The sequence below is a fragment of the Aythya ferina genome, assembly GCF_964211825.1.
Source record: "Aythya ferina genome assembly, chromosome: 21".
Lineage (NCBI taxonomy): Eukaryota > Metazoa > Chordata > Aves > Anseriformes > Anatidae > Aythya > Aythya ferina.
In genome coordinates this window covers 2,588,242-2,873,414 of record NC_140319.1, presented here as the reverse complement: position 1 = coordinate 2,873,414, position 285,173 = coordinate 2,588,242, and the positions used below count along the sequence as shown (strand labels likewise).

Genomic DNA, 285,173 nt, shown 5'->3' with positions numbered 1-285,173 from the left:
GTATGGCTGCAAACAGAAGAGGCCACAGCAGTGTCTGCAGACAAACCCAGCCCTGTGAGGCAATGTTTTTATTTACAGCCCCCTGTAAGGTACTGATAAGAACATTTGCAGAAGCAGTACTTAACCCTATGGCTCTTGCTACATTTGGCCCACATCAGATGAAGCCAACAAATGACTGAAGCACAGACACTTACGTTGACATTCTCTTGGTATATATGCCTTGTCCTGGGTAGAGGGAAAGAAGTTTCATATCTAGTAGATTCTCTCAAATTTCATTTAAATATTTTTAAAAAAACTTTAAAACTTGGAAAGCTTGAAGTTAAATCCAGATGCCTTTTCCCAGTGCTGTTTTCGCCATCCCCTTAATTCTCCCTCCACACACTGTATTGATTTGAAATCAAAGAGCTGCTTGTTACAGTCAAGCAACCAATGTTGGCTTGTTCTTGCAAAGGCATCTGAGAAAGCTAGCCCTTTTCACTGCTTTTACTCTTTCATGTAAGGTGCCAGAGTCCATCACCTCCCTTTCAATATGCTATAGCATCTTAGAATCCGCAAAGTTCGAAACAAATCAACACTGCTTTCAGTTTATCTAGCTTCAGTTTGCAAGTATTTGCCTGGCCTTGAGCTTACTGCAGCTTTCTCTGACAGAGCTGTCCGGTACCTGCTGTCCCTTCCTACAAATGCAATCCAGTGATTACAAATCAGCTCCCAGCCTTCTGATGGCAGCTCAGCGGAGTGTTTAACTACACACCACCATTTAGACCACATCTGTCCAGAAAATAAACCTGGAAATACAATGCAGGGACCACTCTCCAGCAAACACAGGACCTCACCTTTAAGGCAGTATTATTCAGAGTGGGCAGGGCTGGAACAAGACCCACATATTGGTAGAAATCAGGTCAATCTGTGAGTGTTAGCAAGTTAATATGGAAGTTTCCCTTAATATTCTAGTTTCCCTGTACAGTTAAGAGAAGAACTTCCAGAGTATGCCCCAAATCTCAGGAGAGCTGAATCACCCTCTGGAAGTATTTACCTTTCTTTATGGACTGTAAGAGAAGGGCAAACACAGACCTTATTTAAGCAAATTCATAAGAACCTAAAATTAGGTCAGATCAATCTGGGCCATTACCTTTCGTCAGTGACTGTATCCTGAGGGAAATGTGCTGAAATAGATTTCCTACACGCTGTTGGTCGCCAAGAACCTTCGATAGCTTCACCACACAAAGAATAATTATTTTCCTGATATTTTGTGATGTTCACTAGTTCTCTGCACCTTTGCTCTATGACACCGTTTCCTTTCCTGCCTTCACTGTCAGGTAATTCTTCAGGGCTGAGAGCTACTGCCTTGCCAAGGGTATAATTAGCTTCCCTGAGTGAGCTGCTTGTTTTTAACACACTAAACTTATTTCACTTTCCATCTGGGGTTTTTCTCTGGTAATTGGTTTTCTCCATCTGTGCTTATTTTGTCACTAGTGAATAAATGATTTTTTCAGTTCTGCCTGGGATCACAAACTTACCTGATGCATACAATTCATGTTGTTTAGCCTTACTGCAATTTCTTTTTTTTTACATTTAACATGTACATACCATAATCCCAATATTCTAACTTAAAGGCTTTACTGTATAAACCAAGCCTGAGGATTATCGAGTAGTGCCATACCTTAAAATGGCCTGATATTTTAGATGGCTAATGAACACGCCTGGAAGTAAAGCCCCTTTCTTTATGCTTGTGATCAAAAACGATGAAAGCATTATTTTTACAGTATAATGAAGACCCTGTCCTGTTCTTGTAGTTCCATGAATTATAAGGGCATTTCTTGGAGTCTGGCTGGCTTATTTAGCCAGCTATATTAGGCTTCATGTTGGCATAACATGAATACACTTTCTTCATCTGTTAGTGCCTAAAGTACTATTTTCACATCCTTCTTTTGGCTCTTAAATAGAAAGTGTATCTGTATTCAGGTTTATAAATAAAGATACAAAATATAACGTTCTTATTACTTAAGTAAATACGGATTTAGAAATCTAAGTTTAGATCAGTGTTTAGTATTTTGGGGAAGGGACAAAGCTCTTGTATCGCTAGAGATGGATGACAAAATAATTTGGTTTAAATACTAGTTTTGGGAACGAGGAAAATATTTGCAAGTTTCCAATAGAATTCAGTGGCAAATGGAAATGGAGATTGTATTTACTTATTTATTTTAATGTCAGGTCACTCATCTTCTGCATGAAATGTTTCCTTTAAAAAGGAAACATTTTACATTTAAAGAAGGCATTTGGAAATTGAATAAAGATTAAATGGAACTCAAGCAAAAGAAAAATAATTCCCAAGTGATTATCACAGAATTTTCTAGGTTGGAAGAGACCTCAAGGTCATCGAGTCCAACCTCCAACCTAACGCTAACAGCCCTCCACTAAACCATATCCCTAAGCTCTACATCTAAGCGTCTTTTGAAGACTTCCAGGGATGGTGACTCCACCACTTCCCTGGGCAGCCTGTTCCAATGCCTCACAACCCTTTCTGTAAAGAAGTTCTTCCTAACATCTAACCTAAAACTCCCCTGGCTCAACTTAAGCCCATTCCCCCTCGTCCTGTCACCAGGCACGTGGGAGAACAGGCCAACCCCCACCTCGCTACAGCCTCCCTTGAGGTACCCATAGAGAGCGATAAGGTCGCCCCTGAGCCTCCTCTTCTCCAGGCTGAACAAGCCCAGCTCCCTCAGCCGCTCCTCGTAGGACTTGTTCTCCAGGCCCCTCACCAGCTTCGTCGCCCTTCTCTGCACCCGCTCAAGCACCTCGATGTCCTTCTTGTAGCGAGGGGCCCAAAACTGAACACAGTACTCGAGGTGCGGCCTCACCAGAGCTGAGTACAGGGGGACGATCACCTCCCTAGCCCTGCTGGTCACGCTGTTCCTGATACAAGCCAGGATGCCGTTGGCCTTCTTGGCCACCTGAGCACACTGCTGGCTCATATTCAGCCGACTGTCCACCATCACTCCCAGGTCCTTCTCTGCCTGGCAGCTTTCCAACCATTCCTCTCCCAGCCTGTACATATGTACAGCTGATAGAAATTGACTTTAACTTTTTCTCATTTTGACACGGTAAAATGCCCATTCTTTCCAATTTTTCAGCCACAGAACAAAAATTCTGCTTAGTTGCCTCTAAATAAAATACAGCATAAGTGTAATGCATTTAGAGATATAAATATTAAAGACTTTTATAAGAAACAGGAATAGTCTAACTACTCAGAACTGGTCTAATTAGTCAGTAATAGTCTACATTCAAATGCAGAAGAGGTGAGGATGTTTTCAGGTCACTAAATAGGAGAAAATAGTAGAAACAGTGCTTAGTGCATAATTAAACAATAGGCAGCTCATGATTTTTTCTCATAAGATTTCTAATAATAAAATTGCACAGTAAAATCCTCTTATTAAATAACTTGTGAATATTGTCATTCCCCTCCCTGAGACGACTCTCTAGCACTACTGACTTTTCCAAACACAGAGGTATGACGAGTACTGTAACAACCAATTCTATTCAACAGCAAAAATGCTATGGTATGAACTACCTTGCAAAACAAAAAAAGGATTAGATATTTTATTCATAATTAACCTATTTGCAGCTGACAGTGGCTACCTTATGTACACCACAGGTAAATGATGGGTGAGTATCCAGGGTTTTCTCCAACATCTCTCCCTGCAAATCTCTCTGCTGCTTGAAGGGAATGAACACGGCTCTCGTTCACATAACCTTTAGCTACCCTTGCAATATTTCCTTACAGTAGATCAGTATTATGTTGAAAAAGTGTGAACTGATAAACTGGGTTGATAAAATGAGTTTGGACTTTTGCCCCAGTTGTTGAAATAAAAGTTTGGTGCAAAATTTGAATCCAGGAAATAACTACCCAGAAGCGTTAGGTTTTTATGCCTGATGTTTTTGCTCAGGAGAATGTCTATCTATTATTAGCTCTTTGCTTAAATTTAAACACTGGTATCTGGAATTAGCAGAAGTCTCATGCCCCAGGCAACAGAAAAACAAGCAGCTTCACCTCCTAGTTTTACAGTCATGGTGAATTAAAAACTCCCAATAAACATCACGCTACACTAACATCATAATGTGCATGGTCATGGTTTTGTGAGTCAGCATGCAACTTAGTCAAGTGATTTGTGTACTTCCAACATTTTCTTGATAACTGCCAGTTATCTTCATGTACACATATTTTTTGTGTTCTACCTTGTTATGTCTCATTTTCCCTATTGATGATATTTTGCCATATTTGTGAGAAACGGTTTAGGTCAAAATTAAGTGTTTGTTCTACCAAAGAGTACAGATGACATATAGGTCTAGAATAAAAAATGAGACTTAAAAACAAACAAACAAACAAACAAACACAACAACAACCAAAAACACACAATTAGAGTCACAGCAGATATGGTTTGCAACATTAAAAAACCTCTCACGTGTAGTAATATTTTTTAAACTACAGCTATACCCATAAACATTAATGGTAGTACTAAAAAATAAAGGTGGCTGGGACTATGCTGAAAGATGGGAGAAAGCTCTTACTACTTTAGAAAAGCAAAGATGCTTAAAGTAATTCATCAGGATGCATATGCTAATACCTGAAGTATGGAGCAGTTGCATTCACCTGTATGGAGGGGATAACTTCTATTGAAGAAAAATTTCCCTTGGAAAAAGTGTTTAGTGTTCAATCCTGGCACAACACAGAAACACTATAAATGATACATGCTTAAGTTCTGTCCTACAGCTTTGTGTAAGAATATAGACAAAGCCAGAAAGTTAGTCCAAATAATTGTGCAAGCCCAAGCGCAAAGGTAGGCAGATAGAGTGCTACCTATATACATGTATATCATGTTTAAAATAATTTAGATGTCAAAGTAGCCAGAACATGCAACTATCAAGTAAAATCCTAACTTATTTTCTAAAATTTCATTTAGCAAGTGCAATTCTAGAAGGAGAAGAAAGTGCAACAATTGATTTCAAAGACAGAAATGACACAGAGTTTGAAGAATCACCAACCCTGGTGAGTATCAGCCTAAATAAAGGTTGCTTTCCATTACCCTGATTTCACAGTTTTGACTCATTGCTTAGATTTCAAACAATCATAAATTATAGAGAAAAACTCTGAGTTATAAAATGAAAAAGACCATATGCTGATGCTTTTGCTTTGCAAGCAAGTAGGTTGAAGGCGACAAAGCTGAAAACATTTTTGGCAGTTCACGTGTGCTGCAGAAAGCGTTCATAACCTGCTTCTTTATTGCCATTTGCCTCTTCTAACTCCCTATCTCTCTGTTAGCTCCTGTGAAACCAAACTGACAAACAATCAGAGAAACAAAAAAAAAAAACACACACAAAACCACAAAATCAAAAAGAAGAGGCAGGTCTGCAACCTTCTGCAGTCTTCTTCTGCACTTTTATAGTCCTGTTGAGAATTCATCTGATCTATAAAGTCTCTGTCAGAAAAGACAACTTAGCTTGCTTTGGGTTTTGTCACTCTTCATAAGGGACACAAAGATGACAGACGATAGCTAGAAATTCATGTTCAGGGCACTTGGCAGATCAAGACATTTCAATGCATACTGACACTGAACATACTGTGGTTTTCTTCCTGTTTTTCCCCCAACTCTTTTAGCTGCCCACAAGTCTACACAGTGTAACAAATCTCTTGGAGTTTGGACAACTAATGACCACAGAAAGTGCATCTGCCCTGCCTGAAGACAGTGACAATTCTACAGACAATGAACTTAACACTGAAAGTGTTGATGGTAAAAAAATATATTTCATTTTCCATTTTAATACATTGCAGTCTTATATCCTCTACTAAACATACATGTATATCTGGAAAATTCAAATACCAAGTTTAAGCTATTCTCAAATGCAAATTCAATTCCAGAATTAAAGAACTGTACTAAACAGATTTTGTACAAGTTTCCATGCCAAAATGACATAATCTAATCTAACTTAAATCCACTAGTGTATATTAGATATAACCATTCCCTTAGATTTTAGTTTATATTTCTGTTACTTCAAGGAGCTTTTCATTTGCTCAGTCTCTATCCCAACAAAAGAGCAACCTATTACACAGCTCTCATACCGTTATGACACAGCTGTTAGAAGTTTTCCTTGGATATGTCATTGTAAAGTGGGATGCGGAACTTGGTATAAAGCACCTAAGTAATTATTCTCTTTCTGACTTTACAGGTGGACTGGGTGGGGAGCAACCAGAGAAAACTGAGAAAGGTATTAAACAAAATCATTGATTATAAATATAAGGGAGAGCTCAATTGTCAGCTCATACCCTTTTTGAAGGCTTTAGCTATGCCCATGCTATTCTTAAAAATAATGTCGGGGGGAGCCATGGTACACCCCCCGGTCTGCCTCCTCCTGTTCACGTGATCATTGTCTCTTTTCATCACATCAGTGTGGAGCCCTGCAGCCTAAAGGCACATTTGCAGGCTTATAGTCTACACAGGCTATGAATCACTGTATAAATGGCTTTGCAGGTCTCAGTGCACAGAATAGACCATCTCAGTGACTTCAGCCAGCACATTTTCAATCTAGCACAAATGCTGCAAAAAAATAATAATAATAATAACTGCTGAACTTACCAAATCTACCGGAGAGTTCAAAAGAAACAAGAAAACCTACACTAAGGAATGGGATGCAGCAGAAAAGTGTCAGTTCTATCTCTAGCCTCTGTTATCAATGGTCTCCATGAGAAACCAGTTAACATACCCAATTTCTTCTCGTAGGTGGTCTGGAAACAATTGCACTTGTTGGAATAATTATTGGAATCATAGTAGGTGTTGGAATCCTTGCAGGAATCATAATCGCTGTTGTAAGGAAGATGTCAGGCAGGTACTCGTAAGTAACTCGTTAATCAGGCTTTTCAAATAAGCAGAATCTTCTGAGCAAGGTCACAGGAATAGCTTCTGAACTTTCTAATACTTCCAGTTTGTGAAAAGTAACCTGTTCCGTAAGAGCTGCCAACATGCTGTGAGTGCTTTAAGTCCCCTCTGAGGTGCTTCAGAAAGATCTGTCATACATTGCATGCATGCTCTCATAATGCCTCGCCAGGTGTAGCAGTTTGGGGTTGGCTTACACCACACATACATGAAGGTCACTATAAAGAATTGAAGGACCAAGTTCTAGAAGTGCTGGACAACATGTGAACACTGACAAATGATCTTTGTCTTAAAAATCTGGATATTTATGGAAGCTAGTACCAATAAGATTAATTGCTGCCACTCAATCAAAAATGCTTTACAAATTTTAGAGTAGTTAAAAAACAAACCAAACAAAAAACTCACATTGCATTTAACAAATACTGTTCACTTGGCATTAGTCAGTGGGCAGTAAACGAGTACTTCCAGTAATAGGGATAGGAGAAAATAAATTACGAACTGGGAGGAGAAATACAGAGGTGACGGGAAAGACAGGCAAGGGGAGGAAAACAGATCACATACCTAACATTTGGGTAACTTCATGAAAAACAATAAAATGTCATCCTTTTTTTTTTTTCTTTCTTTTTCTTTACAGGCCCTGAAAATAGTTGAAAAAGCAACCAAGCCATTCTATGCCAGTAAATACATAGCAAGTGCTTCTTACTTTATAAGAACTGAAGACTATTCCTGTATTGGTGTGAGAAGATGATCCATGGAAAATATGGTTGAAGAATTCCAGATCTATGGGGATCCCACACAACTCTCCCAAAGACTATTTTCTACAGACTACAGAAAATGGAACATTTGCATAGGATTTTTATTAACCAGGAGTTTACTAGAAGAATGAAAAAAGATCATTCAGTAGGAAAAAACTCCAGCAGCAACAACATTTACATCTGAAATATGATTTGCAGGTAATGTATGCTAGCTTGATTTTAAATGCTGCTGGCAAAGACTGTTTCACATCACATTTTATGCATTTCTTTAAAAAATACATCCAGAATCTTTTCTGTCAAGTGTTTTGGCTGGTTAAGTGCTTATGGCATGTTCATCTAGTGAACATATAGTTTGGCAAGATTTGAAATTTCTTACCAAAAAGAAGGAATTGCTTCAGAGAGAAACAATTATATACAAATCCAGAAAACATTAGGTACTGGAAGCTAAAATCTTTCCACTATTGATACCGATTTTTTGCTGTTGATACTTATGTTATTGTGTGGCAAAGTGTGATAGGTCCAGCTGGAACTGACCTACCAACTGAAAGCTTGTGCATCTGACTGCTGCGACAAGAATTTGTCCTCCTCTTGTTGCAGAGACACAGGGATTGAAATACACATCCTGAATTAAAGGGTGCTTGGAAAATACCCAGTTTTGATGGGTCAACTTTAACCAGTTACTCAGCACGCTTTAGAGCTGATGTGTAAAAGCTTTTGAATTAATGTATATGTGTTTTCTTTATAACTGTCTCATTTTCCAGCAGGGTAGCCTGCTTGATCACGTGTGCCCGATACTAGATCCGAGCATGTTAGTGAGGTATAAAGCATTTTTGGACTCTACAGCTTTCCACTAAGGCATATTAAGTGCAGCAATACCTGAACACACAGAGTTCAGAGTAAAAGCTTTGCATGCCAAATGGCTGCAATGCATCGTGTTTTCTAAACTAAGGCATTAAATGTTTGGTGTAAAAATCATTAAAGTCCATATGGTCAATATGTATTAAACAATTTATCTAGATGTGTTTCTCTGTTTCTTCCTTGTGCCATGAACTTTCCTATCAATCTGATCTTTGGAAGAAAATACAATGCAAATTATGTCATGTTTTAGAGTAGTTGTTCTTTATTTTTTTAATTTCCTCAATAGCTTTGCTATTTGTCTTGTCAATTCTGACAAATTTGACATTTTGATAACAACTGAAACATTTAATCTGTATCAAAGCTAAACATGAGAAAAAATAATTTAGAGTCTTTTAGCACTGTTCTTAAGCTCATGTGGTGGGGATGATGAGTTTATAAACCGTAAAAGAAGTAGGAAGAAAGTAAGACGAGAGACTAGTAAATATCTCTATTGAGTAATATAAGCTTTGAATACATCTGAAAAGCCTTCATTTGGATCTTGTTAGGTTAAGCTTTAGTAACCTTTATCTTCAGACCGGTCTATGCTAAGAACTCCACTCTAGATATAAAGTCTTAGATTACCAGATATGGCTGCTTTTCTGTCCTATCTATTAAAAAAAAACACTTTTTTTTTTTTTCCCTGTAGTCTGAGTTTAGACTTTCCTTTAGTCTCAGAAATCAAGCATATTTGTATACAAGATTTTGTTTTGTAGCTTGCTGTCAGTAAATACAATCATCTTCAAAGTGCTCACCTTACTCCTGATAGTAACTCACCTGAAACAGTCATTCTCTTCCTTATCAAGGAAGATTCTGATGTAAAGTTCTCCACAGGAATGACTTGCCCCTTGAATAAATTATTCCCATCATGTCTCAAGCACTATCCAGACAGGCAATTTATAATGAAATGGAAGTACACCTTAACTTGCTTTGAAAGACTGCTCTGATGAAACATGGTGGAGATTATCATGTGTTGAATACATATGTACCCACACAAGGATGCAACTTACATGTACATTAAGGAATCTGTCATGTCTTTGCATTTACGTACTAATCCTATGCAGTGAAACCTCAAATACCAAACCATATGCATCCAGAATCTGTCCACAGTACTAGGATAACTGCCCTTTCATTCAAGGTAAAGTCTTATTAATCTTAGGTGACACCAATCCCTAAACAGACGGCCCATGCTCCACTGAAATATAATCTGGGGGGCTTCCAGCGCTGGAGGCTTAGTATTAAATATATTGTGCTGTAATGGATCTGAAGCAGTAAAAACATAAAGACACAAATTCCCTTCTGATTATCAGCTGGAGTACAGAACACTCAGTATATGACTAGAGAAAGCAGGGGCTCTGAAGAATCAGAAGACCTAAATTTCCCTTATTCTGCCAACAAGAGGAAACAACAACTGCTGCTGCACTGATACATTTAATCCTATGATGATTCACACTGCCTTGCTGCTGTGAAATCTCCAGTGTAGAACATTCTATCCTGCCTCAATCAGGCTTCAAGAAACAATGACTTTGTGAAAAGCTTTGTTACGTATTTATATGCTATTGAAGAATTCGTAATTTAATTCCCTTTTGTAACTTCATGATACAAGTATTCTAGAAATATAAACTAAAAAAAATAAAATAAAAAAATCATTGCAGAGGTCTACATTCCTATGTAAAGTACAGCAGTGAGCTGGGGCTGAGCTTTCACTGACCTGGATTATTTAGCTTTCCATTACTAGTTTAGAAATTCAACAGTAGGTTTAACACAAGCTACCTGTTTGGTGGTTATTTTTTTGTTTGTTTGTTTTGGTGGAATATATGTGGAAGATGGGATCTTTTCTGCTTTGGGAGAAGTCAAACAGCACATTGTCCTAGGGCAAATACCTCCATAAGCTGAAATGAACGATCAGTATACGTGCTTGGAGAATCAGGGCGCAAGGTCAGGAGACTTCCTATGAATGTGAGCACATCAGGAAACATCAGCTCTATACTTTGACCAGCTGGCCAGGTTAGATTTTTTATTCACCAGGAATGACATTCAATATATCAACACTTGTTGTTAACTTAAAATCCTGATTCCTGATCATGTTCATTCCTTTATTGTTAGTAACAGTAATGTTCCCTTTCACAGCTTGGCTTTGAGTCATGAATGTGGCTCTCCCTAACAGACAAGCAGGCACCAGGCTTCCTCTGAAAATGCCAGATGTCACCAAAAAGTATCATAAACATAGTTGTCCCCTTATATTTGTGTCTGTGAGAAAGATGTACAGGGGTAGTATACTGTGAAAGTAATGATGTGATGCATGAATATTTATAATTCTAGGTGTCAGGACAATGATTCATCATAAGGCTTGTTTTTACTGTAAGAACAAAAAACATCTGAAGAATTAATTCAGTAACTAGCAATAACTAAGTATTCACCAGAAGAATGTTACGGAAATCTCAGACTCCTCCCATTAATTTAAAAAGTATTCATCAACAGTTAGAACGCTAATTAAAACATGCAGCAATTATTTTAAATTCATTATTCAGTATTTTAAGAGGTTACATTATGATATTGCAAGCGTCTTAGCTGCATTCTATTTCAGACTTGCATTAAAAAGTACAACCTGCATACTAACACAAAGTTCTCAAACTCAAAAGCTCTGATGTCTCGTCCACAAAAGGATGGTAAGCGCTACCTCCAGGTCAGGAGAGAATGACACACAGATTAAGTGACTTGCCAAGGGTTATATCTGTGGGTAAGGGAAAAGCCAACACATGAATCTTTAAATATTAGTCCTGTCACAGCTCTCTGTTAGTTCAGATGAAGAGATGTTTCATTACTTTTTGATAACACAATCCTTTATATTCTTTAATATAAAACAGTAACAACAGGTACAAGAAAAAAGCAACTACAACCTGAGCTGAGGCTTCCTGGTAGAAATACTCTCACAATTAATGTTTCTGATGAGAAACCACTCCATCCAAAACAGTCTCTCCTGCACATATGAAGTTCTGCAGTGCAGATACTACCGAACCACTGCAATTTAAAGCTTTAAGTCATAATTGTCTACACCATGCCTGAAGACATCATCATAACTATTTATATGCATCTACTTAACTAGATTAAGTATAAGCTGATCATACCCATCCTTTCCCAGACAACTTTTTAACATGAGATATCAATCATACCAAATTTCTCAGCACCTAGTTTTGCTGGATGGCTGCTGATGGGCACAGAAGGTAACAGTGGATACGTAACTTGATATTAGGTGCCATAACATACATTTCTCACAGCTGGAGGCATTTATGTATAGGTAAGCCGAGTATCCCATGCGTCTTTGTCCAGGCTTTGTAGATTCAGGCATCAGACCAAAACCATAGCCCCCTGCTCTCCAACAGTTGGACAACACCACAAAGATCCCCATTCAATCACACAGCTTGTTGGGCTCTTCTAGGCTAGAGTTAGTCTCTAGCAAATGCTATATTAGCAAGCATCTCAGCCAGCAAGGAGTGCTGCACATTCCATGCATTTTCAAGGGTGTATTCTGTTTCCTGAAGGCATTTGGCAAGGGTGATTGATTCTGAGAGTTGAGAAACAAAACCAAGCAGTACCATCCAGAGGAGTGGAAAACCGAAGGAATAGGGAAACGGTATAGCAACACTGGCATAAACCAGGTTTAGTTTTTCAAATTATAGGATAATAATCTAAGAGGATAATCTACGAAGTCACTGCAGAAGCAGAAATTGCAACCTTATTATACTTTCCTTTTGAAAGATGAGGGATACTGATGCAGTGCAGCAATAATTCCATTAAAACCTGGGTAAATCTAGAAGCTCCTCCTGGTTCTTCAGAGGAAAAATAGTACAAAAAACCCTGTTTGATTCTTCACAGAAACCCTTCTTCTCCCAAGTAGAACAGGAAACTACTGTTCAAGCAAGTTCTTTAACTCACTTTTTTCACTACAAAAAAACTGTCATCTGGTAATAACTTAAAGGCAATATGATCAGCAACTGAGTTAAATCAACTAGAAGTGGACCTATGTCCTTATCAGAAATACTTCCCCCTTCCCTATGGAATGAAGAAACATTCTCTAAGAAAGCAATTTCAAGTGTACTAATAATTATTTTGGTCTTATGAAATTAGTACTGTGTGACTCATTTGAGCTGGGAAGCAACTCTATTCCATACTCACATCACCTGTGTTATCCTCAGATAACACAGATCTTTAGAGACCCGTGGATATTTTGCCTCATTACATCTGAATCATCATATACAGGAAACAGAGAAGGGATTAGTAGATTCAACGGGTGTACTCAAGGGAAAAAGATGGGCATGTCAGTTGTTCTTCACTTCCTATCTAGTCTTGGAAAAAGGGAACACAGGAGATGAATAAGCAGTAATAACTGACAATAGCACAACATAGTACCTTCCATCCTGAAAGAATGTCTTTTGTCTCCTGTGCACGCCTTACAGGCTCCTTCCACAGCAGAATTTCTCACACATCCATTGCACCTGACATTGTATTCAGAGAGCACTATCACTTATGCCAAGGCTATACATTATGTTAGTCCTTCACGACGAAATATCAGAACACCAAGGGAAAAAGGTGTATTAGGGAGTGTGCATCAGCTTTTGCATATTCTACTGGAAAGAGACAAGAGGTTGACATATAGATGTTAACTGTGTCCTGAAAGTTGTTTTTTTTTTTATAGCACTCAAAACATTTCAACTTCAAACTACATTCCTGTTACATTTTGGCGTAAAGACAATTGCTGAAGAGACATGATCCCTTTAAACGTTGCAATACTTCATACAAGTGAAACAGCTCAAATTTTATGATCGAGTGACATTACTTTGCTTCCACGATAGTCAGTGTTTGGTCTGCCTAGATCTACAACACTAGTTTCAGTTCTTTCACCTCAGTTGATTAGAGACTGACAGAAGGCTGAGGATCACACAGGGGAACCTATTCTTTCATACAGATGCAGGTAACACTTGGCTTGCACAACTAAAATTACAAAAAGAATTAAGCAAAGGCCACTAACTTTAGTTTTATAGCTCAGTGGTAGAAGAGATTTTGACCCAAGACCCAGCCCTTAAAGGTAAGTTATACAATAAAATATAGCTTGCATTTTTAACAGGCAGCCTTTGCTTTATTAGCAAATGATGAAAGCATTAAGATAGTATAAATTGCTGCACCAAGTTACCTCTGTAATCTAGAGTGGGACTTCACCCAAGGAGACTACCCTTGGTGTTAACAGTCTTTGAGAGACAAACAAAGTAATGAAATTACAAAAACATACATTGCTACTAACCAAAATTCCCAGGGAGGCAAAACCTACCCTCTGTTCATTTAGAACTAGAAGTTCTGGTCTTAAGAAATGTTTTACTCTAATTATGAAGTTAACCCTTGAAAATAGCTTTCCTGGTGGACTTGCCTGCGTCATTTTGTCATGATTAATAATTAGCTTACTTCTACGGTAAGTATGCTTGATTAACTGAGTGGAAAGCAATAAAAGTATCTGAGAAGGTAAAGTATTTCTGCATTTGACACAGAAAACTGGGCAAGAATGACTTAAGACTTGATATACCTGACAAGAAGCAATGTTTAAAAAAATACACAAGCAGAATACCAAGAGGTACTTCTCACTGCAGGCTACTAATACAGATGTAGTATGACAGCACACTCAGTAAGCTGTATCATAGCACCAGCTAGTGGTAAGAATTAATGAAAGCATTTTTACAGAAAAAATAAGCATGTTTATAGCAAGAAAGCTTCAGATTATTATATGTAGTCTCTTAGCCATTCTGCAAAACAGAAAAAAAGTCTTGGGCTCCACTGCCTGTGATCAAGAGGTCATGAAAAGACTTCAGAGTTTTGACAATTGCCCTACCCTGGATGCCCTCGTTACCTTTTTGTTTAAGTCATATGTGACTTGTAGGAAGGCCAGGGAAGCACAATATCTAAGACTAACTAGCTATGACCATATAATCAGTTCCTTAAAGCAGTCCTGAAGAGGAACCTTGCAACAACTATAGGAAAAGGAGTACCTGTTGGTTGGCAGATGAGTTTATGTACAAGTATTACAGGAAATAACAGAACTCAGACGAGTGGCAGGCAAACCATGAGGCATTTAGGAACAATGTTAACAGACACCATTGATAAGCTTCAGTACTGCTGTTGTAAAATAATTAGATTTTAAATAAAACTTGTTACTAATGTGAAGAAGAAAGATTCAGACCATAGAAAGTAGAAATGAATAAGGCCTTTGAAAAACCCTAAGACTAAGTTAGAAAGGATCACCTAAACCAGAAGGAAGTGAAGTAGAAATATTTGAGTATTATTACCCAGGATATTCCAAGTACAAGTCACCTAAATGTCTTAGTAGTTCAGCCAATTCTTTGTTGCCTCCCAAACAATTTTAGAAAAACAAACAAACAAAAAACATATATTAAAATTTAGAGATACAAAGTACCCCAAATCCCAAGCAGTTGGACAGTATCAGTCTTCCTCTTAGAAACTTTTAGTTTAAGCCCTAACATGCAGTGTACTGTCTCCTATGTTTACAAGAACAAACTTGAATAGCACAGAACGATTAGATAATAGAGACCTTGTTCCAATTAACAAGAGAAGAATTGGCCATATTGGTATCACCTTGGTTCAGTTAGTTTCAAGGCTGCTTCAGACCCTCTGATGAGAAAAATCTTTTCTAGAAATTTCATTTTTCTTGGATAGGTCACCAAGGCTGCTACATCCAAGAACTTTCCTATCTCTAGCTACATAAGCATCACCTTTTCAGGCACCCTGAACAGTCAGTCAAACATCCAGATTTACAGAAGTTCCTTCTATTATTTTTCTCTCCTATGTACTGATATGTGTCTGTGCATGTTTAAGCACACTCAGGCAACACAAGCTAGACTAACTCAGGCTAATTTGTGATTTAGAAGCACCAGAATACCAATATTACTATTTTAAGAACACAGAAATTGAGTGTTCAGAATGTCAATGGGCTAAAGATTCATAGGCTTTTCTGACCATCAAAACTAGCAGAAAATGAAGTGCAAGTCCACTGGAACACTGCCAGATGGTATGTATTCTCAAAGTGAGGTGAAAATAAAAATTACTCTTGTATGTACACAGCCAGACCTATCTAGGTTTCAAGGAGAAGTGGCTAGATAAACTACAAAAAGCTTTGCCTTTTTTCCAGGCTAAGCAATCTGCAAAGTCTACCTGGAAATAAATACTAATATATATAGAAATAGAAAGGAGCCAAAAATAGCACAGACTATGCCAAAACAAGACAGCTTTTTCTGCTCAGTAAGGTTGAATGATCAGTTCTGGAAAAAAAGAAAATAAAAAAATTATTAAGAATCACTGATGTGCCCCAATGAGTGAAAAATACCACAAGAAAGTGACTGAGTTACAGAATGAAAGTGTTTCAGACAAGGCTGATACTGCAAGCTCTGTTTTTATTGTAAAAAGGGATGTTTCCTACAGGCTTCCATCAAAATTATCCAAAAGTTCTGTTATCTGGCTTTTTAATGCTACCTGTCTCTTAACCCCAATGGGCTTGCATACCTCTGAAAATGAGATCTGATTACTTCAGTTTGCTGAAGCATTTCTCTTTCAGAGACGGTAGAATATTGCAGTATGCTTTGTAGAGACATTTCTAATTTAAATGACCAGCCTTAGAGCCACAGGATTCATATATGGAAGACTGCTACAACAGGAGTGAACTGCTAAAATATTTATAGATAACATGACTTTCTACTGTGTAATGACTTCCAACTAGTGATGTCAATCTGTCACAAAAGATGAAATGGTATTTTGCTCCCCTGCATTGTCATTCCTAAAATACAAATCTTTGTCCATATAAAGAGTTCGTGTGTCAATACTTCGGTTAACACAGGTATGAGGTAAACCCTAATTATCTCCAGAAAGAGACATAGCTTTGAATTTTGACAAATGTTCTCTCCTGTTAGAGCCTAATGTCACTTTCAAACATCCTGTCCATACAACAGATCCTTGGAGTCTCCTTTTGAATGTTAGTAAGGCCTTGCAGCAAAACAGGAACAAGTCAGCTCAGTTCTCCCTTTGCTAGTGTTTTGTTAGAGATAAAGTATTGAAATAATGCCTAGCATTCTACCTCTTAAGGCAGCAGTTACTAAGAAAATAAATTTTTAAACAGAAGATCCTCATATACCTCATGTAACTTGCATTTTTTTAAAGAAAGGGTGTTAAATATCAATGTCTTTCTGGTCCATATTTCACGGTTAGAAGCTATATATTAACTGAATCACAGCAGCACAGAAAAGTGATTTGGAAGCTGGATAATCAACAAGAACACAGGGAACAATGTACGTGACTGCATGATTATGGATGTCACTGCCTTACAATCTTTCAGAACATACTACATGTGAAGTAGAGGTATAGAACCTGGTTGAGTGACAGCTAGCTGAATAACAGTAAGTGCTATTCACACTTGAGCAAAGCACAGCTGCTTAGAGCAAGAGTGATAGGATAAACCAAAAATACACAGCCTGAGAAACTACCAGTGAGGCCCCTAAGGGAAAATAACTGGAATCCCTGTAGTTCAATACATGCAATGCCAAAGTGACAAACCATACATTGTCTCAAGTTTCTCCAGATCTTCAAGTGCACTTTCACTGATGAAGTGAGGCGCTCAGTTGCTTGGTGGAGATTACATTTTTCCCTATTATTATATTAAAAGGCAGCACAAATTTGTGAAGATTTCCACAAAGTTTGATCCATTACAAGTCACTGACTGAACAATGCAAGAACTACCAAAAAAAAAAAAAAAAAAAAAAAAAAAGGCTCCTGTCTACCCTTTTTGCTTGTGAAAACGTTCCAGTGACAGCTGAAGAGAACAGCACTACTACTACTCAATAACCAACACTAACAAGCAACTCCAAAAGCAAAGTTTGTATTTGTAAGTGATTTGCTATCACACAGTCAATACAGTATTATTTGACAATATCCTTTTAACAGGTTCATCAAATATTTGAAAGAGATACTGTTATAGTTGCAGTATGGCTTATTTGCATCCCTTGTGTGTTGATTTATTCTATTCTGCACAGCAGAAGTCCTAACTTTGTTAGTGTAGTACCCAGGAACCTATTATTATAGCCACATAAGTAGCGTTTACCACATGCAAGACTCTACAGGTTTTTACTGGCCCTTCAGAAGGGGCTGGATCCTTGATGTATCAATACAGATCCTCAGTATTCATCTCAGCTGACTAGTACATAACTCAGCTCAGCCAGCCTGGGTACAACATACCTCCTTTGACTCCAAGACAAACAAATGATTTAGGAATCAACATTCACAAGAGAATATTTAATTTGGGGAGAAAATAACGTCCTGCAAAGATTACCTCTTAAGTCTTTAAACTACTACACTACTTAAATGCCTCATTGTTCAATGTAAATTAATAATAGAGACCTAAGCCCAAATCCTGGATCTAGTTTTCCCCCATCTCTAAATTCAAGAGAGTCAAACCCAGTTTAAAGTTTTACAAGAATTCCCCCCACATGGACACACCCCACGAAATACTACATTAGTGTAAGAAAGCAAGAACCTTTTACATTATATAGTTATGGTTCTCTAAAATTTAAAAAGAAAGTTCTTCTGTCAGAACTGATTTCACTAATGTACCGTGCATCCTTTTATTTTTAGAACAGTCTTGAACGATGATTCAAGTTAACAATAGAAAATATGAAGCCCAGAAAAGTCTACACATCCATTTTTAAGTTAAAAAAAGAAACAAATTGGATAGAGGTTCAAACGCATATTTACTAGCAAATAGCACACTGTTAAGCAAATGGACTGGAAATAGTTGGACTACACTCAGCTTATATTGCTAGTGGCATTACAGGTGTTAAACACCAAAACTACTGATGAACAGACAGCACCTGAAAAGTTGTTTTTTTTTTTCTCCTCCTTTCACAGGTATGCACGTCATAGGCGCATGACAACTATACTTTATATAGATAGTAAGAGAATAGGACTGCTTTCTACTCTGAGGTTTTTGACTAAGTAAGTGTAATAATCCATCCTTAAAATATCTGCAAATAAGAGTTCCTTAGGTCATAAATTACTTAATGCAAACCAATTCCAAAGCCTATCTTGTCTTAGCATGGTTAGCAGACCTCTTCAACATTCTGATTCTTTGTTTTAGCTACTCTCTTGTAACAGTGATAGTCTTTTTAATTAACAGAGTTGAAGTATTTTCTCTTACTATTTCAACTCTTTCTTTTAAGATTTATAACAACCAAGCTTCTAACAACAAAACAATTTTATTAAAAGCTTTTTTGAAAAACACTGATATTGTTACCATAGAACTAGGGCCTTTTATCAGTTGCAATTAAATGCATAAAATGTAAGTAATTAGAATAAGCTACTTTGTTTCCACTTAGAGCTTCAGATTTTCAAGAGTTCCTTCTTCACCTACAATATATAAGGTAGAACAAAGAAACTGTTAGTAAAACAAGAAATATATTAAGAGAAACATAGAACTAAAGAGCCTTTGGAAAGAATTATGGATCTATAAAGAAGTCCATCTTGTTCCAGCATTACATTCCTAGAGAATAAAAAAAATGAAAAAAAATCAACAATAGCGTTGAACAGAGACAATTTATAGTTTAAAGACCATCATCCATTAGAAGACTGCTTAGGAATTATCATTAAATACTAAAGTACATTGGGAAAAGTTTTTTAAAATTGCTAACTAAATGAAGCACAAAACAATGAATCCATCTTAGCTACACTACATTCCTACTATATTACTGCAGAAAGACACATAAAACCTTCAAGAAAACAAAAAATGCAAGAAACGAAAGACCAACAGCCTCCATTTTTATTTACAATAAATAAATAAACAAATCCCACACATCCTAGACCTCAAAGTAAACATATTACTAAGCCAGTGATGAACTCCTATGACTTTTAAATGGATGTCCTTCCATCAGCAGCAAGTTGAGTCTTTATATTAAGCTTCTGAAGTGCCTTGACCAGGAAGGAATAGAGAAGCAGTAGTTCTCAATGGAAAGCTTTTTCTTCTTTCAGCCTTAAATGAGGGAGTTAGCATTGCTAATTTGGTAATGGAACTATAAAATAAATAAGTTCTAACAAAATTTTAAAAACACCAGTGCTTTGTAGCTAATGCTGTAAGTTACATGGATTGGCTTGTTGGAATCTGCCCTGTTTAGTTTATGATGTCAACAACAATGCTTCTGGAACATAGAAAAAGAAGTTAAAACATGTAAGATAGTAAATGTATGTTTTCTGAAAGGGATTTGTTCTGAGCATATCTAAGACCATTTTCTAAGGCTCTAAATATGTTAAGCAGAAAACTGTTGTGATTTGTATTCAGATTACTTGAGGTAATTCTGAGAAACCTTATCTTCAGTATTTTTGAAGATAAAAAAGGTTGTACTTCAGCTAGTAAAACATGCATTTTGTTCTGGGGATTTGGTTTCTCTGTTACAGGTACAATAAAGCCCTAATATAGCACAGGAAAGCCTTGATTTTTTTCTTGAGAAAAAAAAAAAAAAAAAAAGATAACCTGTATAGTCTAGTTTATAAACTGTTAATACAGATAAATTGGAATTAAATTAACTTAGTCTAATAAATCAAAGCAGTTTAAGCATATTTATCTAACGACTTGTCATTACTTCAATTAGAGGGTTCAGAACTGATTTTGGTACACTTAAGAAGCATTTTAAAATATAAATATCTCCTGGGTGTTCCAGGTGGGAAGATCACTGTGTCCTGTTATTTTCAGTCTGCTGTTGATTGGTAGAGTTATGCATTGTAACAGAGGCATTAAAACTTTCTGGCTTTGAAGTCCATGCTTTCCTTACACGTGAAAGATCATCTTTGCAGCTACTCTCATTGGAAACATGGTGGATTCTTCCAAAAAGCTTCAGTGTGACAAGAATTGATGGTCAGGCAATTCCCTTGGCTACTTAAGGAACTTTTCTGCTTTGTGGAACAGGGCTCCTCTCTATCCTGTTACTACGAGTAGTTTGCATATCCAGGCTTAATGATTCCAGTGTTACTAATTGATGTATACAGATAATGAACGTGAATAGCCTCAGCCTAGGAAGATTACATCTTTTTGATGCTATCATGAATATAAAATTCAAGTGAGAGGTAAAAACTATTTTGCACTGTAACGTAGACAAAGGGAGATGCCGTTATGCCCATCTCCAAGGCATAACTTGGCATTTTTCCTCTCAGAAATTAATCCGAGAGGCCGGCACGGCAGGGGAGGTCGCAGCGCCCTGTCAGACCGCCGGCCCCCGGGGGGCGAGGCTGTGGCCGTGCCTCACCTCCGGGTTTCCCCACAGACACTGACGTGATTTTTTTGCTTTTTTTTTCCTTTTTTTTTTCAGTCAGAGTGGGGAGCTGCACTGCTAAAAGATGATATTTTAAAAAATAATTTAAAAAAAATCAACTAAAAATGAAAAAAATCAACTAAAAATTAAAAAATCAACCAAAAATGAAAAAAAATCAATTAAAATGAAAAAAAAAAATCAACTAAAAATTAAAAAAATAAACTAAAAATTAAAAAAAATCAACTTAAAATTTAAAAAAATAAATAGGGAAAGAGAACCTGCTCCTCACAGCTCATTGTCTGGGGCTGAGGGTGGTGGCTGGAGGCCGCGCTGCGGGTCCAGGCTCGGGCGGGTGGGGCTGAGCTGAGGCGGCCTCCCGGGGGGCTGAGGGCGGCGGGGGTCGGAGCTGAGGGGGGGGACGGGAACGGGGACGGAGCCGGGGCCGTCCCCGCTGCGGAGGGGGTCCCGCGGCGGGGGGCCTGCCCGCTGGCCTCCCCCCAACGTCACTTCCGAGGCTGGAGACAAAATGGCGTCGGGACGGGGCCGCAGCTGAGGCCGCTCCGAGAGCCGGGGCCGCGGGAGGAGGCGGCGGCGGCGGCGCCTCAGGTGAGGGGAAGGCGGCGGCGGCGGTGGTGGTGGTGGCGGGGCCGGGCGCGCTGCCCGCGGGCGCCGCGGCGCAGGAGGGGCGGGCCGGGGCTTGGGGGCGGTGGGCAGAGCCACAGCCGCAGCCACAAGCAGCGGTGCGGGGCCGGGGGCGCGGCCGGGAGGGGGCCCGGCCGGCGGAGCTGCCTCCTGAGGGGAGGTGGAGCCGCCTCAGGGGGGACCCGGCCCGAGGGGTGAGGGCGTGAGGCTGGCGGGGAGCGGGTCCCGGGGAGGGGAGGGAGCACCCTCAGCCACCCGTCTGCCTCCCCTGCCTTTGGTTTTTATTTATTTATTTTTTTTTTTTTGAGAACGGTGCCTCGGAGGCATCAGCTGGCGATGTGAGCGCTGCCAGCTTGGTGTTGGGAGGCGGCTTCAGCGCTGTGGCAGCTGACGGGTGGCAGGGCTTGCTGCAGCCCAGCTGGGGGAGAGGGGGCTCGGAGACGCTAATTTCGCTTCCCTCAGTAAGAGCATCCTCCCTGGGATATCAGTAAAGTTTCTGGTGGCTTTAAATTCACGTGAAGCAGCCGCAGTTTTATTTTGAAATAGCGAAGAAAAGTTTATAAACTGTTTTCGCCTGTTGAAGGAGGGAGGGGAGGTGATGTGGCTGCACCTGCTGCCTCAGCACTTGGTGGCTAAAAGAAATATTCTTCTTACTTCGCATTCAAGTGATCCATTACAGACAGCTCTCAAAGGCAGCAGGACTGCCTGCCTTTCTGATGCTGCTTTTGCTGCTTCAAGCCTAGGCTCTGAACTGTGTCAGGCATGTTGTTTGGATGCTAGGTCTTTCAGTTTATCCACATGTATTATGCAGATAGGAAGAAGTACAGCAGTGTAGTGTCTAAGTATTATGTTGTTATCCCTTGACATTTGCTATGTCTTAATAAAAATGCTGTGCGTGCTAAGGTGTGCCACCCTTGGCATAGGCTGGGAAGCCTCCAGCTCTTCCAGCTGCAGAAACCAGTGGCAGTGGGGCAGTGGCAGCCCTTCAGGTAAAGAACATCATCGCTGATAGATGGGCAGTGTGACTTTTAGGAAACAGAAGATCTATCCTTTTTGCAGGAGCCATGTAGTGCTTCTTGGTTTTCAGGCATGTAGCTCACTGTTGGCCCCCCCCAGGACATGCTAGGGCAGAAGCATTGCAGCAGCTTGTCTGGCCATAACAACGAGGCCAAGTTTCACTTTTAGTGAGACCCTAGCTTTGTGGAAAAAAAGGCAAATCATTGCTTTGGGCAATATAATTTTCAATAGAAGTGATGGGTGTGGTGTTTGGAGATTCCTGAATTGAGTGCTATTTGCTGTAGGTGTGGGATCCTAAAAACCTTCCAGGGTAGCATGGAAGATGGGGGAAGGATGTTGAAGTACTTACGTACGTTTGTGTAAACCGTCTATATTTATCTACAAGTATTTGCTTGAAAATGGAAGGGAATTACAACAGAAAATCAAAGTCAATGACAGCTTTCCTTTAAAACTCAAGTGGCTTTTGGCATCCTTTGTTCAGTGCAGCATTGAGCATTGTGCCTGTTTCAGTGTTTTATACAAAGACTTTGATCTTTAGGGGTGAAAAAGGTGGCAGAACATACAAAGATTTAAATATTGCCCAGCACTAGGTGCCAATCCGTTAAAAACAGAAGTTCAGGGAGATTTAGAGATGACGGTTGTGGTAATGTGTTTGTGTATGGCTGTCTGCAGCCACGAGCTCCCTTGCAGCGTGCCTGCCATACCTTCAAATGAGAGTCTCAACTAGGGGAAAGAAAGAAAAAAGAAAACCTAGGCTGTGGCTGGTAGCAAGAGCACAGTACCCTTTTCATCATGAGTCATTTGCTTACTTGTGAAGACAGGAGACTGCTCTTTTTTTTTTTTTTTTGTCGGGGATTTATAAACATCTGGGGTTTATAAACTCATGCATGTTGAATACCTGCGTTGGCAAAGCCTTTCCTTTATATTTCCTTGTGAGCCTTTCTTCAGTCTTTGTAGTTAGCAGAGCCTCCATGCTTAATTCTTGCCGAGGTGGAGTTGCGTTACACGCTATCCCCTTTTGATTTATAGTTTCATAATTTTTAGCGTTCTGTAATTCAGCCAAATTTTTTAGTCCTGTACATGATTACATTTGCTGTACTATTAACATACATACTAGTGTCTTACCCTTGCAAAATCCTTTTAGTTTACTAGCTCTTAATACATGGCAATCTTTCAGTAGGAACACCATAGTTTGGCGGCGTTTTCCACGGCCATGGTACGTGGTAAAAAAAAGTCTTGAAAATATTCCTTTTATTTTAGTTAATTGCTCTTCACCTTGGGTATGTTTATTTCAACTTCAATCAGACTATTGGGAAGAATCTTTGAACCACACGTAGTCTTGGCAAGTATGGAGAGATTTTAAAAGTACTGCGATGTATTTCACATTGGATTTCTTGGCACGTGAAAGGGCAGGTGTGATCCTGCTCCTTAACGCCTTCCCACCCAAATGAAATTGTTTCCTCTGCCAATGTGTGTTTTCTGATCATATTCCTAGCTGAAAAATATTGCTTTGCCTCTGTGTAAACATGCTTATAGACAGATGTGAGAGACAATCCTATATCGTTAGAAGACGCAACTGAAACAGGCTATTCCACGTACTGGTAAATCCGCAGTGTGCTGGTTTGAGAAAATTGTTATTTGAATGTACTGCCTTTGCGAGTAGAATGAAAAGGTGTACTTCTGTCTGAAGATCGAGTGATATTTCTGGGTACTTGCAGTTCTTAGTGTCTGATACCTTCTGTTGCTGCTTCTGCTTCCTTGCTGTTTAATTCTGCCATGAGGAAGAAATGATTTTCTAGAAAAATGTGCATGAAGGTGAAGAACTTGGGATTTGGTTTTCTGATGATGATTTCTTGATGTGGCTATCTAAATAAACCCTCTTAAGGTATAACAGCTTGGTTTTTGCATAGCAGTAAGCAAAGCTTTTTTTTTTCTTTCTTTCTTTTTTCAAGAGGCAACAGATTTTAATGTTTTAATCGTTACTTGCCCACTTTTCTCTGTTTTTCTTCTGACAGTCTACAGTAATTGAAACTGTCATGGCAATTAAGTGCCTGTAGATAGTGCTGGTTGTTTCTATCAAATCCATGGTTTTTAATCTTTCAGAGCTAACAAACTTAAATTTTTGGAAGCTTTAATACCCAATTTTTCAATGTATTAGGTGAAACAGTAACTCAGTATCGAACTGCAAAACAATGTAAACGCCTTATTGTGTGCGGGTTTTTTGTTTTAAATCTTTCATATGCTGCAACTAAAAACCAAGACAAAGAAAAAGAGTTTTCAACGCTGTGCAACATCATTCCAGCCCGAGCCCCTGCTCAGTAAGAAGGCAGGCTGTTGAGCCTTTCAAGTTTTATGCCTGTTTTGTAAAGAACATGTTTTTACCGGGGCAGTGATGTAATGCATGTCCCGTTTGCAGCTTCCAAAATTGGATTGATGCTCTTAGGCCTGTTTTCTTTTTTTTTTTTTTTTCCTTTCTCTGAATTGGAAGCAATGTTCTCTTTTGAAGTAGTCTTTTATTCTGGGTTTAAAAAATAAAATAAAATCATATGCTTACAGATGTGATAAATATGGCTTAGAAAATCAGAAGATAGACCAGTTGGTATAACCTATTGATTGCTAGAAGTACCACCTGACTTTTGGGGGATTGGGGATCTGTAATGCTGGTTTTCTATAAAATTGCTTGCTTTTAAGTGCAAAGTTTATTCCAAGTAAGGTTTTTTTTTTTTTTTTTTTTTTTTTTTTTTTTCCCATATGGGAATATTTAAAATTCCTTGAATGTAGAACTCAGAAGCAAGGTCAAATTTTTTGTTTCAAATGTTTTGTTTTAGAGTGCTCAGTGTTTCCTTAAATAAGAATGCTTTGTATATTCCCATCTAAATAATTTGTTGCTTAATGATGAGACTTTCTAAATAAACTTTTCTGAGACTAAGATTATAGAGTGTAGTAAATCTTTCTTTTGTTTGTTTCTCAGTTGCTTCAATATCGTGTGAAAGTGCCTAGGAATTTTCTACTCACGGGATGCAGCAGTACATTGTGGTTTGACATAAATATTACAATAGTTATATAAATATTACAATATTTATGTCAATGTTTTTTGGAAATTTTAACAATTCAAATTACTGGTGAGTGCATTTCATGGGTGGCATTGAACCAAACCTTTATTTACCTTTTCTGCAGTAGTTCAGTGAATGTTCAAGTTTTACTGTGATAGGCTTTAATAATATTCTGGGCTTTGACTGGTAGATACGTGTCTGCGTTGCTGTTAAGTTTGGAGAAAAGGTTCAAAACAGTTTTTACCTGTACTTGACATAGCTGGTGATGTGACTTCAAAGTACTGACACAGTTGCAGTCTATTGCAAACTTAAAAACTTGTTCATTGTGGTCATCCTGGCTCCTCTGGGTGCAGCGTCCTGCAGTTGCTGTGACTACAAATCCGTGCAGCGTTGCTTCCTTCGGGGCTTTTCGAGGAAACCTTGTGTTGGACTAGACTGTACGAGTGGCTGATAAGCCATTAATGTGTGCAGTGGCAGCCTGTTCCTGCTTGCAGCCACCTGCTTGGTAGCCATTGGTCATGCAGGGAGCTGGTATTTGGGCAGCAGTTGTAGAATTTGGTCCATATCTTCTTCTTTTTGTTGAACGAGAGGTTAAAGACAAAACTTAGTGTTGCAAATGGTTTGTCTTCTTTGCTAATGTCTTTTTTTTTTTTTTATTTATCCAAGGAGGAATAGTGACTATGGATCAGTCTGTATGTAGATTTTATTTTCTTCCAGTGCAATTAACCTTTCCAAACAGTTGTGTGCGTTGTTTACAAAAACAAACAAAGGAAAAAAAAAAAGTGGAAAAAAGCGAAGACCTTTTCAGAGAGCCTTTGAGTTCTAGAGCTCAGGTAACTTGTCAGAACTGCAGACATAAAATGCAAAGGTGAAATGTGTGCTTTAAATTAGTACTTTTATAAATAGTTGTTGCAGCTTCTGTTCTACTGTAGCTTCATTTCTCATCTGATTGTATTTTTTTTTGATGAACTGATTCCTTTGGTAACTTGTAGCTGAAAGAGTGTAGAGTAGTGCAGTCTGTTATGAAACCGAACTGTGTATATGTTCAACTACAGCAGTATTTTAAGCTTTGCAAGTTTGAAATATCCGTCAGAGGTTTGGATCCAGCCGGTTCAAAAAAAAAAAAAGCTTGGTTTTGGTTCTTTTTGAAAACTTAATTCTAAGCAAAATAATATTGAATTAGTATATAAAAAAGTATGTTTTTACTGCTCAAATAAAACAACATTTTTGAAATAAAATTTACCTTTTTAAAAAGTTTTTTTGGCATTTCTCTAATAAGTCACACTAGGAACATCCCCCCCTCATACTTGTTGCCTCTCATTCTTTACGTTTAGTGGCCGAGCAGTGATGCTGATGGATGTTTGCCTCTGCAAGCCAGTGCTTTAAATCTGGTCGGTTTTACGTACCTAGAGTTCTGAGTTAAAAGTCCTTCTGGTTTATTCAGTGTTGAAAATCGCACATATACTTCAAGGTGACTGGTTACTGCAGCGTAACATCTGGGCACATCTTCCAGTAGGTTTTCTAAATCAGTTTCCAGAGCCATGATAGATGGTTCTGACAGAGGATGGGCACCGCTCTGCTAAGCTGCAGCGCAAGGGCGGAGAAAAGGAAGACGTAGGCAGCTGGAGACACCGACCACATAACCTCATGTGCTACAGCCTCAGTAGTGCACCAGGCTGCACTGTGAAATTGTGTTAATAAAATATTCTTGCGTTGTCTATCTGCAATTAATCAGTTTTAGTTTTCTCACCAAGCGTAGAGAAAAGCAGATGTTTTTTTACCTAAAGTAAAGCATTTTTCACTCTAGGAAATGCTTGATGCCTCTCTTGCTATCCAAAATAACCTCATTTACAGATTGACGTTAAGCAGGTACCACCCAAACGAGCAGTGAATAAAAGAGAACAGCGTTTTTCCATACCGAGATGTCCACAAGTTTGTACCGGCTCCAGCGTCGCTTTTCATCTCCTCGGCACTTCCATGTGCCACGGCAGCTTTGGGCAGGTGACAGGCAGCCTGCAGATCGCATTTCACAAGCCATTTGTCCAAAGCATTTGAGTAAAAATGTCTGAAGTAGAAGCTGTAGTTGTCTGGAGGAGTTAAGCTGTCGGCTAAGGCTGCGGGAAGTCAGTGGCATGTGGAAGATGTGTGAGGAACAACTGCGCTCCGGCGCGAGAGGCTGGAGACAAAGAGACCTTATTGTGGCAGGGTCAAATTATCTCAGGAGTCACCATAAATCGTAATGAAACCCATGTCATGCTCTACTTGTTCAGTAGCTTCTCGGTGTTGGCTGTGTTCTCCGTCAGCATTGGGGAGTATTTTAGCAAATGAAATGCTGGGGACGCATCGTTCCTGGGAATCGGTTTGAGTTTGATGCACTGAAATAGGTTAGGTAGTAGCTGCGGTGTGCTCCCCAAGTGGTGCTTTTCTCCAGGTGGCTAAAAGCAGTTGGCGTGGGGCTCCTGTCCCTGCCTGGTCTCTGCTGGCAGAGCCCACAGAACAAGCTGCAGAGCTGAACCCGAACTTCAGATGTTTCAGCTGTTTGACTAAAGACAAGTAGAGTACAGAAATATCAGGACAAAAGTAGCTAATCCCAGAGGAGCTGTACACAGTAGAAACACCCTTTTCAAGGAAATCTGTCCTTGTCTTATGAGTTGTTTAAGCAATGCAATCTTTGTATGAAACTTGGTGGTATTTCCCTTGATGTTACACAGCGTTAACAACTCTTATGTGCAAAGATGTGAAGGATTAGATGAAATTTACTTGGAGGATATATTGCTTGAATAAATTTTAAATTAAATGTTAGTACTTATACAAAGTATTTAGTAAAATCATTTAATGATTGTTATATATATATATTTAAAAAACAAAAAACAAAAAACAAACAAAAAAAAAACCCACAACACTAAAGATTGGAAAGAAATAGCAGTACTTGAATAAAATGCTCTAAATGCTCAAGCACCAGTTAACCTCCAAAAAGGGTATTGTTAATTCATTGAAAGTCTTGTATGACACCAGGATGGTGTTTTACAGTGTAATTGCAATAATGCTTTTGTTTATGCATTGAAGGGAAAAATAAAAGGTGAGTTGATATACTAAACTCTCAGTTATAACATTATTCTGATCAATTTTGTGTTAAGAGTTTCCAAATTTAATGCCTCCTTGAACCAGCAATTTTTGGTGAAAATCTTTTTGAAGTCTCATGCTTCTGTTAAACAAGAAAGCCAAATGTTAGCATAATAAAATATCTTAATAAAAGGCCTATCTGAATGAAGAATTTCCTGCTTCTAATATTGGAGAGTCAAGACTCAAATGCATGCATCTTGTTAATCTTAAAAACACTTAAGGTCTTTCATATTACTTTGATATTAAATGCTGAAGAAATCCGTGTTGAACAAGCTAAGTTGATTTTGAAAACAAACAAAATGATCCTATTCGAGCACATTTCTTCTGCAACTTACTTTAAAATTTAGATAAATGATAGATATCCCTCTTTTCATTATTCATATAAGTTTTAAGCTAAAATAACAAAACGTTATCTTGGAGCAGATTTTGTATAAAGCAATATGCTGCTTTGGGAACAGTCCTTTTAGGAAGAGAAACTACAGGTCTGTGTGCACTTTCAATTCAATGTAAATTTGTAGGTAGGTGTGTATTACAATTGTCTGTTTTTCTTTTTAGGGCTCATGTAATCAAAGGAGTTTCTTTGTTGTGTGTGTCTTTTCAGAACACAACAGGAATTCAAAATGAATCAGGTGAGTTTAACTGCAAGACTTCATCAAAATACTTTACTTAGATGTTAGAACAGCTAATTTTTAATAACTAAATCATCCACAAAAAATGTTCTTAAAAATCTTCAGTGTCATCTAAGCTCATGATCCTCCTTTCCACAGTGTGCGTGCTTGTGAGACTTATTTCATGGATTTTATTTTTTTGTGTGTGAATCCCCTTTAGCTACATATAAGTTATTATGGCTGGCACGTCTTACGAGAACGCCTCTCCAAGAAAAAAAAAAGTCTATTTCAGCCTGAGGCTTTTGATAATAATTCAGCTCCTTATAAAAGTGGTTTGAAAATTAAAGGATTCCATTTTTTTACCTGTTTAAACCACTTTACTATTTCAAACATGCAGGGAACAGAATCTGTCATGGAAATTGATTGATCGGGACATTTCACACTTCTCTAGAACCAAGTGAGAAGGCCGGGAAAGAAAGCACATTGCCTTTGCAATGCATTCTCTGCTATATGGATGCAAGAATATCCTGAGTGCTCTGGAGGGTGTTGTTTTAATCAGTGCCAAATGGATGTGATTTTATTTATTTTTTTATTGGTCTGTCTGTTAAGTAGGGATTTTAATGTTTGTTACAGAACAAGTAAATGTTGGCTTCAGTTTTTCTCATAAGCACTTCTCTGTTTGGATGATGTTACAAAGTCCCTTTGGCATGGGAATGTGAACATAAGATGTTACACTGAAGGAACGCTATTTTTTAATTTGCTAAAAAGATGACTATGTACAGAAGCTTCTTGTTTTCCGAGCCAGAAACAGCCATGGTACACAGTGATGCAAAATGCTTTGTCTACTTCTTTCATTGCCTGTTTCTAATGAGTGCTTTTATTGCCCTTAAGCCCTTAATTGATCATCAGCATTGAGTACAATTAGCACTTTGCTGAAGTATACTCTCCCACTAAAGTGATAGAAGAGCAAATAAATTAATTACAGTATGGAGTTGGGTGGTGGGATGTTTCCAGTTGCTTTTTTCATCTGATTTAAAGAAGAAAAAAAAACACAACAACAACAAAACACTAAAAAGCAAAATATATCTATTAGTCTTCCAATATGTATTGTAGAGAGTGCATATTTGTATTATATATACACATCAATAGAAGTGCTGTTTGCATGATCTATAATGCATATTAGAACACATTGAGACATTAGTTTAGTTTGGGGTAGCTAGGATAACAATCTCTTCACAATTTATTTCTATTGAGACTTGAAGTTATTTCACCTGTAAAATTTATTTTGAGTGCTCTCAGTGGCATAAAGCAAACTTACAGTTCTCCTCAAGTAATAGTTCTGCTTTATCACTTGTTCTGATAAGCTTTGGATTCTGCTAAAACTCTGAAAGCTCTAGATTGTAATCTTTAACTGTTATCAGCAGCTGTTTCCTTCCCATTTGTGTCCCCCATTCCACCAGCACTGATATCTTTCTAGAATTAAGTAAAACTTCTGCACTGTGTGAAAACAAAGTTTTCCTCTTCATTACTGGGGCTGCTACTGCAGTGCTGTGCCGTGTGTCATCTTACAGTTAAATTAGGAGGTGACCCTGCCTCTGGGGATAGTTACAATAGCTTAGAGTCCTTCTTGGCATCTCTGCCTTTCACATTTAGTTTCCAAAGTGTACAGAGCTCATATGGCTTTTTATTGTTCAATTACCATTCATATCAAGTGTGTATTTAGCATGAACCCTTTTTTTTCTTGCAGTGCCCTTGTCATTTCATTCACTGTTGACAAGTTGTAGTGCCAGGTCTGTATATGAAATGTCTTTGATGCCTGATGCCAAACATCTCTCAAGTGCTCTGTTCTCGTATTTCTTTCATTCTGCTTATCTTTGCTTTTGGTGTGACTTCAGTGACCCTGAAACTAACTAGGCTATTGTGAACTTTGTTTGTGTGAAAGCACTGCTAGTTTGCTTATAATGAAGAAAAACCTTGGCATAAATCGATATTGCCTTCTCCTTGCAGTAAGGAGAAAAATAGCTTTTGAAAATGCAGTCATTTAAATTAATATTTTTTGCATTCCTTGGAAATTTGGTGTTTCAGGATCGATGGCATGCATTCTCTGTTTTTAAAAAGACATCTTTATTCAGTATGTGAACTGCATCAGAATACTCTGAATAGTTTATTTAAAAGAACAAACAAACAAACAAAAAACCAAGTAACCATGGGTTATTGGTCAGCAGCACTTACTCTATGTTAATGCAGTCTGAGATGCAGTATGGAAAAAGTCGTGTGTTACCTGGAATACTGCATGGGCAGTTACCTCATACCTTCACCATTTGTTAAATAAATGACATCTGCACTTGTAGTAAAACGCCCTCCCTCCTGCTCCATTGGAATTGCTTAAATGATAATTTCAGCTATTTCTAATACATCTTTAATCTTCAAGCGCGTGCAGTAAAACTGTTGCCAATGGATTTAGGCAGGACTTTGGGACAAGCAGAGACCTTTCTGCTTCTGACCTCCCTGATCATCTTCCTTAGGCTCTTCCTTTCCTTTTCACAACTCTTTTCTAACTCTTTTGCCATGTGTCTTTCTTCAGTGGCATCCTTTCATTTATCTTTTCATGTATCTCAGTCCCCTTTCCACCAAAACATGGTACTAACTGAATGTTTGTCATTCGTCACGTCCTTCAGCATGATTTTTTTTGGCTCCAATCTGATCTGTGAATGGCTTGTAGCAGATCCTGTTTCTGCCTTGCTTAGGTACTGCCTGTAACACTACAGCCTAACCTGTGGAGGGGCCGTAGGTACAATTCTATTCAAAGTGACATAAAAATTGCTTAAGTGCTGAAAGTTACTGTCGGAGTGACTGGACTCTGAATTTGATGCAAATGGAGGAAAAAAGCTTCAGTTAAGGTGCACCTTCAGCCCTCAGATGATTTTTTTTGTGCTGTTCTCAGGTCTCTTCACCCTTGCTAGTTTGCATGGTAACAATGTAATATGTGTAATGAACTTCAGGGTAGCAAATTTAAAAGGGAAACAAGCTCCGAGTACTTATGTATTCAAAATTGCAACAAAATTGTTGGCAGGAGTGGGAAAAATACCCTATGAGGACTGCAGTTCAGTGCAGAAGCTGGCTGCAGGATATGCTGCAGTACACTATCCTTACAGAAAGGTGAACTTTTTAATAGACAAAACTATTTAAATGTGATTAAGTGTTGCTGGAAAAGCAATTGAAATCCTGGTATTTCTTCATTTGGTAGACAGACGTTCCTTGGGGACAAATTTTGATCTGGAAAGTGCTTTAAATAACCACATATAAATTGCAAATAAAATTACGTTGCACTGATTTGACTGAAGTAAATTGTTTATTTTACCATATAGTATTTGGTTACTTATTAATGTTTGTTTGAGGTGTGAAATGTGGTGTTGTATACTAGGCCATTTCCAATTTTCTGGTGCTTGTGAAATCTATCGATGTAACAGGTGCAGAGTGGGTCGGGGTGCTGTGTTCTCTGAACATAACAGCTAATTTGACTTAGGTAGGTAGATGTTAAATAAAGTTGCGAACAAATTTCTTCAATGGTAGAACAGTTTTGGAATATTTGTGGCTGAAAGGAGGTATCACTATTAAGAAATGTCTGATAGATCAGAGGATATAGATGTCTAAATTAGGTGAGTCTGATTTTTAAAGTTTTTTGATCAGATTATTTTGTAGGCTTGAGTTTTTTAACTGTTCATCTAGCTATGGTTGTAAAAATCCATTTTTGTTAGCTTGAAGCTTAAAATGCATTGTTCTGGTAGTTGTCTTGTTCATTCTCTGCAGTCTGCCTCATCTATGCCTACATGTAATTTGTTAGAAACCACCGTGAAAAAAATAAGCTCGCTGTTCTCCTCAAGTCATGGGGTAATGTACTGGAAGAATATTTAGGCTTCTTCGTTTGATACGCTGAGAAGAGCGAGTTTCTTTTTTGTCTGCCGAGATGTGGACTTATGCATATCAGTTCAAGGCTAACAGATGTCTGAATCAGACTTCTTTCATCCCTATTTCTTCTCTATGGCTGTTTGAAGAGCAAAATAAAATGAGGTAGAGCAAAATAAAATGAAATAAAACTTTGTTCTGCCTTGAATAGACTTTCAGCTACTATAACTAAAGAATAAGGATCTCTTTTCCCCAGTCTCCTCACCCTTGTGGATGGGAAGGGATTTCTGGCATTCTGTTCTTTCCATAGTTTCCAATTTCGGGGTCTTTCTCCCCTACAAATAGCTCTTGAGGATGTGTCTGTGCAGCTGTTAGGGCTTACCAAGGCAGCAATAGAATAACATTGCTGTGACTCCAGTTTTACCATTTTTCTTGCTGTTGTTAAAGAAAGCTGGCAGATCTGCTCTTGTAACTCAGCAACTCACACTTAAAAATGTAAAGGAGAATACTTGCCGTACTGAGCACCCTTGCAAAGAGTAGATGCGAAGTAGAAGAGGTTGGGAAGCTTCATCTGTTTTGCTTTAGAGATAAAAATGTTAATTTTGGTAGGATATAGAGATGCATTTTAAAATCTATTTCCAGTAAGCTTTCAGCATAGCATTTCATAAGTGGTCAGGGGAAAATCCTGAGTGTTACTCAGTATATGGAGACTGCTATCATATCTCCGCTTCATGGCTGTGTGTAAACGCAAAGATCGTTTCTAGAAAGTCAGGGTCTACTTGGACAGCTGTAGTATTGCCCAATTTAGTGTTGTTATTTAACACCGCCTGCAGTTTCTCCAGAACTTAAATACGACATCCTTCCTATTCGAGGAGCTATTGCCATCACCACCAGGATTTGTAGCTGACCAGAAGGATCAAAGTTCAATGTCGAAGGGCAGATACTTTTTATTTTTAGGGCTGTTGCATGAAGTTCAACATATGCCTTGTTCTCACCGACACAATTCCACAGTAACGGGGACTGATTTTATGGGATATTGTACATCCTTGTAACTTCGAACTTCTGGTAATTTTAATCAGGAATGGGTGTTTTGTTAACTACAATTAGGTAATAAAGTGCTAGTTGTCTATGACAGATGTAACACTTGCTATTATAAATTATGTGAATAATGATATGAATATTATTATAAGCAGCCTACTGATCCTTGTAGATTCCATAACATGGACATTAAGCTAATCTCGTATCAAACATTCATAAATCATTTATTAGCTTTCTATTACCTTTCCAGCTTTAGTATAAAATCTCGTAAAACTCTTCGTATTAATCACAGGATGCTAGTTAAGTGTTCTGAACTGCTGGGTTATTTAGGAATAGGATACAGAAATAACTATTACATTATTTCATACCCTTTATTGTCTTTTAAAGAGAGCAGTAAGCTTGACATGCAGATACTTTAAGGCTGGTCTTTGGAGTGAAATGGCACATTTGTAGGTTGTAAATAAAGCAGGAGGAGGATAACAGTAGAGCCAGTAGTAGCTCTATGAGGTATGTTACAAGTTTTAGTGTGTCAGCTGTTCTACCAGAGGGGTATACGTGGGTGTTAGTGGTCTCCAGTATGTGCAAGAAAGCTTCTCTCTGCCCACCTGCAGGGCATATTCATGCTTACGGCAGATGTTGTATCCCAAATTCCCATTTTAGTACGTACATTGGAGTAATTTGTTTACTACAATATTCTAGATTCAATAGGTAAAATAAATAACTTTTCATTTTTTTGTGAACTACATACATTTTCCAGAACTTTCAATATGGTTTTCTCCTTAAATTTCTGTTTGGCCTTTCTTGCAAGAGATAGGTGTTCAAGTAAAGCAATACCAGAAATTATTTTAGATTTTTTTTTTTTTTTTTTTTGAGACTGATTGGGCTGAGAAATCAAGTGATGGTTCCAGGCAAAGAGGAAATGAATCACTGATGTATGCAAAATTACCCTTAGTGTGGCGGGTAGCTGATGTTTGGCTTTGCCCTGTATCACGGAAATCATCACTTGTGTGCTTCTAGGCAAGTTATTTTTGCTGCTGAAGCTTTACATTGTTCTTTCCTCTATGCATTTGCTCTGTTTAAAAGCTTTATGCACGTGTTTAGGAAATGATTGACAAAAACTAAAATGGATGGCTGCATGAGAAGGTCTGGACCCTCAGACCAGAAGTGCTCTGGATCTGGAATTGCCCTTTTGTAACTTCAAGGCATCCTCACACTCTAAACTGGGAGACCAGTTAGCGTTCACTGTGAACACAGGTAGTATGAAACTAGTAGGGTACACAGGAAAATTGCAGCGTGTCTCTTCTTTCATTTGAAAGTATTGAAGGAATCTTAAAAATGCATAGAAAATAATGCTTTGAATTGTGTGTTCCATACAAATATTTTTATAACTTAACAACTCATAGGATTTAACTTGCTACCTCTCTATTAATAGACATGCTCTTAGTAGTTAAAGATGGTTTTTCTTGCTATTTGTCACAGGTAACCAGTACTTTTTATGGACAGATATTCAGTAATTTATATTAAATATAAAGTGAAAAGGATGGTTATTGAAACATAAATGTTTTCCAGTCATCCTTTTCATTAATGCTGTCAATTATAATCAAGCTAAGCTACATGTCACACATCCGAGGTAGATCCAGTCAAGCCTGCATGATTCTGCTAACCTTTACTGAAGTCTGCTAATGGAGAAACTGCTGTGCTAGCTCCAGCAGACTTATTCGAGCCACATTTCTTCTGCATTTTGGAACAAAATTTGCAGATGGTGAGTGTCTAGGTGTTGAGGGAGGGTAATGGAATGCAGATGCTAATGCTTTATCTCCCTTGTTTTAGGGGTTTTTACAGTTTTATGTAGGAAAAACAAACAAACAAACAAACTCCTCTACTTCTGTTCTGGCTGTTTTGCTGCATGCTGTTTTAATCAAATAAGTGTATTTTAGCACAGCAATTTATTTTCCTCTAGCTATTTTGCCAGTAATATGCTTCAACAGTATAATCTGGACAAACGATGTGCCTGTCCTGAAACATTTCTAGTAACTTTTCTCATCTTCAGACTATTCAGAATCCAAAAGTACACATCGGACAAAGGTTTTTGCTAAAAGCATCTTGTGTTGCTCTTAGTCCTAGTCTGTCAGAAGTGATCAGCATCATTTTCTAGCAGAAGAGATTATATTTAAGACACAGCATATAGCTCAAATAAAATAATGAAAACTCTTTTTGAGGCTTATTTCTAGAAAAGATTAGGTCTGTATTTAGTTAGTAGCTCTGTGTATTTTTAAAAGTATTTTTAAAGAGAAAATCCATCTAGCTCCTTCAGAGACTTTTTAATTGGGCAAGACTTTCCAGACAGGTTACATAAGATATGTTTTGATACTATTTTTTTTATTATATTTTATTAAAAAACAAACAAACAAAAAAAAACACTCTGGGAAGCAGAATTTAAAAATACTGTTTACAATTACCTTGTGTAATCAAAGTAATTGTAATGCTTCGGTAGAATGTTTAAGGATCTGGAAGTTTCTTTGTGATAACAACTACATGCTAAAATTGAGGCAATGTTTCTATGAACAACTCTATGATAAACTCAGTAGTTTCTCATGGCGTAACTGATCACAAAAAATAGTGCAATTCAAACTTGATCTGTATTTCTGTTTCATGGATGAATTTCAGATTACCGTATTAATGAGCAGTTTCAAAGATTTAACACTAGCCCTGAACCCATGTGAAGGTTTATATCTTGAAAAAATGAGCTTCATTACATACATTTAATATTATGGATAGATGTTTTCCGAGGTATAAAAACACAGTGATTCCCATTCATTCATCTTTAGGTGTAGTAGTCTAGAACTGTATGGTAAGTTAAATTCAGACAAGAGAAATAAAATACATGTAGCTCTACATTTCCCAAATAACTTAAGGGGGAATTTTGAATATGTTTTGTAGGACAAGCCAGGGAAGATGAATGAAATGGCAAATTGGTCTATGAGAAATACAAAACCCCTTTCAGTTAAATTTATTCACTGTAGTCAAAACACACCTATTAACTCAAGCAAAAGAATACTTACAGAAACTGACATAATTATCAGTGTTTTACATCTCTGGTGGTCTTAGAGCTCTTCATTAAAGCATAAACAAGGGTTATGAGAATAATGGTGAAAACTTGAATGTTCTGATCAAAAGATACTTACATGTTAGGATGTTGATGGAGGGGATCCTAGTCGAAATGGCGATTTGGAAACTCTTCTTAGGACTAATATTAGGAGTAAAAACTCTCAGGACTAGGTCATAAGGGTTGATCATCTGCTGTGCTTTTTGTTTGTTTGTTTTTGCTAATGGTCGTGGCCCTTCTGCTTTTTGACTTGTAGAACACAACTGAACCTACTGTGGTTGTGGAGACCTTGGCTGATGTACCTGAGCATGTGCTTAGGGGGCTTCCTGAGGATGTGAGGCTCTTCCCATCTGCTGTTGACAAGACAAGGCTTGGTGAGTGCTGAAACTGTGAAAAGAGAATGAAGACCTTTAAAGTAGCTCACATAAATTAAGCACGGATGCTGTCAAAGTTTGGTGTCCTCATATGCTGGGTAGAGGTGAATGTCCAGAGCATTTATCTGAATCAATTTCCATTGGAAAGAGCGGTCTGCTTCTGACGCAGTTTCTCAAACAGACCAAAATTATGTTTATGGAACATCACATTTTGAGTCAAAAATGGATCAAGATGCAGAAAGATTAGGTTACGAAATACAAGTAAACTAATTCACTGGTTTGCTTTAATTTATAGCACTTTTATCTGTTGTTTGTGTTTTTTTTTTTTTTTTTTTTTTACCTATCCTATTGTTGTCTCACTTTAGAGTGCTGTGTCTCGCTGTCCAATCAATATATAAAAATTTATAAGAAGATCAGTGCAGACTTGAAAGCTGCTATATGGAATGAAGTATTGTTTTTGTAATGTATGCAAAATACTTATTTTTTTAAAACAGGGTTTAAGTTGGGAGAACTTTGGAGGTCAGATTTGCAGACTGGATACGTGATGTTGAAAGCTGATAGTTTGAGGAATATCCTGACTATGGATGCATTACTGTTAGTAACAGGTTGTAAACTCCTTGGAGCAAAGTTAATATTTTCTAGTATGAACCTGCTCTGGCATGGTCTGAATGAGAATGTTATGTTGGAACATAAGTGAGGTAGAAGGAGAAAAAATGCTAGAAAACTTCAACTACTTATGTTTCTATAACTTCAAAGATATCTTTAGGACACTTTTTCATTTTCATGACAAAGTCAGCGTTGAAATATAAAACAAACAAAACAATAACAAAACAGACCTCTCATTACATACCTGCAGGTAATTCATAAATTTAATGGCTGCTTTACATTCAATTTTTTGTATGTGTTGGTGAAAGAGAGGTGGGATAGGGAAATCTAGAAAACAATAGCAATTATTTGTCAATCCGTTTGTAGCTTCTTTGCTATAAAATGTGAAGTGTAGCTGTCCATTTTCAGTTCAGTTAAATATTGTAAACTAATTTATGCACATATTGTAACCAATCTTAAATGCTTTTCCTTCAAAATATAGTATTATTTAGTTTCGTAACTTCTGTGAGGGCTTTATATGTCTGATGTTATTTCAGAGAAAGCAAAGAGTTTTTTGTTTTATTAACTTGTTTACTCAGCGAAGCAGCTGGAACTTGTGACTTCGTTATATAAAACTTGTAATGGTCTTATGGTATTTTGGATATCACCTGAAGTACAAGGAAATTGTCATTTTTTTTGTCTCCAGAGCTACAGTAGCCCATGAGCAAAGAATGAAACCAGGTAAATACTTAAACCTTATGTGACTGAAGGGAGTTTGGGGGTGAGGTTTGTTTGAATTCCTGTTAGTAAACTTCAGTTTCCTTGCTGTGATCTTAATATTGTAGAATGCTGCACAACCTGAGACAGACACATATAATGATCTTAAGAAATAGGAGTTGTGAAAAGAACACTTTCTTCAGATCAGTCAGATTTGTTATAATTATTGATATGTATCCTTTCAGGTGTCTGGGCAACAAAATCAATTTTGAAAGGCAAGAAATTTGGGCCTTTTGTTGGTGACAAGAAAAAAAGATCTCAAGTTAAGAGCAATGTATATATGTGGGAGGTAAGAAAAAGCTTGCAAATGAAAAGGGTATCTGTCACTAGCTTGGTATTTTGCATTTACCTTTCTAGAGATTTTAGGGATAGACATTATGTGAAATAATCGCCGTTTGTGGTTACCTTTGCATATGTATTTATAGATACTTGCATTGAGCAACCATTCTGAACTACAAAACTTTAAATTAATGGCATTGTATAAAATTGCTGTAGTAATTTTCTCATATACTGTCTCTGGATCCCTTCTCCTTTTAGGAGTCTACTACTGAAAAAGCTTTGCTTTGTTGGCCTGAACAGTGAGTGATATCCCTTCTGCAGCTGAGTACTTATGAAATTAGGGAAACTGGAAGGATATGGAATGTCTTAAAGAAGCCACAACACTCCTCCTCATCTAGCTCTTTGAAAAACAGCTTTGTTATGGGAATTGGTTTTGCTTTTGGAGTCTTTTATAAAAGTTCTCAACTGTTGCAGTATTTCTTGTGCTTCTTGTATTTGGGTTTGCCTTAAAGCAAGTACTGTCTGGACAGTTGAATAGCTTGTTAAGCTCCACTGATAGTCATAAGACCTCAGATATTATGTAGACTTCAGGATGTAGGTTTCTTAATCTGGAGTTGAATCCTGCCTACAGTATCTTTAAATACGGCAGCTCATAACTATTCCCAAAGACTTCTTCAGCCTTTCTGAAGGTACACACAGCAAGTGGCTTTGGCATAGTGAATGGTCTAGGAGGAGAGATGGAGGAACTGTGGCATAGCATGCACTGAATAGAATTTGCTAGTTTATGGATTGTTAGTGTAAAGAGAATGATAGCAGTCATCCTTCTTGTCCCTGGCCTGCAAACGCAGAACTGCATGAAACACATTTAAAGCCTAATGTTAAGCCCTGTCGGAGGAATTGAGCTAGAATAATGTCACAGAAATGCAGATTCACATGCAGGAAAGTAACAAAGTGTTCAAGTAGAATGTTTGTTGTATTAAGCTAATATATTTTACAAACTCCATTGCATAAGATATCTCCAATTTTGATCTGGTACAAGAACACTTAGTGAGATTGAAATCAATCAAGTAAATTATTGACCTTGCAACTGTTTTTCTTCATGTTGGATTTTGAGTGTTCTTACTAGGTATGTCTTAGTATGTTTGAAATTTGTGTTGAGAAATGCTAGTGGCAAATAATTTGATATGAAGATTCATAGCTTGCAATGCAGGCAACCACAAAATCCCTTTCTAGACTTCAAAGTAATCGTGTGTTGCTTCCATATTGATTTTGGAATTAAAAAAAAAAAAAAAAAGGCAGCTAAAATGAGACAGCAACAGTTGGCCCCATATGCTGATATATGAAACCACTCCAGCATCTTAACTGTAAGAAAATATGATTTGTAAAAGGATGGTGGTGTGTGGGAGTAGTTCAGTATACGGACCTTCAGATAAGGGAACAACCTTTTTCCACAAGAAATCCATTTTGTTTTTAGTGAAGTTAACCTGAAGAAAAACTCAGGTTTCTAAAATGTAGCCTCTCCAGTCAATTTTAATAATTTGAAATGATCATGCTACAGTACCATTTTGAAAAAGATGAGTTTTGTGTCAGGATATGCTTTGTCTGAAGAGAGCAGTAGACTTGGTATTTTCATTTTCTGTCAGAGAAAAGCCACTGATGGGAAAATGGTAGCAAGTAACTGAAAACTGAGGGAAATGCCACCTGCCAATGGGCTCAGAATGAGTGGCCCAACTGCAAAGAATGGTCCTGGTCATGGCTTATAGGAATCATTTAAAATCACAATGTTATGTAGAGAAATTGAACCTATTTCCTGTCGCCCATTGCACAAGATTTATACAACAAAATCAGTAATTGGATGGTTTCACTGAAAAGTAAGCAGATACTATGCTTTGCCATGCATTCCATATCTCCTAGCCCTTCCACATCATTGTTTGGCTGTTTTCTTCCATTTTAATGAAAAGGATTGCTTTTCCAGTCTTGGTCCGTGAAGCTGTTTACTTTCTCATGTTGCAAGGGCTGGGTGTGCTGATGAACATTCTTTCAGAAGTCAGCTGATGAAATCCATGCTGAAATAGTTTAAGTAAGGAAGAGGCTTTCTCTTCACTTGGGAAGAGGCTAAGAAGATTTTGGTGTATTTGTTGAAACTTTACCTCCATTGATAAAATTCTAATTTATTATAGCAATAGGATATCAGCACAAAATAAATCAACTTTAGTAAATTGTTCTGGCTTTAAGCTGTTGTAGAAGTGTAGTTCAAATTGAAAATGTAAAACATTTGGTAAAGACTTAGATTTACTTGTAAAGTAAATATCAAAAACAAGCAAACAAAAGCTACAGTGTTGTGTAACAGAATGGGAAAGTTACGGTAAAATCTGAATTTCAGTGTATTCCTTATCTACAGTGTTGCTAAGCAAATGTTGCAGGAGGTGATGAGCTAGGGACACAGGGCTTTGAGTTCTTCCTGGCAGAGGCTGGTATCTATAGACTTACCCAAAAGGAAATAAAGCGTAATCGAATTGTAATTATTTTTCCTTATTTTTCTGAAAGCCTATAAGCTGCTCAATACTTTTTGAGACATTGTGTACCTGTTAGTATGCTTGTGTCCTGAGACAAAGAAAATATTGTTAAATAATGCAAAAATGATAGCTCCAGTTGCTGAATAGTGGTGTGTTCTTCATTTTGGGAAAAAAAAAATATTAAAAAAAAAAAAGTATATATATAGCATCCACTGACAGCTTTTCTTACAGGCATCTAACTTGGGTTATAAGAAGAAATGTGGGAGATATACATGTCTTAAAAGAGAAGCAGAGTTGCCTGTCAGCAGAAAATACTGAAGTGCTGTCAGTAGTTTTGCTTTAATGGAAATGGTCTTTAAATGTAGAATATGAGTATACTTTCAAAACATTTAGCCAAGAATGCAAACCAAAGAATTTATGTAGCATCTTGGAACATAAAGAAGCTTATCGACAGAGTCAGTTTTTTAAGGTGATCACGAGACTTCTGAAAGGTTAAGATTCTCTTTAATATTCTGAAGCAAGATTAAATACACATTATGCTTTCCTTTTTCTTTGCAAACAAAGCAAATGCTTCTGACTTCTATATAGTTACTTTTCCCAATTCCTCAGATAGTAAAAATAAAGCTCAATTGCATTTATATTGTAACATCAGTCCTTACACTAAATATAAGCTCTAGCGAATCATTTCAGGCTTGCCAAACTGAAAACAATGTATAGAATGGAATGTGTTTAAGGAGTTTGACTCTTTGAGCCCAAAGCCCTCAGACAGAGAAGGTCTTGGAGGCCAGAAGTTCTTCAGTTTTTTTCAGTTACGCCAGATCCTCTAAAAGCACCGCAAAAGAACAGCAACACTCTTACCCCTAAAACAACCCTTATCTCTGCTCATTTTTTGGCCTTACCTCTGACTTGGATGATAACAACTACTTTGTATAGCCTTAAAATATGTTTTTGTGGTTTGGTGTATGCACACTTCAACGTGAACAGTTGTGTGTTTGCTTGGGATAAATGCCATTTTTCTCCCATAGGTGTATTACCCAAACTTGGGGTGGATGTGTGTTGACGCAACGGATCCAAAGAAAGGGAACTGGCTGCGGTATATAAACTGGGCACGTTCAGGAAAGGAGCAGAATCTGTTTCCTCTGGAGATCAACAGGACTATATACTACAAAAGTTTAAAGGTATCAATGTCTGTGAAGATTCAGTTACTATGCTGTTTAATCTTTTATTTTCCGATACTCAACTCCTTTTTTAAAACTATTTGTACTAAATGGATTTTGAAGCACTTTATGAAATACAATTAAAATATTGCAAATGCTATATTTCACTGGTCTAAGTTCTTCTGTCAGTATAACTGACATTACAATCTACTGTTAGAATACTTATGAACGTTAGATCTTTCTTCTTAGTTAATGATTTGCTGTAGCACCAAAGATGATACAGATGGGGATGAAGAGCAAGCAGATTACATAAAATATGTTTTTTCTATTCCTGTAGATACTGAGACAAATTGTACTGATTTTTTTTCTTAGAAATGAGATATTTTTATGGTCTTTGCTTCATATAACAAAGACAGGCTTTCAAGACACTTTTACAAGCAGCATCATGAGTCACATTTTTCTAGTTGTATACCCCTCTGGTTTTGTTGCAGGAGTGGTGGGGGAAAGAGGGTAGACAGATGTGATTACTGGCAGGTTGCGTCTCCTGAATGAAGAAAATATTTGTTTAGCTCAGTAAGGGCAGAGTATGCCAGTGTTAGAATATTGTAGCTGTAAAGTATTATTTGAATCTCTTATCAAGAGCCTGCTAGTGGTGAGTATATGTAGGTTGACTTTGGTTAGAATTTGTTAGAAAGCATTTGTTAGAATGCTTTTGTATAGTTGGTTATATACAGCCTTGCTGTTATGCTGTGGATGTTTCTTAAATTTCCTTGTAAGGCCAACAATGCTTCTAAGTAACTGTTCCTCACTTAGGAAAAGAATGAATTGGTGCCATGTGGTTTTCAAGTTTATAGGACAAAAAAGAAGTATGTAGAACTGTTATATTTTAGGTCAAACTAGATTGGAAAAAGCCCTTAAATATTTTCTGAACTTTCCAATAGCTTTGAGATAGCATTTGAGGAGGAATTCCCTACTGTCAGCCAGGCTGTTGACTTGTCTTTACTGCTTATTCACTGAGGGCAGGCTCTCGGTGTGCATCTGGAGCTGGTTTAGCTTGCTCTAGGCATTTTATCTTGGGTTGCCCAGACTTTGCCCATAGTCGCACTCATCCATGGATGTAAGTGTGCTTTTGGAGTCACTGGGATGTTTTAAACTTCTCTCCTGTTGCAAAGGTATTAGTCATGGTAAAGATGATGTTCAGTCTGTTTTCTCATGGACAACACAGCACTTTGGAAAACTGTAGTGCTAAGAGAGGCTGAGCAATTCTGACAGAATAACAAATACCTGGCTTCAGTATCTGAAATGTCCTTTGTTGCTTTGACTGTCCTCTCGGCTTGCGACCTGATGCATTTTATCCCAGTAAGCCTTGCCAACGAGATCGTGCTGCCAAGCAGCTCTCTGAAGACTGCTGGAGCAGCCAATAAGGCTCAGTTTCGTTGGTTTCAAAATCTGTCTGGGGTTTCTTGCAGCGAGATGAGATTTTTTGTCCTGTCTGGGGCACGATGGGATTTTCGAAGAGCAGTCTTGAGTTTAAGAGGGTTTATTTGCCCCTGCAGCAACCGCTTGGAGGTGTGCTGTGCCTGTCCCTGTGTGCTGTGGGACTGTTACAGCTTCAGATCAGTGTTAGCAATACCAGTTCAGGTTAGCACCTGGAAATTCACATTTGGTGTCTGCACCGTGTTCTGGTTAAATGGAGCGATATATCAGAAAACGTGTTACCTCCAGGCTGCCTCTGCACAAAGGCTTGCTGCCGTGCCTTTTAGAGTCCAGTGCAGAAGCAGCACCTGTGAGTAGGTTCGGGTGCTGCAGAAAACTGAGAGTGCCAGGACTTGAGCTGCTTAGCACTTGTATTAGTACTCCCAGCTTCATGCTGCTCAAAAATAAACCATCCTCAGGGCCAGGTTGCTCCTAGAAGCATTGTAGCCATGGTCCAGTGGTGGCAGGTCACTCCTGCAGTCCCACGATAGCCACTGCCTCTGAAATACAAGGAACTTGGCAGGTAGTTTAAGATGCAGCTGTACTAATGTGTGAGTTGCTTCACTATGCAACAGCTGGGTTATATTATCAAGTTTAACTTTGCTCCGTATTGGAAAAGAAACTTACGAATCTGTAATACCAAAAGTTTATTAACAGTTTACCCTGATATTCTCGATTACTCTTTGAACAATCTATTTCAATGTATTTTACTCTCCTCTTCCACCTTCTAGACTAAGGTAGGAAAGGGCTTCAAGTTGCACCAGAGGAGGTTTAGATTGGATATCAGGAAGAATTTCTTCACAGAAAGGGTGATGAGGTGCGGGAACAGGTTGCCCAGGGGAGTGGTGGAGTCCTCATCCCTGGAGATATCTAAGTGACGTTGATGACACTAAGGTGATGGTTGGACTTCGTGATTTTGTTGGTCTTCTGCAACCTAAATGATTCTATGATTGTTGACGGTATGTAAGGAAGATTCAGTCTTGCTAATTTGTTGGGATTTTTGAAGTGAAACTTTCCTGGTAAAATCGGACAGTCTTTACCACCATTAAACACTCAGTATTCAGTCAGATCAAGATTTAGCAAGTCACGTTATGTTTTTTTAATTCAACAAATTTGAAATGACTCTTCTTGTAGCCTAGTGGTAGTTAATACTAAAAATAATAGTAATGATGATTATTCCAATATTCTGTTTAATGTCTTAGATGTTCCAATGATATAAAAACCAAAGGATGTTATTATGAAAGCTTGTTTTCTAGTGTTCTCTAAAGTTACTTTTCATTATTTAAAGTGACATTTATAGTGACCATGTTTCTTAAAAGTAGTGTGAAGAAATTGGAAATAGAGCTGTGAGAGAATGACAGCACAGGTAAAAGTATAATGTAGAAGAGGAAATTTCAAATTTGTGGTCTTGAGGGCAGGTTGCTGCATGAAAGCATTTAAATGTTATCTGTTTGATCAGCTTTCACTATACTGTAACTTAGAAGCTGCAGAAAAAAATTGTAACTTAGCAGAAAAAGAACCCATTTTTTTATTTCTATTTACAAAGTGTGGTTGTTTATATATATCCTTCATGTAAGTGTCTGGTTTTTGTCTCCCCTTTTCTGTGATGACTTCCTATCAGTCTGAGATTCACATCACACCTTATTGACCAGTGAGACAAAAGAAAGCATGGTTAATAACAGTGCGCTCTCAACATTTAGGAACATTTTATCAAAACTTCCTTTCTAATCTTCTTCATAATGCATAAATTTGGGGGAAATCCATTTGGGGACAAACAACACCGTTGTTATTTACCCCCAAAAGAGAGTGAGTGGCTTGTATGCTATTTTGTTCTGCTTTATCTTGGTAGCATTTTAAATGTTATCATTGCTATTAATTTATTTTTCCCCCCAGGGTTTTCTTCTTTTTTTTTTTTTTTTTTTTTTCCTGTGGGTTTCTGATTTGTAAGTTAAACAAGTTAAACAGACTGATTTCCAAGCTGCATTGCTAAGATAAGCAAATTCTGCATTTGCTTGGTGTAAAAGAACCTCAAAACTGCACGGAGCTTTAATTTCCCTGTTCTCTGCTATACATAAATAGTAAAATTTCATGTTGGGGACCTCTAATGAGGTCTCGGATAGCATTTTTAACTGAGCACAAGCAAATATCGTCTCTTCCATCCTCTCTTCTTCTTTACTGAAGGACTGAAGATATTTGTAGGTTGCTTTGCATATGCTTTCCCCGATATACATATATGAGAGCTGTCATATTTCATGGAAACAGCTTAAACTTATTATGGGGTTTCAGAAGTTCTTCCTGCCTCTCCTAATAAAATGAGCTAGTTGAGTGGTGTTACTCTGAGCATAGTGCAGTACTTTGTAATTCTTGAAGTAAAAGAGTAGTAAATTGCAGTGAAAGCTCAGTTTCAAGAAGTCTTCTATATAAGTTAGGCTATGAGACTGTCCTTGCTTATGGTGAAATTAATTTGTTTAGGAGAGAATGTTTTGTCAGACAGGATTAGGATAACTACAGAATCTCCTTGTTACATAGGAACACAAGGTAACATAGAATTATTGTGTGAAAAATGCACACAAGCTTCAATGCCACAAACTGTCTGGTGTGGTTACAGCTGGGGAGGTATGGCCACTTCCAAGCGCAAAAGAACAGTGTATCGGTAAAATACAGTCAGTAGTGAAAAACTTGTATTCTAATAAGATCAAAGAGGTAAATGTCTATCTCAGCCCGTACAAGACACATTGCAGTGTTTGTATGTACAATGAAGTGAATTTTAGATAATCTGTTAGAATTTTGGATATTACTCTTGAAAATGGCAAGTTTCAAAATCACTTTAAATCTTTTGAACAAAAAATATTCAGCTTAAGGAATGTTAAATGTCAGAGTTGAAACATAACGTACCAATAAGCAAGTGAAAGCTGTTACTGTATTGGGCCTGCCCCAAATAACCAAAAGTGTCCCAAGCTGATGCTCCAGTCTGGAGATAACAGCTTGGGGGAAGGTTGTCAGAGGTGTTGCTGGAGGGTGCCAGCAGTAAGCTGGCTGTGTACTCAAGTGTCAAAGGAGCTCTAGAAGTGGCACTTGGTCACTGCAGTCCTTTTCTTTTTGTATTGCTGCTGAGGGAGCTCTCTTAATGGTCTGATTTTATTTTATTTTTTGAAACTGCTGCATCTCATTTTAGAAGTACAAGGTTAGAGGGCTTAATTTAGATTCTAGAGTAGTTATTCCAAAATGAAATTCATCACATCGAATGTCAGTTCCACCCATGAAGCTAACAAATTACATGTTTATTATCATCATGTGTTTGAATTGCCCCAAAGTTTTGCCAACTCTTAGAGTTGTACATGGCCGAAATGAGAAGTAGTTTGCATCAGGCAACTCTTCTGCATTCCTTGCTGCTAACCAGCTGCAGAATTGGGACCATGCAAATCTGGTTACTGCTGCTTACCCTACCAGGCCTCCAGAACTGTTAAGCAAAGCCTTCTGCTTGGCTTCTTATTATTATAACTTAAATGCGTACTTAATAAGTTACAATATAACTTGAACACTTGCATCTCTTGTTGTTCCAGTGTCTGGGGATATAAAGATAACTATCACCTCTGTCAAGTGCTGTGAGACTTTTTTTATTATTATTAAAAAAGAAAAAAAAAAGTTCTTTAAAAGAAACAGATACTGCTATTGTTCTCAACACAAAATTTCCCTTTGGCTTCAGACTTGAAATAATAGTCCTAGGCTACCATTTGCCCTAACGTCATGACTCTAAAAATACTGTTTTATTACCTCCAGTGTTCATTACGTCTGGGGAAAAAGGGGGATTGTAGTTAGGTAGAGAAAGGCATTTTTGTGTCTGTGTGATTTTTGGATAAAATAGTTCAGGAAACAGAATTACGATTTAAAAAAAAAAAAAAGGGTTAGAAATACATCTTTAACCTGCAAAATTGAAGACTTAGCTGTTTCAGTCAGGATGTTTTAAGGAGCACGTGAACTAACGGGACACTGCTGTGGGTCAGCCTGGTGATGGGGTGGGGATGGGAGTGGGGATAGCAGCTTGGCTAGCGAGGCCTCTCCTGTGGATTTTTGGGTAGGATTCAGCCAAAAAAAAAAAAAAAAAAGAGAGAAATAACACCTATGGAATGGCAGACAAGTCTTTAATTACTGTAATTAAGTGGCTCTCAAACACCTAGTAATTAGGTCTTGCTCTGTGTCCCCTCCCCTGCTACAGTTCTCCCCTAGCTCTTTAGGTTTTATCCCAAATTCCAGCCGATCACTTTGTTTTTTGTACCGCCTGCCGTGAGGCGGGCGCGTTTCGCCGGCAGCTCCCTGAGCACAACCACCCTGCACCGGAGCTCGCCTTTGGGCTGTCCTCGGGCGACACCGGGCACTCAGCGGAGCCTTTTTTTGCCCATCAGCGCCATGCCCGGGGGCTGCTCGGGGCCGCTCGGTGCCGCTGAGGCGCCCCCGGCCCGGCGGGAGGAGCCCGCTGCGCGCCGCGCGTCCTCCGCCCGTCAGGGGGCGCTGCGGGGCGGCCCCTTGAGGCGGGAAGGGCGCCGCCGCTCCCCCCCTCCCTTCCCCCTTCCCCCCCCCCTTTTATTTTTTAATTCCCCCAACAACCCCTCTTCTGATTGGCCCCGCGCCTCTCTCTTCTCTCCCGGCAGCCAATCGCGCCCGGCGAGGAGCTGTTGGTGTGGTACAATGGGGAGGACGACCCGGAGATAGCCGCCGCTATCGAGGAGGAGCGAGCCAGCGCCCGGAGCCGGCGGCACTCCCCGAAAGCCAGGAGAGGTGAGGGGCGGCACGGCGCGGGGCTGCGGGGGGACGGAGGGACGGAGGGAGGGCGCCGCCGCCTCAGCTCCCACCCGCCCGGGCCCCTCCGGCCGCCGCCGTGACCTTCGGGGGCGGAACGGGGAAGTTGGGGAAGCCGCGGAGCGGGGAAACGGCCCCGGGAGCGGGGCGGGCGCCACACGGGGGGCTCCGCGCACCCCGGAGCCGCCCCCTCAGCGCCGCGCCGTGAGGCGGCCCCGGCAGGGCTCGGCCTCTGCCTATCCCGGGGCCGGCCCGGAGGGGTTCAGGCGCCTTCGTCAGCGTGGAAATATGTCAGAGCGGGCCTCCCGCGGCTCTTCCAGCGTTAAGGCAGCAGCCATATATTTATTTTTATTATTATTTCTTTTTAAAGTGCATGTGACGCCGCGCATCGCCTTATATAACCGGCATTTCGGTTCAGAGCAAAGCACCCGCTCGGTTTTTAGGGTTTTCTGTTCGCTCCCTGCCGGTCCCGGCACTGCGGAGGGGGTGTCGGAGCCTCCCGTAGCGCCTCGGGGTTTGCTGCAGGTGACAAACGAGCCGAAGGAAGGAAAGGGCCGATGAGAAAATGGCATCGCTGTAAGTCAGCTCACAACCCAAGGCCCCGTCTGACTTGGGGTGCAGTTGTGGAACTCGCGTCGGGAACAAGATCAGCGTTTGGGAAAATGGTTATTATATAAATCTTGTTTATTTTGGAGAGTGACGTGGGGCCTGGGAGAATGAAATATTGCGAGACGATCGGTTGTTCTTTTGAGCACTAGCTCATAGTCTGAACTTTCACAAACTCTGCGATTCAAGCACTGGCTATTATTTTGCGATCCGTAACGAAATACATTTGGCATACATACATAGGTAACTCTTGGTAAATTGGAGGTTATATTATGCTTTTTCCTAAGTGCGCATTATCTCGGCAAATAGAATTTGTGTGCATGTGATTTACCTGAAAGGCTAGAAAAACAACTTGAAATAATTTAATTATGTTATAAATTAGAAAAGCCAGACAGAATCATTTCTAAGGTAATTTTACATGGCCCAGAACTTCTATTTGCATTCATGAAGTTAGAGGTTAAAAATACCAGTAAATCAATTTGGGAGTTCCTGGATTTTGTTGTACTGTTTTCTAGATGGGGAGTTTTAACTGTTAAGGGCTTTAATTATTTCAGACTGTCATCTTTTAGAAAAATAAGTGTTTTCTCTCTGTTTCATAAATACAGCCTCCTTCCCAAATCTCACATACACACAGAAAAGTAATAATTCCAAACAATATAGATGATAATAGAATAAGAATCATAGATAATAGATTAATTCTACAGACAAATTATTCTTTTATCATTCTTATAATTTTATTCTTGTATCATTAAGCAGAAAGACCAAATTCTTAGTATTGTGTTTTGAATTGTTATGAGTAAAGCTTCATTATTTATGTTGCATAAGATGAGTCAATTCACAATATGTGCTTTGTTTATCTTATAATACGTACGTACGTATTTTGAAACTTTATAGTTCTATTTTTAGGAGATTCCAGTGGATTATTTTTTACCCCCCTTCTTGGCTATTTTAGTATTTGCAGTAATGTCAAATATTTGCAACTCACGCTGATTTGCTTTTAAAAATATAACATATTCTGCTGAATTGATAGCTGTAGCTGCAGATAAAATTCCAAAATGGTTTCCATTGATAATGATTCTTTTGCAGATTCAAGGGCTGAGGTTTTATGGGAAAATTAAAGGAAGTGTTGATGAGCTATGAATTCAGCAAGATCAGAAAGGTTTTTGTTGTTTGGTTTTGATTTTTTGAAATAATACTAACTATACTATAAAAATGGGGGGAGGGAAATGTGATTTTACTTCTTGCATATGAAAAAATTGGGAGGAAGTACAACGTAATCATGCAAACAAATTCCCAATTTTAACAGACTTTTTGGAGAGTGGCTTCTCAGGAGAGTGAGATTTGAATTTATTAGTTGGATCAATCGCTTCCTTTTTTTATGAAATTAATTTTGCTCTGTTACAGATTGTACTCATACACTTTCAGAGGAGAAAATAGAACTAAATAAGAACTGCCAAGTTTAAACAACTGTGAATTAGTGTCCTGTAGAAACACATTTTCCAGAAAAGGAAGCTGACAGTTTAGTACCTTACAAATGACTAGACAAGACCTTATTTGAGAAATACATTATAATTGAGTTTTTCAAAACACGCAGCTATTTAATAACTAGTCTTTGTTCAGTAAAAGAAAACTCCTTTGGAGTTTTTAATGCATTTTTTAGGCCTTGTCCTTGAACGTTAAGATAGCTAATATTTGACAAACGGTCTTGTTGCTGCAATTTGTTTAATGAACTCTGATAAAGTGATAATTTCACAGCTACTAAAATTTTGCCCAATGAGCTGATGCTTACACCGTTGTAAAACTTTTCACATTGCAGTAGGGTTTCTCTCGATTTCTGAATAAATCCTTCCCTGATCCCAGTTCAGACCGTCTTACCATAAGAGGTAAGCCTTACCGAATTTGTCAAGTCGGGATGGCATTTCAGAATCAGCAGCTGACCCAGTCTGGGACAGACACAAGATACAGATGGAAATATCACATTCTGCTTGACCTTGATCTGACCTCTGTTTGCAAGTGATTACTGACACTGGTCCATAATCTCCTTCGGAGCATGTTTAGGATGGCTCCTGGCATTCTCCTCTATCCCGGTCCCCTCTAATGTGTTTGCAGAAGGTGGGACCTTAGTTATGCCTCGGTTGTGTTTCTCAAAACTCCCCTGCTCTTTAGTTGCATGACTTCTTTGCCAGTTTTGGTTGTGTCATCTGCCTTCAAAAAGCATTTTGAAGTATTCCATCTTCCAGGTGTTAGTGTGAATAGTTATTGTTTGAGAGCTTGAAAGTTTTCGTAACGTCAGTAAATCTTTGGTTTTTCTTTTAATGTGCAAACCACTTTTGTTAAATTAAGGAAAATGACAGTTCTTACTAACTTAGTTTTCTGCATTGAATGATTGCTTATAAAATGTTGTTGCTAAGGTGATGAGTGTATTTGAGATTTGGAAGGAAATTCAGTATTATAAACGGGTCTTTGGGGAAAAAATACTAAAAACTTGGTTAGTATCAGACTTATTGGAGCTAACCCTTGTTATCTTTGACATGAATACTAAGTGGTTAGGAACCAGCAGCTGCCAGTGCCTAAGAAGATTGTCTTGGTCAACAACTAGCAGAAAAACGATTAACACACTTTCTTGCTTTTGTATTTCCTGAAATTTCAAGTATTTGTTAAGCTTTCTAACTTCTCCCAGGTTGTAGTCAATATATTTTTGTTCTGCCTATCGAGCGTGGAGGAAAGTTTGTTCAAATCAAATGCATCAGCACAAGTTTTCTTTGTTAATTCCCTTTCTGAGGTTTGGGGTGGGGGGAATAGCCTGAATTTAACTTTATAGTTAAATTCATCAATCTGTTTACATGTCAGTGGAATAGGGGGAACTTTTTCCCTTTATCAGCACATTTCTTCCTTTATATATGTCAGTGTAGTAACAGTAATAATATGGAAGATGAATACTTACTTCAGAAGGTTCCTAAAACATGATTTTCCCTTCTTAGACTATTACAGCTGACTTTTCTCTTGCTTTATTTTTTTTTTTTCTCTTGCAAGAACTTGTTTATTCAGTGTTTTGGGCGTCTTTGGCTTTATACTGAATCTTCCTTCTAAAAGCAACTTTTCACTAGCCAAATATGTTAAAGAAAGGATGGTCATACATAAAAATGTCCAGTGGTTTTATCAGGCTCTAATCTAAGGTGCTGAGTAGGCTCCAAAGCGCTATCAGGCAGTGCTAAGGTAATCTGGATAGTTTCAGTCATGGATTATGTGGCAGATCAAATGTGTGGCCTCGGAGAAGGAAAGATACTGGCATTACACGGGATAAAATGGTGCTCTGCTATGTGCTTGTGTATAACACTTCTTAAACTTTATTTTCCAGAGGGGAGAAGAGGCCAGTGTTTTACTTCTGCACTTATTTATAACCCAGTGGTAGTGCTTCCGTGCTGTGCTGCTCAACCGTGTTTGTGTCTTAGCAGTGTTCCTTCTAGCACTTAATCTAGGCAACAAACCCCAGTGGCATAATTTCTGCCATTGTCTGGAGTGAATGCCGTGAGTGCCTCTTTAGTATCTTCTCCCTGCAAAGTCAGGCTCTCAAGAGAGGAGGAAAAAGTCTGTAATTTCACTTGACTGAAAGCATGCTGCGTGAGGCAGTTTGAATGGGAGCCCGTCATAGAACCAAGTGGCCTCTTGGAAAACCCAGTTGTGTGTCCTCTTAAAATACTCTATTGCTGTAGGACAAATCACCTGAATCAGGGTCTTGGGTAGCCCCAGTGAATATCTATGGTAGTACAGTTTTAAAGTCTCAAACTGTTGCTAATAAATTTATTAAAACCTCACTACCATAAATGTCCGTACTGCTGTCGTAATGCTGTGTTTTTTATCAGGCTTGAATGCAAAGTGCAACTTCAGGCTTTTGCTTCAGAGCTTTTAAATCACTGCTGCCATAATAAAAGTTACAGTGGATTCACTTTTATCTGTGAGCGTGGCTATGGCTGAAACAGTGCCAAATTGCAGCTGCACAAACGTGAAACATGAAGATGCAATAAGCAGGTTAAATTCTGTGCATAGTCAAAATTCTTGCAGTTTTTTCTGTTAATGCTAGCATAGGCATTTTCTCTTAGTTCCAAATAATCACCTGCTCTTGGATTGCATAACTCCACGTCCTGGTCACAAAAGGCGGGCCTTGGGTTGCCATCTGGATGGCATCACAAATGAAAACCATGGTCCAGTATTGCCGTGCTGATCTTTTTTTAATTTGTTACATGAATTTCTTAGCTAGAGTTGTTCATGGAATAAAATAGCTTGTGAGAAGATGGTTGAACGTGAACTGGAATGTGGCTTGCAGAAGGTGGTCAAGTTCTGAAAGTTGTACATTGATCGCAAGGAAATCCCTCGATTGAATCCCAGCTAATGGCTGGGAAGAGACAAGGGAGGAAGGAGAAGGTCAGAAAGATCTGGAACAAAACTTCAGAATGAAGTTTGCTTTGATTTTTCCAAGTTTAGACTGATTAACAAGAATAATTATATAACTCCAGTTGAAAAGTTGCCTTTGTCATGTCTAGGGAGCTGTATCTCTCCTTGCTGCTTCTATCTGGTGAACCTCTAATACATTCGAGGTCTTCTACCCAGTGGAGATTTTCTCTTATCCTCCATTAAAAGGGGCTTTTTGAATAGGAGACTTGTATTACTTCAAATTTCCTTCTTCACTTCTCCAGCAACGCCCCCAGTTTCTGTGATAGCTGTTGCTCTGAGCCTTCCCGAGCAGCAGAGTGAGGTTGGTGTGATTCATTCCAGCTTTGCTTCTGCCTACGGGTTTAAGAATAGGAGAAGATAAGACTTCATATCATAGGTAAAAATAAATTATTGGTGTATATAAAAAAGAATTTAAAAATTCAGCATTAAAATGCATTTATTAAAAACTCCGTATTTCAAAGTTGAAGCTTTTGGAAGAATGAAGAGCTACTATATTCAGATACTAATTCCTAAGTTGTTTAAAAAAATAATCATTTTTTTTTAAGTCAGATTATAGCATATTTATATGAACATTGGGCAACTTGTTTACTTGTATTCTGTAATTGTAAGGTTAGGGAAAGCTGCAAGGTTTGTTTCTTCTCCAGAAGCCTCATGTTATTGTGTATACACTCCCTTTAAAAGTTTCTGAATGTGCAGCTGCTCATGGAAATCCACAGGTGTTGTCAGCGTGGGGCTGTCGCTGTTAGCAGTATCACGGTATGTGCTTGTGCTGAAAGCTGGATGAGACACCCCAATTTTCATGCTGCCGGGGACATCCAGTTCTGTCCGCTCACACATCAGAGTGGTGGTGCCACTAGGAAAGCAAAATTCCTTGTAGTAGGAGGAACTTCAGAAAGGGCCAGAAGGTGGTTGGGAATGCAGGGTAAGCACTCGGTGCTGATAGTACCAGATCTTCATTACAGCAAGTCGTGCAAACATCCCGTGCACCCTGTGTTACTTCATCCTTGTGTGGTTTTGTCACACAAAAAGCTTATTTAACAACATCCTTTATGGTTGTAACGAGTCAGTATGTTTTTAGCTACCAAATTATTTCTGATGAGGGCATATCTCTAATGCAACAAACTTTGAGTGATTTGCTTATTCAAATCAGATTGTAAACTGATCGGTATTTTCCTTCTTTTCCTCAGTTCAACCACTCTTCCATATGTTATTTTTTCCCCAAAATTAAATAATGAAACGCACCTAGATCCCAGTTACAGCATTTCTGAGCAAATTTGCCAGTGCTCTCTTTAGTTAACCTACAGTGGGAAGAAAAGTAAGGCATCAGACAAGTTTCCAATATTAATGAATGTGTTTTTTCTATTGATCAGGATTAGCTTTGGAACTGGGGGTGGCCTGGGAGAAAAGCTTAGTATTCCATTGCTTTTCCGTGTTTTTAAGGAAACTATGTTTTAAATTATCTTGAAAATCAGTTGTGTTATGAAGTTTCTATTAAAATATTACTTCCCTTGCACAAATATTGTTAGGATTTTCCAACACTTTCTTAAAATATTCTGTTCTGAGTCACAGAAACTGTTGAACTGCTTCTGGGGAGAAGATGTGGAGAAAAAATGGTGAGTTCTGTTTTAGGAAAGAACTTTGAATTAAACAGATTTAGAGACTGTGTTCAAGTACAGGAAGTGGATGAATTCCTGCAGGATGGGAGAATAGGCACTGTTTTCCAGAAACAAGTGGTTTTCTTTTTTGTTCTCGTAAGTGCCTTACATTGTGTGCGTTTTGGAACTGTCCCGCTGCTCCTGGGAGCAGGCTTTGGTTATTCTCTTACCCTCAATGAGTTCCTGCTTTGCCCATGGCAGTGTTTGGGTTTGTTGTCTCACTTAAACCGACGCGACTTGATTCGTGTGGACAAGCTTTTCTTGACTTCCTTTGTGTTGTCTCATGTGAAGTCAAGGCTTTACCAGGCACTTACTCTTTCACTTCACTTGTTGCCTTACAATTGGAAACTTTAGGTTTTAGGGGAGATACAAGCTCCTCAATGACTGACTTACAGTTTGTCCTTCATGAATCGTGTCCTCATGTAGTAAAGGCTCCAAGTTCTCCTTACAATGGGAACCTTCCCTATCTCTTAATCACTTTTACTGCTTTTCTCTAGCTGCTTTATTTTTACGCTTCATTTTTTTAGACTGTTTGAACAATACTATTAATATTAATTCTGTATCATTAATAGTACTAAACTTTAGTGGTTGTTCTTTTATTACAATTCACTGTTATTTTGCATATTTTACTTGAATTGTTTATGGGAACCTCTTACTCTGAGGACATGTCTACAGATGCCCTGTATAATTTATTATGGAGTGGCAAGCAGGCACGTTTTGCATAACTCCAAGTATGTCCATACAAAGTTTTGATAACTGGTTTATTTGTGGGAAGAGATGTGACTCCATTTGTACATGTGTGTGGCTGAGACCTGTCTTTTAAGCATGAGAACTCCTTACTTTGTAAGGCAATTTCTGTTTGTAAAGTCTCTATGAAAATTCTAATGTCACTATTATAAAAGTGCAAAATATCAAAATTATCTTCTGTTCCACTTAATGCATTTTTCAAAAGTACAAGAAAGAAACAGTTATTGTCAGACCAGAGCGTACTTAATTTTTTTAGCCTGTCAAACCTTCAAATTTATTTTGTCATTCTTGCCAAGAGCCTTGCGTAGATTGACAGGAACGACTTTGTGGTGGAGAATTCTCACTGGCCTCCCCTCACTGTGTGAAGTACCTCAGTGAAATGTAGCTGTCTTTAAGTTTTTACTTGGTTTTAACAGTTATTGAAATAAAGCTTACTGATGATTCCGCACTTCTATCTAAGAAATCGAGTATTGCCTGAACATCAGATATTCACTAGTATATATTTACTTTTTCCCCTGGACTAAGCAAGTGTGTTATTTATTTGCATCACCAGTGTATGTTTGTTGCTTAGCATGAAACCTTCAGAAAGATTTAAGAGCTTACTAGGCTTGCTGTTGAGAGTTAATTTTGTTGTCACACTTCCTATTGGAGTTCTGCAAGAGCATTTTTGACTATGATTAATGCCCCAGAACTTCAAAGAGGCAGTATTATTAATGTGGTGGTTGGCATGAAGTTACTCTAGTGAGACTATTACAATAGCTGAAAATCTATCTTCTTGATTATTATTACTGCAAAATGATGTGGAAATGGGTCGTCAGCTATACATCTATTCTAACCTGTGTTGATAGCCAGACTCCTTACTTGCTAGAATCTAGCCAAATCTGAACCTGGTTTTATTTGGCAGTCTGTACGAAAAATCTGTTGTTAAATGGGAAAGGGCTAGTGTTTCTGTAAGTGCCTTGATTCGTGTAAATTATGGTAGATTTTCTCTCCTATTATCACTGGTCAAAGCCAGGTACAGTGCAAGCTTCCTCTTACTGTTGCCAGTAAAATCAAACACTTCACTGGGTAGTAAGCTCCGGTGTAAAGCAGCTCAGCAGCAGTGACAGCTGAGCTCTCTGTAGCTCAAAGTTTGTATCAGAATCTTAAAATACCCACCTTTGCCTTCGAGTCAGCCTCCTAAAAGGAAACGTGCACCGTACGGGTGCCAAATGTTAGAATCGTCTTGGGCTTTTACCGAGGAGTAGGTCACACCAAGTTTTAGCTGGCTGAGTAAAAAATTGACTTCCTGCGGTGTTCTATTTCAAGTGACAAGTAAAGAGCAAAGAGCCCAGCTTTCAGATCCTATGGACCCTTGTCAGGGATTGCAAAAGCAAAGTGGACTTTGTGCTGGAACTTCGTTTGTAGCTACCAAATCCTTAACTGTTCAGTGTCAGCCTCGAGTCTCTCCTCTCTTTTTTTTCTGGTTTCTTGAGTGAAAATGTCCAAGTTACTTTTCAGTGAGGTTTTATTTTTGCATTCTACTTCAGTTTTCATTTTATTCTATGAAAAAATGTGTGGAAACTTTCTGCATTTTTCATGTCTAGTTTCATCAAAAGAGGTTAATCTTGACTGTAGCAGTTAACTGAGCAGAAGACAAATACACTTGTCCTCCGACTGGGGCTTGTTTCCACATCATTTGAGAAGTGGAAGAAGTTGTCGTTCCTTGTAGTGCCCTTATGAGCCTATCGACCTTTCTTCATAAATTAGGCAGAATCCAGTTTGCTGTCATCTGATTTGGGGCAAACTGTACATTTAGTAACATTTAGTAATTCTTGTCAGCTCTATTACCCCGAGTGCCAACGTTTGTCCCGTTGCATCGTGCTCTACAACTCCAAAAGCACAGGTTGGGCAACTGGAGCGCACTGCAGCTAGAGCTGCTCTGGAGATACAGGTCAATATATCCTCTGTTTTCAGAGAAGACTGAAAAGCATTTCTCTAGGGGAAAAAAAAAAGGCTGCAGCTGAACTGAGTGAAGCATCTTGGTTCACAGAAAAAGCTAAGCAAATCCATCACAACTTCTCAACAGATATAACCAATTCAGAGACCTAGTTCAGCATTATATTAATGAATTTCCATAATGTTTATCCTTGTCCTTAGTCTGCTTTTACATATTAGAAAGGACCTGTGGTGATAATCTGCCATATGACCTTGGAATGTCACTCTGAAGTTGGAAGGAGATGAGACTTTCCAAATTTAACAGATGCAGAGAAGCAGTTTTCATGCCTGCAAACGCGTCCTGACAGTAGCTGCCCATGAGCAGTTAAAGATGTTCCTTCTGAGGCTGAAGCCCATATCATAAAATGCTATCATGTTTTTAATGAGGGCTAATGGACACAAGCTATGTACTTACTGTAACAGGTAGCTGGTAATTCCATTTCTTGTCATCTCTACTTAATTTGTCAGTAATGTTTTTTTCTACCTCATACAAATGAAGGCATGTTGTTGGGCATCAGTTGTTCTCATTTTAGTTACGTGGTAATGTTCTTACACAGTGCCTGAGCAAAAAGCTCAGGGCAATTAAGTGCTATGCTTCCAGTAAAGAGTAGCCTCTAAAACTGTTACAGGCCAAAGATATTTATTGTTTAGGGCGAGCTTGCATTGCATGCCAGGGCTGATGGCTTGGTGCTTCAGAGGTAAGAGGGCAATAAGGGACTGTGCGCACTATGGAAAATACTACAGAGTAAATCTTTGAGATTAAGTTTCTCTTTAGAAATTCAAGATAGGACTTTATTGCAAATCTATTGGATTGCTGCTGATAACAACAACAACAAAAAGCAAAAACATCTGCTGTATGTGTTGTGGTTTTTTCCCTCCTCTTCAAGTTGTGTTGAAGAAGAAAATGGTAAAGTACAAGAAGGAAAACTAGAAATGTATGGCTAAGAGGGGGATGAAGTACTTTGTAAAAGAGAGGGGCCTGACTTTACTGAACTCTTTACTACTTTGGAGACAAGCATCTGACTAAGGACACGTATGATGAACAGAGGGCTTTAGTAAAAAAGAGTAACACGATGGATTTCAGTGAAAGTAAATAAAAATGTTGTAAATAAAACCTTTTAGCAATTCTAAGGGGGTTAATTTTATACATGGGAGACTTAATCTGGTGGTAGCAGCACTGTCGGCGCCCTACATCTGTGAGAGGCTTTGCTCTTCTTTCCTCGGCGTTGGAGAGACTCCTGTTACAGTAATCCCCGTGCCCCGCCGGGCACAAAGGCCGTCCTGTTTCCTGGGAATCGTAGCCCTCGTACAGCTGTGTTCAAGTGAAGCTTTAGCCCATGTTTGGACACAAACGTTTGGACAAACTCCTGTGCATTTTTGGCCTTAAAGGCGATTGCAGCTTTTCTCTGACCTTTCAAGAGTTCTGCTTGGGGTGGTGGAACAGAAACGCTCTTTGCAGCAGATCACCGCCTTCATTTGCGGTGTGTGAGGGGTGTTAGCCCACAGGCAGACCCAAAAAGCTAAGCAGTTCTGTGGTTTTTAAAAAGTGACTTACCAGTGTGATGACTGCTGCATTTGAACATACTTGGTTTGTCAAACGGCAGAATAAAATGGCAGAGAAAGTCTGAAGTAGTTACTTCTAAAGATAACCTAGCCTAAAAGAAACAAATAAATACTGTTAACCTGACCCCCTCAAAAGTTAGCAAAGAAAATAGTACAATGACAGATCTATGGGTTGGTTATTACAGATGAAGACAGACTGAATTAACTGTGTTTGTTTAACTGTTCTGGTACAACTACTTGTGTGAGCTCTTGCATTTCTATTATCTTGCAAAGGCTGCTGTCGAAATGCATGCTGCTACTTAATCATCTGCATGTGGCTTTGTTGCAGGGTCAGACAAACGTTTCCTGGAGAGCTGTAGTGAGTGTAGGAGTACCATCCTCTGGATTAAAGGAAAAGCTCGTGTTCATGAAAGTGCAGGTTTACATTTTGAATAGTTTTCTATGTTTAAATAAAAATAAAGATGCCGTTTGTAACTGAGTTCTTCATAAGAGACTGGCTAAATATAGAGAACACCGGTTACTTTTGGAAACTCTGTTTAAGGGTTCTGTGTGTCAGCTGTCATTTTTATTACTTCTTTTAGCTATAATACTTAACATTAGCTAAATGAAAGCTAATGGAATACAACCAGAAACGAGTGCTCATCGTGTTTTCGGTAACAGGTTGGCCGTGTCAGTGGTGGCTGCGTAGAGGAACTTGCTGGGACTGGTGGGAGGCTGTGTTATTAGGGAGGGGAGGAGGTAGGAGTGCACAACTCTGAGGAGCGATTGAGAAATTGTAGAGCAGGTCTGACACCGCATACTTGTGTTCTCTGTCTGCTGGTTTAGTTTTGTAAGTGTCTGCATCGAGGTAGAAATAACATCTTTGTCTACTAAGATAAAAGCTGTAGGTTTAATTATTTACGCTTAATTGTTTCAGCGCAGCTCTTGTGTGGGTTAAACTTGCATAGAATTAAACCCTGTGGATGTTTGTTTGCCCTGCTTCATAGTTGTTAGATGACATTCTGTAGCATTTAAGTCATTATGGATGAGTAAGTCTTAGCCTGTAAACTTAATGCTTCCTATGATTTATACTCAGGTTAGTCAGAGAAGGCATAACACATTAAGGATTTCAGCGAGGTGCTGTGAATGGAGATGGCATGCTATGCAAACATGTATGTATTACTTCTTGCTCCTCTTTCTATTACAGGGGTTGTGGTACACGATTCAATTCACAAAATGTGAAGCATGTGAGGAAGACTGTAGGCAATTCATACTTCGGTTTCTGTGGAGTGGTATAATACAATATGTTTCAGATGGGCTTTCTCCTCGTAGGGCTCTTCAGATGCATTTATCTGTTTATCTGAGTGTTGTGAATAGCTTCAGCTAAGCTTTTTGAGATTATGAAGAACTTCATGTAATGACAACATTTCCTTTTGCTTCTTTTAAGTCCTTTTGTCTTTTTTTTTTTTTTTTTTTTTTATGTTGGCATGGTATACCCTACTATGCTAACATTTGTCTGGTACTGATGATTATAATTGAAGAAGCTTGTGGTGAGGTACAGTAACTTGATCTTAAGTGTTAATTAATCTTAACTTAATGATCTTACGTGTTCATTAACATGAAGACTTGGCCAAATGTTTGCAGAAATTGGTGTTTTAAATAGCCCCAGCTCAGAATTTTCTTAAGCTTTCCATGGCAACAAGTTTATCTGTTAGGCAAATATGCTAGCGGTCTTTGTGAATGCATTGCTCCATTTCTTTTCTGCAAAGTGGATATTTAGTGCACAGTACAAACATTTTACTACAGAAATACATGCATAAGCAGCTGTATTCAGATGTATTGAACTAACTTCCCAAGGTGAGAGTGTTAGGGTAATACTTAATATCTAGTTGGATGATGCAGTAATTAAAATGCTCCTCTTTCTGCATATGTGAAGTGATGGTTGATGTGTAGTAATGTGTTTATTTCATAGGACAAGTTGTTTTCTTAATGATGGCGGTGGTTTCAGTGAGGCAGCTTGATTCTAGCAGTTACTGTAAGTCTTGTCTTCCATGCTTATGCTGTCACACTCTCCCACTGCTACCTCGTAAACTTGAATGTGTGTTTTCAAGGAAGATGAGATGCAAGTTGTGGTGGAAAAAGAGCATGGAAGAACCCTTGCTTTGCATCAGGAATAAAAGCATATTCAGGAAGCATCCATTTATTGCTGCTGTTTGTGGTCTTCAGGCAGGTCATTGAGTTCCAAATTAGAGCAAAAATGACTACAACAATGGGGCATGCAGTTTCTCTTCAGAGCCCTTGTTTCTATACCTCCTGGCAGCTGAGCTGCTTCCTGGAGACCCTCAGTATCCTTTGGAGGAGCCTTTTGCTGCACAGACCTGTGTGTGCTCCACTTGCCTCTCCTCCCAGCCTGTACCGAAGAGATGTGGAGAGCTGAACGAAGACAAGTGATGCTGTGAGTAGTCAGCCCCTGGCATTGAATTGCAGGGAGATTGCAAGCAGTTGGAGCACAGTGCCCTGCTGAGTCTTTGTCCTGCAAGCAGTGGTGGCTTGTGCTGGGCACCAGGCTAAGCGTCTGCTTCTGTAGTACAGGCCTGGGGCTGTGGGTGTAGACCTTCTTCAAGATTTTTCCAGATATTTTCTGTATATATAGTTCTGTGTGTTATCCCTCTTCTGAAATAATTGGGTATGTTAGGATTGGGCAGACTGAGAACACAGAAGTAAGGTCTTAGAGCTCTCTATTATTCTCTTGATTCTCAGGGGTCAATTTAAAATTGCACCTTACAATGATGTATTTTATGCAGTAAAATAGACATCAGCTGTTTCACGGGGTTTAATTTGTTTAACAGTACCTAAAATAATGTCCGTACAAACTAGTATTGCAAAAAAAAAAAAAAAGAAACCACCTGCTAATTATTAATAATAATAGATCAAGGAAAATGGGGTCATTGTGACGTCTAAATGTGACTCTTTTTTGCATGTTTTCTTAGATACTTGACAGCACTGTTGAAATAGGCCTCTTAATGGTACTACGTAGCCATTCAGAATTAATTGATGTCCACTTTAGATGCTTCTGTTTCAGGAATTAAGCTGTGATTTTTATGTCTTGAGTCTCATCCTTAGAATTGCTTGGATATGAACAAAAATGTGCTGCTTTTGCATCCTTTAACTTTTTTTTCAATATTCAATTTTAGAAATAGTTGGTATTGTTAATGGAAAAAACAGTTGATATTGTGAGACTTGGTCTGTGTTTTTGAATCAAGAGATGGGTACCTTCCTGCCTAGGGTATAATTCTGTTAGAGCATGCTGGAATGGATTTTATGTGTGCGCACCAAAGCAGCAGGATGCATCTTTAGCCAAACTGGAAAATGCCCCTGGTATAGCATATCTTACACTAAAAATGAAAATATTTTTTTCAGTCATGACTCATCTTAATCCAGTATAGGAAGAATCTACCACCAAAGCTGCTGTATGGCAGCATTTGAATATGGGAGCCTTGGGACTTGGGAGGTGTCTGTCAGCCTCTGCATTCTCTTGGCTTCTGTAGTAATTGCTCTTTCAGTACAAGAGCATTTTTTCCCCAAAGCTTGCTGTTTTGTTTCATGTTAAGTTGGAAGCTTTTGAGTTCAAAAGATGTTCCCTCTGCAGGTAGTTAGGTGCGTGGTCAGAAGTTCCCTTCAGAGCTTTTCAGCTATGCTTGCTTGAGTCAAGTTTCAAAAAGGAACTGTGGTCTGTTGTTGTGCTAACAGTAATGGTACGTGAGAGAGAATGGAAGTTTAATGTCATAACATGTAAGTAACCTGACTTTAATAAAGGAGAAGTGTTGAGGTTCTTTCTTTCAAGGTTGGCATCTTTTCTTTTCCTGGCTTAATGCTGCCCTGCTCTGTAACTGATTGCTGCTGTTTTCATTTTCTCTTCCTTTTTCTCCAAGAGTTCAAATGACTTAGTGGAATAACCTCACCTGTACCAAGTTACGTAAAACTTTGGGCACCATTTAAAATGGTTTAGTTACTGTATGTTATGAGATGGTGCGTGTGCATTTATTTGAATTCTATGATCACTTTCTGCTATCATTTTGAATATGGCTTTTTTGTGTGTAAAAGACATTCACTTTTGCTAGTCTGTCTTCCAGAACTACTAGGCAGATTTTACACATTCCTGGGAGTATAAGTAATTCCCTTTGAAAAGCACAACATGTCTCCCAGCATTCTGAATATAGGAATAGAGGAATTCTGGTGTGCAACTTTCCCCAATTAAAAATCAAGTTGCATCAGCATTTTGGAAGTCATTAATCAGAATAATGCGGAAGTGGTTACACAGTTGTGGTTTCTCCTGAATTTTCTGTAAGGACTGTTTAGCTTGTATATATGCTCAATCTTTATTTCATATTCTCCAATACCAAAATAGTTGGTACTTTAAATAGGAGGAAAAAATCAGAAGTTGGTTTACAGAATAGCAGTAACTACTGAATGAGGCTGGTGCAAGCTATCGCTAATCTGAACCAGTCCCAAAAGGATTAGCTAGCAAGTTTATGCTAGTAGATTGTAATTCGTATCATGAAACCGTGTGGCAATCGCTGTCAGTGTGACACATGCAAATTTGTCTCCTTTCATATTTCTTGTAAGTGATCAAAATCCCTGTTGGTGATCAGATGCAAGATTCCCCTTCCTGCTTTATGGTGTTAGCTGTGAACGTGTTTGGTGCTGCACTTAAAACTTATTAAAGATAATAGCATCTTGTACAGTTTTGCAATACTTAATGATAGGATGCAGCTCCATGTGTATGGAAAGACTGTTTAACTTTTTCCCTCCTGGCATCTGAGTGTGCTTATTCTGTCTCAGCAGCAGTTGCTCAGTTGTTGTACAGTCCCGTTAGTGTTTTGGTTAACAGCAAAAATACAAGTGCAGGTGCTGTGGGTTGTTTTGAGATGTCTTGGTCTGATCAATAGAAGTAAGTATGGGCAAAATGAGATTACTACTCCTCTTTAAATTGTTATCCTCTGAACTCCTCTGAGATAAGTGGCACTATGTGATTGGAATAGGCCCGTTGTCTGGATGTAGGCAGTAGCTTGAGATCTGTGCCTGTTGCAGTGTTCGTACTAGATGCTGTATGGGTGCTGTAAGAGTGTAAATGCAGGCAATGCTCTTGGTGACCTGTCTGCAACATGCATAAATGAAGGAAAGGGGAGAAGAACCCATGTTTAAAAACTAAGTGGCAAGACAGAAATTCCTGCATTCTTCTTCTGGTCTTTGTCACTGTAGGCAGGTAGCTGTTTTTCCATCTGTTTCTTTCATTCAGTTTCCTTTGCATCTTTCTTTTGCAATTCTTGTAATGCACATACACGTATATTAAGTTCTGCCCTTCATTTATTCTTTTGTCATTGTTTCCATTTCACTTTCCCTGTGTTTCATTCCTGTATCTTTCTTGTTTAGACCAAGTGGAGGATCCAGCTGGCAGTAGCAGCCATGTAGGACCCTTCAGGAACCTGATGGTAAGTGCACGTGTGTACTTATGCTCAGGCTTCCACCAGGTTCTGTGCTGTGAGAAAGTTTTTCCCCTCCTGCAGGCTTCTCTTAGTTCCTGACATCTGAAACTGTAAGAAAACTGTGGGACAGACCTTGGGTTGCTTCCTCAGTGATACCCTTTGTATCAGAGTTGCAGGTAGTGTTTTTCTTTGGGGCTATGCAGGAAGAGAATGGTACAAATCTTTCAGGTACGCATGAATTTCAAAAGCACTTTGAGAACTCATGAAGGAAAGCCTGTCAAAAGCTAGTTGGTGCCTTCAAAAATTCCTGAGCTCTAAAGAGGTGAAAGCTGGGAGAGTATACCAAGAAAGCATCACTTTACTGTTCCTCTGTTCTTATATGTCCTTCCTGAACATCTGCAATGGAATATTGTTAGGTTTAGGACCATGAGGTGGATGTGTCTTGGACAGTCTTTGCCATGCTTGAATAGGGTGGACTGGTTTTTTTAGCCTTTATAAAGGAAACTGCAACCTGAAAATGAATGAATGTGAGTGAAAGCTGATAAAAGGAGAATATCAAAAATCACTTGGCATCCCTTTGTGTCAAACTGAACCGCCACATCTAAAATTACATGTGTATGCAAGCAGTTTTGCTTGCTATTCTGAGTAAGGTGCTAGATAAAACTTCTCAAGTGTGTTTATGCTTAAAGGGCGATAACTTACAAAATTTACGATGTATCAGTGAGCAGGTTGCTTAATTTTTTTTTTCTCCTGAAGAGTGTGTCACCTAAATAACTCAATTTTGGTTACAAATCATGCTAGCAACTTCCTAGATTATAATTGGATTTGAAGTGCATAAATTTTGTATTCTGTAAATGGACAACACTTTGGAAAACCTGTGCTTGCTTTAGTACTTGAGTGACTTGTGTTGTTGCTTTTACATATCTTACCTCACATTTGAAAGAGCTCCCTTCATTTCTAATCTTGCTGTGAGAAAGAATCGGGTCTTGGTTTGAATGCTCTTAGAGTAGCCTGTCATTATGCTGAAATTCAATGCCGCGTTAGAATTAAATGTAGAATTGTCCAGTGACTTCATCTGCAAAGCATCATCCAGTGCTGCACCACTGTGTAGAACTTTGTCTCTAACTGTGGCCAAGTTTGGCGTAGGTGAGTCTTTTCCTTCTTGTTTCCATCCTCACCTGTAAAGGTGAGAGATGCATCTAGAATTTTGTCAGTGAAGTCAAAATCACTGTTAATCTTCAGCTGATAAGCAGTCGGCAAAAATGTTAATAGTTCTTAAAGGGTTCTAACAACTAAATCTGTGTTTTGTTGCATGGCTCCTAAGGTGTGCTGCGATAGGAGTCAAAACTAGGAATGTACTGAAACTTGATACATAGATCTTTTACCTATTGATAGAATATTTATTGATTTGTGTTACTGTACAGTTCAAGAGCAGTTTCGGGTGGCTTGGCAGATATTTCTGGGAACTTATTTGAAATTCTTCTCACTCAGATCTTGGTACTGGTTGTTGCAAGCAGTAGAGTTGCTGGTAGTACTGAATTCTGTCAAACTGAACTTTCAGTAACTTGTCAGATGAAGATGTGCTTAAACTCTCTGTGCCTTAGAACAGTATTGACAACTTAGTGTTTGGTATTGAAGTCTTGTATTGTATTGTCGGGTAAACCAGAGTTTGCTTGTTGCCTGTGGATTTAACACAGACTGTTAGGATATTTGAGAATATTACAGGATAATTGCTAGTTCAGTTTAGGAAGAGTGCATATATATTTTTTTGCAAAGATAACAGAAGTGCCTTCTTTGTGACCATACTATCAGTTTCTCAGACTGAAAAATTTTAAATTGGGTAAAGAGAGGGAAAAGGAAGGATAATTACGCGTACGAAACTGAAAAACCCTGTGGAATTTGGGGGGAAGTGAAACTTGATCTCCTTGAGAGGAAGTACAGGTAATTATTTGGATGGTGTGGAATGTTCAAATAAAAGCAAGCATTTTAAAGTTGACCTATCTTCGATCTGTTCTATATGAGAGGGTGCATACTTCAAAAAATTGAGTTTGAATAGAGAGCAATGTGATTTTTTTTTTTAAGGGTGTTTCAAGTTCTTGGCCTATGATGTGAAAAATATTTCAAGGAAAAAAAAAGGAGGAACTTATTGACAGGATTATGAGTTAGAAGAATGTGCTTTTAAGTAAGAGATGGATTTAGGGCTATGATTCACACTTCTAACTAGAGAAGAAGGGTCAGTGTGTTAGAGGGAGCAAAGAAGAAATTTGGATTTCAGCTTCTGGAGAGTTCTCGTTCCTAAGAGGTGGGTGTGTGGAAGTGTGAAGTTTCAGATGAGTGGTGTTTCAACCATGTGGTTATACGTAAAATGAGTTCTGCATGGAGAAATAAGGTCACTGCAATGAATTGAGTTAGAATATCTTAATGTTTCTTTTGTTATTACAATCCTTGCCATCAGTTCCAAATGTTACAGGACTGCATCTTTAAGAGCCAGGATAAAAAAGTAGCATTATAACTTCAGTGCATTGGTTATTGAAGTTTTGAATGCCTTCACATCTTTCATCACTGATTAGTTTTTTTTTTTAATATACCTTTTTGCCCTAATCTTCATTGTGTTCATTATCTTTTGCGATTCTTATGTGCTGCTTAATTTTACTAACAGAAATCATTAGCAAACTTGTTTGTGTCAGTGGACATGATGATACACCTTTATAGTTCACTGTTACCCAGTTCCGTCTAATTCGGTTTTGCTGCTTTTCCATGTTGGTCAACATCATACTGCTTTTGGTCTTCTCATAGTATTTAAACTTCATTACATTTATTTTAACTCTCCTCCAAAGCATTGTTCAGAATGGTCATGCTAGTATAGAAGTCTCTTTGAGCTTCTGTAAGGTCTTCCAATTAACACTGGGGATTAGTATTACCTGAAGAAACTTTGAAGTTTCCATAGACTTGTATGAAGTACAGTAATTTAACTGATTTGAAGGTAGTGAATAATTGTATGATGTGGGCTGGTTAACTCTGGGAACAATAAATTTCCGTTATAGTCTGTTTGCTTTGTAAGTGAGCAAAGTATTTCGGAGTCTTAGTTTTTTTGGAAACTCGTGGTTATCTTTACTTTTAATTTCTTCTAGGCCCTAAAGACTTACTGCTTTAGCAATATATATTCACAGAGCAGACATCAAAATTAAATATACTCGTGTAATTTCTTGTAAATTACATTTTCTTGCATTCTTTGTTCTACACTTTGGCCTTCAGTGCCTCTTGCAGGTAGTGAATGTATTCTCTGACTTGTCCCTTCTTACCGATTATATTTCTCAGAAAAGTGTTTCTACAGAAGTATGTTATATCCCAAAGCTGGGTGTCGTATTTTTCTGCTCAGATATGAAAAACAAAAATTGCTGAACAGAAATAATAAATGTTGTTTTTCCTCCCAGGAAAGAAAAAGACTCAGGAAGGTAAAAACAAGGGAAAGAAGGCAACAGATACAAAGCAGAAAAAGGCTGACTTGGATTCTTCTGCAGATATGAGGGATTCTAAAGAGGGTGAGAGTTCTCAAGTATCTTAGTTTTTCTTTCTAGCTATCCTTTTAAATCAAAGGACATTTTCTGTTGCATTTAATAAGCTAGGGTGTTATATTAGAGTAGCAAAGTGAATGTGTTTATATTGTTTACCCAAGCATTTTGTTAGTAAGCAGTTTTGATGTCAGAACTATGTCATTAAATGTGCAATTGATAATAGGAAAAACTAATCTACTGTAAAATATCTCTCCAAACCTCATGCCAGATACAAAGTATGCCTTGCCATACAGTACAAGTCCAGGTTGTTGTATTTCTCATCAAAATAAAAATGTAGGAGAAATGTCCAAGTCAAAAATTTGCATGATAGACGTCCTAGATACTTCCTATATGTATTGCTGTACTTTTCTGACACTCCTTTGCTGTAGGAGAAGTCACTGAAGCTTTTAGAGATTTCCTGAAATGTTCTGAAGTCTACTGTTTTGTTTTCTTTGGCCACAATGTTCAGTCCAAAGATTCTCGCTGTGTTAAGTACAGGCGGCTGTCTCCATTCAGCTGAAGTTTCAGAAAGGAAATTTCTGAATACAGTTTTACGTTTGGGACTGTATCACAGTGGTGAGAAATAGAGAGGTATTGTGTGGATCATCAAGTGTTGACTGTACTGTGTTAGAGAACAAAGTAGGAGAAAGGTGCAGAGTACTTCAAAATGTTTGGTAAAAATGGCTTATGCTTTTCTTTTCCTACTTTGTGCATCAGGTCATAAAGAAGAAGATGAAAAGCCTTCTGTTTCTGCAGTACTGTCTCTGGAACAAACAGCTGTAATTCAGGAAATGGTAAATCAAGATGTACTTCCAAAGCTGATGATCCCCAGTCCTACCAGTGAACCACAAATGGTGACTGAAGACAAACAAGGAGAAGCAATAAACTGTGGATCAGAGGATTTAGATGATGAGGAGGAGGAAGAGGATGAGGAGGAGGAGGAAGATGAAGAGGAAATAGAAGAAACCAATATGCTTAAGGAAAATGCTGAAATGCCTTTGATATGCGAAGAAAAATTAGATTCTATGGAAGAGCAAAAGAGTACATCAGAGGAATCTCCAGAAAGCTCTCCAAAGAAACTCGTTGTGAAAATTCCAAAAGCAAGAGGTGAATCAAACGGTGATGTTCAGGAAACGTTCATGTTTCCCTGTCAGCATTGTGAGAGGAAGTTTACAACAAAGCAAGGACTTGAACGCCACATGCACATTCATATATCTACTGTTAACCATGCTTTCAAATGTCGGTATTGCGGGAAAGCCTTCGGTACTCAGATTAACAGACGAAGACACGAACGGCGCCATGAGGCAGGGCCAAAAAGGAAACCGTTCCTAACCCTAACATCATCACAACACTTAGATAATGTTGCAGATAACCAGGTGATTGTGGATGATGGTCTTAAAGATGACTTGAACGTTTCCGGTCTTGTGCAAGAGACTGTAGTCTTGGATTCTGAGAAAGCCTCCCAAGAAGTGTCAAACTCCACTTTTGCTGAGGAAAATAAGGAGCCCAAAGAATTGCATCCATGCAAATATTGCAAAAAGGTTTTTGGAACTCACACCAACATGCGGAGGCATCAGCGTAGGGTTCATGAGCGTCACCTTATTCCCAAAGGTGTCAGAAGAAAAGGATTCTATTCTGAAGAGCCACCACTTCAAACTGAGCAGACCCCAGCAGTCCAGAGTGTATATATAGCAAGTACAGAAATAGAAGAGGAAGGTGAAGTAGATGACGTCTATATTATGGATATTTCCAGCAATATCTCTGAAAACTTAAATTATTACATTGATGGTAAAATTCAGTCCAACAGCAGTACTAGCAATTGTGATGTGATTCAGATGGAGTCCAACTCTGCAGACTTGTATGGACTAAACTGTATAATCAGTCCAGTCACAGTGGAAATTTCCTCAAATATAAAGGTTACACAAACGCATGTGAATGAACCTCCTAAAGAGCCCTCTAGCAGTGGGAGCAATGAATCCAAAAAGAGGAGAACTGCCAGCCCTCCTCTTGTACCAAAAATAAAAACTGAAACAGACCCAGAACCTATAACTCCTACTAGTTCTTTAAATCTTCCTCTTAGCATTTCAACAGAGAGCTTGCCTTTTCATAAAGAAAAAAGTGTGTATTTGTCATCAAAATTAAAACAGCTTCTTCAGACACAGGACAATAAGAAGATAACTCCGTCAAGCGAAATCCCTAAACTAGGACCTTCTGTTACGTCATCACCTATTTTGCCTCCAGTATCCAGTAGATTTAAAAGAAGGACCAGCTCTCCTCCTAGTTCTCCACAACATAGTCCAGTGCTTCGAGACTTTGTCAAGTCAGGTGAGGGAAAAACTGTGTGGAATGATAATCTTCGAAGCTCAAAAATGCCAAAGTTAGAAAGCCACAGCAACTCACCTGCTTGGAGCTTGACTGGAAGAGAAGAAAGAGAGACTATGAGCCCTCTTTGCTTTGAAGACTATAAACTATCAAAAGACTGGACAGCAGCTCCAACTTTTGGCAATGTGTGCAACCAGCAGCCGCTGGATTTGTCCAGTGGTGTAAAGCAACGGTCTGATGTCAAAAATAAGAATCAAGTTCCTTGGGAATCTGTACTAGATTTAAGCGTGCATAAGAAGCCTTGCAGTGATGCTGAAATTAGGGAATATAAAGAAAACTCCATACAGCCGACCTGTAGTGGTGTTAAAAAGAAGAAACCAACTACTTGCATGTTACAGAAGGTTCTGCTGAATGAGTATAACGGAATGGATGCAGCCACAGACAGCACACCCAGTGTGAACAGAAGCCCGAGCCCAAGCAAATCTCTGGAGTCTCAACCAGAACCTGACACGGACCCTAGTCTATCAGCATCGTCTTCTGTTGACACTCAGCCCCTTAGTTCCTCTGTTTCCCCTGTGCCACAGACATCTGCTGTACCTTCCATGTGCCAGTTGCCACCTTTGTTAACACCCACCAATCCTCCTTCCCCACCACCCTGCCCACCTGTGTTAACAGTTGCTACATCGCCTCCTCCCCTTCTTCCCACGATGCCATTATCAATTCCAGATGTCTCTGCCAGTGCCACTAACACTTCTTCTTGTCCGTCACCACTGTCTAACACTACCACCCAGTCCCCTCTACCTGTTCTTTCACCTACTGTTTCTCCTTCCCCATCCCCTGTTCCTTCTGTTGAACCTCTTATTTCTGCTGCTTCACCTGGTCCTCCTACTCTCTCTTCCTCTTCTTCCTCCTCATCATCCTCCTCCTTCTCCTCCTCTTCCTCTTCATCATCTCCGTCTCCACCTCCTCTTTCAGTAGTTTCTTCTGTTGTTTCCTCTGCTGATAATCTTGAAAATACTCTTCCAATAATAAAACAGGAAGAAACTGAAAATGAACAGAAAGCAAGAGAAGATCCTCATACTTCAGGTGAATCAGGAGTAGTGCAGGAAACATTCAATAAAAGCTTTGTGTGCAATGTCTGTGAATCACCTTTTCTTTCTATTAAAGACCTAACTAAACATTTATCTGTTCATGCTGAAGAGTGGCCCTTCAAATGTGAATTCTGTGTACAGCTTTTTAGGGATAAAACAGACTTGTCAGAACATCGCTTTCTGCTTCATGGAGTGGGAAATATCTTTGTTTGCTCGGTCTGTAAAAAGGAATTTGCTTTTTTGTGCAATTTGCAGCAGCATCAGCGGGATCTCCATCCAGACAAAGAGTGCACGCATCATGAGTTTGAAAGTGGGACTCTGAGACCCCAGAATTTTACTGACCCCAGTAAGGTCAACATAGAGCACATGCAGAACCTCTCAGAAGACTCTTTAGAACCTTCCAAAGAGGAAGATGATGAAGATCTAAATGATTCCTCTGAAGAACTTTATACTACTATAAAAATAATGGCTTCTGGGGTAAAATCTAAAGATCCAGATGTTCGTATGGGCCTCAATCAACACTACCCAAGCTTTAAACCACCTCCATTTCAGTATCACCATCGTAATCCTATGGGCATTGGAGTTACTGCAACAAACTTCACTACCCACAATATTCCACAGACTTTTACTACTGCCATCCGATGCACAAAATGTGGGAAAAGCGTTGATAACATGCCTGAGTTACACAAACACATACTGGCTTGTGCATCTGCAAGTGATAAAAAGAGATACACACCCAAAAAAAATCCAGTACCGCTGAAACAGACAGTGCAGCCTAAGAACGGCATGGTTGTTATAACTGGCCCTGGAAAGAATGCTTTCAGACGAATGGGTCAGCCCAAAAGACTTAATTTCAATGTTGAGATTAGCAAAATGTCCTCAAGTAAACTAAAAATAAGTGCATTGAAAAAGAAAAACCAGCTTGTCCAGAAAGCTATTTTGCAAAAAAAGAAATCCCAGCAGAAGGCAGACTTGAAAAATAATCCATCCGAGTCAGACTCCCATATCTGCCCCTACTGTAATCGAGAGTTTACTTATATTGGAAGTTTGAACAAACACGCGTCCTATAGCTGTCCCAAGAAACCCATCTCCCCATCCTCTAAAAAAAATTCATCAAAAAAAAGTGCAAGTTCTTCGTTACCTGCAAGCAACGAAAAAGGCAGCAACCAGCGTAGGCGAACAGCAGATGCTGAGATCAAAATGCAAGGCATGCAGCCTCACTTGGGCAAGACAAGAGCACGAACCTCAGGACCTGCTCAAATCCAGCTGCCCTCTGCATCCTTCAAATCAAAACAAAATGCGAAATTTGTACCTTCCATGCGATCTAAAAAGCCAAATTCATCTTCATCGTTGAGGAACTCTAGTCCTGTAAGAGTGTCCAAAATGACTCATGTTGACGGGAAAAAAACTAAAGTGGTAGCTAAGAACAGTTCCTCTGGAATCTCAAGCAAAGCAACCCGGAAATTGCACGTCAGAATACAAAGGAATAATAAAGCTGTTTTGTCAAGTAAGTCTGCTGTGGCGAGTAAGAAAAAGGCAGACAGATTCTCTGTAAAATCTAGAGAGAGGATCGGAGGACCTATTACACGAAGCTTACAGCAGGCAGCAAATGCAGAGGCAGCAGAAAACAAAAGAGATGAAAGCAGTACAAAGCAAGAATTAAAAGATTTCAGGTAAGCTTTTAATTTGACGTTCAGACAAAACAGGAACACGGTGCTTGCTGTTTTGCTGATTTTCTTGGTCTTTTTTTTTTTTCCTTCTCATATTTAAAACAAAAGAAGATTGCATTTCCTAAACCATGGTTAGCAGCTCAGTCATGCTGAGGTATGATGTACACACTTGGTGCATTTTGTCTCATTGTCATAAAATAATACATTATTTGTATAGAGAATGTTCAATTATAAATGGAATTGAAAATGCTGGGAAAAAAAAATCTCACCACCTGAGTGCAAATAAACCTAAACTCATTAAAGTTATTGGAGGCAATGACTACGTATTTGCTCTGCAGCATTTGGTGGCCCAAAATCGTTCTAGATTTGGTTTATGGTGGTTCATTAAGCTAAAAATCATGGCTGCATTTTTACCCTCTTACTAAAATAATTTGAAATGTTGGTTTTTAATAAAAAGTATTCTCTGCATATCATATATTAAAAAAACATACTTCAAAAATTGTATGTGCATACTAATTGAGTCAGATCTCTAAATACTTAATATAAGGGAAATAGATGTGTAAGAAAAGTTACATGAATGTGTAAATTTTTGTTAAAATTATCATGCTCTTATGTTTCAGTATAAAAAAAATATTACTAAAGCTCTATTTCATTTTCAGAAGAAGCATTTTAATCACAAGAAAGGATAATACTTAAATAAAAAAAAAAAAATAAAAGCTTAATCTATGTGCCTGAGTCCCGTTTAAAGTCTTCATGTAGTCTTTTAAGTAGTCAGTAGTGTATTTTGCAAATTTCTATTAGCAGGCTCCTGCCCTGCTCTTCTTGAAATAGGTGTCTGATTTGCTGGGTAACTTCCACAAAACTCAGTGGTAATTAAGGGTTCTTTTATTTTTGCTAATTGCACTCTATGCTGTGATTAACAGCAGGTTTATGGCTAAAGGTAGTATTTTTTACCAAAGCAATTGATAGTAGAGAGGGGGGTGGAAGTGGCAGCCTCTTTCACAAGTGTCCACGAGTGGAATTTGTCAGGAAGCGTCAAAAACACTATTTGCAGCTTGTGTTTCTTATGGTGAAGACCTTACATGATAATTTTGAGGAAATACTTCCTACAGAGTCAATCTACAACATAACAGAATTATTGCAAAGAAGGGGATTTGACTTGGTTAATATCCAAGGTAGGACACGTTGAAGGAAAAAAAAGATTCCTCCTGGAATTCGGAGACTAACGGTGTTGAATATGACCTTAAAGTACAAGAACCGTTCATTGAGCAGGCCTGTTCTCTTGGGCCATAATCATCTTCATGTTACTTAATTCTACTCAGCTGCTTCCTTAGCATTACGCGTGAAGCTTTCTCTTACATGATGCCAGAGCAGATCAGTGGAATTTGAAGCCAGAATGACACATCTTTCCATCCAAACTCATCATTTGACCTTTAAGCAAAACAAGCAAGTGCTTGGAAATCTCTGCATATGGAAACTGTTAATAGCATTCAGGGTAAATAATGATTTACCAAGGGGTAACATTTCCTTGACTGTCCCAAATACTGTTCGTTTACTTTGGCAGCTTGCAGTCTTTAATGGTTTAATGAATATTTTTGCTAGAAGAATTCTTGCTTTTGTTTCTGAAATAATGCTCATAAATCTGGATCGTCTCATCACCTTTGTTTTTTTCTATATAAAGCACAAAGAGTTTTTTTTGTCTTCATACACTATTTAATGTCAGCATAAGCTTCGATTCTACTCTGTGTAGACATCATGTTTGTTTTTTTTTTTGCCCCCCCAGGAAATCTCAGTTCTTAGCATTCATTCAGGATTGTTGCTTCATGTAGTAATTGTCTCCAAATTTGTTTTTCACCTTTCCGTTTTTCTGTGTAAACATACTCCACTCACAAATAATTTGTGTTGTCATTTATCTTCAGTTTTTGTTTTTTATTTTCTAGGAATCTCCTGTAAAACAAAGCAAAACAAAACAAAAAATCCCTTAATGACATGGTAGAGCTGTTGCATGCTCAACTTAGGATAAGCACTACGACAATGGATGTGAAGTCCACCAAGCTTGCGAAACCAGCTGAAGCTGACTCACAATCATAAATTGCCTGCAGGCTTCTTGCTAATACTGTGTCAGGCATAGACTTAGTTTGTGCCTGACACTCATGCTGGGCTTCACGATGATTCAGATAAGAGAAGGGTACTATTAAAAACAAAATGGAACCAAAACACCACCACCACCAAACCAAAAATAATAATAATAAAAAACAACACACACACCAAAAAAATTTCAAAAAAAAAAAGAAAAAAGAAAAAAAGTGGGATTAAACTAAACCAAATCTTCATCCCTTGAACACTTAGATCCTTGTTCTGTCTGTACCTTCACAAATGGCATAATGGCAGTCACTTGTAAACTTGGCAAAGCAGAGATTCCCTGTTCTATCAGTAATTCAGTAGAGATTCAGGGACAACAAATGTTGCTGCATTCTAAGTACTTCTGTCATGTAGAAAGTCTGCTAAAACCTTTCTTCTAAACAGTAGAGAGGAACCTAGTATGATGAATTTCCTTTTCTTCCCACCTTCCCCCCACTTTATGCGTGTTTTCAATGACCAGCATATAATGGGAAAAAAGCCTGATTTGGATGTTCTGTGAGTTTTCCAAATTCCTATTTATACTTGCAGATGGAACTTTATATAGCAATGAAATACCGATACCAGTTTCTAAATACTATATATAATGAATGCAGTGTATCTTTTTATTGATAAAAAGGCTAGACCAGGGCTACATACCTGTATATTTTGAAAGTTAAATATATAATTACTCTAAAAGGTCTTACACCTCTATCTAATAACTTAAAACAACAAATTGGTCTGTTGTTCTTAAGCATCTTTTTATGGAAATGCCATTTCTCGTGTTTATATAGCTTTCAAGATTAATGACTGAGTTGATGGAAAGTGACTAGTTTCATTATACAGCCACCCCTTTTATTTTTTGTTCTTGACTTAAAAAGTAATCTACCTCTTAAAATTTGTAGTTTAATACTTGTTTGGTGAATTTGTGCCACTTTAACTTTCACTTTCACTATCATTCCCATTTTGTTACATTTCTGTTATGGGGACTTTATGTTGAAATATTGTATAAAGCATTTGTAGCAAGTTTAAAAAATAAAATATTTAAAATTATTTAAATTGTTTTGGACACTTCAATTGTACTATATGTGATTTACATTTTACATTAATTTCATTTTGTTTTCATTTTGGGTTGTTAATCTCGGAGCATGTTCCTGTATTAAAGTTTGCTGTTAGTTATATTTTTTTTCCTTTTTTTTTTCTTCTCTTTTTGGAGAGTGATATAAAGAGTATTCTAATGAAAACATTAAAAGTTGCAATTTGACATACAAGTGGGGTCGTCATTGCTTTTGAACATTGTAGCCTTGCTGAAGATACTGTAAGTGCAGGTAAGCAACCGAAGAGGGAGATTTCTCCAGCACGCAGCACATCATAAAAGTTGCAGATGTGGCAAAGAGTCTCTGTGGTGTTGCAAGCAAGCACTTAATGACCAACTAGATGGAACTATCATGACACATTTTATATAACTGTAACCAATAAAGTAAACTTTTTAAAAACTTGTGGGAAGCTGTGTTTTGTATGGAAACCAGATGTACCAGGAAAAATGAGACTCTGTACATCTAGAAGGAATTAAGTATGCTTGCATCCTTTGGCTTTCTATGCCTAGCTCGCTAAAACAAATATATACAAATTTGACACATCTCAATTAATTCTTGATTTTCTTTACTGCGGATATAGTTAATTTAAAAGTTTAATTAGCATTGCACACATTTAATCTTTTTCTGCTTTTATATGCTTAGTGAACTAGCTTAGTCAAAAAAAAACACATAAAGAATTTGGCTCTGAGAATTTCAGAACGTTACATTCCAACACCAAGAGGAATTACAGCATGTGGCGTCCTCCTGCAGCGGGGCCAGAAGCATCCGTGTCCATATAGGTGTGGCAGTTGGAAGGAATATTGTAACATCGCTGAGACTCAGCTGTATTACAGGAACCCTTTTCTTTCTAGTAGTGAGTTTATTCAAATGAATACTTCTGTTTTAGCAAGGTTCTTTGGTAAGAGCTGCTTATTTATTTTCTCACACAAATCATTCCTCGAAGATCTTATCCTCTCTGTAACGGAATTTTCCCTGGATTGTAAAAGGGGAAAGTCTCGTAAAATGATGCAGAATTTTAACATTGTGCATTGAGTGTTTATGCAAGCATATCTACAGTGTGATGATGTATGCTGCAGCTGGATAGCTGCAGTGACAGAGATGGTTAAGAGTTGAATTGTAGCTAGATGAAGTCTAGCTTGCAATAGCAACTATATTTATTAGGAGGTAGGACAGTCACAGTAAAGGTGTTTAATATTGATTGGGTTTTATGATATTTTCTTCAGTGGAAATGTTGTGTTTTACATATCCGTTGTTGTACTTGAACGTTTTATAAGAATTAGGAAACATTAGAAAAAAACTCCCATTTTGAAGCTACTGAAGGTACAGCATAAACTGAGCCTCAAACAGTTTTTTCACATCTTGCATTACTGACAACTGAAATACCAGTTGGTGTGTTTGCTCTTACTGCAGTCTCAGTGTTTTGATCATATATTTGTGATGTCTGACAGTGAACTGATAATGAACAAACCTGCTTCTTTCCCTCATTGCTTAATATTACAGCAGAAATCCCATTGTCATCATCTTTTCTGTTTTTTTTTCTGCTGTGATATTAAATCCTGCTGCGTCCCACAGATGTTGCCACTCACTCTGACATGGTTCTTATGTTCATACCCAACAAATCTCAAGCAAAATGCTGTAAGATTGAGATCTGTACTCCAAAAATGACCTAATCTTCAAGGAAGACGTTTCACTCTGATCTAGTCTATTTATCACACATAGGAAAAGTGCAACTTTTATAGTTACCATTACTGTTGTATCTCATTTGCATCGTTGAATTCTATAGTTTTTAGAACTGTCTTTTTATGATCTGAATGCACCAATAAAGCCGTAATGATGCCCACAAAGTACTGACATTTCCTGAGATGAATCCAAACAGGCAATGAAGACAAAGTTGTCCTGTTTATGAAGAGTGACATGTTAGTCAGGATCAAACGCAGTTAGTAGTTAGTTTAATAAAAGCAATGTATGTATGGAGCTGAAAGAGCTAACAAATGGCTTGCTTTTTGTTTTTCTTCATTATCCAGTTTGTTGGCAGGAGTTACAACTTGCTTGTATCAGAGAATATCTTCAAGGTGTTGAGTCCTTGACATTAAAAGATGGTCCAGGTGATGCAGCCAGGTCTCCTGCATGTGGTATTCCCTGCCCCACTCTGTAAGCTCCTGCCTCTTTCTGTGAGCTGCCTATAATCAATTTGGGCTTGTGTTTCTTTCACTATGTTTTGTCAGCATTTTATATTGTAAGCTTTCCATTTAAAGCATTCTAGTTTAGCTCCTGATAGTTTACTTTAGAGAGATGTAATGGAAAACTAGACCCTGGCAGTTTAGTGTATAAATTTTCAAGTTCAAATGTGGAAACAAATATTGCTACATTCACTTAGATTTGTGATTTCATTTTCAAAGCGGTGGGGCCAGTTCCAGCTTTCACTGGATTTGAATTCAGCTAAGAAGCTGAATGATAACCTTTGGCAGTCAAAATGCTTGTAAATGACCTTAAAAAGAGAACTTGGGAGACTGCATGTTGATTCTGTCTGACTGGCATGAGTCAAATTAAAGTCTACTTCTATCCTTTATCTCCTTTTCATTATGAGAAAGTTCTGAACATGCTGTTGTGGATCTGAGCTTTTGTGGTAAGTGAACTATGTAGAAGAGGTAAACTTTTACATCTTATTTAACTAAACTGGTAAAGAATTAGAAATTCTTGGGACTAGCATGAAAATTCATAGTAATAACTGAAAACACTTTGATAGTAATACAGTGCAGAATGGCAAAGCTGATTTTGTTTCCACTTAATACAGTATTTAAAAACAGAATATTAATTCTTATTATAGAATGTGTTAATGTCCTATTGTGTTCGGTGTTCTGAGGCCATAGCTGGAGTTTTGCAAAGTATTCAAGACTTTGATGCACAAATCTTACGGAAGTTTAATGGGAACTCTCCATGTACACAGCCACAATCATCCGAGTTAAGCTTTAAAGTGGATTGTTTCATCTAAACTTTGTGGATAGTTATTCCAAGACTGAGTGAACTGAGAGCTAAGAGCTACTCAAAAGAGATGTCTGAGGACAATGCAAATTAAAATGTTCAAGAGATTTTTTTTTTTTTTAAGGTCGTATTCAGATTGTTATAAAATCCATGATTTGTTTCCAGCATGCCATGTTATATGTATTATATAGTTGTATACTGCTTTTTTTCTTTTCTTTGTAGAACCCATGTCATATTTAATTTGTAGGGTGGAGCTGCTCTGGATGTGAGTAGCAGCTCTATGGGAAAGAGGGTTTGTGTTGGACCTTCCAGTACATTTTGGAAGAGTGGGAAGGTGAGGAAAAACATTCTTTCTCAGAACAAGATGCAAATAATGCACTTTAAGGAAGGTGTAATCCATTAAGTATGTGGTTAATGGTCTGTTTTACAAATCAAATGAGAGAAAGAAGAATGTCAATGCTGTTAAAGTTGTCTCTTTATTTCATACTAATGAATGACATGAGGCCATTTCCTAAGCTTTGGGATCCTGACTTTGCAATTTCGGTAATGTCTTAACAGTTTTTTTTTTAAAAAAAAAAAAAAAAACTTTATTTATTTATTTATTTGAGTGGAATTAATACCAAGGTAACACTCTGGTTGTAGCTGAGGTCAGTGCTACTCTGTGCTCATCACTTACAGTCAGGACAGGGTCCCCCCAGCCCGGTGTTTGAAATGGCAATAGGTTATTAGAGTGGGAAAGGAAGCAGGTGGAGTGAAACATCCAAGGTCTAACACCAGGGCACTGCCAGAGCTCAGAAAGGAACGGGGTTGTTAGTCCCATGGGGACTGTCTCTGGACCACAGGTTCTTCAACCACTTTAAACACTTCTAAACTTTTTCCTTAGTTAAGAGGGAGGCCCTATTGCTAGTGGGCACCTGACTGCTGCCTCCCGTGCACAATTCATCGCTTTTCATCCTCATTGTGCTGAACCCAGGCATTTACTAATCTTAGTCTTTAAAAACACTTTGCTTTTGAAAGCATGCATTTGAAAGAGGGCATTGAATTAGTACTTTTTTGTTACTTTTTTTTTTTTATTTTCTTTTTCTTTTTTTTTCCCCTTCAGATAAACAGCAAAGCACTGAAACTCTAAGGGATGCCTGAGTAGGTGTCAAGTTGGAGGGAGGCTTTTTCGGAGGAGATAGGTAGCTGGTTCATCCTCCTAACCTAGCCAGGGCTAGAGTGTGGTTTGTGAGACTTAGTGCAAGAATCAGCAATGAACTTCAGGGTGTGTGTGTGTACACATACATTTGCTTATTTTTTGCAAGCCTTTTATATTCTACAAGCCAAGCAGGGTCATCTGAGTCATGTTTTGGATGCTGCTGCTCCCAGAAACTGCCAAAGGGTTGTGAGAAGCAGCTTTGATCACTCGGTGGGTGATGCTCCGTTTCTCAGAAGTGTAGGCTCAGCGTTTGGAGCGCTTTTGGCCGTGCACCCCTGGAGGTGTGCTGCCCTGCAGATGGACAGCAACATGGGGACTTGTACCACTCATAAAGCCTTACATCAGTCAAAGAAGAATAATATTCTGGTATCTGGGCCTGTTTCTGCAGAGCCTGCCTCAGTTCCTTTTGCAGTTAAGTCAATGCTACTCAGCGAAGTTAAATGCCCACTGTAAGGTAAATGCGAGCGCTTTTTCAGGGAAGTGATGTTGGCGAGATCACAGAGGATGCGCTACCTGCTGAGGGCACTTGGAAGCCTGGCAACAGAAGTGGGAACAGAAAGGAGCTGAGTCAGCCTGAATGCTCCTTCTGCTCCCTCTGGGCTGGTGGTGAGCTGCGGGCATGGCGCTGCCCCGAAGCTGCTCTGTGGGGGATTTGCTTTGTGGGAGCTCAGGCAGATTGAGCAAACTCAGGCTTGTGCAGCACACGTGTGAGTAGCAGTTAGTTGTATTCCCACTCTAACTTGGTGCTAGGATTTATTTAGCATTTCATTTAGGTAGTTTTTCTCTGCTAACCGTTGCAGTGTGAAAGGAGGTAGGAAGACATTCTTCCAGGACTGAGCTGCTTTGAAGAGTTGTCCACTCCAACTTCACTGTCACTGGAATCTGAAGTTTTATTTCCCATTCATTATCGCAGATGCTTTCACTCATCACTGTCAAATCAAAGGCACATTTTCTTGTGTATGGTTTCATGAGATGTGTAGGACAGGGCTTTTACGAGTTCTGCTAGCCTTCAGTAATCTTGAGACTCACTTGGAGAAAACATTTCAGAATAAAGCTAAATAAAAATCAACTGCAGCCTTCCCTATGTGTGATAAATTTTTCTCATCTTTTTCCTGTCATAAATGTGTATCGGTAGATACACATTTTTTTAAATCAAATCATCAGATTACATTGCATGACAGTATAGAAGATGTATTTGAGTACTGCTATTTTTAATCCAATATTCTTCACCTTTTGGCTCGCACAGTGCTCTGTGCCTCTTTAAAAGGGCAGGAAGATAAATTGTTGAAGTGATACTGTCCATCTACATTTATAGACCCGGATTTCTTAGTGACTAGTAATTTCTTTGAGCTCAATTGGAAGTGTCATCAAGGAATCTGATTTTCCAGAAGAGCTCAGTAGCCATCTTCAGGGCCAAATCCATTTTAGGGGGCACTTCAGATCACTAGAGCTCAGTAGCCATCTTCAGGGCCAAATCCATTTTAGGGGGCACTTCAGATCACTAGTTGCCTTTTTAAAAAAAAAAAAAAAATCTTGTTGTGTTTAATTAAAATGGTATCGATGCATTAATTTTAGACAGTCCCCAGGTGAATTCTTGGCATGGTGTGAGATTTTTTCAACAGTTCTCAATCTGATGTTCATCTCTGAAAGTAACAGTGATTTGAAGAACGATTTCTGTGGGAGTGGGATTAAGTCAACAACAAAGAAACTTGAACTCTAGAGCATATGTGTAACAACAAAACAATTTTTGAGTTATTGTGAGGGAGCAGTGCAACTTTAAAGGTATTCTGTCCTTTGAACCACTGTGGTTAGAGACTGCTGCTATGTATCTTCTTGAAAGTTGAGAATGCAAGCATCTCAATAACAGGTTTTTCCAGCTCAGATTCATGAAAGGCCTAACCATAAAATAATAATATTCATGTTATGTCCTTTAGTGTCATGTGATCGCAAGATAAAATCCTGATACATGATCCAGCTTTTTCACCACATTCATAAATCGCGTAATTCTCAAAGTCTCAGCAATTACATGCGCAGTACATGCTGAGATCCTTTTTGTCTTCTGCTCACCCATTTTTTGTATGTAGAGAGGCAGGGCTTTTTCTTGCTGGGGAAAAAAAAAATGCTACTCAACCAAATTCCTTTCACAAACCATGCCCTTTTTCACTTAAAAAAAAAAAAAAAAAAAAAAAAAAAGTTCATGTAATTTGATGGTTGATGTTTTTCCAAGTCCTTGTTTTGTGTTTCCCATTAGGCAATCTGCTAGTGCAAGAGAGTACATGCCAGCTGGGGTAGCAGCATGCTGTTTGAGTTCTCACTGAGCCGAAAGCCCAGGAATCTCGTTTATCACCCCCTTGCTTGCCTTCTGGCCCCTCAACTTACCCGGCCTAATTCTGCAAATCCAGGAATTTCAGTTTACACATCCACACCACTGTATCTTTTTTTAGACAGGCAGTTAATTATTTTAGAAGTCATTCTGACAGCTTAGACATTGTTTTATTTAATAATAGTAACCACTTTGGATAGAGTATGTCCCTGACACGTCTATTCTTAGGAGGATCATTGGAGGGAGTCTGTGTATTCTGAAATATTGGCCCATATGCGTATTATTTTATTATTTTAGAAGAGGAGTAAAGAAGTGTAAGCCCTGGAAAAATAAATAAATAAATAAATAAATAAATTGAGGTATAAAGTGAACCTAGATTCCATGTTTTTTTTTTTTTTTTTTTTTTTTTTTTTAAAAAGGTTTTTTTTAGGTTTTTAAAAGGTTTTTAAGGTTTTGCCTTACCCCACACTGTGACTTTGCTCACTGAATTTCTCTGATGTGACCAGCAACCATCTCACATCACTCCAATCCTTCAATCCCACCAGTAACGTGGCTTATTTTTTTTCTGTGAAGTTTTTAGTGAACTAAACTAGCAGCTTGGAAGAATGTTAATTGCCCGAGTGTGGTAGAAGACAAGGTAATTTGCATAAGAAACACCAATGTATTTCAAGAATGTCGGAGGGAAGGGTGCATGCCAGGATTCTGGCATTCTTGCTAGCCTAAAAGTCTGAATATGCATAATCTCAAGGCTTAGCGGCCTCGGAGGGTGTAGGACTGTAGGATTTTAGATGAAGTGAAACTTTTTAAGTGTTGACACTGCGTGGCTTGGGGAATCGCACTGTACTGTGATACAAACCTTGCTTAAAAATCCCTCTTTAGGACTCCTGGTCTTCTGGATGACCTTGGCAAATGCCTTTCCTTCTGACTCAGTTCTGCACCTCAAAAATGGGGAGTATGATACCAAGCGTACCACAAAACACTGTAAGATCTTAGCATGGAAGCATAAGAGGCAGGGGTTAGCATATTGTTGTAGCGAGGCTCGCTAAAATCAGTGATTTGTTTCTCTGCCACAGCTCGGGTGTGCTTTCAGTTAGAGCTCCAGGCCCTGTCTGCATGTGAAAAATGGTATCGTTTAACTTCTGGTTTGGCTTTAATTTAGGGTATAGCCAGTACATTTACCAACACTATTTGTCCTGATTAAAAAGTCCTACTTGACAAAGAAAACTCTCGAACCCCTCCTGTTGCTTAACATTCAGTTTCTGTGCCCTTTTTCATGCAAGCTTAGTATCTTTTCAGATGCCGTTCCCTTTTTTTTTTTTTTTTTTTTGTTTTTGTTTTCCCCCCTAGCAAGGACTGTTCCTACCAGGGCTAACCAGGGCTAGGCCTGTCCTTTGGTGTTTTGGGCCATGGTGCAGCAGGACCAGGCCGCAGCCCCCTCGCTCCGGCCTGTGTCCACACAGGGTGCTGAAAAATTCCTTTCCTTTCGCCGAGCTACAGTTACACCCGCGCTGGTGATGGCGAAAGCAGGTGCAAAGTGACAGAGCCAAAAATAGTGACCTCAATAAACCGTTCCCCCGTGCAGGGGGTGTTGCAGCTCTCCTCCCCCTCAGAGACCAGCCAGGCCGGGTTTGCTGACCCAGGGAGTTCAGACAGCCACGCTGCCCATCGGGCTCCTTAAAACCGAAATTACAACCTGCACAAGTGGCATAGAGGTGCAGAGGGCCATGCTTTGCCACCCGCTGTCATACAGCAACGCTCTCAGCCCTGCCCAGGTTTTGCCTTGGGTCGGAGAGTGGTTAGAGGGAGCAGTGAGAACCCCATACAGGCTCCATTCCCGTTTCTATCCAGTCCATCTAGTAAAACAGCCTCTCCTTATCTTCTTCCCCTCATCCCCTGCTTCCCCATAATAAACCCATGACCTGTGGCTTGAAAGCGGGGTGGAATTAGGGGATAAAATATTTCTTTAGCATATTGGTTTTGAGGGGAAGCGTGTTTGAAAACACGGGTCAGATTTTCTCAGATATTTTGCCTCTTTGTGTCTGAGGCCTTGTTTTGTTTATTTTTTATTTTTTGTTTCCCACAGGATCTAGGCATTTGCTCATCGCATGCAATAACACACAGATGTTATTGATTACAGAAGAACTTTTACAAGTCATAATTAATTTTTTGACATTAAACATTGCTTAAATGGGAACATTCTAAGTAAAACAAAAAAAAATAAAATAAATCTCCTTTCTAGTTATAGTAAAGAACTGAAACTAAACAAACTAAACTTGTTTTGGGTATTATACCGTTTCCCTTGGTAACAGTCTTTATGTGGAACAACAAAATCTGGCTTTTGTTGACTTCCTCGTCACCACTTTCTGATTCCTACACGCTAGACAAAGGCTTCAGTATTAAATTCACAAGGACTGAAGAGTATGGTTTGCATATAACAATAACAAAGCTTTGGCAGATGATTTCAGCCACAGATTTTAATTTGGAAATGATTGAATTGCTTACTTTTCACAATTTCTGTGGTTTTGTTTTTCAGTTGTAATGGAAAATTTTGCACTTCTTTAATTCTAACTTGCAGTTCCACTGTGCTACAAAATCTGCACGTAACAAAACAAAAGCTGAAACGTCTTTTAAAGGGTGCACGCCAAACACTGAAACTACCCCGGAGAAAAACCTAACTTTCAAGTGTTCTTAGATGCGTCGTTACGTAATAAAATTAGATTTCAAAAGATGTTCCCTTGGAAGCACATAAGTGGCTGGTTTTGGTTAGACATGTGAGGAGTTTGCATAGCCGAGGTAAGCGTGCAGTTACCACGAGTGGGGGTGCACAGGTGTGAGGGGGGCATACGTGCGTCTGCAGGCACTGAGCAGGGGCTGACAGCCCAAACTGCTCCTAAGCACGGGTCTACAAAGCTGCAGGTTTTATAAACAAATAGGGGATTTTTTTTCTTTTAGTTTAAGGAAGTTTAGCTTGGGTGTATATATGAACTGAGATTTTATGTTTGACTACACCTAAGCTGTTTTATTTTCCTTGCTTTGTCTTGCGTTCAGGCTTCTTCTTGAAATCACAATCGATAGGGATGTAATAATGCCGAGTTAAAATCCCTGATTTTCACTTTTCCTTTACAAGAAAGATGGGATTCTTAGAGTTATTTTAAAATTTTAAATGAAATAACGTATCATCTGCAATAAAGACACCCGAACAGTGCTTGCTGTAGTGACCTGTAAAAGTAATTCATCAAGTTTATAAGTGTTTTCATGGCAAAAGTGTACTGCAGGCGTTGCCTTTGGGTAAAGTGACCAGATGGGGTATTGCGCTTATATATGGTAAAATTATTTTTCTGTACATATCTATCTAAAAATCTGATATGGACTGTCATGAGAAAATGAACCTGACTCCTTGTTCTCTACATAGCTGTGGATTTGTCCATTCGTCCTAGTTGGAGGGCTCTCTAACTGGGACAGTGGGTGGGAGGCTGGAGGCTGCTTACATTGAGACTTCCTACCTGAATGAACTGACAGAGCAAGTTCAGAACAAGGCAAAAAAGAAGAAAGAAAAAAAAAAAAAAAACACTCTTGCCTTCAGAAGCACTTGGAGGATGAGTGAAGTGTGTAAGGTTTTTTTTTTTTTTTTTCTTTACTCATAGGTTTCAAAGCTGCTGTGGGGCCCCTAGCCCCTCAGGCATGTGTATGCTGGTGTTTTGTTTCTTTTTTTCCGGTACCCTAATGTGTATGAGTTTCTCCTGCCTCTTTGTACAGTTACAGACTCCGCATGGCCTCTAGATGTCCCTCCTCCTCTTCTCATAACACCAGCACCAGGCAATGCAAGAAATCCAGCTGCACTGCATCCCACTTCTTCAAGGAATAGACTTCTGCATGTCAAAGCTGCACAGGTACAGCGACGCGGTCACGGCATGTCACAAACACACCCTGCTTGTGTTTCTCTGGGCAAGGATTGCAAAGCACTTTACAAACCCACAGTGGTGCTGCTCTTGTAACTGGTCATTGGTGAGAAAACAAGCATGAAGGGGAATAGCAAGGTGCCCTATGGCAGAAACAGGGCCTCTTGCTCACCTGAATCAAATGCAAGAGACAAAGCCTTCCCTAGCGATGTGTAACCTTTACATCCTCTGCACCAAAAGGCTCTGTCACGGCAGTCAGCTCTTAGCCTTGTGGAAGATGTAAGCAGTGTTTTCTTCCATTTATGAGCTTTTGAGACCTGAGGTGTTGCTCCTCTGGATTATGTGTTGAGCTTGAATATTTTTTGTAAGGATGAGGCTTTGTCTCCATCTGGGAAGGAGTGCTATTTGTACCTGAGAGCAGCAGAGGGTAAAGTGCTTTGGGATCTACAGATACTATGGTTGGCTGCTCTGGTTGAATGACAGAAGCTCGAAGACCAGTGTTACAACGCACTTTGCAGTGCTGTGCTAACAAATAAAAGCACTAGGTGGAGTTGTAGCAAGACAAACTGCTGTAATGAAGCTATATAAACTTGGATAAATTAATGAGCTGGCCCAGTGTTGTAGGTGATGCTGAATTATTTTCCTATTGGTTAACTTTAAAAAAAGGCACTTTGTCTTCTGATCCTTCGTTTCCCCAATGGCAATGTGTAGATAATCAGCTCTTTTACACTAATGTAATACCTCAGGAATGTTATACTTACCTGTATGAGGCTAAAGATGAGAATGATGGCCAGCAAAATTGAGACACCTCAGCCTGAAGTTTATTCTTTGTTAAAATTGTTAAGTATATTCTGAAAATAACATTTTGGGAAAACATTAGGAAGATTCTGAAGCTCCCAAATAATGGAAGTGGTTGCTAATGAAACGTTAATGTCCCTAACTGTAGTGTAGACCATTGAGTTAGGGGAAAACCAAGCGAAGTTGAAGCACAGGCATCTTCCCTGGGCTGCACTCACTGAACACCTTGTCCTGCTTCCAAGTCGGCGTGACGGGGCCTCATTGCCTGAGGAGCCAGATGGATGCTCTGACTGCTTAGCCTTGAAGTTGACTCTGATTAAATGCAACTCTCTGTGTATTTGCAGGTACTAGGAACTTTTGACTGGCAAAGGTGAGGTGAAGTAATCCTCAAGCATTATCTTCTCCTGCTTTTTCTCAGATGAGGTGAGACCGGTTCCTCAGTAGATAGCAGGGACAGCGGTTTCTTCTGCTGGAAGCAATGGCGTGCTTGTGTCATATTGTCCTTCCTTCCAGAGAGAGAGGGAGAGAGCGCGGAGCAGGGCTCCTGCCTTCTCCAGAGCACGATGAACTGTGGATGCTGGTGAGAGGGTGATTCCCCAGTGTCCCCTGCCGCGTGAAGCCCACGCGTCAACAGCCAGTGGAATAGCATGGAGAAATGTTCAGACAATTGCAGGCAGATTAACCCTGTTCAGAGGGCTGATGGGTTTGGATGAGTCTCCTCTTTCTGGTCGAACACAGAGGGGTTTAACATACTATGCAATTAAATTCTGAAAAGACTGTTACATCATTTTAGTTTCTACTTTACATCCTAACGGGTAAAGAACTGGGCATCCCACAAAAATCCACTGAAGAGAGTGGTAGGTTTTGCTGAGGTTTCCACATCTGAAGCCTGTGGGTACCCCAGTCTCTTGACTTTGTACCATAAGCTTTAACGGGCATGATGCCATTGCTTTTGAAGTGTGTCAGGACCCACGTTTTTTTTTTTTTTGGAAGACCACCTGTTAAGTGATCTCTGTGAAATGCACTGATAGCCCAGTTTCATAAAGGGACAAGCATCTCAAAAGCTGCCATCACATTTGTTGCCAACCTGGTACTCTTGGTATAGTCAGGATTTATTTATTTAGTGAGAGTACCAAACACGCATGTTGCTGTGCACTATCAAGCAACAATTTTCCTTCAATGCGGAGCTCTGTGTTTGTGACCTGTAATGCAAGCACGCTTAGCTTCAATGGACCTGTAAAGGAAACATCTGTGAATGGCAGCCAGTAATGTTGCAGAATAGGTCAGTTACTAAAATGCAGTGCAAAGAGGTCTCTTGGCTCTTGCTCCAAAATGTGACAATCACAGGTGTATCATCTGGCAGGGGTGCTCGGGCAAATTTCACCTCCAAGAGATTCCTTCCAAGAGGTTCCTTCTGCCCAGTTTTTGTGGGATCCCTGCTAATGTAGTGTCTGAGTTTGGGATTTTTCTAGGAGGCCAAGGGGGTTGATTGCCCTATTTCCCCCTTGTTTCAGTCAGTTTATTCCTTTTCTTATCTTTGCACTCCACACAGGTAAGCACACATCTGTGTACGCACACATTAGTTGTGAAAAAACAAGTGCCCAGTTGATACTCCTTCCCACCACCACCCTGAAAAAGGTCAAAAAATGATCAATTATTTATATATCTACATATATATATGACATATATTAATATATATATGTATGAAATTGCTGAAAACAGTTGATTTTTTATAGTTTTGATGAAAATCAGAATGTTCAAAATGAATACAAAAGCTTTAAACAAAAACTATTGGTTTTGTTCACCGTAAAAATGTCTTAGCTACATGTTGTTTGAGTTGGAAAGCAAAGGTCTTCAGGACCTTGCATTATCTAGCTACAGATTTTTTGGATAACCCCTATTGGAGGCTTTCTAAGTGCAATTGTGGTGTGGGGGAAGGCTGAGATGCTGAGAACTAGATGAGCCATAAAAAGCCACATCCCCTCCCGTGTTTGGAAATGATGTTTCCAGTCTGAGACCGAGACCATGGAGATGCAGGCTTTGTGGGGAGAGCTTGTGCCATTGCTGGCTGTTCCGTCTCTTGCCTAGAGTGGAGAGTCTCTAGGATTTGTCCCCTCTTGAGCTTTTTGCTAGCAATAATTTCCTCTTGAAATATGTGATGTACTAATTCCAAACTAAGGCTGAATTTTTTCACAGCAGCCTGGAAGACTGAGATTCTCATTATTCATTAAAACTAGTAGGAAGTGAGTATCCAAATCTGCTAGGCAGCTTGGTAAATCTTGGTCAAAAAGCACAGAAAATAGTTTTCCTGGCCTTATATATACATATATATATATCTCAAAGAAGCTGGCGTGCACATACAGCTCTCTAATCAGTTTGGCTCGCTTTAGTTTTGCACGTTATCTTTCCTTTAATTTTCTCTGCACATTATCTTCTTCCTTTCATCATCTAGTATTAGTATGGTAAACCCTGTTCTTCAGAGCAGGAATTATCTTCCTGTGTGTCTGGACAGCATCTAGGTAATTTGAAAAATGAATATACAGTGCTAATATAACACAGCTCCAATATACTCTGTCCTAAAGCACCACTTTGATATGCCCTTGATTTTCCCAGTGCAGCTGTGTTAGGTGTTTTGTCGAAGATCCTGCTTACTGTATAAATCTTCACTGGTCACTCAAGGACTGTTGTTGAGGAAGAGCTTTCTTGCCATGCAGCCCAAATCCTACTTTAAAGAACCAGTTCTTCTGAGACGCTCTCAACTTCCAGCGACAGTAAGTTGAATGAAGTACAGAGAAGTACATCCATTTCTGGCATGGATGCTGCTGAGTTCAGTGCCTTTAAGGCATACCAATGAGGTTATTAGAGTTCACTTTTGTGCAATTTATTTTTGCTGCTTTTTTGTTTTTCTTCTTTAGAGTGGTGTTAACCATAACAACAGACAAACTCAAGGAGAGAGGTGTGTAAATTGTTGTGCTATATGAACATTTTTCCCAGAGAAATTCTGGTTTATCACACAAACCTGTAAATATGTATTTACAATTTTGAAAGCACGTCTTTATGTCCCTGATTGTAAATGCTCCGTTTTTAAAGTTTTATAATGTGTGTTACTCAACCAAGAGACCACAGCACACAGCTTCAGGTTGTACTGGTCTATCTGAAAGATCCATTACCGTCTAAGCTGTGGTAGAAAAATATTTGTGCCACTGACAAGAAATAACCCATTGTTGCACCAGACTTTTCATCATTTTCCCTCAGATGACAAACACATTTTTTTGGGGAGGGTGGGGGAGTTGATTTTTCCTGTAGGAAAAATGAGTTCAAAATGGTGTCATTTCTCTAGAACGATGAGGATATTTTCTTCACAGTAAATTCAGGAAAGTATGCCATTTTTTCCAAGGCAGAATTTCACAGTTTTGCAGCAAATTTTTAACCTCCCCCGTGCCTGCTGATGAAACGTGAAATTTTGCCCTTGACTAATATCACAAGTTCTTGTGAAAATTCAAGGAGAGGGTGGGGAAAAAGCTCAGGTTCTGCATGTAGGAATTTGCGAGGCTGACACCGGTAGCTCTGCAGTGCTCTCCTGACAATGCTGATGTTGAGAAGTTTATGAAAAATAAACTGTGTGGAGACGTGGTATTAGCTGGTTGGTGCTCGGATGCTGAACATTGCTCTGGAAGACTGAAAGCTCTGTTGTCTGTCTGCCATGTAAAGAAAAAGAACAACAATAAATTAATGTTACAAACTGCACCATGGAAATATTTGTTATTTGAGCAAAGGAAGTCTTCCAAATGGAGCTGCAGCCTATTCTAGCTGCAAAATAGGTGAGTGATTTGGGGTTTTACGGGTGGGTGGCAGGAGAGGAGAAAGAAGATGGAAGTGTCACTTTGCCTGCCAGGCTCTGTCCATGCTATCAGTGATTGCAGCAGACTGAGCTCTCCTGATGCTTCAGGCTCCAGGTGGACACAGTTGGATGAGCAGCACCTTTGTATTTTGGACTCTCCATTCGACCCCAAAGCTCTTGGTGAGCCTTTTGCAGCACTGAGGAATCGACACAGCGCAGTGCAGTTCAGGAGGCTGCTGTCCCCTGCGGGAGGTGAACGTGTGGGCAGGACATGAAGAGGGGGGGGTCTGCTTCCCTACTAGGAATGGTCCCCAGTTTGTTCATCTCAGTTAAAGGAGATGCTCCATTGCTAGGCCTTGGGTGGGAAGGTTTGGACCTTGTCAAGGTTGTGTAGGGCTGTGGAGGTTGGCACTTTTGATAGGGCAGTTGGGCACCGTTCACCTCCAGGGCATTAATCCAGCCACATTCTTTAGAGACAGGAACAGATGCAATAAACATCATTGGGAATGGCTGAAGGAGAGGTATTAATATTAATTTCATGTAGACTAGAAATAGCTCTTTCACCCCAGAAAATCTGAAGATTCCTTACACGCTATAAATCCAACCTGTTAGTACAAAATCCACTCTTGTCACCACTGCACATTGTTGCCCTGCCTGCAGCAGCCTAGCAGTCAGCAAACCTCCTCTTGCAGTGTTGCAGTCTACCCGCTTTTTATTAAATGGCATTCAGTGTCAGGATTTGAGTGATCGAATTTTGCTGAACTGTAAATTTCTCTGTGTTTGAAAATCTTCTGGGTTACTCTTTAGTGAAATAGATACGCACTTGTCTTTCATCTGTCTGAGCTGTCACATGCAGCAGCGCTAATTCCTCCCTTTGAAAAGAGCTGTGGCTTTTCTGGAAGAAGACTACCTTCAAGAAACAGGTAAGGAGAAAAAACTTTCTCATAGGAAAGCTTCTGCCTTAATCCTGTTTCCTCCCACTGCAGCTGCCAGGTGGCAGATGGGTGCAGCCAGCAGGAGACTGCTGTTGGCAGGGCCCCTGACTGAGTCTCAGTTCCGTGCTCAGGGTGCTGATGCAGAGGCAGTTCAGGGGAAGAGGGAAAAATGGTCAGGCTGTTTCCATCTCTGATGCCCATGCGAGTTGTGAATAGCTTTACAAGGCTATAGGATGTGTGGAGTGTTGTGTGCTCAAGAAAAAAAGCGTGGTGGGCAAGGAGAACACAAGTACGTTACACCTGGGATCCCTGACAGCTTGTCATGTACGTGAGATGGGCCAGCTATGGATGAACAGTGGAAATAAAAACACACATCAGGCCCTGCTGAGAAGCATTTTCCTGGCTTGTGAGCGATGAAGCCTTTCACCTCCAGGCCACCAGCTTGCATCGAGCCAAGGTGACCGCTCCGAAATGGCTGCGGCTGGTGGCCAGCAGCCCACATGGGGCGAGCAGCAGGTGCTCCCTGCCTGGTCTTCCAAGGGTACCAGCAGGCAGAGAGAAATAGTGCTGTGCCTTTCAGTGCGAGAGGCATTTATCTCAGTTTAGGGATGAGCTAGCCTCAGCAGTTGACTGAAAAAACACATTCTGGCTTCCTGATCGTGAACAAGCACCATTTATTCTTAAATGAAGAAGAGGAGGAGGAGGGCAGACAGGTGCTTAGGGGTTGGAGGGAATCAGGGAGGAAAGGGATTTAAGATTCAAGCTGTGCTGCATTTGTTTTATGACTTGCTTTGCAGCTGCCTTGGAAGAAGAAGAGACAGTTGTTAAAGATTAGGCCTCCCTGGAAATACTGTCTTAGGTAAGGGATGCTAATGCAAATAGTCCCCCCCACGCTCCTTTACTGATCTGCTAAGCTCTGGGTCACCTTGACTTTATCAGCGCTTAGCAGGGTTGGGTTTCTGTTCATTTCTTTTGGAGTGAACTGTTAAGATGCTTTTAGCATGCCTCGTAAATGTTCTATTTACAAATAAACGAGGTATATTAGCCCCCTTTTCATTTTCTTGAAAGTGTCTCTGTTTTTCTCATTTACTCTTGGAATTAACGTTTGCCTGGGTGACCAAGCCTTTTTGAACCATTGAAATAAATACTTGCATCAAGATCAATGAGAACCAGGAAAGAAACTGGTAATTATAGCTTGGGTGCCGTGCTCTGTGTGCAGGGGCTCTGGAGAACTTCTGGGAAGGGCTGAACTCAGTGCTGCTTCTTGGGGCAGAAAGCTCCATTCTCATGAAAGAGTGATTTTAGAAACTAGAGAAGTCAGTGGAAGGTTTCAGTAGGGGCGTCAGCTGTATAGAGCATTGCACTGTTGCCTTTGGAAAGTGGATGTAACTGTTAATGATTTTATTTAACCAGAATTAACACACACACCCCAACCCCTGCTTTTGCTAGTGTTGATGGCCATGGAGTAGACTGTTTTGGGACCAGCATTACGTTGGAATATTTGCACTGTAAAATACATTTCTTGTGATAATACTCAACCTGTCATCTACCAAGCATATTTACTCCCTTTTACCTTTTTTCTTCCTCCAGCCGGAGTACTTGACTGACAGGCTCCGTGGTTTCTCTGTCAAGTCCAACGATGAAGGTTTCCCTAGGGTGCTTTGTTTTAGGAATGCCTCTTTATTTAATCTTGGAAAGTAAAAAATCCAGACTATTATTTCCTTTAGGACTCTGCCCTAGTAAATAACGTATGCATCTGAATTCAGCTTCTCTTTGTGCCTACCACTGACTGATTGGAGTCCTTTCAGGCTTGGTATTTCTTTTCTACGAGGATATTCATACATTACTTAAGCCATACCTCAGCCTTTCTTTTGATCAGCTACCTGTGGAATTCTCAAAGTCTTTTGGTGTAGGGCTTTTTCTCCCTGTGGCACTTACATCATTTTCTTCTGTACCATTTTTTTTTTTTTTTGAAAGAATACAACCCAACCAGACAAAATTCTCTTTTAGCCTAGAACTGATGGAGATGAAGGAAGGAATAGCTTATGTTTAAGCTCTCTCTGTCACTTATGCCAAACAAGTGCATTGCTTCAAATTCATTTTGGGTTTTACAAAACATTATTTTTCTTTGCATGATGGATTGCATAAATGTTCCAGAACTGATCTCAGTAGTGCTGTCTCCAGAGGAATAATTGCATCCATACTTCAAGTTCCCCATGCATCCAGCCAAGGATTTTGTCATCCCTCCTTGTGATGGTGCTGTGCTGCAACAAATGCAAAAATCCCTACTTTTTTTTAAGTCTCTGCCTTGTAACAGTGAAATACCGATTTCTGACACACATCCTAGGTGGGATGATCCGTCCTTACCAAACGGTGGATCCCACCTCACCTAGGTGGGATGCCGTCCTTACCAAACTGATCCTGCGTGGGCTTCCCACAGGCAGCAGCTCTTCGAGAACTGCTCCCACACGGCTCCGTACCACGGGGTCCATCCCTCAAGAGCAAACTGCTCCAATCTGGGTCCCCCACGAGCAGCAGCTCCCCCCAGACCTCCTGACTCTGTGTGGGCTCCTCTCCATAGCTGCAGCTCTGGCTTGGGGCCTGCTCCTGCAGGGGCTCCCCACAGGCCGTGGCCTCCTCCATTGCAGGTCCACCTGCTCCACCATGGGCTCCTCCACGGGCTGAAGCACAGAAATCTGCTCCACCAGGGGCATGGATTCTTCTCACAGAAACCACCCCTATGGCCCCCTGCTACCCAAACCTTGCCATGTAAACCCACTACATTTTCACAGCCGGTGATCACCTGAAAGCCTTAATGGCTGCACAGAGCTCACATGGAGCTTCATCTCAAAGCTGGAGGCAGCGAAGGCCTGTCAGAGCAGAACTGCCCGAGAGAGCTCGGTTTGAGGAGGCCGCAGTCACCCCGCATCTTCTGGTGGCCACAGGGCAGCTATCAGGGCACTGCATTGACTCCATGCTCTTTGCCACGGATGGGATTACCTACATGCAAGCTGTGCTGTTAACCAGGCATTATTGCTAGCACTGACATTTTTCCTTTTTACCTAAAACTATAAAATTTGAGGCAAGCTGTTCCATTAGCAGCAATTTTCTATGCAGAGTCAGTCACTACAGCTGGTGGAGTTGGCAGCGACGCTGCAGAGCAGGGCCTCAAGGAGTCTCGCACGTTAACTAAAGCTCAGATCACTGTGGTAAGCACAGGAGCCCAGAAGAGGAAAGTTCAGTGTTGGATCCTGCATGAAACTGGGCACAGCGACACGGCTGTCAGCTGCGTGTGTGAAATTCAGGTGAGCTGCAGTGAAATACATGGAAAATTTTTCCACCTTGCAGGGAGGCATTTCCTGGGAGGAAAATGTACCAAGGTGAACCGGAGCATCCCTTGGCCTGCTGTTCAGAGCAGAGGTGAGGCACTGCTGTGCCTCGTCTTGCTGGGTTTAGAAGGTCATCAATGCTGAGCAGGTAGATGGTGCCTAAAACAGCCCAAACAAGAGGGCTTCTTTGCTTGCTTACTATTTTTCAGAGACATGTACTGACTTGATGTAATGGCTGCACACTGTGAACGACAGCATTAAATGAAGCATGGCTGTTCTGCGTGCTGTGCAGGCGCTGTGTGTGCTGCGTGCAGTGCCCCAGCAAGCGGCTCCTGCTGGGGAGTGCTGCAGGGAATGGGAGGGGGCAGTGAGCCTGTGACCTTCCCGCATGGAAATAGGAGAAAGGGGCAAGGAGGAAGGGGAAAGGGATTTTCAGGTATCCTCTTTCGTATTTTATTTTATTTTATTTTATTTTATTTTATTTTATTTTATTTTATTTTATTTTATTTTATTTTATTTTATCTTATTTTATTTTAATTATGCTTTAATATTTCAGAGCTGAATGCAGCTATGCAGATAGTTTTGCAAAGGAGTCACCAAACAGCTCTGTGGGAATTTCCAGATACTTGATCAGCAGTACACATTGCACGAGGTGGTGCCGGAGGGAGAAATGAGTGTAGTCCCTCTGTTCTTCACTTTCCTTCTCACCCAACTAAGCGCCACACTTATATTGGCTTTTCTGACTTTTTGTATGGTTTTAGAATTTGGTCTTGTGGGCTTTGAATATCAGACTTTGTCCAAACAAGTTTGCCTGGCAAAGAGAGTGAACAGGCAACAGAGCCAGCCCAGTGCCCTGTCCTCGTTGGTGGGATAGCGAGGACAAGACTTCGGGCACATCCCTCCTCTCCCCCCCATCCCCTGCTCTGCTCTAATGACAAGAACATCTGATAATGACAAGAACATCTGACATAATTTCTTGTAGACTCATAAAACAATGATAATTATAATTCTATGATAATGAGATGTCCTATTAATACATTATTTTCTCTTTGTAATGTTGGAGACTAGATCTGAACAAAGCTTTTTAATTATTATTATAATACAGCTTTCCCTCTGTAGGAGGGATATAATAGTAATTCCCCACTGTGAGATGTATGGATGAAAATACAAAGTACCATATGCAATTTGGATATTATCATTCTACTAAATCTCAAGCCCTTCCTTTTTCTTCATGAAAGCTGTATGGCATGAAGGAAATTGGGTAGCAGCATTAAAAGAAACACGCAGATTGCTTAGCATATCTAAACTTCAGGAAATTCACTAATTCTTCTACTTCCTAGTGCATTTGGCTGGTTTTGCTCGTGCTGCTTTGGTAACGGTGAGAAGAGCCTTTGATATTTGCAGGTCAGGGAGGAGAAAAACAGCAACTGAGATCAATACCTGAATGCTGAAGTCATGTGGATCGAACCACATGGCCAATTTTTTCTTTTCTCCGTATAGCAGGCAAGAAGGTCAAGTGGAACATCTCTCTTCTGCTTGCGAGGACAGAAATTATTCCTGTGTCATAGCAAAAATGAACATGCAAAGATGCCTCTGTTTAAACACTTTGCTGATCTGAGCCTAAAACTATTTAAACCAGTATGGGAAGGATCCACCTGGTGGGAGGCAACAGCTTCCAGCACAGGCCCAGTATCCACAGCCATTCAACTGCTCTGGGCGATAGTGGTGGTAAGGGGCGGATGCTTGGACCAGATGATATTGGAGGTCTTTTCCAGCCTCATCGATTCTACGATCTGCCAGTTTTGTAGGGCTGGGAGGAGGGCGAGGCACATGGAAGTGCTGAAACTGGGATTTTCTGGGGGCTGCCAGTTCCGAGCCGAGCTCGCACTGTGCAATGTGATTGCTGGAGGCGCTGAGCAGCCCAGGCTTCAATTCCCCCCTGCTAAAACCTCTCCTTGTGCCCCTGGGCGAGTCCTGTGGCCTCGGCTGCCTGCAGGAAGGGGCAACGAGGCGTGGAGGTGGCCAGACCCTCGCTGGCACCTGCCCGGTTTGTCTCCAGCCGAGCCCCAGCCTGTTTTTGTGGTGGGCCGGTGCCCTCTCCTCCCAAAGACAGCGCCGATGACTCATGGAGGGCAAAATGATGCACAGCTCCCACAGTCAGCATCCTTTTTGCACGGGATAGTTTAAAAATAAAGACGAATCAGCTGTGTCAGACGGGTCCGGGAGTTCACTCCCGGCCCTGCATCCCTGAAGAAAATAAAACACCAACCAACCACCGCCCCCCCCAAACCCCAATCGGGCTGGGTGTTTGTGAGGGAACAGCTCCACCAGGGCCCAAGGGCCGGGGCAGAGGTGAACGGGTTAAGGCCGAGCTGCGGCCCCGCAGCAGCGGGGGGAGGCCGGAGGCAGGGCCGCCGCAGCGGGGCGGAGGAGAAGGCGGCATCGCAGCGCGGCTCCGGCCTCCTCCATCCTCTCCCCTCCCCTTCAACTGCTCGGGAGGGAGGGACGAGGCAGCCGGGAGCCTCCTCCGGCCTCACGGAGCCAGGTTGGGGCTCGGAGCCGGGACGAGGGCAGCTCCCGGAGCCCCCCCCCCCGGTGCTCGCCGTGCCCCTGCCCCGGTTCCCGGCGGCAGCGGGCGCCTCTCTTCTCCCCCTGAGGGGGAGCACGGAGCTCCCCTGGGGGCCGCGGGCAGCTGCGGGGCTCTGCCCATGACTAACGCGAAGGACCCGAAGAGAGCCATGGAGTCCTCACCGGCGACCTCCAGCCCTGCAGGCCCCGTCACCTTCTCGCAAGTTTTCGGGCAGCAGTGCCAGCTGATGGAAGCAGGTAAGGGAGGGACGGGGGGGGGGGCTTCGTCCCCAAAAGCTCGGTGTTTCCCCAAGGGACAGCAGGGGTGAGCCCCGTTGTGGCTGTCCACCTGCTTCGGCTCCTCCCTGAAGCGATTAAAAGTCTTGTGTCTGTGTGGGGTCACGCATTTGAGGTAAAGGTTGGGGTTGTTGCGTGTTTGGGGTTAGCGTGGACCAGCACAAGGTGCTCCGAGCCCTATAGCATCATTACGTATCAGTGCGTACACGACACATACAGCAACTTCTGAAACACAAGGGTAGGAATTGCTTCAAAATAATTACTTCAAAATAATTGCTTCAAAATAACATTGTGAGCTGGAGGTCGACTTGCTGTCATGGATGGGGACTTGCTACACACAGTTTCACTAGGTGTGTGGTTCTCTGTTGGTTTTCAGTTCCGTGAAAGACAAAATATTTGGGTTTTTCCTTTGCTTTTTGTGGGGTTTTGTGTAACTGCAGCACCTAAATTGTTCCATTTCCTAATTGTTTTCATGTGTGTAACTTCTCAGGGCTTTGCCTGACGATCTGTTGCTTGCACCTTTTGGTAATTAAAGAGGGAGCGTGTGGGCTGCCTGCACCCACTCCTTCCCTGGTGTTTCCCTTCAGTAGATCAGCACAGGTGCCGTGAAGTGCTGCTCTGCTGAGTGCTAGCATCCTCCTTCAAACCGAGCTCCCAGGATTAACAGATTGGCCTAATGACTTTGACAAGACTCAGTCTCTTTTCCCACCCCTGGGGACAAGAAGCTTAGAGAATGGGTATGTCTGTTTGCTCGTGGCTGTGGAGAAAGGCCTGTGGTGCTGTGTTTGTGTTTTTTTTTTTCTTTTTATTGATACCTCAGCAACACTTGCTATGAATTTCCAGTACTCGCTTTGAGATGTACTGGCTTACTCTTATTGCTACGTTGGGGAACACATTAGCTAAGATACGTGCATCAAAATGTCCACTCTTTCTCTGCCCCTTTTCCTCTATCTTTTCCCCAGCAAATTCTCTAACTCCTCACATTTATAGTGTTTGTATTTCTGTAGTCGGAACCAAAATATTTTGCACTGAGGTTTTGCTGCAGATCTCAGTGCGACTTCTGCTGTGACTCTCATGGTACTTCCACAGGCCGACTCATTTGCTGATGACTGCTCAGTTTATCAAGCCTGTGATCATGGTGCTGCCTCCAAGGAAATGTCAGCAAGTTTTCTGGGAGGGTTTGGTATTCATTTTTCATGTCACAGGGCATGGAATCAGTCCCAAGGCTGTGGATCCACTACATTGAGTGCCACACATGGAAGAGACGCATTAGAGAGCCCTGGTCCTGTGCAAGCAGTTTGTTTTCCACATGAGTAAGACCAACCAGTTGGGAAAGCACAGGTGGAAAATACTGTGGTCTTTGCTCTTTCTTTCCCTTTCTCACCAAGGCAGACATCTGCAAGGTTAGGGCCTTTGAATCCTCCCCAGTAACTCAACCACAAGGTTTTCTGTGGGATTGCTTCCCCAGAGGTATTGCCAGGGTACAAGGTGCAACGTGAGGCAAGGATGTTGCTGTGAACACCACTGACATTCAGAGAGAAATGAGTAGGTAGAGAGTGTGTGATCTATGTGAGCTTTCTTTGTTCATGGCAACAGCAATATATAGAAGAATAATATATAAGAATAATATATATTCTGCTCTCATCCACGAGAGCAGAACTTCAGTGGATGTCTGAGGATATGTCTGTGTCTACAGGACCTTGCACAGTTTGGCTATCCCAGCTGTCACTGTCCTCTGGGGCTTTGATGTAGGTGGGAAGGATGCCCTGAGGAAAAGGGAGAGGATGCAGGTGTGGGACACCAAGCTGGAGGCACTCAGTTGTGCCCCTGAACAAAAGACATCGAGGTAGAGCTGTGAAAGGGCCCTACATCATGTTGGGCTGTGCAAGTCCTTCAGAAACCATAAAACCAGGTCTTGCCTCAGCCATTCCTTTGCAACATCACTACCTGAGGAGCTCTGCAGCGTTAAATTTTGACCTGTGCAGTCCAGGCTACACCAGCAAGGCTTGTAGACACTCAGTACCACATTCCTATCGTTAGTGACATCTGTTTTTTCTAACAGCACTGCAATGTGCTTGAATAATAAAGGTCCTGGCCTTAATTAAATGTCAAACTATGTGCCTGGAGAAATGCTGATCTCTAAATAAATCAGACTCGACAGCACAACTTTCAGGTGCCATCTGGAAACATCTCGTATTTTCTATACATCTGCCTTTTTCACGTTGCAAGTAAGCCAGAATGCTAGAAAGGGAGCTCTGGTTTTTATTCCAGTGGGGAGGAAAGGAGGTGTGTGGGAACAAACAAAAAACTGCAAACATGTAAAAATAAACGACAACAAAAACCACAAAACCAAGCCAGAACCAACAGCTCTGAAGTTCATAGTCTACCTGAAAACAATCTGAGTCTGGCTGTTGACTTCAGTAGGTTTCTGATCAAGGGAAGGAGACTTTGCCCAGAAGATTCCCAGATTTTTCTGAAGATGTCATGTTTGTTAGCTGAAAAGCAATCAAGGCAGAAGCTTTTTCTCCCAGGTAAAGTCCTCCCTGTATAAATGGGGATGCCCGCTGCTTGTTGGGTGAGCAGGACAAGGCTGGAGAGTCGCACTGAACTGAACCTCACTTTCAGAGATTTTCTTCAAACTGCTCACTTTGCACAGAGATCTGGGTGTTTGGGGCGGTAGGGACTCTTTTCCTCCACAGCACCTGCAACAAGAGCCTGCCTGCAGAGTAACCCTTAGGTTTTGTGTAGCAGCATCTGTCCTCAGGAGAATGAGAGCGGAGGATGGACGCGTGGCCGAGCAGCCTGCCCTGCTGCACATGTCTCTCTCGCCGAATGCCGTGTATCAGTAACTTGCTCTGAGAAAACAAATACTGAACATCTTCAAAGTTAACCTTTCTCCTGCCAGCTGCTTGTTTTCCTGTTTGATAGAAGACTTGAACAGTTTTCTGTGCAGCTGATTCTGCATAATTGGCTGATTATTCATGCGTTGTGTTTGTAGATTTGCATAACACCCTAGGAAGTGCAATGATAATGACAGTATTAGTCTAAAGAGTATGTTGTCATAGGGGAGCCCTGCTCTGAAGCTGTTCTGCCCTTTGCACAAGTCCTTGGTCTTTATTTAACCTCTGGAGCGCTGTTTACTTTTATGTTGCATAGAAAATGAATTTTGGAAAGAGCCTTCTGCCTCGGAACTGTCCTCTACTGCACTGCTGCCGCTTACCGTCCATTTATCATGCCTCAATAAACGTTTGTTTGCTGGGGTGTGTTCCTTGCAATTACCTGGGCTTTTCTGTTTGCACTGAGCACAGGATATAGCGCGGGTAGGAAGGCTGTGCTTTTATAGCACGGCTGGCTTAACTCCCTGCTTTGGTTCACTGACACTGCTCTAGCTGCCCAGGGCAGTAAATCCTTGCTGCTGTGTGCATTAAATTTGCCTGATGCAGGAGAGAGCTTAGTGTCAGCTGGGGGCACAGCCACCTTTCAGGTGAGCGTAATTTCAAAAGAGGGACTGTAATTCCTACCCAGGATTGCTTGCTGAGCAAGGTTTCCATCCTAACCACAGAGCCAGTGATTTCCAAACGCAGTAACCGAGGGGCTGGCTTTATAACCCAGTGCTAGATCTTCCATCGCAGCTGGATGTCCTCTCCACCAGGCAGTGCTGGATGAGGCTTCTTGATCGGGACATGAATTTGCACCTTACTCTGGCAGAGTTTCATGCTGTAAATTTTGTTCAAACAAAAATACGCTGTCAGTAAGAGGCTGCAGGTTTTTTTTTTTTTTTTTTTTCCCATTTGACAGTTTGATTAAAAAAAATCTGAAAGATTTATAACCAGAACTACCAAATTTAAAAATGAGAGAGACGGTGAGAATCTGAAGGGTACTGCACCCCCCCGTAATACTGAGTACGTGGAGTGAGACTCGATCTCAAGGAGAGCTGAGGGTTCCCCTGAGGAACTGGGCTTAGCAGAGAAACTGCTTTTTTTATTTGTAGGCAAATTCCAAGCATCTTGTTCAGCAAAATGCAGTTTTCTGGACTTCTCTGCATGTTGTTCTCTGACTCACTGCTCCATTAGGGTAATTGTCATTCTCCATCAATTCTTTGGCTCATGGGAGCCTAACAGATCAGCAGCATCCAGGTTTTTTATACCTTGCCAGTTAATTCTCTGTTGGTTGTGAAATAAGGAACTTGGTTCAAGATGTGATCCGAATGAGCAAGACAGCTAAAGTAACTGAAAAATCAATTGGGTTTTAAGATGCTGCACTGAAACTTCTATGTGTTATCTTGCAATTATATATGTATTAGCCAATATGCATACTTCACATCCCATTGATGGCTGCTCTACAAATCCACAGATCTCTACGAAGTCCTTTTTTAAAGAAAACTTCACTTTTATAATTTCTGATTGAAAGTTTGCATCCGACAACTGGGGAAAAATTTATAGGAAAAATTCTGTCCTTTACAAGATGTTGAAGGAAATCTCTGACCTTTCTAAATCAGGCTGGGGCCATGAGAATTTACTTTTTTTTTTTTTTTTTTTTTTTTTTTTGTCCTTTAATTTCTGCTGTATTTTTTTCTGGATTTAATTAATCACCAGCTAACCAGGCTCTGGTTTCATTCCTTTCACCTGGAGCCCAGGTGGTTGGGCTTTGCTCTTGTGGTGAGTTTCTGGTCCTGGGCATCCTCAACCTCTGTGAGCTCAGGCTGAAGCGTGGGAGCACCTGAGCACCCCTTGGGGCAGCTCTCCTTCCCTCTTGGGGGCAGCGAGAACACGGGCAGTGAGCATAAAACTTGCTTGGATCAGCTGGTTTAAGACCACGTGGGATCAGGGCTGGCAGAGTGCTCTCTGGTACTTTGCACGTTAGGTTTCCTACATGCATTAGTCGGTAATACATTTTTCACGCTAACGGTTCTCTGCTTTTAGTGACCCAGGAGAAGCTGTGTGTGTAGTGAGCAGATTTGCTTCTGAGATGATTGCAGGAGTCTTGCTTAATTCGCGTGCCACCAGCCAGCTCTGTGCAGAAGCAGACTTCAGGGGTTTCGAGACAAGAGCAGGTGTCAGGTGGGTGAGGTGAGATGTGTTCAGTGAGCCCCATGAGCCTGGTACCCTTGGGTAATAGATTTGTGATGCTGGGGGCTGTCGGGCTGCTGGCCAGCCCCAGAGCAACCTGGACCAGTGGATTATTTACTGCAGCCTTACCAAATTGCAGCCTGCCTTTTATTTTGCTGAAATAAAAATAATAATAATAATAAAAAATGCAGGTGGTGGGAATGATGATTTTTTTTCCCACTCATACTAAATCTGCCTGCCCTTGGAGGTTTCTCTTCCCTCGGGATGGAGAAAGGGAAGAGATGGTCCAGGTTTCTGTGCCCCAGCAGCTGTCTGGGCATGGCAGTGTCACGTCAAATAGTGCTCTGTGTGTCCGTGTAGGAGGTATCGCATTCATCAACCCCCAAATCCCATTTTTCTGAGATGACAAGAAATGCATCAAACTGCCCCAAATGTCCTTTGAGCCTTGTGCTTTGCGGGAGAAGAAGATAATCTGCTTCTGTCCAGGGCCAGCTCCAGCACTAGCAGGAAAACCTGTTTATTTCTCCCCCAAAAGCAATATGTAGAAAACTTCTTGGGGAGATGGCATGCTCCCACCTGAGCTGAATAGATTACAGGGCCACAGAAATGAAATGGAAAGATCACTTTTTTTTTTTTTTTTGCTTTCCACCCAATGGAATGAGCTATTTCTAGGGATTTAATAAGAAAAAAGTGACATTTATCTGGTACACCCCAGGAGGAAAATTTTATATATATACATTTTATATATATATATATATATACACACACACACACACTATATATATATATAAATTATTTTTCCCCATAAAATGAGCACCTAGGGATCTAGATGCTCTCCTGTCCCTCAGAAATAGCTGCTCTGTAAAGCAGAAGAAAATACCAGAGGAAAAGAAAGAAAATAGTGGCAATCTTAGAATAAATAAAATATAAATTGTTCCCTGTCACCTCAATGGAGGGACTCAATTATTGCAGCATCTGCGTGCTAATGGCTCACCAGCTGATTTACTCCTGATTAAATTAGGAGAAGTGTTCACTCCCGTTCTTGACAGACAAATTTGCTTTTGTCAATTAATGTTTGCAAGTAGCAAAGTGTAAAGATGTAATAATTCCTTCAGATTGAAAGCAGTCACCGTGTTTTTATGATGCCAAAATAATGAACTGAAAGCACGGGTATGATGAGGCTTGCAGCTACAACCATGAACTGGTTTTCCTTCCTTTCTTTTGGGGTTTCTGAGACAGTTTTAGTTGCCACCCATTGGAAAAAAAGAGAGTGGAATGAGAGATTTTGCACAAGGTGCTGGATTTGAGCCCTCACCGTAGATTTAAGTTATGGAAGATGACGACGTTGTACTTTATCACGTTAATGTGATGGCTGCAATCACAAAATTAAAAACATTTGAGCCTTTCCAAAGCAAAACATTCCCGCTGAGCCCAAATGAAATACTCTTGGAATATGTTTATATTATCCTGATTTGTGAATGAGATGACATATTGAAGTGGTATGAGCTGGGCAAGCTACATTTGAGCACTGTTAATTTTGGGAACGAAGGTGTAGTGCCGTCAGACCTCCTTGTAATGAAGGAATGGGTTAGCGTGCCCAAACTGGTGGTTTTTCTGCACAGGAATTGAAGAAAAAGAAAACGTAGCTGTGCCCCAGGGGTCACAACAGGAGGGTTGCAGACAAGGATCTTATCAGCTGTGCATCTGGGCATTTCTGCAATCCTGGCATGTAAGGCTGGAGCCAAAAAGCACTGCTGCACAGTGCACAACAGCTCGAGCTGGTGACTTGGAGCAAATTGCTGAGAGCCCAGCTCAATTGCCCTGGTACCAGCTCTGCACTGGTGCTGTGCTGAGGGTAAGTTCCAGATCATCCCCTCTGTTTGTTTTTCTGCTTTTCTTGTTTTCCCTTACTGCTGGATGCAGCTTGCAGGGACAGGAGTCCTTGTTGCTGTCATCTGCAGTGTGGTGGGTTGTGTTCTGTGTGCATGCTGCCTACTGTCATTCCCTGAGCAGGCTGCAATTACAGCACTCATCTAAGTGGTTAAAAAAAGTAAATAAATTAAATTTCAGAAAGTTCAGAACGTCTCTGTAAGGGCTTGATAAAATAAAAAGCATCAGCTCTGAGCATAGCCTGAACTCACAGCAAAATGAAACTTCGTTCTCCCTGCAGCATCCTTCTGCGTGGGTAAAAATAGTTCATGCCCTCATCTGAGCTGTTCGAGTTGTTTTACAGTGGTGCTTATTCTTAGCTTGGTTTTGCAAACACCAAAACAAAGGCACAGCATGCTTCGGTGACTCTGCAAGATGAAACAGCTCAGGTTTGCCAAAAATAGCAGCGAGGGTTGCAGGCTGAGGGTGCAGGGATGCTGGCACCGCCAGGAAGGGTGAAACAGGGAGAGGACAGTGCAAAAGCTTGCAAAGCCATGGCCAGGCCTGGGGTCTCCCAGATTAACAGGCTCTGCCTTGCTGTGTGGCCGGCAAGGGGAGAGGAAAATGGGCAGCTCTGCCCTTCCTCCAGCCTGCAGAACTCATGGGAATTGTTCCCTGTTTGTGTGCTGCTCCTCGTTCAGTCCGTGCCTCTCGTGGATGCGATTTACTGTTCCTTGCTGCCCCTCTGGAAGCCAGTTACGTGATGTTGTCCATAATGCTCGGTGCAAATCCAGCCGTGTCTGGGGAATTGGGATGACAGCAGTGTTTGAGCGGTGTTTGCCTGGGCTCGGGAAGGCAGGACAAATCCTCAGCACAGCCCTGCTAACATCTCCCACAGCAGTAGCTGTCAGCCCCTTGTCACGATCGCTCCAGCACCTCCAGGGTCCCTTCCTTTCATTCGTCCTTGTTTCTCCTCCAGAATTTAAGGCTTCCTTGACAAAGGTCTGACACGAAGGGCTCGATGCTTTCCTGGGTGAGCTTTGTGGGGCAGGCACAGCATCGTGCACGGGTGCCTCAGTGCTCTTAAACGAACTGGAAACATTAAGAGTGACTTGGCTGTGGCATCACGGAGCTCTGCGTGGGTTAATTCATGCTCTGCATCCTCAGTTCCCAGCCGCTGCAGCGCTGGCTGCCTCTGCTCAGCCGTTTGCCAGGTTTGCCCTCCAAGGGAGCTGCAGTTTGCTTGCAGAGTCTTTATCGTGCTGCTGGTCCCACCTCGGGGGTGACAGCCTTCCTAGGAGCTTTGCAGAGCTTCCAGCGACCAAAATTCTGGAAGAAACACAGAGCTTGCTTTTTCAATTCTTTATTTTAATTTATTTCTTTAGCTGTAGACCTCAGTATTCAGCTTGGAGAATGTATTTCCTATTGCAGAAGAAGTTTCACAGGCTTAGCTGTCCGTTTGGTGTGTGTGTTAACGTGCTGATAACACGCTGACACGAAAACTGAGGAGCCCTCATTGCAAACCCCTGTGGGCTTGGCTGGGCTGCAGGTATGGGCAGCCCCACCAGAGCTGTTGGTGCCTTTAAAAAAAAAAAAAAAAAAAAAGTAGGAAAAAGACATCTTAGCTTAGGAACATAAATCCAAACCTTCCTCTGTAAATAGATGGAGTTTATTAATAAAAGTTGAGATTTTTATGCTATTTTTTTTTTATCCAAGAACTAGGGCTTTAGTAAATACTTAGTAAGTAGAGCAAATATTATAAACGTCAGCCACCTGGATTGATAAGCTTGGACTTGCTTTCACTAAAGAGTGAACTGCTGCTCCTTCTGCAGGCACAGAAAGGCTGCTTATCTCCAAGGCAAACTCTAAATGAACTATAAAGGCAATTTAACATTCACGATTGCTTAAATTGGATTGACTCCCGTAAAGTGTCATGCAAATCGAGGAACACCAGAAGAGGCATTTCATATGTGAGATTTTTCTGGATTTTGATTTAAAATTTGATGTTCCTTAGAACCAGAAGTGACCAAAAGGAGTGCTGCTGTTGTGGTGGTCTTTCTTCCATTTCAATATCTATTCGTTCACCAAAAATATATGGAAAAAGGTGAACACCTTTAATTGAAAAAAAAAAATATATATATGCAAATGAGATTCTCAAGATGCTCATTATGCTATTAACTTGAGCATTTTGCTATATTCCAAGTAGGTCTAGAAGTCAGGCACCCTTACCCATCCAAAACCACAAATGCAGGCTGGAGCTGCTGCTTTGCCTTGTAAGTAGTGTGGGTCTTTTGTGTGTGTGTGTGTTTTGTGTGCATGTTTTTTCTTTTTCTTCCACTTTATCTGTTAGAGCTCAGTTACCTACTAATGCCCTGGTGCTGTTGGATAGCTCTCCAGGAAAGTTATAGTTTCCCTGTGGATTTTGTTGTACTTGACCATATTTCCCTTGGTCTGCTGCTTTCATTCTTGTTGGTCGAATTGGGGAATCCCAGATCACGAGCAATGCTTTTTTTTCTTCTTCACCTTTGGGAGTGCATCCTGTAATAGGTTAAAATGATTAATGAGGAAGCGTGATGGTAATCATTTCTTCTATAGAAAGGCTGAGAGGAAATTGCTAGGCTTTGATAGCCATGCCTGTGATTTTAAGCAGGGATTACTGGTATTTTGGCTTGTCTGTTATCTTTTCTTTTGTTGGGCATTTTTTACAGCTGCCAGTCCGTGGCAAAATCTGCTTTTGCAAGTCTCAGCGCGGGGTCGGTAAGCTAATGATGGAAGGGATTTCCTCAGGGCTCTCCTCTATAGGCTTTGGTCGTTTTAAATGAAGGAGAATCCTAATCTGGCTAATGCTGCTTTTGCTTAACTTTGTACGGTTGGTGCTCCGCTTCCACAGAGCCTGGGAAGAGGCCAGGAGAGGGAGGCAGAGTACGCTGCAAGGCAGAGCTCGCTCAGAGCTGATTTTGTCTCTGGTCTACTGATGCAAAAATGTTCCTGCTGCATCAAAAAAAAAAAAAAAGAAAAAGCAATGCTGGGGCTTTTCTGTGCTCGCTGGAATCTCACTGACACTGCTGGTCTCCTGAAGGTCAAATTCCCATCCCTGGGAGCTTGGGGCTGAAGATGCTAGCTGTGTCAGGTTAGCTGATCTGTACAGATTTGGGTTCGTTTCAGGTTAATTAGGGTAATTTAATGTGATTTAATTGCTATCAGCAACATTCAGTTTATCAAATAGGCCAATTTTGGTGTAAATGTGTCCTGAGAATTTTAACCTGAAGAAGCCGTCTGTTGTATGGGGTCGGTGCTGGAGATCTCACCTGCAGTAGAAAGAAAAATTGGGGAAAAAATTGGAAATCAAAATCAGAGCTTTGGTGTCCTATGATTCATGTTTTGCAGAAACCTTTTGTTTTGCTGTCTTTTCTTTTTGGCCCTTACTTGCAATTCCAGTAATTATTCTTTTTGTTTTGGTTCAGATTTATCTTTCTAATCAGGTCTCAGTAGAACTGGGCAGGGTGAAAGCTCTGAACCAGGCAGCAGGCAACCCCATCTCAGCTTTTCTCAGTTTTTAATTGAATTAATGTGTGTCATATCACGGGCCTCACCTTTCAGGGTCTCAGTCCATGTTAAAATTCATCGGGAAGGTGTGTGTTTGTTTGTTTTTAATGTACCTGCACCCTGTGTATGAGTTTTATTGGAGGACTGAGGCAATCTTGGAAATCCTTCTGGGCTGCAGCAAGGTGGCTTCACTCAGCTCAACGTCACAACGGATGGTCCTGAGGTGACCTGGGCTCCGTGCTGACTGCAGGGCTTCTGCCTGGTTGTTTTGGGTTGAGGCTGGGACAAGGGCGATGGAGGGAATGACAAAGGGCTTTGTGTTGCGGGCAAGTCTAATGCAGCACCAGGGAAATGAAATTGCTGCTCGGCGCTGCTTGCCGTACCCCAAGGCAGCGTGGAGCTACCCAGGTCAGAAATAACTCACCCTAAAATGATTATGTGATTGAAGCTTAGGGCGAGCTGCGCACAGAATTTCTTGCCAGGGAAGAGGTTTTAGCCAAATAAAGTTCTTGCGAACAATTACTCTCATAATTCAGTGGTAATCCTGTTGGGGAATTGCTCTCAGTAACTCTTTTATTATTAATTAGCGCAAATAACGTGAGGGATTAATAAATATTCCAGCACTTGATGAAATGCTGTTTGTTTATTCCCATTTTACACGTGGCAAACCTGAGGCATGAAGGTTTAAATAAGCCAGCCACCAAGTGACACAGCCAGGGACAGACAGCAAAAGTATTTCAGCTGCTGTAACAGGCGGACTCACATTGATTCAGTTGGATTTGTGATGGGAAAACGTAGCTAAGTGGTCCAGTTTGCTTTTCCAGTAAAGTTAAAACATGAACAGATGGCTTTCCAGAGTTGGTTATTAGAAGTTTCAAAAGGAACAGCTGAAGTAGCCCTTGACCCAAAATTACGTGCCGTGTTTTGCACCCAAGACAGTTAACTTTTTGGGATCTGTTCCTTATGGTGGTAGGTACAGAAATGCTGTTTGATTTTTCAGAACCAGCTGCAAGCTCTCGGCCTGGGGACTTGGCACCCTGATGGTTCCCCTGGAAACCTCTCTGATCCCTCCTTGCAGCTCCTCAGCCATCAGTGTGCTCCGTCCATCTCTGCAGGCAGTGCTCAGGCCATTAGCTAAATGAGAATGCTTTTTTGCATTCTCTGGTCTGGCAGGGACTTGCCTTGAACCCTTGCAACGTGAGGAAGCACTGCCTCAGCCCTTGCAGTCGCAGCAAGCTGGGGCTCAGCATCCCTTACAGCGCGGGCTGGCAGCGGGGGCATCAGCCTGAGTGGTGGGTGCTGGGTGGCTGGTGCTGCTTGGACCCATTGATTTGTTTGTCAGCAGCGTGCCCGGGGCTAGGCTAACCTTTCTCCATAAGCAGTCCGAGAATTAGAGATGACATTTCATGTGAGGAAATAAACTCCATCTGCCATTTTCTGCTTACATTACCGTTTTCTCCCCCTTTGCAAGTCTAAACCATTAGCGCTCTAATGCATCATCCAGACAATGATTTTCCGTGGCTTGACACTCTGCTCAGACCTCTCAATTCTTGTCACCGAGACGTGACAACGTTTTTGTGGCACTCTTGCTAAGAACAGCTAATCCAGGTGCTGAGCAATTGAAGGGCCGATGCGATGAGGAGCGGCGCAGTCCCTGGCTCCATCCCCATCCCACCTTCCTGTACCGCAGCCCGCTGTGGGAGGAGGATCTGGCACAGTAGGAACCAAAGAACAGAGTGCAGAGGTGTGAGGAATGGTAGCCATCTCCTCGAAATCACCCTTGTTACAGCCTCAAGCCCATAATCTGCACTTCCCTAGGGGCTGCAATGGTTGTTGGACTGATGGACGGCTCCTTTCATCCGCTTTACTGCACGGAAAGAAATGTGTCTGCTCTAAAACACTTCCCTTCAGGGCTTATTTTTGTGTGTGTTGTGAAGTTTTCATCAAGTATGTGCTTGAAGTAAGAACCTTGTATCTATTATTTCCTTTAAGAAATAGAAATAAGCATAAAATGAAGCAGCTGCTAGGATTGTCGCATTATAGTAAAGAGCAATGTGTCGGGAGGAGAGCACTTGCCATATTTTCTGAGGTGAATAAATGGATGAATAATTAAGTAAACTTATACATAATTAACTCAGTCTGTGGGCATAGGACCAAATTGGAGAGACCTCTGGTCAAGACATATACATTAGCCACTTGAATAAGTGGCAGATCTTATTGGAAGAGCAAGATTCCTTCCACAAGTATTAGCTGCTTTCCTTGCTGTATTTCCAGTGACCTTTACTAGGTTTTCTTTTTTTTGTATCCATTTCATGAACTCATAATGAACGTATCTATTGTTGTTTTGCTGCTTATGCCTCACCCGTGCAGCTCATGACGTGTGGTGTGATTTATGTCTTTCTGTGCAATGCTTTAGGCTTCATTGTGTTACTGCATACAGCACCATTCCGTGTAGAAAATGAGGTGGTGAGCTGCAAAACGAAACTGTTGATGAATTTAAATATGTAAAGCTTACACATGATTTGGGGGTAACTAAGGGCTACAAGACTTTTTTTTTTTTTTTTTTTTTTCCAGCTTTGTGCCCAAATTCTGTATCTGTCTTTAACAGCTGATGTTTTCATTCATATTAAACAAAACCAAACAACAGAGCAAAAAACTAAAACACCTTGAATGGATGGTGGATGAATGTAAGAGTTGCTGCAGATGCATTTTGCTGTCTGTGAGACTGAGTTCTTGAGGAAGAATCCTTGAGGATCCTGAAAGTATTTTAGCAGATCTGGTTACCCTTTGCTACTTTGGTTTTAAGCGAGCAGCGAGGAGCAGTTGCTGCTGGAGCATCTCCTCTGTTGTTATGGGAACGTGAGCATTGGGGTGCCACCGAAGTCGGCAGTGATGGCATTTGTTGCATGACATGTAAAATGAGCTCTCTGGGAGGAACAGCTCTTTCCTCCTTAGAGGAATTTGCACTTTTGCTTTTTCAGTGCTGCTCTGAAAACAAGCTGCCTGGGAATGAAGCAGCTTCTGGAGCAGTAGCTGTGCCAGTGAAGATATGTGGCACGACTGCACTGCATTTCCATGCAGCCTGCTGGTGTCTGGCTGGTGTGGATGTGTGTCACCGTCCCTTTCTGCGCTACTGCAGTAACTCAGAGCTGCTTGAGGCATGGGAAACCCATGCCCGCAGTTCTCCTGAAAGCCTTTTTAAAGTTCATGGGATTGTTGTGAGCTCCAGGTCCCGATGTGTTCGGTAGGGTCTGCAGTGCTGAGAGGCACCCTGCTCATGCTGTAGTGCCAGCAACTGGACAAGTCCTTGGTGCAACCAAATCTGCATTTACAGCAGCGTGTTCACTTTGAAGCCTGAGTAAAGAAGAAGTTGCAAAGTCCTCCATTACTTCATAAATTCATTGTAAGCTACCCGGGGTGTACATACACGAGCAGGATGGTTCAAGACCTTATTTGAAATGCTTTTTTCCTTCTTTAATGCAAGACGAAGCCTTCCATGGTTTGGTGCCTGCTCATGCATGAAGTTCTGAGCTGCAGCAAAGTATTTCACTTCATTACTTTTCCCTCCATTGTTCTTCCTGAAACATCTACAACACGTAATATTGGAAATGCTCGAATGTGTAGCAGTGAACCTGCAGAAACTTTGGCACTCTCTGCTTGGAAATTTAAATGCAGTTTGCAAGAGTGAATCTAAATCCGACTTTATGCATGCTGCATGCGTGCACACACACAGGTAGCGATGATGTTTCTGGTAGTCAGCATTTAAGTAATAATTTGCATACATAATTTATGAAATCCTTACAGCTTGGTGGTTTCTAAACAGTCTTAAAACTCTCATGTTTTGAAGAATAAAACCTGGAAACGTGAAGATGAGCTGGGAATCCTTAACGCTTCTGAAAGCTGCCTGCCCTGCCTGGAGGCTCTCCTGCTGTAGCCCCTGGGTGTTGGTGAAGTCCACAGAAGAGTCCCTCGGCACAGCTGGGACCACACGGGGAGAGGTTGTTGGACATGGCCCAGATTCCCACTGAGGGTCAAGGAAAGATGATGTCAAACATGGATTTTTTAAATGCTATTGCATACTTTCCCCCAAGGCACATATTTTGCCTTCCAAGTTTTTTTTTTATTTTTTATTTTTTGCTTAATTTGCCAGATCATTCCCCATAATGACAACAAAAATCAATTGTTTTTTTAAATATCATGGATTCATGGTTGCTGTTGTTCACTCTTTCATTCTTCAGTTCCCTGCTCTTAGTCAACCAGGGATTAGAAGCTGCTGCTCATTTGAAGTTGGTGATACCACAGGGTCTCTAGCATGCTTGTGAAAGACAGAAGAATAAAAGAGAAAACCCAACCCCACGTTTCCAGTATTTCTAGACATTCTGGAAGGGGGAAATCTGCCAACTGAAGAAGTACAGATAATTTTGTTTTATTTTTTTTTTTTAACCTAACCCAAAAGAAGAATTTCAATTTATTTTTTTCAGCCCTATGTATCACCAGTAGAAACACACTGGGCATTCTCACAGTAGTAGCCTTGGAACAGACATAATTATTAAAAGGAATAAGAAAGATCTAGAATAATTGGCCATGACTCATTTTTCAATCACAAATGAGTGCTGTTCAGTCCTCCTGGAGGGACGTCACACTGGCACTCACGCCAAGGCTTCAGAAGGGAGCAAATGAGATGCGGGTTAATAAAAATCACTAATGTAGTGTTTTTAATAATTCATCTTGTCCTTTGCTGTCAAAGATGCAAATACCTGTTCCTTAAAAGCTTATCAGATGAAATCCCCTTCCTGTCAAGGAAGCACATGGTAATGTAATCACAAAAGGGAGGCTTTCTTCTATTGATTATTCTCTCCAGATATCACAGGAAAATTATAATTCCTGGTTGCAAATCTGATTGAGTTGTATTTCTTTGGGAAGATGCAATGTTACCGTTCTGTGAGCTCGCTTCATTTTATTTTATTTATTTTTTTTTTTCACAAATGAAAGCATTCTGACCATTAGGGTGTCACAGACAGTCTCATTTGGCTGCCGTGCTGATACGGTGGGCACAGATCTGTCCACGTATGCGTGCGCACGCATTCACCTCTTTCATTTCAGCAGCTGGCCTAGGAATTGCAGCATCTTGCCTTGGCCTCTCGAAGCCCAGTTTTAAACCACAAAATGACATAAAAAGGCCCCTCCTTAGTCAAAAGTAGTTTAACTGTAAAGTTTGCTAGAGATCTGCATGGGTTACTAATAGAAATTGCTTTCTTACTGTTGGTGCAACACAGGGAGCATGGCTATGGATGAGCAAGGGGGACGTTTTCTATTTTAGCTGTTGCTATAATTAAAAAAAAACAAACAAACCCCCCCAGCACAAACGAACAAAACCTTTGTCTGAGGAGCTCTGAGTGCAAGACCTTTCATCCTGATTTAAAAGTCAGAAAAGTATTTATGGGATAAGTTATTTTATCTTGGAAACCTAGCGAGTTTTATCTGGACGTTAGGGAGAATATATGCAAAAATGGCCATCGTAATTCTGGTCGTATTTCCAAACTTATCTCTATGTTAAGGAGAGGCACTTGCATCTGTTATAAAATGCTCCTACACCTGAGCTGATAGGTTAGCTGCAAAAGAGAAAATCTTTCAGAAGAAGATAGGAGTTCTTATTCTATTAATCCTTGAAAAATAACCAAACGTTTCTTTCTGTATTTACGAGGTCATCCTTTAGATCGGAGGCTTGTGTGTGGGAGGCATTTATGCATTTTACACAACACTTTGAGATCAGTGGAAATGAAAAGCGGTATAATTACCCTCTGGCCTTTTATCTTTCTGCAGTATCAATCTCTAGAGAGCACAAGGATGGGGTAGAGAAGCATTCACGCTGGGGATAATCATAGCCATTAGATGAAACAATGCTGACTTAAACACAACTCTGTTTTTTTTCAGTAAAACCTTAGTTTCAGAGCCTGCGGTGGTCTGCCAGTGAAATCGTGCAGCCTGAGGAACAGCCAAATAATGTTGCGTGTAGGGAAGGACCTGTATACAGACTGAACTGCCGAATACGCTAGTGAAGTCAAATTTAGTCAAAGTTGGTAAATCCCAAGGGCTGCTATTACAGAGTGTGGGGGGCACTGTGCGCAAAGAACACGAGCGTCTGCTTTAAGTGCAAAATCCAAGTCAGCCTTAATTACAAATTTGTGATCGATGCTGCTGTATTTTATATGGGTTGGTGAATAATTAACAAGAGAGTGCAGCCCGAGGAGGGAAATCTCCTTTTCAGACTCTGTGTTGAGGGAATGCTCATGCTGGTGCATTTTAAAGGAGGGGAAGGAAAGGGCAAAATCTGTAATACAACTGGAAGTGAAGTAATGTTTTTGGTGGGTAGTGAAAAACAAGCCAATATGAGCCCTTCTGCTCGCTCCGTCATCGTTAGCATGAGCAGCAGCAGCGCAGGAGGGATTGGTGATAGTGTGGGGAACGCTCTTGTATCAATTAGATCTTGGGTCACATCCTAATGGTGCTTCAGGGGGAAAGGGAAATCGCTCAGTCCCATGCCCCAGAGAAAGCCCAGCACGTCCATTTATCTCTGTGTGTCAGAAACCAATGGGAAGCACGATGCCAGTTTGCCACTTAAAGTTTCTATTTTTGATTTTTTTTTTTAATTTAAAGTGGGTTTGCTAAGTGACAAAATGCTGGTAGGCCTGAGTTCCCTTGCCATCACTTTATCTTCCAAAAGCCAGCAGGATGAAAATCCAGGTGTGGCTGGGTGAGTTTTAGTAGAGAATTCAACGGGGACGATATTTGTGTTATCACTTAGCTATAATTTTGTGGGTAAAATGGGTGATTCTTCTTCTGTCTTATACAAAGGCCTGCGAGCTTTCTTAAGTCAGATTTCATCAGGCTTAAAACACCATCCAAGGAAAACAAGCAGCTCTTTCACAGTGCATTTTATTTGCAGGAGTGCTGAGAGCTCTGCAACTACACCTGAGGTTACTTGCCCTGGAAATAATTTGGTGTTCAGTGTAACACAGAGTCCTCTGAAAACACTATTGATAGTCTTAGGCAAGTGAGATGATTTTCAAATATTTCCTAAACTAATGGTATTGTCTTTTAACCTCTCTCTCCACATACCTGTGTCCTGTAGGCAAAGTAGAATAATTATATTTTCCCATCTTATAGAAGCCTGGTGACAAAGTTAATGCTTCTTGCATCCATCTAATCTTCGTGCACACAACTTTGAGCTGCGTAAAGAGAAAGCGTGGCTGTGGCACTATTTATCTTCTCATTCATGACAGGTATGAAATCTTCATTTCTTGCATAAATGTTTTTACTCTCACATCCTTCTTCCTGGTGTGAGGATCCTGAAATCTGTGGGCTGTTGCGTTGTGCCTGGAGCAGCCAGATCCAAGCCTTTGACGTGGCTCTGAGGGTTCTTGCACAGGGCTTGGAGCTGGAGCACACCCGTGCCCCAAAGCAGTAAAATATTTTGGTATTAAAGGATGTTCCTCCTCTTCGAAGATTTCTTCTTGTAGAGCGTCACTTGATCCTTCAAGATTCCTGAATTAGATGTAGGTGTGAATAAAATGTAGGTGCACGTACTGCTGTGATGGGTGTAATGGAACAAGAATGTAAAATGCTGCATGACTTTGCAATGGGGGCAGAGAGTGTTCCAGACCTAAATAGATGGGCAGTGGTGTCTGTGTTGCTGTGGTGCGACAGAACATGATGTAACTGCAAATGGGGCTGATAGCAGCAGCGACCCAAATGCCATCCGTAAACCTCGGTAGTTGGACCACTTGTCTTAATTTTGTCATTCCTAAAATGCAACCAGATAAACTGTTGATAAATCTTGCCCATACCATCAGGGTGATTTGTAATCAAATGGAAGTGAAGCTGTTTAAAAAGAAAATGGGCCCAGCCATATTTTTCTAGGTTTGTTTTTGAACTGGCATATAAAAGTGCTGAGACAATAGGATATTGTGTTCTGAGATGAAGTAGCCTGAAGATTTAGAAAGAAGCGTGAGTGTCTAAGTAATAAATGATACCAGGGAAAACATCACAGGAGAGGCTTTAAAGGCCAGAAACAAACATACATTAATGTTGTAGAGTATGAGTTACCTATGAGAAAAAATGCAAATATTATCAGATTCGAAGTGTTGAAGTGCTCCTTTAGTGAGAGCGGTGCTGTGGTGTTGACACTGATATTCTAGTAGTTTACCAAGCGATAAAATGAAAGTAATTTATTATAATTTTACAGTATTTTTTTCATATGGAATGAAAGGTTTGATTGCTTCCAGTTTAGTCCATTTCACTCTTAATAATATTGATTTTGCCATATATTTTTCTTACATTTTCAGAGCCTTTTTCTGAACTTGGCAAAAGATTTAAATTTTAATGCAGTTGACAACATAAAAACCAATTTTTAAGGAATCTTATTATGGTAATTACATTTCTCTGCTGGAAGCTAATGTGTATATTACACGGAAAAATAGTTTTTGTAGTTGGGAAGCCAGTGTAAAGGGACAGTCACTTAAGAATAAAATGTTACAAGCACTGTTAAGGTCTTGGATTTAAGATGATTTCAGTGTATTTGAAAGACTAGAGAATGGTACATGCCTTCCTGTAGCTTTTTGTATTTGCCCCCACTTCCAGCGATGATAATTTTATCCTACAGATGCTTACTCTGCATCTACAGTTCTGACTTGTCTCAGAAAAGTGGTTGAGCTATTGTAGTTCCTAATCTACGTCTATGTTTCATGTATAATGTAGAATACCAGACTAGGCAGAACAGGCATGGTATTTGAAAAACTCTTTGGACTATGAAATGTGAATGTTGTAGCAAAAAATCACTAAAATTAGCATTTTTTAGAAACTGTCTCCTAAGCATAACCTCAGGAATGACAGAGTTGCAGGGAAATAAATTCATCAGACAACTTCTAGTGCTTTATCTGCACACAACATTTATAACAGGATGGCCTAGGGGAAGCCCTGGAGAGGTCCCCGAAGAGGTGCAGCCACCTGCTGAAGATCAGAGGTGGATTTGGGTCGTGGTTCTGGAGGGGATGGAAATGGGGCATTAACAGGCAGAAGGTGCAGGAGGTGGGAGGGAGAAGGGGCTCGTCTGGTAACCCTGGGGGGAAATGGTGATGGCTGGAGCAGCACTGCAGATTTGAAGGTGGACAAAAGGGGAAAAAATGTAGCTGAGGGTTAGTAAATGTCTCGCTTCTGCCTTGTGTGTAAGGTAAGGGCAGAAGGAGGTGACAATGATGCATTACTAATTACAGGGTGAAACACCTGCCCCCCAGTAGGAAATAGTGAATGAGTTCCTTCTTTTACTTGGCTTGCATTTCAACTCATCCATTTTCTGAAGCACTCTGCTCAGGAAAACCTGATCATGTGTTCTCCACCTCAAAATGAAGCCTGCAAAATACTCTAAATCAAAAGAATTAATCCAGAGGTTGAACCAATTCTCTTATGTTGCCTATTTGGAAATAGTGAATTAGGGAAGATGTGGCAAGTCAGGAAATGGTCTTATCCAGAAACTGTAAAATAGTTTCCAACTTGATTCTTTACAGCTTCAAAGCCCACATACCTATCTAAAGCATAACTGAGTTTGAGGAATAGAAGTCAGAAAGATAAATGGTTGGACCTCACTGAATTAAGAAAGCAGAATCAATGCTCCTTGTGTATGAACACAGTACAGTTTGTAACCCAGCAGTGTGCCTGTCCCAGCCACGGGCTGCCAGCTTCTCCAGAATAATACTGTGGAAAACTATGTCCAAAGGTTTTGCTGAAGGCTAGGCAGACCACGCCAACAGCCTTTCCCTCATCCACCAGGCGGGTCACCAGGTCACAGGAGGAGATGAGGTTGGTCAGGCAGGACTTGCCTTTCCTGAACCCGTGCTGGCTGGGCCCGATCCCCTGGTGCTCCCACATCCATTGTGTGATTGCATTCAAGATGAGCTGTTCCAGCGTGGTCAGCCCTTTCCTTACCATCTGCAGCAGAGTGTGGATGTGTTTTTTTTGGGAAAGAATGAGAAATGTTTTTTCCCTGTCTTAACTGGAGGAAAAAAAAAACAGTTTCAAATCATCACTCCAGTAAAAAATAAATTATTTATACAAAGTGGAAGGGCCGGTAGCCCAGTAGCCTAGGGTTTTGCAGGGTATGAGTGTAGAAAACAAAAATCTAGTCTGCCTAGACCAGATCAGCAAAATGAACTAAATTTTACTACTGTTTGAAAAAGCAAAAGTCTCGTATTACTTCTCACATAAAATTAATGCACCAGCAGCAACCCAGGAAGACCAGAGTCTGGCTTGCAGTGAAGTCCCCCCAGGAAAGTGGTTTGGCTGTCTTCAGGCTCATGTCTTACCATTTAGATTAATGTGGAGGAGAGCCAAAGGAAGGGATTGAGTCAAGCTGCTTGTCAGTATCCTAATTTGCTTTTTACTGAGAAAAAGGGCTTTGCCCCTTTACATTCACCTCCCACTAAGCAGGACTTTGCTGCCAACAGCTCCAGGTGCCCTCTCAGCAGAGCACCACGAGCCTGGAGGGATGCAGATTTGTGCCCTACTGAGAGCTTGGAGATAAAACATCCAGACTTTGCCCTGTAACCTCTTCTCAGGAATGGGCAAATGAATAGGTTGTGACTAAGCATCAAGTTGAGATAAATACTCCTCGGATCTGGAGGTCAAATCCTGCCCGTATGTCTCAGCCTGCTACTTTTGTAGGGAGATTAGCAGAGGCTGTTCAGGGGAGACCTTTGAAAGTCAGTGTGCAGCCTGGGCATTTAGAGACTTCGATGTGCTTCCCATCACTCTAGTGTCAAAACTTCTTTTCCCTTCTTATGGTTGCAAGCAGCTTGTTTGTTCTCAGATTTCGTTCTTCACTGTTGCTTCAGAAGCCCAAATACATGCATGTAGTTAAACAGGAAGGCAAATCTAATCTCTAATTTCCCAGAAATAGAAAGTCTACTCCGTTCTTCTATGTTACAGTATTTTAGGTTCCCTATTTGTTCTGATTTGAAAGCTCATATCAGGAAGGAGAAGCTGCACGGAGCAGACAGTGGCTCGGCGGCGTAACGGGGCTCCTGCATCCATGTGAGCTTTCCTCCTGGTCTTGCACCTTCAGTTTCCAAGGGCCAGATCTTCTAAGCCAACCTGTGGCTCAGTTTTTGACCTATAGAAAGATGGTAACCACAGTAAAACAAAGCGGGGAAAAAAAAAACAACACCCCAAATATACATGTGGCCTTCTTTGAATAATAATTCATGTAATTTGTGAATTCATATGTATCAGTACCCCTCATCTTTCAGCAGCAGCATTGGAGAGGCTCAGTGAAATGCACAAACAGCAGTGGCTGGCAGGGTTTGGGCTGGTTTTGCTTTCTTTACTGCTGAAGTTGGATGGTTTTAAGGAAGCCCTCTGAATGCTGACACGAGGCATGGGCAGGGCTCGGCGTGGTGGTGTGTGTGGTAACCCCGTCCGTGGGGCCAGGATTCAGCCTGCGTGGCTGCCTCGTGGTGGAGCTGCACAGAGCCCGTGAGTGGGTGATGGTACAGATACAAGCATTGATGCAATGCAGTGCCGGGATGCTTTTTGATTGCCCCCATTAGCACCTGCCTTTCCAGACTTAATTCCCACGTCACTGCAATGCCCTCTCTGCTCAAAGGAGAAAAAAAATAATCCTTCGTATGTGCACTTAATTGTTTCAGCTTTATGTCGGTATTTTGAATCCTGTTGCTGCAGCCGTCATTGCTCTGGATTACAAACAAAACTGCATCATCCTAAATGTTTGCCTTGTTTCTGATCAACAGGTTACTATGGTAACTGATGTTGCTCTAGCTGCTGCACCGGATGCGCCAGCTCTGTCCCTAGTCTAGTTTTTTTCTAATAAATTAATTGCATTTAAATTAAACATATGAAGTTATTTCATGTCAATTAATTTGGATGTTTAACTGGATGTTTGCAGAATTTCTCTCTTCCTACTCACCCTGCAAGATTAATTAACTCCTCCAGATACTGTAGTCCATCACACGAAGCTGCGGTCTTCCCCAGCTATCGGCAGTTACAACGCTCGCTGCCTGCATGGGAAGTAATCAGTGTCCAAAATAATTGCTTTTCACAAGCCTGTAGTCAGCTGTCTTGTCAGATATTTAAGCAGTAATGAAACTGTTTGTGTTTCCAGAAAAAATACTCAGCTGAAACAAACAGTAATTGCAGGTGGAAAGCGAAGCTGATAATGGCCCTGTTTTTGTTTAGCACATTATGTTTTTATTTGTTGGTCCTCTTTGCAGGCGTTCCCTCCAGCACTGGCACCAGCTCACTCTCCGCTCTTCTGTTGTGGGAGGAGGTTTGGTTCCTCCCAGTATCGCTGCTGTGCTTTAAGGCCAGGAATGGTGGAGATGAATCCATGCATCGTGCAGAGCATCCTTTGTTAGAGGCAAATGTACAGGGCTGCTGTGCACAGTTCCTGCCATTTGGTCACGCGCGTTCAGCCAGCAGTGGGGGCTTCCAAAAACACTCATACCTGGTCATTTTAAAAAGTCTGTGAGTAGGATTATCCAAAAGTGCTTCTAAACCTAAGCTGAGAGCTCAGCAGCAAATTAATCCATTGTGTAGATTTGCACGATGCAATGCTGGGCTTTCTCCTAAAATTCAGAGTTCTCAGACCAGAATAGCTGTTCTGGGTGTACATGTCCAGCCTTAGCCTAAAGAAAGAAAAAGAGGAGGAGATGGTGAATGCACGTAGCAGACTTAAACATTTTATACCGAGATTTCTGATCTGCAGTCACGAGCTGTAGAGAAACTGGCTGATAAATTAGTAGCCCACAGGGAAATCTTATTTACAAGGAAGGCAACAGAAACACTTATGTATCTTTATTAGCCTTATTTAGACCATATGCTTTCTGCATGGTGAGAAACTTCATAGTCCCTGCAGTAAAACAGCAGTAGGTATGTGCTGAGTTACAAACTCTCCCTATTTGCATGCTTTCTTAGACCTCTTCTGCTGCTCTAACTTCCTGCTGCACTGAAAAGCAGGCTGGTAATTAACAAGTGAGGGAAAATGGAATTTTCTTTGTCTTCCCCAGGATTTCATTGGGTACCAAAACTACAGAGAGCGGAATGGGAGGGAGTACAGATTTTTATAGAGAGGGGAACACGCAAGCTTGAGTTTGTAAACTTCTGTGGGAAAGGACCGAGTGAGAGAAAACTGCTGAGAAGGTGGCTTCTTTCCTCGTCCCTGGGGATTTCCTCCCCAGAACAACGGGAGCTGTGGTGCGACCTGGAACGTGCCAGGTTTATGGTTTGCTCTGCTGCATGTTGCAAAGTAGCTTTTAAGGCAGTTAGGAAGGCTGCCTTGCACCTGCAGAGTGGCACGGCTTCTGCAGCAACAGGGGCCTCTCGCACACTGCTGAGAGAAAAGGATTGTTTTGATCTCTTCTGCAACCACCTACTGCACGTAAACTTGCTTTGCTGTTGTCTGAAGCAGATGCCTTTTCTGGCATATTACTCATTTTTGGGTTTGCTTTCGACAGGTTTTTGCCACTCACGCAGTAGAGTTACTATAGAGATCACTATAAAACAAAATTTAACAACAAATCCCACACTTTGAAAACCATTCACTAGGAGGGTTGCTGGTGTTTTGGAATTAAGCTGTAGTTACTTGTTTTTAATGTATGCGCACACATTTTTCTGCATATGTTTAAAGTAAAATCAACTGTAGCCCAATAAAAACGAATAAAAAAGTTGATTAGCATAGTTTTGAATTTTATTGCCTCTGTGGCTATTCCTATTCCAAGTGTGTTTCACTTCGCATATTGTTTTGCTTGGTTCAACTAGTGCAATCCTAGCAGTTTTTCCCTGCACACAGTGAACCTCCGATGTCTTGCTGCTCTTAGAGGGGTGGCAGTTTGGTTGCCAAACTTCCCTTGGCACTTTTGAAGCATTATTTGTTTACTTACTCTTCTGAAGGAATGAAATTCCATGCACCATGGTGATTTCTTGCTCTCCTGTTGAGTCTGAATTTCTAACTGAAACCTAAGCCTAAAGAAGCAGTCTTTTAATTGCTGGTTAACCTTGCTGGCTGCTTGTAGCCGGAGAATGACAGCGATCCTGTGTTGTTCCTCGTCACCCATGAAAGAAATCGGGAGAAATGTGTGGACTGGGTCTTGGGGGCTGCATTAATGCCAACCACAAAGATGCTCCTGCTCAGATTGTGCTGCTTTGATTACTGAACTGCGTTATTAGATCCATGAAGAACACCCATTTAAATGTAAATCCATTCTCCTTCTGTAATAGATAAATGTGCTTTGCCTTGAATTTGTAAGCAGAATACATCACTTTGATATACTAACTGGAACTGAATAAAGCTAGGCAGTAGACCAAGCGAAGGATGTGGATGGCTTTAAAGCAAAGGGAACAGAGGAGTCCATCAGTTCATTAATTAACTCCAATTTCTATTTTAATGAACTTTCTCTGGTGCTTGTTTTAGCATCCAGATGCTTGCAAATGTTTTTCCTGACAACAGACTTCTGTTGGCGTATAATAAATTTTAATTTGAGGTCCCTGTCTCCTATATCCCAGGAATAGGTTTGTGGCATTTGCTTGGCTGCAGCAGCGAGGTGCCAGGTGGTCGGGTGCTGCACGGGGCCTGATGCAAACCCCTGTCAGCTTTGAGGCCAGCCACAGTGCAGGGACAAAATCCAGTAGGTAGAATTTCTGAAAGAGGGGAAAGAGCAGTGATTTGGGGTCTTGGTGTGTTCCTTGGGACACTTCTAGAAGGCTGGTGGCCACAGGGGATGTCCACAGAAGCTGGCTGCTCTGGTGGAGCTCTGGGCTCTTCCCAAGCAAGGGGCAGTTTTGGGATAGGTTGAGTTTTGCTCCACATTGCCCTCTGGATGTCTCTGTGGTTTGCTGTTAGTAATAGAGGGGTAGAGAGAACATAGCCCTACCCCACCCAAGTTGCCTAGCATGTGTGAAGGTAACCCCTTCTGCAGTTCTCCTTCCTAAATCCTAAAATTTTCTCCAGCAATTGGCTGCATTGAGGAATACCAAGGAGACCTTAGCTATTTGTTCCAGGAAACTCTTTAAGAAACATAATTTCAAAATGACAATGCAGCCATTTTTCAACTTCCCTGACGTGGGTGAACAAAAACTCATGCATGTCCCCGCTGGGTGACTGCCCCGGAGCAGGGGGTGGAGGATGCAGCAGTGCTGCCTCGCCTCGGGCAGCATTTCGGGAGGGAGCGGTGCTGGCTTAGCTCTTCACATGGAGCAGAGCTAAGCAGATTCACAGGGCTTTGGAAAATCTTGGCCAGGAGCAAAGCTGGACTAAGCACCTCTGAGGTTAAACAACACACTCGTATTTCTGTCTGAGCTCAGTAAGAGCAGGAACTGTCCTGGGGTCGAAGACCTCGGCTGAGACACAGAGAGCTGTCCGCAAGGACACGTTCACCCCCCCTCCTCGCCCCTCCAACAAAGGCAGATGTTTTCCTCTTGCTGACTTTCCATAACTCATTCTGCCAAGGACTCCCTGTGTGCTATTGAGCAAGCTGCTCCTTCTCTCTCATTCAAATTCTTTTTTGCAGTTCGGCTCCTGCACCCTTTTGTTTCCTCGCAAAAGAAGCGCCGTGGAAGAGGAAGCATCTCCTCTATTTAAATGGCAAAGCAGGGCCGTGTCCCCACAAATTACTGCAGAAGTACAATCAGGGTCCACAGAAACAAATGACCGAGTTCTGTGTCGTAGGCTGTAAGAAGTTTTCTATTTTCTTCATCCTCGGCTAGGTGACGCAACTGTCCTTGTTAAAGGATGAGTTTCAGTACTCTCCCCATTAGCTGGATGCGTAGTTCTTTTAAACATCACAGTCATCTGTGGAATGAAACAGATTTAAAATCTAATAGTAATAGCCGAGTAAATGCATCTGCCAAGCGTAGAGCTTCTCAACTATTGCTCATTGTAGCTGTAATTAGCCAGTTAAAGCCATCAGACATCTGTGTGTTAAGAGATTAAGCCTGTCCTGCTGCTTTCATTAGCTCTCTGAGCACTGTTGCATTATCCCTCCCACTTCTCGTTTCGGGAGCATATTTTTTGTAATCATTGTGACCAGATTCTGTAGGGATGGTTTTAGTAAAAATGCCCTGGGAAAGGGCATATTACAGATGGGTCTGTTGCTGCTAGTTCAGGCGGTGGGAATGGTTTCTGCTTGGATGCGGTGTAAGCAGTCCTGCACAGACTTGAATTTAAAGTCTTTTTGTGATACAGAAGATATGGTTTCTTAAGATGAATAGTATTTGCTATAATGCTTTATAATACTTGCGTGGGTTTTATCTTCCTTGGACTGAAAATGTTTCAGAACATGCAGCACTCGCTGGGTAAATTAACTTACATATTAAAATTCTCCTTCCTTTCTGGTATCTGCCAGCCCACTGGACATCACGGCAGGTTTTCCAATTTCTTCTTCTACTTTGCAGTTTTCAAGTTGTCCCTCTGTTTCAAACCCATCCTGTGCCTGGACTAACCACACAAACTGTTCATTTGAACGCTGCTTTAATGGGATTTTGTCTGGCAGCAGGCAACACAGATGATATTGCAAATTAATCTTTTAAAATCACGACAGGTTTAGCTCCGTGATTCATTAGAGGCTCCTCGGAATGAGTCACTGGGATGTCTTCAGCGAAGCCAAACCCAGATTAGTTGTTGTTTCCTTTGTGAGGAGCAGCAGCTTCATTTGAATTAGTGTCTCAGCAAGCCTTTGCAGACCGCTTATTTGGTACAGAAAATGTCCAGATTCAAAATCTCTCACTGTTTTTGCCTTTGGCATGAACTGCTCGTGTGGACAACTGCACTTCCAGCACTTGAGAGTGGCAATGAAAAGCCCAGGCAGGGAGCTGGAGGGACAGAGCCCTGCTCCCAAATAAGCTCTAAATGGGGGAAATATCCTTGCTGAATGTGACCGTTGGTTTTGCAGAATGCCTGGTGCTGCTTTTATCACTTCTAAATGCCAAGGAAGGAATTAAATCGCTTTTCAAACTGTTTCCCTCCAACCCGGGGAAGTTTCTGTTGAAGTTCTTGGAGGAGAGAGCTTCGATTAATCCTCTTAAAATTGGTGTGAGTGCTCCAGGTTGTTCTCTCATCAGAGTCCTGCTTGCCCTTGGGTCTTTTCTGGCTGCCCTGGAAATAAGAGGGATGGTCAGTTTTCTGCCCATTTTATATATTTAATGGGGCCCACAGATTCCTGAGCAAGTAGAGCACAGCTGGGCAGGTAGGAGCTATGGGATGAGCACCAGCGCTTGCACGGTGCTGCTTCTTGGCCAGGAGGGCATGGGGCAGCTCCTGATGCTTCCTGGGTCATGGGGAAAAAAGGGGCTTACAGCCAAATTTCTGCACGCCAATTCTAATGCCCAGACCCCCCAAATCACCCTTTCTCGGGCATAATATGGGGAAACACCTGCTGCTTTCTGCTCTCTGAGATGTAACTGCAGACTTCATTGTTTTAAGCCCATATTTGAGTTCTTGTACCAGAGCCTTGAACTGGGCTCCGTGAATTACCTGCCCTTGAACCTGTTTCCATACATTTCTGATCATTGGTTTGACAGGAGAGATGATTAAAAATTATGAGCCTGGAGAAGTAGTAGGGGCAGCGGGACGGAGGAAGCTATTCTCTTTGCTGAGGTTGCGCTATAAACAAAGCCTTCTGCACTTGGGGCAAAACTCTGTCTGGCAGAAAGAAAATAGGACAGTTAACTTGATGAGGATTTATGTCTGATGGCTTTCTCTGTCTTTATACACTGTCCTCCGTGGAATCTGAGTTATTAAAACTGGATGACTGATGTACCTGTACAGACCAGGGAGTGACCCCGAGCTTTTGCTAAGCTTTGAAAACCTTAGGTTCATTTATTTAGATTTTCTCTCTCTAAAACCAGACTGGTTTTAAATATAGCAGGTTTAGGGCTTGCCAGAGAAGGTCAGTGAAGAGCAGGAGCGGTCGGTCAATAGGGGTGGTGTGGACGTAAGTCTTCTACAGTAAAGACTGCATCAGTGGGCTACCATTTCTGAAAATCTGCTAGAATTAGGGACTAAGCTTTGTGTGTTCATCTACCATTCTGGACGCTGTCTGACTGCTCCACAGCTTGCGTTTCCATTATAGTTATTCAGTATTTCATCTTAAATTGATGATGCATAAGCTAAATATTTTCTGAATATGACTCTTGCCATTAGAGAGCCTATGGATATGAGGTACGGTGTTAATGGTCAGTGCCTTACCTGCATTTTTTCCGGTCTTCCCAGTGTCTGGGGGGAGATAAGACTTTGGCTAGTGGTGGACTTGCTTCCTGAGGTTTCATAAACTCTCAAATTTGCCCAGGGTGTTGGGGTTTGAAAGACAGAAGAGAGAGCAGACCTTCTACAGCCACGTTTTGGATTTCAGCAAGTAAAAACCTGCCCTAAGAGGCTTTATCCAGGGACGCCATGTGCTAGGTTTCTGGTATCCCAGGTCTCAGAGCAAGTGCTCTTCAATTTCTTATATTAGTTATTCTTCCCTGGTGTCTCAGGACTCAGGTCCTAAAAAACTTTCTAGCACAATTTGGAACTTGCAGTGTTTAAGTGGGCTCAGAGCAATGGAGGAAGGGAGTGAATTTATCCCTCGTTTCCAATTAGGCTTGCATACGAAGTAGCACGTGCGTTGGCTCTGCAGTGAGGAGCGATGCACCGCGGGGTCAAGGATTTGCCTGTTAAGGAGCCCCAAGACAGCCTCCGAGGCCAACAGCAGCCTCTAAGTACTAGCAGGGATCAGGCTACCGGGTCAAAAGCTATTTATTGTCAGCATCTGTGGCGTTGCGACACGCTTTCAGATGGGTCGTCTCTGCACTGCCTTCTAGACACAGCAAAGCGTGAATTTACTCAAACTGATATTAATATTTAATTTTAATGGGCTAATTAAACTGACCAGCAGTAAACCTCAGAGGTCAAGTGTAATTTTGGCTTGTATCAGTGAACTTCTTTTTTTTTTTTTTTTTCTAGTGGGTCTCTGATGAGATGCTGAGAAAGTGTTGCCTTTGTGTCAGAATCCCACTGTTCACTTTTGTGTTTTGTGTATTTAAACTTCTGCTCTGCACAAAGGCGCTGCTGTGTTAAGTACCACCTTGTTTTCCAAACCCTTCCAAGGGATAGCAGACTTACTTAGGTTTTTAAACAGATATACTAATACGCAGACATGTAATTAAGATCCTAATCAAATGCATACAATTATTTTATTGTGGAAATTTGGAGTTTTAATAGAATTAAAAATGCAGTTGAATTAAAATCCAAGGTAATGTAATCCCCCTCTGTGGTTCTGCTGATTGGAATTTTATATTCCACGCAAGAATACAGGAATAGAAGTCTCTTCTGTAGAGCCCTGTGATGCCAAAACGTGCCATTTGTAATGAGCTGCTCATCAGCCTTGGCTGGATAATTTGTGCCCTTAATTTATTGGGCAATGAGACTCTTAATATGTACTTCATATGTCTCCAAAGGATCGACTTGGCTGCCAGCCTGAAAAATACCAATATTGTAGGGATTAAACAAACAAAGAAATCTAACAGTGAGACTAAATCAATACAAAAGAAACTTGGATTGTGTGGATGCATTGGGCAAGGCAGGGAAGCGTGGCTCTGGAGAAATCAATGTGCCAATGGCACGCCGGAGGCAGGATGGGCATTTGGAAACACCTTCTGCATTTGAGCTCGATTCTGCAAAATGTACAATAACGCCTTGACAATCTGTGGCACTAAGGCAGGTGCACAAGTGTCAGTGATGAGGCGATTGCCTGACCCGCAGCAGCAAATCCTCTTTTCCGGGGTTTTGCCAACTTTTGAAAAATTTTCCTTCCTGGAGAACAGACCGTCTCAGCTGAGCGTGGTTCAGTGTCTTGAGATTGCTTTCCTACCAGGTGGATTAGTGATACATGGCTGTAATTATGTTGGTGTGGAAGAATTCTGCAGACAATGAAGTGTCTCGAGATGGAGGGGAGCTGAAAATAGAACTGACCGAGTTTCAGGCCCACTGGATGGGCCAGATTTTTCTTTTTTGGATACAAATCCATAAATAACAGCTCTATAACTGACTGTATGTGCAATTAATTGCTTTCCACTGATGTTGGACATGAGTCTCTTTGATCTGTAGAGTGTTTGCAATTTCAAATCTATAGTTTTTAACTGAAAATCTATGCAGCTGAAGGAAATTAACGTTTCTTCAAGTAGGATGCTACCAGCGTGCATACATTGTAGGCTCTGATGACTTGAACTTGGCATGTTGCATGTCAGATGTAAGCCGCATCAACATTTGAAGCTGCTTTACTTTTCAGTGGGTTTTTATGGACTCTCATAATTAGCTAAAAACCTCTGAACACGAAGACTTTAGAGAGCTGCTGACTGCTAGCTCCCCGGGGCTGGCTGCAAAGCTGTCATCTTCTGTGGACTTGGAGATCTGATCTCACCAGGGACCCCCCCCCACCGAAACTGGTAAAGCAGACAAATAAAAATGTGTAATTATTCCCTCTGATCCATTTTCATGCACTGCACGGAGAATGCTAAAGATGCAAAGCCCAAACGGTCAGCGAGAGCTGCGTGCCCAACTCCTACTCGTGCCTTTCCAAGCCCAGCGTTGCCACAAAAATTCACGGTGGGTGAAAAATTTCCAGTTCCCCAACCAAACCGAATAGCTGGAAAGGAGCAGGCGATTAAGATGCGTGATGCTTTGCTCGAAGTGACGGACCATAAATCACAGCCTGTGGAATATTGCATTTTAATGCTTCGTGCCCTGCGCATTGCAGCGCAGCCCCCGCCGTAGCTGATCGCTGAAGTCACTCCTAGAGGGAAGCGAGGGAGGTCAGGCTGAAGCTATTAAAAGGTGTCAGCCCTTTGGTATGTTGTTTGCAAAATAAAAGAAATGAGGTTCATTTTTCCGGCTTGCTCTTGCTTTCAGAGGAGGTTTTGAGGAGCTTCAAGTGGTTTTCTTGCTTGCTCCTATTTAATGAATGCAGTTTCTGGCGTACAGCTGAGAAAATGCAGTTAGCAGAAATGTTAGTGCGAGAAATTAGCAGAAAGCATAACTCGAGGCAAAGCTCAGAGCTAGCTCACTAAATTTTTCAAGGAAAATATTAGCTCAGTGATGTGATTGGGTGCTAGAAAATCCGTGTAGCCAAGTAACTCAGTCAAAAAAAAAATAAATCCCACCCTTTTGAATAGAAATGAATGGGCCAGAGTAACAATTTCCATAAAAAATACCGTAAGAATGTTGAAAAGCGGCAGCACAAAGTTTCCCTAAACTTTAATTTTTTCTCCTATTGCTCGTTACTTGTATCTTTAGCATACACTGCCCAAGCAGCCGTGAGGACAACACAGGACAGGGGTGGTGCTCGGCTCAGTGCCTCCCGTGAGGACTCATGGCAGCTGCTGGATGGTTCAGGCGGGTTGGGACTTGGCCTTGCTTTGTTCTTTGCCTCCATCCGTAAATTGCTGCCAGGCTGGCTGCTTCTTCAAGAAGCTGACCACCTCTGTGTGGTGTCCTGCCATTTCACTGTCTCTTCTGAGCTCTGGTGTTTTCTCTGTGCCTGAATTATTCTTGAGATTTGGGTCGTTATCTGCACCCAAGTGCTGAGTTACGGCACAGGGCTATATTGCAGGTATATTGCAGGAGTATTGTACAGAAATGGAGATCTGGATCCTGGGAGCAGCGTGTGCCCAGGGCTGATCTGCCCTGGGTGGGATGCCACACAAGTCCTGTGAGGAACAGCTGAAGGAATTGGGGGTGTTTGGTCTGGAGAAGGGGAGGCTCAGGGCAGACCTCATTGCTCTCTACAACTACCTGAAAAGAAGCTGTGGGGCACTGGGGGTTGGCCTCTTCTCACAGGTAACCAGTGATAGGACCAGAGGGAATGGCCTCAAGTTGTGCCAGGGGAGGTTCAGGTTGGAAATGAGGAGACATTTCTGCTCAGAAAGAGCAGTCAGACACTGGAATGGGTTGCCCAGGGAGGTGGTGGAGTCACCGTCCCTTGGGGGTGTTCAAGGAGAGGTTGGACGTGGTGCTTGGGGATGTGGTTTAGTGACATTGGTGGTAGGGGGATGGTTGGACCAGATGATCTTGGAGGGCTTTTCCAACCTTAATGATTCTGTGATCTCCAATCAAAATGGGTCCTCCCGACTTTTCTTCTTTAGGGATGCAAATTTGAGTCTTGCCTTCCAGTCACAACCCAGTGCTTGATTCCCCTTGCACTCATTTGTTCTTGTTGAAACTTAATTATCAAAGTAGAAAGTACAGAAAGGCATCCCCTTCCTTTATGAGTCTTGCATGAGTAACTCATATGCATGCGTGTGTGTGTGTGTTTCATTCATTGTCTCGTTTGGCATCCTGTGTTTGGAACTTGGCAGATGAAGAGGTCAGCCATTGGCCTATCCAAATGTTAATTCAGAGATGAATTTCTCAAAATTTTTTTTCAGGTTGGTAGTCCCTTATTTAAAATGAAAGTGCCTCTAATTCTCTTTAATTTCCTATGCAGAAAATGCATTAATGATAAGGCAGTTTTATGTTTATATGCTAGTTGAGCTGCTGAAACAACGTTTGACCTTGAAAGGTGTGGGAGTTGGTTTGATATGCCTAAAATTGTAATATAATTTTCCATACCTTGCAACCCTGCTGGAAAATCATAAACCCACCGATTGAGAAATGCCAACTGGAGGATGGGTTGTAACCATCAGTGCGCTCGCTTCCATTTGTAGACAGAGCAGAATGCCTGTAAAACTGCATGTGTATTTATAGTCCTGTAAGAAGCATAATAATGATGCATGAATTCACTGTGCTCCAAGTTATCAGCACATACTCACATTTTCCAGATGTTTAGAGCCCTCTTCTGAGCATGCTGAAGCTAGAGAAAAATGGTTGCTGAGCTTCGAGCAGGTTTGGGAATGTTACTTTGAAAAGGGGCTTGCAACTTGAAACTCGGTAGAGAAAGAATGGCTGGGGCAAGGGCTGGTTGTGTGTTTCCTTGTGACCATGCTTTTTTTGTGAGTTTGTGTATGTTGGTAATTCAGTGACATTTTCTAGGATGCAGTTCCTGCATGTGACAACTCCAGGCCTTGTCTTTGGCAGCTGAGTGCAAGCAGGAGGGTGCTGGCTTGTGTGAAGTTACTCTGGGTTTCCACCAGTTTAACCAAGAGGAGAACTTTGCCTGTTGTGTTTTATTTCCCATCACAACACTGCTTGGCAGTGACAGTATTTAATTAAGCCATATGAGAACTGACAGATATACAATTAAACCAATTTACTGAAAAGTACCAGAAATAAGTTATACTGCAAATAAAAGCAATCTGATTTTGGCTAAGTCCATTGTAGTGCTTTTTATGAATTCGCAACTTCTTCTGCTTTCTTTTCTTCCTCATTTGAGGCAACTCAGAAGATGTGATTGGAAGCAGAAAGGAGCCACAGTCTCAGATCTCCAGCCAAAAGTGTGCCCCTCTTCCCTTTTCATCTCATGTTTATTATATTACCCTATCAAAGAAAAAGAAAGTTATTTGTGTTACAGGAAAAGCGCTATGTAGGAGTAACTGAAGGAAAACAGGCTGGAGGCTTTCTCAAGAAAGGAGAAATCTCATCGTTAGCTCCTTATCGACAGAAGGCAATGGCCACGTTAAATGGAGCTGGGTTAACTGTGTAATTAATTCGTCCCTCTGAAAGTCTGTGTCATCTTTGCATGTGATTAAGGGGAGGGCAGGGATGAAAGGGTTTGTTTCTGGAGCTGCTTCTGTTTTATTTCTTAAGGTTATTGTGACAACATCCTCCTCCTTCGTATGCTCAGGGCTGTTGTAAAGCTCTTCCAAACCTTGCTTTCCATCAGTGCACATCTGTGCTTTGCATAAAGCCAAAAAGCCCCTCGCCCGCCAGGCAGACGTCAAACCCACAAGTCATAGCTAAGCTGTGCAGATGGGATGATGTTTGTCCTCCTTGTTTCTCATTCAGAGCCCTGGGAACTGAGCAGGGAGTGGATGCACACGTGCTTTTGTGGTCTTCCTTTGCTTATGGCCAAGAGTAGGGTTGGCCGATAAGCTGGGAGAGTGCAGTGCAAAAACAGAGGTCTGCCTGTCTATGGATGGCCAAAACCACGTGCTTTAAAGGAAGAAGCGATGTGGTCTGTACCACGCATCGTTCATTTTTTCATCAATGACTTCATTTGAATGTTGTTTTCTGTCTCTTACAATAATCTGTACTTTAACTGGCTGAAGGAGCATCTACATTTATGTTTCTTAGTCTTACCTTCTGTTTTCAAAGTGTTGGGTATCTTAAGGAGCATTTGTTTTTATTATCACAAGCTTTATTCCTGTAAATGCCCCTGTTCTGCCCTACCTGCAGCTTTCTTCCCCAAACGAAACAGAACTGCACCACATTTTAAGATATATTATCTGGCTTAACTAAATTGCTTGGGCCACTACATGCTGAGCACACACAGGCTTTGCAAAATGGAGATCACAAATCTTTGCTTTTGCTAGTTTTTCTCAAACCATGTTAAGACCTCATACGAGGTCAGCGAGAGCTGTGAACAAATTAAGATCTGAATAACTTCACATTTGCCCTTTGGATGCATTTGCACTAATCAGTCTCGTTCCCTTTATCGCTGGCTCTGTCACATGCTGCTTTCCCACTTCATGTTCTGAGTTTGCATGGCATGGTCGATTATGACCCAGTTTGGATAATTGTCCAAGTAATGAATCATTTATCACTATCCAGAACCCACTTCAGCAAAACACTTAACTGTGCCTTAAAATGCTGTACTTATGAGGAATTAAAATAAGCAATTGCTTAAATGGTCTGGAGGTGGGGAAAGTTGTTTGCTAATCACACTTTTCCCTTACTGTTGTTACTGAAAAATGTTCCCATCTTACAGCATTTTGCAAAAAGTAACAATTTGAGATAAATAAATTTGATAAGTAGAATCAAATAAAGGCAGCGTGTCATTTGTGATTAAATTTGACACTGTGCTAACATCTATCTTCCATAAACTGTGTGGCAGTGATGCAAGTCTTTCCTGCTGGAATCTGGCTCTGAATTATAAAACTGTCTAAACCTTCCAGAAAGATTTATTTCAATTCAAAGATCATTGATTTGCTGGAGAACTACAGAGAGAACCACAGTATTGGTGAAAACCTTTGAAGTGCTCTTTATTTAATCCTTTGTCTTTTGCAAACAAATGCAGCAGAGATGTTAAATGGAATTGCTTCAATCTGGATGCTGTTCCACATGGGGAATGGTGCTGCAGCCTATGTGTTGTCTTTATGTATCTGTATATCTACATATTTGTGTGTCAGCTGTTACCAGCAGAGTTGGAAGAGTGAAACATTCAACCTGGCTTCAAACAAGTCTTACGTTATTACTAAAAATCTCTCTGTATTTTTTTTCTTTAAACCACACTGGACATTGAATCTTGACTAACTAGGTTGTGGAAGTATTAGCGTGTTAATGGGTTGACTCTGTGTGCCAGTAAATGCTCTGTTTAATTTGCTGTTGCAGTTGCAAGAAAATTTCCCCATTAAATTGCAGCAGAGTGTGAGCTGCAACATGGTGTGTGGTTCCAGGACAAGGCTTTTACACCCTATTAGCATGGCAGTAGGGGGAAAGTACTTTAAAGTGCATTAAAGTTAAAAAAAAAAAAAAAAAAAAAAGTCATTAAAAACATATTTGTCAGCTTCCAGAGAAGCTAATGAACAGAAGCATAATGACATATTAACAGCTTGAGGTCCCCTGCTTTTCCAGGGAAAACTTTAGCCTCACATTCTTCTTTCATCTTCGTATGGAAATGCACGCTAATGAAAGCTCTTTGCAGGGCAGAAGATATTTGAGGGTTTAAGATGTGGCAAAAAAAAAGGCTGCAAGTGTGTAGCTGCTCCTGTATTTTGTGTAACACACAGAGAAATGCCATTAGAAAGAGCAATGAGAAGAGGCTGTGGAAAAGGCCAAAAAAGAGGTGCTAAATGTTATTTTTTGGTGGTGGTGATGTGTCCCCCAGGAACGATAACTGCAGGAGGTGCCTGATGCTGTCCTTGCCATAAGTATTTCTGAGGCTGAGGAGCAATTTTGAGGGGAGGGAGGCTGTTTTTGCTGTTCATTAACCTAATCTCATCTGAGTTTAATAGCTAAAACATGATAAACCTCATGTTCTTTTCATTAAAGAAACCTGTATCTCTTTGCTCCTAGCTCACTACGTGCTATCTGCCAGCATTATTAAAGGGTTTATCATTTTGGCTCCTCATGCATATCACAAAGGGGTTGAAAGGATTTGATCTACAGCCGAAGAACTTATTAGGTGAATCCAGTGGACCCGTGTGCTGTAATTGGCACCTGAATATGCGTTAGACAGATGGTGCCGGAGATTGTATAAGCAAATTACTTCTTGACCACAGCTACTGCTCTTCTGTGTATTATTTCCCAGATCCTAATCTAGCCTTTATTCTTGTCAGAATACCAATGGAAGCATGTTTTTTTTGCTGTTCTTTTTTTTTTTTTTTTTTAAAGTGTAATTTTAAACTGGTTTCTTCTAAAGATATTAATACAGCAAAATGAGTCAAAACCACTGTGGACTTACAAATGCACAGGGTGTTTTTGTTTGTCTCACTGTAAAGCAGTATCTGTGGGTAACTTTGTCTATGAGAACACTATCGGATACAGGTTTCCCGTTTGCAGCAGGGAAAGAGCTGAGCACTTATGCAAATGGACAATCTGAAGTGTGCTGACCTTTCCAAGTGAGGAGACTTTCCAGTGCAGTGATACGGCCTGTAAATGTGCTTCTCTTCCCTTTTTCTCAAGTTAACTTCATAACCTCTGATGATTACTTAATGATCATCAGAAAAAGGTCCCTTTTAATGAGAAACACGACGAGTAGGTGTAGCCTGGATAGACCATGAAAATGTAATGTCTCTGAAATACCACGTACAGGTAACCTGCATGTTTTCATGCTCTGTGTGTAAGTGTAATATGGCTAACTCCATGCATGCAAATGTTGTGATGCTTCAGACAGCATCTGTCTCATACCCTCTGAGAGTGTCTTAAAATCATCTTTGAAATGTGTTTAAAATACACACTTCAATTCTTACTGTGATGTTCTCAGTCTGTGCTGGGCTACATTTAAGAGCTAGCTTTCCAAAACAAAAAGTGAGCAGTCCAGACTGTTGTGTGTTTCCAGGAGATGGGCTCTGTGAAAATAAAGAGCTACTTGGGGGTGAAATAAAGTCACAGCTGCTGTCAGCTACAGTCAGACTAAAAATACTGCCAAAGGTTGTTAAGGAGGAGCCTCCTGGCCACCTTGTCTGGCCTCTCTCCCCCACTGTTGTTTGGTCTGCTGTGTCATGCAATAAATCAGTAATGCCAACAACATGACTCCAAGGAATCCCACAAATACAAAGCACTTTGCAAGGGGAGAATCAGACTGTTCCATGTGAAATTCTTCTTGCTCTCTGTGTTCTCTGTCTTTGGTGTGTTTTATGAGCTTCTTTTCTGTTGCATTCTTGGCAATAGCAATCCTCTTGTAGAAGTGCAAGAGCAATTTCTGCAGCAGATGTACCATGGCTGCTCAGAGTAACCTAACTACAAGCCAGCTGCATCTTTTAACATCATATATTGTAGCTGCCAGCCAGGTATCTTAACACCTTTAATATATCTGAAGGGTCTACACCAAAACCACGCATCATCTGTGGGCTTTGCTTTTCAACGACTACCTTTTATTTTTCCCCATTACCAGGCTGAACAAAATGCACGCTTTAGCTCGCGCTATCAATAAACTCCTGATGACTTTTCCCTAGCTCAGGATTTACTCGTGTAGGAATTTGGAGTTAATGGACCCACGTATGATGCTGTTGCTAAGAAACTGTGGCTTGCCTCTGTTAACGTCCTTTTGCAGTTTCGTGAGTGCCTCCCCGATGACAGTGCTCCCGGTCCAGCCTCTCGTTTGTCCAGAGGAGGGTGTGCTTTGCTTGCAGCTTTCTGCAGCAAGCCGATTGCTGGTCTTGCACGTCTTGTAGCTAGGAGATGTCGTAACCTGGCTAGAGACAGAAGGATGATTTAAAAACATAACCCATCCATTTTACACTGGTACTCCGTCGTTTTCATGTTGCCATGGCAAATCTGGGAAGAGGTGCAGAGGCAGCTGTTCAGGTGAGAAAATGCTGCCTCTGCGAGGAGGCAGAAGGGCAGCTTGGGGCTGTTTTCTGTCTAATGGGGTGCATGAAACCTGAGGTCCCTGCTGCAGGGGTTCCCTCGAGCCACCAGTGCAGAGACAGCTATGTCCTGGTGGAGCTGATCATCCCTTGGTCTGATGTTTGCACATAGGGAGTCTGTGAACCACCAATGAGCCCTTAGAGACCTCAGGAGACTTCATGTTAAGGAATGTTTTTTTGTCCCAGTCTGCTCTGGGTGTGCTGTTTGACACAGGACAAGCAGCACAGTTTCTCTGTCTCTTCCCTTCTGTCCGTGATTTCAGGTGTATGGATGAATCATAGAATTGTAGAATCATAGAATATCCTCAGCTGGAAGGGACCCACAAGGATCATCGAATCCAACTCCTGGTCCCATACAGGTCTACCCAAAAATTCAGACTATATGACTGAGGGCACAGTCCAAATGCTTCTTAAACTCTGACAGTCTCAGTGCCGTGACTGCGTCCTTGGGGAGCCTGCTCCTGTGCGCCTTTTGGTGAAGAACCTCTTCCTGATATCCAGCCTGAACCACCCCTGACACCATTCCCTTGCTGGTTACCACCATTCCTATCACTGGTCACCAGAGAAAAGAGATTGGCGCCAGTTCCTCTGCTCCCCCTCATGAGGAAGCTGTAGGCCGCCATGAGGCCTCCTCAGCCTCCTCCTTTCCAGGCTGAACAGGCCCAGTGACCTCAGCCGCTCCTCCTACGACGCAAGTGAAGCTCTGGGCACTGAAAGCAGGAGAAGAGGATAAAGTTTGAAATATCAGGCATCCTTTTTGTGCCAAGGTTTTCTCAGTGCTCTTCCCTTCCCCAAGCTGCCACGCCAACCCCTAAGGTGTCTGCACAGAGCTTTGTCTCAGGCAGCGCCGGCTCAGCCCCAGTCAGCCTTGTACTTGAAATGGTTGCAAGATGCTGAGAAAGAGAAATGCAAGGGGAGATGCATCGTTCTGCGTTATGCTGCTATAGGTAGGGGTGAAGTCCACCTTGGAGTTTTGCTGGTGGGAGTAGAGGTGGCTTCTACACAGCTGGAAATATTTGGGAAGTTGTTTCATATTTGTACAAGTCTGAGCATACAAGGTTTTATATTAATATTGAACTCCAGCAGCCTTGGTGCTGATCTTACCCTGGCTTTATAAGAAAGAGAGTAAATAAACCCCTCGCACTGTATGATCTTAGCTCAGCCTCTGCATTTTCTAAGAACCTGCTAACTATGACACCAGAATTAGTTTGTCGGGCTGTATTATCATTTTCCTGTCTCTCTCTGTCTTTTTGGCCGTAATTAACAGGGACACTCTCTGTCAATCAAGTGCCAAAATGAAATACTTTCTCTTCATCCATCAAAATGCCTGCACCGAAGGAAATGCTTGTTCCCTCAGGCAGCTGCCGGGGGAGAGCATGGAGTGACGGGCCGGGTTATTAACAGGGTGAACCAACTTCTAATGTTCCTGTTGTTGGTTCAGCACGTCTCGGGGTCTTGGGAAGATGAAAGGCTCTCAGAAACTTTAAGACGTTTCTGCTGTCAACCTAAAGGGGTTCTTGCACAGGGAAAGAGAGACAGAGCTATAGCTGCTTGGCTTCCAAAAAAATGAGACTGCAGGATGTGCTGACTGGTTTTAGGGGATTTGAGGGTAGCTCAGCTATAGGAGCAGGTAGCACATATTGGGGTAGTGCTGTCCTCATGCATGTCTACTGAAGATCACAGGTGGTTTTGCAGACGATACCCATTTTCATTTGGTATATCAGCACTGATTGCAGCTGCAGCCCAGGCAGCAAGTTAACGTACTTTGAGGTCTCCCACCCATCAAGGGCTGGACACCCAGAATTGCTGCTGGTTCAGGAGCATTTCAGCTCCGTCCTCGAAAGCAAGTTAGATGCCAAAATGCCACTGTTACTCCAAGACTCAGGAGTCCAAGAACCGCGGGTGTGTTTGAGAATGAAATGAGGTCTGTGAGTCACTTCAGGGGTTTCAACACTTCAATCAAAACCTTTTCTGTTTACCTAATGTTCTCTGTTACTGAGGAGAGTGTTTTCATTTCTCTCCTGCTCTGCTGCTGCTCTGGGTTTACCTGCCTCACAAGCCGCCGAGGCATTGCAGTGATCTCATCTCTCCGGGTGCCTGGCTGCCATCCCAGCTCCTTGCTTGGGCTTGGCACAGGAACACAACTGGTGGAAAATCCCAGTCCTTCCAGGCACTGCCTGCAAAGTGCTGCTTCCCCAGTTCCATACTGGTGACAGTTACTCCTCTTGTCCTTTACAAAAGTTTAATTTCATTGCCTTGCCAAACAATCTTGCTGCAAAGGCTACAGACAAAAACAAGGAAAAGAGGTTAATGCAATATATGTTATCCCTGTCTCCAGGGATATTTGGTTTTCTCCTGCTTTCTGATTGCTAAAATAAATGCCACCAGTGAATGTTTACAAGCACAGTGTTTGTAATCTAGACATAAATGTGAGGGTTGATGGTGATGTCAAGGTTCAAAGCTAAATCACAGAAGCCAGAAAAGTCAAAACAAAGAAGACAGTGCCTACTCCAGTTAGAAAGTTTAGAAATATATGATTTTACCACTGGTTATTGAAATAGAAAAAATGCACTTAAAATCTTCCATGAGGCTTTATCACATGAAAAAAAGTTATGAGGTTCTCACTCCCTACTGAAAAATCCCACCAATTGCAGAAGAGGTAAAAACACCTTAACAGAAGCATCTAGAAAACCCAATAAACAAAAAATAATGAGTCCAAATGGGAGTAGCATTTGAATACTATGTAATTAGTATTGAATGCTCTGCTTGTTCTTTTTTTTTTTTTTTTTCCTGGAAATGTCATAATTTTGACAAATGATTATGCTCACATAGAATGAAAACATCACTGAAAAGAAAGTGTGCACGAAATTCTGTTAAAGTGCTATTCTGAACACGATCTGGGGATGTGCTTAGACATCATTGAGACTTGTTTGTTTTCTAAGTAAAAGCTCACAATGGATATGCCTTTCAAAATTTTCAATACCTTTATTTTGGCTGTGAGCAGGAGCTTCTTACATAAAGCAAGACTTGCATCATTGTTCTTCTTGCGAGGGAGCGTAGCAAGAATAGTTTGCTGTAGGTTGTGTTTCCCATTTATCTTAGAGATGAAGAAATCCCATTTTCTGGAAAGTTAAGCCTGTCACTTCCAACTGCTTGGAGTAAAGCTAGGTGCACTGTTATGCTGGAAAAGTTGAGACATTAAAGATTTTGTAGGACTGCAGCTTGTGTTACTTGTTCTCGCTGTATGGAAATCCACTCGAGCTGAGTTTGAAGCTGTGCATACAGACATAGTTGATCACAGGATAATATTCTTTACAGAGGATACTCTCTTGCTACGTTTTATAGACATAGTTAAGAGAAAGAATAAGTTTAAATACCAGTCTGAAAAATCTGCTTTGTTTTAGGAGGAGTTTATTCAGGTCTGTGCCCATGAAAATAAATGGCACTGAAGAAGTGTCTTGAATGTGAAGCTTTTGCTCCAAAGATACAATTGTGACAGGACTATTAAGTACTGAATATAGTCTCATTTTAACTCTGATTGTATGAATATATTTCTAGATGCTTATTTTTATTCCACATAAATACGTTTGGTGTTACTGGCCGTAGTGGATTGATGGCTCCCAGTTAGAATTAGGCGGTAGTTGACCACAGTAATGTCAAAATAACATAAATTACAAATAAGCCCAAACATCTGTGGCATGGTACATCCACAGATGACATTCTGACATGAATTGAGTGTTTTAAACATAGAAAAAAAAAAAGGCCTGGATTTCTCAGTCTGTAAAACAAGGTAATAGTGCTTGTGTGCTTCATGGAGTACGGGTCTGGAATGCAAAGGGAATGCTGTAGGAAACACTGAGCAGGGCAGGAATTGATGGTGGGTGGCTCTGCTGGCAGCATCAGTGCAGATGCAGCATCTGGTGTGATCCTCGGTGTCACCTTTATCTGCAGGGGAACCAGAGCCCCCTCCCAGGCTCGCTGAGACAGCTGTTTTTGTGTGAGCGCCTGATAAAACTTGACCATCTGATTTACTGTACTCAGCTTGTACTGTGCGCTTCCAGTGGTTGAATTTTAGCGTTTTAGAATGCTGTACAAATGAATTTTAGCTTTTTATAATGCTATGCCAGTAAATTTTAGCTTTTTATAATGCTATGCTAGTATAGGTTTTTTTTTTTTTTTTTAGGGTAGAATTGCTAAACCCAGCATTTTGCTAGTGTCACTTCTTAAGGTTTTCAGCAGCTCAAGAAGTCTTCCAAGGAAAGTTAAATACTTACTTTAACAGTATCCTCCATCCCTTTTTTCATCTACGAACAGGGAACACAGACACTTTCAAAGAGAGATTTGCAGGTTGCCAAGTTTCATGACTTTATCGCAAGCGTCATAATCATTGCTATTTTTCACATGCAGCAAATACATATTTTTTTAAATTATATTTTAAGTTTCTAACCATCAGGTTAAGAGAAGTGAAATCTTAAGAGCTAAAGGAGAATCTCAGAAGCATCAGCAAAAATACCCAGTTTGGCTGTTTATTTTTTATATCTTGTGATTTTTTAAGGCAGTCTCAGGACTTCTGGTGACCTTCTCTGATTATTGCAACCCCAGTAGATTGGCAAGACGATATTCATTAGTCTCTCAACACTCACAAGGGCACTGCTTCACACACTTCCAGATGTTCGGTGGGAAACAAATCCAGCTCAGTTGTCTTCTAACAATTTCATTTTATTCAAAACCCAGAAAAGCCCTGCGATTTATTAAATTCCCTTCAGGAAGTGTTTTCTTCCACCTTTGACACCGAGGAGATGGAGCATCCTGTTTACGCCAGGAGCTGCTTGTTAAACCAGAACAATTCATAACTCGCAGTTGAACGGTAGGGAAAAGCCCCGCGAGTCCCTCACCCGCGGTGGCATCTCGTGTTTGCGTTTTGTGATGTTTGTGTGCTCCAGTCCTTGTATTTACGGATGGGAGGGGAGCACTGAGGTTTAGGTGACCTATCCAAGACGGTGGAGTCAGTTTTGGGCACAGTGGCTGCTGTAGGCTCTGCAGAGCCCGGCACCACCATCCCTCTTGCAAGCACAGCTGGGCCTCGCTCCTCTCAAGTCAATTCGGAGCAGCTGGGTGTCTGGCCCGTGCTGCCGTTGTGTTGGCGTGCAGCATTTTTGTCGGCCGCTTCCTTTTTGTCTAAATAAAGTAGCTATTGTTTAGGAAATATAATAGCTGCACAATTAGCTAAAGAGATGACAAGGAAATGGTTACCCGGCAGAAACACGAGAGCAGCAGCTCTGAAGCCGGGTGCCACCGCGTCGTCCGGCTTTGGAAAGGGCTTTTTGGTTCTAGGTGAATTGGAAGTGAGTTTCTCCTGCAGGAGTTAGATTTACCAGTTTGGCATCGTGCCTGCTGCGTTTCTCCGAGCCTGACAATGTTCCTGGCGTGGCAGCTTGCAGCTCTCTGGGGAGTTAAGCATCTCAAATATTTCTGAGAACAACAATAGGCAGGCTGACAAAGTTTGGTGGGGTCCAAATTTGCTGGAGGAGCCGTGGGCTCCTTCTGTTCAAAGCACCGCAGGAGCAGCAGGACCCCTCACCGGCTGCTTTGTTCCCTGCTCTCCCTGTCATAAGCATAAACACAGCAGAGGAATTTATCTTCATTTTGGGTCTTTCTTTCGGAGTGAGCGGCAGTGTGTTATTTATTAGTGTAGCTAATAGAGCTTGGGGAGGGAAAGGCAAGTTTTCAGGCATGGGAGCACTTCTTCAGCTCTCCGATACTCTCATAGCTCTGGCAAGACTGTTGCCAGAATAGAAATTTATTGCTGATTTTCTACGTGACCCCAGGCAGTATTTTAGCTAGAGTAAACACCAAGTTTTTTAATTTTTAAAAATTTAGCCAAACTCTACTGAGCTTCACCTCACTCTTCTGGGGCGTTAGCCCTGATTTAGAGAGAAAGAAACTGAGGCAAAGCGCAGTGCTTTCCAGAGGGCTGATAAAAAAGCAGAAAGCCACAGCAAAATGCAAGAGCTTTTATCTCCCTGTTCAGTGCAGACCTATTGTGGATACAAAATCTCTGGAGTTTTTGAGCATCAGATGGAAATCACATCTACCTGGTGCTCAGAAAGGATGTTTGGAAGATTTTTAAAGCAAACAACTGCATAAATTGTGACTTCGGTGGGAGCACTCTTTAGTTCCATGAGGTGTTTGTGCGATATGTTCAGGACTCGGACAGAAGCCATTTCTCTCACAATGATTCTTCATTTTTGTGGCTGTTGTCATTCAGACAGCACCAGGAGCAGGCAGGTTCCGATCCAGTGTCTAATACAGGAAGATTTGGACCTGTGGTGGTTATATCACCACTACATAACCACCCTCACTACGTAACCACCCTCACCCTCTTCTCCGAAACCCCCAGGCTCTCTGTCTTCTAGCAGAGGACAATTTCTGTTCTGTGCTGGGAGCCTGAGCTGCCGCTCTAGCTGGGAGCCAAGTGTCCATGTGTCAGCGTGTCCATGCAGATGGGCACGGATTAAGGAAAGGTCAATTTCCGAATGTGCCCAAGCTTCTACATCTGGCCTTTTGTTCTCTAAGGGGAACATGGACATCTGTCCTTGAAACGTGGCTCCAAAATTCTCATCCTTTTTCTGCTTTGTACTAGGATATATGCTTTTCAACGCAGGGGCAGTGTCATGAGAAATTTCATAAATCTGATTCCAGATCGCTGGATTCAGAATATACCTGCGTATTTATGGACAGTTTAAAACTGACATTTTAATGGAAATAGTTAAAAATCCAACTTTGAAAGAAGCTCCCACAACATTAAAACAACAACAAGCAAAGCCCCAAGGTCTGAATAAAACACTTCGATTCTTAAAGAGCTGTCGCAACCCCACAAAGCTCCACTTCTTGATGTCATTTTTCATTTCCAAAAAGGTCAGATTGGTAAGGAGAAACTAATAAGCTGAAAAAAATGACCAGCTTCATTTCTGGGCATGTTTTCCTCAGGAGCTGCAGGGCCATTTATTGGTCTGATGGCTTTCTTCTGCATCTGGGAAGCTGTGAATGCAGCTCTTTGCCAGTTACATAGAAAATATTTACAGCCCAGAGAGGCCAGCTCATTAGTAATTACTGTAATGAGTTCTTCACAGTGTTTCTCTGAAAGGTGATTGAGCCCCTAATGTAGACACCAGATATTTTTTCTTCAGTTAATGGGGTGGTAAATTATTCCTGCGAGGGGGCTCATTGAATGCCTCCTTTGCAACAAGTTAAAGACTACAATGGAGAGAAAAATCTGTAGGACTCTTCATACCAGCTCCAGGAGAAAATATTTATGGAGCGTTTCAGAGCTGGGTCTTCCTGACGATTCTGCACACAGCAAGAGCGAAAGGTTGGGTCGTGTAAATAGCGATATCGCAAGCAAATGGCTGGAGCAGATGCTGCAAAGCGTGTTTTCCAGCTGTCAAGGTGCATGGCAGCTCGGGGAGAGGAGAACGGGCTCGGTTTGCTCAGATGCTGCCTTGGGATCGTGATGGCCGTGGGATTTGCAGGTCAGCTTCTCATCGCACTGAGTGCGAGGTGTGCTACCAGTGCCTTACTGGTGCTGGCAGGGGGAACACTTGTCTTGAGCTTCGCTTTCATGAAAGCAGATTTCTTCTACTAGCAGATCAATAAATTCATTGATGTGTCCAAGTGCAATTAGCAAATGCTACATGGGAATGCTTCCTAATCAGAATCGTTTACCAGGCAAAACCAAAATGTTGCACATCTTGCACGTTGGGTTTTTTTTGGATCCAGCAAAAGACCCATTAACCAACCTCAGAAACATATATAAGGCCAGGCATCAGTTACAGCCGAGCTCTGTAAAGATCTTTTCATACACTGTACGCAGCTGGCACGCTGCCACGTGCCATAACCCCAACGTGCCTTCAGGGTCGGCACCTACACCTGCAGGGCTCTGGGGTGGTCCCAGGCCAGGGGCTGCAGCTTTCACAAGAAGGGTCCCAGTTTCTCCTCAGAGCTGTGCAGAGGGATGCAGTCCTTGCTGAGGCCCTGAGAGAAGGTTTGGGAGCCGGCTGGGATTCCTCATATGGCTTTGATGAGAAGCAGGTGTATCTGGAGAAAATCTTTGTGGTGAGCGGGGTCGTTCTTCTTGGTGCTCAAATCACAGAGAAAGTTGGTCTTTGACCGTAAAAAAAAAATAAAAAATTAAGAGGCTGACCAAATCAGTTTTACCTTCCTTTCCAAAGGAGGTATCAGCTGAGATGGGTCCTGTGGGATGAGGAGGCTCCCACCTGAGCACGGTTTTGCTTCGGGGGACCTGAGCCTTGTGGACATCTGTGGGCGACCGGCGTGGCGGTGTGGGTAGAGTCGGGAGGGTGGCAAAGGAAAGGCCCAAAGCGCCTGGAATATTTCTTCCTCTCCGCAAACCCAGCCCCGTAGCTGTTACTCGAGAAGCTGTTTTGTAATATTGGGCCATAATGAATTGCACAATTTGCCCACACACATCAGTGCCTTTCGCTGGGTAGTCAGAAACCCTCATTAGAGGCAGGCTTTCCCTGGCAGCCCACACATTAAAGACTTCTCTGTGCTCGGTGGGACAGATTTTCAAAGGATCGGTGCACTCCGTGTGCCTTTTGCCTTTTCCCTCAGAGGGAGCACGTCTCCAGCCGCGGTGACAAGTGCTGACTGCTTGCAGAAAAGTCTGGCTTGAACATCTTCCTGAGTTTTTTTGCTGCAGAGTCAGGTGAAGAGCCCAGGGATCCTTACTCCGTGTCCCTTGTTAAAATTATTACCGTGTGTGTCGTCTTTCATTTAGTCAGTCCCGCTAGCGAGAATTAATTTTAGACTTTGCTGGCTTTTGTCCGTAGATCTCAGGTTATATCATCTACAGTTTATTTTACACTCATCTGGGCAGTAGCTGGAGAGTGTAAAATGGGATCTCCTGGAACAACTTAATTGCTTCAGCCTCTTCTCGAAGCAGCTGTTGGCGTGAATGTGCGTGGATACCTAGACACGTGTGCGTGTTTTTTCCCTCATCTCTGACAAAAAGCAATAAAGAATTTATTTTCTCCCCTTTACATCCTTTGGGGATTTGTGACCTAAAGTGTCCTGCAAAAAAAAACAGCAGAGCATTGATGACCCGCTCTGGCTTCTGGGGGTGGCAAATGGTCCTTGCCTAAAAACCCGTGCCGCACAGTGCCTTGGATGGCAGAGGCCACAAAAAGCAGCCCCCCCGAAATATGTCATCTTCTCTTATCTCGTAGGTGATGTCGAAGCAGTAACGGAGAGTTGTTACGGTTTCTTCACCTCTTGAAATTGGTCCTCACAGCGAGGAAACATCAAAATTGGAGTGGGAGAAGCTGGGAAGCTGATGGGGCTTTGATAGCTGTAAATTTACTTGGCTGCTTGTCTCGCTCATGGCGTTACTGATGTATTATCAACCTGAAGCCACGAGGACTGATATGGGGAGGGAAAACAGTGATTTTTTTTTTTTTAAAGGCATCAAGAAGTACCTTTGAAACTGAGCAGAACATACCCATGCTTGTACTTAGGTCCATAGTCAGATTTTTTTTAAATTTTGTGTTATGTATTTGCAAAGAAATTGCCAGGTTTGGGGAAGTGGTGCTCAGCAGAAATAGTTACTGCATCGAGAGGGATGCGAAGTCTGCCTCGTTAGCCTTCTTGCTTAGATTGTGTGTACGAGGCAGGGAGTTCCTCTTGATTTGAATGAGGAGCATCAAATATCTCTGCCTATGTGATAGGGATCATGGGAGGCTGTGACACAGGACTCCCAGAACACGTGTCGGAAGTTGACATTTATTTATATTGTTTTGGTTTTGCTTTGGTAGCCGGAGGTTCAGAAACTCCTGTTTTACTTCCCCAAAGAAGCCTCAGACTGCTTTGTTTTCAGATAGTCTTCCATTGTCTGCGTGTTTTGGTAAGCAAAGTTTAAACATAGCACACAGGCAGATGCTTATAAAATCAGCCCAAGTCAACATGTCAGAATCAGCACAAGTCACTGTTTTTTCTGCATTCATTCTGGGAAATATTTCTTCTGGTATCTGTGGCATCTCTCTAGACTTGGAGAATTGCCAGTGAGAGCAGCATTTGCCCCCCAGGCAAATGGAGCTCAATGCGCCCCAGGCTGCACAAACAGCACTGAACTTCCCAAAGCGTAAAAGGGAAGATAACGGGGATCATGGAGCTGTCGCTTCAGACAAGGAGGTTAAAATAACTTTAGATAAAACAATCTGTCCTCAGGAGGCCAGGAGGGATGGGACGGGCTCAATGCTCGTGCATTGGTGCTGGGACGACGGCTTTTGGGACTCGGTGTCTGGCAGAGCTGGGGGACTGCCTAAGAGTGCTGGGGATAAACCCCAATAATAATCTAAATTATTATTTAGCGAAGGAAAATGTACATTTTTGCTCAAAGGCCATCTGATTTTTGGTAAAACAGCAGTTTTGGAAAGTTGTACGGCACTGGAGCAATCCTTGTGTGCACGTGAATAGAGGAATGCTGCACCCTGATGTTCTCCCTCTCAAGAAATAAAACTTCTCTAAGAAGGCTAAAGCTCCGTGTGGCTTTTATTTCCCTACTTCCATTTTTGTTGGAGGAAAAAAAAAATCACACCAGCACCCTTTGGTGGTATGAATCCTGCCCGATGTGCAGAGGTTTGTAGCATTTGTGCTGGCAAACCCTCATTTCTAGCAGTATGGACAGAGCACAGCAGTTGTCCTTGGGAAGGAGAAAACACTGGCTGAGTACAGACAGTGTACACGGGGAATTTCCAGGGGATTTTAAATGAAAATAGTGTCCTGGGTTTTGGTGCAGAACTTGTGCCTTGTGGAAGGAGACCAGGAACCGAAGGGCAGCACGCAGACCTCACTGGACACGCTGCAAGCCCTTGTTGCAGTTCCCTTTGCTTTAATCTCAGGGCAGCAAAGCAAGAAAAATGTTCTTGTTGTGCAGGAGGAAGATGTTGTTTTGGGGCGTTCAGTCCTTCCAAAGCAAACGCTGTTGGTGAGGATGGTTCTGTGCCTTCACCCCTGCATTGTGCAGATGTACCCGCTCTGTTATGGACCCTCTGGGCAAGCTTTGCTCCTGAATAGGTTTCTGGCCAATCCTTGCTACTCTGAATTTCATGGTAAGATCTTCCTTGGACAGAACTAGGTTGAATGCATTCCAGTTGCCTGCTGTTCCTGAAACCAGTCTGTCAGGGAGTCCTAAATAACGCCCTGCCTTATGCAGAAGCAGCTGGAGCAGAGCAGGGTCTGCAATCCAAGGCACGGCTCAGCTCGCTGGCAGCCACAAGCTTATCGAGGGCTTTTGCTGCGCGAGACACCGGCAGAAAGAAAATACTCTGAAGAGTTACTTGAGCCTCATTTGTTTAATGAGCCTCCAGTAAAGATGAAAGCTCCCCACTTGCGATGGTTTGAAAGCAGGTTGCGTCACGGACTTTTCAAATGGGCAGAAATGCAAAGGTTTGCATTGTGCAGAGATAAATTTTGTCATTAGTTCGTGTCGTTAGAGCCCGTATAAATTGCAGCATCATAAAAGGCATAAAATTGCTGGGGGACTTGTGTGGAACATGGCGATTCTGATTTCTGATGTGCTGCCACACGACTGGGGGCAGAATCCCATACAGGATACCTGGGGTTTGACCCTGGGAGGGAGAATTTTAAAGATTAACAGGGTTTCAAGCACTGATAATCACGCAGAGATAAAATAAATGCTATTGTAGTTGATAGTCTTACTCTGTGGTACCCTGACTAATAAATAAAAAGCCACTTTTACCTGGTTGTGCCTTTTGTGTGGTCTGAAGATCTGGGACCCAGCACATGCAGGGAGCAGGTCTCTGAGCTGGGAGCCAGGAGACTAATTTTTTTGTATTTTTATTCTAGCAGTGACCTGCTACCTGACCTTGAGCAATTTGCTTTCTTCATGGCTATGCAATGCTGCTCTTTAGATTTGCCAGATCTTAGGGGAGAAAGCTTACAGGCTTGTTTCGTAACAGAAGCTTCAGCTGGGGTTTTGTGAACACTAATATCAGATGAATTTATGAAGAGTAATATTTGCAGCTAACGCTTCCATGTCAACGTATTTAAGTGCATCTTGTTCCCATCCTTATCTCAAAGAGAGAAAATGGCCTGGGCTGCCCCAGCATTTTTCATCCCCTTTCTGCTCTCTGTCTCCCCAGCTGTGGAGTCACTGCACTCCTTGAACGACCAGATCTCCCATTTCATCGTGAACAAGTCAAAAACACTGGACGAAGACGAAGATGCCTTTCTGCCCAGCGAGAAGGAATCTCTGAAAAGTGCCATGATGCTGATGAGGCACCTCTTAATGGACGCACAGGTACGAAATCAATGCACCACCACCTGGTACAACAACAGAGGTGCTTTTCTCAGACCCAGAGGCAGCAGTTCCTTTGTAGGGATGGTTTTAGCAGAGCAAAGCAGTCCCTGAGACGTGTTTAAAACAGACTTGGGCTTCCAGAACACACAGCTGCAGCAAGGCCATCTCAGTGCAGGGAGCAACTTTTGATGGGCTAGTGTTAAATTTAGGGCTGGAGATTGATATACCTGTGGATGGGAATCCAGTGTCAGCCCAAGCAGAAGAAAATCGTTTTGCCACTACGCATCTGTGCTGATGCCACTTTTAGACGTGCCAGACACGCAGCTGAGCTGTCGGTTTAGCCCAGCTCCAAAATGTCAGTTAAAAGTCAGGAAATCTTGCGCAGGTGTTGCTTCGTGTCTTTGCTGCTTCTACACAAAATCTCTCCCTCTGTAGGTTTATTATGTTGGAGTGTTTCCTTCAACCTATAAAAAAAGACCCTCTGAAATATTTATTTTATATATATTTATTTTTTTATACTGCCCTGTAGTCTTTATTTGCAAAGCCTAGATGGAAAATGGCAGCTGGTGGGGGAGGCAGGGTGGCCAGCCCTCCAGCAGGGCTCATGCTGCCCTCGCACTCACAGCTCTCCAGGGTCAAGAGCTCCACTCCTGGGCCCCTTTCATGGGGGATTTTTCTTGTTCTGCATATTGCAGCTTGTGCCCATCACCTCTCATGAGAAGCCTAACAAGAAAATAAAAGCAGAGGAGATTATTGCTGGAAGGATTAGCTGTGCTGTGTGCACAATAATCTTACCCAGGGTTTTTCCTGATCACTATCCCATGCCAACCCCAGTTTGCCCTTGTAGTTACCAGCCCGGTTTGGTGCTGATGGCATCAGCACAATTAGCCACACCTCTGCTAACCAGATGGTCCCCAGGGCTCAGTTTTCTGCGACTCACTGCCAGCTCTTTGCAAGTACCTAAATGGGAAATGCAAACAGAGAAAACCACACATTTTCATGTTTTATTCCCATATTCTCCCAGGTGGAGCCTGGTGGTTATCTTACCCGTCTCTCTCACTTTCAAGGGCCTTTGGTCCTAATTACTTTAGCTAATAGGGCTTTTGTTGCATGCAAGAAGTAAGCTGGGAATCCCTGGTGTTAGTGACTTGTAGTTTAGTTTTGGGTATTCTTTCCTGTGAAGTGAGGAAAATGAAGGGTTAAACTGTGCATTTGGATTTGCACACGCAGCCTGTGCTGCAGGTGGGAATACCTTTGGAGAGTCAGGCGTGAGAGCAGGCAGATGCTGACAGGCGTCTGCATGCTGCAGATGAAATAAATATGGGGCAAAAAGTGCCTATGGAAGAATTCCTTATGCAGGAATTATTTTTTTAGCTCCTGAGAAGTGCTTTAGTGCTTGTTAGCTGTCCTAAATGCATACAAAGCACCGCCTGGGTGACTGGTGAAGGAAATGCCAACAGCAGTGGGAAGTGCCATGGCATCCCCGTGGGGCACCTGGGTCTGCTCTGAGGCAGGACTGAGCCTTGTTGGGGCTGGGATTTTGGAGCTGGAAGGACGACAAGGTGGGCAGTAGCAACAATGAGCAAGAGGATGGAACTGAACAGGTGACAAATGAACAGATGACAACATCAGATACCAAAAAAAACAATGAAATAAATCTCTTGGGGAACAGAAGGAACACAAGGCTGGCAGCAAGCTGCCCAAAGAGGAGCATCACACAGGGCTGTGCATGGAGAGCATATGCTCGTCGCCCTGGGGCTCTAAGTACAAAGGGGGAAAAACTGTCACCAGCACAGTTGTTTCCTTCCATTTTCCCATTATCCCAGCCCACGAGGATGGGCATTAAACCAGGCTGGGCGAGGCTCTGCACAAAGATAAGCTGCAATCCAGGGTTTGGCCCTTCTGCTTCCTCTCCAGCTCTCCCTTGGCATGGGCCTGGTTCTGGCTGGCAGGTGGTTTGGGGAGAGAACATCCAGCTGAATTTTGGGGTAGGAATTAGCTGGATCGCTAACCCAGCAGAATCGGCTGATGCAGGGGGTGGTGGTTAACGGGCAGTCCTCACTTCTGTGGTGCTGATTTTAAAACACACCCTTGGGGGTGACTGCCTCAAAGTGCTGTGTTTCTGATGTGGAGAGAGATTGTATAAATCTTGTAACTCCAAACACCAGCAGCCCAGGAGTCCACCAAGGGTCTAGTTTTGCTCTTGGGTAGGTGTTTTTTTTTTTTTTTAAAGTGAATCACAAAACTGATCAGTGGCCAGTGGTCTTCCACTTTGGACAAATGCTCAGAGTAATTTTCGGTGGGGCTGTGCTGTGGGCTGTGTGCATCCATCCGTGATGACGAGGAGACAAAGCTCCCCAGTGGGGAGCAGAGAAGCCACAGCAGAGCCATGGGCAGTTTGCTCAAGGATTCACAGCTGTGTGATCTCAGAGCCAGAATTTGGGCTCCCTTCTGCTGAGTGTCAGCCCAGTCCCCTCATTAGAGCATATTTATTTCTGTGATGGACTCTCGGAAGAACTGTCTTCCCTGTCTGACTTGTCACTTGGAGGTCACTTGTTGGCAAAGGCAGAACAGAGAAACAGCCCCTACAGAAAGCCATCTCCTCCTATATGCAGCGGGGCATCCTCACGTGGAGATCTGGCACTGCCTTAAACGTTTTGCATCGATCCTACCCAATGTCACTGCAGAGCAGCGTGGGCGAGTGGAGCACAGAGCTGCTGCTGGGGGCTGGCCAAGAGGATGGGATGTGGAGAGGATCCCCCAGCAGCGTTTGGGGACAGGTAATAAGCTCAGTAGAGGCCGTCAGCTCAGATTCTGCCCAGGGAAGACAGAAATTTAATGAAAGTCATTGCAGTCTGCGGGGATCTTGACCCCGGAGGTCTCCATCCAGCCCGGGGAGGGTTTTCTCATCACGAAAACACCCTGAGGGAGGGATTGCTCGCTGCCAGCCACGGAGCATCACCCTCCCTTCGGCGGGGGCTGCAGCTTTGCCTCCAGATTGCTCATTTCTGCTGTTTGTGTCGGGATTTTGGCAGTGCCGGTGCGGGGGTGTCGAGGCGCCGTGTTCCCTCAGAGCACTCAGCGTGCAGTCTGCTCGGAGGGCACGAGAGGGGAGAAACCCAGGGGGGAAACAGAGTAATGCTACGTGAACTAAAAGCTGTACCTAGATAACGCTGCTGTGTAAAAGCAGATCGGGAGGAAAGGTACATTTACGCTCTCTGACATGTTCCAGCCTCCGCACAGTATAGGGATGAATAAACAATTTCATTTCTGCCAGCCAGCCCCGTGCAGGATGCTATTGCACGGGTACGGCCTTCTATGATAGATTGTCATTGCTGTCAATCACTTCTGACAGTCCTATTATGCCTGGGAAGGATGTTTGCTCTGTGCGTGGTGTTTTATAATCCTCAGAGGTAGAATTTTATAGCCGAGCAGTGTTTTTTCCTCCAACGTTTCCCTCAGCAGGATTTATTGCTTCTGAGAGACACGTGACTAGAATCCATTACACCTCCCAACTTTAAATCTTCCTTCAGCAATGCCTAAATTACTTTTTTTTTTTTTTTCTTTTACTTTCTGTTTCTAATTGCTGTTGTGAGAGACGTGCCACGTGTGGAGCAGAAGGTACCCAAATGCTAAGGGCTGCGTCACAGGCAGCAGATCTAATCCAGCGGTTTGCTGAAGGTATTTGTCTAATGAATTGACAAGGTGCACCCATGCACCGGCAGCAGCCTCGGGTAGGTTAATATTCTCCCTTATTGGAAAGTACGTGTGTTAAAAAAAAACAGACTCTTTCATATTCCCGGAGGCCTGACCTTAAAAGCCAAGCTTTCAGGAAGTTCTGAACATTTAGCTACTTCCATAAAGCGTTGAATTGACTTCAAGTGGATTTAAAATTCTTTGGGAGAACTGCCGTCTTTTCACTCATTTCCTTTCTCGACAAGGTGCGATTGTCATCGGGGCCCACTTGGGCACTGCTGCAGCAGGGATGAATACTCAGAGATGCAATCTTTTGGTGTGGACTGGACTTTTCAGATGTGGACGTACCGTGAATAATGAGTTAAGATAGGATTAGCCTAGTGTGGAGCAGCCGGCTTAGATTTAATTGGATTTCAGTGGCGGACCAGGTGTAATTCAGCAAGCATGAGGATGTAGAGATATTTGACTGCATCCCTGCTGAGGGGCTCATTGCATTCTTACATAAAGAAAGAAAATAAACCAGGTGGTAGTGCTGGATGAATTTGTTAACAGAATACTACAGATGTTGCCCCAAAATTTTATCAGGAAGAAGCTTTTCATTTACAGGTGGAAGGTTTTTTGTTGTTGTTGTTGCTTAAAATCACCACCATGAGCCCTTGAAGTTTGACACCGGGGTCCTGTGATTTAATGATTTAAGGTGAGAGGAGGCCTTTCAGTTTTTGCAAAAAGGAGAAACCTCCTTCATATGAGTGACTTCTAACCATTCGATATCCCACCAGCTACTTTTATATATATATATATATTAGCCTCCAACCAGAAAAAAAAAAACATAATTTCTTGAGCTCTTTGAAATTATACTCTTTTCTTCAGCAGTCTCCATCATCTTTCCCAGACAGACAGTTACCGACACGGCGGCGATAGTAGCTGCAAGACGGGTAGCAGTGCTGCTATTGCATCAGCTGACCTTTAAAAATAATTCTCATTTTCTACAGAGGCCTATTGTACAAACCCAACCGTGTTGTTGCAATATTGTGCTTGCTAGTTAAATGCTTTCCACCATCTGCTCTTCAGACTTGTACCAGACCAAGCTTTAGGAACAAAACACTGTGACCTTTATTTTCATGCGAGTGGGCTGTATTAGTACCTGCAGGAAGAAATGGGAAGGCAGAATTTACCCTTTGTTTCAATAAACTTGAATTGTTTTGAGTTCTGAAAGCATACTTGCCACACTGATGTGTTGTGGGGGATGCAGAAGTCGATGCGACATTAATTCCCCTCTATCGAATAATATAAAGTACAGTTTTAACCTGGTGTTCACGCATGGCAGTGTTCACAGTTTGTAAGCAGGTTCAGCTCGGAAAAAAACATCAGATAAAATCAGGACAGGGGAAAGTGAAAAATAAACCTGCTGTTGCACACGCTGTATTTTTTAAATTAATCTTGTCATGCCATTTCCATAAGCAGAAATCTTCTGAGCCCCTTCCAAGCCAGCAACCCGTCTTCTAATGATCATGCTAGGGCTAGCCTGAAAAGGAGCACAAAGGACTCCCACTTCTCTTGAAGGAGAAGATAAAACGCGGCATCTAGCAAGCTCCATCAAGGCCCGTGTTGTCTCTAATGGCATCATTAGCATGTGTTACACGAACCCAGTCTGTGGCGCCTCTCCCTAAACGTGTACCTGACAACCCGCTGCCTCTTTTCATGGTCTGGGAGAAGAGAAATTGATTTGTGGATTGCTTCTGGTAGCTCAATCTATTAGGAGAATGATGTGCTGTATAATGAAGGGAGATCAAAGGTATCCTTAAAATACTGGGCGCGCAGCAACGTGGATGCTGCTGCCTTTGCCAACACAACCCCACACATCGTTAGGTATCCACAAACGGCCAGGCCTGCAGGAGCCACGATCCCTTTGAACGTCACACCTTGCCTTTGCTTATTATTCATCGCTTGTTTTGAACTGCCTGCAATTTATCGGGTCGTATGGGTTTGGTTTCTCGAGGCTGATTTTCTCTGTCCCTCTGTTTTAGTGGAAGGGAGAGACTTCCCAAAATGTCTGATGCCATTTAGTTAGTGGGGTGGTTTCCTTCCCCCGTCTGGACGGAGGAAAATACAGGGTTTGTGCAGCTCCTGGTGCTTGTCTGAGGAGGCCAAAAGCCCATCTGGTTCACACCAACCCCTCACATGTCATCTGCCAGTTAATAATGCAAAGCTAATACAGATCTGAAGATAGCTTTTCTCTGAGTATTTAAAACTGGGAAATTTGCACATGGATGTCTGGTTGCATTTGTTTAAAGTTTAAGGCAGGCAAAGTAGGAGTCACCAGTTATTTGTGCACATCACTGCCAAGGGCCTGCTTTATGTGGCATTTTACGTAGTTCTAATGCAGAATCCGTCGGGAAGCTTTACAACACGGCCAACTGCTTGAATATTTGGCTTCCTCGGGATGCTGAAGTCTGCGGCTTGGGGGTGATGCTGCCTGCAGGAAGCCCACCCAGCGTTTCACTCTTGCTGACCCCAACCTGTGCTATCAGCCTGCTGAGTCAGAGCAGTTGTGGCTGCACGTCTGTCCTCAGCAGGTTTGTCACCCCAGGGTCACTGTGGTCATTTAGGCACCGCTGTACCCTGGCCAGCCTCCACTTCCATCCTCCCTTGGGGCTGGAGAAAAAAAAAAAAAAAGACATTTTGAATTTGTTAAATCCTTCTCCGTACCGAACATGGAGGGAACCTAAATTCGGCTGGTCTGCCCTGCACGGATGGGTGCTGCTGCTGAGGCTGCTGCCATCCCTTTGCTGCGGTGCTGCAGTGTGCAAACGGGGGAGGAATCCTGCAAGGAAGCCAGCACGTGTCAGGTTTGTTGCAAAGGGACTGGGAATCAAAGAGTGGCCAGTGATAATGTGATCCCATCCTACTCTCCTCTTTTTGCCTGCCTTTTCTGTGAATTGGGCACAGATTTATTTCCTTGACATTTGGGTAAGCTCTCACTAAGGTTTCTGCTTGGGACCATAAGTCAGGGACTTGGCTTTCATTTGCTTCTGCCTTCTCCGTGTTATTGCTATGCAATGGATGGATTCTCCTGCTTGCAATCACTGCAAGAAAATATTTATATCGCTGGGTAACAGTACTGAAAAGCAATATTACATTTGCCATCACCTAAGTGCTGCAAGAGCAGGGCTGTTAGTAATGCATTAGGTAAAAGATGCTTCAGTACAGTGTCATCGGGCTGCCTCTGATTTCCTTTCCTCTCTCTTATTTTGCTCTCCTTTGGTACTGGAATATGCTCATTATTCAGAGTTAGGTTTGATATCAGTGAAAGCTCAGAGATACTTTCAATATTTGCAACCCTGCAAGAGTGAAAGACTCAAAAAAAAAGAATCCCTTCTACAAACAGGAAGATACAGCCTTGTGTTTAAAGAGTGCAGCAGTGAGGTTCTCCACAGCTCTGTTTTTCAATTAATTGCTTATAAATTAATGGAGACTTTTATGTTTTCATTGTTGTCTGGAGGTCATGCCAGGGGAGAGAGTCGAACCTGGATGTTGTGTAGCAACCCAGCACTGTGCTTCATGGGGAATAACATACATATGTGTGTGTGTCTGTAACAGAGAGGGGGTTGGAGGAAGGTAGATGCCTTTCTTGAAGTCACGGAGAACCAAGACTAATTGAAAGAGGAAGTTCACAGAGAATCCAGATCCCTGAAGACAGCGGGCATTGCAAATCCAGGCTGCACCCAGACAACTCCAAAATCCCCGTTTGCCCAACCCCTTCACTCAGCAAAGGCTCTCCCACCTAGGAGCAGTTGGCCAAAGACAGCTTTTCAGCCACAGAGACCTGGTAAATGCGGAAGAAAAGACGATGGCAATCCCGTGTCACTTAAGAAGTGATGTATATTCATGACTGGGGGTGGGGGGTGCATGCATGAGCGTGTGTGTAAAACCTCTGCAAGCGTTAATTAGAGTTCATGAGAGATAAATGAAAAGTATCCTCATAAATGTGGAAGGAGCAATTAGGGAGGCTAGAGTGTATCTGCTATCGCAGTGGTTTATCAGCAATGCAGATTTCCAGCTAATAAGCAAAGAAAACACCAATTGCGGAGCAAACAAATGGAACAGAAAATCCTGCCTAGCTTTCTGTCCCCTGCTCTGTTTTCCGAATGAGTCAAGGAAATGAAAACTCGGGGAAAACGTGTTCTCTTCTCTCCAAACACCACTCGGTAGCTGGGTGCGAGAAGCCTGTAGGAAGGCAGAGATAAGAGGGGGACAGCCCGTGGCGATAAGGTGTCGTCATCCTTATCTGCCTCGAGATGGGCATGGATGGAGCTGGTGTAAAGCAGGCTGCAGACATTCATGCTGCACGGCGTGCTGCTAGCATCCCTGCTGAGACGGTCCTGCTGTGCCCTGTGCAACTGGGAAGGTGAGATGGGGGCTCCCCTGGGAGCTGGGCTCTCCCCAAATTCAGGGGGCTCGCCTGGCTGCATCGAGCCTGCCTCCTCTGATAGCTTTTGCTTTTTTTTCTTTTTTTGATACTGCTTGCCCCCAAAGGGAGCTCTGTCAGTGCTGCACTGTGGTAATAAGGTGCTGGGATGCCCACAAGCTCCGTCCCAAAGCAGTTCCCCCAGAGCCGAAGCCACAAGCTCGCTGCCTGCCTGAGCCCACCCGGGCTGCACACGCAGCCAGCCAAGCTCTACGCTGGTATTTGTGTCTCCGAAAGGCTGATAAATATTTAATGGCTCTGCGAGATTGAGTGTTTGCATTCTTTCCCCATGTATCAACAGTTGCTCTGAGTTCTCGCTTGAGAAAGATGAAGTTCCTTCTCCAGATTTGTGCCTCGGATGCTGGATAGCGAGCTGATTTTGCAAGCAAAAGCCCCTTTGTTTCTGAAAGCTAATGCTGATAGAAGAGCTGGTTTTTAGAAGAGAATGCTGGCCTGCTATTGATACTGGAAAGAGGCAAAAATATTCAAAACAGCCCTGGAAGTTAACCCTGGCAGCAGATCTTGTCCAGATGTTGCAGGCCTGTATACTTTAACTCCTTCCAGGCCCTAGGCGAAGCTGCTCTGCAAAGAAAGCATCAGCACACGAAAGCTGTGGTTTCACTTGCACCAGGATTTGACAAACTCCCTCGATTTTCTCTGCTCTCCAATCACCAGAGCAAGGCGATGGATTTGCTCGTTGTGAGACCCCATTGCCACTTTTCTGTTTCCCCTGTTGGGAAAAGGTGTCTGCTATTTGTTATGTAAATGTGAGGGTGTAATTTAATTCCCATTATCCTCGTTTTTGCGTGAGTTGGGAATAATACGAACTTCACAGTGGTGGTGTGAGACTCTTCATTAATTAATGTGTGTAAAAGCTCGGGGATCCTTTGGATGAAAAGTGCTTTACAAGATGCTGTTAATAATAAATATCAAGTAATGCACCTTGGTACCTCTTGGCAATTAATTGGTGCTATCATTTTGCCCAACTCTTCCCCGAATTAAAAGACTTTGAGTGGGACTGGAACCGGGAATGGAGTTGGGACCAATTACCGCGGAATCGGACGTCAGTTTGCGCATCCTTGATTCTCCTGTCATGGGGGCCTCAGGGAAATCTCCATGGATTTTAATGGTGCAGTGTCAGAATTCAGCCCCCGACGTGTCCGTGGGACTGCTGCTGAATAGCCTGCCTTCTCCTGCTTCCTTGGTTGCTTGGTGATTAAGTGAAAAGCAAAACCATGCCAGTTTAATATTAACGTCAATGGAATCATGCGCTCTTTTTGCAAGTTAAATGTTACATGAAAATTTTTGTTACAAGCGAAGCGTAATTTATTTATTTTTTCCTGTTGATATTTGAATTTAATTAACTCTTTTGTTGGAGGTTGATAGTTGGTGACCTGCGCTTTCTGCTTAACCTCCTCGCTGGCGAGCAGCGCCTGGCTCTTACGGAAAAGCCAATAATTTGCTGCTCAGTCACCCAGCTCAAACTTTTATTAGATTTCAAGCACACAGCACCTCTAAACGTGGAGGCTCTGAATATGTGTCCCACGTAAATAAAGAGCTCGCAGGGAGAGGTTACCAGGTCTGTCAGAGATATCGGCTGTCCTTTGCTGGGACGCGCGCTGCTACTGCCATGAAAGGTGAAACCACTGAAACCTGGCATGGGAGGCAGGGCAGAGCAATGGTGTTAACTAAGACCTTGCGAAATAACGAATACAAAAGTTGGTGCTCGGCAAGGGGCAAATTTACAGCAAAAGCCGTGGTTTGGGTTGCAGAGGATGGGCTGCGCTGCGGAAAGCGAGCGGTGGTGCCACTGGGGGGAGATGCTGAAGAAGAGCTGGATGGCTCCGTCCTGCACTCCCAGAGCAGCCCAGAGCCTAATTCCTTTTAATTTTCCTCTAATAACATAAGCATTTAACTGTCCCTTGTAAAAGGGGTCTGTTGCAAGCCATCTTTAAACTGATCCCCATTGACCTGAGAGTGCGTGCAGCACCTTCTGGTTGCTGCAGGTGCTTTCTTTAAGCAAGACCACGGAGCAATGAAGCAAGACAAAATAACGAGTGGTGGGGCCTGAGTGCTGAACCTCTTTGTGCTGACACATCACCTGGTTTTTCATCGGGGCGTTGCTGTTTGTATGTCTGATTTGGGAGGGTTTGGCTGGGGCGGGGGGGGCGAGCTGGTGGCTGGTGCACTTAGCGTGATTTCTTGCTGCCGTTCCCTAATTTGCAAAAAGTAACGAGAGGCCTGTACAAGTGGCTGGTGATGGATGTGAGCCCGGTGGCCGTCTTTCTGGTTTCTTCTTAAAACAATACTTCCTGCACTGCCTGCGAATTAGTGGTTAATGTTTATTTATGCATGAGAAATCTCCCCAGAAGTGGCTTCAGGGAAAGAGAATATATGTACTATGTGAAAGCCAAAAAAGTAAGGTTTCCTTTTTGAAATATCTTTCTAATCTCCATTCTTTCCTGCAATAGTTTAAAAAGACGTTTGCTCTAGGACTCTTACAATAGCCTAGCAGCAACGTTAACAGTTAGAAGCAAGCACATTTGTAAAAGGAACAAACGCAGAGAGAGGTAGCCTGGGGGAAGTCAAGATCTCTTAATTTTCCAGCTTAAAAGAAAAGAAAGGTACAAACTGAATGCATCCCCCCTAAGCCAGGGAGTGCTGCCCCCTTTGAAATTTTGCTCCAGCTGACTTCAGGGTAGCTTCTGCTGTACTTTCAAGTGTGACCTTCCCTCTCTGGCTGCAGGCTGCCAGAGGCTGAGCATGCATCGCCTCTGTTTGCTCCGTCTTTCTCCATAGAGGAATGCAGAATCACCATGTGATGTGAGTCTTACTTAATATTCCCCAATTGTTCCCTTTTCCCTTCCAAATGATGTCAGTCTCCATTATTTTTGGCATAATGGTAATAAGAAGAAGGTCTGTTTCTCTATTTCTCTCTTTTTCATGTTTTTAACAATCTTTGCTCATATAAGGATTTACGTTTTCCTTTTTTTTTTTTCCTTTTTAGCTGTCTGGTTTAGTCTTACATTGCAAATGACCCAAATAAAATAACGAAAACTGTCCTAAACTGTTACTCCCCAGTTTGTACATTATTAATAATGAAGGCAGTGTAATTAGGCTGCAGAATGCACAGTGAGCACAACATTAAGATGTCCTTAACTAACATCTGTGGCTGATGCTTGTCTTATATTGGCAAACACCGCCAAGATTTCACATGAAAACAGCATTCTCATCTGACATTGCTTATACAGAGCACAGTGGATTTATTTTTTGCTAGCTGCCTGATTAAAAAGGAAAAAAAAAAAAAAAAAAGGCACAAAATTCATAGCTTCCTCTGCAGTGAATGCTGGGCTCTATTTAAGCCACGCTGAAGGTACAGATCCTGGTCTTGGTGTTGGTGCTTTGCTGAAAACTTCTCTTGTTAGGGAGCAGTGGGGAGAAATCCCTTTCCAAGAGGTGTTTCTGAGCACGTCCTGCCACCCCCTTGCACATCTCTGGCAAACCTCCATAGCCCCCATCACCGTGCTCAAATGCAGCTGTCTGCAAGGAACGACCTGTGACACCTCTCGTCCCTGGATCCACGGGCATCAAAGGTGTACCTGAGATGTTTCGGCTTGTTCCCAAGAAGCTGGCAGGAGATCTCGCTGTTAAAGCTCGCTCAGTGCTGCAGGAACATCGCTGCTGATGTGCCCCATTGCTACCCTCTGTGACAGCTTTGAAAGCTGAAAGACCAAAAAGGGACCTTTGGAAGCAGAGGGACATTTCCCAGGGCAGGTGTAGCAGCCTCGGCATCTTTGGCGAGGGCTGCGGTTCCAAAGCAAGCAGCTTCAGAGTTGTTTTGAACTCAACCAGATGAAATTCTTCAAACAGAAGCCAAGTCTGGGGAATATTTTCAAAACTCAGCCTCTCTGTGATTTCCTAAAGTAATTCTTTCAGCGTGCAAAGTTGCATTCACACAAACGACATCCGGTCTGAAACAGGAGCTGAAGCGGTCCTCGGATTCTTCCCGTGTGGTTAAAAATCACAGAATCACAGAATTTCTAGGTTGGAAGAGACCTCAAGATCATCGAGTCCAACCTCTGACCTAACGCTAGCAGTCCCCACTAAAATATGGTAAAGGAAGCAGTCCCCATGATTACAGACCTGTTAAAACCCCTATGAATAATGCACTTGAGTTGCTGTAAAAAAAGCTGTGGCAGTGACACTGTTGCTCATCTGAATGCATGGACTTGAAGGCGTAATTATAATTTTTCCGCGTGGCCGCTTGCCTCTGCCGTGGCTGTGACACTGCTGGGTGTGAGCTGGACCAAACCCCCCCAGCTCCAGGCTCTCTGCTCCCTGGGCAGGATTCATCAGAGCCCTTTCTTTATTAATAGCTGGAGTGAAAAGGCTATCTGGGAAGTGCTCTGCTATCTTCCTCTCCTAATTCTCCTCCTTGGTGAAGGAGCCCTAAATCAAAATAATTGCTGCTCTGTAGGCATTCGCTTCCACAGGCTTTCTTTCTCCAGGTTCACTCTCTGCCACGCTGCTGTCCCAGTAAAGCTGGTGCAGCAGGAAAAGCCAAATTCCTCCTGAGTGCTTGGTTTAAACTTGGAAAAAAAAGGCTTCAAAGCTTTGTTGCAATCAGCAGCCACTGTCCTTGCAGCCAAACCGTGGACCTGCTCTGCCAGCAGTGCCCCGTGGTCAGTTCCTTGCCAAATCCTCCACACACACCCGGATCTTTTGTCTGGACTGGAGAGGAGGAGTGAGCTCTGCACAGAGCACAGGTGGCCAAACCTTGCTGTGTGCTGCAGGAAAAACAAGCGGGCTTTGGTAGCAGGTACTGCAACAGAGGCTTTGTGTATGTGCTCATCTCAAATGAGAACCGAAGAGGGGATATTTAGAAAGGGCTTAAAGGGGTTTTAAAATAATGTTTACAGCGAAATGCTGCATGGAGTAACTACGCTCTCCTCGCTCATCTTGTTGATGCAACCCTCGCTGTCAAATCCAACATTATTAGCAGACCCAAATCTCACTGCTGCGCTTACATTACTCATGTGATCGGTGATGACTCTGCACAAACAAGAGAAGAAGCCAGTCCTACAGCTATATTAATGTAGCTGCTCCGCTGAAAACAGAGGAAAAATGCAATGTTTGCAAAAGGGGGCAGGGGGATTGATAGTGCAAGGGATTTTGTTGTGGCACATCTGAGAGTAGTGCACACAATGGAGAGTGAATAAAGACCTTATAAAAATACTTGGCAGCAACTCCTTTAAATTTTTCAAGGTATGAGTTTCTTATTTTAGTTGATTTACTGGTCTGACAAAGAAGTAATCATCATTAATCAAAATAACTCACTCCTACTCTGGATCTGAAAGCTGAAGTTAGATGAAGGTCATGGAAAAGAGATGATAAACTATCTTGGGGCGTTTAATGTTTTGAGTTTATTAGGGAGCCCATTCTAGAGGGGAAACAGGTTTTGCAAATGCTGATTATTTTTTTAATGGATTTTTTTTTTTTTTAATTTAAAAAAAAAGTAAGGTTCATATCTACAGCAGATGCACAGACGTGATGTTCTTAAATATGCATGAAGGGATGATTTCCCAACCGGTTTTAATAGGAACAGCTACTGTACTGGAAAGCATTTTGTGTTCTGGAGGCAGAGAGGGAAGTAGAGATTTGGGTAAGACATTCAGGAGCTGAGAAGCGGTGGGGTTCTGCAGGTGCCAAACCACATTTTTTGAGGCAACTTGAGCAACTATGGCAGTGACACTTGGGAGAATCTCTGCTGTGCATAAATGAAGTTTCTGCCTTGTGCAGAAGTCTGTTTCTGTTCAGGTAGGAGCCTTGCCGTGTCTTTCGGTGGTGCAGTTTCATTGCTTACCGAGCAGTTTGCTGGGGGCTGAGCCCCACAGGAGGCGAAGCTGAACGGGCAGCAGCCCAAAAAACCTTCCAGATGCTCATGCTAATGGCTCTTAGTGAGTTCCTTGTTTTGCCTTGAAAGAAACTCTGATAGCTAAAACATTGCTGGTATCCAGCGTGGCAGTAAGAGGGTAATACCTAAATTCACCCGAAAGCAATTGCCTGGAGCAGTGAGGGCTGCCAGTGCCTGCAGATAACTAACATCAGCCCACGTTTGGGTACCAGAATTATCAGCAGCTGTTTTGCCAGCAGCATTTACTGTTAAGAAACTAACTTGAGAGCTGGGTACTGCGCTGGGGTAACACAGCGTGTGACTTCAGCTGTGAGGAAGGGCCGCTAAATCCCTCAGAAATTTTATTTAAAGCCAACCACTTTGTGATTGATGAGGTTTATTTTCTGTTCTCTGTTCTTCCTCCCCCCACGGACACATCTGATGAGCCCACACCTTTTCATTTAAAAGCTTCTGTGAGGTATTTGAAATTTCTGGAGAATACGTGTGTACATTTTTTGCTTGCATAACCAGTGCCGGGGACACTCCCGGGGTCTGCAAGCACTCACAGAAAACAAACTGCAGATCAGCTCCCAAATCCTGGGGACCAGGCCAACGTTATGAAAGCTGTAAGTTATCATATAAATAGCACACACCTATGTCAGCTCATGAATTAAGTTATATTTCCAAGAGATCTCTTGTGGCAGCCTACTAAAATAATATATTATGTGCTCAGAGGCAGCGTTTGCCTTATGCACTGAAAGGGGGATAATTAAAGGCTTCGCAGGTCCCCAGCGTGCCGGCAGCTGCGGGGCCGTGCGGGCAGCAGCTCCAGGACCCACACGTGGCCCTCCCGCAAGGACGGAGCCCATTACCCACTGCTTGTGGGGAATAAACCTGGAGGGCGAACAGCTTCTCCGCTCAGGATAAATACGTAGAAGTAATCCGCTGGGAATCACGCAAAGAAGTGGTAGCAGGTGGCAGCACTTCTTTTCGCCCTTCAGAATATACGTTTAGAGGCAAAATGGAGAGGAGGAGCCAATTAGTGGGATTACGGAGCTTCAAGAGGCAGGTGCTGGCATTCCAGCTAGGAAACTGCTGCTTCCTATTCGACGAGGTGCAGGTGCTTTGTATACAACGCAGGCTTTGGCCACCACGTTGGGTTAATTACAGAAGCAGAGGACAAAAAGAAGTAAGACGTGATGGTGCCTTGCTTCTCAGTGAGCGGAGGACCCATCGGACAGCGTCAGAGCTCAGTAAAAATGGCATTTTCAGAAGGGAGCAGTTCTGTGTGTTCAGTGTGGCAGCTGTGGAGGTGATGTGTCCGTGCAGTGGGATACAGGGAGATGCTGAGGGCTTGGGCACTCTAGTTCTGTGGTGTAAGCGATAAAATGGCAAAAGGGCCTTGGCTTTGAGCAGAGGAATAGAGGTGTAGACGTATGTTCCTCTGTAAAATGCAGGAAAACGACCAGCTGAGAACAAACCTGGGGGTTAGCACCAGGCCAGGAGGCTGAAGCAGAAATTCTTTAGCCTTCTGGCTGCAGCTCTTGCTGGATCCCAGCTGCCTTTCCCTGGCTGCGAAGCAGATGGCTGCCCAGGCAGGGTGCTGGGAGCGAGACCCAGGCAGCGCTGGGAGGGCAGGGGGCGCAGAGCCTGGCTCCTGCAGGGTGAGCGGGCTCTGCAGAACTCAGCAGCAAGCTGTCCTGCTTGAAGAGGTGCCCTCAACAGAGGGGCCAAGCAGGGCTTCATGCGGCTGGGTGGCAGGTTAGAGCCTGAAAGCCTTGGCCACGGGGAAGAGGCAGAAGGGTGGGCAGGAGCCGTGCACGGTGAGAGGAATTTCTGGGAAAAGAAGGAAGCTGCGTGCTCGGCTTGCCTCTGGCTGTGCACGCTCTGCAAACGCAGCCAGCGCTGGCCAGGACCCGAGCGTCAGTTTTCAATTACTCTGGGATCAATACAAAGCGAGACAGGGAAATAACTTTGCTGAACTGTATTTTGGGGCATTCGGGCCATGTTTCTGGTTAGCGAGGTGGCAGCGCTGAACACTTCGGAGTTTGTCTGCAGTTACCCGTCTGCCTGGCTGGGTCCTGTTTTCTGGTGCGTAAAAGTCCTGTGGCTTTCAGTTCTGCACAGGATGCTCTGCAGCAAGCAGCCTTCTTCCGAGAAAGCAGAGCTCCTGCGGCCTGAGTAAGTGCCTCAAATGTATTAACGGGATTGTTTCTGGCTATTTTAAGACGTGGTCGCTTGGAACTAAGGGAAAATAGAACTGGTGGTCAAATGTGGTTCCAATATAGAAATAGTTGAGTTTCCTGGCATGTTGCTGGAGCAAATCTGAAGTCAATAGTTTCGAAAAGGTTATAGTGTTTGTAAGAGATGGCATTTTGGAGATATGAGACTGAATGGTTACGGTGTATAGGTACATATTTTTTTAATAGAAACACATTTTTTCACGCTAGCATTTACATAGAGCCGTACAGATGTTGAAGACCCAAGTCCAGCCTTTGAAGGCTGCCACAGGCAACTCACAGCGAAGGCAGGTATTGTTAGAAGCTGTACACGAGCTTGGAAGAAAAGGCAGCAAGGAAGAGAGAAGGGCTTCTGAAGTGAAGGCAAGTCTCTGGAGCTTTGGATGACCTTCGGAAATGGGTGGATGCTTGGGCTTATTATTGTTAGACGGTGACTTGAGTTATTAAAGGTGAACAGATCATGGGCACTGAAAAAGGCTGCATTTGTTCAGCCCCTTGACTTTCTCTGCTTGCTAAACAGCGCTGGTAACTGGGAGCAGGTGACAAAGTCCCTGAGCAGAAGGATGGCTCAGTAAAAAGCTGCACGAGAAAGAAGCCTCCTGGGTACATCAAGGCCGATAACAAGGGTTTTAAACAATGCCTCGCTCTGTAGGTGTCACGAAAAAGAGGGCAGCCAGAAGGCAGTCGTGTTTCTGGCACAGGCTGGTTGCAAAGCACTTGGTGGTATTACAGTTCTCCATCGCCTCGGGCAAAGGAGGTTAACTACGATGCCTAGGATAGAAATCTCAGTGCTGCGCTCTTTGTAAGAATGCGAGATCTAAGCAATGCATTTTGAAACCAAATCCCCAAACCAGGGAACAGCTGGAGGTACTCGTGAATGAGCCAGGTTGAGGAACTGGCAGGAAAGTTTTTGGGAGTTTCAGAGCCTCTCGTAAGGAGCTGAACCGAGAGCTGAATCTGAAATGAAAAAGCCCAGAGAGCAGCCAGAGTGATGAAAGAGCCATAATTATCTTCTAACAAAGCAATTAAAATCTGACAAGCAAAGGCAGTCTTGGGCAGCGGAGTGAAGCTGATGGAAGTGGACGGGGCTCCGAGTGTGAGTTTCACAGCAAATCCAAAATACGTGGGGGAACAAAGTGCCTGAGGCCAAAACCTGGGTGACATTCAGGGTGAGTTACAACCCATGGAGCTTGACTCAACTCTGAGCACCTCCCAAAACACCCAGGGAAATAAGAAGCAGTCTCCTGCTTGGGTCTTCACTGGGCATTTCATGATTTTCCCTTCTAGGGTCTCCAGTGGCCCAAACCAATTTAGCTAAAGACTATTTTTTTTTGGTATTATTTTGTTTTTTTCCCGGTGCCTTGGCCTTGCTTGCACTTTAGGATGGGAAAAGAGCAGGAAAGCCATTTTGCCACTTGCTGTGGTTTAACTAAGCCTTGGTCCAGAAAAGAAGTTTTATTTTGCTCTTGTCTCTCAGATGTGAGAAGAATGGCACATATAGGTGTGCCTGGCTGCTTTTGTTCTATGGCTGAGCCCCACCAACTGGCTAAGGTGCAAAAACCCAAAAAAACAAACCCCCGTACGGCCCGTCGGCCACGTCTGACATGGCACCGTGTGTGAGCTCCACGTTTTCTCACGTTTGCTAAACCTGGCGCGGTTCCTCGCAGCTCTGGAGGAGCCGTACGTGCAGGCTGACTGCAGAAATGAATTTAATCATTTGCACAAAATCCGTTTTGCTTCTCCACAGAGTAACGACGCTGATCTTATTATTATTTTTCTTTGCTTTAACCGACAAAGTGTATCTCGTTGGGTTTTGAATAATTAATGCTATGGAATTCGGCTTTGATCCAGCTACATGCCAGGAAATGCTGGGCTACCCAACCTACTGCAAAAACAGCGTTTTCTAGTGCATTATTTTTAATCCAGTGCTGTAATGTGGAGAGCCCTGCAGTGCATTGGCTAATGCGGCTTCTTCTGTCTCTTCATCACAGCGGTTGCCTTGTCCCTAACCTGTGCGAGCTACAAATCCCATTAGTTTAAAAGCAACATCATCCTGCTTGCAAACTCCAACCTGTGTTTGGCTATTAGATATCTCTACATTGTCGGCTTGTAATTGGGGTGTTTTAAAACCTGCTGGAGCAGCAAAACACCATCAGGTGGGAAGCTTGCCCACGCCTGGCGCCATGGGTTTCGCCAGGCAGCTTCCCATTTAGCTCGCTGACTGCTCAGATCTCCGCAGGGAAGGTCATGAGAGCCGAGCAGGACTTACCTGGGGACTGACCACAAGGGAAATCCTGCCTTTATTTTCCAGAGGAGGGAATATTAATCATGATACCATGCTCCTCTGACTGTCTGGAGATGTAGCAAACAGGGAACACAGTCAATAATATCATCAAATCGATCAATTTAATCCATAACATAACCAGCCCCCTCCCCCCCTTTTTCCCTGCTGTTTGTTGTAGTGTCAAGAGCAATGAGCAGCTCGTTATCGAATAAATGCACATATTTTGCTCTCTTTGTTTCCTACAGAGCAGTTAGGTGGGGAACTTTTCTAGCTTACCACCCTTTGACACAAGGAAAATAAATTTGGCTTAGTGCCTTAACAGTTAATTTTTAAAGACATCGTTCATTAGAGCAACTTAAAGAAAATCCAAATCAAATGAGCTAAATAAGAATGGGATCTCTTCTGCGGATTTATAGGTGGCAAACTAAAATATCAGAGGGTCATGTATTCATCTGTCAATGTATAATGTAATTAGACAAGATAATTGGGCGAACTAAGCTTTTACTGAGGGCTGAAAAATGTATTAACTTTACTTCATTAGCTTGGATAGCAGTGCGCTGTCGTTGGACATGGGTGTGAGCTGCAAAACTGAGTCTGGATTGAGGTTCAAAGCAAGAAATTTTCCAGTGAGGAGCACGCATCCAGGCAGGTCTCAGAATGCCTTAGGCTCAGCTTACAGGAGAACCAGGACCCTAGGTTTGTCTTCTTGGTTGAGGAAGGTTCAATAACTGAACCGGCAGGGGCAGTTGTGAATATGAGCCTGGGAATATCTCCTAATTCAATCAACACTTCGCAAAAATCCCAGTGAAGTAAATAATCTGTTCACTTCCATAGCAGCTTTCACTGTGGTGAAAACCTGGGCTCTGCTTCTACCTCTTCCACCTCATTTTTTTTTTCTTCTTCTCTAAGAAGGGTTATGAAAACCACCTAGAGATCATATACAGGACCCCAAGCAGCGTGAAGACATGGAGACTGGGGCACTTGTTTTGTGTCCCTTCTTCTGCATGTTTAACAGCCCACCCCAATGCTTGCATTCCTTGTGTGTGTTCATGGCTTTACATATTCCCTGTTCTCATTTTTCATAGCTGGCATGTTTCAGGTATTAAAGGTGAAGTGGTGGTCACAGACCACGTAGGCAAAAAGCAAAAGTGAAGTCAGCAGGAAGGTTTCGAATTGCCACGGAAATAAAAAGCGTGCTGCAGTACTCAGCGATCAAATATTAAATGATGTTGTGGCAATTGTGTTAAACTAAAATAAGCCAGCACATTTAATTTACGCTACCCAAGCTTTCTGTTCACCACGCACTGGAAGTCCTGTGGTAGTAATCAGGCAGCTATATTCAGAGGAAATTGTTGCTTTATGGTTTAAAGTAGAAAGACTCTTAGATAACCACATATTGCCTCCAGCAGGACCCTTCTTTAGCACGTTCCGTGTCTGGAGCAGGGAGCAAATAGCAAAAAAATTAAGGGAGAAATTGAAGAGCAATGGCCTTGAACTGATGTAGGTCCCTAATTCAGCGAAGCACTCAAGCGCATGTTTAACTTCTAATCTCTGTCAGCTTTGATGAAGGGGTTGTGAACCCAAAAGCTTTTCCACTTTTTTTCCAGTTACACCAGCTGGTCTAATGACAGATATCACTGCAGCCTAGAGCTTCGCTTCTTGGGTCTGCAGACCATCACCTTGAACAACATTGCTCCTGCCTTGGGCCACGCAACCTGCCAAGACACATTGATTATTGATGCTTATTGCTTGCTGATGCTTATTGATGCTGCCAGCACAGGCTCTTCTTGGACCCGATTTCCAGCATCAGGAGCAAGATTGTCTGGGGTCCTTTTTGCTGAAATAACATAAACACCCTGTTTTAATGTTCTAGCTGAGGACAGAGAAGAGTTGTTTCTCATAGCCGTGGGCTTCCAAGTTAATCAGACAGCGGCGTGCATCATCCTAGCAGGTTTGTTACTGCAATTTAAGCATCACGTAGGAACAGCCACCAGTGGCAGGAAGAATGAGCCATTGGTATGAGCCTGAATTCCCTCAAGGCTTAGCATTTAAGGTAATTATTGCACTTCCCCTTCATGTTTCATGTTTGGGAAGCTCTTGGGTAATTACAAAGTTCAGAAGGAAAAGCACATGAATAGAAAATTGGTGTTTTTTGAGATGGGCTTAAAGGTGGCTTTTTGTCTGGCGTGAGCTGTTCTATTAAGCTAATAGACAAGAAGGCAGCCTGGTCACTTATAAATACGGCCCGAGCCATTTACAGCCCCTGTGTAAGGTAATGCAACAAGATGAAGGGATGTCGTGCCTCACCCGTGCCAAGCTGGTGTGGCTGTAGACGATGCCCAGGTAAGGCAGCAGAGAGATGGCACTGCTCAGGGGAATGAGGATGGAAACACAGCCCCATTCCTACGGAAAACCTGGCAGCAGGGTGTCAGGGGTGCTTTGGGACACCCGTCATTATTGATTATGTGTTGGATAACCCCAGGCACCGCCACCAACACACATTTCCAACAGACAGGTATCGGGAGCTGTTCCTGATTTCTCCCTGAGAGTGCAGGAGGTTTTGGAAAGCACTGCTTTGGTAAAGCTCTGCAGTAGGAGCTGGATGGTGACGTGTGATGCTGTGAAACCTAGAATTTGAACACGCCAGGTTAATAAACACCAGCAAGTTGCTGTAACTCAGAAATTTAAGGCCTTAATTTTCACAGTCGGGCTGCTAGATCTAATTAAGGCTGGTGGTGCAATTCGCTGGTGGGAGAGTAACTGCCTTGTTTAATTTATCAATGGATTTTGCTAACTTTGTTTATAAAAAGTACCTGCCATATTTTTTTTTTTTGGTAGAAAAGACAACCCCTGACAAACTGGATAATGTGCAGGGGAGCAGGGGATGAGCACTGTGGTCTCGCCAGAACTGGAAACCAAGGCAGGAGTTTGTCTGGGGCTCTTCAGCAACAGCAAAGTTTGAGTTTCTCCCTAACAGACCTCTGTTTAGGGTCGGAGAGCCAATGTACCCAACCTGTCCGATCCTACAAGCAGGAGCTGTGTGTTAGCTCCTGTATGGCAGCTCCTGGTTGTTATCCTTTGTTCCCAGAAAACATAAATTGTTGTGTTGGGAACTTGAAGGCCTTTGTTTGCTAGGATCCCGTGACACCACGTGGGGAAAGCTTTAGAGGAAGAGCCCCTCCTGATCTCCTCACGCAGCAGTCTCCGAGCAGCCTTGCAGATTTCTGCCATCTGTGGTACGGGGGGTGACCCACAGGTTCTTCTGCACCCCCTCAGGTGGAGGAGCAAGGTCAGCAGCAGCAGAAAAGCTGGCAGGTTTGAAAAGCCAGGCTGTGGGGAGGAGAGCTCACTGACGTCCACAGTGGGTTGTTCACTGTTATAGATAGGAATATTATGAAGTACAACTGGTGCTTGGCTGTTACCTGGGGAACTTCTCCATGTATTTGCAGGCCATCACACCAAATCCCGCAGGCAGGTTACCGACAGCTGCGTGCAGATGGCTGCGGTTGTCAGGGGGTGACTTCTGCAACGCTGCTCCCCCAGCAGAAATACAGGATGCAGAGGCAGTGTAAATGGACTCCAGCACTCCTGCGTAGCACTCGTTAACCATAAAAATTTCCAGAACAGCTTTTCTTTGGCATTATCAGCTTTTCTAATCGCCACCCCTATTAGGAGATCACCTGGGAGAAGAAAATGACACTAAAGAAAACTTGCCTGAGCTGGTCGGTTAGGTTACAGAGCTGCTCCAATTCAGGAGGCAGATATCATCTCTCTTCCCTTCCTCTCTGCAGAGTTATGTCCACAATAAACCTGTTCTTTTTAGCCTTCAGGTAATCAAATACCTGCCGCTAAGCGAGTCCCCTGCATTCACTGACCTCTCTGTGCGTGCCAACTGCCTGCTCTCAGCTGGCCGATGCTTAGTTCCTCATACCAGGGTTAGGGCTGGGCAGCCCCTGTTTCTGCAGAAATAGGTTCAACACCGTGCTCAACCCAAACTTTGGCCAGCCACGGTCGCTGTGCTGCACTCACACAAATCGCCTTGGTATCAGCTACACCAGAACAAGAGCCCCGCAAAGGGACCAGGAACCCCTAGCTTTGCCAGGAGAACCTTGCCACGTTGTTATTTGGCTAAAAACCCCATTGCATGGGGAGAAAGCTGTGGCCGGTGGGACCCGTCCCCGTCTGGATGGGTTGGGGAGGCTGGGGCTCCTCTCCTGCATCCCTCTGGTCATGCTCCCTTGTCAAGCAGTCTCCTGCTTGGCTGAAATTTGGCTGTGCATATGCTTCAGGGACGTGTTGCGCTGGGTTTCCCTTCGATAGGAGACCCCTAGCTCCTCGTTTTTACCCAAGGAGCTAAAAATCACGCATCTGCTCTCTGAGCACCCGCTGCTCCGGGGGCAGGCAGTGGGGAGCTGTGTGTACTGCAGGTTTCGGAGCCCATTTAGCTTTGATTTGCGTCTGGTATCTAGGGCAAACCCCGAGAAGTGTTGTGTTTCTTCCAGTCTCGCTGATGTCTGTGATTTTATCTGAAAGTCTCCTGGTGTTTGGCATGTTTTTTTCCTTAACGTTCCAGCTTTGGCTGTCAATTTATCGTGTCAGGACTGAATCATTCGGTTAAAAATAAAAGCCCGTGTCCCCTGAAACGCTGAGCAGCAGCTGAAAAACACAAAAGCTTGGAGGAAGAGGGAAGAGGAATCTCAAGGAAGCGGAGCTTTTGATTGTGAAGCTTTCCCCGAGCCGAAAAGCGGAGGCAGAGCAGGCAGTGCCGAGCAGCTCAGGAGGTGGGTTGGGGTTGTGTAGGGGTTTCTGGATGGTTCCTCGTAGTTTGGAAAGGCCGGATGGCTGGGTTTTGCAACAGGTGAATAAGAAAAATGTGGGGTTTGTAATAGGTAAGTGAGGTTTCAGCGAGGAAGAGAGGAACTGGGAGTTCCCCTGGGTGCGCACTGGGAGCACTGGGCCAGCCCCGCAGCAGCGCTGTCTCCGTGTGAGTTTGCTCCTTTGCCAAATCTCTGTACCAAAAGCCTCAAAATGAAGAAACGCGGAATGTCTGAATGAGCTCGAGCGTTTTTCTGTGGGAAGGACCGAGCTGCCTCCCCAGGTGGGAGCACGCTGTGAAACGATGCAAAGCTAACCAGGGCAGGCAGGGTGCAGGAAGCTCCGTCGGAGCATTTTGTGGCACTGCTGGGTGAAGGGGAAAAAGCAACTCTGCACCTGCTCAGGGCTCTTGGGTGCTGTGCTCCCAGCAGCGTACAAGGAGGAGAATTTTCCTGAGAACACGCAGAGCCAGGAAGGGTTTGTGCACAGCCACGATGGCTTCTTCGGGCACGTGGCTTGTGTTAGAGCTGCATCATTGCAATCCTGCACTTGGGTACTGCAATGGGAGACTGCTGCAGGTCCAGCGCAATGGGGAATACCTGGGAACATTTCTTCTCTTTCTTTAGGAGGCAATTTGCCAGCTGCAGATGTCCTTTGGGGTTGCCTTTCCTCCTCCATTGCATTCCAAATAATCCCAACTATTTGGGAGAGAAGTGGGAGTTTCTGGCATGAGAACGAAAAGTAGATGCTTAGGGCTCCTTGCTGGGAGCAGTCATGTAATTTGCTCGCAGATCTCAAAGCCTTGGAGAAAACAAATTGCCATTTTTTAAAAGGGAGGAGAAGCATCCTCCTAAGTCGCAACCATGGACTCATGGCCACTTTTGGCTTTTTCCACTCCAAACAAAAAGCTTTGTCACCCTGTGCAGACCTGGTGAGTGTTACATACTTTGCAAGAGGAATGTAAGCCAGAGTTAGCAGTGTTCAAGGGCTCTGCTGTTCCCATGCAGTCTGTTCGTTTGGGTGCTTCCAGTGAGAACCCATAAACTCCGTGAAAGTAAACCAGGCTAAAAAGGTCAGAAGTGATGTTACCAATTCCCTCCATCTTCCTTAAGCCAACCGAAATGCTAGGACTCAAGAATGTCATTATGTAAATGCAAAGAGATGATTCTGCAATTAACTGGCTTCATTGCTTGGACAGCTCTCTAAAGCCAAAACCAATGCTCAACTCTTTGCACTTTTAAAATAGTGGGGGAAGACCTGATTTGAGCAGAATTATTTGTCTCCTCTTTCCGTTCATTGAACTGAAAATCTGTTTTCCATCCCTCGTGTTGGAAAAAAACCCCTCTGAGCGCATGGTGGCTTGTGCACAGTGGTTTAGCTCCACTGACTGAATTCCCAATTGCAGGTGTGTGGCCGCAGCAAAGCAGGGAGGTGCTGTTTCGTCTGGGGCTGGATGCCACACCAGGGGCAGTGTGTCTGAGGAGACTCCGCTGTGTCTGATCCCCTCCTGCCTCTCCTCATTCCAGGCAGGTTTTTGTTGATGGATGCCAGGAACGGTAAATGGCAGGTAGCAGGGCTCTGCTTTGCTCCTTTAAGCATTCCTTCCAAAATTGGTGATTATAACTCATTAAAAGCAACAGATTTCTTATTAATGACTGTTTTGTGCCAGCACTCGGGGCTTCACTGTTGCTTTTGCAGACCCAGCTTGGCTGTGAAGCTCTCCAGGAGGAAGCCCCCGCCATAGCCTGTCCTGGCATTTGCCCCTCACCTGGTGCTTTAAGGACTCTTAAATTCTGAGAAGTGTTTCGTTTAGAAACAATTCTCTAAATGTATGTATTTTATGTATTCCTTCTCCTTTTTTTATTTGCATGGCTAATGGCACTAGCACGGCAGATTTTATCCCTACGTGTTTTATCTGCTGCTGACGCTCATGCTCTACCCATGGTTTCCCCTTGGCGTTGGGTGCCGGCTGCTTTCCCTCAGCAGTTTTCGGGAAGGGAAAATGTTGTGGAGCTCCTGGTGAGGAGCTGCAGATAGGTAAGGTCAGAGGCAGGCTGGCTGGGAGGGCTGAAGAGGATGCAGTAATAATTTGTTTGATCAGCAGCGCCTTCCCAACTACAAGCAGTTAACGTGTGCTGGTCCCCGAGCCACGAAAGCTTGTAACTGACTTGTTTATCTGCTCCTTTTCGGGATGTTTTCATTCTCTGCATAATGCTCACATCCTTTTTGCTTAATCCTCCTGCTTTTGTGTGCCTAAAAGCTTGTGGCAATGGCTCTGCTGGATAATTTTTAAAAATAAATTCTAAGATTCAGGGGCTTGTTTTCCCCGAAGCCTAACAGCATCTGCTTGGGGCTTCATTTCTTTTTTCCGAACAAGGTTGCCAAGTAAGTCGTGCTTTCATCCTTGTAGGATTAAAGGGGTGCAGCAAGAAGTCAGGGTGCATCATGGCTGTGAAGGGAGCCAGGCTTTGCATTTCTTCCAGCTCGGAGTTTTCCACCACGTTTTGTACCCTCTGAAGGGAAAATCCATCAAACTGTGCAAGACGAGGGGAAAGATTGGAGCTGGGTGTCGCAAGCCTCTTTGTCAAGCTGCACCCCCTGAAAATGAAGAATAGGGAAAACAAAATGTTCTGAAGTCTGATGTTAACTGATTAAATACTGCAAAATCACCTTAATGCTGTTTTAACATTTTATTTAATATTTATTTATTTATTTTAAATTTCTTAATCCCATCTGAACATTATAATGAACGCCCAGACCAGAAGCCTGCAGAGCTGTAAGCTCAGAATCTAACTGGGGCAAAACGGGATGAAACAGGCAGTTTAATAAAATCAGCCGAATTTTTCCGTGCTCAGTTACAATAAACAGGTCATGAAAAAATGAGCCCCTGTGTTTTCCTAACTCTCAAACTCATATGAGGCATACCAAAATAACCTATTCCCCAAGCTGAAAACAGAAAAGTAGGCAACATTTATTATTTTTGCATTTTTCCCCATGCTGCATTGCTTACATCACCAGACCCACACTAGCTGTACTGTCCTGGTTACTGAGGAGGATACATAAAAATTTGCTAAATACGTTTTATTGCCAAAACATTTCTAAGCAAAGTTTAATTGTGCACATTCTGTTGCTAATTTCTCTTGTAAATATTGTGTGATGTGTTTATTTTTTTTTTTTAATGTGAGCAGCTGTAATGGTCTGGGAGACAGCTCTAATGAACAGATGTGTATGTCAGAAAAAAAAAACCCACAAACTATTATCTGTCTTTTTTTTCCACCCAAACTTGCTATTTTTTGGCAATTCACATTTTAAGATGCAATTTTGCTGTACACCAGGGATAAAACAGGGGCCTTCAGAAGTGTAAATTTTCTCCTTTGTCTTCAGACTGCTTGATGGTCCCACGGTGCATCGCTTGACCGTGGGCAAAACTTTTACGTTTTCCTCTCCCTTTTTTACCCACCCGTAAAATGAAAACCTGGGAATTTTCTGTTCCAACTGAGTTTCCTAATGTTTCCTTTTGGTCTGCAAGAAGCTCGTATAAAATACATGCGGCAAAGTTGGCTGTAATTCAGTGGAAAATGAGGTGTAGCTAATGCATACAGAGTTTCCAGAACCCTAAACAGTTTACATTAACATAATGTATGTAAGGAAACATAATAAGGAAGGAATTTGGCATCTCTGAACTCCATGGCTTTATTTGACTGTGGTCTAATTCTGGCTTCACCTAAATAATAGAAGCTTTTCTTGTACTGCGGCAGAGGCAGGATTTGCTCTTTTTGTTCGCTGGTGCTCGTGGCCATCATTCCCTAGAAGGTGTTTGGGAATGGCAGGGCTGTGCAGCTCTCAGAAGGAGCCACTGGATCCCTCTGCCTTCCCTGGGGTGGTGGGATCCTCTCCCAGTCTGCTCCCCTGATAGAAAGAAACCCTGCTGGTTGGTGGGCGTCTCGCACGCCACCATGTCTTGATGCTGGTTTTCCTGCGAGAAGAAAAGGAGAAGATTTAAATCAGTTTGTCATTGTTTGGGTGATTTTTTTTTCTCAAAACCACCTTTGTAGAAGTGAATACCACGGGATTTTCGCTCCTCTCCTTCAACTGCTCTTTCTCAAGCAAATACATGCCTGTGCACATATGGGTGTGTGTATATATAATAAATGCACTTAGCACTTATCACTTTGGGGGTGTATTTCTCCATCCCCAGTCTGAATCTTCCTTTTTCTTTCCCTTTTTCTGTCTCTTGCCTTTGTTCCTAGCTCTGTCCCTGTTCCTCAGCTGCTCCTTGCCCCTACCTCCTTGTCACTGACGTGCTGCATTTCGGCACGTCCTTCCTCTCATCCGCCCATCGGTCACCTCGCTGTGCTGTACGTCTTAGGGATCTTTTTCAACCTTGCTTGTAATGGAGTGTCCCAGTAACAGGTCGTTTGGGTGGCTTTTCTCCATTCTGAGGTGAAGGTGAAATTATTCCAGGGTCATTTAGGAGCAGCGTGATGTCCTCCCCAACCTGCGACAGGAACCTGTTATTATGCAGCTTGAAACCCCACTGGCAGCTCCTGCACATACCTCATGCTGCAAACTCATATCTTATTTATTGTCCACCATTTAAATTAAGTCACATTTAGTGTGGCTCCAAGGCATCCTTTCCCTCTTGAATCTCTGTTTCCAATTATTTTCCCCCAGATGTCATTAGCTTGTATTTGCCAGGTTGCATCTCATTTTGTTTTCTGTCTTTTTGGTTAATAACAAAAACAAGAGGGGTCACTTTGAGGCAGTGGAACTAATGGGCAATCATGAATATTAGGGAAGCTTGAAAAATTATTAGGGTGATGAAATCTTTCTCATGCTACATGCTAATGAAATCCCAGCGTGTGGCTGTTTCTGATATAAGCCCGTTGCTAGACTGATTGAAATATCATTGTGCACGCTTTCTTCTAAATATATGTATTCTAAATATATATGCGTTTATCTCGCCATGAAATTGGAGCTCCTTATTCTTCTTGCCGTGATCTCTCATGTGAAAGATATTAGGTGGATGTCTGTAAAATCTCTCGGAGTGGCTGCTGCTTAACACTTTGTGCATCGTCTGGAGGGATCGTCCTGGGGAGCCAGCTGAGCACGCGGGTGCTCGGGACGTTACACCTACAGCTGTGCAGCGCAGGGTGGGACTTCGTGGCCTGCTCACCTACAAGAAGCTGGGCAGAAAGGATTTTTTTAATTTATTTTTTTGCTAATTAGGAAAGTGCACTCCTTGGAGTTGCAATGAGGCAAGCCTGGCGAGATCAGCCCCAAGCAGTGGAAGACGTGGCCTCCTGGGGATGCGCCTCCCTGTTAAACCCCAGTGCAGTGACCCCACTGCTCTGCCTCTGCACGTTTCTCCGAGAAATGCTGCTTTTAGCCAGAGCGACCGGTTCTCAGGTATTTATGAGATGTGCTGTTTGCTTCTCGCTCTTCATAGCCATATTAAAAAGTGAATTATTTCCTTTTCCCATTGCCAGGACACGCTGGTAAGGCGAGCAAAGCCTTACTGGCATGGCTTACAGAGGTAGCGTGCTGCAGGAAGCCAAGCAAACATTTGGTGCAGTTTTCTGCAATCACCAAACATAACTGAGGCTGTTTTGTGGCAGGTAGGTGCAGTTGCCTGGTTTGAATACCTCCATACCTCCAATTTTGTCTCTTTTTTATTGCTTAACAGGACAAAAGACCAGCATGAGCACAGCTCCTTTGCCTGTAGCCATCCCTGTTCTTTTTAGTCTCACCAACAAGTGTGATAAAGATTGCACCCCTTTTATTTTGGCCCAGCCAGTTCATTTCCTCCTCAGTGCTCCAAAAATTTAAATTATTTGCAGGGAGAAGGTGCCTGTAGATGAGTGAGGATTGCATTGCTTGCAAGGAAAATACACTGAGGAGCAGAAATTGGCTCAGCTGCATGAAGTCCCAGTCTGGGCTGGGACTGAAGTAAACATCTGTAGCTGAATAACTGCATTAATGCAGAGAACACATAATAAAAAGTGCGGATTGTGTGCTGGCATTTTTTTTGATTCAGTACAAGCAAAATTCTCTCCCCAGAATGAATGGCAGCTATTCATGTCAGTGAGAGGAGAGAGAAGGAGTCGGGACAATTTTACTAACCTTTAATAAGGCTCTCAATCTATTTATAAATCGCCATCAAAGTGTGGCTACACATTCAGCAAGTCAGCAAAATAAAGACAGATGGCAATAGTTTAGCTCAAGCACTCTTTCTTTTTTTTTTTTTTTCTTTCCCTTTAATGCAGTAAAACCGTTCGGGCTTTTGTCGCTGTTTTGGCTTCGGGTAGAGGCTGGTGCGTGCCGGCGCTGCAGCGAGGAGCCCCTGTGCTGCTGGGAGGGCTGGGGGATGCTCCTGCCCTTTCAGCAAAACCCAGTGGCTGCAGTAACCCCTCCATGCTGCCCGTTTGACCCCCCCATTTCTCTCCTTTAGCTGGAATCGCAGTCTGCAATCACCCTGGGCAGCCTGGCCCTGACTTCTCCCAAGGACTTTGGTCTTTTTGGGGGGCCTGCAGGGAGCTTGGAGGAGGTGGTGTCTGCTTTGTCATCCCCCGCCCCCTGTCCCCGTGTCCCTTGTACAGATCTCCACCGAGCGCTGGGCTTCGTGCCCATCTCCTCGTCTTGGGCCTCCGAATTTCTGCAGTTTCTGTAAAATCCCAGCAGAGCAGATCGCTCCTCTCATCGCACCCAGGCAGCGAAGCGGAGGGTTGACTTTCACGCGGCACCTGCCTTTCACCTCCTTTTTAGTGGCTTTTGATCAAAATCGATGCTTTCTGGGAAGAACTTTGATCTTTTCTTGCCTATCTGTGAGGGACAGATGTGAAATAACAGAGAGTAAATGTTTGGTTACTAAAAAGTGGAGAAGATGCCTTTAAAATTCGTTTCCTCTAATAGCATTAATAGCATAAAGGGTATCCCGACAGTCCCTCCAAGCATCTTAATTTGAGGTGCATCTGCTCTCGCTATTGCGAGTATTTTTAGTTAATTATTAATTGCAGTAGGGATTTCTTCTCAGTCTCAACGTTGTTGTAAAGTGCTTTAACATCACATCGGCAGAGTGAGACATCGCTGGAGCTTGTCTGGGGCTGCGTCCCACGTGCCCTGCTGTCTGTGAGACCACGTTTTGAGCGAAGTGGGTGCCGAAGCACCCCACAGCCTTGGACCTTGTGGCTGTGTTTAATCTTTGTCCCCCCTTCCCTGGGCACACAGCGGTGATGTATGATGTCCCCTGCTGTCCTTGCACACCCCCAGCACGGCAGCAGGCATGTGTACACGTGTGTAAGTCAAATCAGCATGGTACAGAGCTTTCTGCCTACCCAATTCCTGGTCCCCATGAGGCTGAGATCTGGTTTCTGAACTGCAGACGGTTGACGTGGTTTGGTGGAAGGGGTTTTACAACATTGCAGCGGTCTGCAAGGTCTGAAGTTCACTTTGTTAACAAGGGCAACACAGATCTCCGAGCTTCCGTACCACTTTAAATAATCAATAAAGTACTGCTAAAAAAAAAAAAGAAAAAAAAGAAAAAAAAAAAAGCATTAACAAAGCAAACAACAACACATATGAAGCCTGTCTGCTCAAAATCAGACTTTAGCCCGATAAAATCCCCGTTCTGTCCACGTGCAATGGTTTGATGGTGGTCCCCAGCAGCTGGGGTGGGAGGCAGCGCTGCAGCAGGTCGCCGTCCGCACTCTGCACGTCGATGGGAACCTTTTGTTGACTGGCTATAAATAGGTGCCGGGTTTTTGTGGCACACTGAGCTAGCTTCTCAGAAATCATCAGGTGAGATGTCTGGCCCTTGCTCTGTCTCCGCCAGGCACGGCCATCAATTTTGGCCCTAAAAACTGCTGATCGTGCACATCGCTACGCTGCAGTTTACTGGACCCGAAGACCTCATGCTTATTTAATCTTTTTCTGTTTCAACATTCTCTACGGCGCAAAAGATGAGACGGGTACGCTACTAACTCCATACACCAAAACCTCCTTGGGTGGAAGGAGAGGCTGCTCTACCTTCAGCAGACCCTTCCTGGGTCTCTTGATGCTGGTGGGAACTGTCAGGGTGTAGTTTGAGGTACTGTGGGGTAATTTGCAAGAAGGGAAGCTTTCTGCTTAGCCGTTGAGATAATATTCTCTGGAATTATATTCCGGGAGGCCTCTCCTGATTTTTCACATCACATTAAGCTAACCTCTTTGGCTTTATGGCATGCGTGTCTTGCAAATGTGCTCCCTTCATAAAAGCTTCAGAAATGCTCTGAAGCCCCAGACTGCAAGGGTTGCAGCAAGGAACAAATTCATGCTATGTTGTCATAACAACAAACAATGATTTGAAATGCAGATTTTTCATCTTTACTCTTTATTTGTGATTGAAAGCTGTGGAAAATGGGGGATTTGCTGTACTGAGATGTTGCCTGTTAGAATAAGAACGTGATAATGGGAGTTGGGAGGATGCCCAAGGGATGAAGAGTACAATTTATGAAGCATCTAAGCCAAGAATTATGTATGTTTATGGGGTTGCCCATCCAGCTATTTCCATCGAGCCTGTAAGACTGGTGTCACCGCAGCAGAAGCTCTTGGATCCCTGGGACAAACAAACGTGACTTCTCGTACCGTGGTTAAAGCACGAGCCTCCAAGCTGCTGATACAACCAGCAGAAATTATAAAGCGCTCGGTGCTCATTTCAGAAGTAGAGTTTCTTCCCCTTGGGATGTTTTAATTGAGTTCTCTGTGTTATTAGCAAATAGCTTTTGCTGCTAACGCAGGGCGGTGTGGGGCAGACATCGCTCTGCTCCCCGGTCTGAGGCAAAGCTCCCTCCCAGCTGCTGAACCAGCGAAGGTCTCGCGTGGGTGCTCTCCACCACGGCTCCTTCGTGCTCGGTAAATGCCCGCCTGGAGTCGTGCCTGTCCTGTCCTGCCATTGCAAACCTCTGGGATGCTCCAGAGCAAACCCTGCCTGGGGAAGAAAAGCATTTTTCCTGTGGCCTGGTGCATATCTGGGACGGTCCCCAGGTCCTCCTAGAGAAAATCTTGTTGCCATGGGGGTGATTTCCACCCCTCCTCCTCCCCAGGGAATGTGGTTTCTAGCAATTTCTTGCTGACCCTGCAGGATTCACACAAGCACCAAGATTTGGGGACCTGCATTCAGACTGAAGAGTTTGATTTTCAAGAGCAATGCTTAGTTGTGCTCTTTCCACCTCTCGGTTTGCTCTGCACGTGTGGAGGTGAACAAAGTGCCAAGTTAAAGGCAAAGGGAGAGGATGGGTTAATGGAGCAGAAGTGTTTCAGGGAAAGTTTGTGCAGTGCCAAACCAACAGTCGTGTAAACAACAGCTAACACAGAAAACCTGGGTGGCAAGACAGCATCACTGTGTACAGGGGTGCTCCAGATCGCATCCCAGTGATGCAATTTGCTTTTACAACGTGCTTTTGCAGCATGGAAAACAACCCGAGCTGTCACCAAAACATGAATGCTGGGCATTCAGGATCAAAAAAATTGTGATCTTTGCTCCGTGAATGGGCAGATAAATAATGGAAGAGCAGGAGAAGGTTTCTCTCCTCTCGTTATCCAAGCAGGCAGTTGGCATCATAAACACGTCTGCTCGTTATTTTGCTTTGCTGAGCAGCCCTTCTTCCTGAAGTGGATGAATCACTTTTTCCTAAATTATCCTCTCATCAAACGATAGCGTTATAATTGCCCTGCGTTTATGAGCTGCCCTGTCCAGGACCCCACAGCAGTGCCATGTTGTCGTCTTCACCTTTCAAGGCTGGGTTGTGCTGGACGGACTCTGCTGTGCTGTGCAGAGCAGTGCTGCAGGGCTGCATCCCGATACGGCAGCCAGCAAAGGTCCAGTTTCCCCAAGGAGAGGTCGAATGGTGAATTCAGAAACGTGGTAGCGCAGCCTCGCCTTGCCCAGGTAACTTTCAGCCCATTCTGCTGGTGATGCCGGCAGTCCCCACGGAGGCATCGTCTGCGTTAACTTCTGCTGGGGTGGCTCCTGTCCATCCCACCGAAAAGTGGGCATCCTGGGGGCAACAGAGGGATGCTCTCGCCAAAAGCTTGCAGGTTCAGTGGGCAGGACTGAGAACAAGGTCAGAGGAACAGAAGGGGATGCACCCTTGTTTTATCTGCAGGGGAAATTACCCGTACAAAGGTTTGGAGCGCAGGGGGTCTGGGGCAGAGCTGGTGAAACTCGGCCACTCTGGTCCCCAGCCACTGCCTGTCCCTTTTAATATTTTATGCCCAGATAATGGGTAATCTCATTCTCCACGTGAACTCTCATCTGTTGTTGTTAGCCTTTTGGGCTTGATTCACTCTCCCTTTGTTACTCTTCATGTTTCGTGATGCCTCAAATGCCAGAAACCTTATTTTCGCTGATAGGATTTGTGATTTCCTTAGTCATCCATATCTGTCTTAGCTCTTTTCTTGTACCAATATTTCTGAGAAGCCGACTCATTTCCTGAGCTTTCAAGAAGGGCCTTTTCTTTTCCTTTTTATTCCTAATCTTCATTTCCTTTTTCTGTCTCTGACTATCCTACCTCCGCTCCCTCACCGATGCTTTTCCTCTCACACCTCACTTTTCTCAGCTTGCCTGGGTAAAATCTAGCAAGTTTGATTTCTGTAAAGGAATAACCGTAAATAAAGTGAATATGCTCGATATGTCAACACAGACGAGATTCGTTCTGAGCAGTGTAAATATTCTCGAGATCTGAGAGCCCTTGAAACAAATCTTTTCACCGTTTGGAAAAGAAGGAGCTGATCAAACGTGCCCGTCTCTGCGGAGCGCTGGCCAGGCAGGCAGCACACATCAGCAGCCTGCCGTCACTCTCAGACGTGTGCTGCTGGCATCACCGATAGAAACAGCTGTTAAAAAAAAAAGGGAAAAAAAATTGAAAAAAAAAAAAAGACCAGAAGCAAATCTCAGCTCCAATTATTTCTAGTGACAGGTGCAATCTCCAAAGCTGCAGAGATTTCTGCTTGTTTCAGATAACGCCCTCCGTGCTGGATGCCTTCCTCAGAGCCTCTTCCAATTTTGCTTTCCCGGAGAGCAGTGGGGTGGCTGCGTGGCTGTGGGCAGGTGCTGGGGGTCCTCCGGCTGCTCTTTCCTCCCCTGCAATGTTCTGCACTTTGTTTGAAACCTAAGAATATGAATTCTGTACTTTCGCCTCCTTTTTCTTATTTAAAAATAATTCTGGAGTAAATAATTCCTGTTTAACGATAATCCACTGGTTAGGATAAGTCACTGCTCTGGCTGCTGCAGCAAAGGCAATGGCTTCATGTGACAGATTTATTTGCTGAATCGCACGGTGCATTTTATCCCTTGCAGTGGAATTTATTCCCTTCTCCCTCCCCTGTAGGGTCACAGTTTTTCAGCCTCTCTCTTGCCCATCTTTTTTCCAACTACCAAGGCAACACATTCTTAATATTTCAGCAACATCTATTTCTGCTGTCAGCAATCTGATCTCGCCGTATTTTCTGAGGCCCCTTGTGTCTCTTTCAATGATCCTTTTTTTGTATTCCACACTTGGAGAAAAAAAAAAGTAAAAAAAAAAAAAGTTGTTTGTCTTACCCACCAGCGCCATTCCCATTTTCTTTCCCTTGCTCTTCTCCCCCCCGTGCTCCCTTCACCCCGTACGTGGTTCGCTTCTGCCTCAGCCGGGCCAGGGGCTCCTCTCTCCGTGTTGATTATTTCTGCCCCTCCCCGTCCCTGCTCCCTGCTCTGTGATGTATTTATTTATCGCTCGACAGCTCGCAGCCAATTCCAGGGCACGCAACTCTTTTTCTCAGGCTGTTTTCTCCCCTCTGATGGCCTCGGTTGCTTTCCGCAGCCGGCCTCAGCCCGAAGCCGTTGCCATTTACCGCCCGTGAGGAGCAAATTGCACACCTTGACTAATGGCAGGGGCGTTTCGTTTGCTTTGTACGAGCTGCCGATGCGGTCGGCGGTCCGTGAGCGCGCACCGTGCTGGGTTAACTAACACACCCCAGGGAGAGGTGGACGATTCTGCTACAGGCACAAAAATGGGTTTGGATGGACAAGACCGATCAGACGCGGGTAAATTAAAGTCTGCCGGGTTTAGGGTTACAGAATACCTGCGCTGCACTTCCTGAGCAGGTTGCAGTTGCAGACAGGCCTCCATCCAGCCATAAATTTGTATTCATGAAGGGAAGTGTCTCCTCCTCCTCGTGAATAAGACATGCAAGCTACCGCAGTCCTTCTTTGAAGGCTTAAACAGCGCGTGGCACAGACGGTGCCCGCCGCAGCGCTACTCCATCTGCACGAGGGGTGTTCTCCAGCCGAATAAATCGACGGAAAATCCCAACGCAGACAACACAGGTCGAGATGTTTTTATTCGTGTTAGCAGATCAAAGCCAATACGAGGCTTCCCATTAAGGCTGCTTTACACTGAACACGTGCATTCAAACCCTCCCTGCTTTGTTTACAAGAAGGGTGCTAGCACATCCTAAATCACATCCCGCTTTGTACGTCTGTGAGCTGAGAGGCAGGGCTTTTATGGCTGTGCTCCTCCAGCACAGCCAGGATGGGATCGGTGGGTGGCAGGAAAGCTGCTGGGCTGTCACCGGAGCTGGTGGCATGGGGCAAACTGCACCAGCACTGCAGCGCTGGTGCCACTTGGTTTTGTTTGTGTTCTGCCTTCCTGCCTGGCCACGTGGATGAGAGCAATAACGACGGGGAAATGGAGTTATTTTCCTCCAAAGTGTGGGGACGAGCAGGAGCAGCTCGGCCAGCTCAGGTCACCCTGGCTCTGCGAGGACTGCGAGTGCCGGTGTGCTGGCAGCCAAGTGCATGCGTCCTGTACAGCGGCACCGTTCTCCAAACCAGGAACATTTGCTCAGGAAAAGGAAGAGCCAAGTCCCTGAGACTCACGGCACTGGCAGGCCATGCCCCGAGGCACAAAATGTCTTTGTAGAGGCCAGAGAATCGGGTTTATGTCCAGGGTTTTTCGTAAGAGCTTGAGGGCTCTCCTCCTGCTGCGGTTTATTGAGTATTCATGCATAAGATCGATGAGATTTGGTTACGTGCAGCTTCTTGAGCTCCTGATTTATTGCTTCTGGGTGGAGGGGAGCTGTCACAATGAAGCGTTCTTGTTCTGGTGCAGACCTGGAAGCCGTGGAAGGTCGTTGTCACCTGCAGCTTCCTGAGCAACTTACCAGCTACGAAAAGTTAATTTACTCTAACGAACTCTGGATAAAGACTCAGGTTGCCTCAGTGCTTTGTCAGGGTGAATCTGTGCCTCTTGGGTTTCATCGGCTTCTGGCCAACACCACGCTTGATATTTTGAAAGGCCTTGAAAGGAGAGGGTTTGTAGGATGAGGACAAGGAGCTGTGGGACAACTAAGCTATACAAAGGGCCTTGGGATGGAGAGTGAAGTCTAGAAGACACGCCAGCCCTCCAAAGAGCTTCTTACAAAGGGTTAAAACACGCGTTGCTATTTTACTTGAACACAGCCTTGTAGAGGCTGGGATGGTTTTGCACAGGCAGTATTTTAATTAATTCCTGGGGTAAGAGGTTGTTGGTGGTGTTGTCTTGGAGCGGGACAGCCTGGAGGGGCTCCCACCTCACCGTGTGGGCAGCTGGCTTTCAGGTAAGAAACAGGGCTTGAAAAACTGGCTTTTTTCTGCTGAGTTCCAGGAACGCATCAGCATTTTGGTGCTCTGTGCTCCAAACAGAGTTAGCGCTGGGTTTACTGCCTGGGATGTGTTTGATCACAGCTTGAGGAGCAGCAAGGCACGTGGCAGCTGTTCCTGGCTGCAAGGGGTCCCAAATCTGGTTTTCTTTCTCTAGCTCTTAATAGTCCATCGTCCAGTGTTTTGCCCTTTTCCAGTAATCAAGCGGTCTGCCTGGAGCTTCTGTAAAATCTGTGGAAGAGTCCAGGTTAGTCGCTCTTACAACTGGTGGCTTTTAATAGGGGAAGCAGCAGAAGCGTGCCTTTCCTCCTGCCAACCAAGCACGGCGTTTGGAGAGCCAGCCCACTGCGGGGAGATAAGGCAGCTGGCCCAGAAACCACTCGAGTCCTTCAGATTTTCCCTTGAAGTGCTGTGGAGAGCCGTCCGCCGGGATCAGAGCCTGGCTTCCCACCTCTGGAACAGCCACCACGGATAATCCCAGCCGCATCAAAACCCACGAGCAGAGCCTCCATTCTCCCAGGTGCTCGGTGCCCCGTGGCTAAGCTGCTTTTGTGCACTACCTGCCCTCCCGACGCCTTGCTACGCGCCCCGTGCCGAACAGGTGGCATTGCACTGGCAAGGAGAGCACACGAAGCGTTTCCTAATCCATTTCCAGCAGCGTCAGAAATCGCTGAGAGCCACTTCACAGCGAGCTGTGAGGAGAATTTTTAATTCTGCCTCTTTGCAGCACAGGATATTTTTGGCCTCTGTGGCTCTATTATGATGCTAAGTAGTCTAAAAATGGCTTTTTTTTCCCTGCTTCCGTGACTTTAGATCAAATACGGCGTGTCATCTCTTTGCCAGCAGATCGTGAACGGGGTACGAAGTCCTGATGGCATGTGCAGCAGCAGAGTCGCCCGCAGTTGTCTGAGCGGCGAGGAGCATCTCTGGCGGTGTCAGTAGGTCTTTGGTTCATGCAGTTCAAACAATTCGCTCATCTTTTAAAGCTCCCATGGGTGTTTCCCTCCAGCCAGGGAGAAAATCCTCTGTCTAGGTGCTCTCAGGTGCAGCTGAGCAGCTAACAAAGTTGGTGGCAATGAACGTGGTTCGCACGCGGCTCGGAGGTGAAGGGTGCAGGGTGCTCGTGCCGCTTGCTCGCGTCTCCATCAACCAGCCCAGGAGTGCCAATTTCTGTCGGTAATTTTGGCAGCGTCGCAGTTATTTTTAATCAGCTGCTTAAAGACCTGGCGGCTGCTTGCCAAACTCCTGTTGTAGTTTCAATGGAGCAATTTGCTCTTCTGCTTCCCGCTGCGCCTGCATCCATTGCACGACGGTATCTGAAGCGTTGAGCTGTGCAGCCTGGCTGAGGACCCCGATGCTGCCAGGCTCATCCCAACACCCACCTACGGGTCTACACTGGCACGGCCTTCTGCAAACCTTTGGTGAGCATCAAATTTTGGCACCTGTTGGAGATGAAGCTCGTGCAGGCAGCGTGGAGACTACAAAGGACAGAGTGCATTTCCTCCTTGGATTTCAGTGCCCTCCTGGCTCCTCATGAAGGTGGTTTCCCCACCAGCTGCGCTGGCAAAATGAGGTGCAGAAGCTTCCACAGCACCGCAGGTGCTCTGCTTCCTCTGCAGGGGTGCAGAAAACTTGGGGCTGGTGGATGCATCCTGAAATCCCTGCAGCCCTGAGCTGCTGCTGGGAGAACCGCCACGTCGTTTTTGTTTTAACTTGATGGGTTTTCGTGGTATTATTGTTATAGCAACCATTAATCATCTTGCAGCCTTTACGTCTCCTTGATGGGGAGGACAAAAGATATGCAAAAGGGCTCATAAAGGGAAAATATATCAGTTTGAGACAAAATTCCCTCTGCTCCCAGAAGATGCCACAGCAAAATGGATTGTCACAGCCAAAGCAAGTGAAAACTACTTTGCTGGTGGTGCTGGAATATTTTTTCCTGCCTTGCCATCAGAGCACTAGTGCACAGTTCCATTAAAAAGCAAGGTCTGGACCCTACTGGGGGTCCAGAAATACAAAAGTAATACTCAGTAGCATTTGGGTGCATGCACCACTGTCCTTTTAATGGGATTTAGCAGATGGGCTTGGTAGCTGCGAATCAGAAATCTTTCTGCAGGGCAGCATGCCCTCACGTAGGAGTGGCAGCGGGGGAATCCAAATTTTTGGAGTCTGTTCCCAGCTCTGTTGCTGGGAATCTCATCCTGCTGAAAAGCCCCTTTGGCTCTCACCTGCACGTAGGCTCTTAAATTCCCTGAAAATACGTTTTCTCTAACAGCACCTTTGGAAATAGCTGGGCTTCTATAGCAACTTCTCCCTGGTGAGTTCATGGCACTGAAAGCGCGTTAATGAATAGGGAACCTGCAACCTGTCTGCTTCTGTGTGCACGCTGGAGCCTCAGGAGCACTCAAACCAGAGCTGCTGGGCAGGGGGACCTGCAACGGGTGCAGGGACAGTGTGGGAAGCTGCTTGCATCCCGGCAGGGTGCTCCATCCCCTGCTTTTCCTCCTGGAGAAGCGCGTCTTCTCTTCTGATTTGAATTTCAGAGCACGCCCGTGGCCTTGACACCGAAAGAACATGAGTATGAATATGCATCGCCCTCCCCAGCCTTCTACAAGGAGGCACCGTGCCCCGGAGGAGGTGGCACAGGAGAGCTGAGCCTTTCTGAAGGTGCTCCGGGGTCCCTCCGTGCAGGTCAGAGGTCTGCAAGCACAGGGGGAGGCACAGTGGGACATCAGCAGCCAGAAGAAACCTTTGCCTGCAAGGGAAACCTGCCCTGACCCTGCTGGGCGAGGTAAGGACACCGAATCCGTGGGGAGCCTGCTCCAGTCATCCATTTAAGAAGTGTGCCACAAGTCAGCGCTAACGAGGGCTGAAGCTCCAGCTCAGAGCCCAGCCCAGCAGCTGGTCGCACAGTGCCTCATTAGCTTTAACGCTAAAAACTTCTGCGAGAGTCGGCGCTAACAGCTCACTGTGTGTCTGCTCATCTAAGGAGGCTGCAGCCCAGAAGTTCAGACACTCAGATCCTGCAGGAAAAGGTTTACGAAACGGGATGAGGCGATCCAAGCTGCTAAAATGCAATCCCCAGTCCCTCAGACATCCGTCCTCTCCTATTTCCCTCCTTGTTTCAGCCTTGTTGGACTCCTCCTATCCCCAGTTTGTAAACTATTGGCACCGGACGCCTGCCTGATGTTGCAGTTAATGATGCATCTTCTCGATACTGCAAAACCCAGAACTCCTTCCCGATGCTTGGAGGCTTGGAGGCAGGCTACCAGCAATTTCAGTCCAGCCCCTCGTGGTCCTTTTCCTGAAGTCCGCCCAGCCAGCAGGGGAGACCTGCTCGCAGCTGGAAACTATGGGAACGTCCTGCAGCAGCTCCCTGGGAGATGGGCAGAAAAAGGCTTTGCTGTAAGAGCAGAGGAGCCAGGGTGCTTTGGGGACTGTGCTGTAATGCAGGCAACACCTCCTGGAGGTCCCTGCTCAGCTCTGGTGTTTGTGCAGCTCGTGCCTCATCCGAAGGTTCGTTGGAATCTCTGTGTTTTTGAGGCCCAGCCCTCATTTTTCATTGTGGTGTTGCTTCGTTAAGCAAAATGACTGCAGTTTTCCTGTCTGGCTGAAAGCTTTATTCCTTTCAGTAAAACAAAAAAAAAACGAAGCCCTGTTTCTCTGATCCTGAGCTATTTGGCAGCAGGTTGGATATCACTGTATTCACAGGAGATGTTATTACCAGAAATACAAGCAGGTTATTATTACTCATGCTCAGCCTGGCTTTTGATGGGTCTCTCCAGGATCTACGTCTATTCACCATTTATTTTCATTAATGATTTGGGTGATATAACAGATGATACTGTTACAAACCTTGCAAATGGTAGAGGGTGGAAGAGGCTGTGAGCGCTCTGGAAGGCAGGACGGGCTGAGATGGAAGTTGGCTAATCGTGCTGCTGCTCTGCACAGGCTGAAATTCGGGATAAAGGGTAGCAAAGCCTTCCTCCGAGGAAGGACAGATCCGAGCTGTGAAATGGGGGATAGCGAACTTGGCAGAAGCGTGTGCTGCAAGTATTTAGGGTCTGTCCTGGAGCACAATAAAAAAGTGTGGCTCAGCAATGCGGTGTGGTTGCTAGGAGAAAAAGCAAATACCCTCCTCGGAGAGCAAGAGTGCTCTACGGAAAGTCACTGCTCGGGGGTGTTTGTCGTGGGATGCATCAGGACTGAGTTTTGGGGGAAAATCTGGTGACTGTCAGGGTGGTGGGACCTAGGGGTGGTACCTGTGGAGGCTGTAGGGTCTTTGGGTGGTGCAGCTGGTGGCCCTGGGACCTGAGACCTCCCTGCTGTGCCTGCCTGCTCCTCGTGTCACGCTGCCAGCGATGGAGCTGGCTCACGGCGCAGCAGTAAACATGCTTGTGCTGCTGGTATTTACAGCGGGGTGTCCAGATAAAAGCAGGTATTTATGTGCTTGCAATAAGCTGAGATCTTTATCCGTGCAACTGCTCCTGTTTTGCCTGCGTAGAAGGGTTTGGCATTCTCGAGCCTTTACATATTTTATTCAGAAAATAAACCTGGATCTCCTTGAGTTCTTTATGTCTGAGCGAAACAAAATCCGAAATTGCTTCAGAGTGTTGGAGTTGTGCTGCCTTGAGAAAAGGTGTCTTTAAGGGAAACCAGCCTGAGCTTTGCTTGGGCAAAGTTAAGCCCTGACTTTCTTCCCCACTGTCAAAATTAGAACCAGCTTATATTTATGAGTGATAAAACAAAATCAGAGCTTTCTCCAGGGTCACTTGCTGGGGGGGAGAAGGAAAGATAACTTCAGAGTCAGAAAACAAATGCAAATCTACTGGAACATCCCACCACCAAGTTGCCTGTGAGTTATTTATGAAATAATAGTGCTTCTCTTGGGTGTCATCATTTCTCATTTTTGTTCCTTAGCTTCTGCTCACTGTAGTGAAACGTCTTAGGCAAGTGGAAAGACACAATCTTGGCTGAAAGCAGGAGGGATGGCAGGGAGGAGAGGGACAGCTTCCCTTCCCTTGGCTAGGGCAGCAGCCAGGGCTAAGGACTAGTGCCAGGGCACTGCACGGGGGTGTGCGGTGTGAAAACTCGCCCTGCTTGTGCTAATGCAGGGCACGCAGGCAGCATTGAGCAGATCTCTGCTGCTGGGCTTCAAATTGAGGTTTGCAGATGCCTGGGAGCTTTGGGGCTCCTTTACGGGGTCTCTAGGATGTGAGTAAGAAGGATGTGGAGCTTAGGGATGTGGCTTAGTGGTGGATGTGGCAGTGTTGGGTGATGGTTGGACTTGATGGTCTTGAGGGTCTTTTCTGACCTAAAGGATCCTGTGATGCTGATGGAGAATCGCAGGGATCCACAAACTGAAAAATGGTTGCAAGCTTTTGTTTTAAACTCCAAACATACATTTTTTTTTTTTTTTACATTTAACTGCATTGCTGGTGCATGAAAACACCGATTTCATGTGGTGGGCAGTGGGCTCGTGCTTCTCTAAGATTAAAATCACTTCTAATTTATTTCCTAGCTTTAGCCTGTTAGAGGTCTCATTTTGTTAGGGCAGGGGTGACCTTGGATTTTTTTTTTTCCCCTATCATTGGCAAAGTTGTTCTTTGTTAGGTTTCCACTGCAATAAGACAGTGTCTGATTCTGTAACAGTTTCCTTTTCAATGAACTACTGGCAGAGATCCTTGTGAAGGCTTTCTTTTGAATACATTCTTGGCAGAGATCTAGGTAATGAGATTTCCACTGAATAAGCTGTTAGCAGAGCATCTTTTAGCTCGGTTCAGAGTTTGAGACAAGCCCTGAGAGTTGCAGGGTCCCCGGTCGGGTCTGGTTGTGGCATGGGGCAAGGAGCCTGGTGGCTGCCCTGCTGTGGCTGCAGAATGGGTGCATCAGCACTTGTCCACCTGGACCCTGCTGAAGCACAAGCAGAGCTTGTAAAATCCCCAAAAGCCATCAAAATGTTTTATAAGGCGCAGTGACAAGACTATTGAGGACAAACATTTCTGTCCCTGTGAGTTCAAATCAGCTCCAGGCTTACTGTTGACAGTGAAGAGGGCTGATCTCGAGCATGGCATTTTCAGGTAACATCTATCACGTCTTAAGAACTTGTGTTCCTCCTGCCTGTGCTCCTGGAGATTCTCCATCTCATTCCTTCGTTTGATTATTGAGGGGAAAAAAAATTGTAGCAAGTGTCCAGGCATTGTAAGCAACACGTCCCTCCTTCCCCTCCCAGCTGTCATGTCCCTGTTATTCCAGCTTTCCATCGGAGTTTGGGATTATGAGTGGCAGGCTTTCATGCTGCAAACCTTTACAATGGGATTAAGCGGATAAGGACAAGCAGAAAATGATTAGTGCTCTCCTGGGAGCCTTTAGTGGCGTTTAGAGGCCCTCGCAGAAGAAGCATCTACCGAGCTGTGTTGTGCAGGAAGAAGCTGGCGCTTCCTTTAGCACTGATTTTAGAGAGGCTGCAGCTCTTTGGGTAATAAGTATTGATTCCTCAGAGATCTTGTGAGAATTGTCAAGTGAATAGACTTAATCAGAAGTGGGATTCTGGCTGTAGAGCAGAAATTACATAGAAAATCACACATTTCATTAACTTCTTTTTTTGATGAAGTGAGGTAAAGTAAGAAGTCCCCGTTCCCCTCCCTTCCAGTCCTGCTGCCCTGCAGGACCAAAAGCAGCATCTCGCACGCACACAGTGCCTTTTGGTGAGGAAAACACCCTCAAATCCTTCACATGAGGTCCCGTGCACCTTTCCGACCATGCTGAGATGACCCAGGGGCTGCAGGGGCTCCCTGAAGGGAAGCCACCCTTGTCGTGCTTGGACCCGATGGTCTCTGGAGGCCCCTTCCAACCCCCCAGTTCTGTGATTCTGTTTCACGTGGGCTGTACGATCCTGTCCATGCTGTGTCCTGCTCCGATTTATCACATTTGTGGGGCATGGCAGAAAGCTGGGTCAGAAGGGAATGGTCTCCCCTTGCTCCCCGTCCCAATTACTTCATGTGGCAAACTGCGACTTGATTTTATTTATTTTTTCCCCTTCTCCCATTGGTTCAAGATAGCTACCACGATGACCAGGACTTTCTGAAGCACAGCTGATAAAAGTGAGAGGCTTAAAGTTTGTGGCCCTCCCTCGATGCTGCCATTCAGGAGCAGCAAAAGCAGTGGGATGGATGAAACTGTGCCCTGCGAAGGGCTGAGGAGAAGGCAGCAGCGAGAGCAAACACGAGGTGATGTGGGGCTGGGCAAAGCTTCCCTCTGCTCCTGGCCATGCTCCTCCGACAGGCATGTACAGACCTCTGCTCATCTCCCCAGCAAGTGCTGCAGCCAGCAAACCCTCCGAAGCAGTGCCATATTCAGCAGGCTTGTTTTGTGTGTTTTAAATAGCTGCTACAGGGAGCTGCAGTCACTTCTGTTCAGTGAAATCTGATTATTCCAACAGCATTCGGGTGTCAACATGGCTTACACTTCTTATACAAAACAGTCTGCTGTACGGGGTGGGATGGATGTACAAGTAAACAAACACATGCGGGGCTCTGTGAAGAAGGAACTAATTTTACAAGTCTGCAAGGCTTCCTTGTTGGAAGCACGACCCAAGTGCAAGGCACGAGAGGAGCGAAGGTGGCTAATGGGTCACAAGGAATGTCACCCGCTGGGGTTGGCTGCCCGATGCTGAAAGCAGCAGCTCCTTGGAGAAACACCGGGTAGCAGGATAACGTGGCTAGCAGCCAGCGTAGCCCTTGCATCTTCACGTGCTTCCTAATTAAGCCCTGGCTATTAATCTGTCTCCCTGGGTTAAAGTTCTTCTAGGAAATAGCAAATTAACGTGGGGCAGCATGAAGCAGAGGCATGAGGTTGGGGAGGTTTGAAATCGGGTGTCATCCAGCCCATGTGCAGTAGAGTTGGGCTGGTTGTGGCTGAGGCATGGGGAAGGCTCTGGCTTTTTTTAATTGATCCTAAACCTGTATGGGCTGCTGCGTTCTCCAGTGCCCTTATTAAGGGTGACTACAGAACGAGCTGGAAAAAAGGATACAGAGGGACATCATTGCCATGCAGGGATATTTGTCTGCTCCCTGGTTCTAGGCTCTAATCCTCACAGTGACTCATCCTCTCATATTTTTTCACAAAGCTCCTGGCGTTGCAGCGTTATTTACCCAGCTAAATCTGTTTGTGGAGCTCACCTGCCCTGTGCACCTCTCGAGCACAGAAAGCATCCTTCTGCATTCACCAGCTGGGTCCCAGCAGGAGAAAATCTCCTCCTCTGGTGAAATTGGGGTGGAACTTTTTGGGGAGCATCACGTCAGGATGTTCGGTCAGTGAAAGTCACACAAGGCATGGGAGCTGAGGGTCTCGGACCCGGGGAGATGATGCCTGCCTGCACAGAATAAATTCATCTACTTATTATCAAAGGATTTAAAATAAAAAAACAACACAGGTGTTGAATTCAGGTCATAACCTGAGCACCCCTGCATTAAAACCCTCTTCCCAAGGGCCCTGGGAGTGGCCGGCACCTCTAATAAATGGGATCTGTGTAGCCTTGAGGGTCTGTGGGTTTGGGGTGACCTCGCCATTCCTGGGAACCTGCATCCTGTGGGGCTTGAACCCCAGTGTAATTGTGGGTGCTTCGCGCTTTTGTGCACATACCAAGCCTCTGCTGGCATGCTGCTAATCCCCTTCATCTGCTCAACTCTTCACACCCCATTAGATTCTGAAATATCTGGGACCAGGGCTGTTTTCCATACGATGTGCAGCAGGAAGAGGGGTCTCGGAGGTGCTTCCTGGGCACGGCCACAATAGATATGATTAATGCGTGGCATTGCGATGTGACTTCTATTTAATTTGTGGGCGAATGGGGTGGTTAGGAAGGAGCTGTTCAAATATTACATGGCCTCATGGCAAGCCTGGATGAAAGGGGTTCTCTGCTCGGTGGCAGCTACCCCTACAGCACCAGCAGCACGAGGCTCGTGTTGGCCTTACCATCCTCAGTCCCCCTCTGTCCTACTGCATGGGGGAAAAAAAAAAACACACACACACAAAAACCTACACTTTGAGAGAATCTGCCTGAGCGCAATTTTCTCTAAACACCTAATTTTCTACCAGGCCAATTGCAGCCATTTGCTAGCACGCAGCCGTGACACCGTAATGACTTGTAAAGCACCGCTCTGGGTGCTCTCCTGTCTGCGTGAGAGCGGTCGTGGCACTGAGCCGCTCCGTTTCATTCTTCCCTGGCCCAAACTGCTCGCGACATCCCGCTTTTATCTGGCTAGAGAGCCTCCCGACACCTTGTTGTTTGGGTTGGACAGCTGTAGTCCATTAGCAATTGCCCAAGAGCTGAGCTCTGCCTCCCAGAGAAGCTGAACGCTCCGGTTGCTCATTTTTCCTAGGCTGAGATTTGACTTGGGAGACTCCTGAGCACAAAGACGGACTTCTTCCTTTGGCTGGAAGCGTGGATGGAATTTAAAGCAGGTGGGGAAGGATGCCATAAGAGCTCTTGCTGTTTCTCACCTTTATTGTGCTTCATGCCTGGTGTAAAAGGACGCATCGCTGGTACTTGAGACAAGCTGCATGGAGGGAGAGACCCACAGAGGCCAATAGAGATTCCCATGCTCACCTGATTTCAAAAAGCACACGGAAGAATAGAGGAACAAAATTAAAAGTAGTAAAATAGGGGAGAGGGACTAACACGTCTCTGGATTAGGAATTTAGCATTAACACTGAGGTATTCTGGACACACCAGCAGGATGTCCGCTACGTTTAGTGGTAGCTTCATGGAGCAGGTCATGGATCTGATGAACACAAGCAATGGTCCTATATGAGCAGATGGCCTCGTTTTATTTTTCTGGTGGTCATGAACATGTGTGTGGCTGAAGCCAAGTGAGCACCGAGTGTTAACGTGCCCCCTTGAGCACTGTGCTGCTGGGTGCCCAGCCTGGGAAGCGATTGGGATTTCCCCGTACCTCCTGCCCTGCTGGGCCCTAACTGAAACCTTCCGCTGGAGGAGATGTGGAGGCACTTTTGGGGGACGTGGGAGCGAGCATGTACACGCAGGGGTGGTAATAATACGCCTGGTGAAGGCTTCGTGTGCTCTGCCTAATCCTTTGTTTGCCCTCATTCTGAATCAGCTCTGAACACCAGCCATCAGGTTAATGAAGGGGAGGCAGGCAGCGCAAAGCGAGCCGAGAGAAACCGTCGGGCTGCTGTTTGGTGTTGCTTTTCGTTTCTGCTTTCCCGAGAGAAGGAACTCTCAAAGGTGGGTTTGTGGTGGTTGGTTTTGATAGCACCTGGCACCCGCTGCCATGTCCTCGCAGCAGCCTTGGCCCCGGCGTGGTGCTGCTTGCCAGAGCTCAGCCTTGGTTCGCCCGCTGCAGCGAACTGCTTGGTCCTTGGCATCACTCCCTGCTCTGCTTGGCTTCTCTCAGCATCAGGTTGTGACTCCAAGGATGCAAAGCAAGCCATTGCCTGCTCCCTCAGGATGAACGGCCACTTTTCGCACCAAAAAAATGACTTGCAGGTCTCTTCTAAGCTGAGTTTTCTCCTTTTAATTGAAAGTAACCTTTTTTACTCCATCTCTGACCAACTCCATCTCTAACTGCCTTGTCATTTTATATGTTATTTGTAGTCTTAAATAGTTTTTCCTCCTTTTCCTTTCTCTGTCTTCACTTTTAAGTGGAAAAGTTTCAGTTTTTTGGGAGTTTTCATGCCAGCTCCATCAGTAAATGGAGCTAACACTGTTCAGGTGCCAGATTTCTGCCTATATACCTTTAGAGCTGATGGAAATCTCACTATTTCCATTATTTTTTGCTGGCCACCATATTGCTGGATGCATTTCTTGGCTTGTGACATCCCGGTCCAGCACTACCTGGGCCACGGTGTCTCATTTGGGAACCACCTCTCCAAGTGGAGAATTCCAGTACAGGCACAGAAGCAGCTCTCACACGCTGGTGGGATCACCCAGGTGCCACAGGTCTTTTTTTTCTGCCAGATCTCATCTCACTGGGAGTGTTTTTTTCTTCTCTTAAACTATTATAACAAATCCCATCGATTTTAAGTATAAAAATCATCGCTTCCAAGCACGTTGCATCCTATGGTGTAAGAACACGCAGTAATGAAACTTTTTAGGTCATTAGTTCATAATGATCTTTTTTAAAAAAAAATCTCCTTTGTGTAAGTACTAAGAGGCTATTAAGTTGTAGTTATTGACTTGGTGGACCACATGAGATTCAATCTAATGGGGCAAAACAAAGCTCAAAATATGTTCCTAAATATTTATTTCTCACCTCCGGCGTTGTTACTGTTCTCCCAAGTAAATAATTTGGCCAATTACACGTTTCTGGATACGCGCTGCTGTCGCACAAAAAGCACATGTGAAAACTGCTGATTACAGCCGAAGAAGGCTTTTTATCCCGAAAATCCCCCTCAGTGAGAAACTGTTAAAATGCCATTAACCCCGCAGCCTGTGAACGCCCTGACTCCGAGTGTTTGGGTGCAGCAGGGTAATTCCCGGCTGCCAGCACCAGTTGCCAATTTCTTTTCTGAGCATCTCTCCGTTCAGTGCAGCAGGACTTTCCTCTCTGAGTAGGAAAAGATAATCACTTCGCACCCAGTAAGTTAGTTATAAGGTAAAACCTGCATAAATTGAATATGCTTCTTAATAGCCAAAACATCCCCGGCCTTGCTGCCTGCAGGCTGGGGACTCTCTGGTTGTCCTTTCCCCAATAAAAATTATTTCCGCCATGCAGTAATAAGCATCCTGGATATCAATGAATGTTAATAAGTAGTATTAAAGATGATCTGCCCTGGGGTTAAAAAAAAAAAAAGTGAATCATGGGATTATTTGTTCCGACACTTTTTTTAATGTTTTTCTCACATCTGCATGCGTTGCCCACGTGCCTGGAGACCCCAGGAGGGATGCTTTGTCCCCTGTAGCCGGCATGGCTTCAGTGCCTGGCCATTGCTTCCTGATTTACCTTCTTTTTTTTCCTGTGAAAGTCCTTAAAAACCCTATTCCAATCCCTCCTTGGTCTTCCTGGCATAAACTGAGCAGCTCAAATTTGAGTGGGTGACTGCAAAGTCAGATTTATGGGATCAGGCCTCGGATTCCCCATCCCTTCCTTCCCAACACATCTGTCTCAGGGCACCGTGTGCCTGCTGATCTTCTGGGTGGCTGAACAGGATGGTACATTAAAAAAACAGGGATCGATGCCCTGTGTAAATGCCTCAGGATCAACCTTTCCCTTTGTGTGTTTGTACATACAGATTAGGTATGTTGCAATAAATCAATGTGCACCATTCGTGCGGAGTTGCTGGAGGTTTCTCCAGGCTGCAGGGATAAATCAGAGGTTTTATCACTCTTTCATCAGGAACCATCGCGAGCTATTGATTAGACAGTGAAATGTCCCAGACAGCTTTTGATTATTGTGCCTTCAGCTCCTTAAGCCTCGCTGAGCTGAATTTAGGCTGCCGGGGGCACTCCAGCACCTCTTCCCCCACCGATGCCTGGAGGATGAGGATATTTTATCCCCTTCATGAAATGGCTCCACCTTGGGTGCAATATTTCTCCTGATCCATCAAATCCGAAGCAGACTGTAATTATGGAAAATTAACAACTTTTAAAGCGTCTTGGCAAATGGTAGCCATTTGGAATTCATCACCATTTTAATTGGACAGGAGACAAGGATGCTCGGCTCGCTGCAACGCTCCCCATCTCCCACCCACGCGCGGAGGCTGCTGCAGGGTGCCCAAAGGAAATGAGCCGTGCTGCCTGGTAAAAGCCTATTTAAGCGATCAGCCATAGACTGGCTTGGAGTATTCAGCAGTAAAACAGGTTTTCTAGAAAATGAGATCGCCCCTGGCACTGGTAAATCCATTCGGAGAGTCAGGTGGATGTGGTGATGGTTGGGAGGCGGTGGGTATTTCTCTTCCTTAATAATTTATATAATGAGAGGCTATAAATTAAGTAGTTCTGAAACATGGGAGCTGATCCTTCTCTCGTCCCAGTTCTGTACCTGGTTCAGTCTTGCTGATTTGATTGGTTTGAGTCCTAGGAGAGAAAGGTTGGGTATAATTTCTGAGATTTCACAGAAATCCAAGCGTCTTCCTGGGGATGTGGTGCTGCCCATGGCCAGCTCTGCTCCACCACAAGCCTCGTGCTTTGTCCGTGGATGTCTCCCCTGGGCCAGGAGGTGACCAGGAGGAGGTTTTCTGTCTTGGGTGTCCCAGACCTTGGTCTTGGGGAGCACAGCCAAGAGCATGCCTGAACCAATGTGCTTTTCCAAACTAGGATTTTTTTGAGGGGGGAAAATAGAAAATAATTGCAGCCTCCAAGGAGGCAGCAGGTTGCAGGCAGCATTCCCTACTTTTGCTGTGTGCAAAAATTCTGTTTCCTCTGAATGAAGCAAGATGGAAATCTGTGTGGTTTTGGTAAATTAAGCATTACAAATGCTGCGACCACCCATCCCCCTGTACTTAAAAACAGAAAAAAGCAAGCATGCAAATTGTCTCACTGGGTATCTGCAAAGAAAAACCCTTGTGAATCTCATTGCTTTGTCTGCTGCTTTGCAGACACGGTGTCTGGACACAGGAGGAGGTGGGAGCGCGTTTGGAGCTGCTGCACCTTGGTGTTCCCCTGTTCTGCCTGCGGTCACCTCCTGCAGACCAGGCAGGGCAGCAAGAAGCAGGTTTTGCATCTCTGATGCTTCGAGGTAGGAGCAATGCTCGAGCACAGCACGCAGCCTGGGTCTGGGGAAGTGCTGCAGGGCGAAACCTGTGGGAGCCGCAGGCGTTTGGATCACCAGCCCTGACCCGCTGAGCACTGCAGCCTCTCTGGGGTGGCAAAACCAAGCTGCAGCGTGGCACAAATGGGAAAAACGGGGATGGAGAACCCGGGCAATCCCCATGGGTAGTAGAAAGCACAGGAGCTGCCATGCTTTCAGGCCCTGATGGCAGCAGAGCCTGGTGTGCACTTGAGGCACGAAGACAGAAAGGGAAGGCTGGTGTCGTGCTGGAGTGCCCCTTGTGCCACGTTGGGCTGGCTTTCAGCACGGCTCTGGCTTCTGATTAAAGCAATACAACGTGTTCTGGCAGCCGGCAGGAGGCTGAAGCAGTTCGTGCGATGTGAAAGGTAAGAGATGTTTCTGAAAGCAGAGACAAATATTGAGCACATCCAAACTGGAGCCAGGTCCCATCTCTCTTAATCTGACTAAACAAAGCGGTAGATAAGGCTTTTGCCGAGCAGGAATTTCAATTACTCGCAGGAAGTTTTCAAATTAAGGAGGAGGAGGCTAACAATGGAAATCATTTCCTTAGGTTTTGAGTTCTGCAGCGTGATGAGCTGGCATTTAGGAGTGATGGAAATGATAAGGAGCCCTGCAGCCCGTGCTGATGCCCGTGCGTGGCGGCTCTGTGCGGGAAGCAGCACCTGGCTGCTGCTGGTTTGTGCCCCAGTTCGGCACTTCGGGTGGCGTGAATGAACGGTGCTCCCTGCTCACCATCAGAAAGGGGCTGCGTGAGCATGGAGATCTTAAAATAATAACTTGAAAAAAGAAAAAGCTGCAGGAGGAAAGCATCAGCCTGGGATGGGGGTCCTACAGCCCTGCTGCTCTGTGCTCGTGGTGGTGGTGGGATCCTGGCTGCGATGGGACTGTGAAGGTGAATTCAGAAGCCTTTAGGTAGGACAGCACTGGGATTATCTTGTATTTTTCCTAGAGTGACGCCTTTTGTTCCTTCAGCCCCTCATCTTTCATGGTGCTGTCCCAATTCCCGTACCTCTTCCCCCGTGCAGATGCAGGTGACGCTGTTGAAGCCAAGGTCTTCTGCAAGAGAAGCAGGGAAGTTACATGAAGCCCTGTATCCAAAAGCAGGTTTTTATTCCTTATTTTAATACCCGAGGCAGGAGACGTGGCCCAGCAGCAGGAGGGAGGCAGCCAGGAGCTCAAGGTGCCATCTCCAGAGGCTCTGCGGCTCCTTCAGCCCTGCTGGGAGCTCCCTGACCCTGCCACGTTTATCTTTCCAGAGGAAAATAACAAATGCAGGAGATGTCAGAGGCCACCGTGGCACCAGTCTCTTGTCATTAACACCAGATCAGCCCGGGGAACGCTGCAGGTCCCGCAAAGCCTCTGTGGAGGCTCAGTCCATGCCTAGACCCAAACAGGGAGCTCATATTCTAAGCTCTTGGCCAGAAACTACTTTATTAAAGAGGCTAAAATAAGCCTCAAATACTTTTTCCAGGAAGCTAAACGTGAGCCATCCTTTCTTAATTAAAAATAATGATACTCAAAAAAATCACTGAGTTGAAATGGCAGCAGGGGGTTGGACCAGCAGACCTCCAGAGATCCCTTCCAACCTCAACCCTTCTGTGACCATCAGATAAAAAGTCCAGCACTGGGACATCTGAGGAACTTGGATGATTAGATCCAAAAACCATGGAGCTGTGCTCACTTTCCCTGGCCGCTCTCATCAGATTTTTGGAGCTAGGAGGTGGTGCAGGAGGATGGGGGCAGGAGGAAGCCCCCCTTTTTTGTTGCTGACCCCATTGCAATCATCCGAGCGGCGTTTGTACCTATAACACTTGTGCCTGAAGTCCAAGCGGGGACAGATCACAGCCAAATTTAATAAAGCTTCTAGCGTTTTCAGAGTTGTTTTATTTATTTCCTCTTGTGGTGTTATCACCCTCCTATTAGGCGGCGGCGATGCCCTGGTTGCCTTCAATCTCTTTCCATCAGGCTGCCGCATTGATAATCAATTTTTCAAAGCATGTCTCTCTTTTTTTTTTTTTTTTTCCGGGTTGGAATTATTTGGATTTTTATTAAATAAATGTGCATTTGTGGAGAATGGAAACTTTGCTCCTTATCAGGATCATCTGTCTTGGTGAAATGACTTGTAACAGCTGTTCCATGAAGAAAATCTGATAGAAACACTCGGAAGGGATGCAAACACAAACATTAGTCACCATGGGAACAAAAGTTGCTGCGAGATGGCTTCAGAGGCTGCGTTTCCTATATGTGCCTTATCCCAAATATTCACCGGGGATTTTGCCAGCCACTCTATTTAAATCCGTCTAGGAAGGGCTTTGCTTGTGAGCATACAAATGGCTCTGCAGCGGCGCAGCTGAATTTTGGGACCGTGCAGCCCTGCTACTAAAAGGGTCATTGATTGCCAGCAGCTCCCCGGGGCTGGCGAGGGGCAAAATAGGTTGTAAAATATCGAAGGATGAGGCTGAATTTTGGTGCTCCCATCTGCCAGTCCTGTGCGTTACCATCATGCATCGATGGAGGATGCGCTGCCAGAGGGGCTGCAACTAAAAAAACAAAAATCAGTGCCCCTGCTGAGCTGCATCGTGAGGTAGCCCTGACATTGTGCTTATTTCGGCGATCTCCAAGGGTTGGGGTCTGGCAGAGGGGAGCTGGCCAAGAGCTGCTGAGCACCGGCCAAGGTATTTGGGATTGGGGCTGTCTGGGAGCATCCTGCAGGGCTCCAACTGGCCGCCCGGAGGAGCGCAGCGTCTCCGCGTCGCGCCGAGCCCTTCCTGCGAGGGAGCTGCTCCTGGGGGCTGGCGGGCCTTCGCTCTCCTTTTTGCAGGATTTCCAAGAAAATCCGCAGTCGCCATGGCAACCGCTGGCTCCATCCGCGGTGCTCGCCGAGAGCTGGAGGCCGTAAATCGGGGTGCAGGGCTTGGCAGTGGGGATTGCTCCGCGCTGCTCAGCCTCTGGCTGCGGTGAAGGTACCCAAGGAGCAGCCCCGAGGTGCGTGGTGCTGCTGCTGCTGCACCCCAAGCACCAAATCCCTTCCTTCATGCTCTGCCTGCCCCATCGGGGTGACCGGGGAAATCGTTATTAATTGTCCAGCATCTGCTGGGGCATCCGCCCCTGCGCCCTGACCTCAGCACGCAGCTCATTCTCTGCCTCTACCCGCAATCCTCTTTTCAGCTTCACCTTTCTCCCCACACCCTCTACGGGCATTTATTGCTCGCCCCCCCAAGTGCAGTGATGCAGACAGACCTCGGAAGGAAAATCACCTCAAATTCTCAGCCGCCCCTGGGAAGATTTGGGTCTCGGCTTCCTTGCCCCCCCCATGCCCTTTGCAGCCCATTTTCTCCCAGCACATCCCTCTCGCACCAGACCCAGCAGAATAAATTACCCCGGCTTGGTCCCTGACCAGCCTCGTGCCTTGCAGCCCTTATAGGGAGCCCTTTAGGATGTGTGAGCAGGGGGAGCTGCCTCCTGGGTACATGAAGGTGCTTGCAGGGACTTCAGGGGGTGCAGGGAGAGCCCAGGAGTCTCCCCGCTGACTTGCAGCAGGGGGAGAAGGGCTCGGAAAAGGGAGGTTTGTGTGACCTGTAAGGGCCCCCCAGCTTTGCATTTTCTCTAGTTATCAGCCCTCAAAGATCTCCTTTATACAAATAAATAAATAATTAAATCGAACTGCAAGGATTTGTGATTAGGGGAAAAAATACATCTTGTTCTTCTGCCTCCCTTTTCTTTTGCCTGTGCATTAAGCCCAGCTCAGCAAAGCGCCGCCGTGCGAGCGCACCCCTAAAGGTGCGTGCAAGGTGCGATGAGATCCCTGGCGACAAGCATCCCCAGGTGGCTCAGGATAGACGAAAATGCTACGAGAGAAGGAAATTGCTCCCCAGAAGACGGTTACGTGGTGGTGGCGTGGCTGGGGCCAGTGTTTAACCTGGGTTTGTGCAAAGCCCGACGGGCGCAGGCTGGCTGCATCTCCCCATCCAGCATAATCGGCTCTTTAATCTGCTCGAGAGGCTCCCGAGGGCTCAGGCAGTGCTGCAGACCAACCACCTCCCTCCTTGTGACGGGGCTGGTACAAAAAGAGGGGAGAAAAGGCGCATGATGTGAATTTATTTGCATCCCCTAACAATAACGCAGTCATTCTGCCTGGGAAGTGCGTGTCCTGCTTAATGCCCCTTTATGTGTTTTTTTTTTGCATTACGCCCGAGCGTTCGCTAATTTATTTGCAGATTGATTTTTGCAGAGGTGGGAAATGAGAGTGAGAAAATCCCTTTACTTCATTTGATTTTGACTACTTGGATGGGCTGAATACACCATGTTGGAAACCACGGGCTCCCCGAGAGTCGCCGGAGCAAGCCCTGAGTCCCGCTCATTGCATTTCCTGGGGAAATTGCTGGAGGAGCTGCTCCCACCCAGCCTGGCTTTACCCCTTCCAGCTCAGAGCATGGACCAGTCCTGGATGCAGGTCCTCGTCCCGGCTCTTCCACACCAAAGTGTCCAAATTTGGGTATTTACTTTTAATTGAAAGCCTCGGGTCCGTGCTGAGGTGCCCCCAGCTGACTGCACTGGAATTTTTTCCATTTGTATAAATTGCACCTGGAAAACGTGGAGCTGTTTGGATTCTGAAAAAGGCATCTTACTTCAACTCTGCTTGCGAGAAAAGGTGCTGGTGCGCGAAGTAATTACATAATAAATTCGTTAGAGGAATATAAAGCCATAAAAGCAGTGGTAATGGTTTGCAATTTAATAGCTGAATTGTAAATGAATTTTCCTCTTGCAGCTTTAATGCAGCAGGCTGCTACAATTAAGGGAACATTCTTTGGGGCGCCTTTAATTTTTTGTTGTGAAGTTCAGTGTCATTAATTCTCTCATTTAAAGAAGCCGTGGACTTAACCACTTCAAGCCAGGAGCCAGCTTTGACTTCCTATGCAAGCAGCAGAATTAGTATCCTGGAGAAGGTGTTTTTGGGCTGTTGGGCACAAATTTTGTTATGGTAGCTACCTGGTGGTGTTGCAGTATGTGCTGACCTTACCGCCTTCAGCTTGTTTCCGACAGCATTTGGGTTTCTTTTGGGTTTTATCATCAGATTCTTGTCCTGCTTGTTGCATTTGCATCATCGCAGCTTTCGATGGCTTTTCGGTGGCCGACGTTCAGAGGAACCGCTGCGAAATGCTGCGTCTGACCTGCCTGCGAGCATCTTGGGGGTGGTTTAACATTTGGTAACTGCTGATGGTGTGCGATGAGGCTGTCAGTAGCACCTCCTACTTCCATGGAGGAGCAGGCAACTGTTGCGCCATGGCCTTGTCCTGAATGCAAATTGACACAAGCAACCCGAACACAGTAGTGGTGCTGGTAATTAAAAGCCAGAGCCGTAGGCACAGGCTGGGAGAGCCGACAGAGAGCTGACGCTGCTCTGAATCCAGCTGAAGAGAAATGCATGAGCTCCATGCATGTGCTAATGCAATTTTCACTCTCTTGTGCATCCTTATTACTGTAACCGGAGCTGCAAATTCAGCTCTCCTTTTGTTCATCAGCCCGTAATAGTTGGTAATTTGCTGGTGCCGGGCTGTGGGTGCAATGTTAAGAACCCACCCCGTTTCCAGCAGGGAGTTGACCTTGCACTTATTTCTCCATAATCATAAAAAATTTGCTCGCTCAGTGCATTCCAGGCTGAAGCAGGGAATAGCAAGAAAGAATTTAGTGCAGATTGGTCTCAAAACGTGCTCTTGATGTGCTTCCTCCCTCTCTCCAAAGGCTCTGGGTGTGCAGCGATGTGGTTTGCAGGCTCGTGCGCTGTGCTGCATGTCAGGGTGCCAGGATGTGGCAGGGATTTGTCATTTAATTCAGTATTTTGCAAAAAAAAACATCTGCAAAGTCCAGCGTGCGATCGGTGCTGTCTCAACCAGAGGCAGCTTTGCTAGGAAGTCTTCGGGATATGGATCGTTTGTGACCGAGCTGAAAAAAAAAAGGGCCCCATATTGCAGAAAGGGCAGCCCATTTTTGCCAAGGGGGAAAAAATAAATAAATAAAAGGCAGTTTTGAGGCTGTTTTGGTGCCTTTGGATCTCTGCTCCCCAGGCAGGAATCTGCTGGAGGAGGCAGCGGGGTTGCGTGCAGCCGTGGGTGTCGCTTTCTGAAGCGCTTAGGGCTGCAAATTGTGGAGTGGAAAATAGAGGAGCCCATTGTAACCCCCCCCACGCCCTGCGAGAGTGGAAATCTGAGCTCCCTGCTGAAAGCTGGACCTTCGACGTGGGATTTCAGACAAGAAAAGGGCGTTGGCGAGGATGTTTCCAGCTAATTCCCATTCCTCAACTCCATCTCAACCCCGTGCAGGCTCCCGGCATTTGAAGACAGCTCGCACCTTCCTCTGAGCTTCTTGGAGGAAGAAACTTCGATCCTGCAGGAACGGGTTGATGCCTCCAGCCCAACCCTTGTTCCTGACCTCGAAATCTGGGCTGTCCCTTCGCCTCCGAGGTGGCCCAGCCTGGCCGGAGCTGTCACACGTCGCCTCTGGTGCTGGCAGTGGTTGGAGGCAGCGGTTGTGCAGCACCCAGCAGGGCCCTTTTATCTACCGAGCGCTCCCACAATATAAATATTTAAGTATAATAAACAATTATGATCAAGTTTCTTGGGTGACTGCACACAGCGAGTGAATTTAAAATTCATTTCCCATGGGTATTCAGGCTTCAAATTCACTTTCTGTGGATGTTCGTGCTAATAAAACCCCATTGCACAGGCGGGGAACACAAGAGAGATGCAAATATGACAAGGGCAAATTTGCTTAAGAGTTCAAATGAATATTCACCAACTTTTTATTATTTTTAAGTATTCATCCCTATTTGCTTTAAAAAGATTATTTTAGCTTCACTCTGCGAGCTCAGCGAAGCATGCATTTCAGAGGTGTAATATATATTTTCTCCTGCTAGTACAAGTTTTGTTGCTAGCAAGCACGAAGCGCGTTCAGGATGTGCTTTATCTTCGGGAAAAGTCTCTGCTAAACCACAACAAGCTCCCGCCATCGTGGTTAACATCTGTATTTCAACAGCTCTCACAATTTGAGGCTGTCTTAAACAAGCCAGGGTGTGTGCTTCAGCTGCGTTCTCCCTCCACACAAAACGTTTGGGGGGGGCCTGGGGGTCACCACGTCTCCTTTTTTTTCGCCTGGCAGAGGTGGCACTGTTTTGACATCTTCATTTGATTTCTCTCCTAGAGCTGAAAGAGATGCAAATTAGCAATAATGAATATTTTCATTAAAAGTATCTAGACATTATATCTGAGAACAGGATAATGACGCTGCTGCTTTCTATAAAGCGCTCTGAAGCAGCCCCATGCCATTTTATTTTTTTATTTTTGTCAGAAAAGATAATGTTTATTAAAAAAAAAGTAATTTAATGTAAGTGAAATTAGGGTAATTGCTAATTATGTAACTGCAAATGAGGCAGATCTTAATCTTGAGGCAAGCCGGACTGCTGAACTGCCAGCTTGAATGGAGAGCCATCGGGAAGCCGGGAAAGGGGGCAACCAGAGCGTGGGCATCCGTGGTGCTTGTCCTGGCTTTTTGGTCGAGTGTGGATGGAAGGAGCATAAATAACCCCGTGTTTTAATACCATCTGTCCCAACAGCTGTACTGCACACGCCTCGGGCCGTGCCTCGTCTCTCAGGCTTCACCTCCCAGGTTTTGTCGTGCCCGCCTCTGGCCAAGCTGTGCTCAGCGTCTCGGCACAGCTCCGCCGTGGGCTTTTTTTTTGGTGGGGAGAGGTTTTTTTCTTTTTGCGTGCGTGCTGGAAGAAAGTTAATAACGTGAAAAATTGCCCTAAAGCAGAGTGCTGCATTATGGAGTCACTGACTTTATAGGATAAACATATTACCCTCATTCAGGGTGTGGGTATCGGAAAAATTAATAGCTCTGTGGATATATATATCTTTGTATCTATAAAATCTACTGACAGGGAGCAAATGCGGGAGCTTGGCAGCTGTCCTGCTCTGTGTAATTGCCACGGATGGCTTTTACGTGCATCACCTTCCGAACATCCCCCTCCTACCAGCTGGGCCAGCTGCGCAACTGGAGGCTTGTCCTGAGGAGCCCTGGGGTGAGGGATGTGCTGGTGCTCGGAGATGGATTTGGATTTTTCTAGGGAATTTGTCTTTAAAAAAATAAAAGTGTTTTGCATCCCTGTTTTTTTCCCTGTCCCCTCTGACACCACCCGTCGCAGCCCCTCTTTGATGGCTGAATTCCTGGCACGAGCACGCCAGCTTTCCTTCGGGTCCTCCTTGCTCCACCAAGCCTTCACGTGAAGGCATTTCCCTTCGCTCCACTCTGCCAGATTTTGGGAAAACTTCCCAGCTTTCAAGAAAAGCTATTAACAATATCAGTAATTTTCTCCAACTTCTTTTTGCCGCGGCTTCTCCCTGGCCCTGGGCATCCAGGAAATAGCTTTCAGCCGGGCTGCCTGATAAGGCTTCCATCGTCCTTGCTATCAGAGGCCCAGGCTCCTCGTGATGTGCCGCCTGATGCCCGCTGCTGTCAGTCCAGGACTGCAGATTACTCACAGACCTGTGGCAGCTCACAGCCGGTCAGATTAATCTCAAATTTTCCCCCAAAGCGGAGGAATTGATAAGAAAGCCTTGCCCAGCCTGGGGGTGCTGGCAGAGCAAAGCACCTTTTATTTCGGGACAGGCCAGAAGCAGAGCTTGCACGGCCGAAGGTGCAGATGCTTTACGGGGTGGTGTAAAGCCGCTCTTCCAGCCCCAAACCAGCACCCTAAATGAGGAGCTGAGGGAAGGCGACCCCTGGCACTGTGCTGGGGAAAAAGGAGCGGAGGGAGGCGCGGGGATGGCTCTGGGTGTTGGAGCTGCCGGGTAGCAGACACAAAGTAAATGCCCTCCTGAGCTGACAGCACCTCCGTTTGATCTCTGCCACGGGCTGACTTAGGGCCAGAATTCTTCAAAGGCTGCTAATCGCCTCGGTATTGATTTTATACTAAGATGCTTTATCACGCTTGCGGTTGTGTGGTTGGGGGTTGCTGTTTTTTTTTTTTTTTTTTTTTTCTCGTTTTTTTTTCTTGTTTTATATTAGCTATATCAAAAGCCGAAAGGACTTAGAAGAAGCACACCCCCTCCTCTCCCGTGGCTGGGTGCTGTGTCTGGGTACGCCGACCACCAGCAGGTTTCAGTAGTGACCCTTCAATCAGCCAAAAGGTGCGGTTTGGCAGTGTCTAAACTTCAGCTGGTTGGTTTTTTGAATGCAGCCCTCAAGGAGAAAATGTGCTGAGCCCGTCTGAGCCGAGACAGCACCACCAGCCAGGCCGCCGTGCTTAAAGCTCTGCACTCCCTGCCTTTTAGCCCTTCTCGCTGCACCCCTGGCTGGTTGATTTTGGGGCTTTACCAAAAATGCCCATCGCGTGAGGATGAGCGCTCCCGAGCACAGAGCTGCACGCGACCATGAATAACGCTGCAATTATTTAGCCAGCATTATCTAGGTGTATTTTAGAGCTTTCGTAATTTAGTGGGAAATGCAATCGCATGTTTGTTCATCTTGTGCAATACAGGATTAGTCCACCCTGCTGGTAGCAGCTTGTGGGGGGAAAGTAGGCTGGTTTCCCGTGTGTCATGCCCTACCAGCCCTGTTTCCAGCTTGATTTGCTGGGGAGGGAGGAAAGGGCTGTTGTCCCACTCATTTTCCCTGGGATATTTTTGGCCACGGTTGCACTGGCTGGGTGCAGGCGTTTATTCCTGCCTCCTGCCCAATTCAAGGCTCAGGTCTTGCCTGTGATCTGCCAGCCTCAAGCAGGGGAAGCATCTAGAGGGTCATGAAAATTCAAAGGCATCTGAATTTCACCCTGCCTCCTGCTAATGTCACGTCTTGATAGGAATTGACTTCACAGGACAAAGAAGCTGTCAGGCGAATGCTGATGCTGTATTAATGGTAGGGTGCATTGACCCACCCAGCGTGGCATCCTCGTTGCCAAAGGAAACACAGAGGCAACCCATAATCACCTTTCTTGCATCTGCCCCACTAACACCTAATTTAAGTATATATTTGTCTGCTGATTGATCACAGGATTTTTTCCTGGCACCTATTACGCTGCTATCCGCGTGGTTCAGAATCTCCCGATTCGCTCAAGTTTTTATAAGATCCCTGTAATAGCGGCTGAGCAGCTGGTGAATGGGGTCTGCAGAGCAGATGTCTCCGTGGACTTCCCGTCCTCTTCCCAAGAGCTGATTCCTTGCTGTGGGACTCGATCTCCCAAATCACCCCTGCACTTTTGCAAAAACCAGCCCTGTTTTTCCCATTTCATTTGTGACCGGGGAAGGAAGGCGAAATGGCATTTTGTATGGACTTTGCTTGATGCGCATTCTCCTTGCTTCTTATCTGTCTCTTTATGTATGGAAAGGTATTTTGGAAATTCAAGCACTTTTACCAAATTAACATGCAGCTTCCACCATTGCTACGAAGCACGAGGGTATCGTGCATGCAGGGTTTGCTCTGCATGCCCTCTCCTTGCTCCTTGTGCAGGATACGCGCTCCCACTGCAGGCTCTTGTGGCCACCAGCGTAAGGAACCTGAATTATCCCAGCGCCATCATCATCATCACTTCTCCATGCCACGAAAGGAGCATTTCACACGTGGTTTGCAGCAGGGGATGCGTTCAAACAGCAGGATGGAGTTTTGGCACGGTGTCCACGCTGACCCTGGGGATGAGGATGAGGAGGAGGTCATCCCACAAAGAGCTGCAGCACCTCCACAGCGTTTGGCCCTGCTAGTTTCACCAGCTTAATTCCCCTTTTAGATGCAAATGGAGTAACCCTGACCTGGCGAGGGATGTGTAATGGTTCCTAGGTATCAGCCAGGGAGAAAACCCGATGTCTTCCCATAAAAGTTCAAGTCTAGGCTTGGCCGTACAAGGATTCATCGGGTTGCTGCAATTCATTAAACAAATGTTGGGTTTAACAGAGCTGCACATAAAGGCTGGTGCCATCGATGCGCTCAGCTGTGAAATATGCTATGGAAGTCATTTGTTTGCGAGGGGGCTCAAAATCTGCTTCCTATTAACATAAAATGGGTTTACTGGAGACAAATCCCTCGGATCGCATTTTTCTCCATTCCCCTTTCCCAGGGGGATTCCTCCAGGTTCACACCATGGTAACTGGGGTGTGTCTGCGCCGGGAAGTTAGGATCTCGGGTTGCTTTTGCTGTGTTCACCTCCTATCTGGCCACAGCAAAGTAATTCCCCCAGTTCGGGACACTTTATGACCAGGAATGGCTTTATTTCGGGGGTCCCCTCCAAAGGTCAACGGGACGCGTTCACCCGCACAGCAGCTGGGATGGGGACGTCTCCTTGGGGCATCGTGGGGTAACCAACACTGACCCCAACGTGGAACCTGCCCATCCTTGGCTAGCATTTGATCCCCTTCTTGTAATGTATGACTTCAGTAATTTATAAACTGAAGCACAAACGTTTTGGCTTTGGCACATCCGCAGGGCTTGCATTAGGATGCCGCGATAACTCCAGCGGGGGAAGCAAAGAGCCGGTGCTCAATACTTTAAGAGGAAGAAGGGAAGGGGGGTTAAACGCAGTTATAAATAGACAAATAAAAATGTGACCTTCGTAGGAGGAAAAAAATAAATGTAGACTTCAGCAGCTATTGTAACTTGGGTGGAAATGGGTTAGAAAAAGTGCTGGAAAAGTTCCCTAACTTCAGGCCCGAGTTTGCTGGTCTTGTGGACGGTGGGATTTGTTTGGGGTGTGCTTTCTTGGCGAATAAATGACTGCACAGATGCCTCTGGTGACATTTGGGCCAGGCCAAATTGCTGCTGTTGGCACTGCGGCAGGGCAGGGCCTGGCGAAACGGAGGAGCAGCTCAGCCCCCGGGTTCGTCCCAGCCACGGAGAGTCAGCTCCAGAGGCTGCGTTGGAGGAGGCTGGTGATGCTCGCTGCCTCTCCAGCTGGGAATTGTTACTGCAAACAGAGATACGCCAAGCAGATGAGGAAATAATGTAAATACACCGAGAGAAGGCATTTTTTGTGTGTGTGCTCGTGGAATGACACACGAGCAGATAAAAAGCCATCAGCAGAATTTACATAAGCCCACACAATCTCAGAGGTCATCGTTCTGGAGGACGACATGTAGAAATTCATTTTTATTAAATTCTGGCTGACTGTTTAATTGGAAAAGAAAGGATTTAATTGAATCAAGTCAAAGGGCCGTATTAGATTATGTTCATTCCTAACACAAAAGGCTTTCTCCATTTAGTTAAAGTGGTTCCTTTGCATACTGTACATATTAAACTACAGAAAGTGGTAATCAATAGCAAAATGAAGAGTTTGGAAAGCCCGAGCAGTGCCCAACCCTTTTCCACCTCCTAAACCTCCTCATCTTCCCTTCACCGAACAACTTAGGCTGAAGTGAGGGCAAGCAGGGTGGGCAGTGTTCTCAAACCTTCCTCCATCTGTGTTTATGCCATCCAGGTATTTTAAATAGCAAGCTGGAGTGTGATGCTACTACAGGAAAGTCACCCAAAACCGAGGGGGTTTTCAGCATTTCAAGGATAGCCTTGCAGAAAGATCTGCACCACCAGGGACTCCTGTCCCTTAGGGACACTGCGGAGCTGTTGCGCACCCAGTCAAAGCTAGAATAATACAAAAAAAAAAAAAAAAAAGGCAATTTGGGGAAATGTTTCTAATTTTGTCTATTTAATTAGCTCTCTCTTTTTTTTTTTTTTTTTTTTTTTTTAATTCAAAACTAATAGGAGAAAGGGAATGAATTCATTTCTTAATGCTTCGTTTCATCCCGATCTTGAGGATGGCTTAAGCAAGGGCTTCGCCTTCTGGCCAGGAATCAGCACAGCCCCAAGTCATCCTCAGCTGTGGTGCTTGCAGGGCACCTCACGGTCCTGGTTCCAGCCCCAAAAGGAACCCAGCAAACCCCACAGCAAACCCCACAGTTTCCAGCCAGGTCTGAGCTGTGCTGCCTCCTGCAGAGCTCGCCCATGCCTCGGGATCACCGCACCCTCCGGTCAGGGGGAAGCTCAGAGAAACCAAATCCTGCTTTGAGATCAAAATCCATTTTAAATGGACCCAGCTGTTCCCTGCGGGGACAGGAGGGGGTGCACGGAAGGGGAGAAAGTCTGCGGAGATGTCTTCAGGCTAATCTCAAAAGGACTTCAAGCTGTAAGGGAGATTTTTAAAGCAAGGTAATTAAAATGTGGAGTCCACAGCAAAGTTTAAGGAATGTTTATTTATTTATTTATTAGATACCGTACACTAGAGTAGAAATTCTCTTGCATTGGTAAATTAAAAAAAATAATTAAGCACTGCCAATATAGCAATTCAACCAGTCTGTTACTGAGGTTAGCCTAAGAAGCTCAATTTGGGCTTTGCTTCAGCAGCTGAATGTGTTCTCGGAAGACTCAAATCAGTTTTAACCCAACTTTTTTTATGATAAAAATAATGTGCCTGTGCTTGAAAGCTGACTTCATTTCTGCTGAAGTTCAGGTTTTATTCAAGTGCAATGCCCAAGTTTTTGCATACTCGGTGCTGCGTTTGCACGGGCAGGTGATCTGCTGCCGTACAAAACAAGCAGAAATTGCAGCAAATACTGATGCAAACCGGGCATTTATCTCAAATTCAATTTCCGTACGTGCTCAGAGAACCTCACCTCTCGCACGTGTACCTACAGAGAAGCCAAAGGATGTAAGAAAGCGCATTTATTGCCCTTGTGGGTTCTTCACCCACCCTTTGGGGCACAACACGTGGTTTTTATCCACACGTGCACCCACACACACGTGCTTGCTCTGCAGCTCTGGGCGAAGCCATGCTCTGTCCCTGCACCAGCAGCAGCCAAAGACGTGCCCCAAACTCCCAGCTTTTTCCCCCAAAAGCCTGGGTTTAGGCAAGTATTGGAAGGGTCTAGTGAATCCCTACAGATGCAGGCAGGGCTGTTTTCCCCTTTTTCCAGTGGGGTTGGGATTTTCCCTGGGTCCCCACATTGGCTGCCTGCACACAGGTTGCTTTTTTATTCCCCCCCCCCAAAAAAAAAAAGAAAAAAAAATCAAAAAATCAGTCCAGTTTTTTTTTTTTTTTTTAAATTTTATTTTCCGGTCAGCCCATTTTCCCTCTGCCTGCTGCGCACAGCCTCGGGGCATGGCCGTGCACCCGAGCCCAATTAGCAGAGAGCCGCTTAATTAGCGCTCCCGGGAGCACCTGGCAGCCCGGCCGCACTGCAGCGCTCCCCGCAGCATCCCGGGGGGGGGGGCACGGGACAAATGCAGCGGCTGCCGCAGCGCTGCCCCCCCCAAAAAATCGCCCCCATCCCCCCCAAAAACCCCCCCACCACCCCCCGACCTTTGCCCACCCACTCCGTGCTGGGGGGGCCGCAGGGGGAGCAGCAGATAGGGGCACCCCCCCCCCCAAAATCTGTTTCCTTTTGCACCCCCTCGTACTTGTGCTGTTCCCCCATAGCACCCCCCTTGCACATTGCTGTTCCCTTTTGCCCCCCTATTCCCTTTTGGGCTTTTTTTTGGGTTGCCCCCCCCGCACAGCCTCCCTTCCCTTTTGCACCCCTTGCACTGTTCCCCCTTTGCCCAACCCTATTCCCGTCTGCATACAGTTTTGCACCCCCGTTGCACAGCCCTATTCCCTTCTGCACCCCCTTTTGACCCCCTCTGCACAATCCTATTCCCTTTTACACCCCCCTTGCACCCCCTCATTTAGTCCCCCCTTGCACAGCCCCATTCCCTTCTGCACCCCCTGACACCCCCTTGCACAGCCCTATTCCTTCCTGCACCCCCTTGCACTGCCCCCCGTGCCCAACCCCATTCCCATTTGCACCCCCTTTTGCACTGCCCCCCTTGCCCAACCCCATTCCCTCCCGCACCCCCTTACACCCCCCTTTCCCATCCCTATTCCCTCCTGCACCCCCCCTTGCAGAGCCCAATTCCCTTCTGCACCCCCTTGCACAGCCCCTCCGTGCCCAACCCCATTCCCTGCTGCACCCGACACCCCCTTGCACAACCCGTGTCCTTTCTGCACCCCCTTCAACACACCCCCGTGCCCAACCCCGATCCCTTCTGCACCCCCCCGTGCCCAACCCCAACCCCATTCCCTTCTGCACCCCCTTACACCCCCCAATACCCAACCCTACTCCCTTCTGCACCCCCCATACCCAACCCTATTCCCTCCTACACCCCCTTACACCCCCCATACCCAACCCCATTCCCTCCTACACCCCCTTACCTCCCCTTTATTCCCTCCCACCCCCCTCCAACCCCCCCACACCCCCCTTCTCCCCCTCCCACCCAACCCAACCCAACCCCTCCCTCTCCCCTCCCCTCCCCTCTCCCCGCCCCTCCCCGCTCCCCCCGCCGCTCCCGCTCTCTCACCTCTCTCCTCCTCTTCCTCCCCCCGTCCCCCCCTACCCCTCCCCGTCCCCGTTTTTCCCCCCCCCCCCCTTCCCCGCACCCCTCCCCAGGCCAAAATCCTGCACATGATGGACGACAACAAGCAGCTGGCGCTGCGCATCGACGGGGCGCTGCAGGCGGCGGGCCAGGAGGTGACGGCGCTGCGCGCCGAGCTGGCCGCCACCGGCCGCCGCCTCGCCGAGCTGGGCAGCGACCCGGCCATGGAGCACGGCCCGCAAGGTGGGTGCCCGCCGGCTTCGTGGGGGGGGACAGCGGGGCGGGGGGGGTGGTTTAAGGGCTGGGGAGGGTGCTGGGTGATCGGGGTTTATCGCGGCGCGGTTTGTTTGGCGAGGAACAGCTCTCCAAAAAAAGCGCCGCGCGCGCTCTCGGCACCCAAGCTCTACCTGCTGCCTCCCCTTTCGCTTTTTAACCCCCCTCCTTCTCCGTTTTACCCCCTTTTCTCTTTTTATCCCTCCCTTTTCTCTCTTTATCCCCCCGTTTTTCTCTCTCTATCCCCCCCCCCAGCCCGATTTACCGGTTTCGTAATTGGGGAGCCGGCCGCAGCCATCTTCTCCCCGCCGGCATCGCCCGGCCCGGGGAGGCTCCGGCTGCCCAGCCCCGAGCTGCCCCCCCCCAAAAAAAAAAACCACCATGGGGGGCAAAACTTACCTTGGGGGGGGTGAGGACACATCGCTTCCGTGCCCCCCCCTCGGGTGCTGACCGCCTGGGGGGTCCCTTTTTGCCCAGCGAAGCCCCAACCCGGTGGGATCCGGGACGCAGCCGCCTCTAGGTGCCCCCCAAGGGGCTGCGGGTGCCGGGCTCATCCCGGCCCCGTGGCTCGGAGCCGGGCTGGGCTCCCACCTGTGCTCCGGGCACGGCTCCGGGGGCGATTTCCTCGTTCCTGATGGGCTGATGGGATCAGCCGACCCCATGCAATGCGGGTCGCCCTTCGGTGCGGGTCGCCTTTTGGGGTCTGGGTGGCCGGGGTGGGGGTTTAAAGGCAGCGGTGCCCCCGGTGGGCATTGTTGGCGGCTGGTGGTGTGGCTGCAGCTCGGTTTGGAGGGGTTCCTTCGGGGGGTTGTTGCAGCCAACCTGTTGGGTTCGGCTGTGGCGAGGGGGGGGTACACCTGTTTAATGGGATGCATCGCCAGGTGGGGCTGAGCGGGGTGCTGGGGTGCATGTTGGGGTGCTGGAGTGGGTGCTGGGGTGCAGGGGTACATGCCATGGTGTTGGGGTGCGTGTCAGGGTGCCCAGGTGCAAAGTTGTGCCGGACCCCATTGCGCATCGCGGACCTGCACCCCTTCCCAAATAACCCCCTCAGTCCCCTTCCTGCCCATGCAGCCAGCCGAGAGCTGGAAGGGCCGGGGGAAACCCTTTGGCTGCCCTTCCCTGCACCTATTGCTGCGGGTTTGGGGTTTGGCTTGGGCTGGTTCCTCTCCAGGAGGCTGCTGCGCGTGTGTTTGCGTGGAGGGGCAGTGCCTCTGCTCGGCAGCGCGCCCCGGCGAGGGAGGGATTTGGGGTGGTTTGCCAGGGGTCAGGGTTTCTTTTTTTACCTTCCTCAGAGATTTTTCAACCCATTGGGCGATGGAAAAGCACCTCTTTGGTTTCCTTTGCTGGCAGCAGGCTGGGAAACAATTGGTGTGCTGTAACAGCGCTGAGGAACTGCGCTCTGCTCCCCAAAGCGTGCGTGTTCCCGTGTAATAACCCCAATCCCACCTGCTTTGGGGTGCTGGTGGAAATACCAGCTGCTGTAGGGTGCCAGGAGCGCTCCCATCCTCGGCCGGGCACCAGAGCGGTGCCTTTGGCAGGGCAGGAGGCCCCGGGGGGCTCGCTCCAGCCTCCAGATGTCAGCAGGCAAATTTCATCTCGGTGTGCTGGGGGCCAGCACCGAGCCCGTGTAGCTCTGGATGTTTTTTTTTTTTCCCTTCCCCACGTGTTGAAGAGGCTGGTATTTAAAATGCAGCGTATCCAGCCCAGGGGAGGAATGCTTGGTCTCAGCAAAAAAAAATAATAAATAGACCCGATTCACTCCGTTCTGGGTTTCCTTTCCAAATTTTTTACTATTATTTATCCGCGTTCTCATACATTGCCCTGTGCCTGCTGCTCTAGGTGGGCCCGATGTGTCTGTAGGGAGCCTTCTGGTCTCCAGGGGTTTTTAGGATGATTTCAGAAGGATGGGCTGAAAATGACTCCGAATAAGTAGAGTGAGCTGTGTAAGTAGGAGGGTCGCTGAGCTATTCAGATTAAGCCCACGTGCTGTGGGAGAGCTGGAGGCTGGTAAATGGGGTGGGCAGCCAGCAGCCCGTGGGGATTTCGGGTTTGGTGGTGGTGCTCGGATGGGTGGGGGGGGTCTGCTTGTGGCGAGGTCCCCCCAGGTACCTTTGGTTGTGGTGGTCTCATCGCTGCCACCGCTGCAGGTGGGTGTGTGCTGGGTCGGTCTGGAGTTAGGTGAGCCGAGGGAAACGTGTGCCTCCGTGCTCAGCTCGCTCAGTAATTAACGCTGCCTCGGTGAAGTGTGGCGTTCCCATAATTAGGGAGCAGCTTGAGACAGCTCGAGGTAATAACTGCCCCTTTTGTGCCAACCGCGACTTCTCCCTGCCGTACCGTGCCATCTCCGCTCGCACGCGGGCAGCGGGGAGGTAACGCTCCGAGGGCTTTTTTTCTGCAATTTGTGACAAAACTGGGAGAATTCAGCCGAGAGAGACGGACTGCGTGGTGGGCGTGCGTACGGAGGTGGGGATGAAGCCGCGTGCTGTCACAGTCCTGAGCGTGAGCGTTAATCACCCAAACCCCTCGCTCCTGGCACCTCATTTTACACGGCGAGTTTGCTGGAGACTTATTTTGGCCGTAGCATTATCTGGAGGTGACTGCAGAGCGGTATTCACGTCGCTGGCTCCTTGTGGGGCTGCTCTTGGTGCTTCTGGGCCTGGGTGTCAGCACCCGGTGGCCCAGCTCTGGTTTGCACCTCAGGGATGGTGGGGATGCGGGTGGGTGGCAGAGCATTGGAGCTGTGGGGGCTCCGTGGCCCCCTGGCATGCCAGGGTGTGCTTCTGGCCTCCTGGGTGAAGTCCTTTGCTGAATCGACGCGAGGGTTTTCAATAATGTTGAGTAGCAGCAAGGTCTCTGGGGAGTTGGGAAGTTTGGGGAGCAAGGACAGGCCGTGCTGAGCCAGGCGCTTGGGCCATCTCGCCTGCTGCTTTTGCTCTCCTCTCGGCGTTAAATGGAAAACACCTTAATTAATTAATGTTGGCAAAGCGCTTGAAGATGTAAAGTGCAATCAATAGCCAAGTGTTATTAATAAGACCTCGATCAGCGTTTGGCTCATCTCGCTTCCCATTTCAGCTCCTCGGTGGCACGCAGCGCTTTCCGTGCCGGGGTCCACCGGTGGCGGCGTTTTTTTGTGTGCTGCCAAAATTCGGCTGGAAAGGGCGCAGGAGCTGCCTCCTGCTCCTGCAGCAAGGGACTCCTCCTCGCTGCGCAGCGATCGTGGCCACGTGTGGTCACGTCCTGGCTGTTGCTGCTGGGCCAGGAGGACCTTTGTGCTCGTGGCAGCCTAAAATAGAGTCCTCTTGTTCTCCTTGATCTCTGTCCACTTCCACTGCTACAACACGAAGACTTTGACTTCTGCCCAGGAGGTGAGCAGTTACCTCGGTGCTGTATCACTGTTTTGTGAATAATCCTCTGGGGCTGGTGAAAATGTGCCATTTTCATCTTCCCGGGTCTTTTCCCTGCTGTTCTTTGTTCTTGCAGAGCCTGAGAGCTGCTGCTGTAACACAACCTGAGGAATTTGGATGCTGCAGTCCGGTTGGATGTCGGAGTGCTTTTGCACCGTGTGTATCGCAAGATCAAGGTCTTGCTGTGCTGTTACTACAGCTGCACGTGCTGGGAAGTAAATGCGTCGTAGTAATATTCACCTGGCTGCTTTAGACTCAAGCATCTGGCTGCAGCCAGCACTTCAGGTCCCCGTCACACCTTAGGTTTTGAGGATGTTAATTTAAAGCCTCTTTATGCATCCGGAGTCTTTCTATTCAGAAGTCTCATTTGGCACGGTTAGCATGAGATTTATGATAATATTTAGATTTTCGTTCCTTTAAAGCCCGACCAGGGGAGTTTTCATGAAGTGCCTGAGGATGAGTGAGCTCGAGTAAGCTCCGAAGCTGGAGAAGGACAGGACCCAGGATTTCTGGCTCCCCAGCTTGTAGCATGACCGTGAAGACGTTTGGTGCTAGATTCACAGGAGAGGGAGGTATAAGCAGGCTCTGGTCTTAATCTTGGGGAAAGTTAATGCAATTTTCTCTTGGATTTGGCCACTCGGATAATCACTGGTGGGTCTGGGCATCCCCCAAGAGGGCAGACCTTCATCCCATTACTCACCCTTCGTTACTCCGGCTGCTCAGCGATCTCTGGCACTGGGGCCAGATGATGCAGAGAAATCTGCCTCCCCAGTATGAACCTCTCCAGGTTGCCCAAACCTGGATATTTATCCTCTCCAGGTCGCAGCAGGGAAGGAAGGGCCTTGCCCAGCCCATAAAGCCAGGTGCCAGGAGCCTTTCCTCCAGGTGCCCGCACTGCTCGGCCGCCAGCGAGCGGGGCTGTGGCACACGGCGTTAATCGAGGCACTGAACTTCAGCACGGGCACGATGCGCGGCCCTGCTTCCGTCTGCAGCTTGTTAAAATTCAATTCTCGTAATTCCTTGTTGACAGCGACGCGTGAGATAAGGGAGCTGGAGGCTGACGCAGCAGCTTGCACAAGCAGCGCGCACGGGGTGTGCGGAGCGCCGGCGAGTCGGCTTCCCCAGGTCCTCCTCGCCGTGCGAGTTGGTGGCGTTGGGAGAAAGGAGGAAAAAAACTCATCCCAGCCCTCCCCCGATCTAACAACAGGACGTGGCTTGGGGATGGGACTCGATCATCGAGGTCCTCTCCAGCCCTGGTGATTCTGTGATCCTAGCAGGGGTCATTTGAGGCTGGGGGGGGTGAGAGCTGAGGTTTAGTGACAAAGGGACGTGGGATGGTGCCAGAGGTGTGGAGGAGGCTGGTGCGTGGCTGGGAACGACCAGCTCTGCCCATGCCTTTGGGGGCGATGCTTGCTGGAGGCTGTGGCCCCCGGTCTGAGCCCTGGTGCCTCTCAGCCTGGCTCTGGCCACACGGGTCGAGGAAGGGGTCTCGCTTTTCAGCCTCGAGTTTTACGAGTGAGCAGCACCACGGCTGGTGGCAGTGTGGGAATGGTATTTGGTGCCAATAAGGTTTCGGTGTGCTCCGTGGGGTGTGGAGGAAGCAGGCGAGCGCGGTGCCATGCCAGCGCCTCCCTTCAGGTTTTCCTTTGGCTCCTTTTTACAGCAGCGAGCAAACCCCCGAGAGCTGGCGATGCTGATGACAAGTAGGTTTCCGCAGAGCGGATGAAGCAGGGTTGTGCATCTTCTGCAGCACCGCGAGGCCATGGGCGGTGTTTGGGTTTTGTAAGCCAGCCTCTCTCTTCATTTGCCTTTTATTTCTTACACAAACATGGCATTTGCAGAAGTGGCCATACCTTCGTGACCGTGAAATGCCATACAGCAGCTACAGGCACAGGAATGGATGAAAAAAAGAAAAGACAGACCCCAGAACCAACATGGTTCTGGATATTCAGGGGGGAATAAAAAAAGTTATATTCTTTTGTGCCAGATTTTTCCAGCGATGGCCGTCGTGGCTGTTTCTGCAGCACTTGGAGGCTCCTCATGGCACGTGTATTTGCCCGAAACCCTCGGTGCAACGCGCGGGGTCCTGGGACGAGCGGTCAGCACAAGCTGCCCGAAACGAACAGCGCGCTGACGTGCCAGCTGGATTTCCTGGCCACCGTCCAGCAGGAGGGTTTCCTGCGCTCAGCACACGCGGGCAGGCGCATCATTTAAGCACCAAGATGATGACAGATGAGTGCTGGCAGCGCACCCGGGCGCTTGTGCTCCAGCCCGTTATTTTTAAGCAAATTGTCCATCATCCTCCCCTCAAAATAAAAAAAAAAACACACAAAATTGTCAGTCCCATCGGAGGGATTTTTTTCCAGGATGTTTCAGATTGCTGGGGGATGCCGCTGTAGATCAAAATTTGCTGTTGGCATACGGGCACGGGAAGCATGCCCCTCTTTTTGGGGGGAGATGTGCAGAGTTCAGGGTAGAAAGCAGAGCAAATGGATTTGAGGAAGAGATTTGAGGAGCTGAACTTTGATGGCTGGGTTTAGGCAGTCTAGACGCTCTCTTTAAGTTGCAGAAAGGGGAAAAGATCATCTTAGAAGAAACCTAAAGAGAGAGCTGTGAAGGGTTTAGTGGGCTACGCTGAGCTTTCCAGTAGGAAAATGGCCAAACTCAGCTGTGCTCTGAATTTTAAACAGCGCCTGCTCTGCCGAGGCCAGCAGGAGTTTTGCTGTGATTTTGGAGCGAGCGGGACTGGCTCTTCCCAGCACCTTCCTCCCACCATACCTATGCCCCAAACTATTTTTGCTCCGTTTCTGACAGCTATGGGAAACGTGTGGGAGCAGAGCCAAGCCGCTTGGCTCTAGCAGCATCCCAATTCCTTCTTGGAGGAGGAAAGGAGAGGAGTGAGCTCAGAGGGCTGTTCCTGTGCCCTGACTGTGCTCTGAAAGTCAGCAGGGCAGGCTGATTTTTAGCACGGCCCCGTAACCTGTGGCATGGGATCTGGGCGCTGGTTTAGGGGGTGTATTTCCCACTCCTTGCTGCGCACACCCGCAGAGCTGTTCTGGAGCGACTCCTTTGGGCCATGAGGAGGAGGAGAGCCCAGCTCTGAACTGCTGGGCGAGGGCTGGCAGCGTGCTTTTGTCATTCTGGCCAAGAGCGACATGTTGAGAAACACAACTTCATCCTGCAGCTGCCAAATATTGGGGGAATATTCCCCCCTGTGTGCATCGGCGTTGCTGTTTCGACCAGACCGAAGCACGCCCGGTTCTTTGCTTTCTGTTTGTCAATTATTGCATTATCTGCTCAGGCAAAGCCTGTCGTTTTCTCCACCTGCAGCTTAATTCCCTGCGCTTTCCCACCCCCTGTAACGGATCCGGAGTTGTTAAGTGCCCGTGGCCAAATCCTTCCTCGCTTCTTCCCTGCTGCAGCCGGGGCTGGGGCAGGAGCAGGGGAACCGCTTCGGATGGCGACGCGCTGCGCTCCCGCTGCGTTGGCATCAGGTGATTGAATCTGCAAAGCTCAGCGCTGACATCCCAGCCACGGCAGCTCGTTTCCGAGCCACGTGGGCTGTCGTTCAGACGGGCTCTGGCTTCCTGAACGAGCTCTGCTCCTGGCAGAGAGGGGTCCAAAAGCGGAGGCTGGCGGAGAGGGCTGCTGGAGGGAGCTCCTGTGAAAGCAAGAGCAGCGCGGCCAAAGCGGTGCAGCCCCCCGGGGACAGCCACCAGATTTACAGGGTTGTGGTGACGTGGGCCTGAGAAGCAGCAGAGGGCCACCTAGTTAGTTTTAGGGCTGGGTTTGATCCCTTGAAGGCCTCTTCTGGACGTTGCAGTAGAAGCCAAAAGGTTATTGCAGGTGAAGTGAATTTGAAGGTGTCCAGCTGGTCGCGGAGCGTCAGCTTCGGGGGGAATTCCTGCAAAGCCCTCAAGTCCCGGGGATGTTTTTGTAAAACCACTGCCTCTGGGTGTGGGATCTGCAGGGAGGGGGCTCCGTGCGCTTTGCCTTGCCCCCACCTTTGCAGAGAGCCTTTGTATGCGCTGCTCCTCCCCGGGCACGCGCCATTTCCAGGGTATTTTGGAAAATGATCCAATTTGAGGCATCTCCTGCACATCTTATTGCAGCGCTTTCTGAGTGCGAAAGGTAGGGACCGGTCTCATTTGGGGCGTAATTCCTCTGATGGATGCATTTACTCTGCAGTGGCAAAACCGCTTTGATTCAGCGTGGCAGGTGTGGCGAGATGAATGGGAAGCACTTTCCTAAATGGCTCTGAATACCTTGTAGGTTCCTTATGGGTTCTTTTCGTTTAAACGGCACGGTGTGATCTCGGGCTGAGGTTTTTTTGAGATTTATTCGATGCTGTCGTGGTTTTAGGGGTAGAGAGCTCCCTGTGCTGCCGTGGTTAGCCTGCTGTGCCCAGTGCAGCTGTAGCTGCTGAAGGTAGCCCGATGCCGAATCCTGATATATTTGGGATCGTTTTCTATTTGTTTTACTTAAGAGACAGGAAGAAAAAAAAAAAAAAAAAAAGGATAAAAAAAAAGCCTGCAGAGCTTTGCCTGTTAATTAGTCTGACAATAATTTGATAATGACCACAGTGCAGGATTAAAAACCCATATGCAGATAAGGCATTAACTCCGCTTGCTGGCAGCATTAAGGGCTCCAGATAGCATCAAAGGAGCAGAGCCGGCTGGTGCGTGTCGACGACAGCCCGTCGATAGCCTGCTATCAACAAGCACACCTCTGGCCTCATCACCGAGCACGTTATCCAGCAGGTGGGAATATTGCACGGGGCCAAGCCCAGTAAGTCCTCAGCAGAGGGAATTTTGGGCGACCCGCTCCAGTTCTTCGCCATCGCCCGTGTGGGGTGGAAAGGTCTGCGGGGGGTTTTGGCACCGGCGTGGCTGCAGGGAGCTGCCCCGTGGTGCAGACGTGGTTTGGGCTTTTGGGTGGGCAGGAACCTGCGGCAGGAGCTCAAGCTGGGTCCTTGAAGTCACCCAGGTACCTGCAGTATTGCCAGTGTTGGGTGCTCCAGCACGGCCTGAGCTGGGAGCCGCCGAGCTTTGGGTTCCTCTTGAAGAAGGAAAATGATCTGCGCCTTGAGGAGCCGGCCTGATGGACGTGGGTCCCTTTTGCTCACAGCTGCATGTAAAGGCTGCAAGTGGGGAATATTTTGCCTTACTGCACTTTTTGCCAGGTAGCTCTCCTTTGCTAGCTCATTTTTGGTGGTTACCAGAGCTGCAAGTACAAGCTTATTTTGCAGCAGCGTTTTCCTGGACTTGCATTAGGAAGCGAGCACCGATGTCTTTGGGCCAGTACAGAGAGGAGCAGAAGCAGAGAAGTCAGAGTGATGCCCTCAAGATATTTTTGAGCTTTTCTTGGTATCAATAGCCACTACCTCCTATCAGCCTGAGCATCCTGAGGGAGAAGGGTGAGTTAGGCTGGCTGCAGGTGGATGGCACGAGCGGACGTCATCGGTGCCAGAGCTAATCGGTAGGAAACCATCAAACACACGCTGCTTCCCCTGGGCCGTGTTTTCAGCATATCTCGAATTTCTTTGTGTGTGTATCCAGTTCAGAGGGTAATACCATCAATTAGACCAACAAGAAAGACGAATAAAAACCTATAACCCTCTGTAGCACACCAGGTTTATCCCTGATTAGCGGGGCTGCTCTGATCTCATCGTAAATCTGTGTACGTGTCATTAAGAGAGCAGTATTAAATTGGTAATTAACGTTGCCAAATAGTTTTCATCATCCGCTCTGTTGAAAAAGAGGAGAAAATGGTAAGGAAAATAACATGGCGTGGAGCTTGGGGTGAATGTCAGGTGGAAGCACAAAGAGTGTCCCATGTCCCAGTGTCAGGGAATGTTGTTCCTGTATCGGTGGCGAGAGGAGGTGCAGGAGTCAGCAGATGCAGCCCCTGTGTGGATGAGCCCCCCGGGGCCCTTTCCAGCATGCACAGAGCACAGAAAGCCTCCGTGTGCCTCTGAGTGTGTGTGCACAGCTCCAGGAGCAGCAGCATGAGGTACGGGAGGGCATCCAGAGCAGAACAGATCCCTCAGATCCCGGTGCAGATGCCGCACACAACGCTGCGTTGTATCCGTGCACTCATGCTTGGGCTGGGTAAACGCTGTCCTTGGCAGCCAATTTTTTCCAAATTTTAGCCAAAACCTTTGCTTGGCGAAACAGCAGAAAGCACGTCTTCAATCTCTGGTGCATTTCCTAATGGTAGAAGGGGAAGAAGCAGCGTGCAGGGAGCTTGAGCAGTCGGGGCGCCTTGCTCCGGGCGCTGTTGGAAGCTCGCACCAGGAGCCGCTGCGCCACCCTGACCTGCTGGGATCTGCCTGGGCGGGCGCTTCCCTTCCTGGCTGTTTATTCAGGCAAGCAGCGACTTGCTCGATCCCTTAGTTTGCCTCTTAGAAATGATGATGAGCCGGGGAGATTTCCTTTATTTATTTTTTTTATCTTATTTTTTTAACGGTGGAAAATGGTAGGATGGGTGGGAGGCTTTTGCTGCAGATGCTAATTGCGCTTGAGTTTTTTTCCGTGCTTTTCCTCGGTGCTGCCTTCCAGCTCATTCCCATGAAGTCAAGCAGCCTCTCCGTGTGCACGCCGTGGGAACGATGGACGGAAAGCAGCCGCTGCCCTCCTGCTAGCAGCCATCCACAGGGGAAGGCACCGGCATCCCTCCTGCTCGCAGCCGAGAAGCTCGCGAGGTGTTTGCTGGTTGCAAACGTTGAATCGTGAGCCGGGGCAGGTTGTCCCTCCGACAGCTCCAAGGCTTGTCCAAACGGGTCGGAGCAGAGGGCTGGCTTCTTCCCAGTTCTGTTTTTTTCTGACATGTCAGGAGGAGAGGAGCGGCCCTCGTCTCTCCCTGCTGCCTCGAGGGTGAGTTCAGGCTCCAGCGCCGCCGCTCGGGGCAGGAGATGGGAGGCGAGGTGATCCCACCCACAGCCCTAATCCTTCCCGCTCGCTACCTCATCAGCTTAATTAAGGGTTGCGTCGGGTGAAAGCCGTCCCGCTTGCGTCACGTTACGTCTGTTACGCGTCTGCCAGCCCAGCCTTTTCCCAAGGGTGTTCCCGGCGCTGCTCGTTGCCCAACGCGTCCCCATGACCTGCTCGCGGAGGCGCCTCTCCTGTCCTCGCCCTTGCGCGGCTCAGGGGGTCCCAGCTCGCCTGCCCAGCTCTTCCTGGGGCTCCCTGGGGGCTGCGACCCGCTGCCAGGACCCCTGCGGTTGTGGATTGCTCCAACAGGACCCCGGCGTGGAGCTCCTCCAGGCTTCGGAGCCTCCAGCGCTCCCAGGTGAACAAACCCAAAGGTTATTAACGCGTTCCCCGTTCGTTAGCAATTAAACAGGTTCTCTGCGCCCCTAGGAGCTCCTGGCCGGCCAGCGGGGTGGAAGCGCATGGGGAAGAAGGAAAAGAGGCTTTCCCACCTCGGTTTTTGCACAGCTTGGCGCTGTTACGGGGCTTCCTCCGAAGTTGCTGCTGGCTGGATGCGTCGCCCTGCATTGATTTTCGGTTCCTGATGCTTCTGCTGGGGTTGGTGGCACGCACGGAGCGTGCCGGAGAGGTTCCACCGTGCACACAGGTGTCATGGGTGGGGGCAGCTCCGAAGGGCCTTCGGATGCAGGTAGGGCATCCCCACAGCAGGTCTCCCTCCTCCATTTCAAGCTGGTAAAAACACAGTAAAAATACAGGGGCTTCCCAGCCGGAGCTGTTCCTGCTGTGTCCGTGTCTCGGTGCGTTTCATCCCCTGGCTCCGTGTCCCACCCCGCAGGGGCTATCACGGGTCCAAGCAGTGTGACTGAACCCAACGGCACGTTTGGTTTATCTGCTGTTAATGCCCTGGGTGAAGGGGGAAGCACCATGTTAATTAGGTTCCCAGGGAAGCACCACGTTAATTAGGTTCACGGTCGGTGAGGAGCTTTGAACCCAGGCACCGGGCGGGTTGTGGGGAGGGCACTAAGAGCGAGCGCGGGCGTTGGGCCTCGGGCTGAATGAGAGTTTCGCCCTTGGTTTTGGGATCTTGTGTGTTTTTATTTCTTTTGGGGGGTTTTAGGGATGGAAACAGACATCCAGGCTTCACCTCGGGTTGTGTTTGGCTTTGTGTGGGGGCGTTTTGTCTCGTTGTGCGCACACACACCTGGCACCTGAGCTGCGAGCCAGCAGGAGGACGCGCTTCCAGTTCAGCTCGGACCCAAGATGGGTTTTTTTGGGCACGTACCAAAATCCCCAAAGTCCAGCTTGCTTGGTTAGCATCTCCACAAGGATCTGCTCATGCTGCAGCCATTCCTGCAGGAGATACGAAGCGCCCGGCCAGCCTCACGACCTCGGTGTGCGCGGCTGCGTGCTTCGAGCCAGCTGCAGGGGGGCTCAGCCCCTGCCCGCGTAGCGCTGCCACCCCCTCCCCTCTTCTGCTTCCTAATTGTATCCAGCTGCAACGCTGCTAAAAGTGAGCTCAGACGGAAAATATTTTTGTGCAAAAAAATGTTAACGCGTTTTTTTTGGAGGTGGAACGGCTGTTTTGTTGTGGGTTTGTGTTTATTTTTTTTTGCTTCGGGGTGCAGCGGGGTGCTCTGGGTGCATCCCGGCCGTGCTGGAGGCACTCGGGGTGGTAGGGGTCAGGCTGGCACGTCCTGGGGAGGAACAGAATAGACCTGTTTGGGTGGAAGGGACCTTCCGAAAGCATCTCCTCCAGCTGTGGGGCAGCCCCACAGCCTGAGCTCAGCGCTGGTGATTCAGGGCTGGGTTAAGTACAATGAATTTAGGACAGTAAATGAATTGAACAGTCTGCACAAACAGCGCTCAGGTTACTAAAAGGATGTTTTAAAGTAAAAGGAAGAGCTTTGCCAGCTCGTTATCTCCTCCGTCAGAAGAAAGATGTTGTTCTAGAGATCAGTGACTGTTGTTGAGTCCTGTTACACCATCTTGCAGACACACACACCCACACAGCTTTTTGGATTTCTTTTATTTTTAAAACATTTTGCAGTTGATAGTGGGTTTTTATTTTTTAACTGCGACTTTCTTTCCCATGCTACACAAAGATCTAGCCCCGGGTGTGACAGGCAGCGCGTGCTGCCTTGCATCCCATTCCTGCACTGCCAGGGCCGTAGCGAGCTATGGAGACATCTGAAGGTAAATAAATACTGATTTGGGTGCAACAGGGGAAAAAAAGCAGCCCGAGAAGCTGTAGGGGATGCGTCCACCTTGGGATGGTTGGAGGCTGAAAAGAGGTTGAGGTCTTGCAGGGTCTTACAGCCCGTGGAGGGGGCCGGAGCCTCCTCTTTTGGGGAGAGATCTTGTATTCGGATCGCGCTCGCAGGGCTTCTTTTTTTGGTTTTCTGGCACTTTTTTTGTTTTACTAATTGCAATTGTTTCACGTACCTCTGATCTATTATACTTTGTAATAAGGCACGTAATTCATTATTTAAGTGGCAGCGCTCTGATAATTAGACGGGTTATTTTTGTCGCTGCTGATTAGTTGGTAAGTACAGATTGGATGCTGGAAGCCGTGCTGCGCTCCCCTGGTATTTGGGTTTTGGAGAGGGGCCGTGGCAGCCCCGTGCCTTGCAGCGGGAGGAGGGTGCTGCTGGCAAATGGCAGCAAGAGTTTGAAAGAGTTCAGCACTTTTCCCCCCCAAAAAAAGCTCATGGTGCTGCATAAGGCTAGGAAGATGCTAGCGGATGTGAGCTGAGGCGTCCTCGTCCCAAATGTGGTTTTGGGGACGCTGCAGGGCGAAAACCCACTGAGTGCCGGAGCTGGCTGTGTCCTAGGAAGGCTTTGTCCCTTCCCAAGTGTAAAGCCACGTTGTTTTTTTACCCCTGGAATTAATTGCGTTTGTGGGACAATGTGGGCTTTGTCCCTGCGGCCGGGGGACGCTTTTTCTTCTCGCTTGTTCTGTGTTTGGGATGCAGGAGCTGTTTGCAGGATTAGGGCTTTTTTCACTTCGCTCTCAGACTGCCTAATGAAGGGTGTGGTGGACGAGGTGGAGCAGGTCAAATCCAGAGATGTATGGGGTGAGATGCTCGGCGCTCCCCGCAAGCCAGACGGAGCCAAGCGGTTTGCACACAAGGAATTGAGGACGTGTTTTTGGAGCCGTAGCTCTCCACTTTCTCCAAGATGATGCGAACCATGCTGCTAGGAGAGTTTAATTGGAGCCGAGCCATCACATTATTCGAGCGTGGATTTCTGGAAAGAGGGAGTAAAAGGCAAGCTTTTGTGTCACTCGCTCGTCCCTTCCAAATAAGCTACAGGGCTCTGCTCGTTTGTGTCGGGATGCTCCTGCTTCAGCAGATGGCTCCGAGCACAAACAGCCCCGGGGATGCCTCCCGCTGCCCGTGACCCTGGGGACGGTCGGAGCTGTGTTGGAAATGAGCAGTGATTAGGAGATGCCTCGCGTTTTTCTTGAGCAAACACAAGTGGAGTGGGAAAAGCCAGCGTGAGCTCTGTGTGGTTATCGGTGCTGCGAGCGCACCTTGGGCGAGCCCCGAAACGCTGGGAGGCTTCAATGCTGGGTGCTTGGAGGGCACCGCTGTTAAATGTTGGTCTTGGCAGCCTCAGCGGCAGCAGCAGAGGGTTCGGGTGTGTTTCCAGAGTCCCTGTGCCCGAGGACGGGAGCTGCAGCCCTTGGGATGCTCCCTGCCCACGTAGTGGGGTGTCTGCGAGCAGCATGGGCTTCGGGGTGAGCCTGCGGGGTGCCAGGGAAGCAGCACAAGAGGAGGATTTACTGAAAAACTCTGCTTTTACTCTAGGTTTTCCCATCTTCCTCGATTTTTGAGACTGATGGGCTGTGGAAGTACATTCGGGGCTCAGCAGCTGGGAAGAGGGGACAGGAGGGAGGAGGAAGTCCAGCGATGTCCCCGTCCTTTGCAGCCCGGGATTTCCAGCTGCTTTTCCCTTGGGTGGGGGTGTTGGAGGCGGTGGGTTTTAACAAGAACCAGCTCATGCTTTATGCACGATCTCGCTGCTGCTAAAGAGGGGGGGGTCAAAGTGTAAGTCAGTTAAGCGGCTGGATTGCCCTGCTCTATTTGCCACGGGATAATGGAAAATTCCTGCGAGGAGCCTGCTTGATCTGGGGCCAGAGGAAACAGGATGAAGTCTATTCCACTGCAAAGCGATAGAGGAGCGCGCTGCCTGCCTTCCGCTGCCTGCTGCCAATGTTTTTATGGGCTTGGGATCTAGATTTTGGGAAGAAAAGTAAACCCACGTTATGTCAACCTGCGGTCGTGCCAGGCTTCTCGCCATGCGTCCTGCTTCGTGCCATCCCTTTGTACAATTTCGGGGATCTGCACGCAGGAAGGCAGCGACAGCCTCGTTTTTGGCTCCCTGGGCTGCCAGGAGGAAAGGATTGCAGCACAGGTCCCCTGCGGTCAGTGCCCTGACCCCGCATACCAGCACCTCCAGGCCTCGGGTACCAGCGGGAAGCTTTTCGGGGAACCCTGGGGCCTCTTGGCTTTCCACCCAGCTTCGGGTCCCTCGTGGGAATTTAAAGCTCGCCGTCACGTTTTGTGGATTTAAAGGGAATCTTGGAAAACTGGTGCCTAGAAGAATTCTTTGAAAGAAACTTCTGTTATCTCTTAGGGCCGTGCCAGGGTCTGTGTTACGAAACTATTTTGTGCTGCAAGGCTTTGCAGGGAAGGCCTGAACTTGGGTTCTTAGGCTGTTATCGGTAGTCAGACTGCTTTGCACTTTGATAGCACCTTTCATTCGAGGAGCTGAAAGCACTTTAAAAATGCTAACAAATTGAGCTCCCTGATAGCTCGTGAGTGCAGCTCTGTACAGGAATTTGGACCAAAAGCATAGCGAAGTCCATGGAAAGACGTCTGTAAATCCCACAGTCTGTCTGTCCCTGTCGCTGGAGCTAATGGCCCGGATGTCTGCCCATCCCAGGAACCATCTCCATTTCTCTGGAAGGTTTTTTCCTTGATATTTTTCTGCCTGGCTGGCTGTGAGAAGCTGGGGAAAGCCACCTTTGGGGTCTGGTTTGTGGCCACCAGCCGGACTAACGGGAGGGAATTCCTCTTTTTCGTGACTGTTAGGTAAAAGATGTTGTGCTCTGGCAGAGCCACACGAGGCACTGGGGATGCCTGACATCCCCTTCCTCCTCCAGCAGTGCGCGGGGTCGTGTAATGCCCTGAAATCTGCCCAGCCGTGACGAGCTGCGCTCTGCGCTCCTTGTCGCCCTGCTACATTTTCCCTTCTCCCCTACCTTACATTAATTGTCTTTCAGAACTATCTGATCGCTGCTCTGATGATTTTTTTTTCCAGCGGATAAGCCTGTTAGAGATAATCTGGTTTGCTGAATTTCCCTTCCTCTAGGCGACCTCCTTAATAGCTGCCTCGGAGGATTTCATCTTGTTGGGAAACAGGACGCAATTCTGAATAAATATTCCGTTTCTTCATGGTTCTGCTGCTGATTAAGGCCTGCTCTTTCTCCTAAATAAACTGTCACATAAAATACTTGTGACAAGGGGGAGCTTTGGGGATGCTCAGCATGTGTTTGGTACTTCTGAGTGAGTTTCCTTGGCCAGTATGGTCAAAACCCAGTGTGGATTTTGGTTGTATCCATCTCATCTTTCAGGAGCCAAAAAAAAAAGGGGGATAGGGGGAAAAGAAACAAGGGAAAGGCCTATAATCCTTAATGTCCCCCGTAGCACAGAGTGCTAAGACACTGTGGGATATCCCCAATGGAAAAAAGGAAAAGACCAGAGGCACGTTCCTCCTCCTCTTACCCTGTTCCCAGCTGTGGAGCAATCAGTGGTGTCATTTAATTTCAGGCTGTTACCTGGCTTCACAGAACCCGATAGGGATGTTTGCTGCCACCTTTCCTTTAGAAAAGCTCATTTTCTGCTCTCCTAAAAACAAACCTACCCCTTTTTTTAATATGTTCTGCACGGGTATATATTTTTTTCCCCTGTCCAGCTCAGCGCTGGATGGAGGGTCAGGGGCTTACGGTGCTGTTCCTGCCATTGCCAGCGAGTTGCTGAATGATCTGCAGCAATTCATTTGATCTTTCTGCACCTCGTTCTCGCAAATAAGGATGCTGGTAATAACTTTCTATTGTTAAGGCTCTGGTAATAACTTCGCATTGTTAAAGCTCTTAAAGCTCTTGCATGGAAAGTGCTGTATGGGAGTTAGAATAATTATTGTCATCATTTGCTGCGAAGCCACTGCAAATAAAAGTTTCTACAATAATGGACCTTCGTTCTTGGTGAAGGGAATTATTAGAATAATTGTGGCTGGAATGACCAATAAATTGTGAATAAAGCAAGTGCTCCTATTGAATTTATATTCAGCAGGGAGCTAGATGACTGGGAGATAGGCCAGGCAGGTAGAAGGTGCAGTGCTCCACTTGAGCCTTCCCATATGCCAAGTGGGTCCCTGGCACGTGTAGGCTCTGAGCTGTTTGGGGCATTATACTGAGCAGCAGACCAAACCCTACACACACACACGGAGCTTCTTGGGGGCTGCAAGTGCTGATCTCCTGCGAGAAGGCAGCTCCAAGCAGCAGCAGCTGCATAATGCCGACTGTCGGTGTGTGTATGGCACCCCGATCCTGCACCATAGGTGTGTTGGGGTGAGGGAGAAGGAGGTAAGCTTGCTCTACGAATTTCTGAGCCTGGCTCACACCCTCTCCCTTATTGCCTCTAATTTACAGCTTGCTAAAAATAGGTGATGGAGAAGACTTGGAGCTGCTGAGACAGAGCAAGACCGTAAATCACTTGACAGCTCATTTCCTTATAGCAAATACCTTGGTCTTATGACTATATGTTTAGATTAAGGAAGGAATAAAATGTAGCAGTCATTGCCTGGTTCAGTAGTGTTTCTTTTTTTCTTAAGAAATAATGGTATGCATATGTGGGAGTGGGACAAATCCTGCAGTAAAGGCCTGTAATGTGCATCAGTTTGCGTATGTTAAATTGCCGCAGATTTGGGGGTTTTGGCTGCTCGTTTGGAGAGGTGAGATGTTGTTAATGCTGGGGCTGGGCTCTGAAATGCAGGATGGCGCTCAGCTCCTCGGGAGGAAAATGATGCCTGTACCGAGCGTGGTGATGCTGCTGCGCCTGGTTATCCTACCAGCCCCTCTCCAAGATGATGGAGAGCCGTGCGATCTAAAACTGCCTGATTTTCCCATCTGCTCAGCCCCTTTTAGCCTCAGATTTCACCCAATTTGTTCTCCGCGATCCTTTTGAGCAATGCTCCTGCAGCCAGTGGGAGCTTGGCCAGTAACTTCAGCTCGGGCAGCAGCGAGACCTTGGCTGCTTCCTTCCCCTGCACCCCTGAGGATCTCCAAAGGCTTTGCCAGCACTTTCTGACCCAGGCAGCAGAGCAGCCAAATCGCCCTTCCTTTTCCCGATTGCTGCCCTTGGGGGGATGAGACCCAGCACTGGGGGTTGTGCCAAAGCTCTGAGATGTGAATAAGGCTCACAGGATCCTCCCTGCTTGGAGCTGTTAGCGGGACGCTGCACCGCGTCTCAGAGCAAACCTCTTGGCGGTGCTGTGCGTGGCCGGTTGTTGGCAGCATTAACAGCAGCTTGGGAGACACAAACCCTGCTTCCAGATGCGACAGGGCCCTGTGATAAGATCGTGGATAAAGCTGCTCTCACCCGAGCTGCTGTTCCTCAACCTTAACCTTTGCAAGACAAACGCTGTATGACAGCGAGGGGTTACAGCACCGCCTCGGACCGGCGCTGTCTGCATTGCACGACAACCAGCAAAAGGAGTTATCGGTGGCCCAGGAGGCCGGGAACAAATTTAGGGTCCCGATCTTGCATGTGCTCATCCAGCTAATTAGCTTTGCCCATTCAGCCCGTGGCACTCGGCCTTCATCTGCTCAGGACAAGGCGCGTGGATGCGCACTGCAGCGCGCTCGGCTGTTGTGGGTACATCGCTGCTCTCCTTTGAAGCAAGGAATGGTCTCTCCATCACAGGATGCTGGTGAATTTATTGTAACCCAGGTGAATTTACACTTTTCAGTCCCCAGGTCAGGCATAGCTGAGCTCGGCTGTTGTGGCCGGGACGTGTCAGCTTTGGTTGTGCACATTGGTGGGTACTCGTGGGCCAGGACCTTTCCCCCCAGTAATTAATCTGCTTGCCCGGATCCTGCAGCCCTCTGCTCCTGGCCAGGCTCCCTCTTGTCATTCCGGTCGTTCAGCAGCAGACGTTGCAATAAAAGTTGTGTTGCAGTTCAAGCTACACCTTTATGGATGTGGTTTCAGGATCTAAGTGCTGACATTAAGCTGGGATTGCTTTTTTTATTATTTTTTTTCTCCTGCATTTGAACTTGAAAGGCTCTTTAATGCTCAGTTCGGTGTTCCTGTTTTGCTTTTCAGGCTCCTTATTATTTCCCCTGGCTTCAATACCTCGTGCCAAGTCACTTCCAGGACTTGAACTCGAATTAAATTCAGTAGCTGGAAGGTGCTGAGCCTCACAAACGCATGCGGTGATTCAGCTCCCGGAGGAGAAAGGCTCAGCCTTGGCCGGGGCTGCCTTGCACGGCGAGGAGCGAGGCGTGGAGGCTGTGGCAGGCTGTTCCCCGTGCCGTCCTCCCATAACATCCCGCCCGCGTGGGCAGCGTTGAGTTTTGTCTCCTTTCCCAGCCAGGCTCTCTCTGAATCTTCATCAAGCGCTAATTAGCGCTGGTTCCCACCCAGCGGCGGGATGGCCAAGGTTTTCGAGGAAGCTCTGCAGTTGCAACTCCGCCGATGGGGCTGGAGCCCGTCACCTTGGCCTGGATCAGAGCAGGTGGTGGGGGCACAGGGCAGGATCTGCTGCATCTTCATCCTGCTCCCACTGGGGATGCTTTGGTGGCCTCGTCCTGCACAACGCGGGCTGCCACCGGGACGGGCTGGGGACCGATGTCACCCTCTGCTCAGAAATTCCCCCGTAATCCCCTCGCCGCCCTTACCCAGCTCAGCAGAAGTCGTCCTGCGCTCGCTGTTGCTCCCCTCTTATTTCTCCGTGCGTGCCTGGGATTCTTGCTCTCAGCTCAGCAGCAATAAACGAGCCATTTGCATAATGAACGGTTTTAAAATCCGCAGCCCTGCGGTGCCTTGAGCCGTGCCCTTCAGAAAGGGCCTGTTCTCCAGGAGAAGGTGGCATAATTCAAAACGCTTCAATTCCTCTGGGGAACGTAAGTTAGGGTGGGAAGCACTCGGGTTATTTTGCAGCTGATTCTTCGGTGCTTACGTGGTGCCCTTGCTCTGCAGCGCGTGTGCGTTTTGGGCACGTGGAGATAATGCAGCCAGCGGCTTTGTTACAGCCATGGGGGGGATTAAAAGGGCAAGAAATGGGGGAAAAACGCTGCAAAAAGGCACTCCATTCCAATTTCTGCTGGTCATTCCTGCGGGAGAAGGACCTTTGCTCCCCGTGCCTTATTTTATCATGCAGGGGTTGCCTTGGCTCCTGGCTGGGGAGGCAGCTTCTGGGCACTGCTCTCCCTCACTCCATGATAAAAACAGGCAGGCATGTGTAAATTGCTACCTGTATTTCCTTGAGAGGATCTGAAAAACAAACAAAAAAAGACATTCTGTTCCATGCTCTCCCCTTCCCCTGCTTTTCCATGTGTGTTTTTTTGCCATCCCGGCAGTAGCTTTGGGATAAATGTTCCTTTAGCACATTGCTGTGCATCCTCCACCTGCAGCTGGGGCATCCCACCCCGGGTTAGGGAAGCGTTTTTCCCTTCACCGTTGGGATCGTGGAGCAAAAAACAGGGTGAAAGACCCCTGCAATGAACCGTGCCCCTCCCCGAAGCTGGAAGTTTTCTGCTGTGCTAGCACAGCCGAGGAGCCCTGGAGCACGGCGGGTGATGGGTTTCGTAACTGCTTCCCCTGCCAAAAAGAAGGATGAGTAACGAGCAGCGATAACTCTCCTGCAAGCATCAGCATCCCGCTCAGGCTGATAAAAATTTGCTCCCTTTCAAAAGGCCTTAAAACGCTCTTTGTGATGCCGGGGCTCTTTTATTTCCAAAAATTCTGCAAGATGCTGGTTTTCCTTTAAACTGCTTTAAATTGGTGTTTGTTGAACTCGTCGCGAGCTGCTTTTGAGGAAGAAGAGCTGGCTGTGGTTTGGTCCTTAATGGAAAATGAATGTGCCTCGAAATCCAGTCCAAAACCCATAATCCCTGCCCCACACAAGAAAGCTCCACTTGAAGGAGTAAATGTAGGGGAAAAAAAAAAAATAGGTTGGATTTAATTGCTTTGGATGCCCTGTTCCAGCCGAAGTGTGAGGAGACGATAAAAGAGGCAATTTAAAGCTCAGCAGCAGCGTGTTGGAAACACCGGTGCTGGCGTGCTGGGATGCTTTATCCCCAGCCCATCTATGCTGAGCTGAGCTAAATGGTGAGCGAGTCGGTGGCTGAGAGCAGCGAGCCTGCGGCAAGGTCACTCGCTGCTTCCAGGATTTTGGATTTCCCCCCGTGCTGGGGCTGCGAGGGGGCTGCTGCTGCTCCTCTTGTGCCTGGGCGCCTCGTGTTGGTTCACCAATTCTCCATGCCGTGTCCATGCACCCGAATGACTCCATTTAGGGCCCAAATTGTTTTATTTTTTAAAACGCTTATCCCTTTATAGGCAAGCGATAACCTGGCAGTGCTTCGCTAGCGAAAATTAAGGAGTACATCTTCATCACGGGGCAGTTCAGCTGGCAAACGGTGGTGGTGGTGGAGCTGTGGCTGTGAAACTGCTGGGGAAATTATTCCATCGTGGCGTGCTGGTAGGTCTGGGCGGCGAGCTTGATGCCCCTGCATCATCTCGGGATGTAAGAGACCAAGTTTGCAAGGCCGGGCTGGGGTTTTGCCTGCAGTGAAATGCTCTCGGAGCACCTGGTCGCCTGCTGAGCATCTCCTGGTTGAGTCGTGATGCCCAGTGTCCTCCAGCCGGGTGCCCCACGCTGGTGACGTGTGTCCTGCACACCCAAGGAAGGGGGAAAGCAGGAGGATGCCCCAGGGAGCGTGCTCCTTCTCCTCCTGCACAAGCCACACGTTTTCTCCGGGCTCTGGAGGTTGTGCACGGCTCTGCCAGATAAAGGCAAAAGTGAGGGAGGACGGAGGAAGATGAATCCGCTGCATTCGTTATCCTCTATGCAAAGAACATCAAAAGCACTAATGGAAAAGGCTTTTTATATTTTTCATCAAAGCACTTGTTAAGATTTGGCAGGCTGATTTCTTATCAGTAAAATATTTATGAATGGAGCAGCTGGGGTGCTGGTTTAGGAAGGCTGGGAGTAAACGCTCCCTCCTGCCTCGGGAAATGTTTTATTCCTCTCGGTGACTTTTTCCCCCTTTGCTTTGTTCACGCCGCTTCTGCGAGAGGCACTTCAGGGTGAGCCAGCACCCAAGCCTGCCATCCCACAGAGCTCCCAGAGCATTTGCAGGGTGACAAGCCCCAAACCCACCTCGGACCTGGTGCCACGAGCTCTCCGGCCGTCTTTCTCTAAGACAGCAAGTGCTGGTGCCTGCAGCAGCTTTGGCTTTTTAGGCCGTGTAAGCATCTTTGGGACACTTCAGCATCTTTTAAGCATCCCGAAGCTACTTAAGCAACCCAGAGCCAGGTCCCCGTGGGGCAGAGCTGCTGCTGGAGCAGCTGCCACCACCCCATCAGCCCTGCATGATGAGCTGCTGCAGGCTGCCTGCTCTGCCTCCTGATCGATGCAGTGGCTGCTTACAAGTAAAATAAATAAAAAACAATAACCCTTTCTCTTATCAGGGCTTGTCTAGACTCCCGTTTGCACTAGCTGTTCTTCCCGGGATGCTTTATTTTATATACAAGCAGGTTTGGGAACAAAACTATTTGTTTTTTGCCTTGCCCATCAATGCAGGTGTCTGCGGTACACTAAACCTTTGAAGAGCTCTTGACTTCTACAGCTAATATAACACATCCATGGTGCTTTCCTCCTAAGAATGGTGATTGCACTGGCCTGAATGAGGTTTTTATCTCCTTTTCCTCTCCAGTAATTAGACCCGCACACGTGGAGGGAGTATGAAATGATTTATGAAGGTGTTTTGATCCCGGTTTATTAATTCCTAATCCTGATTTATTATTATTCTTTCTAATTCTGCATCGTCACTTGGTGAGCAAGGTAGTTCAGAAAGCACGGGGGAAGAGCTCATATTGAATTTCCCTTGAAATACCAGGTGCTTAGGAATAAATGGGCTCACAAAGGGAGGCCTGCAGCAGTTGGGCATGGCGAAGGAGGCTGGGAAGAGCCGCAATAGCTGTCAGCATAAAGCATTGTCACACCTCATGGGCAGTGATGCTCTTAATTTATTATTTTTTTTAATGTGTTTTTCCTCCTGGCTTTGTCCAGAAGAATGTAAATCCGGTGACTGGGGAGAACCCGGGGGTTCCGAGGCACTGTTTAAAAGGTAAAGCTGTGCTGGCATCAGGGCGTTGTGTTCCTTAAACGTAGATCCTTTTTTGCGTAGAAATGCAATTACCTCGGTCACTGAGGGATGGGAGTTGTGACGGTATCAATATTTATAGCATGTAAATCAGCGCAAATCAGGAAGCGCGGAGCTGGAGTGGCTCTTTGCAGTTTCAAAAAGTTGGCTTTCATTTCAAGTTTGGACCAGATGCGGAGGTGGATAAGCCCATGAAAATCTGAGCAGTCGTCTGAGCTTGTTTCTGTTTGGGGGGGGAAAAAAATTGCATGGATGCATTGAGAGAGCGTGGAGCTCTCAACCTGTGGCTGATGTGGTTGAAGTGCAGCCTCGCGGCTCAGCCCTGGGGCCATGGCTTTTGGCCGGTGCTTGCCAGGGTCACCCACAGAAATGAGGGGTTGGAAGGGGCCTCCAGAGACCACCGGGTCCAGCCCCCCTGCCAAAGCAGTTCCCTAGAGCAGGCTGCCCAGGGAGGCGTCCAGAGGGGCCTTGAATATCTCCAGAGAAGGAGACCCCACAGCTCCCTGGGCAGCCTGTTCCAGTGCTCCGTCACCCTCACCGTGAAGAAGTTCTTTGGCACGTTGGTGTGGAACATTTTGTGGCCATGGCCCCTTGTCCTGTCCCCACAGCCCACTGAAAAGAGGCGCTGGTCAACGTGGAGGTACTCAGGTACTCCCCTGGCCTGATTTTCTGTCACACCCAGGAACAAGCAGTGATGGAAATGCTCGGTGAGCCACGAGGAACGGCAAGGATGGCACCTGCAAAGGGAGCAGGGGTTCAGGCAGGCAATGAAAGCTGTCCCAGAATCCCTCCTCCGTGCTGATTTTCAGTGTTATCTTCCCTCCGTTGGGTTTTATTGTTTGTCATGATAAGGAGCAACTGAAATACGTAAATGTCGTGTGTTTGGGGTGGCAGGCTGGGGGGGCCAGGCTGGATGTGGAAGGGTGAGGGGTAAATTGGGACCGGGCAGGATCTGGGACTTGGCTCGGGTGGAGCGTGCTGCGTGGGATACCTTGGCAGGCCAGAGTAACTCGCTGGGTTATTACTGCCTTATTTGTGAGCTGTTTCTCTGCTTATTTTACTTTTATTGCAAAAAAATCCAAGTGATGCCAAACTGCACTGGTCCTGGTGCAGGCGCCGGAGCTGTGCGGTTGCTGCAGGCACGGAGGGCGATGCGGGGAGCTGCAGGCAGCCAGGGGGGCTCAAGGAGCACGCTTTATTCAACAGAGGTTGCCTTCACATCTTGCCAGCAGCGTGACAGTGGCTAAATCACCTGTTATCATGCAAAGAAGAAAGCTGTTGTCATGAGCAGAAGAATAAAAGCCTGAAATTTGGGGGAAGAGCACAGCAATTTGAAGGAGGCGGCGCTCCCCCGGTGAAGGCAAGAGGAGGCAGCCCAGGGGCCAGGAGGGACCTCCTGGTGTGGAAAATGTGTGTCGTGGGGCTGCTCGTGTAGGGGCAGATGGAGAGAGGAAGGATTTGATCTCAGCTTCACGGGTCTGGGAGTATGGCAGGGATGAGTTGGCTCTGGTGGTTCGAGGAGGATGTGGTGGGGATGCTCGTGGGTGCCTGCTCGGGGCTTGGTGTAGTGCAGGGCACAGTGAGGAGCGGTTACGGGGTTGGGACAGTCTTCCTTAAAGACCAGCCAGCGTGGCAGTAAGGAAAAAAATCATTGCAGACCCAGATTTCCACCCTGAGCTCCCTGGTTTGTGAGGACCACCAGCAGGGCTTTGCTCAGAGCCTGGCTGCAGTTATTTGATCTGCGGCTCAGCTCCCAGCCCGGTGTGCAGTCAGAGCCCTTTGCACCAGCACCGATTTGATAATTATATATTGATAATTATGACCAGGAGCCTGAAGCACACATGCTATTTCTCTGTTAACTGGATGCATGCCTACCATGTTCCCAAGGCTGGACTGGAAGGGCTCTCCGAAATTTGCATGCCACAGCAATCCTTCCCGTGCTTCCCGAGGTGTTCCTACAAGCGCTTTGACCTCCTGCAAGCTAAACAAGCAACATGAACGATGCTTCTTGTACCCTTTTGATGCTAAAAAGTTAATCCCTTGGTCCCGGCCTGTTGTCTCTGCGTAGCTGTTGGATATAAAAACACCAAGCAAACAGTCGGGGAGGATGATACGAGGTGGGAGCTGCATGACGAGCGGTCTGAGCGCTGCACACAGCGGTGGGTGAAGCCACGAAGCATTTCCACAAAGCTCCACGCTCCCCGATGGCACTATCCAAATAACATGAATAATTAAGGGCTCGGTGCCTGATTTTGTGGCGTGAACCGACGTGCCGGTTCCCCGGGGGGCAGCCGTGTTTCGCCTGGGCAGCTGTGGCCCAGCAGGTGGATGTCGCCCCTGCCACCGCGTGTCCTTGGGGGCACGGCCAGCACATGGCGGGGAGGAGCGGCCGCAGCGCCTGAGCGAGCACAGCGGGAGCCCCTCGGAATAGTTACAGACCCTTGGTGGCAAACCCAGATGGGATGGGACGAAACGAAACGGCTGGGAGCAGCGGAAAGCAGGGCTGGTTTTATAATCGTGTAAATAAGCTGCTTTTATGATTTTTTTTCCCGTTCTTTTTCAAGCAACCAGTTGTGGTTTTGCAGTGTTCTGTATCTCAGCTATAGGAGCACCACGTTACATGAACCTGCCCCTACCTCCCTTCTCCTGCACTAGCAGCAGTAGGACATCCTAAGGACATCCTAGTAGGATGCCCTAATAGGATATCCTTCCCCAGCCACCTCTCTGCTCTGTCCTATCCCATATTTCTTGGACCTACTCCACCAAATTCAGCCCCAAAGGGCTGGTCCGCTTGGCTGCCCGTGAGGCTTCAGGGGTCGTTTGCAGCCGAAGGGATGTCTTAATTAACCGAGGGGCTGAGAATTTTTGGCTGGTGGGGGCCAAATGTGCAGCGAATGCCCATCTGTGCCTGGTTTGGGGAGTGCAGCCGGCAGGACGGCTGTTGGTGACGCCAGGTGGGTCGCTGGCATGGTCCGAAGCCAAAATCTTTCTTGGTCTCTGGGAGGATGCTGCTGGGGAGGAGCTGCTGAGAAAGGAGAGGAGTGCTGCTGGTCGGGCTGTTATCAGCGATGGTTAACCAAGAAGGAGGAGGAGGACTTGTGAAAAAAACGCTGGAAACAAAGCTCTTACAGGAACAAAAGCACATTGACGGGAAAGGAGGATTGGTAGTCTGGGGATGAAGTGAATGGCTTTTCCTATAAATCTGAATTTCGGGTACAAAAGTAGGCTTTAATTCCTTCAGCAACTATTGCAGCGGACAGTGCTCTGCAATAAGGTCCTTCCAGCAGCAATATCGCGTGTGATTGCTGTGATTTAGATTATATATGTGGTCGAGAAGAGAGGTCGCTGCTGAAAGCCTGCTGTAATAGGCACTGTGGAGCCTTTTCTAAGGATAAGGGTTTTTTAAGTTGCTGTAAAACATAAGGATAAAAGAAATCAAGCTCATTTTTCTCCAAGGACCATAACATCCTTTAAGGCTTAATTCGGCTTAATATTTTGCCCGTCCTCTTCAGGCTGCGCTGCCAGAGTTACATCTATCACGGTAGTTGTGGGCATTTAGTGAAGCACTTGAGGTCTGTGCTCTCTCTGCCTTTTCTTTCCTTGTTGTGTTTTTAAACCAGCGCTGTCAGCTCCAAACATGCAGCACAACATCAGGCAGGCAGGATTGCAGCCTGAGCTCCATTTTTAGTTTGTTTTCCACTTTTCTGCCGTTTCGGGGCTGGGTGGAAGTCGCAGCTTGTTGGCCAGGCTCTTGCACTGTCCCCTGCCCACACCGCGTCTTTGGGGTCCCCAAGGACCTGGGCCAGGAGCTGCCGTGGTTGTGCTGCTGCCAAACAGAATGAATTTCACATATCTGCCTCTTCCATCAATATTTGTATCAGGGAACAGCTCATGCAATCTCTTAGCAAAGCCACCGTCTCCTTTCACCGACCTTTTATTTCTTCTGGGGTTGGAATATTTCTTCTGTAATACCCTCTGCAAGGAGTGCTGCGAGTTGGTGGGGAGCTGTGAGTTTCCAAGTAAATGCTTTCTGTTTTCTTTCCCGGTCTTTTCTCGGTGTGATTTTATTCCAGCTATCCCAGCACTTCAGGACAGCGTTGATAAGTTTCTTATAAACACCCGAGGAGGAGGGCACAGCGGATCGTGCTCAGCATTCTTTGCAGAGGAATGGTGGAGGCCGCTTTTTACTGGGGAAGCAGAAAAAGGATCGGATCTTCATTAAGCCACATTCCACAGCAGCAAGCAGGGTTTGTTGCTCTGGTGGTCATCCACAAAACCCAAGCTCTTTTGGAGCTCTTTCGGTCCTCTTTGCCCCCTGCATGCCGTGCATTCCTCGTGTCCGGATGAGCTGGTGTCTGGTCTGTCTCATTAGTTTCTCGTGACCCTGCTGGCTTTTTTTTGCCATTTCTCTGATGCTTTTCTCCTTAGAGGAATTCCCCTTTCTTCCCTGAGTCTTGTGCTCAGCTTTCCATTTAGGAGAAATGCCTGAGCACGGGGAAATGGGAATAATTTTGGTGACTCTGATGGAATTACAGAGTGTGAGCAGGGCTGACCGGAGTTCCCCACTGTCATCTTGCTCAGCGTGTTGGTTAAACCCACACCCAGGAAACATCGTGTACATAACCTTGCTTTGGAGGCACCCCAACACCCTTCTCCAAAGGCACATTTAGAGCCCAGCAGGATCACAACGAGGGACATTGTGCCCAGAGCGTGGCACCTAAAAATGTGCAATCGTTTGGTTTTCTGTTGTTTGGTGGTTGTTGTTTTTTTTTCCACGAATAATACTTTAGATCTTTAAGATGACATAGTGGGGATCGCTGTAAGATAAACACTGAAACCAGAGATATTTGTCCTTGCAAAGCTCCACGGGCGGCTCGTGAGGAAGGGGGAGATGCATTGACTTGGACAGCTACTTATAGAAAACAGATGTGCAAGTTAGGAAACACAAGCGATAAATCTGAGCCCATATGGCAGCCCTTTCACGAGTGTTTAGAGTCACAGCCGGCCGTGAATGGCTCTCAGTTTCTCTCCTGAAAGGGGAACTTGCTGTCTCTTGTAAGACAGGAATACGGGTTGGTTTGTTTTTTCCCTCCCCCTCGACCTCCACTCTTGTTGGATGGAGCAACCCGTGTCCTACAGATGTTCCTCGTGCGTGGAGGAGGAATATATCACCAGGAGAGCTTTATGGTTGCTCTTCTGCAGACGCCAGGACTGAAGGCACAAGGAAGCAGGCAGGGTCGGTGCTGCTTGGAGCTGCTGCTGCTGTGGGTGGCCTTCAGCAGCACTCACTCTTGGGTTGGCTTTTCAGGAGTCAGAAAGCCTGGTTTGCTGCAAGGAAAGGGCTCCTTGGGTGCCCTCAGCCTCGCTGCAAGGCTGGGGGCTTTCTGCCTCCTGCTGATGTGGCCAGGACCCCTTTCATGGTGAGCTTCATGGAGGTACCTGCGGGCCGACACGTGTTGTTCTGCCACCTCACGTCCAAGCTCTTTCCCTTTCTCCCCTTTCCCAAGCTGATAAAGAGAGACACTTCCCAAGCTACCTAGTTTTCCCTTCTTAGATTTATTTATTTATTCTCCTGCCTTCATGGGATTTTTTTTTTTAATTTTTATTTTTCTCACGCCTATCTAAAAACTGCTTTTCAAGCAAGTTGGGGCTTAGTGGGCTGCGTAACCTCCTCTGCAGTGGGAATCCCGTTGTGCAGCCCTCCGCCTCCTCCCAGCCCCTGGCATCCCCTTCTCCTCGCTCCCACTGCAGCCTTTTGTGCAGGAACCGTAACGGGTTTATCAGTTATTGTCTTGTGCGTGCGTTCCATGAAACTGGGAGTCCTTTCCCCACAATACCATAAGGAGATTAAAAAGAAAGCCCAGATTTATGGGAGACAGAGAATGAATACATTTATAACCTGAAGAAGGACTGTGGAAAAATACCCTGAGCCAGTATATTGGACTTAGGATCCTGGTTTAACCTGATGGTTACCATTCAATGTTTTTCCCCTCATTTTTTTCCATAACTCAGACTGCAGCACTCAGACTGGCACCAGGGAAGGAGAAAAATACACTGATACAAGGGAAAAAAAAACACAACTCTATCAACTTGATTACAACATTTCTTGTTTTCACCAAGGAAGCACCTGCCCTCTCCTAGGGTCAGCGTTTCATTGCCGCATCCCTCTCTCGTGCCCTGGTGATGGAGCAGTGTCAGTCCCTGGGTTTTTGTCATCTCCTTGGGCATCAGGGCTGCTTGTGTCCTGGCGAGCTGGTGTCCCCGTTGCTCGTTGTTTTATTTCCTTCTCCTTTTTGATGTGTTGCTGCACCCTAAATTAATTTCTTGCTGATCCCACTCGCAGCCCTGTTGAGCGAACCGGTCTCTGGAGGGCTGCATCGTTAACACTGGCAGACAGCATGATATAGTCACACACAAAAGGCCGTAAAGAAGGAAAATAAGTGCCATAAAGTTATGAGGGATGCTGGCTGAAGCCTGTGCCTTCTTCTAATGCTTGCCAAGAGACCTGGTTTGGAAAGAGAACCTCAGAGCTGAGGGCACAGGCAGGAGGAGTGCCGGTGGATGAGGTCCCGGCCGGAGCTTTGGCTTGCCTTGGTTCCTGGTTAACATGGAGCAGCGCAGCCCTAGGGCCACCCACTTACTCCCCAGCACAGGTTTGCCTGCAACCACCGAGCCAGCCAGAAATGCCTCGTGGGCTCCTCTCCGTCTTGTTTGGCGTCTTGCACCGTGCCACGAGGAGCGGGTCTCTTGGAGCAGAGCCGCCCATCGGCCCCGCTGGTGCTGGGCTGCAGCTCTGCCTGCCCCACTCTGCGGTCCAGCTCTGCCAAATCACTTACCAAGCTGCTTACTAAGGCTGCTGAACCCTGTTGGTGAACACATTTTGAAAGCTGCCCCCCCAGCTGCCGCTCCTTGCCCCGAGCACTGATTTAGGCCCTTTACAGGCGGCATTAAATCAAGCAGATTGATGGTGGTGGGCCCTTGCCTTTGGTTTGTCAGCAGCAGCAGTTCATTCGAGGGCAGGGCTGACTTGCATCCTCTGGATCCCGCGTGACAGTGCAGCTCGGAGGCATTGCTTTTTTCAAAAGCAGCAGGCGAGCAGAGCTGCACGTGGCCATCGATGGGTCTCGGCTCTCTCCAGCGCTTGGAAGGACAACGGCCGGCGGTAGGAGTCGTGCTGGGTGCTGGGGGGAGCACTGCAAACCTTGGTTAGGGTCAGAGCTGGGTCCTTGGCCGGGACTCTCCAGGCTTGGGTGGACTTGGGCTGGAAGCAGTAGGTCCTGGTCCTGCTCAGGTGGAGCCCGCTTTCTTTTAGGTGTGTGCTGCAGTGGTAGAAAGAAGTCGAAATGCTGCCATTCAGGAGTCGGGGCTTCCCATGGCAGTTGGCATCGCCGAGCATTGTTTGCATTGATTGGAGTAGAGGCAATTAAGAGGCTCCCACTGCTTTCACTGGGAGTTTTTCCTGCGTAAGGAGGCTTGAAGCAGAGGGGAGGACCATTACAGGGCGTAAACACGGCGCAGGCAGGCAGCTGGGGTCTGGAGGCATCTCGCAGCCTCGTTTAAGCCTGAAATACTTCTCACCGACTGGCACGGGGTCTAAGAGAAAACGCCAAGGAGCACGTGTGGCTCAGCAGGGGGGCTCACGAGCTCTGCAGCACGTGCACAAAATGTCACCCTACACCCTGGACGAGGGCTTTTGCTGCTTATCCTACAGCGCACGCTTCTCAGAGGTTGGTTATTCCAGACTTGCTCTTGAGCTCATACCCCACACAAGTCCTTTTTCTTTTGGGATTCGTGTCAGGGAGAAGGAGCGATGAAGCCGAAGCAGTAAAAAAAACAAAGAAACAAAAAGGTTTTTGGCCCAGAAGAAAAGAGTCTCGTGGCATATTCATCGTCTGCACTGATGGTGCCGCTTCCCATACGTCTGTCCCACGCTCCAGGTTGGGTGTTGGTGTCGAAGGGAAGCCAAGGGCTCGGTCCTTGGCTGTCGGGACCTCGCTTCGTTCCCAGCTAGGAAATAGTTTCCTGAGTTTCCTGGCAATAGCTCACGAGTGTGAAATGTAAGAATTTGCGACGGGTTGTAGGAAGTTAATTTGATCACTTGGCAAGGGGGGTAGGGGGGAGCGGGATTCAGTTTTCATGTGTTTTTTAAATCAATGTAATTTTATCTCAAGGGAAAAGAGAGTGGCAGCAAACAAGCTTAGTTCTTAATGTGGCTCTTTAAACACAAGGATAGATTAAAACTAGACATGAGGAGGAAATTCTTCCCTGTAAGAGTAGAGGCACTGGAACGGGTTGCCAAGAGCAGCTGTGGATGCCCCATCCCTGGAGGTGTTCAAGGCTGGATGGGGCCTTGGCCAACCTGATCTGGTGGGTGGCATCCTGCCTACAGCAGGGGGTTGGAGTTAGATGATCTTTAAGGTCCCTTCCAACCCAAGCCATCCTGTGATATTCTGCAGCAGCCCTTTGAGACACCAAATCTTGTGTAGACAATGTAAGCCTTGATGGAGCTGGACATCTCTTAATTCATTAGTGTGCCCGAGAGAAGGTTTGTGTGAAGATGCTGGGGAAAATAATAAAACGCAACCTCCTTGTGCTTATGCTGCAGTATGCCTTCTCTCTAACCCAGCATTTCTTGCTGGAATTTCAAAATTCATGTTTTATTTAGCAGTAACATGAATAGTCATTTGTCTGCTCCTGTAATGCTGCAAAACTCTTGAAAAAAAAAAAAAAAAAAAGATAAAATAAACAAAACAGCAAATGTGCTGACTTTCCCCAGCAATGCAATGTTATTGTGGGTAGATCGTAGCCTTCGGGGGCCTGTGCGTTATTCAGGTCACATGAAATCACAGGGCCACAGAACTGGGGGGACGGACAGGACCTCCAGGGATCATTGGGTCCAGCCCCCCTGCCAAAGCAGGTTCCCTAGAGCAGGCTGCCCAGGGAGGCGTCCAGAGGGGCCTTGAGTCTCTCCAGAGAAGGAGACCCCACAGCCTCCCTGGGCAGCCTGTCCCAGTGCTCCGTCACCCTCACCGTGAAGAAGTTCTTTGGCACGTTGGGGCAGAACTGCCTGGGCTCCATTTTGTGGCCATGGCCCCTTGTCCTGTCCCCACAGCCCACTGAAAAGAGGTTGGCCAAATCCCTTTGTCTCCCACCCCTCAGCTATTTATACACATTGCTGAGATCCCCCCTCAGCCTTCTCTTCTCCAGGCTGAACAGCCCCAGGTCTCTCAGCCTCTCCTCACAGGGGAGATGCTCCAGGCCCCGTATCATCTTTGTGGCCAGGGCTTGTCCCTCGCACTTATTTTCTCCCTTGTATTTTTACCAGAGCAGCTGTGGTTGAAGGAGAAGTTGAGGAGAGAAGTGCAGAGGCTGGAAACCCTTTGGTAGCATGTGTTATGGCTGGAATTTCTGTAACTCCTTGCTTTTATCTGACTTGTGCAGGTGGTGCTAGGCCGGGCCTCTGGCTGAAGCGTTGTGTGCTCGGCCTTGGCCATGGTTCTCCCATCCAGGTTGTGTCTTGCAGAGCACTTCCCTCTTTCTTCCTGAGCTCTAAGTCATCCATATGCATCGAGTCCTCCCTGTTTGAAATGTTTTGAAATCAAACAGGAATCGCAAAAATGTATTTACCATGCGTCTGCTACTTAAAAATATGTATACACTGGGTCTCATTTTCACATGAAAACGATGCTTTTCCTCTCAGCTCTGAATCTGTTGGCACGAGAACTCGGTTGCTGCTGTAATTGAGACAAGGTGGAGGAAAACATGCTGTCTTTTGTCGTGCCTTCTCGTGCATTCAGCAGCTTTGGGCGTGCTGACCGAGAGTGGGGGTACCACCGAGGGGTGCCTAAACCTCGGTTTAGAAACCAAGGCTGGCTCTGCAGTGTGCGATAGCGGCTGGGAGCATCCAGTTTATCCTGCGATGCTTCCCCCTTTCTGCTTTGTGTCATGCCAGGAGAAACTACTGAAGCCTGTACGGTTGGCAGAGCAGCAACAGAGCAAAACAAAGCAAAATAGGGGCTGCACTCGGTGCTGGTCCAGCCACGGGACCAAACGCGGTGCTTCTGCCCTTCTTGCTGTGCAAAAGGAACAGGACAGAACCACTGGGAAGGGCTCGGTGGCTGCAGTGGTGTCCAGCCCCTGCCAGAAAATAGAAGTGCTGGCACGCTAAGCCTCTTGTTTGCTCTAAGCTGTTTATTTTGCTGCTAAAGGCTTTTCGGATCTATTTGGCTGAGTGGGTGCAGCCAGGGGGACCTCACGGTCTGATAATTCCCTCCTGTCTGTGTCAGATACACGCATCGTATATATTACATACATGTGTGTATAGATGTATAAAATAAGCAACATACCTATAATTTCTGAAGCATACATTCACTAAATGCATGTGCATTTGATGATGGGGAGCAAGAGGTCTTTGCCTCCCGACAGTGCGCAGGAAGGCGAAGCCCGGCTCTGAGGCCAGGTCCCCTCGTGCCAGGTCAGCACAAAGCAGGAACACAAAAAGCTTTTCTGGAAGGCTGGCTCAAATCCATTATAATATTACTAAACACCATAATCCTGTGAGCCTTTGCTTTGTAATGCGATAATGAGTTATTAAAGACTAAAGCAGGGGAAGCTGGGGAGGGGGCGGCTGCGGTTCAGGGTCTTTTTTACCTTCCCTGCTGTTGGCTCTGCCTCCTGCCCTGGCTGGGTGATTTCTCGAGGTGATTCTCCATCCCTGCAATGTTGCAGCAGTTTTTCAGCCACCTCTGCATTGGCTCAAGTGCTCCATGTGTTTCTTGGGAACGTTGTATGGTTACCAATGGGATGAGATTCGGTGCTGTGCAGAGTGGGAGTACTGCTGAGGGGGAGGGAGGCAGTTCTTGCTTGGGAAGTAAAGCAGGAATTAAAAAAATATATTAAAAAAAAATACAAATATAGCTGAACAGCGTGCCAGCCATTCTTTGCAAAGTGTCAAACTTTGGGTTTGGGAGCGTTTGGCAGCCCTGGGCTATATTCAGAGTAAAGGCAGATACATAATCCCTTTACCCCACTGTGGTGGGACGTTGGGGCACTATTTTCTTGTAAAATACCCTTTCCGGTAAGATTTTTCCTCCCTTTTCTCTGATTAAAATTGAAGACCTTGCAACACCACATTTGTTTCTGTCTTTTTTACATTTTTATAAGCTCTCTTAGCGCAGCCTCATCCCTTGGGCCACCCTAGTGCCTTCTCCAGCCCTGAGCCCTAGTGCAGAGCACCATTCTCCAGGAGAGCGACGACACACATTGCTATCTATCACCAGCAGCCTCTAAGCCGATAAAGATCTTTTTATTATTTTACAAGCACAATAATTACCACCTAGAGATGTTTTCCTATAGTTTAAGTGCTCTGCTCCTCCTCTGGATCCACGCATTTGCCCTCGGTCGCTCGCGTGCAGCCTGCAGCAGGCAGCTTTCCCCCAGCGCGCCGAATATCAAAGCAGCCCCTTTGACGGGTTTTTTGATGCGCTTTTTTCACCCTGTAATCGTCGATGCAAAAAAGAAAAATGAAGGAGGAGGGGAAGGAAAGGGGAGATTTGGATTGATTTGCTCTGGCACTGGCTAATTACTTCTGTAGTGAAAAAATCCTCTGCCGTGCCCCTGGGGAAGCCGGTTGTGGGGCAGGGCAGGGGTCTGGGGCTGGGCATCACCAAATGAGCCTGAGCAGGTCCTTGCCTGGTGCAAGCTGTCGTGTGTGAGCACCTTGTGCTGGGGGGACAAGCATCCCCTAGAGCTTGCGTGCTCCCAGCAGGGGAAAATCCCCGAGGGGATGAATGAATTTGTTTTTATCCAAATCTGGCTGTAAAGGGATAAGGTGGGAGGTGGCAAAAAGTGAGGAGTTGTTTGCCGTACCGCAGACAATCGTCTCCAGGTAAATCCGAGCGGAGTTGCCATCTGTAGGAAAAAAAAAACACATTAATTTCCAGGTAAAGCTGAGCAGATTTCTTGCTGGCGCAGGAGAGGGGCTGTGGGTGGGTGTAGGAGCCGCAGCGCTCGGTGTGCACAGATGGGTGCGTGGGAGGGAGAGAGGGAAATCACCCCGGTGCTTCCTCCAGGGTGTCGCTGCGTGAAATGTGGGTACCTGAGACAGGCAGGAGAAGGGAAGGGTTTGCTCCAGGTGTGCAGCCACTGCCCCAACAGACACGGCTTAATGCAGAGCATCAGGGTCCCCTCTGCCCCCCTGCTAGGTGGCCACGAGGTGTCCCCGGTGTGGTCGCGTGGCCTCTGCCATCCTCCTCCTCCTCCTGTGGCCATGTCACCATCGTGTCCCCGTGCTTTGGGCAGGTTTGCCACCGAAAAACCACCTCTGCATCTGCTTTGGTGCCACTGCAGGGCAAGGCCAGGCTGCCCTGCACGTGCCAGCTCCAGCTGAACGTCCCTGTTAATCCGGGGCACGTTTTTCCTCTTGGATTTCGAAAACGCGGTCCTCGCCGTGATAGCTCGCAAATGAGCAGCTCTGGGTTTTCCCGCGGCAACGTGCACCTATCAATTTATTTCTCATTAAAAATTTCACGCGCTGCCATAAAAGCCAATAGTGAGAAAACACCGGGGCTTTATAACCCGCTAAATCAGGCCTCCGCTTGGACGTACGGCTGCCACGGGGCATCATTGGGATTCAGGAGGAAAATGGATCAATGCAGGGTTTTCTCCCCATCCTGGGTCTGTAGGAAGGGCAGCACAAAAGCAGGAAGAAAAGCACTGCTTTCAGTGACCCCTACTAAAGAGCTGGGCGAGCAGGAGAGGAATCGATCTCTGGATGAGCTGCGGTACAGACAGCTTTTTTTTTTTTTCTCCTTGCGCATAAAAAGCCAGGCACGCTTTGGTTCGTCATCTGGAGGGAGTGTGGAGCAAAAACCTTTTTAATTAACAGCGGATCGGCACCTTGCTGCACCGGAGTCACCCCTTAAAGGTGAGGGAATTCGCTCTGCCCGTGTGAAGGGGGGTTTGTTGTTATTCTGGTCTAACCCCATTCCTTGCAAACTCCATTTCACTTGCTGCTCTGGGAAGGGCTGTGCTGAATGCTGCCAGCGGGGCTTGCTAGGAGGCAGCGCGATGCCCCGAGGGATGCTGCGGGTCGGGGGACTTGTTCCTGCTGAATTGGCTCTGGCCGCAGCCCCGCTTTTCTCTAAGTGCAAAGGAAGGAAGAAAAATCGATTCCCATCAGCTGAGCGCTGCCCTTTGATTCATTGCTGCTGCAGGAAGAAATTCGTTATCGCACGCTCCTGCAAGGGATTGCTTTTGTGTTTGTTATTAGGGAGAGATGCTGGAACTGCCCCAGTCCTCCAAACCCTGATATTTTGATAACCTTTACCATCCAGAGGACATCCACTCTCCCCGTTTTTATTGCACAGGTTCTCTCTGACGAAGTAATGACAGGCATTTATTCCTTTTTGAGCCGCGAGATCGTGCAGAAGCGCGGTGTGGGAAGGGACTTGGTTCCGATTCCAGCCCTGGAGGGACACTGGGATGAAAAAAAAGCCCTTGGATGGAGCCAGCTCGGGGCTGTCCCTGCTGACAGGCACACGTGCGATGTATTTGGTGGCGTTTTTGCAGTTGGCACCATGGGGGAGGTCTGGGCAAGAGCAGCAAAGCCGGGCAGCGCCGTTTGTGGGGTGCAGGGAGTGGGCTCATTTTGGGTGAGAAAACGACGTTTCGAGGGTGTGCTGCAGAGGGGAGGGCCAGAGTTTCAGGTGGTGTGGTCGGATCCGTAGCTGAACTTCGAGGGCAGGTTCCCCAAAAAAAGTCACCTAGGATCAACAGTTGGATGTTTTTAAGTTATTTTTGCTTTTGACTTTTCGTCCTCAGCCCATCTCAAAACCAGAGAGTGTTAAAATCAGCCCACCTCCACCCGTCGCTTACTCAGATATCATTTATTTTTGCAGCTTTTTGCATCGTCAACAAGCCATTGGTTTAATTCCCTCCAAATTCGGATTTCTTTGGGAAGGGAGGTCAGTTTAGGCTGCAGCAGTTGATTTGATCCAGGTCTTTTTTTGTGCGATTTGATGTGAATTTTGGTCTAGAGAGCCCAAGAATTGCAGCCTGTGTTGTTTCACTGGTGCTTTTTGGCCTTCATTCGCGAAGCGTGCCAAATATCACATGGCAACCCTACATAAAACTCCAAAATAAATAAATTAACTAATTTAAAAAAATAAATAACCCAAGATGAAGACGAGAGGAGCTCGCTGGGCTTGTGTAGAGCTCAGCCAAGGGCCAGAACTTGTGAAATGTTCACGGAGCAAGTTTCTTTCTGCGGTATCTTGCGACATGAAGCAATTTAAAGACTACATAACGTTCTTTCAGAAGATGATAATTGTGCCACAGGTATGGAGAGCCTTTCCCCAGCGGCATCCCCATTTGGGATGGGTTCAGCCCAGCCTCTCCTGGATGCCCTCGTTCAGTATTTGCTCATCCTTGAGGATGCAAAACTCCAAATATCCCCTGAATGTCTGGGAAACTCTCTATCAGTGGCCTTCCTTGACTTCTGGAAGCCCAAAGAAAAGGCAAAACCTGTGTTTCTTGTATTGATTTTGCTTGTGGAGCCTTCATTAGAAAGCAGGAAGGATGGGGATCTGTTGAAATGAATTATTAAAAATGTCGTCCTTTACATTTCCTTCTGGTCTGATGTGCAGTATCGGAGAAAGCAAACCCTCCTTTCCTATGATAAAGGCTTTTTTTTATCTTTTCTTTTTCCTCCCAAGAAACATTTCCAACCACCAGGCATGCTTTTACCGCTTTGCAATAACTCAGCGACCGTCAGATCTGTGCCACAAACCCTCCGAGAGCAGCCCAAATCTGCGGGCGGTGCGCGCCTGTTTGTTTTGATACAGCAAAAACAAGGGGGAAAGGAACAATTGGGCAGGTGAGGGAGAACAAAGGGGCTGTTTGTGGAGCCTTGTTTTTAAGGGTTACGATGAAAGCACCCATCAGATGAGGCTCCGATACCCAGCCCCGAGACGCGCACGGTGCTCCCCGAGCACAAAGCCCTCCTTTCACGGGCAGCTCAAAGCCAAGATCTGTGCGGTTGGGTTGGGTTTGGGTTTGGTTTGGGCTTTTTTTTTTTTTTTTCTGGCGCTCCCAGGGGAATATTTGAATGACGCCGGGCTGAATTTCGGGCTGCCTTCCCCACCTGCCAGCACAATCACGGCAGAAAGGTGCGGCTGGCAGGCGAAGGCGGCTCCGAGCCTTGTTGGCCTCCAGCTCCGAGCGTGCAAAGAAAACCCGGGGAGGCTGGCACAGTGCAAGGAATCCCGGTTTTCCCTGGGACATCAACTCTTCATGCAAAATACCCGTTCATTATTCTTATTAAAACACATCCTGGGTTCAATCTGGGGAAGGCAAAAGGCCGTGATGGATTTGCCCCGTGCTGATGGGCAGCGCTGATGGCGATCGCCCTGCTGGAGCTGCCCTCGATTAATTTTCTGCCAACAACAGCGCCCGGTGGAGCAGCTGATGGTTTTTTTGGTCCCTACACCTTTGGGTTTTAGCGATGCTTGCTTGGTTTGTCCTGACGCAGGGCAGCAGGGCCCCTGAAACCAGAAATCTCCCTGATGGTGCCTGTGCCAAATCCCCCCAAAAGCCCTGCTGCGGGTGGGGGGAGCAGGCAGAGACCTCAGCAAGGTGCAGAGCGTCGGGCAGGTTGGTGGTGCCAAATACAGATTAATCATCCCCAAATGTGAAGGGGACAAGTTTTGCTCTGCCTCGTGGCGCTTTTTGGAGCTGTGTGCTCCGGCTGCTGCAGCCCCTCGGTGTGAGCTCCTCACGTTTTCTCTTGGATGCGCCGGGCGGGCGGAAATTATCAGCAATTAACGTGCTTCTGATGAGATAGCAAGCCTGACTCGCCCGGACCTGTTCCTTCCCTATAACCTGTTCCCAGCTTATCAGGGAGGCTTGCAGGAGAACGAGAAGGTTTCCAGCACGCAGGGTGATTTGGTTTCGAGGGGCAAAGAGCTTGGGGGGGGGGAACAAAAGCCCACACAGCACCCCTTGCATCTGCCTCCTGCATCCTTGCAACCTCCAAGCGCTGGGTTTGCAGAGTGGAGATCTGCAGGGAGGGCTGGGCAGTGCCCAGGGCTGGATTTGCAGCTGGGCATCCTCAGAGCACCGGGTACCTCTGCAAATTGTGCTGCCCGAGTCCCCAGACCGCTGCCCGAGCCCCTGGACCGCTGCCTGCTGCATTCAGCGCCTCCCCACGCTCTGCCCGTTGTGCTCTGAACCTTTCTCCCCCACTGCAGCGGCCGGTGAGAGGCAGGAGGAGCAGCGTGCACGTTTTTCCCTCGCTGCTTGTTTCAAAGAGGCTTTGTAGATAGCGATCTCCCCTTCATCGCAGCGCTCGCAGCGATGAACTGAGAAGGGCGGAAAGAAAACAAAACAAAGCACCAAACGTACCCAAACGCAGGCTGCCAGGGGTGCACGTTTCCCCCCCCGTTTCTGCAGAGGAGCCGTGCAGGTTGGTGCCTGCTCGCTTGGCCCCAAAACCAAGGCTCCCTGCCCCGCTTCTGCACCTGCAGTGGACAGCGATGGGATGAGGATGTGTTTAAGTGGCTAACGACGCTGATAAAGCTGGGATTGACAAAAGTGGATAAATTCAAAGGGGTTTAGGCACCTAACCAGCTTAGGGGCTTCTGGAAATCCTGCTGAGCTCTTCGGTATCTGCTGGAGATGTCCCCCGAGGTGAGCGGTCCCAGTGCTGGGCACATCTCCTGGCACCCCCCCTGCATGGCTGCGGGGTTTGCATGGGTGCAAAAGGGGAAATAAATCCTCCTTCCTCCTCCCTCTAGGAGCCCCAGGGTGCCCGTAAGGAAAAATGACTTTTTTTTTTTTTTTTCCCACTCTTGGCATAGTTCTTTTCCATAATGCTCAGGTATTCGCAATCCCCTACAGCACCTCCCTTCCTCGTGCCTTTTGGCTGGAGTGGCAGCAAAGAAAACCTGCCAGGGAGCAGGAAAAAAATAGAAATAAGAATCAAATACAACACTTAGGGGGGAAAAAATAGGTCTTTTAAGCATGCTGTGCACCTTGGCAGGTCCTCTCCTTGCATGTTAATTCCCACATGTATTCAGAGCCTCCTCAGCTGGCAGCTCAGGCGTGCAGCTCCATTTTGCCTGGTTTCTGGGGACCCAGTCCCCAAATCCTCCCCCGGGTCCCGCGCTGAGCTCTCCAGCCCCCTCTGGGATTTTTTCGGTTCTCTGTGTGCAGGAACGAGCCTCTCACACGCAGCCCAGCTTCGCCCGGCTCACACCGAGACGCACAGCCTGCGGGGTTTGTCTCACGGCGGAGAAAACACTGCTCTCTGCTGCGCTTGGCAAAGAGAGGAGCGAGGCAGAGGCACAGATTGTGTTTGCTGCTGGCGGCGCAGTTGCCAGAGGAGGCACAAAGCATTGCACACAGCGAGGGAAACTCGCTGCGAGGCATTTCAAAGAGGTCGTGGTGTTCCTCAGATGGGTTTTGGTGTGATCCTGGTTTGGGGCAGCCGATGGTGCTTCGATGAAGTGAACTGAACTCGGCCAAGCTGGGGTTGGATCCCCTTGATCCAACCAGCAGGGGTTTGGGCAGCCAAGGGGATGCTGAGCAGGTGGGTTTTGAGGCTGTGCGTGCACCACTGGGGCTCCTGCATCCTTTTAGGGCTTGGTTCTGCGAGGACGTGGAACGCCTTTTGTTCTGTGGGTACCAAGGTCTCCGTCCTTGCAGGGTTTCGGCTGAGGAGGAGCAATTCTGGCTCGCTAAGGGGGTGTTGTGTGGTGGAGGTGGTGCTCAATAATCCCTGTGCTCAATCAGCTCTGGCAAACGCTTCCCTTTTTTTACGAACGCTTACTCTTTTCCCCCCCCTTTTCCCTGCATCGTGTGTTAAATGAAACCACGGTTTTAATTTCAAATAACTTTAATTAAGGCTTCCCCGTGTATAAAGCCTCCACGGTCACTGCTTGACCCTGCTGCCATGGGTCAAGCCCATGCTTTTCCTTTGGCCCCACACCGCTGCTTCCAAACAGGCACTGGTTATTTGGTTTAGAAATCAAAACACTCAATAATTAAATAAATAAAACCTGGGTATCTAAAATTTAGGCTTTTAGTTCACATTTGCATGGAAACAGACCCCGTGGTTCACCAGGGCTGTTGGGGACATTGAGGACCTCTGCCGTGGCACTGTTATGCAGCTGCCTTTAACCAGAATATAGAAAAAAGTGTTTTGGGTGTTTAATTGAGAGTTTTACGGACACGTGGCTGCGGATCCTGCTACAAAGCCCTTGAATGGATGTAAAACCTAGCGATATCTGGGCGCAGGTGCTTAAAAAGGTAACAAAACGGGGCACGGGGAGGAACACGAGGTGTCTGTGTGTGACCCCTTGGTGGCACGGGAGCGGGTGAGTTTGGGACCGTGGGTGCCAGAGCCCTTTGTTTGGGGGAGAAAATGCAGATTTCTGTGCAACACAGCCACCGAGGGGCTTTCAAGTGACTTCTTTTTGGAAAACTTGTTATTTTTGTTCTCTTTTTATTCGTAAGCTCAGTGCAGAGCTCACCAAGGGTCTGCTCTGCGCTCGCTGAGCTGCTTGGACTGGATGCACTGGGCAGGCTGCCTTGTTAAGGAGGCTCCTTGGTGACTCCTTGCTACTCTTTTTTTCCCCAATAAAAGCGAACCAAGGGCTGCAGGCAGCCCCCGCTATCAGTGCCTTGAGGGATTTGATTATTGTCAGGGATCCACCCGGGCTCATCACTTGTCTTTGCACTTTCTATCTGAATAGCATTAACTCTAATGGAGCGATGCTATTTTTAAAATTCCGTCTAAAATTGCTACTCTGACACAGAAGCAGGCACCGTTTGTGTTGTGTTTCCCTCCTCCCTCGCCTGCAGAAATCGCACCCGGAATTTCGAGACAGATTTTGGAGGTTAAAACTTCCCCGGCGAAGCCCAGATTGTTTCCTTCTCAGTTGTCATTTCGGGACAGTTTTGTTTTCCTTTCAGATGGCATCAAATATTTGTAATCCCGCAGGGACTGCGGCGCGAGGGTGAATCTAACTCCCCAAAAAATAATAAAAATAAATAAATGTAAAAGGGCTTTTTTAGCATTTCGGAGCAGCGCGGCTCCCTTGCAGAGCCCCAGTGCCCGTCGCATCGATGTGCTTATAAAGAAATAATAAATGAGCCCGATCCTGCCTGCGCCGAGTCGGATGCATTGCATTCTCCCGTCTGTTGATTTTTCCTCCCAAATCCCCACGTTGTGTTGGCTGCTTCTGTTGTTCTTGGCCTCGTCTCCCCGGTACAACAATATTGGTGCTGGGGAGGTGCCCGGGAGCAGGCTGCCGAGGGCGATGCGAAGGCAGGTGCACGAGGTGAAGCTTTCTGCAAGGAAATAGCAGGAAAATTTTTATTTTTATTTTTATTTATATTTTCTTTGCTTGAGTAATGCATTGGGAACGCAGGCTTCAGTTATTATCCTTGGTCATGTTTGAGTTGATACAAGTGCTTCTTGAGTGCTTTTTGGGCTCCTTTCTCCTAGGGCTACTCATTGCTGGCCTCGGTTTCCAACCCTAGCTGGTCAAAAATGGTTTGGGAAGAGGGGAGGTGAAGCCAGGAGCCAAAATCCCGATGCTTTGCTTCGAGGGGGAGCATGGAGAACTCTCTTCAGTACTGACAAGTGTGAAACTTTGAGCCGAAAGCAGGGCTTTTCAGGGGTTGGCTTCAAATTGAAGCTCGGGAGGGGATAAAAGAAGACCCCAAACCCAGCCAGTGCCACAGGGTTGTGCTGCAGTGACACAGGCTGGCAGCTCCTCTTGCAGCACATCCTGTCCCAGGAACCTTCTCGCTGTTTCTCCTTCTCCCTTGTGTGCTCTCACCAGCGGTGCTGCTCGGCTGTGCCAGCGAGGGCAGGATTTACACGTGCCCCATGGCAATGATTGCTCCATCCCATGCAAAGGGATGTTAAACAGGGGGTAAGCCAGCATTGTCCGGCCATATGGGGTCCAGAATTGGGGGAAATGTTGCATTTCCCTGCAGTTTTGTGTCCTCGCCTGAGTTAGGCTGCAGAAGGAGGTGCAGCACTGGAGCTCTGCAAACCGTGATAAAACACCTCACATCACAGTTTCCTTCAGAAATCGTTGTGATTTTGCCTCATTTAGTTGGGATATATATTTTTTAATATTTTATTTTCTCTGCTTAGCTGTGTTTCTGTGCTTCCTTGCATGCTCTCCTTCTCCAGGATGCAATTTTCGCCACCATGCTCTGAGGCTGAGCTCTGGTTTTTGTGTGTCTTCTGTGGCTTCTGCTGCTCCTTTTTCATTTTATTTTATTTTATTTTATTTTATTTTATTTTATTTTATTTTATTTTATTTTATTTTATTTTATTTTATTTTATTTTATTTTATTTTATTTTATTTTATTTTATTTTATTTCGGGTTTTCCGAGCCCTGCCCTGGCCTCGTGCGAAGCGCTGATAAGTTTGGCGGAGCTGCTGCCTGCCAGCTCCGAGCAGCGCGACGTGAGCGCCGATTAATAAAAGCCTGTCACTTTTATTAACTTTGCAATCTTGCACGTTACTTAATTCCAGGCAGGCACCAACTGCAGCGCTCAGAGCTTTAAGTGGCTTTTTTTTTCTGTCTCGGTGCAGGCATACGCACCAGCTGGGCACACCCCCAGCACCTCCCTCGCTGTCTTTTCTGAAATAGCCTCGATTTTGGGGAGCTGTTGGGGTTTGGCTCCCCATTTGCAGCCGGCTACTCCCAATTTGGGGTCACTTTGGTCTTTTCCTGGCACGTGGGGTGTTGTGGTTTCATTGCAGTCGGATGCAGTGTAAAAGATTGAGTGAATTTGCCAAGGTTTGGGGATAGGGGACTGAGCGGGGCTGCCAGCCGGACCTGGGCACGGGAAGGGGCTTTTTGTGCAGATTTGTGCTCGTTTCTTGTGATTCCGTGATTTGCAGGGAGAACACGAAGGTAGCAGAGCGGGGAGCTTTGTTTGAGCCCGGTACTTTGCAGTTCTTGTAGTGCTCTGTCCCTATGGAAGATCCAGGGGTGGCCGCTTGGCACCTAGGGGGAATCACTCAGATTTTGGAGGGAGGGCAGGCGAAAGCACCCCAAGTGCCCCAGATTCAGTTCCAGATGCAGGTTCAGGGATAACAAGCAGGAAAACCACCAGAGATGCCCGAATGGGTTGAGCACCCCTCCTTCCCTCGCCCCTCGGGTGCTGGGAAAGTCATTCAGCTTCAATTTTTCAGGCAAATGGGGAAAAAGTTTATAGAAACGGGGCTCTTTCTTTAGGGGTTTTTATCATGGTGCTTTTGAGAGTGAAGTCTTCAGGGCTGGACCGGGAGGGGTGTCCATGAAGTGCACTTGGAAGGTGCCCAGATGTTTGTGCCTGATGCCGTCTCCGCCTTTAAGCATGAAGACTTTCAGCTAACGCAACATTATCTTCATCAAGAAGGGTTAAAAATAAAACTTCAAAAGCATCCAGAGGAGAGCCAGGCTGTTAAGTTGATGTTGGCCCTGGAAGCATTGTGCAGTGTGGTGCTTTTCCCTTGGCTTTTCCTCGCTGCTCCGTCGTTCAGCTCTTTTCAGAGCCGTGGTGCCAGGTGCTGTGCTCTCCGTGCTGCAGTGCAGTCGTTTTTATCTCTTCCGTGTTGTCCTCAAAGAATTGTTCTGCCCCCAGCCTGGCGGTCAGGGCCGGTACTAAATGGATGGGAGCTTTTCCTTGAAGGTTAACTCCCCGCCTTGCAGGGCGGTGGGTGAGGAGTGGAGATGTCTCCTGTCCCTCCACGACATCCTCTTGGGCTTCGGCCCCGACCTGGTGACGTGGTGAGGTGCTTCTCAAAGAGCAGTTTGGCCCGAGCAATGCGGTGGCACTCAGGGTAACCTTGAGCAAACTGTGGCCAAATTGCCCCCGGCTCTCGGCATCGCTGTTGGGGTGACGCTGGTCCTGCTCAGCTGTATGAAACTCCAGGTTTGGCACCTTCCGTGGCCATGAAATAGGTAGGAAAGGGAGCACTGCCAATCCTCTGGGATATCCCCTTTGGGGTGGAAGGACTGGGATGGAAAAAGCAGCACCAGCATCGCCAGCTCGGTGCACCCTGGCTCCATCACCGCCCAGGGTGCAGGATGCAGCCCCTCGGTCCCCTGCGTCTCTCGCAGGTGCTTTTGTGGCCGTGCTGCTCAATGCAGTGGCTTTGCCAAAGCTGTTTGCCCGAGCCATTAACACTTGCTTTTAATTATTCAGGTCGCCCCTTGGAAATTTAGTTTTTCAGTGGAGCTAAGAGGCTTTGCAGGGGAGACTCCAGCCACAGCAGTTTCTCCCCGGAGGAGCCCTGTCTGCGTGCTGCCAGCTAATTGCCTTTCTTCGTTAACCTGTGTCTTCCTCCAGCTGATGAATTGCCTTTGATTGATCTGTAAATATTCCGTGGGTAAGGAACGGGACGAGTGCCTGCTGCACTTGGGTGCTACAGGTCTGCCCTCTGCCAAGGCGTTTTGTTTTATTCTGTCCCAGAGAGGAGAATTTTCCTTGAACTTCGGATTAATTTACCTCTTTTAAGGTTAGTTTGGGGATTTTGTTACAGACGTACAGACTGCACGGCTCCTTGCTTGCGAGCTGCACATGCGAATCTACATTTGCATCCTGTGTTGTTCCTACAAAGCGTCGAAATGGTTCACAGGTGTGTGGCTCCCAGTTTAACACTGCCCTGAGCCAACCCGGACTGGAGTTGCTGCTGGTTTTGTGCCTCGCAGCCCTGCTGGGGGCAGGGGACGGTGCTGGCCTGATGCACGCATCCAGCTCCACACCCGACCACTGTGCCTCACCCCAAATCGTAGGGGCTGGTGGTGTAGGGGCTGAAGCTGAAGGGTTGCTTTGAAAAATACAAACAGTTTTTAAAAAGGCAGCAACATCTGGGGCGTAAAGACAGCGCCCGAAGTCGAGGTAGGCAGTTGAGGTCGTGCTGCCCACCTTCAGCGCTATTAAAATCACACATGCGACCGAGGATGCAAATCAGCCAGGTGATTTTGGGAACGGGAGCACGTTTTTTGCATACCTGGACATTATTAACCTCTCGGGGTGGGTGTCCCCATCTGCTAGTCCCCAGCGTGCGGCCGGTCCCCTGCCCTGTGCCGTAGGGGCCGCTGGCCGTGCACGGGCAGCAGTGTGCCCGTCTGAGAAATGGGCGAGGAGCTCCCAAACTCCAGCAGATACTCACAGGAGCTGGGGAGCTGCCGTGTGGCAGCACCTCGATGTACAGGAACTTAATTACGCTCTGCTAATTAGCGGCAGCCCGTCGAGCATGCTGCTGCAGCCACCGGAGCGGACGCTTTATCGCGGCTTTGCAGGAGCCGTGCGATTTCGTTGTCATCACGTATGGAAATGTATGTGCTGCAGCACGGCGCAGGGCAAGGTTTGATGAATAATGGAAAGCCCAGAATAACGCTGAATCTATGTTAAGTGTGCTTTCCCCCCCCCCCAGCATTTATTTTTAAAAGGAAAATACCGATTCCGAGGGCTTCAGGGCTGCCGGAGAACCTGCGTTTCGCTCCCTGCAGCTGGCGCAAAGTTTGTTGCAAAGCTGGGATGAACTTTTTGCCAGTCTGGAGGCCACATTTTGGTAAAAATCTCCATTGAAGCAAATACTGAAAACTCGATAGAGTTGCCCCAAAGTGAGTGCCAAGCACAAACGCAGCATGCTGATGCAGCACCGTGTGTCCCCGTGGGGCGGTGACGTCCTGCCCACATCCATGGCTCAAAAAACATGCAAGATAAATTCCCAAGAATGCATCATTTTTATTTTTTTCCCCCTGCTTACTGTCTGATTGCTAATTAGGATGGATAATTTCTATTTGTTTTCTTTTTTTTTTTTAACCAAATCCCGTCTATTTTGATCTGTATCATTTTATTTTTGCGGGCCATTATCTCGCTCTCATTACAGCGTTTTAGCATCTGAATGAAAACATCCTAAGGACGCCAGAAGTCGTTAGGCATAAAATTCTGTGACAGCAACCATCATTCTGATGATAAAAAAAAAAGGAAAAACGAAAAGAAAAAAGTGTGATGAATTGAGGAAATCAAACTTTGAGGCACCAAATCAGAGCATCCTTGGGAGTCAGCACCCATTTGTCCTCCCTGGATGATGTTATTTTTAAGAAGGGGAAAATGAACATTTATTGATTATTGAAGTCTTGGCTAAAAGCTGCCAGGAAAAAAAAAAAAAAAAAAAAAAGAGAAAGCTGCTCTGTTTTGCAACATCTCCTCGATGCATTTTTTTATGACGGCGTAATCCAACGGGAAGAGAAACCGAAACCGGAGCTGGGTTTTCCCGTGCCAGCCCTACCTAGATCCACATGCTGAGCCTGGGTTTCATTATCCACCAGCTGCTGTCGGGTGTTTCGGTGAGATCAGCGCTTTTTGGGGTGCCGGTGCTGGCCTTGAAGCACTTTGTGACCCCAGCTTGTTGCCCCTGCTTCTGTTGGAGGTGTTTTTTTTTGGGGGGAAAGAGGGGGAATTTGGTTTAGCCTTGAAGGAATTGGGAGATGTGGTGGTGGTCTCCCAAGGGTGGCTTGCTCCTGCACCCCGGCACGGCTCGAACACTGGTGGACCTCCAACTGGGAAAGCTGGGGGCACGGGGCACGTGGAGGCTGGAGGCTCCTGGAGGTTGGAGGCTGGAGGCACGGGGCCCGTGGAGGTCGCACAGGGCACGCAGCGATTTTTCCCCGCTGGACATGGGGAGAAAGAGCCCGGCCCCTCGCCTGGAATCTGCGGGAAGTGACTCAATGGACAAAAATCCAGCCTCCGGCTGCTGCTTCCTCCCCTCCTGCAGCAGCTGCCCAGGGAGACGGGGATGCAGTGAAAGCAGCAGCACCCCGCAGCCACACAGGGGGGATCTCTGCAGAAACTTTTCACTCGGCGAGGTTTGGCTTTGGGTTTCCCATCGCCTTGCCAGCTGCAGGGTCGTGGCAGGGCAAGGAGGGAATGCCCACAGGGTGGCCGCGTGCAGGGGATGCCATCCAGTGTCCTGCAGCCCCTGCACCGTGTTCCTGGGCTGAGCTTAGATTTGAAGCAGCCTCTCCGAGAGAAATTGAGCCCAAGCTGCCAGCTTGTGCCCGGTTTCGTGCCATTTCCCACTGGTGGCATCGCTCGAAGCACTGCGGGTGAGGAACGGGGCTTGGCTGAGCCCGAACCTTCCTCCTGGCTTACTCACAGGCTCCCTGGGTGTGGAGCACCCGCTCCTGGGTGCTCGGGGACTCGGGACACACCCTGGCCTGGGGACATCCCCCTGCACCTTGCTCCTTCCACTGTCACCTGCCGGCAGCGCCCGCTTGTCCTCGCACTGCTGGCTTCACACGGCATCAAATGGCCGGGGAAATGCAGCCCCCGGGGGGGGTCCCGGCTGCCTTTCACCCCCGTGGTCCGAGCGTTTTTTGTCCGACCACTCGCACCCATCACGAGGCTGCCCCTCGGGGTTGTGCCTCGGTTTCCCCGCAGCCAGGTTTCTTTTGCAGCCTTTGTGCAATTTTTTGGCAGAGCCAAGGGAAGGGCGCCGCGTGCAGCAGCGCTGTCCCCAAAACATTCCCAACCTGCAGCGAGGAGCCGGGCACCGGGAGCACCCCGGGGTGCCTCTACCTGCCCCGCATCCCTCCGGGAATGTGGGCGAGCAGAGGGAGAAGCTCCACTTTTGGGGTGCATGAAGGACACGGGGTCACAGCGGGGTGGCACGGGGTGTGGAGGCGAGGAAGGCGCTGCCTCCACGTGCCTCAGTTTCCCCAGGCCGGCCGGCTGCGGGGATTGTTTCCGCCGCCTTTCGGTTCCTGGCGGTTCACTCCCGGGCCAGGCCACTCCTCCGGCGTGACATCAGGGCCGGGAGCCGCGGCGGGGAGGCGGTGGCGGCGGCGGTGGCGACGGGGCAGCGGGCGCCATGAAGTCGGAGCAGGAGGAGCGGGCAGCGGCGGTGGCCCCCGGCGCATCTCCACGGCCACGGCGAGGGACGGCGGCAGCGGGCGGCGGGGACGCGCGGGGCAGGATGCGTCCCGGCCTGGCCCCCGTGGGTAAGGGGGCAGGAGGGAGGAGCTCCAACTTACTTTTAACTTCATTTTTTTTTAATAATTTTTTTTCAAAAATATGTTTTGTTCTTCATTTTTTTCCACGGGCGGAAGGAACAAAAAGCCGCCCGCATGCACGCCCTGCGGGGCGCGCGGACGCTTACAGGGTGTCACCGCGGTGCCACCGAGGTCACGGCCCCGCTGCCCCCAAACCCCCCCGCCTTCCCCTCCCAGCCCTGTGTGTGTCGGGATTTCAGCTCGTCCCGAGGCGCTCAGCCTCCTGCTCCCCCTGACAAATGTATTTTGGGGAGGTTTAGGGGTACCTGTTAACTCCGTGGGTAGGTTCTCCCCCAATTTACTGCCCGTTGGGATGCACCGAGAGGGGGAACGCTGCCGGTCCCTGTGGTGCTTGGAGGGTTTGGGGTGAACCTGGCTCAGGTACCCAAAAATGCAGCTCCAAAGCAGAGCTGCTCAGCTCTCCGGACTGGTGGGGTGCTTGGTTGGGGCTTAAATCCTAATTTTTTGTCTAATATTGCTCTTTAGCCTGTGATCCCTGTGTCCTAGGAAACAGATGTGTGTGTCTATATGGAGAGGTGTTTTTATAAGTTTATTATATACACACACAAATATAAAACCCCTGGGCCAGGGCTGTGCGGGTGGCAGGAGGGGCTGAGTTTCGCCCTGTGCCCTCCGTGGGCATGGGCCTGAGGGTGAAAAATGGTGAAAATGGCAAAAATGGCAAAAAAGCAGCTCCCGCCCGTGGTAGGAACCGCGCCACCGTAAACCCCGCTGCAAGAAAACCCATTGCAGTCCTTTTTAATAGATGCCCTCTGATGGCAAAGGCGTGTGTGTAGCGGTGGTGTCGGCTGAGTTACATGGGGAAAAAAATCTTTTAAGTGGATGTTCTGAAATTGGTGCCTGGTACGGGGCCAGGAAAAGGTTCCCTGGCCTGGGGATCCGCTCCAGAGCAGCCAGAGATGGGATTTGCAGGAGCTGGAGGGGAAAGCTCAGCTCCGAATGCTGTGCGGAGGTATTCGCTGCAGTTGCTTCGAAAAATTAGAAAAAGTAATAATAATTCAAGGAAAAAAAAAATCTATTATTTACATTGTCTGTTAACGCTAATCAGTGCTCAAAGCATAAAGGATGTAGGATCCGGCAGTGTCATGGAAGTTTAATGCTATCAACTAAAATATAATTAACAGGCAATTATTTCGGTGTGAATGGTAGTTTTCATCAATTAGGCTGGGAAATGTCTAAATTGCATTAATTTCACAAGCTGCCCGTTTGTGGCAGCTCTGAAAGCGGCGGGGCTGGAGGAGGGGAGCTCCCGCCGGTTACTGCAGCGCCCCGTTAGGAGGCAGGGCACAAAACCACCCCAAAAAATTAAAAAAAAAAAAAGGCTGAAAGCAAAAGAAGGAGAAGGCAAAAAATGAGAAAAAAGGCAGAGGAAAGTGCGTTGTGGCAGCTTTTTGCGTGGGGTGTTTTGCAAGGGGTGGGATTTGTGCCTGGGGGCTGCCGCCACCCCAAATCCACCTTGCAGATGCTGCGAGGAGGTGAGTGTCGCTGCGAGTCCCACCACCAAAACCCAAGCACCTTTGGGTTGAATATGAGCGGGTTTGGGTTAAAAGAGCAACCACAGCTTTGCGCTAGCAGTGGCGGGGCTGGGGCTGGAGCTGTGGATTTTGTTTTTTTAGGTCATTTTTGCACAATTCCAGAATCCTCCCAGGGCTGCAGGGGTATAGGGGCTGAGTCGAGGTTCCCAATAATTGGCCTTATTTTCCCTGTTACTGGGATTTCCCAAGGAGGTCACTCAGCACTGCCGGGAAGCGGCACCTTTTGGGGCCCAGGGTGTTGCTTTAGGTGCTGAGGCCTCAAGGTCCTGCTTTGTCCTCTCCTAACCCCGAGCTGCAGCATCCCTCACATCCAGTCACTCTCTTAGTGCACTCTATATTTTTTTCCTTAAGCATTTTCCTAAGGAGACTTGATGAGAGGAGGGCATGCTATAGCCCACGTTCCCTACATGAAATTCCGGCTTCTTTCCCCAAAAAAAAACCTTTAAAAACCTTTCTGGGATCAGTGTGGTGGGTTATTGCCTTTAAACCCGTCTCTGGCTTCAGCAGCAGAGGCATCCCCCAGAGGCAGGGAGGAGGACAAAACTTCTCCAGGGGTTGGAGCAGCTCCTGGCGTGTCTGGTGCTGTTTGAGCAGAGCGAGATGTTGGGATTTTTCCCCTCGAAACATGGATTTTTGGGCTGTGCTTCTCCCTGTGGATATATATTAGTAATACAGAGCTGGTGTCTGTCGTGAAACGTCCTCACCGCGGTTCAGGCTCGTTCCCTCAAACCAATCCAAGCTCAGTAGAAAAATCAGCTCTTTAACAGTAAAATATATTTTTTAAAGTCTTAAAAAAAGTTAGAAAATCAATAAAATAGCTTCCAAATAAAATCAAAAAGCAAGGGAAGTTACGCGGCGTGCATGAGAGCAGCTCGGTGAAGCCCACGTGTGCTCCACGGGTTTGGTCTCATGCATTTGTTGCACTCGTTGGCCCTGCAGCTGGTTGTGGGTCTTAACTTGAATTTCTGCAAAAGTTTTCACCTCTGTCTGCGGGGCTGTGGTTGCGTGAGGATGTCTTGGGCACCAAAGCAACCCGAGTTGGGAATTACGGCGCGGGGGGGGACCCAAGGTGGCCGCGGTGCGCTCCCTGCCCTGCCCTGCGCGCCCTGCTCTGCGGTTAATCATTTGCCAGGGAACTGCCAACCGTGGCTCCCAGGACAAGAAAAAAGCCAAACCGAAGGTGAAAATTAATCAGGGGAGGGAAAAAAGGAATTAAAGGCGATCGGTGGGTTTGTGGGGTTGCCTGAGCGAGCCTCGTGCCCAGGGTGGCAAGGCTGCAGGGTTGGTTGTGCAAGCAAAATGGGACTCTGGGGGGATTTTGGGGAGGCGAGCGACTTGCTGCAGATCCTCACCAGCACCCACGTGCATCCTGCTCCTGTGTCCTGTCCCCTCCGTGCCTGTCCTCGCCCGCCGACGTGCAACGAAGGCGCTCGGTGGCACGGGCTCAGAAACACACCCCTGGAGCACACCCTGCGCGCCCCCAGTCCGGGCCCTGCCCCTCGCGTTTTCCCCGGTTTCCTGCACGCCGGAGGCCAAAACTCAGGATTTCTCCGGCCCCCTGGGAAACGGGAACATGGGCAGAGCTGAGCCAAGCTCCTCGGACGCGTATTTATTCAAGCTTTTTGCAAGGATTTCAAGAAAGCACTTTGGACTTTAATGAAATCCCCAGCCCGGAGCTCGAATGTTCCTCGTTAGTGACTTTATTGCTAAATAATTTACAGAACGAGGCCTTGCCTGTTTTCATAAGGGAAGCATTTCAAGTATGCAAACCAGATTTTATGCCTTTCCAGAGCAGCTGCTGGCTCGGGCACCGAAGGGACCCGGGCACCACATCGGGGTGCAGCAGTCCCAGGGGCTCACCCCAGCCCTGGCCCTGGGCAATTTGGGTTTTTCCTCCAGTTTTTCCTCCACCTTTCAGGAGGGTGGGAAGCAGCCACACAGGTAGGGGTCACTTAGTGCATTTCTTCTAGAAATAAACTAAAAAAAATAATAATAATAAAATAAATAGATTTTGTGCCAGAGTGGCTGAGAGGTGGCATGGAAAGGACCGAAACACAGCTGAGTGCAGAGAGAACATCAATTTATTTTTTTTAGATTGATACAAGTTTTTATATTTATATATATATAATATTTATACTCTAATTCTTTTTTTTTTCCCCAGGACCTGTAACATGCATGCTGGGGTTTCTTTTTAGCACTGGCTTTGGGTTTCAGGCTGCTGCCATGGTTTGGGGAGCCACGGTGCAGTTATTCAGAAGCACCGGCCCCAAGCACGCTAACAGGCAGAAATGGCCATTTACGCTATTGCTGGTAGTTGGTTCACCCAGGGGAGTTTTTTTTGCTTATGTGGAGGGACAAATCAAGTTAATTTTCTTTTTCAAAGAAGGTGGTGGAGCAACAGGACGAGGAAAAGCACAGGCAGGCTGCTCGTGTGCTCGAAGCGAATGGGTTTGGATGGCAATGTCTGGCTCCAGTGGGCCAGGGAGAGGATGGGAAGGGGAAAAGGGGGCTGTGGGTACAGAGAAAAGCACCTGAATGTGGGCTGGGGCATGCTGAGGAGCTCACAAGAGCAGCTGCTTTGCTGGGTGTAAATCTGGGGAGCATCGCGTGGAAGCAGCGTCTTCACCTACCCAGCCCCAGAGCAGGTGCTGGGTTTTCCTAAATGCATCCCGAGCACAGGGCAATGCTGCAGAGCTCCTTGGCCACCCAAGCACCTGTCCCTGTGAGACAGCAGCTCCAGTGGCTCCTGCTCCTGTGCTCTGAACATTTTGGTGCACCTCGGGAATTACCTGGATTTCAGGTTTTTCAGGCGGTTTGGTTGGGGAAAAACTTCTCGATTTTTCTTACTATTTATTGTTGCTTGGACGGTTGGACTGATGATCTCGGAGGTCTTTTCCAACCTAAATCATCCTCTGACCTCTTGTTAAGTAACTTATTTCCCACTCTGTGCTGCTGTTTATTGCTGTGTAGTGTGACTTGTTGCTGTTACCCGTGACTGGGTCCTGAGCAGGCGGTGCTGACGTGCCGGCGTTGTTTTCCCTCTCCCCCAGCGCTGCTGCGAGAAGAGGTGGCCCAGCTGCAGGAGGAGGTCCACCTGCTCCGGCAAATGAAGGAGATGCTGTCGAAAGACCTGGAGGAGACGCACGGCACCAAGTCCCCCGAGGTGCTCTCGGCCACCGAGCTCAAGGTGCAGCTGGCACAGAAGGAGCAGGAGCTGGCGCGCGCCAAGGAGGCTCTGCAGGGTAAGGGCTGCCCCAATGGGGCTTTTTTCCAGATGTCGTGGAACCCCAGAGCATCACCACGAGTTAGTTAATGAGGAAAGGAGAAGGCATCCCTGGTGTTTGGGTGAGGTGGTGCAAGGGGGGGTGTTGGATACAAGGGGTGCTCCCTGAGCATCCTCGCGCTGCCCCACTGGCGAGGGCAGCGGGTTGGGGAATAGGGAGCACGCAGCGCTCGTGGCATTGCAAAGCTCTGCTGCTAAATGTAGAGGAAAACCAAGCTGAAATGCAGCTGGAAAATGTTGCGGGATGGGCTTGGGTCAGATTTGAGGTCCTTGGACCCTTTAGGAGGGGAGCAGCAGGGCTCCTGGTGATGCACGCGTGCTTCGTGCGTCCTCCCGCAGGGATAACTCATTGCACGCCCCGGTGATGGGTTGTGCAGGGCAAAACCTCACGGCGCAGGTTTTCCTCCCAAGAAATCCTCTTCCTGCTGAATAAACTGGAAAGGAGTACAGGCAGGGTGATGGGGTACCCAGGGTGGGGGCACTGCACGGGGCTGGGGCTGGGAGTGGGATTTGAGGGGCTGGGAATCACCCTTGGTCCCTCTGCTTTCTAGCGACTTTGCTCTTTGGGGATGTGCAAATAAACGAATCGGACCTCTTTAGAATTTTCTGCCCTGTTATGGGGCTTGGAGATGTTTCTTGCTGTTTGACCAGGCAGGTTTTTTTCCACTGTCCATGCACAATCAGGTGTCAGGGCAGAGAAATCTGAAGTCTTGGAGGACTGATAGTTCTGCACAAAAAAACAAAAATGCGAAGTGCTGCCGGGTGTGCGTGAGCAAGGAGCTTTCCCCCACTCTGCTGGCTCAGTCTCCAGCAGCAGGAAATGCTCTGGGTTTCGAACACCACACTCGGGGAAAAAAATCTTCATTAGAGGAGCCTCGGTCCAGGCAGAAGTGCTGATAAATGCAAAAATATGCAAAAGCAGGATGGATTCAAGACTGTTTGGAAAAAAAAGAAAAAAAAAAGTCATTTAAGAGGGTTGTACACGCTTCTGCAGAGGACAGTGCAGAAAAAAAGATGAGATTGGCTTGAGAATCAGGGGTGTTTAAGGAATATATATATATTTTTATTGGGCTTTTACTGGCCTGCTGGGATTTGTTTCCAGGACTTCCTGCAGGTGGGATGGGTGGGATGGGGAGGACTCGGCGGTGGAACAAGAAGTGGTTTTAAACCACTGCTGCTTCCCTCCCCTCACACACTGGAAGGCTTCCCCCTCGCTTGGAGAAGCCGCTGGTGCTGGATCCGTCCCCACGAGCTGAGCAGAAACTTGATTTCCTTCCCGTGGAGAGAAACACGGCGAGAAATGGAAGGGAAAAAAAGGGCAGAAACTCCAAAAAAAATGCATCCGCCGGCGTCGCCGACTGGGGAACCGATGGCTGCGGGTTCAGGAGCTGCTGCAAACCTCTCCAGGCTTCTCCGTGGCTCAGGATCCAGGCAGAGGGCCTCTGAGGCCACAGCCTCCTCCCGGGTGGCCACGTCACTAGCAGGGAAGTGCTGGGGAAGCGATAGGGAAATCCGTGCCGGCGGCTGGCGGCGCGCCGGGAAGTGCCGGGCAGGCGGCAGGAGGGAAGGGGAGGCTCCAGCCTCATGCAGCCCTCCAGCGTCTCCACAAGGGTTTGGTTTCGCCATGGAGAGGACTGGATGAAGCCACCTTGGTGCTGAGACGCGTCCCCCCAGCACCGAGCCCTTCCTGCAGGGAGCACATCTGTATTTATAGCGCCCCGGCGCAGGACGGGCTGGGTCTGACGTGGCACAGGATGTGCTGGAGCGGCTCGGACCGGGGTTTTGTTTTATCGCTCCTTCCTCTGGGCTAATTCCATCACTTGCACCTTTTTTTTTTTTTCTCCAATGTCCAAGAAGAAATCCTCTCGTGCTGCGTCACGTCCTCCTCTCCTCCTCCAGCAACATGAACCGGCACAAACCCGGCACAGTGTCCCCTCCACGGGGGGTTCTCAGCCTGGTGGCCTCCGTCCCGTGCTGGTGGCTCCGAGCCCTGTCCCCTGGTGGCACAGAGCTGCTGCAAAACCCCTCTGTGTGCTCTTTCGGAGAGGTAGCAAAGAAATTGGGGACGGGGTCCCTGGAGGTGCTGTGAGCCCAAATTTCATTCCGGAGCGAGGGGCGGCGCTGCCAGCCCTGCGCGGGGTTGCCTGATTTTATGGCTTGGTCACGGTGACAACATTGAATTTCACGGTCGGGATGGGGAAACAGGAGAAATGAAGTGAATGTTAACGCGACAGGATGGCGTTGCGTGTCCCTCCTGTGCAGGGCTGCTCATTTTTTCCTCCGTTATCACGTTCCCGAGGTACCAAACCCAAATTATCAGCTGAAGACTCCCCAAGCAAACCTGGGCGAGGTGATGCCACCACCACCCGGCTCGTCGTCTCTCCATCCAAGATCAGAATTTTAACGTTGAAAGGGAAGGCGCTATTTATTACCAACCATCATTTTAGGAGGGGAAATGTCTCTTTTTAGCAGGCGTTGGCTAATTTCCATCCCAAAGAGGCCAGAAAGGGACCCGCAGGGTGGCGGCACCATCGCAGCCGCGTCAATTTTGGCCGTGCCGTGCCGGGCAGGTTGGGCATCAGAGGGACAAGCTGCAGGCACCAAGCTGCACTCAGAGGGTGAAGGGGGTGGGATTTTTGGCTGGATGGGCTCTGCACAAAAATGTGATGCCTGCACGACCAGGGGATGTGTTGTGAAAGCCCAATCGATCCCCTTGGGGCCACCCTGCGTAATGAGCCGGGCTCGTTTGCCGAGGAGGTACGGAGCTGCTGGCAGCCCGGCTGGCTTTTGCATAACTTTCTATTTTTCTCCTGCCTCTTTCGATTAATTTCCTATCAGCTGCGCTGGGAATGAAGTTCTCAAACGCCCGATAAATCTTTTTTTAAGCTTAGGAGCTCATCGGCTCTGGAGGAGGGCGAGCAGTGCTAATGTGAGTGGAAAATAAAAGAGTTTATTTTAGCAAATCTCTCAAATACGATCTGAAACGGGTGTGGGACTGTCCTCGGGCACACTCGCTGTGCCGGTGCAGCTTGGCAGACCCCAGCAGAGAGGTGTTCAACCAGAAACCTTTTCCAACTCCTTTTCCCCGTTGCTTTTGGAGGGGCAGGGCAGGAGCAGCAGGACACCCACGGCGAGCAGCCATGGGCTTCAGGTTAGCTCTGCCCAGCGAATATCAAACCTCGAGAGACCACGTATTTGTCTCCTCTTAATACTTCTGAATGTTTTTTATTGTTTTCTTGGTTTTGTTGGTGGGTGCAGGAGTTGAAGAGTTTCCCATAAACCTTTAAGGACTCTGAGTGCCCCCAGGAGTGGAAGCAGGCTGTGTGCTGTGGGTACCGGCCGGTTAATTAATTTTAGTGGGAGCCTTTTGTCACCTTCAGCTTCAGAAAGTATAAATCTGACTTCAGCTTTTCTAAGAGCCTCTCATTTTCCTTGAGAAAATGAAATACACACGGATGGGTGTGGTGGAGTGGTGAAGAGCTCGAAACCAGAGGGGTTCGGTCTGCAGGCATCTCGCCAGCCCCTTCTTTTGCCTGCCTGGTTTTGGGGAAATTGCCCGTTTCTGTGAAGTTTTGAGCCCTCAAATATGGGAGCGAAGCTGCTCGGAGGAGCGCTGTTAGGCTGGAGGGGGATGCTGGAGGGAATTGCCCTGCCCGGGGAAGAAGCCAGCCCTGCTCTGGGGAGCTTTCGTATTTTTGGGGGCTGAAAATGCTGCTCGTGGGGTCGGGTAAATCAAGAAAAACCCACGCGTGGGGATGGGGCTGCAGCGTGATTGCGGCAGCCTTGGCTGCGGGCAAACTCAAGGAGAAGCAGCACCTCCTTGCAAAGGCACCCGGAGAGGATTTTGCTGGTGTTTCACGTGTGCCCGTGCAGCCTCTGGCTGTTTTTTGGGTGACTTCTGTGTTTGTTTGGGTTTATTTTATTTTATTTTGATACAACAGGACACCTTGCAAAGCTCGCCTGCTTGCGAAGCAGCGAGGGCGATGACCGCTGCAGGGTCGAAGGGTGTTTAATAACTTCCTGCTCTCTCAGGGCCGAAAGGCACGCGGAGCCTTTTTTTTTTTTATTTATTGCTTTTCACTCGGTGTCGCAGCCCGATGGCTCAGCCCTTGGGGTGGGGGGGGCTGGGGCTGCAGCAGGAACCTGGGTTTCTGCCGCGGTGCCGAGGCATGGGCAGGAGGCACCGGGCACGACGGGCACCCACAGCTCCCCCCGATGCATCCAATGGTTTCCCCTTACGTTTGCTTGCTCCTTGTAGAAATGTGCCCATTTTTTTACCCATCAAAATAGACAGAAATGGGTAAAAATCTCAGTCCTTGCTGCTCAATTCAGCCGCCTGGGTTTATTTAGCCAGGAAAAGCATTTTTCTGGGCTAAACCCTGACACCACAGCACCAGTTTTGCTCCCAAATCTTTCCTGGGCGCCCCGTGGTGCTTTTGGGGCAGGGTTTGGAGCACGTGCTGCAAGGACGGAGCACCAAAATGATCACAGCCCCAGCAGTTTTTGAGCACTTTGGGGAGCGGTTCTCAAGCAGAGCTGGACTTTGCTGCCATCCTTCAGCTCCTAAATGATGCGACGCCAGACCTGGGCATGAATTTACCGCGGCCGCAAAGCTGGCGATGAGCACCCTGCCCCAAACCACTCCGTTTTGGGGTCGGAGGAGCTGGTAGGGGCAGGGTGCGAAGGATTCGCTCTGCTCGGCGCATCCCATGCAGAGCAGGCTGCCAGGGGTGGGTGCTTCACCAGCCCTCGGGTTGCACGGGGTCCTCCAAAACCCTCTGTTTTTGGCGAGGCAGAGGGGTTTTGGCGAGACGTGGGGAGGGAGCTGGGGGCGCTCCCCGCGGTCACCGCTTCGCCGCTGGGTCCTGGCGAAGCGGAGGTGCTGGAGGGGGGAGCCCGGTGGCTGTTTTACCCCAGTGGCTGCTTTTTACCCCCGTTTTCTCTCCCCCCAAGCCATGAAAGCCGACCGCAAGCGCTTGAAAGCCGAGAAGACGGACCTGGTGAGCCAGATGCAGCAGCTCTACGCCACGCTGGAGAGCCGCGAGGAGCAGCTCCGCGACTTCATCCGCAACTACGAGCAGCACCGGAAAGTGAGGCCGGGCGCCGGCGTGAGGCCGTTGGGTTTTCTTTCATCGTATTGGGGGAAAAAAGCAGCAAAATGGGGCTGGGCCCCTTGCGAGCAACTCCCCTGCTGCAGTCCAGCCCCTGCAGCAGGGGAATGGTGAAGAAGGGGAGGAGGATTTATCGCTGATCGGTGATAAACGAATGAGGCCAGAGATTGTAATTAGCTGAGCTGGCTTGGAAGGCTCAGTTGGGGTTTTTTTTGGGTGGGTTTTGCTTTTATTCAGTCTTTTTCTGCTGGCTGAAAACCTAAGGCAGCTCGTTTCCGAGGACATGCTTTACATGGGGCCCATAAGGTTAGGAGCTTGTCGACCGCACAAACCGTAGCACGTTGCTCGATTATAAATAGCATTTTTCTGGATGTTTTATGGACAGAAAGCTGGGGGGTGTAGGCACAGCTTCCTGTTGTGCTCGTGGTTTCCCTGCCTGGAGCTGTCCACCAGCGCGAGCGAGCGTGGGAACCCGGCTCGGGCGGCTATTCTGGGCTTTTTTCCATGCAAAGGGAGAAATTTGCTATTTTTGAAGGCTGGTGCCAAAGGAGCAGCACTCGCAGCCAGCTTGGGGTAGGCCGGGGAGAGCCAGAGGGACATTTTTCCCTTTCTGTGAGAAATCCCGTGCAATTCCCAACGCGAAGGGGCACTGCAGGGAAAGCAAGTAGTTGGGTCGAGGCGCTGGTGGAGGTCTTCAGCTTTTGGGCACGGTGCAGGCATCCTGATTTGTGGAGCGGGCATCTGGTTTGGGGGCACCGGGTTGCTAATGCCTGTCGGGGAGAGCTGGGGGGGGTCTCTTTTGGCTGTCCCCCCATCCTGACGGCTTCCCCGGCTCGCTGCAGGAGAGCGAGGACGCAGTGAAAGCCCTGGCGAAGGAGAAGGACCTGCTGGAGAGGGAGAAGTGGGAGCTGCGGCGGCAAGCCAAGGAGGCGACGGACCACGCCAGCGCCCTGCGCTCCCAGCTCGACCTGAAAGACAACCGCATGAAGGAGCTGGAGGCCGAGCTGGCCATGGTGAGCTCAGCCCCTGCTCCCACATCACCCGCCTGTGCCCTGGCGTGGCCGTGAGCTCGAGCTGCAGAAGCATCCGAGGGTCAGCTCCGTGCACTGCTGTGGGCTCCTGGCTCAGCAGCTCAAGAGCTTGGAGACCCCAGGGAGTTTTGATTTGCTGCAGTATTTTCATTTTTTGAATTTGCTGCCGTATTTTCATTTGCTGCAGTATTGCAGGGGGGTGTGTTACAGACCACCGTGAGTATCGGGGATAAACGTTGGCCCCAGCGCTGGGACAATTGCACGTAGCATTGACTGCAATCACTGCTTTGTGGCAATGCTAGCAGAAAAAAAAAATCAAAAACATGGATGGAAAAGAGCTGGGGGTCCTTGCTGCAGGGATTTGGCCGTTCACCTGCAAAGGGCAGGGTGGGTGTTGCGCCGCGCGTTGCTGCTGCTCCTGCAGCTCCAGGAGACGTCCCTATTTTTCTTCCTCCCCCAGGCCAAGCAGTCCCTGGCCACGCTGACCAAGGACGTCCCCAAGCGTCACTCCTTGGCCATGCCGGGCGAGACGGTGCTGAACGGCAACCAGGAGTGGGTGCTGCAGGCCGACCTGCCGCTGACGGCCGCCATCCGGCAGAGCCAGCAGACCCTCTACCACTCCCACCCCCAGCACTCAGCCGACCGGCAAGGTGAGACCCCGAGACCTGGGCACTCAAATTCGGGGGGTTTTGGGGTGAAATCTGCAGCGGGAGCAGCCTGGTGAGCCCTGCACGGCCGTGGCTGCCTTGGTTAGGGTGGAAATCTGCTCGCCAGATGAGTATCGGCAGTCGCATCCAGAGTTTGGCAGAGTGGGCTGGGGTTTGCATGGTTGGCACAGGTTTGGGTTTTGCACAGGTTTGGGTTTTGCACAGCTTTAGGTTTCCCACGGGTTTGGGTTTTGCACAGATTTGGGTTTTGCACAGGTTTGTGTTTTGCACGGGTTTGGGTTTTTACATGTTTGGGATTTGCACAGCAGGCCAGGGTTTTGCACGGGGGATGCTGGGGTTTCAAATAGCATCTGGGTTTTTGCCCATAGGGTACCTGGGTTTTGCACAGGTTTAAGTTTTGGACAGCGGGCTGGGGTTTTCAACAGGGCATGCAGGGGTTTTGAATAGGATCTGGGTCTTTGCATAGGGACTGCTCAGGTTGTGCCTGGGTTTAGGGTTGGCACGGCACGCTGGGGTTTTGCAGGGGGGATGCTGAGGTTTGGAATGGGATCTGATCTTTCACACGGGTGGTGCTGGGGTTTTTGCACGAGGGGACAGCTTTCACGTGAGCTCTGGGCTTTTGCACGGGGAGCTGGAGGTCGCGCAGAGGCAGATCCGTGCCTGAGCTCTGCCTCCCACCCGGGGGGGTGCTGCTGACCCCCTGCTGCCTCCCCTTGCCTCGCAGCGGTTCGGGTGAGCCCCTGCCACTCCCGGCAGCCGTCCATCATCTCCGACGCCTCGGCGGCAGAAGGCGACCGCTCGTCCACGCCGAGCGACATCAACTCGCCCCGGCATCGGACGCACTCGCTCTGCAACGTAAGTTTTTGGGGGCAGCAGGTGGGGGGTGTCCCTGCGGGGTCCCCCTGCTGCGTTCGTGCTGTTTCAATGCCCTCCGTCCCCTTCTGCTGCAGGGGGACAGCCCCGGACCGGTACAGAAGAACTTGCACAACCCCATTGTACAGGTAGGGCACCGAAAACCCTGTGCCAAAAACCCCCGGAGCCCTGCGCTGGGGGGTGGTTGGGGTGGGGGTGCTTGGAGGCAGCAATTTCACACCGCGTGCTTTGGGTTTTAAAAAATAAAAATAATAATTTAAAAAAAAAATGTTGGGAATGTTAAGTCTGGGCTGTCCCAGACTGCAGTGATCTGTCCCCAAATCCAGCTGAGGTGCCAGCTGTGCTCTGAGCCCACCACAGCCTCCGTTTGTTAGATATTTTACCCCAAAAAGCTGGGATATTCACACAAGAGCTGTAAGCAGAGCCTTGCTCTGGCCATCCCTGTGTAGCAAGGATTGCTTAGCAAGCCGATTCCTCGGGGTGGGGAGCAACATTTCCCCATGACTTCAGAGGCAGCATTTCAGGAGCTCTTCTTGGGGTCTGCACCTCGTTATTCCTTGGGACCAGCACCTTTCTGGGGACCAGGACTACTCAGCCCGGGCAGGGAGGGGGGCTGGCACCTCCAGAGCTTGCTTTAAGCCCAAAGAGGGCTTAAAAGAGAAACCCAATTTGCCACGGGCAGGGGGATCAGCACCAAACTCAGAACCAAACCCCAAAAAGATCCCAGCTCAGCGCTGCCTTCCCTCAGCTCACCGCCCGTTTCCCTACACCCTGTTCCCTTTGCAGTCTCTGGAAGACCTGGAGGACCAAAAACGGAAAAAGAAGAAGGAGAAGATGGGCTTCGGCTCCATCTCGCGGGTCTTTGCCCGGGGCAAGCAGCGCAAGTCCCTCGACCCCGGGCTCTTCGACGGCACGGCCCCCGACTACTACATCGAGGAGGATGCGGACTGGTGACCCCGAGCGCCGCTGTGCATCCCCCCCAACCCTGCGTGTGCATACCCCTGCTGTCGTGTTGTAATTTTGTTCCCCCTTTTATTCCATTTTATGTTTTTTTGGGGGTTGTTATTTTATTTTTGCATTCCAGTAACTCTTCCTTCTTTGTCCGTCGCTTCGTTTTTTTTTGTCGTTTTGGGATTTTTTTTTTATTTTTTTCGTTTTCTCCCTTCCTTCTTTTGATGAAACTTGAAACTTGAAGGACTGCTGCGTGTCTGTAAATAACGGGAATCTCGTGCACTTTGTGCTTGTGACGTCTCTTGTCCGAAACCGCTGTTTTCCGGAGCCTCTGGAACCCGCCTTGGAGAGGGGGACCCCGCCGTCTTAAGAGACCTTAAAAAAGAAAGGAAGAAAAAGAAAAAAAAAGCCACCAAAATCACGTTTGCTGTGACGTCCCCCTGGCCAAAATCCGAGGAGGCAGCACCCGGGCTCGTCGTAACGCCTGCCGGTCTGGAATAAGTGTTTTCCCTTTCCTTGTGTTGTTTTAATTTATTTGCACAAACCCAGAGAGGAGCTATTCTAACTAAATTATTGCAGAAATTTTGGGGGGGTTTTATATTTTTCCATGTTGGTGGGGGAGGGCTGGGGGAGGACGAAGGGGCTCTTTGTACTGTACTGTCCTGGGGCGCTGCCCGCGGGCGGGAGGATGTGGATGGGGACCGGGGACCGGCGCGGTCGGACGGCCGCGAGCATCCTCGTCCCGGCTGCGAGAGCACTTAACGCCTTGGAAAAAAAAAAGACAAAAAAAAAAAATACACACACAAAAAAAAAAAACACAACCTCAACGTTTTCTGGGAAATAAGGCTTCTCCCTGCTTTGTTTTTCCCGGATTTGGGGTGCTCGCCCTTCGCTGGAATTAAAACTGGGGGGAAGCGGCGCGAGCTCGGAGCCGGGGGCAGGCGGCGTCTGGGTTTTGGGGCATTACTGGGTTTTGGGGCATTATTGTCGCCGGGGCGCTGGGTACGGCCACGGAGCTCACGCCCCGAAATCCGCTTAAAACGCCCCAAAATCACCCCACCGGCAGCCGCTTCCCCCCCCACACACACCACTAACACGCGCCGCGCTCTGCTTACGGCAAGTACCTTACGCTTTAACGCTTAACGATATCATTTGAAGCTCTTAAAAAATGTATGAAGATTATTTAATAACGCTGCGATCGTGTATTGTTTTTCTTCATTTCGGTAGCGCCCGCCCTGTGTCGAAGGGGATATTTTGGCTTACATCCCACAGCCGACCTGCGGCCGCCCTCGTGCTCCGCGTTCCCCCTAACGTGATGATGCTGGGGGGGCCGCGGCGGTGCTGGGGGTGGGCCCGGTGGCCTCTGTCCCTGCAGAGAAAGATTTTTTATACATTTGTCCTTTTTTTTTGTAGTTTTGTTTTGTTTTTGTTCTTTTTTTCTCTTCCCTCTCTTTGCATTTTTCTAATTTAAACTCTCAACCAACAAACCAGACGAGCAATCTCCTTGTTATCAAGTAGTTTCCTTTGCATTTCAGCTTTTTTTTTTTTTTTTTTTTGTAAATTAGGAAATAATTCTTAAAAAAAAAATAAAAAAAAATGACTAAGAGGATGATTTATTTAAAAGAGAACTTCGAGAAATAGCATATGGATTATGGGTAACATTAGATTTAACTTTTTTCCCCCCGTGAGTGGGGAAGAATCCTTGAAGGCATGGATGCAAATATAAAAAAAAAAATAAAAAAAAATATAAAAAATCTAAATAAAGCTTATTTTAAAGTATGGAGGAGCTCTCTGTGGTGTAATTCCTCGCCGACCTGCCGGTGCCAGGCAGAGATTGGGGGCTGATGTGGTGCAGGGAGGGCCCTGGGGTGATGGGGGGGCTGCGAACGGGTCGTGGGACTCGTAACGTGGTTCTCCAGCTCTGTTAACTAACACGGTAATGGGGTGTTAATTGGGAATAAAACCCATTATTGAGGTATACCGATGAGCAGATAAGCCCAGCAGCTTTGGGGTGGGGGTGTCCTGCACCCCAGGGCGCCCCAGCCACGAGGCCGTCCCCATCCCGCTTTGGATTTGGCCTCGGTGCCAAACAGGAGGAAAACGGGTTCTCTTCTGGTTGTTTTCTGCCCCAAATCTGGAGGGATTTGGGGTCAGGTTGTGCAAGTGAAGGGCGAAGTTGGGACCTCGTATTGCCCCGTATTTTGCCAGCGTTGGGTGCCTGCAGGCTTTTGGGGCTGGAAGATGGAAAGCATCAGAAGGGCAAGAGAGCTGCTGGGCCATAGTAAAAGCTTTTTGTGGCTCGGTCCCTGGCTTTGGTGGCTTGTGCCAGCCCCCAGCCACAGCCTGAGCGCTTCAAGCAATTGAAAGAAGGAAAAAAAAAAAAGAAAAAAAAAAAAAAAGGCATTTGCTGCCAACTGGCTCTCCAGCTCTGTTAACTAACACGGTAATGGGGTGTTAATTGGGAATAAAACCCATTACTGAGGTGTACCTATAAGCAGATAAGCCCAGCACAGAGCAGGGCTGAGGCTGCTGCACGCGGAGCTCTTTCCCTCAAATATTTGTTGATGTCCTTAACCTGCAGCCCTGCAGCGGGGCCAAAGCCAAGCCACGGCCCTAAAAACCTGCGGTGTCAGCGGCAGCGTGCCCCTGTCCTTGTTGCTCCCAGGATTTTGGGGGTCTGGGGATTTTGGGGTGCTTGTCAGAGCAGGAAGCCGACTTGGAAAAAGTGACCTGAAGGGTTAAGGCTGCAACAGAAAAACCCAAAGCTGCGTTTTCCCTGCTTTGGGGAGGACGGGCACTGGGGGCTGCAGGAGGTTTTCTTCCCCTGCTGCATTTCGCCGCATCCTCGCTGCGTTCCTGCTGCGATGCTGCCATCGTGTGAGCAGCCCCGAGCTGCAGCCCAGCGCCCTGCTGCCACGGCCCTGCGTCGTGGGAGCCGTGCACCAAATCCCCACCGAAATCTGGCCGTGGCTGCCCTGCACCCAGGAGCTTGAGGATCAGAAAATCAGAAATCCCCTGAGGACGCGGGACGTCGCCAGGCCCCACTGCTCTATAGGGCTGTGTGAGCCGGCGGTGCTGGCGCCGTTTCTGCGTTTCTGTGTTTGCCCAGCTCTGTGCAGAGCCCTCGATAAGAAGCAGGTCGGAGAGTTGCCAGCCAGGACGTGGAGGTGAGAGCTGGGCAGGTTTCCTGCAACTCCCTGTGCCTCGTGCTGTGGGCAGCAAGGAGCAGAGGCGGTTTTGGGGATGGTCGCGATCTGTGGGTGCTGGGGACACTGCTGGTGGCACCTCCCCGGGTGCTGCCTCTGAGGCTGCTGGGCTTTGTTTGGGGTCTCTGATGCAGGAAAAAAAATCCAAATTTGTAAACTTCTGCCCTGCTTTTAGCACCGCTTCTCTCCCAGCCTCGCTGTGCTCTGGGTGTCATCTCTCCGAGGCTCTCCTAAAGCAACTCCCTTCCCCTTCCAGGACTCACAAGCCAGGAGAAAAATAAAGTTATTCGGCCTCCTGCAGTCCGTGGCAGCAGCAGCAAGGGAAGGCTTCTCCCTGCAGAGAGGGACCAGGATCAGCAGCAGGTTGGGGCCTTTATTTTCTTTTCCACCTTCCAGGCTTGTGCGTGCTTGAAGCAGAAGGAGACCTCACGCAGCGGAGGGACCGGTCAGACCTGCAGTGTGTCCTCAGGGATCCAGCAGCAGCCCCGGGGATCCCCTGGGCACCAAAGTGCTCTGGGCATAAGGAACAGAGCCGGTTCCTCTGCTTCCCAGGAGGATGAAATGTTCAGATGCCCAGGTTCGGCACCTGCACTCTCCCATCACTCCTGCAGCAGCAGGAGGGTGTGGAAATGTCTCGTTTTCCCAGCTCAGGGCTGCTGCTGTTCTTCTTTTCAAGCACGCAGAGCAGGAGCCCAGCCTGCAGCCTTGGCTCTCCCCACCCTGTCCTGTCCCTGCGCTCCCTGGCCCTTCAACTGCTCCAAATTTGGAGGATTTTACGCATTTTGGTGACTGCAAACCCTGCTCTGTGCAGAGCTGCCAGCAGCAGTGTTGTAGAAGGCAACATGGCTCTTGCAGGTGCTCCTGATGTCAGGGCACAGGAGGCAAGGCACAGAGAAGGGAAATACCAGCATGAACCAGTGCTTGGTGCTGGGAGCTCTGCAGGGCACGTGCCAGGCTTCCCCTGCCCAGCTGGAAGCAGCCGGTGGCCCTCTCTTCCTCAAGGGGGGCGATGCTGGGGCACCGGCCCCGTTAATGGAAGGGGCTGCCAGGGGATTTTTGGGACTGCAGGGCTGGGGGGAGGAACTTGAGCATTGCCCTCAGCCCCAGGAGCTGCCCTCGGGGTAACCGGGATCGAGGTTGGCTCGGAGCAGAGCCCCCCAGCTGGGGGCATGGCAGGGGCCACCCTGGTGGATCTCCACGGCTGGATCCCGCTGGGAAGGTTTCCTGCAGCCCGGGAGCCGCCAGGCTCTGGCCTGGGCTTCGCAGGGGTGTGAAGCATCCTCCCCCAAGCAGAAAGAGGCAGGGGAACCCGGTGCTGGTATTTCAGAGGATGGGAACCACCTTTAGAGGAGCCTGCACTTTAAATCCCCCCATAACGACTCCCTTGTCCTGCTGCCACGAAAAAAAAAGTCCCTTTCTGGCCCCTGTTCAGCTTTGCAGAGAGGGCGAGCAGGAGCACAAGGAGCCCATTTAGGACTCGGCCATCTCCGGTTGCGCTCCCCGGGGACCTGCTGCAGGACGGCAGGCTTTAACCTGGCAGCCAGCAGTGCTCGGGGGCTGATGTGGCGATGGGGCAGCGCTCAGTGACCCCGTGCCGTGGAGGCTCCGCTCCCCGCGCAGGATCAGCAGCAGCAGCAGAGCCAGCGGGTAAAGTTCATTTCTGTTCCACTTTCTTGTAGTTCTCCTGCGGAGGAGACAACTCCCTGCTCGAGTGGCCGGAGGTGCTCGGAGGCGGCAGGTTGGTGCGGCTGGGGATGCTCGGAGAGGTGGGAATTTGCCTCGCTGGGTGGCCAAGCCCTAAAATGCAAAAGGAGCAGGACAAGGGGGGAAAAAATACACCTGCCCGTGTCGCTGCGTGTCCTTGCAGCACGGTTCGGTGGCTCTGATTAAGGCGAGACGCTATCAGGCACGGGGAAGGGCAGCGCTGGCGTGTGCCCGGAGGAGGAGCGGGGTGGGTGAGTCAGTGGAAAATCCCCTGCACATGGCTGGCGAGGGGGGGACGGGGAAATGGGGACAGGGAGAGGGGGTTTCCACGGCTCCCCTGGACCACGCAGCAGGGCCGGTGCAGGAGTGGTGGTGAATTGTGGCAGCTCGTGCTTTGTGAGGACTTCGTGGCTCAGGGATGGGGAAAGCCACGGTGGGTGGGCACGCAGAGCTGCTCTGCCACCCGTGGGGGGAAAAAAACACCCTGAGGGGTGTCCCAAATGGAAGACGGGTCTCGGTCATGCGAGTCCCAGGTGCCACGAGGATGGCAGTGGGG

General features: G+C 45.9%; 3 protein-coding genes and 1 long non-coding RNA gene across 16 annotated transcripts in view; all 4 read left to right on the top strand.

The window, feature by feature from the left end:
- Positions 1 to 8,699, top strand: part of PDPN (podoplanin) — a 16,270-nt gene extending 7,571 nt beyond the window's left edge. The window contains exons 2-6 of one of the 3 annotated variants that reach the window (XM_084495198.1): positions 4,959 to 5,044; positions 5,654 to 5,786; positions 6,223 to 6,261; positions 6,774 to 6,885; positions 7,561 to 8,699. In XM_084495198.1, the coding sequence (XP_084351324.1) occupies positions 4,959 to 5,044; positions 5,654 to 5,786; positions 6,223 to 6,261; positions 6,774 to 6,885; positions 7,561 to 7,567 (377 nt within the window). In that variant the 3' untranslated portion in view covers positions 7,568 to 8,699. The remainder of the gene's footprint in view (positions 1 to 4,958; positions 5,045 to 5,653; positions 5,787 to 6,222; positions 6,262 to 6,773; positions 6,886 to 7,560) is intronic. The other 2 variants (XM_084495199.1, XM_084495200.1) reach the window with 2 other exon arrangements.
- Positions 8,700 to 21,435: 12,736 nt separating this feature from the next.
- On the top strand, positions 21,436 to 89,677 carry PRDM2 (PR/SET domain 2). Of its 9 annotated transcripts, none has more exons than XM_084495402.1 (11): positions 21,436 to 21,525; positions 29,310 to 29,383; positions 31,110 to 31,152; positions 37,669 to 37,786; positions 39,334 to 39,437; positions 42,969 to 43,121; positions 49,226 to 49,352; positions 69,273 to 69,380; positions 70,110 to 74,478; positions 87,950 to 88,083; positions 89,235 to 89,677. In XM_084495402.1, the coding sequence occupies exons 5-10, from the start codon at positions 39,429 to 39,431 to the stop codon at positions 88,056 to 88,058; spliced, it is 4,875 nt and encodes a 1,624-aa protein (XP_084351528.1). In that variant the 5' UTR covers positions 21,436 to 21,525; positions 29,310 to 29,383; positions 31,110 to 31,152; positions 37,669 to 37,786; positions 39,334 to 39,428; the 3' UTR covers positions 88,059 to 88,083; positions 89,235 to 89,677. The 9 variants fall into 9 exon arrangements, 8 of the variants coding, with proteins under 8 accessions (XP_084351528.1, XP_084351525.1, XP_084351527.1 ...); XR_014685315.1 differs by lacking the exon at positions 31,110 to 31,152 and having other exon boundaries at positions 21,461 to 21,525; positions 89,235 to 89,313; positions 89,404 to 89,677; XM_084495399.1 differs by lacking the exon at positions 31,110 to 31,152 and having other exon boundaries at positions 21,461 to 21,525.
- Positions 89,678 to 99,428: 9,751 nt separating this feature from the next.
- KAZN (kazrin, periplakin interacting protein) lies at positions 99,429 to 281,493 on the top strand. Of its 3 annotated transcripts, none has more exons than XM_084495195.1 (10): positions 99,429 to 99,821; positions 150,751 to 150,908; positions 217,174 to 217,342; positions 270,841 to 271,032; positions 276,027 to 276,163; positions 277,027 to 277,197; positions 277,676 to 277,865; positions 278,608 to 278,738; positions 278,834 to 278,884; positions 279,543 to 281,493. In XM_084495195.1, exons 1-10 carry the CDS (start codon positions 99,704 to 99,706, stop codon positions 279,708 to 279,710), a joined length of 1,485 nt encoding a protein of 494 aa, XP_084351321.1. In that variant the 5' UTR covers positions 99,429 to 99,703; the 3' UTR covers positions 279,711 to 281,493. The 3 variants fall into 3 exon arrangements, with proteins under 3 accessions (XP_084351321.1, XP_084351322.1, XP_084351323.1); XM_084495196.1 differs by lacking the exon at positions 99,429 to 99,821 and adding an exon at positions 100,519 to 100,597; XM_084495197.1 differs by lacking the exons at positions 99,429 to 99,821; positions 150,751 to 150,908; positions 217,174 to 217,342 and adding an exon at positions 266,043 to 266,183.
- Positions 117,287 to 122,731, top strand: LOC311422302. The gene is made up of 3 exons (XR_014685256.1): positions 117,287 to 117,394; positions 117,512 to 117,627; positions 122,626 to 122,731. It is a non-coding gene; the product is annotated as an uncharacterized lncRNA (long non-coding RNA).
- Positions 281,494 to 285,173: the final 3,680 nt, after the last annotated feature.

Excerpts from the sequence above, each read along its gene's own strand:
- PRDM2 (XM_084495399.1), top strand. Across the intron at positions 43,122-49,225 it reads TATACTACAAAAGTTTAAAG|CCAATCGCGCCCGGCGAGGA; the intron begins GTATCAATGTCT and ends CTCTCCCGGCAG. Across the intron at positions 69,381-70,109 it reads TATGAGGGATTCTAAAGAGG|GTCATAAAGAAGAAGATGAA; the intron begins GTGAGAGTTCTC and ends TTTGTGCATCAG.
- KAZN (XM_084495195.1), top strand. The coding sequence starts at position 99,704 with ATGACTAACGCGAAGGACCCGAAGAGAGCCATGGAGTCCTCACCGGCG. Across the intron at positions 271,033-276,026 it reads CGCCAAGGAGGCTCTGCAGG|CCATGAAAGCCGACCGCAAG; the intron begins GTAAGGGCTGCC and ends TCTCCCCCCAAG. Across the intron at positions 277,198-277,675 it reads TGGAGGCCGAGCTGGCCATG|GCCAAGCAGTCCCTGGCCAC; the intron begins GTGAGCTCAGCC and ends TTCCTCCCCCAG.